Genomic DNA, 262,626 nt, shown 5'->3' with positions numbered 1-262,626 from the left:
TCGGTGGGGACCTTGTGGCTGTTGTGGTAGTGGAAGGAGAGCCTTGGTCAGGCAGTCTGGACAGCTCACTCCCCATGGAAGATTCACTTTGCCCATAACCACTCCTAGCCACATCAGAGATAACTGTTGTCGTGGATGTCCTTGTTAGGGGCTACATGCCACTCACGGCGTTTTCAACCTGAGAGGGTTTGAAGGCTTGAGCCTATGTTGCTTTTAGGAATTCAAAGAGACAGACATTTCCAGGCCAGACTCGTGGTTTCTGTGGCTTCTGTAAACCATGTAAGTGTGTAGTCTAGTTGCTCCTGGTCCATTTTTTTTTATGTAGATAACTACAGCTAACATCTGTCCTAGGCCTAGTCCCTAAGGTTTAGTTCTTTGCTTCTTCTATCCATACCTTCCTCTCTGGTTTTTGCAAAGGTCACCTTAAGACCATCAGAAATACAAAAGCTTTTTGGGAGGACAATACCCTGAGTTTGACCATTCCTTTCTCTCTATGAATATTTGGTATGGAAAATAACTCTTCAATATCACAGCCCCCAAACATTAGATAGTCACATTCGCTTCTATTTCTGCATATAAACCAAGCAGTTCTTAGCTGAACTTTCTTCCGACACCTTACTAAAAGCAATGAGGAATAGGAAACTACACTAACATTGAACATTGATCTGGTGGAATGGAGAATCCACTCTGCAGAGTTGCCATTTGGTCTCCATGTGTGTGCAATGGCATGCGTGAATACATATAACAATAACAAAGTGGTTTAAAGACATTGATAAGCAAACATGGCAGAAAAATCTTCTCCCATGTGTATCTCTCTCAGATATAAATATCAAAGCTAAAGCCCTGAAGAGTAATGATTAGCAAATATAACCTAGGACACATCTAAAGCAAGCTATCAGTCTTGTGTAGGTCCCAGTTAGCAAACTTCTTTCTCCTTCTGCAAGAGAATTTTAACCTATGTTAACAGTCTAGCTCGTTTTCCTCATCCACACAAGTAAACTGTATTCATGGAGAAACAAATACAGAGTATTAAATCATAACATTAGGTACCATTTATATGACTTCTCTGTGTTGCATCCCTTGGGGGGGACCCTGGACACCATGCCTATAATGCCGTCTCACAGATGCTCCAGACAGGATGAGGTCATTATGTCCAGGCAGTTACATTTTGCACCTGAGCTCTGCTGCTGTGTGAGCTGTTTGCTGTGTTGGCAGAGTGTGGGCCCCATCCTTTATCCTTCAGAGAAAGCGGGTGCCAGATATGGCCATTATAGTATTGTGGCCCAATTGCTTATTTCCACCTAAGGAGAACTCCTGAGCACACGATACAACCTATGTAAGCACCACAGAGAACTCATTAGAAAATGTACTTGCAGAATAGATATGGATTTGAGCATGATGAAAATCTATCTCAAACTAAAGGCAAGAATACTATATAGTAGTGAAGTAAGTATGGGGGAAATTCTTGTCAATGTTAAGAAAAACATGAAGGTGCTTTTATCTCTGTCTTAATTCTGGAAACATTTGACACAATTAGATAAAAAATGATGTTTTGAAGGCATGAAGCCATTTTCTCTTATTCTCTTACATGATTATGTAACTGTACAACATGAGCTAGTTTCAAGGGGCTAGAGAAAAGGGTCAGAGGTTAAGAGGACTTAATAGTCTTCCAGAGAACTGAGTTCTATTCCCAGCACCTGTATCTGGTAGCTCACAACCACTGATGCTAACTCCTGTGCCAGGACCCCAGTACCCTCTTCTGGTCTCTGCAGACACCTGTGCACATGCATGTGCACACACACACACACACACACACACACACACACACACAGGTTAAAAAGAATCTTAAGTAAAATAAAATCAATCTATTGTAGTTTAACATTAAGGTGCATACCTGCAATCCCCATACTGAAGAAACTGAGGTAGGAGAATTGCTTGAGTCAGTGGGTCAACTAAATGAGGCCCTGTCTCAAAGCAACAATATTCTATAAGCTAGTTAGTTATAAAAATTGGTAATTTAAATGTATATACATATATAAACATTAAAATGTAATGAAACCACTAACATTTAATAATTCAAATTTTTATGTTAGTGGTCTCCTTACAAACAAAAGTATTACTCTTTTAGCTAATATAATACATAAGGAAAGAAAAGCTTCAGGCATAGTTATTTAAATTCTGAGTATTTCTCATCCATTTTCAAATAATTTTGTAAAGGAAAATGGAAGGCTTGATTTGATAGCCTTTGGATTCTATTTGAATTGAGCTAGAAGAATTGAAATAGCTAGGAATGCCAAACAGCAAATTATAAGGTGTTTTCCAGAATTCTAAAATAGAATTGTATTTAGTTTTCTATTCTTCAGACTCTTTTTTGTGTTACAGATGGTTTTTACTCACAAAATTTAAAGACTTTTTGATTCATCTTTCCTACTTGTAAAAGTGGAAAGATTGTTCCATGTTTATAAGAAGTGTTTAGTACCACACAAGTAGGAATGGTGATGCAAATTACTTTCTGTAACACACTATCCTCAGACCCACATTAAAAATACTTTCCACTAATGCAAAGTTCAGAGCAGGCTGGACGGGTCTCCTCGTAGGCAGGAATCTGAGTTTCTTATGGCTCTCCTACCTGTGAAATAAACTCTTTTATATCCTCTGCTACAGTTGTGTTAATTGTCAACAAAGCAAAATTTAGATTGTCTGGGAGATGGACTGCTGGGCATGGCAGTGAGGGATTTTCTTTATTACATCAATCAAGGCAGGAAGATCCCCACCCATGGGTGGTACCATTTCCTGGTTGGAATTATGAGGTTGGAATTATGAACTATATAAATGAAGAAAGGGAGTTGAGCACAGGCTTGTAGTCATGGTCTCTGCTTCCTGACTGTGGATGTCAACAGAGCAGTTGCTCTGAGCCCCTACAGACTTGACTTTGCCAGCATGATGGACAAGGCCTTTGAACTTTGATCCATAATAAACCATTTATCCCTACATTGTTCTCAACAAGGTATTTTATCACAGCTGCCTGGAAAAAAAGTATGACATCCCCCTGGATTCATTTTTAACTTTAACTTTCCCTGGAAAGACCAGTGATGTATACAAAATCAGAAATAGTTTTATGTTGGTCACAAACTAGCTGAGACTTGACAGCATTGCTGAAGGTATCAGAGCTTGCCAGGCAGTGTTTGTCAGAAGATCAGCATGAAAAAAAAAAAAAAAAAAAAAAAAGACAGTAAATGTTAATAGATGCCAAGGAGAAGGCAGGGCCATGTGGTGCCTGCCATTCTTCTTCATCAAGGAAGATGGAGCGTCTTCACATTGGAGAGTATGGGAAGAGGAAAGCGAGTCATAAATTTTACAACTCATTTTCTACAAAAGAATTGGATTACAGAATGTGACGGCAATTTCTCTGAGGCAGTATATATCTAAGTTGATAGTGTAATTAACATCAAGCTTAAATGTCGGTAGTCTCAGAAGAATGAGCACAAATCTTGGATGGAAGTATGTCAAGGAAGGCGTTGTCATTAACTGTCCCCTTGCTATGGCTGACATTATACACAGAGAACTTTTAGCATGCCATGGCTTCATTCTTAGGTATATAGGATGCAAGCAAGCTTATTCTGGTTTCTTAAAGGAAACCTTGGAATGCATGATGAGAAGGGCAGTCAGCACTCATGAGGGATTGGAGTCAAAAACTGAAGAGTCTCCAGGAACTGGCATTGCCCCTGCCCCCAGGTTACATATTCTTTCATCTGTTATTTATTTTTTTTCTATTTTCTCTACTTTATCCATATCCAGCCAACAAACTAGCTGTCTGCGAGCCCTTCTTGGCCTGGCCCAATCACTCTCAATCTTCTGGGCCTTGGATGAATGTCTAGTCCTATTACTACCCAAAAAGAGGCTCTATCTCTCAAGAGAAAAATATTCAGCCTTGCCTGGTTGCTGGGCAAGTGCCCATCTTTTGCACAACGAGAGAGGATTAGAATTATTTGGTCTTACCATGGAAAAGGACTCAACTCAGGCTATTTTTGGAGGAAGAAGGTCTCAAAAAGAGAACTGAGGAGAACCTACAGGGCTGTGGTCTGGACACTGCGCTCCAGTGTTAGAGAAGCATCAGGAAAGCATAACTCTATCGGACACGTTCACATTACTGGGGCATTGGAAACATTGAACATATTAAGAGGGATATTTGCTGTGTTTGTTCACTATTTCAATAAGTGAGTTATTACAAATATTTATTTTATGTAAATGTGTGTGCCAGAATGAATCTGTCTGTGTTCGCTGTGAGTGTCTGCTGCCCAAGGAGGCAAGAAGAGGACGTGGGATCCCCCGAGTTACAAGGAGTTCTGAGCCAGTGGGTGGTTACTGGGGACTGAACCCAGGCCTTCTGCAAGAGTAGCTGAGCCATCTCCAGCCCCACTGAGTTTTAAGTTCATAAATTTCTTTTCACTAATTATATGGAATTGTGACACTGAAATATTTTTAGTCCATTTCAATGTTAAATGTTTCCAGGTCAAATGTTGATTAAATTTTGTATTTAAAACTGTAGGAAAAAGGGCCAGCCAAAGACACACACTTTGGCCCTGCAACCAGAACCAAAGAAATGCAGGCTGACCCTAAAACCAGTGCCAAAGAAACACACTTTGTCCCTGGAATCAGAGCCAGTGAAAGAAATAAAATTAGAGCCACAGAGCTAAACAGGACCAGTGGAAGAAACACACTTTAGCCCTGAAGCCAGAGCCAAATCAGACCCTGAACCTGAGCAGGAAACCAACCAATCCCTGAGCACCAGATCTAGCCAGTCTGAGCTCAGGGACTGAAATCTGACCAATCCCACCCTGAAAATCTCCCTGGAAAAACTCAAATATGTGCAGAGCTGACCCAGGAAGTTCCAATAGAATTTAATAAAAAATCCTGATATTAACCCATAAACCTACAAACACTTGATTTTTGACAAAACAGCTAAAATAATACAATGGGAGGAGAAAAACATTTTCAACAAATGGTGCTGGCACAACTGGATTCTGGTGTGTAGAAGACTGCAGATAGATCCATGTCTATCGCCATGCAAAACTTAAGTCAAAATGGATCAAAGACGTTAACATAAATCCAGCCACACTGAACCTCTTAAAAGAGAAAGTGGGAGGTACCCTTGAATGAATTGGTACAGGAGACTGCTTCCTGAACACCAGTAGCACAGACACTGTGATCAACAATTAATAAATGGAACCTCCTGAAACTGAGAAGCTTCTGTAAGGTAAAGGACACAGTCAACAAGACAAAATGATAGCCCACAGCGTGGGAAAAGATTTTCACCAACTGCACATCTGACAGAGGGCTGATCTCCAAAATATACAAAGAACTCAAGAAGCTAGTCACCAAAGCACCAAATAATCCAATTAAAAAGTGGGGTACAGAACTGAAGAGAGAATTCTCAATAGAGGAAATCAAAAAGGCTGAAAGACACTTTAAAAAGTGCTCAACATCCTTAGCCATCAGGGAAATGCAAATCAAGGCAACTCTGAGATACCATCTTACTCCTGTCAGAATGGCTAAAATGCTAGAGGATATGGAAAGAGGAGAACACTCCTCCACTGCTGGAGGGAGTGCAAACTCGTACAGCCATTTTGGAGATCAGTATGGTGGTTCCTCAGGAAAATGGGAATCAGTCTACAACAGGACCTGGCAATCCCCCACTTAGGCATATACCCAGAAGATGTACATCAATGCAACCAAGACATATGCTCAACTATGTTCATAGCAGATTATTTTTTTGTAATAGCAAGAACCTGGAAGCAACCTAGATGCCCCTCAACTGAAGAATGGATAAAGAAGATGTGGTACATTTTCACAATGGAATACTACTCAGTGAGGGAAAACAAAACAAAACACCAGAAATCTGCAGGCACATGGATGGAACTGGAAGAAACCATCCTGAGTGAGGTAACCCACTCACAGAAAGAGGAACATGGTATGTACTAACTCATATATGGATTTTAGACATAGAGCAAAGGATCACCAGCCTATAATTCACACAACCAGAAAAGCTAGGAAAGAAGGAGGACACTAAGAGAGTCATACAAGGTCCCCCCACAGAAGGGAAAAGGGACGAGATCTCCTGAGCATATTGGGAATTGGGATGGAGGGCAGTGAGTGGAGAGGAAGTGAGGAGAAAGAGGAGGAGGGGAGAGGAGAACATGAGGAACCAGGGAGATTGAGTCGGGGGACAAGTAGACAAGAGCAAGAAAAGAGACACCATAATAGAGGAAGCCATTATAGGTTTAAAGAGAAAACTGACACTAGAGAAATGTCCAGAGACCTACAAGGATGACCCCAACTAACAATTCATGCAATAGTGGAGAGGCTACCTGTAATGCCCTTCCCTGATAATGAGATTTATAACTACCTTATATGCCATGTTAAAGCCCTCATCTTGTAGCTGATGGAAATAGATGCAGACACCCACAGCCTTTCCCTGGAACAGGGCTGTAAGCTAACCCTGTGGCATTCCTTGGCTTCTGTGTGCCAGAATACCTTCGTAACACTTACAAAAACCACAGGATGCGTGACACACTTGGTAGAGAATATTTAGTTCATACTCATGCTGGGAACAATTGTCAAATGGCTGATTTTATTGTTTTATTTTAGTCAATGTACTTATTAAGTGGTACAGCTGTCAGGGTACTATTACCTGTGGAAGGCAGAGGACAATGTGCAGGGATCTGTTCTCTCTTTCTATATTATAGGTGCCTTTACCCACTTAGCCATGTTTTCAGCTCTCAACCCATGATCTTAAAGCAAACTTCTTCTTTATTGTGATGTAGCATAATGGAGACAATGTGAGAAATCTCAGAAGTTTCCATTTTTACTTCTGAGTTTGATGGAAACTAGAAAAGGCCTGGCTGAGAAGGTTTCTAGAAGCTAAGCAGTAGCACAGCCCATTCGTTTCAGTTACTTGGGAGGTTGAGGCAGAAGGACTACTTGAGGTAGGAAGTTCCAGGCCATCCTGTGCATTGTGGCAAAACAAAACCAATCAACCAAGCAATGAAAAACAAGCCAGTCAGCTGTGGCGGGGCACACCTGTGAGTTGTAATCCCAGCACGTGGGAGGTGGGGTGGATTCAGTTCCTAAAGAGACAGCTTCTGCTGCCCCCATCATCCTGAAAGAGTAGAAGCTCCAAACTCAGTCCTCTCCTGCCCCAATTTGGAGGCCTCAGTTGAGTCAAGGCACGCAGGTATCCAGCTTGACGAGCATTTCCCAGGGTCACCTCTTCAGGATCAGAATTCGTCTCTGGAATAAAGAGTTTCATTGAAATAACATTTTCTAACTTGAATAATAAAACTTGATTTTTTTAAACTGAAAGTCAAATCATCTCACCTTTTCCAATAAATCACATAATGTGAAATCCTTAAAATATGAAAATGTTTGCATCAACTTTTTAAATAAATGGTTGCTTATATTATAGTGGAGAAATAATTTGTGTAAGCACATAGTTGGAAACATTTCCTGAAAGTTTTAAAACTCGAGTTTTATAGAAAGTATCTCAGATATGGTTTAAAATTAATCTTATCCATTATTTGTCTTTGCATTCTGTCTCTGGAGCATGTGTGACTCATGTGTCTGACGTCCGGTTTTAATGTCCTTGGATACCCACAGAAGTGCTTTCTGTTTGCACCCTTCCCATCAAATGTCCATGCTTACTTAGTGGCTGCCGTTTTTCAGCCAAAGCCAAAGCAAATTGTTTTTTATGTTGTCTCACACTTGAGGATGTCTATACTATATCCAACTGGTTTCTTATGGAAGACAAGCTTTTTCCAGAGAGAGAGCTAAACAGGGATCTGACTGAATAGTAATGAGAGACATAAACTCCCCTGAACTTTATTTGTACAGAAGAGAGAGGACTTTGGGACTTGGGCAGAGTGTGCAGTTCATTCTCAGGAAAACAACACAGCGGGTATATCAGCATCGTCCCTGGATTTTGGAGGAGGGACCAGAGGACTAGTGGGGTTCAGTGAGAAGAAGCAGAGTCTGTAGGGTTCTCTGTCCACTGAACCCTGTGGTGTAGTGTTTTCATAGACTACACACATAAGAAAAAAAGAAATGTGTGCCCGAATCAGTTATAACACAGCTCTTTGGAAATACTTCATTCTAAGCGATGTAGTCATGATGTAGTCATGCTAGCATTGTGGAGGGATAGAAATGTTAGAAATGTTATTCTATCATTACAAAACTGCATTCTCTGTGATACTATGACAATGAACTTTCTTCTGTAAAAGAGGAGCAAATAGCTATTAATAATTTGGCTAGAGAGCCTTATGCAGTTAACTCTACTAAGGACTGAGTTATTAATGCTAACATGGACTCCTAGGCATTGTAGTGTGATCACATACAACTATCACAAAGACCTCTGCATATTCTACTATGGGCGACGGTGCTGTGAGGGTCTGCTAAAATGAACACTGTTTTACACCTTGGGGTTCAGCAAGGGTTCTTACTGGAGAAAGAAGGCTGAAAGTCACTTACAATCACCTGACTGAGGCTGTGGAGATTGCTCGGTGCTTAAAAGTCTTTATAGTACAAGAGGACTCCCACTGGATCAAGCTGCTTAGCTAGAGTCCCCTTATTTATGAGCTCCGAGTTCAAATGAGAGACCCTGCCTCAGGCAGTAAGGTAGAGAGTGATGGAGGAACTCTCAACATTAACTGGGCTCCACACTCACTGTGTACCCCTATACATGTATGTTCACATACATATGAGCACACACAGACACATACATGCATGCATGCAAGAAAAAGTAGTGAGTGCTAAGAATAGGCCCAAGAGCATCTGTGCCTCAGAACATCTCTGGACTGGTGAAAATGAAGGTGTGTGATGACTTAAGTCTCCCAAGACCGGGAGCCAAAAGCACCATGCTCAGTGTTACAGGCTTGAGCCAGAGGCTGGCACAGTCCTCCCTGGTCCTTTCTTGAGCCTAGCTCCAGGGCCTTCCAGTTGCCTTATGTTTAAAGGAATTCCCTTAGAGACTAGGGCTAGACACATTTCCTGAGCTGGCTCTAAAGATGACATACTGATGTAGGAGAGAAGTATTTGTACAAATGTCTTCCTTAAATACTAGCCAAAAAGAAATTTTTCTATGACTAATAACTCTGTGATTTTTACATTCGTGATTTAAAGTAGAGAGGCTATTTGATTAATTAAGTATTCTCAGTACAATTATCGTGGTTATTTAATGTACATCCCTAAATGTTTATGTGGGCAAAAAGGAACACAAATACAGGCAAAGGAACTTATGGAAAAGCAGGGATCCTTTACTTGCCCTCAGACTGTGACTTCTTTTAGTTAGTTATGGTTTCACATAACCTAGTCCAGCCAATGCCAGACTTGCTTGCTTACATTGGTTTCAGGGTGATCTTGAACTTCTGATTCGCCCACCTCTACCTCCAGAGTGCTGAAGCACAAGCATGTGCCACCACACCAGGTGTATGCTATGCAGTATTGGAAATTTAACTTAAGGAATTGTGAGTGCTAGACAAGCACTCTACCAACTGAGCTATACCAGATGATTGATTTAAAATATTTTTGTAACTATTGGGTATGTATGTGTGCAGGATGTATGTGTTCCAACACACAAGCCATGGCTTTACATGTGTAAAGGTCAGAGGAGAACTTTGGTAGCTGGGTTTAGCTTCCCATCTTTACATGGGTTCCAGAGATTGAACTCAGGCCACTGGGCCCATGTAGCAAGTACATTTACTCACTAATCATTTTGCTAAATTCAGATAATTGGTTTTTGAAACTCTCTATTGTGTTCAAATGTTTGTTTCACCAAATCTTAGGTAGGGGATGTTATAATTTAAGAAACGAGGCAGGAGAGAAAGACACCATGCAACAGGGCAAAGCAGAGGGTTTTCTTTTTTTTAATTAGGGAAAGGAATCATAAAATGGGGAAGGGAATGGGGGAGACTGGCATCCGTCAGAAGCAGCAGGAGAGAGGGGAAAGAGGAAGAGAAACAAAGAGAGGAAGAGAGAGAAAGAGGTAAGGATGGGAGGTGGGCAGAGCCCTTTTAAAGGGGAACATAGTGAATGTACACAGGTGGTGCTCTTAGTGGCTGCAGCTGAGGGTGTTTCCTGTCAGAACCCCAAGGGCAGGCCAGTAGAGGAAGACCAGCAGGGGAAAATGACTAAGTACCTTTAGTGAAGATATCTGAGGTGGTATGTGCAAAGGAATTAGGAAAGCGGGGACCTGCAGAGGGTGTCGGGGTAATGAAAAGAACACAGGACTCGGAGAGAAGCGCTACCTTTAGTGATGGTGTCAGCGTGGCACCATACAGAAGGAAGTGTGGGTCTCCTTCTAGCACTCCTATTGGAAATGTTCTCAATGGAGGCTGTGCTAAGACTGCCCTTCCGGTAATGCTGTTAACCTCACTGTTCCTCCTTGTTGTCACTGCCAGTCAAGACCAGGACATCTGCTTTTTGAGGCTGTCCCCTTTCCATGCTCTAGTGACAGATGCCAACTTTTGTTCAGTTCCTAAAACCCATCTAGGGGAATCAAGGCACCCAAGATGGGAGAGCTCTTGGGAAATGAGAAGAAAATAATGGCTCTCTTAGGATAACTCATCCGCCTGGTGCTAGACAAGCATGTTCTGAATGAGGACCTTCCTTGTGGGTCCATAGTTGTCAATCTATGATAGCAGCAGGATGGCTCTAGTGCAAGGTAGCGGGCCTTTCCAGGCTCATGTCCTGTGCCTCTTCAGTCCATCTTCCCCATCCCAGTCAGTGACTCCACCAGGCAGGAATAGTTACTGTCCCATAGTCTTAGTTAGAGCCTTCTAATTGCTGCTTTAGAAAGAAACTCAGGGACACAAGGTGATCACTGGAAATCACAATGGACTCTAACAATCCCCACCTACACACTTAGCTAGTGAAAGGATTCCCACAGTTGCAGTGTCTGAGACATAAAAATACCCATAAACAGTTCCAATAGTAAAACTTGAAAGTAGCAGCTGCCTGTATGTAGTGAGATAGTTACTTTGTTCCCTTCTGTGGTTCTGACCACACCCATTAGGGGGTGGAGCCTTGGGCGGAAGTGACCTGTGGAAGGATGTTTTATGCACATTATTTTTACCATATTCTACGTATGTATACTTTTACTTATGTTCAAGACATTTCATATTGATACAATTTATGCACATTTATTCTTGCCATATTCTACGTATGTATACTTTTCTTGTATTCAAGACATTTTGTATATTGATACAATTTGGGATATTTATCATGCTGCCCTTTATAGTTAGTTCTACCTCTTGTCTTGACATTTCTACTCTACCTCTATTTTAGGGATTTATATGTCTGTATATGTACATAGTTATATTGTTTAAGTATTTGTTCCTGCTTTACTCAGGGAAGTTTTAATCAGTTTTTTAGGTAAGTTCCTGAGTATTACAGATTATCTTCACTCATGTTTCCTGTACCTATGAGATTAGTCAGATATAGATGCTTAATCTTCAATCACTTCATAGACATACAGAACATGGCATTTAAATGTTTTAATATTAGTACTCCGTTGACATGAGACACTGTTGCTCCTGACAGCACCGTGCACTTTCCTGAAAATATGTTGGACACTGTTGTTGCTCCTTCTGGAGTTCATCCTTGCTTTGGCTAATGACCTCTTGGGCAAAGAACTGCCCCCACCTTGACCACTGATTTGGACATGCAGTCCTATGTGCTTATAGGAGACAAATATAAAAGACTGCTTGACCTTGCCAAGTCAGGGTAAGACAGCCATTCTACCTCCCTGCTGTTGTTGTGGTCTGTCAAGTTCTCTTGGCCTTAGCCAAAACAACCAACGTTGCTGTGAGACCTAGGGTGACTGTCCAGGTAGCCTGCTGTTTCTGTCCTTGCTGCACCTTTTGGAAGTTGCCCATCCGCACTTCCTGTCTACCCTAGTATCATTATTTTCCTTCTCAGGTCTTGATGAGGTTGGAGATCAAACTATCACAACTATTATTCTCTCTTCCTAGTTAGATATATTAGGTACTAGACTTAAGTTTTCCAGCTTAGGACAACTCTATTGTAAACTCCATTATGCCTTCACCCTAGGACTAGATATGTAGGTAATTTTGTTCTCGATTTTCCTTTTCTTACAGCACACTTGTTATTCACTGTTTTGTATATAGTTTTGTATTAAGCCTAAATCTTTTCTTTAGACTAAAAGGGGAATTGTAGTGAGATAGTTACATTGTCTCCTTCTGTGGCACTGACCACGCCCATTGGGGGTGGAGTCATGGGCAGAAGTGACCTGTGGAAGGAGGTCTGAGGAAGAACTGGGGAACGCTCTCTTGCTGGCCGGACTCAGACAGGAGAGCATCCGGTGGAACTTGCTGGTGTTCATCTGTCTAGGTTGTAAGTTATTTCTCCCTGAAAAAACATCTATTCGGCCTATTTGTTTATTCTGATCCTTATTTAACCCAATTTGAGAGGCTGGGACAGAAGTATCATTAACTGGCAGCCAGTTTGGGTTATATAGTAAGCAACCCAGTCCTTAAAAACAAACAAACAAACAAACAAACAAACAAAAAAACGAATTAAGCACTCAAGTAGTATAAATGATAGAACATGTGGATATTGACATAAAAATAGCTGTAAGTCATGGGCTATGTGGTTAGGAAGTTATTCAAATACTATGTCCCTTGGGTTTTCTTCAGTTAATATGCCAGTTATTAAGAAATTCAGTTTGTAAAAGATTTTAATTATTTGCTTTGTAGTTTTACCTTTTTTCCTATTTATTTTATATGTATAGTTTTGCTGTGTGTATGTCTGTGCACATGTATGTACGCATGATACACTCAGAGGCCAGATTCAGACATTGGATCCCCTAGAACTGGAGTTGGAAATGGTTGTAAAATTCCATGTAGATGCTGGAAATTGAACCTCGGCCCTATGAAAGAGCAGCCAGTGCTCTTAATCACTGAGCTATCGCTCCAGCCCTACTTTGTCATTTTAAAAGTGTTTATATGTGGTTAAAAAAATTAAAATAGGGTTGGAGCGGAGACAAATGGGTGGTTAAGAGCATTGGCTGCTCTTGCGGAGAACTGGAGTGCCATTCCTAGCACCAGTAACTCACACCTGTCTGTAACTCCAGTTCCAGAGAGATCTGAGATCTGATGCCTCTGGCCTCTGTAGGCACATGTGCATGCGCGGGTATACACACACACACACACACACACACACACACACACACACACACACAATTAAATATAAACAATGAAAGTGGCATAAAGGGAAATAAACTATATTCTTCCCTGTGCACCCTTGTGTGCAAAGTCCTGTACATGTTGGTGCACATGAAATTCAGGTTTGGTGACAAACAAGGACTCCATTCTTAGTGTGTCCAGGAGTCCATGTTTCATTGTCATAGAGTGGCTACATAGCTCTAGCCAGGACATTTTCAAGTGAAAGATTTCTAAGCTGGAAGGAAAGGGAATGGGATTCAATCAACACAAACATCTCCTTCTCCTTCCCAGAGGCTCAGCAAGAAAAGTGAATGGTCAGTGGTTAGGAAAATACCATTGTTGCCTCAGTATTAATCATAGCTTACTATTTGCTCAGAAATTGTTAAGAGGACACAGATGTGTGTATGTACCTCTGCATATTCATGCATAGTTGCCTAACTAGCATATATTGTTCAGACAAATGTGGTTTCCATGCATAATGACTGCCACACAGTACGTTCTTCACCATTGCTTATTGGTATTATTTATAATCTTTGAGACAGTATACTTTAAATGAGGATTATTTCCCAACAGATACTGAATTTTGCTTTACCAGTACCTTTACTGAAGCGTTCCTTTGAAAAGATTTAAGAATTATTGTGGGTTGAAGCAAATTCCATCTAAACATAGTGAAATGATTCTGGAAATAACAGCTAGGTGAATAAATGTTTACTTTCTGATGAATATCTAGCCACAAATATTTTCTAACCATGTTAATATGCAGGCAGAAGTAAGAGGCTTGAATATGAAGCATTTTTGGGTGTATTTGTACAAAATATCATGTTAGCAAGTGAATTTCAAATTGTTGATAGATTTCTGGAGGAAAAAATAGCTTCACTGATTTTTGCCTGGCTCATGCTGCCCAGAGGAGAGGGGATGTGGAAGAAGAGGGCCATGGAGATACTCAGTAAGAGAAAGCTCTATTTCTTCTAGACACAACTGGATGGAAGCCAAGAGGAGAGAAGGGACACAGAGGAGGAGGTCCCCTTAGTTTCCTGTGACAGGGTCCTAGGCCAGGACCTGAAGGGAGCAGACACTACTGTGAACCCAGCTCTGATTGTCCTTTGCCTGCATAGGGCTGGCCTTTCTCAGTGCCCAAGGCCAAGCAGTAAAATAGTTTGCCTTTTTTGGTAAAAATTCTATCTTTTAGCCTCATTTTCTCATTGTCATCATTAATCCCAAAATGTGTTGCTAAATATGAAAATATGATCGTATGTGACAAGTTATTTAATTTCCCGGACTTCATGTCCTTTGGTTGCCAGGCAAGTACAGAGAGCTGAAATCTCCCCCAGATTTTAAGTGTTAAGACCAACCTAAGTTTCTGGAATTAGCTGGTCACCAAAAGCTTCTGGGGGACTTCTGAAAACAAAGTTCATGGGATGTTTCTCTGGTTCTGACTCCTTCATTTAGCTGGTGATCATTGAGAGCCCGAGGTAAATGGTATACGACAATGGGAGAACCAGACATTCAGATCCAGATCCTGCTCCATTATTTACAGAAAAGACAGATGAGCCCTGTAATCTGTGTTTAGAAACACAGCTTGAAAGCTACAGTTCTGAGTGGCAACGTGTCAGGCCAAATGCACACAAAAAGGATTTCTAAGGACCCATTTTCATTTTCTTGGGCATTAACAGAGTTTTATTATCTGAGAAGTGCTTTTTTACTATAACATTTAAATAGTTTCTCCAAAGCGTGTTTGTGTGTGTCAGAAACATAAATACTAATAGGAATGAAGCCTTTGGTAGATGTATGCACTGCTATTAGGTGTGGTTTTAACAACTGGTTCTGGATTGTTTAGATATAGACAGCAGTAGAAGTTGAAAGAAAATTATATTTGATTTGAAATGAGAATGATAATTTGGGTTGCTTATACACATATATGAGATGTCTAATTTGAGCATATATTTACTTCTATTTATTTAGTAGTAAAGTTTAGGGCTTTACATATTCCCATGTGTCTTACTCAGTGTTCTATTGCTGTGAAGAGACACCACAACCATGGCAACTCTTATAAAAGAAAGCATTTAACTGGGGACTGGCTTACAGTTCAGAGGTTTGGTCCATTATCAGCATGGCAACACACAGGCAGACATGGTGCTGGAGAGCCCCTTAGGATTGTATATCCAGATCCATAGGCAGCAGGAAGAGAGAGAACTAGGCCTCCTGTGGGCTTTTGACACGTTTCTTCCAATAAGGCCACACCTGCTCACCTCTCAAGTAATACTATTTCTTAATGGCCAAGCATTCAAATGTATGAGCGCATTGAGGTCATTCCCATTCAAACCACCACAGCAGGTGTAATACTTTGAATCAAGGTGAAATTATTTTTCTTTCTGGTCTGTTTCATGCCTGCTGAGTTATTCAACTTTATTTCACTTTAAATAATATTAGCAACATAAACCAGGTGAAGAATATTTATTTCTAAGCCTCCGAAATTACAAATTGAGTAGGAAAAACAACTTGACCTAGTTCAGGAGACAGTAACGATAAACATTAGCCAAGGGGCTGTGAATAGTTTACCCATAATTGATTATCTTGTAAATTAAAATCTTCATCACAGTTTTCCTTAACAGTACAAATATTCCAATATATTAAGATTTAAAAAAGCTAATTTTCAAACAATCAATATCTAGTCATATGAAGGCTCCAGTCAGGTAGTTTGTCTTACCTTATTATTACTGCAATAGCCAAGCAGAGCCTGGATGATTTATGGAGAAATTTATATTTGCGTAGTTTTGGAAGGTAAGAAGTGCAAGATCAAGAGGAACAGTACTGGATGTTTGGTGAGGTTTCCTGCATTCCCAGGATGTATCTTCACATGGAAGAAGGCACAAGGGTAGAGGTAAGGATGACAAGATGCTAAGAGACTAGCAAAAGCAGGAGGCAGGTAAGCAACCGTGAGTGTAAAGGGCTGAGGAAAGGAATGGAAGCCAAGAGTCAGTTAAGTCATGCAGAGCTCCAAAGACACCTTCACTGAACAGGGGTCGGGGAACAATAGACATACTTCTTTCTGCTTCTCATTTTCTGTTGATGCTTCCCTACTGTTAGCTTCCTGAGGGGACCGGAGGCACAAACTGGATAATGGGTGTACAGACAACTGAAGAAAAGTCCACCAACTCTAAACAGCAGACCAGAAAGGACAATGCATCAGGGAAACTTAAAACAACACCCATTATTTTACACATTGATCACTTACTTAGTAGATCCATGACCTGTGATAATTAGTCTTATCAACTTCGTAGGATTGAGAAACACCTAGGAGATTAGGAAAGCATATCCCTAAAGGTGCCTCTGAGAGCATTTACAGCGATGATTAAAATCGTAAGAGCTCTGGCTGACCGGGTCAATATTTGAATAGACTATGGTAGGCAGAGTATAGAAGGTCAGGCTGGACGGAGGAAGTAGGTCACTGGGAGCATGTCCTTGGGGGCTATATCCTGCTTTAGTGCCCTCTAGTTACTGCTTGACTCCATTTCCTGGTTGCTACCATATGAACTTCCCTGCTCCACCACACTCTCCAAATCATGGAAGACCAATATTTCTGAAATTGTGAGCTGAAATAAATCCTCCCCGCTTAGGTTGTTTATTTGGCATTTGGTTACAACAATAAAAATTCTGATGACTTCTGTTTGCAGAACAGTTTGTATTTACTACATTCTTACTAAATTCCAGCTGCAAAATGTATGCATTTATTTGGTTTCTTGTGTTACTATATTATTCACAGAAAATTATAGAAAAAAAGTTAAGTCAAATATTTAAAAGGACATTTTAGATTAACTATACATTGCTATCTTCATTAGGACTAGGACTAGACTTTGATGACTAGAATAATAGGATAAGTAGGCAATCCCACCTAAGTACACATCGCTTCCTGTGATGGGGGAGAATGTGGCACCAACTCTGTCATTATCATGGACATTGCTACAACACTCACAGGAAGACTTGTTTCTTTTAATAATTTACTATTTGAAAATGACAAGGTACACTTTACACATTCAGTATGAAAAAACAGTGTTCATCATTGTTAATGCTGCTGGTAACTTGGATGAATACATTGGCTTTGGGAGGCTTCAAGATGAATAGGACAACCACAAAAATGTCTTCACCTAAGAGGACAACTGATACACAGCTAGTTGCCATTTGCATGATTTTTAAAGGGGTTACCTGGAAGATCTAGTCCCCATGTCACAAAGCACAAATGCCATTGTCATGAACTCACACGCTACAAGGATAGTGAAATCGAAAGACCAAAAGTGATTTGATGCAGATGACAGCTTGAGTGTCTGTCACATACATAATGTGCACATCCAAGAGTGTAAGTAGTGTCCTTCCTCAAGGACAACACTTGAGACCTCACACCACAGTTTTACTCTCACAAGGAAACAGGCTAGTTACCAGCTTTCAAAGAGCAATAAACTATAAGTTGTATAGCAAAAGACCTAAAATGTCCTATTTTCTTTTTCTTTTTTTTTTTATGCATATAGAGTATTTTTTATTTAATTTTATATAACAAAGTCCAAAAGGAGAACAACATTTTCACAATTTTGGGCATTTGGCAATTCTAGTTTCACTAGCTTGTGTGAAAAAGTAGGAGACCAGCATTGCATTCTAGTCTACTTGCTTCCTGGTTTAAGGTAAACACTAGCCATTATTGTATTTGCAGTTATTTTTGAGACACCAGAATGAAGTTTATTCATCACAATTTCAGTACCCATCATATATAATGAGTGATTTGAAGATTAAAACAGACTGTTGAAATGTGTACAAAGTGAGTTTCTGCATTGCATCACCAACTGCTTTTCCTTCACAGTTCCTGGGGCATAATAAAATCACAAACAGCTCTAAGCCTGGGCAATTTTTTTTTTAAAGAAACATTTTGTACCTCAGGCTGTCTTGGTCTTTGACCCATTTCCATTTCCACCAGACTATCCATCCTCATTTGGCAAGATCATTGGAAATACTAGCCTCTGCCCCGCATGAAGTAATTTACATTTATTTTGTTGTGAGATGGCCAACTTGATTCTAAGTACAAACACAGGGTTTTCCTCCTCCCCGAGCTTCCTTTCTTTCTCTTTGTCCTCTCTTTCCTTTTCCTAATCCCCCTCCCCCCCTTTTTTTTTTTTGAGATAGGGTTTCGAATTATAGCGTTAGAGCCTGTCCTGGAACTCACAGAGATCCACCTGCCTCTGCCTTCTGAACCGAATGCTGAGATTAAAGGCCCATGCCACCACCACCCAGTAATCCCCTCACTTTTAAAACAAGTCTTACCATGTTGCCTAGCTTGGCCTGGAATTGCTGAGGTCAAATGATCCTCTCGTGCCAGCCTCAGGAGCTGGGGCTCTGGGCATGTACCATCACATCCCACATGGCTATTCTCATTCAGAAAGTAGTACTTTGAGCCATCACTCTCCCCCTCCAACAACTGAATGGCTTCTCTCTTCAAGACTGTTGTAGGATAATATTTGTATTTAGAAACCAATGTATTGTTTGTTTTTTATTCTAATTTGCTTTTTGTTGCTGTGATAAGACACTGAACAAAAGCAACTTGGAGAGGGAAGGGTTTATTTGATTGATCAGCCACAGTCCATTTGGTGAAGTCGAGGCAGCAACTCAAGGCAGGAACCTGGAAGCAGGAACTGAAGCAGAGGTTGCAGGGGACACTGCTCATTGGCTTGCCTTCTCTGGCCTCCTCACTACCTTTCTTACAGCTTAGATCCACAATGAACCTGGGCCCTCCTACACCAATTAACTACTAAGAACATGCCTCACAGACATGGTCACAGAGCAATCTGGGTAGATTATTCTTCAGCCAAGGTTCCCTCTTAGGTGACTAGGTTTGTGTCAAGTTGACAGCTGAAGCAGATTGTGACAGTTTTCTTTTTAATTTATTTTTAAAATTCCAATCCCAGTTCCCCCTCCCTCCTTCCCTCCCACTCCGTCACTCGCCCTTCCTCCCATCTGCTCCGTGGAGCAGGTAAGACCTCCCCTAGGAAGTCTGCTAAGTCATCATCTCACTGAGGCAGGAGCAAGGCACCTCCCCACCCCCACACTCCTGTGTCTAGGCTGGGCAAGGTATCTCTGCATATAGAATGGGCTCCATTAAGTCAGTTTGTGCGTTAGAGTTAGGTCTTGGACCCACTGCCAGTGGCCTCATATGCTGTCCCGGTCACACCATTGTCATCTATATTAGGGAGTCTAGCTCTGTCTTATGAAGGTTCCTCATTTGTCAGACCTGAGTCAGTGATCTCTCTCTAGCTCAGTGTGACAGTTTTCTACTTATTTTGCACTTACTGTGTGTGCATTTATTGCTTTAAGTGTCTGTTCAGGGTGTTAACAGAATCAACTTTAACACAATTCCTTTTCCTATCTTTACAAAAGTCTAAGCCTACTGTTACAGGGAATTCAAGTATCAAGGACACTGTGGAGGTAGACATGGATAAAGGAGTGTCTCAAACAGTTAAGAGTAAACTCTACTTCAGATTTAGGAAGATGGACCAGTTCCATGAGGATCAGAGCCGTATCCGCTGTCCTATGGGAGGCATGAGGTTCTAGAGAAAAAAAGCTGTGCCATATTCCTGGGGACCATGAATCACAAACTTGAGGGTCCCTGTTGTAGAATATTAGTTAAAGATGTGTTACATTTATTTATGCTGTGGAATATTTGTTTAATGACACAAAGATGTGTTGTATTCTTTTATGTTGCATTTAATTGCTAAACTGTCACTTTGCCTGTCTACAGCACCCGATTGGTCTAATACAGAGCTGAGTGGCCATCAGTAAGGCAGGGGAAAGGATAGGCAGGGCTGGCAGTCAGAGAGAATAACTAGAAGGGAAAATCTGGGAAGAAGAGATTGGGGATCAAGAAAAGGAGAGGAGGACATCAGGGGTCGGCCACCCAGCCTCACAGCATGCCACAGAGTAAGAAGGAAAGAAAGATACACAGAAACAAGGAAAGATGAAAGCCCAGAGGCAAAAGGTAGCTAAGATAATGTAAGTGAAAATCTGGCTAGAAACAAGGCAAGCCAAGGCAGGGCATTTGTAAGTAAAAATAAGACTCCATGTCATTATTTGGGAGCTGGGTGGCAGGCCCAAAGAGCTAAAAGTGTATAAAAATAACCAATTACAGGTCCCTGTTAATTTTTTTTTTTCAGTTTAAAAATGGCCTATTCTCCAAATGGCTATCATAGACATCTTCTGAAAATGTAGGTATCTTTGGTTGGAGGCCCTGTCCTAGGAATAGACTTAGTTTTACTTTCCTAAAAGCTATGTTGCTGAGAATGAGTTTTTGATACTTAATGAGCTTTAGGTAGTTTAGCTATAAAATGCACAATCAGTACCCATCAGGTAAAGCAGTGAAAATAAGCTGTTTTGAATACTATGTGATAATAAAAATATGATTTAGGATGGCTGGAGACTCATTCCTTCCTTGAGGGCAGGCTGGCTGGCTGACTGGGTGAAAGCATTTGCTCTTCAGGCCTGACCTGACAGCCTGAGCTGAGGAGTTCCCAGCACCCACATGAAGGTGGAAGAGAATCACATCCACAATGTTGTTTGCTTACCTCCACATGCACACTGTGACACATGTGTGCTGTCCCCAAGTAAGACCAGAGATGCATGCTGCATGCAGTTAAGGGGCTTACAGACCATTATCAAGTTTGGTTCCATGGAAGGGGCCTTTTTGTCCCTGTGGTCATTTGGATTTGGCGGCTTTTGCTGTGAGGCTCATCTTGGGAGCTCACTTGGCTGGTGTGTGCATTGGGAAGACCAGCATCTTAAGTCCATTGGGAGAAGACTGTTACTCCATGGTACAACCCTTACAAACAAAGCGCAGTGCTATTCTGTAGGTGAGGAGGGGTCATGTGAAATAATGATGAGTAACTGAAGACCCTTAAATGCTTAATGAACAGAGCAAGTTGGGGTTGTTGGCCAGAGCTGAAGGGCTGAGTGGGATGGGAGGGATGGTGAGTGGCCTTCACACTGGCAATGTCCAGACAGCAGGGCAGAAAGTAGGTCTGGGCTAAAAAGTCAGTATTCACCATTGGTTATACTGGAAGACAGCCCCCACACTCTGGTCAATAAGCAGATATTTTAAATCATCTGTGGGTAGGGCTTTGTGGGTATGTGACTGTGTCCATGGACCAGTGTTCAGGACTTTGTAGCTGCACTCCTTGAGGAAGATATCTTCCTCTGAGCAACGTTGGTTCTACTAAAATGAGGGCTGACGAAGGCTTTGAGAGCACTGTGGGCGGAGCAAGGGGAGTGGGTAGAGCTGGGGCTCATTTGGGGGCTTGAACCGGGCAAGAGGGACCATACCTGAAGCCTCAGATGGAGGATGAGGGGTGCTACTATATTTGTTTAGGCCTCCTCACCTCCTAAAATATTAACTATGCAATATTTGTTTATGCTGATTGGTTAACAATGTAAAGATGTGTTGCATTTGTTTTTGCTGCATTTGTTTAATTATGAAAACGTGTGTTGCTGTTTCACCTTGCCTGCCTAAGGCACCTGATTGGTCTAATAAAGAGCTGCATGACCAGTAGCTAGGCTGGGGAGGGGCGAGTGGGGCTGGTGTGCAGAGAGAATGAATGGAGGAGGAGTCTAGGTTACAGGAAAGAGAAGACAGAGGAGGAGAGAAGGAGGGAGAAAGAGAGGGACACGCCCAGGGCCAGAAGTCAGGCAGCCGCCAGCCAGACACGAGAAGCAGTGAAAGTAAGATATACAGAAGGAAAGAGAGGTAAAAGCCCTGAGGCAGAAGATAGACGAGAAACAGGTTAAGTTATAAGAGCTAGCAAGAAGAGCTAAGCTAAGGCCAAGCATTCATAACTAATAAGAAGTCTCCATGTGGGCTGGAGAGATGGCTTAGCCATTAAAGGTTAGGCTCACAACCAAAAATATAAGAAGTTTCTATGTCTTGATTTAGGAGCTTGCTGGTGGCTCAAAAGAAAGATCTTGCTCCATACTCTCTTAAAGGTTGGCTCACTAGCCAGGCATAGTGGTACACAGCTCAAACCCAGCACTTAGGGAATATCTGTGAGTACCAATGAGATTTCCAAGATATCCAGGGCTACACAGAGAAACCTTATCTCAAAAACAAAAAAACAAAAACCAACCAAACAAACAAAAAAAAAAAATAAATGAATAAAGAAAATGAAAATTTAAAAAATGGAAAGCTGTTTTACACACATACACACACACACTGTCATAAAAACAAAACAAACAAACAAACAAAAAAACACCATGAAAGACCAGCAATTGGCAGATCTCCTGGATGCCTGTGGGGACAGAAACCCCAAGATGCTCCTCCCCTTCCATCACATTGGATAAGAAACTTCTAGTTCATATTTAATGATAACCACAGGCTTTCAGTTATTCTGCTTCATCATTGGAGATCAGGGATACGTCTCATCGGTAACACACATTTACAGCACATCACAGTTAGGACGGGGAGATAGGACACACAGAGGATTTGAGTGTAAATTTCTGTGCACCCAAATTCTTCAAAGTTTCACTCTACTGTATCATTTCTTTTTTGAGAGAAAGTCTCCCTATGTAGCTCTGGTTGGCATAGAACTCACAGTGTAGACCAGGCTTGCCTCAAAACATTACCAAAGTGCTGGAATTAAAGGTTTGTTCTCCCATGCCTGATACATTTTTCTTTTATGTTACTATGATAAGCTACCACGACAAAGACAACTTATAAAAGAAAAAAAGTGACAACTTACAATTTTAGACATTAAGAGTCCAGGATGGCTGAGAACTCACATTTGAGATACAGCCCCGATGCAGAGAGAAAGAGAACATCACCAATCTTTTGAAAACTCAAAGCCTGCCCCCAGTGACACATCTTCTCTACAAGGCTACACTTCCTAATCCTTCTCAAACAGTTCCATCAGCCAAGGACCAAGTATTCAAAACCGAGTCTATGGGAGGCCACTCTCATTCAAATCACCATACCCGATACCTAATGTATATTATCAGTATATTTCTAAAATTGTTGAAAACTGCTCATATATACATATACATGTACATATATACATATATATATATATACATATATATATATATATCTCCTTCCAAGAACTACAACAATGTGTGTAAACATATACAGTAAATATTTATACATTAAAAAGTCACAGAAAGAAAAAAGCTTGCAGTACTTTGCTGATGGCTGCCAGCAAAATCTTCCTAAAGAATAAACCCTGTCAGTTTAGGCTGATCTATTAGGGTGAAAGTCCCAGGTATATTTAAAAAAAAGAGATCCAATTTATTCTTGGTTCTAGGAAGTTCAGATGAGTCAATGGATTAGGCAATAAATTTAGAAAATATGATTCAGATAGTATACCTATTAGATGAGAACACAAATTCCTAGATGGTAAAAAAAAAAAAAATACAAGATTTTTTTCAAAGTCAGCTACCTGCCTTGCTTTAAAATTTATCACTAATCTAAATATAGAAATAAAGAACACAACCCAGATAATGTTAAAGAAACATGCAACTTTAAAGAGATTCCAGAAGAAATGGGAAATCCAAATATACTAACAACTACCAAGGAAACAGTACAGCTTAAGTCTAATTCCTATACTGCTAACTTAAATATCTGAGATGGCTCTACAGGCCAGTGAATTGGGCATTAAAGAAAGATGATTCCAGGCTCAAGAGATGGTTCAGAGGTTAAGAGCACTGGCTGCTTTTCCAGAAACTCTGGGTTAAATTCCCAACACCCACATAGGGGACATATAATCCTATCTTCAGAAAAGTTTTTCTTAAATAATGTTAGTACAACCTCATTGACCTAGACATCAGTAACAGGATAATACCAGAAAGAACAGTCAAGCTTGTAAATAAAGATACAATTAGGAATAAAATACTAGAAATGGACTAAACTTACCTTGAACAATTGAAGGACAATTTAACATGAAGAAAGTCACTGTTGAATTAGCCACATGGAACTTCAAAGGGAGAAGACTAGATGGTTGTTTCCAATGAGTATATTTTTAAAAATTGCTAAATTTCCAATCTATTCCTTGTAAAATTGCTTATATGTAGAATGTTCAGAATCCACACTGAACACTGCTAAAATGCCACTTCTTCTCCATTTACTCCTATTTCCCCCCCCCCCCCCCCCCCCGCCAAAAAAAAAAAAAAAAAAAACACACACACACACACACACAAAAGGAGCCTTTTTCTGGAGCATGACAAGCAGGTCTTAATTTTTGGATAGAAGAGAAAACAGCCAGCAAAGATTATTTTGAGAAAGAACAAGGTGGAGTTGTTGTCTGTTAGTTAACAAGACTAATGGTGTTAGTAATTACAGGAGTAATTGACAATAATTATTCTGTTAAGCTCACTTTTGAGTTTAGTAATACAGCCAAGATTTGGGGCTAAGGAGATGGCAGAAACTGTTCTTGGAATGAAAGAGAACTTTAGAAATACTTGACTTAGGAAACAAGATGTAAACATTATAATTAAAATTGTCCAGTCTAATGGGAATTTGAATACCATCATACTAACAGTAACAACGGGGAACACAAGTTAACAGTAATACTTTGAAATGCTTTCTAATTTAAAGCAAGGAAAGTCGGTTCATAGCTATTATCCTTTTCCAGTCATGTGTTTATGGCACATCGGGAATGAATTACGAGTTTAACAGCTACATGGGCTATTTCCAGTCATACAATTCTAGAAATAACCAAATGATGCTCTCTTAGGGAGAGACCAAAGGGGACATGGAGCTGTGGTCATTGAAGTAAATCTTCTCTCCCTCCATCTCATTCCTCCACCCATCACACACAGAGATGCTTTCTCAAAGCAATTGCCTGCTCTTAATTAAGCAGCTAACATAGCTCCAAATAGCTAAGAGCCTCTAGAAAGAATATCATTATCACCCCCTACATTTTGCCAGTACTGACCTTTGGATGTAGTAGATTCGTCTCAGGCCTAATGAAACAAGTTTTCAGTTCCATTTCACATAATGTAACTTGTTGGATGATTTATGAAAGATGTAGTATGAATAATAGGTTTGAGTCAAGGACATAAATAACATGATCATTTACAAATTTCCACTGCAGTAAATCTGATAATGTACATCATCCACCATTAATATTATATATAGTAAATTCTTAGGTATATTAACCATATGGTATATATTTTTATCCCTAAGTTGATTTTCTTGTATACCCAAGAAGTTCTAGCTTACTCTTTCCATTATCAAAAAATTAGAGAGAAAGGTGTTCTGAGAATATGTACAGTATTCCTAGAGTTACCTGTTTTTGTCAGATAATGGAACTGAATGTTCAAGGCACAGCAGGAAACTTGTCTTGGGGGCATCAAGGCTCTGCAGAGGTCCCCAGCTATACTGAGATGCAGTCAGATGTCTAGTTATCTTTCATATGAGTAGGCTTTTCTCGTTGAGGAGAGGCTGTGACACATCTCTGTGATTTATTTTCTTGATGATAATTCAGAATATTTTAACCACTGGCTACCCATAAGCAACTAGCTTGAACCATGCTCTATACCAGGCCAGGTTCACAATGGCGAACACCAAACTGACATGTGTGGAGACGTTTCTCTCACTTCAGCTTAAGCTTATTTTGTCTTTTCTTCCACAAACAGGAAACATAACTGTCCAGTGCTTTTAACTATCACACCCTTACTCTTCTTCAGAATGGGACTGAATTGATATATTTTAAGGACATTAAACAACACCCCTCCAATGTAAATTGAAGCATGAAATTCGCATGAATTAATACTTAATATTTTTTGTTTCCCCACCACAGAAGGGATTAGAATATGTTGCTTAATTTATATTTATGAAGTTCCTCCCATGTGCCAGATATTAATTTAATTAGTATAACTATAATCCTGGATTCTAAGTGAGCTACTGTAAAGCTAAAATTCTAGTGAGGGAGTTATCACAGTTATACACATAAACTCATTGGTAGTCAGCTAGCAGAACCAGAAGGCTGCAGGTTTTGTGAGAGACTATGTCTCCAAAAATAAGGTGAAGGGGAACTGAGGTAGAATATCATCAGACCTATGGCCTGCCCAACCGTGCATGTGTATTCATCCATACTAACATGTACACACATTGCACATGTGTGCATATATGCACACAGATAATGCTTCTTTCATAAGCATTGGAAAACAAATTTTAATGCTTAGCTATTTTTTTTTTAATTTGTAAGTTTCACAGGTGATAGTGGTTTTGAAAACATGAGGGGGTCAATGAGAGAAGCCGGGAATTGGCATCATAAGTGGCAATTGGTGAAGGTGCAGCCTTAGCTGCAGTAAAAGCCCTGGGATTGAGGCATCAGGTAGAGAAGCCGAGGCTTGCAGAGAGCCCACTGGAGGTTAGTGAGAAGAGTCAATCCAGTTGCAGTGGAGACCCCAGCGTTTTGGAGATGCCAGTACCACGGGATCACCACCAAGAACAGCAGCAGCTGCGGAGTGGAGCCAGACTGATCCTATGAGACGAGGCTTGTGTGCTGTGATGGCAGAGTCTGACTAATGGATCTCACTGCACAGGTCCTTCGGAACCCAGATCATCCCGAGTGGGTCCCAGGCAATAAGTACTTAACTTTTCACACTGTTGAACTTAGCCTTGGTTCTTCCCTCGTGGAGTAAGGAAGGATTCCTTATTTTGATTTTATAGGAATCCATGGTTGATTCTGAACTTTCGCAGAGATCCTGGAGTTTTGGAAAGGCTGGGTATTTTTAGAAAGACTGGATATTTTAGAGAGGATTGAACTTTGAAAAATACTTGAATGTTTTAGAGACTGAACTTTTAAAGTATTTGGAATTTAAAGACCATGGGGCTTTTAAAATTACCCTTACAGATTTCATATTTGCAGAGAAACCCTGGAAATGTGAAGAATGTGGCAAAGCTTGCTCTTCCCTTATTGATTTTTATGAGTTCGTACCTGTGTGTGGGTATGTGTACATGAGTGCAAGTGTTCTCAGAGGCCAGAAGAGGGCATTGGATTCCCAGGAGCTGGAGTTCTGAGCATTTTGCTGGGACCCAAACTTAGTTCTTCTTCAAGAACAGTGCATGCTTTTAATAGCCAAGCCATTTCTTCAGCCCCTATGTAATAATTTCTTTATCACAACTACTTCTCAGGAACATAGCATTTTTGTAAAGTTCCATTTATTGCAAATTTTCTTGAACCATGATACTAAACATTTAATTACCACTTTATTATTTTGCCCGTGGGTTCTGAAAATATTTTGTTTCCTGTATGACTGAAACTTGTCTCCCAGATAAGATAGAGTGGCTTAGCTTTTACTACTTACAGCCCCACCTCTCTGAGTCAACCCCAGAAATCAGTGAAAGAAGAGTTCTTTTGGAAGACACAGATGGAGGGGGAGTAGCTTAGGGGTGAGATCAGGTCACTTACTGAAATCCTGTCATTGCAACCATCTTCCTTTTATTTGTCCTGGATGAGAAAGAGTCTTGGCAATGTTTTCAATTATGACAAAAAACATTTTAAATGAGCAACCACAGCACCGATATTTATTACCAACCACAAGCATCACAGGTGAATGTCATGTTGAGAAGTGTGGGAGCTCAGTGGGGCCCCTTCCTTTCTTAGTGTTTTGTTTTCCCCTCTATAATTACTATAAAAGCTTTGGACCTTGGAGGAAGGGGTGCCTGGAGTCATCTGAGGACTGACGAGATTCCTTTGATGGTAGGAATTCTGTAGTAGGTTCCTTAGCTCTGGAGAGGGTCCAAAAAGGCTTCTTTCAAAACAGAAGAATGAGTGAGCTTACACTAGTGGAAGGGTACAAAAGAGATTGCTCAAGGCTAACAGCTCAAAGCTAACAGCATCAAACCCACAAGTAAATACAAATTCCTCTACAGTGAAAATGAGAAAATATTAAAGGAGACTTAAACACAAGGAAACTGTTGCCTTATATTCATACTTATAGATCCAGTATTAAGAAGTTCAATGTCTACACATTGATCTCCCAAGATCAGTACTAAGACTCCCAACTGTTCTTTTTAGAAGATTTAAAAAAATAAATTGAGAAGCTAATTCTGAGATTTTTGTAGAAATATAATAGTTCTAAAGCATCTAAAGCAATGAAAAATGGTGAAAAAAATCTACCCAATTTTCAGATTTTTTTCTATAAAGTTTTGACAATTGAGAAAAACAAAAGGCTTAAAATGCCAAACATGGTGTATGAACCAAGGACTCAGAGGTGACTGCATGCCATAATGGCTCTGAGGCCACATCTCTCCAGAGGCTCGTCTCAGCCTTCTCAAAGTCAGTGGCAGAAAACTGACTGCAGCTGAAGATTCCAGCATTTTTGTGCCTCCCGCAAAGAAAAATAAAAAAAACCAAACAGATCAGCAAATTCAAATTATACCCATACATCCACATGCACTGCTTTTACAAAAAGGTACACTGTCAATTCAATGAGGAAAGGGTTTTAAAACGTGGTGTTGTGGGGCTGGAATATGGCTGTTGGCAAAATGTTTACTCAGTATGCACAAACCCTTGGTTTCCATACTCAGCTTCATCTTAACTGGATATGGCTGCACACACCTATAGTCCCAACATCTGGGAAGTAGAGATATGAGGATTAGAAGTTCAAGGTCTTCTCCAACCAAGGCTACATGTGATTCTATCTAAAAACAGAACAAAAGGTGCCAAAATGATATATTCCCCCAATATATTTTTATACATTAATAATGATTTGACATATCACATGGAGAATTTGAGCTGGTGTCTAACTAGAGCCTTCCCCAATCCCTAGTGACTTGTGTCCATAATACTGGATGGCACTGTGTTCATTATCAGAGGAAACACCAACCCAGATAGAAATATACAACCAAATCTACAAATTTACAATCTAACATGGTGACCTGCCTGCAAAGTGTGCTGATGCAATAGTGGCACAAATGTTACGGGACTATGGATTTAAGACCTACTACACAAAGTGGAACCTTTGCCTGACACTGCTTGGGTGGCCATGAACCTTAAACTGGATAGACCACAGGTCGAGAGGAAAACCAAATGTTATTGTTCTGCTAACAGAGCATTGTTATAAAATGATTCCTAATGACACTTTGCTATACCCACAGAGCAGTGCTTTGCTCAGCCATCACCAGAGAAGCTTCCCATTTCAGTGGATGGGATCTAACACGGGGCCCCACAGCTGGACAATGTGCAGAGACAGAGATTTTGGAACATGCACTCCTTCAGGGAAGTCATCATCAAACTCCCCATCCCAGGGTACAGGGGGCTATGGGAAGAGGAAGTGGAAAGGTTACAAAAGCCAAAGAGGTAACTTCAAGAATAGAGTGTCTTCCAGACATAGAAGGACTAACACATATATGCACTCAAAGAGACTGTAGCAGCATGCACAGGTTCAAGCCAGATGAGGCTCCCAAAACTGACAGAGGGAAGTGGCCATAGGCTCCCACACATAATGACGAAGCTGCCTGCAATTTGTTTTCTCCAGTGGAGTTTCACTAGGAGTTTTAACCACACTTAAGGATATGCCCTATGTTGCTTTGACTCATGTGTTTGGACCATAGGGATTGGCATTATTAGGAGGTACAGCCTAGTTGGAGTAGGTGTAGCCTTGATGGAGGAAGTGTCACTGTGGGGGTGGGGTGGGATTTGAGGTCTCAGAACTGGCTCAAGCTTGGCCTAGTGTGGCATTCACTTCTGCTTCCTGTGGATCAAGATGTAGAACTCTTAACATGTCTCCAGCACCATGTCTGCTTGTGTAACACCATGTTTCCTGTCATGCTGATAATGGACTAAACCTCTGAAACCGTAAGCCAGCCCTAATTAAGTGTTTTCCCATAAACAGTCGCTGCGGTCATGGCTCTTCATAGCAGTAGAAACCATTGCCCCATTCCCAGCAATAGCTGGCCCAAACAAAACAAACTCAATGGAATTTTTGTAGACATTTTGTCTCATGTTGCTTTGTTTGGGAATTTTGAAAATAATTTTTAGAGATTATAATTTGATTACAACAGTCCTCCTTTTCCTTCCAACCCTCTCTGCTCTCCTTCAATTTTATGTCCTAAGCTTTTTTGTTTTATTGGTCTCTGCTTGTATATTATAGTTTCCAATATTTTATAGTTTTGCTTCTCTCTCTCTCTCTGTTTCTTCTTTTTATTATTCTAATTTTTTTGTTTGATTGTTTGCTTTCTAAAGAGAGTGGGGAAGGGGTGGGTGGGAAGGATCTGGGAGGAGGGGAATCAGGATCAGAATATATTGTATGAAAAGGTAATAAAATAACAATAAAAATGTATGTATTATATCATATGCAAGTTATATCTCAATTTAAAAAAGGAGTAAGTTGTAGTTACAGGTACCAATATATAAAATACTTAGACTTGATGATTTCTCTCATCTTAAATTAAAACTGAAAAGCTTCCTCCCAAACTGCATTGTCTTATAAATTATTCCTGTATTTAAAGCACAGTGGAAGTCAAATAAAAGCCCTCAAACTATTCTCCTTTACATATGAAGACATCAAGATAAACAATCAACTCTGATGCTTTGGTCATAAAGTTAATTAGCAGCATAGGAGAGAGCTATCTGTTTCTGTCATTAAAGCTGCTGCAAACAGAATGTAGCAGACATGACCATTAAATGAGTTTTCAGAGACTGCACACTGCACACCCAAATATAAGGCCACACATTAGGGTATGATATACAAAACTTAACTAATTACTTTTCAGCTTTTCTTTCCTAGATCTAGAAGATCTCATTTGATAAGTGAAGCAATGTAACTTGTGTAATTTATTCTTGTTTTTCAGAAAAACCTAGGCCAGGGTATTGAAAATCACAGACCTCAGCATTTGTTAATATATGCTGAAATTAAATAATGATTATATTTACTCCTTAGTTAAAATTATTCCTAGATTTTGAATCAGCAATAATCTCATTCGATAATTTATGGGACATATATTTAAAAGGAGTATACTCCACGATACATAAATTCAGATTTAAAAAGTCACACCACGTTTACCATTCTAGATTAAAAAAAAAAAAAAAAAAAAAAAAAAGAAGCAAACAAACCACTATAGAAAAGGTACATTGTTTTTTAAAACTATAAAAACCACAACCACCTTTGAGTTTAGTTTTGATCACCATGTGTGAATATCTCAAGATTATGAAATGAAATCTTTGAGGACATAACTTGGTTTGAATAACCCACTGACACAATCAAGAAAACGTGTGAGGAAATGGTTCTGCCGATGGAAACTTGGCTAGTGAGAATGTTTTTGGCAGCTGAGGCTTCAGGGGATTCCCTCTAGGAAGCCAGTCATCCTTCCTTCTATACACAATTAAAGTTCCTCTTCCGAGATTCCCTGTAACTCTGGACAGGTTCGAGATGCTCAGCACTGCTTTCAGGAAGACAACAAGAACTCCCTGAATGCCCCAGGCTTTCACTAGAGTGAGTGCCTCATTCTATATGGGAACACCCACGATCATGTTATTTTTGGGAGAGCAGCTCTCTGGCTCCATAGATATCACTTGAACAGAGTAGCCCTGTTCTTCTGCTGCGGTTGCGCGGTCCATATCCACCAGGCACATGCACTGTTTCCCTGAAACAGAGAAATGCATCTTGAGACACCTTTACTAACTATGTCGTTTCCATGCACACACAGGGATCTTTAGTGACAACCAGGACAGTTTACTTTAAGCTTAGCTTGTGACCAGTGTGAAGATGCACTTCACAGATTTATCTTGGCTAGTAATTTTTTATAGAAGGCTAATTTTTAAAAGTGTACTGATATATATATATCTCAGATTGCAACTACACATTGTACTCGATACTTTCATCAAAATTCATTTTATAGGATTTTCATAGTGATTATAACAGTTCTGCATTCTTATAAAGTCACTTTATTAGTAATATTCTAAAAAACCTTTCTCTGAGACTATCTAAAGTAATATACCGACAAAACACTTGTCATATTTCTCCCTGTAGTTATTAAGAAGTGAGAAATGAAATGTATCTGAGAAAACCTTAACTGTGTGTTAGTTATTTCAGGCAGAAATGTAATGTGGGATATAACTGTCCTCATTTTCAGCCCTCCCTTAAGATCCTGACTTTCTGCTTCCTTGGCAATGTCTGAGAAACAAAAGAGGGAATCCGACTGGCAAGCAAGCAGCTTATTTGTTTTCCTTTGGAAGTACAAATTTAAAATTTCAAAAGTAGATTATGAAAAAAAAGACTTGAGGCCTACTATATTAAAGCCACCACTTGCTTTCCCAATCTGAACTGATCTCCATTCAGTATCTAAGATTTTCATTTTCTTGGAAGAGTTACTGACTGCAGAGTCTAGCCCCTTCCATTTTTCTTTGGCGATTATAATCTTAAACATGCTTCTACAATGTCAGAGCTTAGCTGAGTCTGCTGAAGTGACATCAGCACCGAGGACACATCACCGAAACAGAACCTCATGTGTAAAACATGGAACTCTCACAGATAAAACAAAAACAGGGAAAGAGGACATTGGCAAGGGAGGATAAACAAGACACTCAGTTTCACAAGGATGATATTATTCACTTCCTTAAAAGGACTCACACCATGAAGATCAAGTGTGTTAGAAACTGATACCAAAGAGGTATCTAGAATTCCACTTAGAACAATCACCTCCTCAGCAACAGGTAAAAGGCTGGCCTCTTTCTTCCCTTAAAATACTTTCTCCTTTAAGACCCGTGTGAATGCTCCCATCTACTTTTCAGTTAAAATGAAACATTCCAGGTCAGAACGGGATGCTCTACATTCCTTCAGGACCCACCCTGGCTTTACAAGGCAGCTCACTGACTCTTGGCTTCAATCCCAGTACAGTTAAGTTTTCCTTTTTCATCGTGTAGAAGAATCTCATATTTTCCCATGTCAAGTGTCACTATAACTGAAATTCAGTTGTTGGCAACCTATCTTTTGGGGGTTGGTAAATTTTCTTAAAATGTTCATTAAGCACGGAAGTGGCAAGATCTGTGACAGACTCTGGCTTTGTCTGAAACCCTGCCCTGCTCCTTCCCTTCAGCAATCTTGCCAGATGTGCTTCTGCCCCAACCTCCCGGGCAATTTCCCTTCGGGTCATTGCTCTTACCGGACACTTAACACTCACATTGACCATGATCACATGTATCCACTGCACCAACAGTGACTATTGACCTCTATGGTTGGAATATGTTCCCCGAAAGGCACACACTGGGAACGTAATCCCCAGTGCAACTGTGCTAGGATGTGAGCCCCAAGGAGCCAGAGTTAGGCCATTAGTATGAGGTGGATGTAGGGGTGGGCCCACTATTGTGAGTGTTCCAAAGAGACAAGTTCGGCTTCAGCCATCTCATGAAAGAGTTCCCTTCCATTGCTCCCTCTTGTGCTCTCTCACTCACTGCTGATTTACCTTCCTCCATTGGCATTTGATACCTTCTATGTCTACATTGTTATGGATCTGCAAGAACACACCCATCAGATTAACCCCCTGATCTCCAGAACTGTGGACCAAGTCAGTTTCCATTGGCTGTAAAAACTAAGCCTATACAGACCAAGACACACATCTGGTGTATAACAAGCGTACATTACACTGACTTAAAAAATCAGAAATGGGAAATCAAAAGGAAGACTAGGAAAAGAGGAAAGGAAATGGAAGGCTTTAAGCAAGGGACGGCAGCTCTCCCAGTGCCTTTCCTAGTGAGTGCACCTCACTATGCCGACTTCAGAATTCAAAGGTGATTATTTATCATATAACGTCTTCTTTAATATAAACTACTTCAGTTGGGCTCAAAGAAATGACAGTCTACTCAAGTGCACATGGAATTTTAGAGCACACGACAGTGTCCAATGTGGGATTTCTAAGAAAAAACAATTCTCTTAATCCCTGCTTCATATCCAAAACTTGTGGTGCTATGGAGGAAGCCAAGAAGCTGTATTGCAGAAATGAACGAGAGATCTGTGTCTAGAACCAGATAATCTGAGGTCATAGTGTGGCTCTAGATCTATGAGGAGTCTCAGGCGAACTTTGGCTGAGTTCTTCCTGGGAAGAACCTGCTTTCTTAATGATAAATGGACCAGTGTTTCCCCCCCGCAGACCCTATCCACTCATTCCCAGGCACATGGGGCATACTCTCCTCAACAGCTGTTCGATGAAAACACATACCTATGAGTCTTCTCTGGGGTGGAAGCTGCACAGCTGTCTGATCTGCAAATCTGCAGAGAATCATGTGTTCCTAAAAGGAGCATGAAAAGAATGTAGGTTTATTCCAACTTAGTGCTTCAGACAGAGGAAACAAAGACATGTCCTCAGCTTTTCTGGGTTCAGTAGCAAGTAATTTAATAAAAAACTACTGCACAAAATTGAACAGCTGAAAAGAGCAATCCTGAATCCTCTGCTCAGTAACTAACTGCTTCCCTTCAAGTTGACTGTTCTTCAGATGCAGATCTTCAGGACAGACTCGGAGAAAAACCTCAACGTCATTTTATCGAGTTGTTCTTATCCTCTCATCAGGACAAGGCAATTACAATTTACAATTATACTGTGTTAACTGAAAAGATGGTCTTTCTTAATTTTCCTTTCTAAGGTTATCTGAATCTCTTGCATGGGACTTTAAGAAGATGCATGTTGTGGCTTCTCATCCTACCTGAGGAGAAAGAGGCCTGGGCTCTTTAGACACCTAGAGCAGCTGTAGGTCTGGAGTGGGAACAAGGCCCCACATGCAGGTTCAGTGAACAGGGTGAACTCAGACTCGCCATCTGATTCATGGTACTCCGCACATTAAATTTAAGCTTTACTTATTTATTTTAATGTTATGCAATCTTCCTAGTAGGCTGGCCTCAAACCTGTGGTCCTCTTGCCTCTGAGTGTGAAGCCTCTATTTTTCCATCAGGTAAGTGAAATGTTTGTGGTGATTTTTTTAAATAATAAGGGCATTTTTGTTGTCAACCCTTGTATATTAAAACATGTTTTAATAGTCATTATAAGATTTAATGGCAATGGATAGGAAATTAATAAAGTGGTTTGAATAAATACATTTCTAAAGCCTCCACAAATTGGCTGGTATTATAAAGGAACAGAAGCATTTAGAATTATTGGATTTGAAGAAGCAAGAACAAGTACTCCCTGTGTCCGCATGAGTTTCTAAACAGACCCACTGCTTATGAGTAAAGGGAATATTGAGGCAATCAGAGCCTCAGTGGGGTCCAGTGCTCTGCGCCTGAGTTTTACCATCCCTCTCCAGAATCATTTCTGTTGTTCTCTTTAGGAAAAGGGCAGATGTTCTCAGTACCCACTGGCCAACTTAACTATGGAGAAAGAACACCCAGTTCTCAAAATATCTGGACACTGAGAAATGAAGCTCTAGGATAATAACGGGGTAGCATTTTGCCATGGTATCCAAGAAGTGATGACATTTCTAGGACTTCACACCCAAAATCTAAGCAGGACTGGTGGCCTAGCAGCTCTTGGGAATGCTGGGGTGACAGTAGACAAACACTATGAACTGGGGTGAAGGGGTTGGGGGGTTCTTCTGCTCTCTGGAGTCAGGATGACTCCTTTCTTCACTACTGTAAATTCTTTTCCAGCCACTAAGACTAAGGGCACCCTCCCCTCGCCAGCCCAGCCCCCCCCCACATGCTTCTCACTTTTGTTTTTCACAATTGATTTTCAACAATACAGGTAGAAGCTTGTGAGTGAAGGATGTGTGTGTGTGTGTGTGTGTGTGTGTGTGTGTGTGTGTGTGGAGGGGGGGGTCCTAATGTTTTTCCTTTTAAATCTAGAAATTCCCTAGGATATGAACCCTTCTAGCCTGGCCAGAGAAGGCAGCAATGTGCTGATTCTGGAGGAAAGCATGAGAGAGAACCATCTCTGAAGTACTGTGACTGTTTGCAGGGGAGTGGGGAGGGGAGGGCTGTGCAGGGGAGTGGGGAGGGGAGGGCTGTGCAGGGGAGTGGGGAGGGGAGGGCTGTGCAGGGGAGTGGGGAGGGGAGGGCTGTGCAGGGGAGTGGGGAGGGGAGGGCTGTGCAGGGGAGTGGGGGGAGGGGGGGCTGTGCAGGGGAGTGGGGAGGGGAGGGCTGTGCAGGGGAGTGGGGAGGGGAGGGCTGTGCAGGGGAGTGGGGAGCAGAGGCTGCGGGAGTGGGGAGGGAGGGCTTAGGAATCAGTAGGTGGGAAACAGAGCAGGAAGTGGGTATTTAGGAATCATAAAGCTATGTTCAAAGAAGTGAAGCTGTTGGAGTCATAGAAATGAAAGTTTAAAGAGACTATACTTCATTCTTAGAGGGAGGAAGGAAAAGTACCAAACTGTAGGGCTGTCCACAAAATGAAACTAAGGTCCAGTGGGTCAGGTCTATGTAAAAAGTGGAATTAACTAAATTTAAACTCAGCTATCAAGCTCTAACTAAATTACATTTACATTTAGCTCAAATACTACTTCTTAGATTATGTATGTCATGTTATTGAACAGTTGCTAATGGTGATATCAGAAAGTGGAAACTGCTCTGCTTAGGTTAATGATTCAAAACTATCTCGGCTTTTCAGAGACAGTTCTCCAAATGTTCCTTTAATTTCTGTAAGCAAGAACTGAGTGCCCCTTTTCAAGGCCAGGGGAAGACACACTCAGACACAAACAATCTAAGTTTTACTTGTGGGTAGCTCACTATCAAATAACTCTTTTATATCCTCAAAGGTTTATAACTTAAGAACAATAAAAAATATATATGTATATCTGGCAAGGGCAATGGAGAATTTGGGAAATTTGGATGTGGCCAGCAGAGCCCAAAATATCTGACTTTTTATAGAACAATTTCCCTGTATTCTGATTAACTTTCCAAGCCTGTCATTAGAGTGAACAGCCTGGAAAACAGTTTCCCTCTGCAGGTGTGAGCAGGTCCATTTCCTGGGAAGATGGCCGCGGGGAGTCAGCATGAAGATGATGGGACCCTGGCTACTGTCACATGCAACCCTGGACGGGTCTCTTAACTATGGCAGCATTTATCACTCCAGCTAACACGTTAATGTGTACGTAAGAAGGAAAAAAAACAAAACAAAACAAAAAAAAAAAAAAAAAAAAAAAAAACAGGCCTTTCCCAGATCTCATTCACTATTCAAAGAAAGAATTAATCTGGAATTGAAGTTTTTTTTTTTTTTTTTTTTCAGTTTTTCAAGACAGAGTTTCTCTGTGTCTTTCGAGGCTATCCTGGAATTAGCTCTTGTAGACAGGCTGGTCTTGAACTCACAGAGATCCACCTGCATCTGCCTCCTGTGTGCTGGGATTAAAGGCGTGTGCTATCACCGCCAGGCTGGATTTGAAATTTTTAAAAGGCCATACTGGATATTTTTTGAGTAACTCAATATATCTGTAGATTATAGAAGACAAAAATTGGGATGGAAAAACATGAATGATGAAAAGTTGTACAGAGAGAAGTCAGTGGTTCATGAATATAATCCTAGCACTCAGGAGACTGAGGCAACCATGAATTTGAGGCCAGCTTGGTCAAATAATGAGTTCCAGGATAGAGGCGAGAGCCTATCTCAAATAAAACAAAAGCCTAAACACAAAAACAAAGAATATTCAGAAACATCTAGATCTTTTTAGTAAGGTTACCTTGTATGACAATGTTCTTTTGAATTTTTCACTAGAATAGAAAACAAAGAAGAATTAGTTACCATGTTAAAGAAGGCCAGATAACCTGAATTATAAATGGAAATACACACTGTAACTGCAGAGTATACAACATTACCCTGCATCAGTTTGACATGTGCTCACTCATGGGAAGTTCACAGCAGAGTAGCAGGGTGTCCTGAGTTTAGGAGAGCTTACTTCACAAACAGTTAATACTGTTAAGAAAACATGAGCACTTCTGGTCTTTCTCACGGCACACACACATTCTGGTGCTGTACCGCATGGTTTTATTATGAATCTGGTGTGGCAAGGCCAATGGATCAGGAGGCAACCACCTCTGAAGACACACTTCCTTCCTCCCTACAGCCCAGGAAGGGGTAGCATGCCATGCAGGGTGTTGTGGGGAAGTGCCATGTCATTTATGAGGCAGAGGGAGTGCAGTGACATATGGGCCTTTAATGTTCGTTCCTTTTGTGGGAAGGAACAGGAAAGATGGTGAACGGACACAAGACTAACATTAATGGGCTCTGGAATAGAGAGCTGTCCCTAACTGCCTGGTACTGAGCTGGCATATTAGGGCATCGTGAAAACTGTCTGGAAGAATAAAGCTGGATGTAGACAGGACTCTCTCTGGGTTGTTTTATATATGGAAGTTGTAGACAAGCTGTTTATTTAGATGTCAAACATTAGCACAAAATTAACCAGAAACCAAAGTTGTCATAAATATTAAAGGTAACGTGTATTCAGCACAGTCCATTATAGTGCTGTAGCCCTCACTCTGTTAACTCATTAAGAATAGGCCTATTTATATATTAACTGTATTAGTATTAAATTAGTATTAAAATAATTTGTGGTTTTGCATAATTTAGGAAGAATAGACTATGAATTCACAGCTCTACCTTTGATGAATTAGCTAGTTCTCATAAACAAAGAAATAAATGTTAAATAGTTCCAAGGACACAGAGCAAAGTGACAGTAAGTCCACAAGGCCATAAAAAGGGTGACATGAAATTGAGATTTTTAAATCAGTGTAACTAGGATATAAATCTGACCAGGTCAAATTAATATTCTTACACAATATTATTATACAACTCTTAGACTTACATATGTCTTGATGCACTGTAAAAATTAAACATTTTTTCACATTTTAACTGTTCAATAGGCCTCAAATTATACATATATAAGTAACTTATAGACATAAATATCCTCTGTCCGTCTATCTTTCAACGCTTCCTTTGGTTTCCTCTCAATGAAAGAAAAAAGAAAAGATTGGTTTCATATTGTTATTTATATTAAAGACAAAGTGAATTCTAATGAAAAATTTCCAAGGTTTTTATAAAAGTAACGTGACTGACTTTGTGTCCTATGGGGTTTTGTTTGTTTGTTTGTTTTGACACAGAACAGAAGTTCCAACACTGATGTATTGAGCTTCTGATTTTCAATGACTATGAACCAGAGAGTGAGATGTCACACAAGAGTTGTCCTCCAATAAAAATGTTGAGAATTAAAATGTCTTCCTCTTCTATGGCTGTCAAATCTAATCAATACCCGCAGACACTATTTATTATTATTTTAAAATAAAAGCCTACAGTTTTGTTTACTCTTTGCGTGTGTGCGTGTGTGCGTGTGCGTGTGTGTGTGTGTGTGTGTGCATGTGAAAGCTATGGCATGTGTGTGGAGGTCAGAGGGCCCGGGGATCAAGCTCAAGTGTCTGATTTGGTTGGCAGATGCTTTCATGTGCAGAGTCATCCTGGAGGCGCTATGGATGCCAAGTAACTAACTACTAGCAACAATGCACATGTATGGAGGACTTACTCTGTGCTCTCTTATTCTTTCCGTTGTTTGATTATGGACAGTCTTACTCTGTGCCTAGGCTGGTTTTGAACCTGAGGCAATCCTACGTCAGCTGCCAGTGTCAGGATTATAGGCATGCATGTGGCCTCTTTGCTGCTTCTAAGTAATACATATACCATTATTAAAAGCTCACTGAAGCCCTTGTGGTAGATCCTATGACAACCTCATTTTGTATATAAGAACATATAGGAAAATAGTAAAGTAACTTGTCGAGGTGAAAGAAGTTATAGATAAGCAGCTGGTGTTTCTACATGCCTAGCACTTGGTCATCACACTTCACTGTCTCTTAGAAAGGGTGGCTCTGATTTCATTTAGAAGAACACAGGGAGGTGTGGAAGCCAGCAGACTTCTATTGGTCTGGCTCCTAAACTGACTTGCTTATAACTCGACCTGGAAGAGGTAAATAGTCTCAAATTCAAACCTCACTGCAACCTTATTTATTTATTTATTATTTACTTTTTTATTTTTATTTTTTTTGAAACAGGGTTTATCTGTGTAGCCCTGGCTATCCTGGAACTCGCTTTATAGACCAGGCTGGTCTTGAACTCACAGAGATCTGCCTGCCTCTACCTCCTGCATGCTGATATCAAAGGCATGCGCCATCACTGCCCGGCTCTCACTGCATCTTTATTACACAAGTCTTGTGTAGCAACTCACTCTCACACTAAGTAAACTTCACCTTTTTGGGAAGCTGAACTTGGACGTGTTCTGAATGAAGCCGTAGCAGCAAGGGCACGTGATGAAAGAAGCCCGTATTTGGATGCAGTGCTGGATCACCATGTCTGTTGCCACTCCACAAGCATGCAGCGCGACCTGGAGAACGGAAGCAGCCCTTAGCATTCGGCGGCATCTTTACTGAATTCCGAGTACTGAATACTCAGGACAAACAGCTGACACACGAAGTAAGAAATAAGCAAGACGAGCCAGAACATCTTACAGTAGAAAGCAACAAACACCTGAATACTGAAGGATTCTCAAGAGGATCCACCAGCGACCCAAAGGTACTACTGGGAGAGATGCAGGTATCTGAACATTCGTGAAAACAAACAAACAAACAAAAACAAAAATGAAAAAAAACCAAACAAAGGATGAAATATTCCAAATACCAAATTTATGAGCCAATAATACTTCAAAATCCCAAGTGGAAAAAAAAAAAAAAAAAGAAAAGACCTAGTTGATGGGAAAGATTATCTATCTATATATCTATCTTTATTTTTTTCTTTTTTCCTATGTGCACCATATCTCTGGGTAACCATTTGTTGACACTGGAATGTAAATACAGACAGAATGAGAAACTAGATTAATGCCATTCTGAAGCTTTTAATTATATAAGGTAGGGAATGTCCATTACAGATGCTGTTAATGTACAGACAACCAGACATACTACTAGCACCTATGACACAGTCTAACCCAAAATTGAGGAAGAAACTAATTATGCCTCTGCAGTCTAGATTTTTAAAATTTGTTGTTATTTTATGTGCATCGGCGTTTTGCCTGCATGTATATCTGTGTGAGGGCATCAGATCCTGGAGTTACAGAGAGTTGTGAGCTGCCATGTGGGTGCTGGGATTTGAACCTGGGTCTTCGGTAAGACCAGTCAGTGCTCTTAACTGCTGAGCCATCTCTCCAGGCCCTGCAGTCTAGTTCTTAATTGTTAAAATTTAGATAATATAGCGGCCAGGGTAATAAGCATCCTTTAAATGTGTAGTAATCAATACTTATTCAAAGCAGGGGTCATGCAGCTATATACACTAAAATGATGAAAAATTCTAAAACCCTTTTTGATGCTTCTTATTTTGGAAAAAGAATATTTTCCTTATGATGTATATTAGTCATTAAAATCAAAACCAGTATTAATAAAATGGTATTCTTATAATAATGAAGTACGTGTTTCAAAGGGAAAATACATTTATTTATTTATTTATTTATTTATTTATTTATTTATTGACTTTATGGTGTTGTGACAGTAATAGATATCCTATGAGCATCGTGTCTGAAACTTGATCCTGGGCTAACTAACAGTCACCATGATGAGCCTCTCTGTGGTGCTAGAGAGCAGCATGGCTAGGGTCTTAGTCAGCCATGTGATCACAAGGGCATGAGCAGCTCCTCACAGCGCTTGGTGTAGCTAACCTATGATATTCAGTAGACTAGTGTACTAGTAGAAAGCATATGCCTTTTCTGCTTATGACAGTCTTTATTATTGGCTTATCAGGATGTAAGTCCATATAAGTCAAGGAGCATGTATCCATGTCACATGAAAAGAAATACTCATATTTACAATTTTAACATGTATTTCACATGTTTATTTCTATATAGATTGCTTAGATGTTTGTAAATATGAAAATACTATATTACAGATAGTCTATTAAAACAGTGAAAATAATAAACAAAAAATCATTTTACAGCACACAGAGGCAGCCAAAGTAATTATGGAAAGGAAAAAATCCAAGACAGGTATATAATAGTAAAATATAGAGGGAAAAAAATTACTGTCCAAAAGGACACACTTCAGTTGATGAAGTTAGATTATCAGAGTGACTTCACACCTATAGCCACAAACAGAAAGAACCAGGACCAGTGAGGTGAAAATGTCAAGATTGGGTGGGCACAGGGTAGCAATCTCCTGCTATTTCAGACATCTACAAAGGACATACATTGATTGCCCTTTAGTTGAAAAAAAGCAAAGCAAATCTTCACCATTTTCAGTAGTCAATGTTTAAGACATGAATTTTAGTACACAGAAGTAACAGTGGCAACAGAATCTCTGAGTTCTAGATGTGGGTAACAGTTCTATTCTATCCAGTAAGGTGAGGGGATGGGGTGGTAACACAGGAATACATCACTGGGAAAAATATTAAGAGCTATTATTGTTAACACTTACATTATGAAAGTAAGAAGAATATGCTTAATAACTAGGGAAAATTTACGACAATGTTCAGGTATAGGATCTAGGTTGTAATGGCTCCCTAAGGTTCATACATAAATTAGCACTTGTATGTGTGCAGAAATATGGAAAGACCAAAAGGTGTAATACTTGATCAAGTGTACAAGAGATGGCCTTTTCATTTTATAAGGTATTTATCTATGGTGAGGATATATTAATATTAAATAAGACTTTTTAAATGAATAGGAGTATTGACAAGATACTAGACCTTATTACTAAAGCACAAATTCCACAAGAATAAAGCAGTTATGAGCTCTGGTCTCTTAATTATTCTTAATATTAAATAATAACTTGGCCCAATGATTCAAAAATATAACCATAATGTTTATAAGATCAAAAAACCATGTGGATATCAAATATGTCTTCACTTTGATTTGTTTTACAAAGGATGAACAGATGTTATCTGTTTCACAGTGAGAAAGGGCTGTGAGTGGAGTAATGTTATGCTATACCCAATAGGTAGCGTATAGAAAGCTATACTTGTCTTTGTTTAGGAAAGAATACAAAATTGTTTTCTTTAGTTAACCAAAAGAATAAAGTCATTATTTAGTCAATTAGAGAAACCAAAATTATGGACTACTTACCCCAATGTTAAACATTCCTGTAAAATACTCCATATTTGCTTGAATGAACCAAATATTGCTTAAACCTAGTTCATCACTTCTCTTCTTGGCACGGATTAATGATAATTCCTTATTTTCTATTAATGTAACCTAGATTTTATGCAGGAAAAAAAAATCAAGTATCAGGATAAAAATCAGTATAACACGATTCAGATTTTAGCAGCACTGATATCTTCTTCTTGTTTGGGTTTTTGAAACAGAGTTTCTCTGTATGACAGCCCTAGCTGTCCTGGAACTCACAGAGATCCACCTGCCTCTGTCTCCCGAGTTCTAGGATTAAAGGCATGTGCCACCACCCACTTATGTTTCATATCTTAATAATAATGCATGATGTATTTATTAAACCTCTATCCTGTATGATAGTTCACCTGGTACGAAAATGAACAATGTCTTTAACGCTTGAAGTTTAGCATGTGATGATTTGTGAAAGGAAGAGAAATAACAGGAAATAACAGTGTGCTATGTAGTGTAACATAATCAGACTTGATGACTAAGGCCAGTTTTCACGGAGAAACAACGCATTACTGAACAGAAACTAGCTCCGGGAACCCGGCCTCGGGAACACCGTGGTCTATCCCTATATTAAACAGAAACTAGCTCCGGGAACCCGGCCTCGGGAACACCGTGGTCTATCCCTATGTGAACAGAAACTAGCTCCGGGAACCCGGCCTCGGGAACACCGTGGTCTATCCCTATGTGAAGAGCTGAGAAAACTGGCAGGCACAGTGTGCGGCAACAGCGAGGGGGACAGAGGGGTGGGGTGTGAAGGATGGAGATGGGGTGGGAGAAATAACGGGAGACCAGGTTATGGTAAAACAAGGTTCCAAAAGCTTGGATTGCTGGGGTGAGGCTGACGGCAGGAGGAGCCTCCAACAGAATTCACAGGTAAAATTAAGACATTGCTATTATTTATTTTTTCTTATGAACATGCTATAGAAAAATACTTTATCACTTTACATAAAACACTTGATGTAAGGCTGATATTAGAAGCCCTCTGGTTTTATCTAGCTGAAGCCCCTTCCAGGAGAATCATTAGAAAGGGGAAAAGATGCCCTGCCCCCAGCCTGCTTCTCAAGTCAGTCATAAAACTGTGTCCTCAGCTCCACAATAGGGCCCTCCTCCTCAGACTGTTCTCAATCTTCGAGTGCCGTGACCCTTTAATACAGTTCCTCGTGCTGTGCTGACCCCACCATAACATTTTTGTTGCTACTTCCTAGCGGTCGTTTTGCTAGTGTTATGAACTGTAACATAAATGCTTTTGGGGACAGTGGATGACCCCAGCCATTTTTCCATCTGACTGTCTGTCAGCTCTGGGTTTTCTTCTCACAGTAGTCACAGTGACTGGAGAGTTCACGCTCTGCCCCAGTTGACTATATATTTTCAAATTAAAAACACAATCCCTGGAAACATTTCTAGCTGTGCGTGTGGTGAAAACTAAGTTAGCTCTATGGTCTTACTTTCCTTTTGCCCCCATTAAGACTCTGATCTTGGGAGTTCACTTCCAGGGAAAGTATGTGGCTCATTCTTGACTTGATGAGTAAATAATTTGCAAAGCAAAGAGTTACGATTAGGCCAGACATGACCCCTAAATTGTGCCTAGCCAAACTGTCCCACGTGGCCTGGGACCCTCCTTACCTGGCAAGAAGGCAGCATGTGCGCAAGCACGATTCCAACATGGCCCTGAAAGTCAGACAAAAAAGTTCATTGTGGCTCCACTGCCTTTCATTCATTGCTAGACAACGATCTTGGAAAAGCTAAAGGACAAGAGGAGACATAAAATACCCCGCCACTGCAGAAATCCACAATTCTGTCACCAGGTTTGGCTTGATTTAGCACCACATAAACAAGGTTGTTTAACTGCTGCTGCTTCCGCAAAGCTCGGTCAGTGGACATTTTGCCTGGGGAAGATAAGAAATGAAGAAAACACTTAGCGTTATGAGGGACCAATTAGACATAATGGACAGGATGGATGTTAGGATTGAGGAGAAGAGTGTCATGTGTCCACATGTCCACATGTATACACACACACATCAAAGAATGTACTACAAATTTCATGCAATTACTGTGAACTAGGAAAGCCAAACCCAGAGACTAGCTCCAATTTTGAGTATATTATCTTAATGAATATGCACTTGAATGCTTGAACCTGGTTGGTGGAGCTGTTTGGAGAGGTTATGGAAATTTGAGGGTGGGGTGCTTGCTGAAGGAAGTACATCATTGGGAGGTGGGGGACATTTTAGGGTTTACAGCTTTACCCCACTTCCAATTATCTCTTGGCTTCCTTTATGCTAATGGAAATGTGACCAGTCTGTTTCCTGTTCCTGCTGCATGTTTTCCCAATCATCATGGACTGTCCCTCTGGAGCCAAAAGCAAAAATAAGCTGTTTCTTCTGAAACTTGTTCTTAGTCCTAGAATTTTATAATTGCGACAGAAAAGAAACTAACACACCATGCAACTTTTCTTTCAATGACGGCAGTTTGTTCTGAATAAAATAATATCTGAAAAATTAAATTCAGGACCATAAAGGGTTTAATCAATTTGAATACATGAAGAAAAAAAAAAATAATTGAGTCCTCCATTGTTTCCACAGATACACTGCAAAATCACCAACTACAACACTGCTTAAATCTCCTCACAGAGTTATAGTAAGAACATTTTAGTTATTTTTGCATATCCTTAAACTCTCTCTCTCTCTCTCTCTCTGTCTTTTGGTGGGACCCTGAGAAACCAGGGAACACAGGTGTCACACAGTCAGAACTGTATCAGTGGTTACTGTATTCAGAGGAAAATGGGTTTTCCTTTTCCCACATCAAAGCTTCCTTTCCCCATGACTCAGACATTAATGCAATTAGGGACTAAAGATGGACATTTCCAAGTATGAAATGCTCTGGGGCCAGCAGCATAAGATCATTGTAACTTCCCTTCAAAAGCCCACTTGTGGCATCCTCAAACATCCTCAGAAACATGAATGGCTTCATTGTTTGTCTTATGTATAAAACACATTCCTTCAGTTTGGTTAAAAAAAAAAAATGTAAAAATTTCAAGACTTTCTTGCTCCAGTTTAAGAGAAATTTTTTTTCTCTTTTCTTCCTTTTCCCATTTTTCTTCTTTCTTGTGTTACTAAATTAAATTTATAAATTAGGAAAATTTTATTGGGAAAAAAGAAAATCATAATACCTACTTTAAAAGTAACACTGACATGCATATACCATATCTCTAACCCTTAACAACTTTCTAATCATATACAAAATATCATGCCACAAACATCTTTTTATGTCACTGCATTTGTCTCTGGGCATATACTGTAATGACACAGTATTACACTGATTATGTATACACCATGGCTTCAATAACCTGTGTTCTATTGTTCAATTCAATATTCAATAATACAACTGTTATCACATGGTTGAATTTTTATACATTCTCAATTATTTACCATGCCCAACCTGAGTTTCAGAAATTAAGAGTTTGAAAATCAATCTAGCAGTCTCATTTGTGAAGATATATGAATGTGTTTTTTTATTCTAAATGAGTATTCATTTCCCTCTAATAATGTAATATAAACATTTACACACAGAATAAATGAATCTGTGTATCATGAAAACCACCTGAGCTTTCATCATGACAATTTTCAAACACACAGCACAACCGGAACAATTTATCAGTGGACACTTCTGCATTAGTTTCCATTATTGCAACAAAATACCTAAGGCAGCTTACTTATGAAAAAAAAAAAAAAAAGAGGGGTTCAAAGTCCAACTATGGCAATACTAGTTGTTTTGGGGCCCGCAGCACATGGGAGAAGAAAAACAATTACATGAGGCAGGGTGCACCAGACATTAGGGTTGGGTTGGTGTCTACAACCACAAAACTGATTCATTAATTGATGAGTTTACTGTGTGTGTCTGTATGCTAATGCTATGGAACGTGTGGTGAGGTCAGAAGACAACTACCGGGAGGCAGTTAACTCACTTCATTCAGCATGTGTGTCCTAGGGATAGAACTTAGGTCATCAGGCTTGGCAGCAAGCAACTTTCCTCACTGAACCACCTTGAGGGCACAGGCTCAAAGAAGAAAAACAATAGTTTTTCTTCTTTAGACTTTACCAGAAGACTAATACATCCTCCTTCTTGGAACAATAGCCTCAATGACCTATGACCTCCCACTAGCAGTACCTGCTATGAACAACATCAAAACTATGGCAGACTCTACAAACTTCTGCATAGTTTCTACTATTAACAACTCTTTGTATGTGATGCATCACATTACTATCTCTCCTTCTAACCATCCTAAATTTGTCTTATACTTTTTTACAGCAATGAAGGTTTAATTGGAATAAGTCACTAAGAATATGGAAGATGATGGTAGGGAAGATGGCTAGGTGGGTTAAGGTGCTTGCATCCAAGCCTGATAATCTGAGTTTATCTGGGGACCCACATGGTAGAAGGAGGCAACTAACTCCTCCCTACATGCTGTCCTCTGATCTCTCCATGTGCACTCAATGAGCCATACATGCATGCACACACGGGAGAGGAGCGGCAAAGTCAGAAAAGAAAACGCAATACATGTACATGTGAGCGATAGAGGCCCACATGCTGCTGCTAAGTGGCCACAAGAGGAAAATAAAGAGCACACACATTTAAGATTTTTTTCTTGTCTGTGCAGTTTTATAAGACAAAGTAAAAAGGAGTTTTGTTTTGTTTATTTTTTTTTTTTGTAGAAAAGAAAAAATATTAAATGGAATGCCAAGCTACAGTCCTATAAAGTGCGTCTATCAAAAGCTCAAAACTGCCTAACTCCCTTATGTGTGTCTCAAAAGCAAGCTCTGATAAAGACTTGCCTTCCTATGACCCTTTACAAGTAAATGCATCTATGCCAAAATGAAGGATGAAGACAGAGAGCTTTTGAGATTTGTGTTTAATTGGAGAAACTACAAGGTTCACACAGTATTCACAAAGGTTGAGCTAAAAATACCGCAGCCAGATGCCTAGAAACTTTAAAAACTGATCCAATAGAACATTCTCTCTTCCCATTCCAGATTTATGAATATTATGAAGCTCCAGGAAACATAAACAGAATCTCAAGTGTACCCAACAAGGTAAAAGGCAGTGTTTTAGATCATGTGTTCATTTAGAAATCAAGCCCTACTTTGTATTTTTATTCAGGGTCCTTGTATCAGAATTTTAAATATAAAATTGCAATCTACTTTTAGCTTCAGTACAGATGATGGTCCTGTTAGTGCAGTGGAAAAAGAAACCCAAGCAGAGAACATTTGAACACATATGATGTCATGGTTCTTCTGCAGTGGGATCTTTGTCTAACTCACATTAGGATACATCTGTTCTCTAGACCATGTGATTGCATACCCTGTTACAATATTTGACAATTATTACCACAAAACACAGGAGAAGTGCATGGAAATTTATAAGGTCAAAAGAGGCCACTTTATACTTTCTAGATGAGTAATACCTCCATAAAGATTGCTCAAGACACAGGTCAGGCAACAAGTGTAGCCTCCACAAAACTGGGGATACAAGCATGTTTAATGCATGGTTTCTACTTTACTGAATTTATACATTGTTTACTGACTACAGGATATTCCAGGAGAGCTTATGAAATGCATTTTGTTAACCATGTTGTAAAATGTATATTTAAATGAGATATAATGAAAACAAACATGTATCTAAGCTTCTAACACGATTGATAATACTTCTGCAACCTAGGGAGCACTGCCACATTTAACAAATCATCGCCTCAAATCTCTCTTGGGTTGTTGGTACGGATGACATTTTTATTTTACAAATGAGGACAATGCACAGTCTACAGGACAATTAGCACTTCCCACAATGTGGGAAGAGGGACTCAATGGAGATTTCTAATATCAATTGCAATCTTATTTTCAACACAACATGTTACTTCTTAAAGGGATGACACATTGATAGATATCAGTGCCATCATTACCTTTCCTTATATGGGGAAGCTTAAGAAAATGAGGTATGTTTCTTAGAGAAAGAAGATAACGTTTCTAGGGATTACTTATTAGGGAGAGATTTAATTCTTCAGAATTGGCCATAATATGTACTTTATTTCAGTTTCCCTTCTAAATAAAAATTCATCCAACAGGCTTAGCAGTGTAAAGGCCCACTTTATGTTGTAAAAGTCAGTTTTGGAATAAGGCATTAGAGGTCTCATAAATCACTCCCTTTAATAAATTGACCTTTCCAAAAGGAGCTGTTTCTTCACCTTGGGACTTTAGCAACCTTTTGGACTCTATAGAAAATGATACAGGAGGTTGAGCAATCAATTTTTGGCAAAATCGGATTATTTTGGAAGAAAGAAATGAAAACAGATCAAGATCTTTAATGGTCCAGTACTGCAGATGCAGACTAAAAACAGCAGGCAGCCCTCACCTTCCGGACCCAACTCTATGCTGCTTTTTAAAAAGCTGATGGTTAAGAATGTTTAGACATATTGAGAGGGATGGAGAAAAAACAGAGAACAGTTACATGATATGCCAAGTCAAAGTTTCACTTTGTTTATAGAAGAGCTTAAATCAACTAATGGATAGAACATTTTATATACCCAGAGTTATCTGAACACATACATTTTCATCAAATGTACTTATAGCATACAAAATAAATATCACTTACCTGTGGACTTTTTACTTTTTTAAAGACCACAGTATTTTCTAAGTTGTTCACAAGACCAAAGCTTTTAGAACTAAAGAGATAACTTTGGAAAACAGTTTCTCATTTTTCATTTTAGAAACTCAAGTTAACAACAGGGAGGCAATTTAATTAACCATTTGAAGCCAAGAAAATAATTCTGTCTTAGCTTCTACCTTGTAATCAGATGTAATTAGATTAAATTGTATTGTGGTCACTCCAAATAGGGAATGCTAAATTTCCCAGAGTGTAGTGATTTTTATTTTTTCTTTTTTTGAAAAAGCAATTAAACTGACTAACAGAATATTTTAGATTAGGTAGTTGAGGAAATTCTCAAAGATCAAGGAACCAGACTGAGTTCTGAATACTAAGAAGTCTGAAACAGGAAATAAGAAAGATGAGCTAAATATATGGGAAGGTATAAATACAAGTCTTTACATCAGTGGTTCTCAATCTGTGGGTCCCAACTCCTTCTGCAAACCCCTATCTCCAAATATATTTATGTTATGATTCATAACAGTAGCAAAATTACAGTTATGAAGTAGCAACAAAAATAATAATAAATAAAAATAAAAAATAATAATAAATGATTGGGGGTCACCACATCACGAGGAATAGTACTAAAGGGTCGCAGCACTTAGGAAGGTTGAGGACTGCGCTAGACGGAAAGATTTGGGGATGTTGTGAGAAGTTATCATAATATTACACATACCACTAATGCACACACCAAACAGCCAGAGTGGATATCCTTATTTGTTAGTATTGGTGATAGGAATGATTATATTGTGCTGAGCATGTTGTACTGTCTAGCTCATTGTCCTTTTACAACAGCTCACAAAGCTGGCTCTGCTATTGTACTGTAAGAGGAATGAGTGTAGTAAAAAATAGTTAGCATTACTCATAGTTATTCATAATGAAGCCATGATTATGATCTCGACAGTCCAGAACCTATGCTCTTACGTACCACGTAAGGAATCATAAATTATCAGTAAAATATTTTGAACAAGGCCTAAATATACACACTGCTATTAATGTTTGTTATATACTAGGCTTACCCTCTTTAAATTTTTTTTTTTTTTTATTTTGGTATACTCTATACTGCTTCCCCTATGTACTGTTACTAGGTTTAATTTGTATTTCTAACACTAGATAAATTTAATTAGGCCTAATTCTTTGGTATTTTCATAAATTAATCTGAAGACTATCAGGAAACACTAAAGTCTATTTTTTTTTCCCTAGAAAATGTCATGTGGTCGAAGTTGAAATTTATATAAATGGCATTTATGTTAAAATACAGAAAGGTTAGTCAAAAATTACCTTGGTGTTACTGTATGTAAAGGGCAGGGTCTTCTTTGGGCCACAGAGTTAAATAAATACTTCTTCTATGTCTTTACTGATTAGACTTTTGTATTAAAAAGATTTATATTATTTTTATTTATGTGTATGCAGGTGTATCTGGGTGAGTAAATGAGAGGGGGGAAAGGGTGAGGGAGAGGGACACTCACACACACACACACACACACACACACACACACACACACACACACACACACACACAGTCTCCTGGAGTCCAGAAGGTGGCCTCAGATGCGTAGGTGCTGTAATTATAGGTAGTTTTATACCTAATGTAGGTGCTGGGAATGGATGCTGGTCCTATGGACAATCAGGAAGTGCTCTTAACCACTGAGCCAGCTTTCCAACTCTATAAATCATGTTTTATAACCATATTGTTATTGTATCTCTCCATCCATTTACTGTTGTTCTCCTAGAGGAATGAAGCAGCAATATGACTGCTATATCTATAGATTAGTGTCTCACTCAGCCATTAGCAGAGGAGCTTTTTGCTGCAGTAGATAGGAACTAATGCAGAAATTCAAGTGGCAAGGTAATTTGTTACTGTGCAGATGTGTCTTTGTCAAGGTGCCTTCTAATTGGTGTAATAAAGAGCTGAATTGCCAATAGCTAGGCAGGAGGAGCGTAGACTTCCAGGCAGAGAGAAACTGAGAGGAGGAATCTAGGTGCACAATTTTGCCAAAAAAACTCAAAGCAAGTCAGATATGCTATATTAAGAAGAGGTAACTAAGATACATGGCAGAACATAGATTAAAAAAAGATATGGGTTAATTAAGTTATATGAGCTAGTTGGGAAAAGGCCTAAGCCACAACTGAGTTTTCATAATTAATATTAAGCCTCTGGGTCATTATTTGTGGGCTGCCAATCCAAAGATAGTTCAATAAGAAAGCTTGCTACATGTAGTGCTCAAGGTGTAGCATGTACATCCAGATAGGGTCTGAGAAAGCTGGGATGGGGAGTGGGGGGAAGCCAGATCCAGGCTGAGAAAACTTCTGAACACGTTCCAGTATGTTTAAATGTGCTTAGATGCTAAAGAAAGAAAAAAAATGGGTGTAGACATAGAAAAATAAATACTTAAAAAAATAATAAAGTCATTAAAGAGAGAGTAAAGTAATGTCAAAAAAATAAAACTTGTAAAGATGGAAAATATACAGGGTGCCAGGATCCTGTATACTGTTTTGTTGATTTTGAATTTTCTAAAAGCTAAAAAACAATAGTAGTTTGGATTATGCAAACTGCTAAATTAAACCAACCTGTATATTTTTAAAATGTCTTAACTTCAGAATAGAAGAAAGGAAATATGTTGCATTGGGAGAGTTTATGTCTTCATTTCCACACAAAGCAAAACACTATGGATTTCTTCAAAATTAATAAAGATCAGATTTGACTTGGGAAGACCTCTTGAGGATCTTGGTTACATATATGAGGAAGTAACCAGGAAAGACTACATGACAGGTGATGTATGCTGATCCCTCTACATAGTAGCAACTCTGATACTGAAAGAGACATGATAAATCTTATTGGCTACAAAATCCTAAAAAATTGGCTACAAAAATCTCAAATATTTTACATTGGTATGGATTGTTTGTGTTAAAATTTATTCTATATGTTTCTACTCTTGTTTAAGGTATTTTGTATATTGATTGATACAAATTTAAGGGCATTATTTTGTCATACTGTACATATATTTCAATACTTGTTTAAAGTTTTGTACCTATGCAGCTCATTTAATAATTTAATGTCAATTTCTAGTCCTTGAAAGTTAGTATTAGAAACTATTTAGGATAATTAGAAATACCAGTTAGTAGTTAGTCATCTAACAATCAAATTTATGGCCATGTTATGTATGTTTTTAAAGTCAAACAAATATATATTAGATAGATAGATGGTCTTCAAATATTTCAGAGATCTACAGAATATGGCATTTAAGATGTCTTAATAACATAAGGATTTTCATGACAGTGAAACACGTCTGCTCCTGGAAGCACCAATCTATTAAAAAAAAAAAAGACAATGGGCATCGAAGACCTCCATATGGAGTTTGCTTTCACTGTGGCAAACTTAGCCAATGGGAAGAAAATGACCTTTCCTTGACAGATGATTGTATGCTGTCCAAATTGAAAAAGCAAGACACAAAAAGAAAGTGACTGCTGAATTTTGCCAAGACAAGGTAGGGCAGTCCTTCAAAATTCCAACTGCACAGAGAAGTCTGTCAGGTATTCTAGGCCTGTATGCCAAAGATGGATGCTCCAGTATTTATTGCACAGGCTCCTTGGGTGACTGTCCAGGCAGCCAGCGGTCTCTGTTGTTCTTATAGTTTTGGGAGTTGTTTGCTCTGAACTTCCTGTTTACTCAAGTGATATTATATCCTTTTATATCCTTCAATAATCTTTGATGGAGTTAAAGACTAGATACAGTTTTCCTTATTACTAAATTCAGAAAAAAAAATTTACAAAAGAGATGAGAAGTGAATAACATTGAGAGACATAAAAACTTGTTTACCTAAGAAAATGTTTTTAAGTCTAAAAGGATATTTTTAGGATGCTAATACAAATTATGATAGAAAATGGTTTCGCTATAAAACTTTGGACTCATCAAGATAGGGTAGATATTTGCCAAATACAAATGGACTGGACATTGTAAATACAATCCTTACCTAATAATTCTTCTTATTGTATATATTTTTTACTGTGTTCCTTTTGATTTAGAGAAAAAGGAGGAAATTTTGCAGAACATTTTTTTTTTTTTTTAATACCTTGAAGTTTCTTTGTCAAGGTGCTTTCTGATTGGTTTAGTAAAGAGCTAAATGGCCAATAGCTAGGTAGGGAGAGGGTAGGCACAACTTCCAGGAAGAGAGATAAAAACTGGGAGGAGGACTCTAAGTGCATAATTTTGCCAGCAGACTCAGCAAGTTGGATGTACCATACTAAGAAGAGGTAACCAAGTCACATGGCAGGAACATAGATTAAAAATGATATGGGTTAATTAAGTTATAAGAGCTAGTTGGGAAAAAGCCTAAGCTAAAGCCAAGCTTTCATAAATAATATTAAATTTCTGGTACATTATTTGTGAGCTGGTGTTCCAAATATAGTTAAACACTTACAACTGGACAGATCTAAATGGGGTGTCCTCATCAAATCCTTTCCTTCAGGGATCAGAGTATTTATCAGAAGTGTGGAGAGACTGTAAGAGCCAGAGATGATGATACCAAGTAAACAGTTTCTTCCTGATACAACAGGACCAATGTACATCAGAACTTTAAGAAACAGAAGCAACATGCTCAGAGCCTGCACAGATCCAAACTAGAGGGCATCCTAGTGCTGAGATGAGTTAGTAGACACAAGTTCCCATCCCCAAGCAAGAAGCTATCACCAATTAGCAACCACTAACAAAGTTAGTTTCGCCATGAGAGTCTCATTGGGTATATAAACCATAATGACAGGCACTGGGATCAACAGTAGATGGCAAAACCAAAATGAATTAAAAAGTACTTTTGGAATAAAAAAAAAGTATTTTTGGAGTTGGATTTTTTTATATAGCTTTGTTTAGCATTTTTATTTTTTAAATGTTACTGATCTTTTGCTTGTATATTTTGGTTTACAATTTTGACTTTTTATGGTGTGTGTGTTTCTCATATTCTTTTTCAGTATGTTTTTTTCTTTTTGTTAGTTTGTTTTATCCTTGTTTGTTTGTCTTTTGCATTGGTTGTTTTCTAAGAGAGAAAGAAGCCATGAGGTTGGGAAGGTGCAGAGGTAGGTAGGATCTGGGAGGAGATCAGGGAGGAAAATGGTGACCAGAATATATTGCATGAAAATAACTATTTTCTAAAAATAAAATAAAGTCAAATATATTACTAATTTCAAGATTTATCCTTAGGTACTAAGAAGATATATATTTAATGCAACTTAAAAATAGTCTGAAAATATAAAATTGCAGTGTTAATGTTCAATATACTTAATGTTTAAAAAAACAGGTTTCTCATGAGAACTCTATAATAATATATTGCTAAATATTTAACATTTTTGGATACCTAGTGAAAAACAAATTTAAATAACCTATTATCTCCTTTAAAATCTGTCTTCTGATGCCATGGATACAGCAGGAGAGCATGAGGCATTTGTATGCATGCCCACACATCTACAAACACACAGTACAGGCACAGGAATCTCTTTAGTCTTAAACAGGATAATGTTTTGGTGACTGCTAAGAACTTCTAAAATGAGATTTAAAGTTTTATATTTGTAGCATTCTTTATTTCCACAGAGAAGCCAAATAAACAGAAGATAAAATTCAAGAAACAGGGTGGTTAGTCAAAATTTTTCATCTGCTTCCATTATTTTAATCTTACAAATGTGATTTGTTTTCACTTTCAAGTAAAAAGAGAAAAGTCAGAACTTTCTCCCTTCACAGCTAATGAAAAGTATTATGTAGAAAAGCAAAATAAATATTATACTTTTAAAATGAGTAAATTAATGACTTTTGTAAAAGACTGTATTTTCACTTATAATAAAAAGCAACAATTATAGGTTAATATGCAAGATTTCTGATTGCCTTTTAAGGTCTCATAGCCAAGCAGTGAGGAAAAAAAAAAAAAAAGACTCAATTAATAGTAAGAAGAGAAACTATAAATAACTTACCAATTTATACAACCCATAAAAGCACAATTTCTTTGTTAACTTGTATAATTTGAAAAATTGCAATCACCATTCTGGAAAGCACTAAGAAAAAAAAAAAGAAGATGGGGGGGGGGGGGGGGGGGGGTGGTGGGGGGCCGGTAACGAGGCACTAGTATTTTATTACTTGACTACATGTCGAGATGAAAACAAATTTCTGCTTACACAGGAATATGACCAGAGGGCCCTTTATGTGTGGCGATCAAAGCACATGTGTTGGTTTCTGGTAGACACATGTAGAAACTCTAATTGTTTTTATTTCTTTGAGTTAAGAGAGAAGTACTGAAAGAGAGATAATATAAAACAGTTATATAACTGAATTGACATGGACAATCTAGGTACAGCAACCATTACTAAGCACTCATTTTCTTAAATGAAGATCCACTTAATGATAAAGATGGAGGAAACCTGAACTCATTTAGTCAGATCAGTTACTTTATGGTAAACAAATATCAAGACATAAATTCCTCTTATAATTAATAAGTTTGAGAAGAGGGACAATATTGTGGAAATAATGAATGTGTTTAAATGGCCAAGTGGAAAAAAAAAAAAACAAAAAAAAACCAAAAACCAAAAAACTAAGGCTCTCACTTGTGTGCTGGAATCCTCCCACTGAGTAATATGCTAGATACATTGTCTACTGTTTCTTCAATACTGACAATTCCCTATATCAAACTACATAAATGCACGCACTGAACCCGCCTTGTATAGAAGAGGCTTAAAAACCTATTTGCTGCCTCAGAGTAGCACAGCTCTTTCCATGAATGTGTAAACAGGACACAGGTACTGAAGTCCTCTGAGTTGGTACTATTTTAAAAGATTCCCAGTGAAACTGGGAACAATCACATCTTATCAAATGCCATACTAAATGTGTAGTGGTTTATATTGAGTAATTTCCAATACATTTATTGACTCAAACACTTCAGTTAGACGAAAGGCTAACACGGAGGCCCCTGAGGGCAGACACAGGGCTGACAGTATCAGACACTGAGAAATGGAGAACTGAGTGAATGAGAAAGGAAAGAAGGACCACAGGCAGAAACTGAGGTAGTGATGGAGTAAACAGGCTCCATGCTGACAGGTAATCAGAAACTAACAAATGCAATTGGAAATTTCTAAGAAAACATTGCATGCACAGATGAACAATGTGGGCTCACATACCAAGGCCAGGAAGAGGAGGCGAAAGGAAGGGGTCAGAATTAACCATTAATTTAAGAGTTCTCAAATAACAGGAGTGTAAAAAGTAAAATTCCAATACTTCACGTTAGGGCTCTGCCAGTCTTTAATCCCCTCCTGAGCCATTTTTATCCAGAACTGAAGACAGGCATTGTTTGTCTGCAGAATTAGCTTTTAAGGAGATTAGTTTCAGGAAAAGTTAAAAAAAAAAAAAAAAGAACAACTTGTATACAGTGACCCTGATACAAGGCATTAGATTGTATTCTGTTCCCAAACCACCGCTTCCAAAAGAAACCTGCCAATCATGATCCAACATTTTGTATCATCCCAGAATATAAATAGAATTCAGAATTATTGGGTGAAAAAAATACTTTTGGAAGTGAAAAATATTTAAAAACCTTTAGAAATAACTATATGCTTTAGAGTTTTAACCAAGGGAAGCCAAGTTTCTTAATTCACATTTATATATATAAGAAATGGAAAATAATACTGGCTTTATAATGTTAGATACAAATCAGCAATTAAATCATTATTTGTGGATTTTAATGCAGTAAAAATGCAAACACAATAGAAAACATATAGATATTACTATATCTTAGTTTTTCTTACAGACTGAACTTAATATTTCTTATTACTATTATTATTTTTGTGTTTTGTGACAGGGTTTCTCTTCTGTGTATGTAACCCTGGCTGTCCTGGAACTAGCCCTGTAGACCAAACTGGCCTGCCTTTGCCTGTACCACAAAACCCAGCTGAGATTTGACTTAATCTTAAGCCTTTAGAAAAATCTTCTATTAACTTCACAAAGGTGAAACTTACGTTTTTCCCAGCCCTGCTAATTTTAACTCTTTTTATTTATTTATTTATTTATTTATTTATTTATTTATTTTATTTTGCAAGTCGATCCCAGTTCTCTCTCCTTCTCTCCCTCCCTTCCTCCTTCCCTCCAGAAACACATAGAGACAGCTGACCTGAACAAGGAGGAGCTAACGGGCCCCCAGACTGATAGCTGGGAATCTAGTATGGGACTGACTCAGGCCCCCTGAATATGGGTCTCAGCTAGAAGGACTGAGCAGTCTAAAGGGACCTCAGACAGTGGAACCAGGATGTATTCCTGGTGCACAAAAGGACCTTGCGGACATATCTCCCATGGAGGGATACTGCCTTCACCTAGAGACAGGAGAGAAGTCCTAGTCCCTACTTCAAATGACCTGTCAGATTTACTTGACCCCACCTGGATGGCATTGCCCTACATGTGGAATTGGGGTGGGGGGATGGGAGGGTGGTAGGTTTAACTCTTTTTATAACAAAATTTTGGTAAAATTCTTTGTATCTATACTGAAATAAAATTCAAAGTTAGTTTATCTTATCTACCTGTGTATGTACAAATAAACATAATTATTCAGTCATGAAGGAGAAATCATGTTTTACAACAGAATAATCCTACAGATGCTCACTCGTGATTACTAGAGGACGAGAATGGCCCCTACATTTCTATACATTTCTCAGAGTACAAAAAACAGATGATGGTCTCTCTAGAATTTAATGCAGTGTTGTTATTGTAATTATGCTTTTCACTAATCCTAAGAATCCTGAATTTCAGATATGTTTACAAAGAGAATATCATAATTTAGGAAATTAAATTTCTATTTCATAATACTGTACATACTAAAAAATTTTTATGTAACAGTTTCTTTAGATAAATATATATTGTTTCAAATGTACTTCCTGATGTAGGTATTCTGTTATTTTATACTTCATTTGGTAATGATAACAATGATGAGCCATCTGTCTAATATCTTTGGAAAGCTCCTCCAACTATCTATCTAAATATTTTTAGTTAACGGATACCAAAACATATCAAAGATGCTCTTAAACATTTTATACATAAACACACTTCTTAAGCATATGTAAATTATGCTTGGTGAAGATGATAAAGTGAAAACTGATATATCTAATAATCAGCTTAAGAAACAGAACAGTACTAATCCTTTTGCAGTCTTGTGTATGTCCCTAACCAAAGGCTTCTCCTTCACTTTCCTGCCTTTGAAGAACCGCCATCCTCAATTTGTGCTTATCAATATACTGAGTTTCTGTAAATATGGGCTCTATAGCTATCCATCTCTAATAATGTTATTGTTTGCCTTTGGTTATTTATGTCTTATATTAATGCATTTATAAGGATAACTTTTTGAAGCTTCAATTTTTCACTCAATATTAGATTCACAAGTTCTACCTACGTTGATACATGAAATGAAACTTGATTCTTACTACTCTGTTTTATTGAAGAATTATAATTTACCCATTCTTTGTGACAATCATTTGGGATATTTCTTCTTCCTTCCTTCCTTTTTTAAAGATTTATAAAATACTAAAAAAAAAATTTGTTTTACAATTTGAAAAATGAAAGTTCAGTTATATGGTTTTTAGCCACCTTGGAGGTAAAGTTGAATGTAATTTTCCCTTTCTCTGTGTGCATGTGCTTTCTTGTGCAGCTTGCCTGTGTACACGCATGTGGTGGCCAAAGGATGATACTGGGATTGCCATCTCAGTGCCTCTCCACTTTATTGCTCTGAGAATGGATTTCTCACCTCCTGCCCAGTTCAAGGAGACCAGTGGCCACCCCAGGAACCTGCCTGTGACCCCCTCATCATTGGGATAGTGTGTAACACTATCACTGGCATTTAAATGGCTAATAAGGATTCAAACTGAGGTTTTAATGCTTCTACGGTAAGTACTTTGCCCACTGTGTCCTCTCAGTAGCTTCATAATTTAATCTTTCTTTAATGACTCTAACCAGTTACATACAGCATTATAATAAAGTGGCCAACAAGGTATATGTGCTAATTTTTTATGAGAATTGGTATATTTGGACTGCTTGATTTGGATTTCTGTGTCCACTCTCATACTGAGCTTAAAATAAGAGTGTTTTTGCTGCTTTTTGTGTTCATTCTAAAAATCTCTACTTTTAATTTCCCTTTTGGAGGCCTGGAAGACAGCCAATGAAATTTGAGAGCAATGGCAAGAAAGGAAAAACAGAGTATGATTGATAGATGGAATGGGAGAGTTCCTTGCAGAGATGTGGACGACCATATGAAATAATACACTACTACTCAAGAACAAAGGTTTGGCATTTCAACTTTTAAAGTATTCATTAGCTATTTGACCTTGTCAAGTAACTAATCTTCAGAGTATTTGATTTACCTCTGTATTGTAAATAAAAAAACTCTTCCATAGGAATATTGTGAGAAATAAATAGGACCACAGCACAGTTCTTGGAAAACCTCCAACTTTCAGTAAATATTAGTTACCTTTCATATATATCCTTTCCCACTAGAGGGTGGAAATTCTTTCTCCAATTGCTTTAAGAGACCAGAGGTACATAATTTGTGGTAGTTCAGAGATACATTCTTATTGTTGTAGACATCTGGCAACATTCACAAAGATGAGATATTATTATAGCTTTGAAAATTGTAGAAAACACTTCCTTTTATGTATTATGAAATAGAAATGCTATGGCATAAAAACTCAGTGATGAATTAAGAAACCTAAATATAATGGGGAGAAAAGAAAAATAAATTAAGAAAAGTGAAAAGTGAGGAATGTTGTAGAGAGACAATGAAAAGTTGGCTACTGAACAGTAGTAGTATTCCTTGAGAGAAAACCAGAATAAATAGAACAAAAACTTTATTCGAAGATATCAATAGTTTCCAAGGAAGGAAACATTCTTATATTAAAAATATGTATGAATTGTACTTGGAGAGGGGGAACACTTTATGACACAACAATCAAAAGATACTATTGTCTTATGCATCCTACCACCCCACAAACTGAATTTAAATAGAGGTTTTATTGGGATGGACACTCCCAAGCACTAAGGCATCTAGGCATGATAATAGATTGTCTACACAAAGAGACAGCCAGGTTGGCCTTCAATCTCTCTTCAACACAATATGATACCACATAATGCTGAAGGACTGAAAGAAACAATTATGGCTGGGAGGGTTCTTTAAGTACTTTCATTTACATGTGAAGAAAATAGAACCACCTCCTCCTATATTTAAGGGGTTAAAAGATAAATAACTGCTTGTGCTGTTGATCCCGAGTTCCACATAAATGAATCACCAGTGTATACGAAAATGATGTGGTTAAATAGAAACATGTACAAAGCCTGACAGATTGGTGAACCTAACGCTACATTTTCTGTAGATGCAATGGTTCAGTAGTTACTAATTCTGTTTGTGGTGACTTTAGAGAATGTACCGACTATGAATACTGAAAGCCATCCAAAATTTTTGATAATCATCATGTAACTGTAAGTTATGGAGAACAATAGTGAATATTTCTTTCCTTCTTTATAAATAGAATAATTTAAAATATGAATAATTCATGTCATGAATTTATAAAACTCTGCATTTTACCTAATTGATATTCTCACTTTTTCTTCATGTCCACACTTGCCAAAAACTTAGAACTGAAGTTTACTTTCAACATCTCTTAAGATGGGAATCTATCTACCCTAAGATCCAGCTATACCACTCTTGGGCATATACCCAAAGGACACTTCATCTTACCACACGGATCCTTACTCAACCATATTCATCACTTCTCTGTTCATTACAGCAAGAAATAGGAAACAATGAAGATACTCTCATCAGATGAATGAGTAAAGAAAAGGTGATAAATAAAAGGAATGAAATCATAAAATCTTCAGGTGAATGAATAGAACTAGGGAAAATAATTCTGAGTGAGGCAACCCAGGTTAAAAAGACAAATATGGTATGCATTCACTTACATGTAGGTATTAGCTGCTAAGTCGATAAAAACCAAGCTACAATCTGTGAAATCATAGAGGTTAGGAACAGAGTAAGGCACTAGGGAAGAGGGACAGATTTCCCTAGCAAAGGGAAATAGAAAGTTGGGTGAGGTCGGGGGGACTGGGACAGAGGGTAAAATGAGAAGGGAAGAGGGGACAAGGGGGGAATATGGGGCAATATAGCTAAAATTAAGGGCCATTTGAAGGGTAGTATAAAAGTCTAATCCAGTAGAAACTTTGCAAATGATATACATACATGGAAGTGATTTAAATGAAATCACCAAATAATAGGGAGAGAGCCCCCCAACTGGCCATCTCTTGTCATCAAATGAAGCTTCCAATATTGGGATTGAGTTACAACTCTAATTGTGTTGTTGGTCAAAGGGGTCTTATGGGAATCCCCCAAACAATCCAGGCAGTCGCAAAGACTACATTTTGTTCTCTACAAACTGATGGCAAGGTTCCATTGCTGAAGACAACACCTTCCCAACTCACTGAATATGGAGAAGTTGAGTTGGTGCTTACAGAGAACCTTTATTCCTACATGCTAGCATCTTTGGTGCAGGAAGGTACTCTACAAGCTGCCAAAGGAGAAATGTCAACATTAACCTAGCCACAAATCCTTTGATATAAAGATTCTTGAGTGTGAGAATGAGTGGGTCTCTGTATCTATATCTGTTTCCTGTGCCTTTTCTTGGGCTGTTTTTCTTGTTTGTTTTGTCCTATCCTGATGTATTAGTTTTTTATTTTGCCCTATTATATTACACTTTACTACTATCCCTTAGAAGCTTGTTCATTTTCTAATGTGAGACAGAAATGGGGTAAATCCAGATGGGAGGAGAGTTAGATTAGTAGAAAGGAGACAGGGCAAACATAATCAGGATATATTAGTGAGAAAAAAAATGATATTTTAATAAAAGGAAAAAGATAATGTAAAAAAAAAAAAGTCTTTAAAAAAGCCAATGATGTCAAGTAAACTTACGCAATGGTATTTATGCTTCTGGAGAGGTACAGAAAAGTGATTTTGCAAGTGAGACTCATTTCAGTGGTTGATTTCTCTTGCTTGCAGTTTCTAGTATTAGCAAGGCACGGATGCCTCCACATCACAATGATATGGCATAGCCACTATCCTCAGGATCTCAAAGTGTAGTTCACAGTAATAAGAGATAGGCAGACAAATGCATCCTGGACAGAGTCACCCCGATCCTATGTAACACACGGGAACTGCTGTCTTCTGGTAGTGCAAAGGTGATACCAGGAATAAAAGGAGAAGAATAATTCAGCATGGAGTAGTGATGGCCAGACTGAATAGTGAGAGATGAAAAGTAAAAACACAGAGTTAGGACACAGACTGATAAAGAACTGGTGCTGATTCATATTTAAAAATTATAGCACAATATATTTGATCATATTATTCTTTCCTATCCCTCAATTCCTCTGAGATCTTCCCAACTTCATGTTCTTCCCCCATAAAAGAAAAAAAAAAAAAGCAGTAAAACAACAAAAAAACCCAAACCAAAAACAAAATGGAAACAAAACAAAAAGTATATGAAAGACCATGGTGATTCCACTATTTCTACTTGGGGAATCAAGACTATGCTAAAACTGGATTACCCATGAAGATAGAAAACAGGGTCACATCTAAGGCAGAGGAATGGAAATGGGTGTATGAAGGGAAGGGCACACTCTACTTCAGATGTGTTGAATTTCCACTACAATGAGGCCTCTAACTCAAAAGAGAAAAACACTTATTTACAGGTTCAAGAACTCAAGAAAGAAATGAACTTTGTTGATGTCAGCACATATGCAGCTCCTGAAGCCATGGAAATTCAGAGTGTGAGATTCTAAAGAGAGAATGCTAACACAGAGTTTAAGAAGCAGCTTTAATTTTTATTATTTTGACATCATAATAACATCATTTCCCCCCCTTTTCTTTCCTCCAAACCCTGCCACATACTCCTTGCTCTTTTTCATATTAATGGCCTCTTTCTAAATATGAGCTTTGAAAGAGCAAAGGAACAAATGGAAACCACAACACCAAGATGGCAGCGAGTCACAACGAGGAGAGCATGCCAACAGACACAGAGTATCGCCAATCGGGCTGCAGAGCAGTGGCGGGTGCTGCAGAGAGGCACAGTCGCGAAAGGACTGAAACGTGTCCAGAGAATTCCACTGGTGCAAGGGGTAGAGCAGGTGGTGGAGGGGAGAGGAGGACCCTGGCAAGCTTAGTGTTAGCAGATGGTGCAGACAGTGCTAGGTTCTACTGTCAATAAACAAAGCTCTGAAGCTGAGAAGAAAGGGCAGAGGCAGGAAGGAAGAAGTAGATTTATGTTAAAGCGGTAAGGATGGTGATAGGTGTGGGACTGTGATTCTATCTGATGGATTTATTTGGAGCAGGGGAGTTTTGTTTTTAAGATTAGGATGAAATGGGAGTGAGGCTATTCCTGTTTAGCACATTACTCTCCACAGTTGTATAGCACTTTCTTTAGAATTCCTTACAGAGTTTTATACTAACAAAATTGTCTGATCTTTACTTCAATTAGTTACATACATTCCCCAAGGGGAAACATAGGAGGAGTGAAAAGTGAATGTCAAGGGAAAGAACACTGGGCATTAGATCATTTACCCAGTACTCACAGGAGTTAACGGCTGTGGAGTAGAGGTCTGTGGATCTACGATGAAGGAGGCCTCCTCCTCTACTCGCCAGCAGGGCACAAAAATCCTTCTCTCCGGAGACCCTCCCTGATCCTACTGTAAATCCAAATCAGTCTTCTGAGGTGAGGAAGTGGAGCTTTTTTTCCATAAGGAACGTGGTCATCAAACCATGTAGAAACTTCTTGGAAGCCAATTCTTCATGCTCAGAAACTATTATAAACCACACAAAAATGACCCAAGTCCACCTGACATGTATATCTGATCCCACCTCCTCTTAGCCAGTTCCAAGAAATACTCGCTTATAAATGCATATTTTTAAAAGTTGCCACATTACTTTTAAAAGATGTGTATCAGTATATGTGGGTGACCACACAAATCTGGTTATGACCAAAGGACCATGAGTTTGTGACCTTAACATCACAGATCATAAATAAAAACAGGCGAGCAAGAAGAAAGGAATCTCTAGCAAAACTCAGGAAAAGCAGCAACTTACAAAATGAACAAAACAGTCAACACAACATAGGCATGGTAAATGTTCTTACTGGCGCCTCAAAGATATAGATGTTTAAGTTACCACCACCGATAACAAGGTAGTGAGCTGGGCACAGAAGATATAGATGTTTAAGTTACCACCACCGATAACAAGGTAGTGAGCTGGGCACAGAAGATATAGATGTTTAAGTTACCACCACCGATAACAAGGTAGTGAGCTGGGCACAGAAGATATAGATGTTTAAGTTACCACCACCGATAACAAGGTAGTGAGCTGGGCACAGAAGATATAGATGTTTAAGTTACCACCACCGGTAACAAGGTAGTGAGCTGGGCACAGAAGCAAGAACACCTATCTGTTATGACGTAGCCATGACACAGAAGCAGGGGGCACAAAAGCCTAAATGAGCTTTGGCTAAGTAATGAGTCTGAGGCCAGCCTGGGCAACGCCATGAGACCGACTCAAAAAAAGACAAAAAGATGGTAATAGGAATAGCCATGCCAAGCAGTCACAACTATGATGGTTGTGATCTGGTGGCCTAGAGGCTCAGCTTTGGCCATGAAGATTGACAGCTTCCAGAACAGCCATCATCACTTCTCCTCTGGGCTCTGGTAGCTGATGGCTGCCAATAACCGAACTATGACTTCTGATCAAGTGAAGGAGTCAGGTGGTGAACTGCATATGCTACCTTTCCTTGAAATGATGTTCGGAGACAACATTTTAATGATTTAGCATGACTCTAGCTTTGAGCCACTGAACTGAGCTCAATGGAACAGATACACTAAGATGTAAAAACAACTGCGGAGGGATGCTTAAAGCAGCTTGTGTTGATGAGTGGCAGGAAAGTAAGAGGAAGGTAAATACTCCAAAGAAGTCATTAAACCATATGATTCGATCTATACAACAGATTATAAAGGAAGGGCACATGGCGAATCTCTTAAAGGTTGTACCTACAGCAGGTCATACAGAAACAGAGGAACTGAAGGCCAGGGAGAATTTCTCCTGTATGAAGGTGAACTGCACAATCACGGAGTTCTCTAATGCAGCCCTGCTCTTTCCTGATGTTGTGGTTTTTCTCCAGAATGGATGAGGTGAGGCCCACAAGAACTACATGTTCTGAGGACACACATCCCAACAGAACAAAATGGTAATGCAGTGCATGTTCTACCTTTTTCTCTTCATGGAATCTAATGAAATTACACAGTATTCACCAGAAAGAAAGGCAGTTTGTGAGAAGTTAGTATTAAGAAATGATCCTACACTTGCAGAACCACAAGAAAGTACCCCAGGAGAGTACAATGTGAATCAACCCACACTCCGTGTGGAACTGACTGAACACTTGGCTGTTTGTAGGAGTGTTTTCATTATAAGATTTAATTTTCTTGACTATACAGATTTTCTGTATTTAAAGGCAGAGAGAGAGAGAGAGAGAGAGAGAGAGAGAGAGAGAGAGAGAGAGAGAGAGAGAGACTGTTACGGCAGGTTTGAATCAACTGACGTTTACACCACTAGTTTTCAGATTCATACTCCATAGTTATTTGTTCTGCAGTTCCATATGAATTAGTGTGATCTCGGCAGCAGTGGCATGTATATGTCTCAGGAGATGGACATGGTCCACACCGACTGTGAAGCACGGTCCATGAAGATGCTGTGAAGAGGCTGGATTGTACAGGATCACTGAGTCCAGATGCCTTGTGACTTCCATAGGATTCCTGACTGTGCATGTTGAGCTACTGTACTGGATCTTAGACTTGGGCTTGCTGGTGTTTATTTACACTTTTGGAGACTTGTGATGTGTCACTTAGAAGTTAATCTTGTAAGATTATTCATGTTGGAGTTTCTGGGTAACATCACATTTGTGTTTCTACACACATGTATTTAAAAACACACTCATTTAAATGTCTGTCCCTGAGCTGTGTTATATTACTTACTTCAATAATTAATTGTTAAAAATTAACACTTTTTCATTGTGTGTGTGTGTGTGTGTGTGTGTGTGTGTGTGTGTATGTGCGTGTGTGTTTCTAAAAGGTGGGAGATAAGTGGAATGAGTATGCCGCTGAAGATTTTATTAGTTTATTCCTGTGAAGAATACCAAGAAAGTATGTCTTTGGTCACTGCTAAATATAATATATACCATTTTATACTTATTTGTTCTAAAGAGTCTTTTGTAAGAGGGGAAACATAAGAGTATATGGATCCAAAGGAAAAAAAGAAAAAGAAAGAAAGAGAGAAAACAGTACAGAATAGTATGTTGGAGAAGGGGATGTAGTGAAAAGAAATGAGTTGAAATGTTAGCTTCTGATAAAGTCATGGTTAATGATTTTATATCACATTAGTGGGGGCTACATTCTACAGAGATGGAACATCTGGGAGACAAAAAGGAGAGGACCAAAAACATAAGGCATGTCAGCAAAGCGGACTCTGACAGCCGTTACATGGAAAAATTTGTAATTCCATCAACACTACAAAGAGAGTGTCTAAATTAGCGAAAATGAGCTGGAGTCTTTGTGTGCGTGTGTGTACACATGTGCACATATAAGTAACTAACTAGAGCTGAAAAGGGAACAATCTCCTCAGTGTATGAGGGGAAATTTTCCCATTCAGCTTTACTCTGCTGCTGCCAGCAGGATTACAGGGCTCATATTTCTAGAAGACTCAAAGAATAAAACATTTAATTCATGTAAACATACATAAACTCTGTATTGAATATAAAAATACACTGCTAACTACCAATTGGGGCTCACTCCCAAGAGTAGATGGGCCATACAAACTGTAAAAACTTGAGAGAAAACTCAAGAGTTGGTTGGGTAGACAGATAAAATTGGATATAGGAAGACATGGATGTGTGTAAATGATCAAAATACATTGTATGAAAATCTGAAAGAACAAAGATATGAAAATGTTCACAACATTAATGAAATGGGTCTTGTATTGGATTTTAGATTTTGATTAAATCATTAAAATTGTTATAGGACTGGGGAGATAGCTTGCTGCTCAGGCATCAAGACATGAATTCAGATCCCCAATCTCAAAATGTTCAATGGAAACACGATTAAAGAGGACCCAGTGTCAAACTCTGGCCTTTACACATACCTGCTTTGATGAGTAAAACTACACACACACACATACACACACACACACACACACACACACACACACACGCACGCGTGCGTACACACACACACACACACACACACACACACACACACACACAAACGTGCTTTTTAAAAGTTAAAACATTATTAGAAAGAAAAAACATTTCGACCTTGGGAATTAAAAACAGTCCATAAATGATTTTTGGATGGGCAAAATAATCAAAACCAAAGAAATACTCTTAAGAAATAAACAGTAATAAAAGAAATACATTAAGTTATAAGATAGAGACAAAGCATGTCTCAGAAGAAGTCTGAAGCCTTTCCTAAAAATGCACTCATTGGAAAGCAATAAAGATTGAAAAGGAAATAATTTAAACATTCAATCAAATGAATAACCAATAATATATATGAAAGAAAACAGCACAAAAGTAGAAATAAGACACAGAAAAGGCAAACACAGTAGACATAGTCAGAAAAACCCAACTCTAACTTTGGAAATGCAAGACTCCCATAAATTTCAATGTGAGTAAGCTTTGCTGGTAAATGTATCTTTTTAAATGTCAGTATTTTACAGAGTGGTTAAATATCTGTGTAACTCAGGAAAAGGTACACGACAGATATTAATCAATCTCTCTGTCTCTCCCTGCCTTCCCCCAGCCTGTGTGTGTGTGTGTGCACACGCACGTGTGCACACATATATTTACAGATATGGTTAATAACAATTTTAATTTTCAGAGAATGGAGAAAACATGTAAAACTTTGCCATTTAATTACTAACTTCTAGTCCCAGCCTCTCCCATGATCAGCACCCCAAACCACAGAAGCACATCTAATCACCCGATCCAGCTCAGATGAAGGTTCACTCTTTGTGGTATACAGTCTGTGGGGCCGGGCAAGTGTATGATATACACCCACCATTACAGTATCATGGAGAGGGCTTTCCCATCTTAAATCTCCCAAGCTGCATTTGTCTCTTCCTTCTCCACTCTCCAGGAAGCAACTGATCTCATTGTTTCCAGTTTGCCTTTTCCATAATGTTATACTGTGAAGATTTGTTTACAGTAGGGTGCTTCAGGGAGGGGGGTTGAGAAAATATTATTGTACAGATCAACTTTAAGAGATGCCACTTTTGTTCATATTTCTTATAATCTCCACAGGATAAGCAAATACATTTTTTACTTTTCTGATATAGAGGCAAAAACAGCTCACCTCATTTCATATCAAATGAACCCACAAACACACTTTTACAGGAATATAACATATACTCTCAAATTCTTTTGTAATAGACCTAATCCTATTAAAACTAAAAATATCTGAGCTATGTATTTCCAGGAGTCAAGTTTTCAAGCCTTATAATTAACGGGCATGCCCTCCTTAGGGAGGTCTTAATCCAACTTCAAAGGAGCACAGCACAGCTCTCAGGATGGGCTACCTGCTGTGCTCATGTGATTTCTGCAGATAAAGAAATATCCAGAAGCCTAGCAACCTCTTCTGGGCCTGTGGAAAAAAGAGGCTGGGCATGCTGGAGTTGACTGACAAAGGTATGAAAGCCTGTGGTATGTAAAATGCTAAGGCACAGGCTAGATATTGTGAAGGGGAGCCTTCCCCCCCCCCTTAGTTATGCATGGGTTAATTACAGTAGGATGGTAGGAAATGTGAATATGGAATAAAAATTTAAATTTAGCATCAAAGTCAAACTTATTTACAAACTACAGTTAGTTCCAGTTCATACGAAAATGTTAGAATGAATTTTGTTTTAGTCTTAAAGAAAATTCCAAATAATTATAATACTTTAGCTGTAAATATTTTAGCATGTGTGAATCCCTAATGTTAAACGCCTTTCTTTTCTAGCATCATCACACCACACAAAATTAACAATACATTTTTTAATTAATCTGATAAAAAACACTGTGACCAGAGACAGGAAACTCTCACCAAGACTTGCTGTTACAAATGCAGAAATCTGCAGGCAAGTGCCTTTATAAGTTGTCTACATTAGGGGTGTTTCAACACTAATTAATTGGAACTGGCCAATCACAGGAGGGTGAGGAATTAGGTAATAGGCCAGAATGTGGAAAAATATAGTAAACATCAGTTATGCTCCTATTCTTTTTGAATATTCACATAAGACTATTTTCACAAATCCTCATTTTGTTAATATACATATTTCCAGTACAGCCTGGGTTCTGTCACTGCAACACAAGTGTTACCTTACAGAAACCATAAGCTTGTGATGGTCACTAAAGATCCTTTCTATTGCATTTATACCTATGTGAAGTCTCCTCCCTTTAACTGTGGAGCAACCCTAGTGACTAACTTAGATGGCAAAGAATCCAGTAGGGATGCTCTGCCACTTCTCAGTTTTCATTTTGGAACAAACAAACTTCTCTTTGGCTTGCAGCTCCCTGGCACACTGACAGAAGCTAGTTGCCATTCTGTGAGCTCTCCTAAGAGATTCCCATAGAACTAATGTTCCCAGCAAGCATCCATAGAGGGTCTGAGAACACTCCAATCTCTCTTGAGGAACAGGATCCTTGCAACAGACATGTAGATGGACTGTTTGTGAGGAAACCACAGCACTATGGACAACTTGACTCAACACTAGAAGAGGCCAGCCATCTCAGCCACACCAGGATGCTGAACCACAGCGCTGAAGCCAGCTAGTTCTTTTGCGTCACTAAACTCTAAGATAGTTCAGTCTGGGCTTTCACTCTTGTTCCACAAAGAGCTGGGTTAAATGAGCCTATGAGTCTTTCTGTTGTTGTTATTGCTAGGAAAGATATAACAAGGACTCCAACTTCATGTTCTTAAAATAAGATTCAGTTACAGTGTGCCTGTATTTTGAAATAAGGTTCAAGTTTTTGGACATTTGCCTTTGGATATATAGCAGCCCCAGCTGATTTTACTAGCAACAGTGCAATAGGAAGAAAATCTTGGAAAATCCCTTTGTAATAAATAAAGTATGTGTTGTTAACAGGGACACCTAGAAAGCCTACGCAGCATTCTAAGACTCTCATTTGCCAGCTTTAAGAACTTGGCATATTTGCACTAAGAAATTTATTAAAATAAACTGATATATAAGGCTCTTTCCAGCAGTGCCATCTTTTAAAAATTGATGGGTAAATAAGGACATTTCAAAACAAGAACAAGCTAAGGCAGTTCATGACTATCAAAGCCAGCACTGCAGAAAATACCTAGAGCAATACTGTATATAGAGGGTGAGGAATGAGTTGTAATCAGAAAACAGAAAAGAAAAAGTTCATGAGACAAAGGCTGAGTAAGGAGAGCAGAAGGCAGTAAAGGGTAGAAGGGCTGGCCAGAAGTCCTGGGATCATACTGTCTTTGACTTCCCGGTATTGTGGTTACACAGGTTATACAGGTGCACACCCCATGCCCAGCTTTCAATATAGGTAGTGGTGATCTGAACGTAGGTTCACATGCCTGGACAATCACTTTACTGACAGCCATCTTCCCAGTGCTTATTCTGGTTCTAGCACTATCTCTCTGTATGTAACTTCATATTGGGGGTTATGATACCTTTAGCACTGCTCTTTCTGCTTAGGGTCTGGATGGTGAGATTTTTTCCTAAGTTTGTGAAAAATGCCATTTGAACTTAAAAACATATTAGCAATATCTAGAGGAGGAATGACGCCATCCCTGGAGAAATCTCAGAACAAACATTAGTGTGATGTGGGCACAAACTAGAAACGTAGATAGAGATACTGACACATCTGTGTTTATAACTGCTCTATTCACAATCTTGAGGAAATAGAGCCAGATGAGATGCCCGTTAATAGATAAATGGATGAAGAATATACATAATTAATTTTATACTACATCATGGTAACTGTGGTTGTTTTTGTGGCTATACTTTAAAAGACTTCCTAGTCGTGTTTTATCATGTAAACATGTTAGATTTGCCAAATGCCTTTTTAGTATATGCATTAGGAAAAATGAGTTTCAAAATAAGTAAGGGCTAAAAAGACTATAACCCTATGAATAAAATAAGACCCCATACCATGAATACATGTGGTTATTGCTTTGTGCTCTATTGACAGCATATTATATTGACTTTTAAGAATATGCACTTGTATTGATGTGTGTATGGGCAAGTACATGCCACAGCTTACATGTGGTGACAAAAGGGCAACTTGGAAGACTCTGTTTTCCTCTTCTACTCTACTATGTGAGTTTCAGGCTTAAACTTATGCTCTCCTGCTTGGTGGCAATAAGAGAATTCTTTTTATAAATTCTACCATCTCCAGCAGTGAGGGTACCACATTGATCCCATCACAGGCCTCTGTAGTAGCAGAGTACCGCTGGGGCGATTTTGTCCTAGCTTTATAACCTGGATCTAATCAGGAAGTCCAAATGGATGGAAACACCATATAAACCCAAATCGATGGGGATGTCTCTTGTATCTTTCAAAAATGTCAAGACTATATACATGACAAAGAAAGCTGAATCTTCGTATTAAAAGAAATAAAAGAAACACTGAAGCTAAACATGATATATAATCTGGAACTGGATAAAAATCAAATAAAAGTAAATGTGGCTTCATTGGGTTAATTGATGCCATTTAAATATAGGCTAGGAGAAAAGCACTGCACTGCAGTCATAGAGAAGAAGGTAAGGAGTTCATGCCTATAACTGCTTCAGCCACTGCAAGGAAAAGACGCATATGTACTTATTCACGGACACAGAAGTAGAGGGCAGAGCATGAAAAAGAAATTAAGGCAAATAAAAATGTAAACAACTGGAATATCTGAATATTTTTAAACAATTAAAAAATATTTTTGAGTGTAGATCACTAAAACAGTAAAAAAAATTCTGAAGAATGTATGTCAACACTAACTATAAAATAAACTGAATTTTACCAAGAATGTAGTAGGAAATACAGTTTTTAAAAGCATATTAAGTCCCAAATCCTGTTTTTGTTAAAAAGATTCTAGATAGCAGAGTGAAATACATATATATTAAAGCTAACATTCTCCAAAATAGCCACTTTGGACCACTGTTTATTTTAAAGGATAAGCAGAGACTATTAAATTTCCTGAAGATAGAATCAAGAATTAGTCACTCTGGTTGCTTCATCCAATCTAACCCAAATAAATTAATCCAAATATATGTATCCAGAAGCAAAAAAGGTCAAAGTTCAAACAAACTGCCCTCCTCAACCAGAAGGAAAGGTGTGAGAGATGCTCCATACAAATGCATGAACTTGTCTTCCTCTACAGTTGCCACTAATGGGTCACAACTTTGACATTAAAGAAAAAAGTATTTGAAATTAGACCATGTTGGAACAATTATATTTTATATATGACAAACATATAAAACATAGTAGTTCCTTTCATAGAAATGTAAAAACCTGAAAATGAATTTTTATGAATACATGATTAGGCTGCCTAAAGCATTCTGAAGGAATGACAGCTCCCATGTACTCTGAAGCCATGATGATTCTTCATCCTAAGAGAGACATACCCTGGGGAACAATGGAGATGCCACATACCTTATACAACAAAGGAGATGCTACACACCCTGGAGGACAACAGAGATTCCACGCACCCTGGAGGCACCCAGATTTACTGATGTTTGGCCCAATTTGTTTTATCACAGAGTTTAAGAAGCCAACAGAAGGGGTTATAAATGACAACCTATATCCAGAAGAATTCTCACATTTCTTTACTTAATCTGCTCAATACTCACTAAGAATGCTAATAGATCCATAAACCCCTTTATTGGAAAGAAAAATCACATGTATAATTTAAAAGAAAAATAAAATATTACAAAATAAAATACAAGCCAATACTAGCAATTTTATTCTATTGTTTGTGTCTCAAGGAAGACACAAAAGTACAGAATTAAAGTTACATTACATATTCTCTTAATGTGAAACAATTTTGTGATTTGTCCCCCCACCTTTTTTTTGAGAAATGTAAGGATCAAATAAATTAAGCAACCTGCCTGAAATAGCTACACAGGTATAGGACACAGTTTGGCATTCTTACAAGCTAAGTTTCACCCACATGGCATTTTCAGACACATAGCTGAAGCAATCTATATTTGATTTGATTATTCAACCAATTCCATAAATCAAATACATGTTATAAATTAATCCTTTGTAACTGATAAGACATTCACACCCGAGGCAACTGAAGGAATTACTATGAAACTAATGCTTAAACAGGAAGGTGATAACATATTTCCTCCTCTGATGTCTACTGTCCTCAGTTAAAAGTATGTTCCCTCAAACTGACCTACACATTCTTTCTCTGTCAGGACATTTTTATGTAGCTCTGATGTGTTATCAGCTAAGGTACAAGATACAATAAAATTTATTCTAGTAGGTTTCTAGCCAGATGCAGAGGCACATATGTTAGCTCAGCAAGGAACATTGTTTCAGAACATCGTCAACACGAGCCTTAGGGGAAGGTACTGTGCAATGAACAAGGCAGCTGAATATTGAAAAGACACTCTTGTCCAACCTGGAAAGCTCAGACCAAATTCCCTGCAGACCTTGTCAGTTTCACACTTCATCATCTACGGCAATTTGCTGTTAATAACCCATGGGTGACCAATGTGGTGGGAACACAATGTTTGAAGATTCCTGGGTATGTATCATGGGAGATGTTAGAAGTATCTTTTGTATGCTCTGGCTAAGCAAAGTTGATTATTATTATTATTATTACTACTATTATTATTATTATTATTTTATTATTAACATGTCTTTCTGGCATGGAACCATATGGAGCACACAATTAAACGTCCATATAGCAGGCTTTGTAAATAGGCAGAACTTGTTTCTCTCCACAGGGTAAAGAAGTAAAAAAGAAAGAACAGATATATAGACTAAGTAGTATGTATTTAACTATGTAAATAATACTGTTAATTTAAAAATAGTTCTGACATAACAAAATATCTTCCTTGAAATGTCTAAACATTAACTAATATTAATTGAACATAAATAGGACACGTCTAAATCCTTTTATTGCGAGTGGACAGAAAACATTTGGCAAAAGTAGATCTAATTAATAAGCTTCGTTTACATCTGTCAAAGAAAATAGTTTTTGAAGACTAAACAGATGACTCAGAAGTTAAGAGCACTAACAGCTCTTCCAGAGGTCCTGTGTTAGGTTCCTAGAACTCACACAGCAGTTCACAACCATATGTAACTCCAGTAACAGGGATATTGTGGCCTCTGCCGGTACCAGGTATGAACAAACACACATGCAGGCTAAACGTGCATGCACACAAAATAATCCCCCCTCCTTTTTTCCTCTCTTTTTGTATTTTTCAAGACAGGATTTCTCTGTGTAACTAACAGCCTTGGTTGTCCTGGAACTCCCTTTGTAGACCAGGCTGACCTTGAACTTCCAGAGATCCACCTGCATCTGCCTCCGAGTGCTGGGCTTAAAGGAATGCGCCACCACTGCCCGGCTAAAATAGTTCTTGAACAATGCTCTATTTCACACCCAAACCCATGTCATCACTAAATGAGATACCAGGTTATTATATATGACTTACCAAGCAGTCTCTCTACTTACCTTTGTTTAACAGTAAATATACTTGACAAACTAGTAATTTGAGGAAGAACCACTGTATAGTAAGTGTTAACACATAATACTTTATTGCTAGCACTAAAGGCTAGAAATGAAAAGCTGAAGCATAAATTAAAGAATTGAGAAAAGTGCCAGTGCTCTAAGGAATTACAATAGCATCTCTCCTATAAGCAAAAACTCACCCTTTGAGTGTTTTGTTATTTTCATTATGAGCTACTGCAAAGAAAACATTCTGTGCTGCTATAGCTCAGAAAGCACAACCAAGTCTAGTTAGGGGACATCAGACAAACTCAGATTGAGTGACATGTATAAAGCAATTGGTCCTAAGTTTTCCAAGTTATTGAGGTCAAGGAAGACAAAGAAAGTGTGTATGTGTGTGTGTGAGACAGAGAGGGAGAGAGAGAGCGAGTGAGCGAGAGAGAGAGAGAGAGAGAGAGAGAGAGAGAGGGAGAGGGAGAGGGAGAGGAGCAGAGAGGCATATGTCATGATAACAGGGCCTTTTCTCTGGATGTAAAAGATATCAGTGGCACAGATTGCAAAATCTGAATAGGGCCCATGTATTATACCCATGGCAACTCAGTGTGCTGCTAATTGTCTTGTTTTTTTTTTTTTTAAAGAAAATGTAAGTGCATTCTCTTTTGTTTGTATATTAAGGTGCTGAGGTTCCTGTGCATGTAGGAACAGATGTAGGCCTTTTAACTGAAACTTTCTCAAACAGTTTGGGTTGGGGGCACGGTAGAGGTGGGGACAGTACATAAAAAGAGAATTTGGTAAAATATTCACACTGGGAAATGAGACTAAAAATTGAATTAGAATTTTGTTTTACTATTCTTGTAACTTTTATATAAGCCTGGAAGATATCAGAACAAAAAGTTTAAAAGGATTTAACAGAAAAGCTTAGTTATGGTGTTATAGAATATACAACTCAAATTTAGGAAAGGGTCCTTGGCTTTATGCAATTTAGCCCTTCACAGATTTCCCTTATCAAGGAATTAAGAGCTCACTTAAATATATGTCTTTCCAGCTTATATATATGAATACAAAACAATGACATTATAGTCTCTAAAAGTTGACAGTTTCAGTTTTTCAAACAAACAGAAGAATACATAGCTGAGATATTTTGAATATTTTCTTGTTACTTTCAAATTGGTATAGTATTACAAAAATGTTGCTAGACACCCTTCAATCCACTGTAATATAATACTTAAATGCATGTATGTTAAGCACACACACACACACACACACACACACATACATATATATATATACACACATATATATACTTAAAAATTGAGGTTTTATAATTTAATATATGATCTACATATAGACTGTTAAAAGCAAAGCTCTATTTTCTGTTTTACTATACTTAACTTTAGATGCATTCACTCTACATAAAATCTGTTGAGTTAGGTTCAACTGTTCATGTAACAGCTCCAGTGCTTTCTGAAATGCCATGCTTTCCTAGCTTCCAATGTGCCCTTTACCTGTGTCACCTGTTAAAATTATGTCTCAGATGTGAAGATCTTCTTCCACCCACAGTCAGAACCAATTGCTCCTCTTCTAAGTTGCTTTACTAAACAAAGTTTATCAAGAATTTCTTAATATATACTTTAAACACCATGTCAACAGGAGTGATGGCACCCTAGCACTTGGTGGACTAATGGAGGAGGATTAGAATTCCAAGGCTATATAAGAAGCATATGACCAGGCAACCAACCAACCATCCATCCATCCATCCATCCATCCATCCATCCATCCTTCCATCCATCCATCCATCCATCCAACCAACCAACCACAAAATCAACCAAGCCAAACTGAAAAGAAAAAAAACTCACTATAAATGAGATTTGTAAGAGGGCACAGATAGAAATATTCATTGACATAATTTTAATTATATAACAAAAATGGAGCTATAAAGAATACTCTGAATTTATTAGGCACATCATTCTGCCAAATGAGCAACTAAGTGTTTTACAAATATTATTTCAGTTGGTCCCTCTCACCACTGGTAGATTTTAGGAGTCTTGTCTGTCCGCTATGTCTTTGAACTGATCACTACCCCTTTAGAAAACAGGCACCTAGATAAATTATAGCACAATATTGATATGTAGTGTTGCAGAGAAACAAGGGCAGGGGAGAAGGGAGGGAGGAAGCAGGGAACCTGAGCTAAGGCTGCTCTGTAACATCTAAGCTGTGCATTGAAAGTTAGACATGTGACAAACAGCTCTTTTTGGTTGCCAATGCTAGAGAAATGTGAAGAAATACACAGATATACAAAGGAAAAAATTATGCCTGGAAAACACATATTCTATATGAAAGGTAATTGTGGAAGCCCACACTATTGACTCCGTTCCATCTAGACTTAAGGTCAGAGAGTTCAAATTGCTCCTCAAGGAGAAATAACAGGATGTTTGACTTAGGGCGTGATTACTAGATGTTTTGAGTATTAAGAAGGTAATTTTGTATGTTTGTTCCTTGTATCATGGTAAGGAAGTCTTTTTCCCTCTCCTTTGCTTGGGTATATAAGGGTAATCAACTTAGGGCATCTACAGTATCCCCTGAGAGCCCTCCCGATTCTATCTCCGGTCTTTCGTCTTTCTTTTCTCAATCCTCACTCCCCTTTTCAGGCATGTCTGACAGGTCAGCTGGTCCCAACAGGTAATTAGTTTAAGAAAAATAATCATATAAACACATTTGAACACATACATGTATATACATGCTTAAGTTAAATATGAAGCTATAGAATATGAGCTTTACTACTTGTGCAAAATAATAAACTCAAAATTCACTTCCTTTGCTATCATGAACCTGGTTAAAAATAAATATAGATTTTTATTTAATATGAATAATTTACTCATCTTTTAACAAAGAATAACTCCCCACACTGGCATGGTATGAAGACAGCTATTGGCACTTTCATGGCATTGATAGACTTTATATTATGAACATTAATCTGACAACAAGCTTTAGTGGGTTTGAGGGAAGTAAAGAATGGGCACTGGGAGAGCACACATAAGGTCACAAGAGTCCCTGAAGTACACCGTGATATATGAGAGGTGATGGCTCGGAAAAATCAGCCAATGAATTCCTCATCCTAGAGAAGAAAAACGGCATGGTATATAATAGAATTGGAGAATATAATTAGGAGTTTGTTTTTGTTAAGCAAGTATTCCTAGGTGCTACATGGGAAAAAGTAATACCTAAGTATAAATACACATAGAAGCTAAGTAAAAAGAAAAACATAAAAAGGAGAGAGAACAACTTCACACATACTAGGTTTTAAAACTTAATGCTATTCTGAAGTTAAATGATTGGTCCTTTGTTCTAATATTTCTTCTGCCAACCTCTGTAGTTATGACATAATCAAACAAACAACATTTGTTTTCTGCTTTTGTAGGTTACATATTTATCAACATTAGAAACTTTGGCAGATTAAAGACAAAGGAGCAATGTGACCAATGAGCTACAAAATTTTCCAGCTGAAGTATTGGTTGATAATAATTTTCGGTATTCTAAGAAAAGTAGGAACCTCAGGGTCATGAGGCGGGAAGATTGACGAACCCTTCAGAAACCTGCAGTCTGTCGCCTGCAGTAAAATCCCAAGAGGATAGCAAAGCAGTAAGAGAGACAGAAGCAGCAGCTTCCACCCCTGAGTTTATACATGATCGTCTGGGATAAGATAATTTTGCTACACAATATTGCCTGTTTCTTCTACCTTGTTGGCTCCTGAAAGTTTTGAATTTATAAAGATATTCTATGTTAAGACTAGAAAAACTAAAGACAATTACATGAGCATATATGTGTATGTACATATACAGTGCATTTTTTAAGTTTCCTATTTCTCCAATGAAATAGAAATTATTAAAACAAGACATCACCATTTATTTGTTACATGTTTTTTGAGAAAAAAACTCTTCTATAGCAAGTCAGACTGAGGCTGTAGCAGAGGTGGTCTTAAATTCCTCGTCTTCCTGCCTCTACCTCTCAAGCACTAGAATTATCAGTGTATACCACCTAGTTAAAACATTATTTTTAAAGAAACAGATTTCAGTTAATTAGGATAATCCTCTTCACATGTTTAGAAAAATATAACATCATTTCTTCACTTTAAAACATTTTAGGGATTGATATGTAAAATAAGATTGCTTCCAATTTAAATAAAAATTTATATACAAAAAATTTTAGAAAAACAGTATATCCTCATGATGATTGCTTTGTACTTTCTTATAGAACAGATCATATAAACACTATGTTATGATTTAATAAAAATTAGTCTGAATTTAAAGTATTTATACCACTTTCAAGGGTAGAAAATTAGAGCATTCAGAGCTTTTTATTGGTTTAGCCCTTGAGTAATGAAATGGTTTATCTTCCTTTAGAAACTAAAGCCTTTCTAGCCTCTTCACTCCACAATCCTAGCACATTTGTTAAGTGAACGTGAAAGAGGAAATGATAGATGCAATGGTCCCTACATCTTTTCTCTGTAATCATAAAAATGTATTGAAAGAAGCTACCAGCTAATTTTCAAGGCAATAATGCTTAACCTGCATCTATAAAATACACACCTACAGACAAAAGGAGATAAAAAACACAACATAGCTATTTATTATGAAAAGTGTTCTTGTGAAAAAATGTTCTATGTTAAAAGAAAGCAAAGAACTACAGAATTTTTTCATGAAAAGGAAAATTAATAATTTTCTCACATTTTAATGTGTCTATTATCTTATAAAATATGAAATCAAACTTTTAAGAACTTAACCACTTATGTGTTAGAATGACTTTACATACATGTATACAGAGAGAGAGGGGGGAGAGGAGAGAGGGAGGGAGATGGGAGGAGAAAAGGAGGGTGTGGGGTCTAAGAGTTCAAAGACTGACACAGAACGCTGCTGTGACTGGGGTTTGGGAAGCAGCCCTTAGAAGACCACGGTGGCTGCTCTAGGTCCACTGACAGGTTAAATGGTTTAAGGAGGGAAGAGCTTTTGTTTGTCAATATGGGTTCATGTGCAGTTGTCTCCTAGTTTCTTCACTCCACAGGCTTAGCAAGTTTTGTTAAAGCATGTGCAAAGAATGTGTATAAACTGTTCGAAAACAAGACAACACTGCCAATAAGTAAATGTGAAAACCAACAGTCTAGTGATCAAAGGGATAGTTGACACAGTTGCCCTTACTCAACAAGTACATCAGGCAACAAGAGATCATCATAAGAAAATGATTTCAGTAGACAAAAGTGGTAAAAACGAGTTCTGTCATATGGGATGTTGATGCTGACATGCTGCAGCAACTCTACAAAAAATGCTAAGTCATACACCTAAAAATTCTTTCACACAGGAATCCACCTTGTCTATGAATTAATTAATATATTACAATAAAATTAAAGTAATATGTGAGGAGGTGTTTCGGATTTGTTAGCAAGGCTGGCAGATGACAACAAATGCACTGAGTAGTAATGCCTTAGATCACTGTGCCTTTGTACCTTATGGTGGATAAGATTAAAAAAAAAAAGAGCTAAATCATCCCACATCTATTCAGCAGAAAGGTAGATTTTCACTAAAAGCCTATCTTATTCCATGAATCCATAGTCATGAATGTAATTTATAAGAGTAAAGATTAATCAAGTAAAAAAACAACATTTGAATCTTCAGTACAAATAAACCAACAGTTTGAACAGACCTTTGTTCTGAGATACAATCACTGTCCCACACCGGCTCTGTCCTATTCACCAAGGACTGGGGTATAATATTATTTTAAGGTGCGTGACTTTTGTTTATGCTGCATTTGTTTAGCTCTGTGAAGCTGTGTTACTGTGCCTGTCCAAAGCACCTGGCGGTCCTAATAAAGAGCTGAACGGCCAATACCGAGGCAGGAGAGGGATGGGTGGCGCTAGCAGGCAGAGAGGATAAATAGGAGAAAGGAGGAAGAAAAGAAGACATCAAGGGCCATTCACCTAGTCACTCACCCAGCGACAGAGTAAGAGAAAAGTAAAATTACAGAAGTAAGAAAAGGGAAAAGCTCAGAGGCAAAAGATAGATGGGATAATTTAAATTAAGAAAAACTGGACTGGAAGGAAAAAGCCAAGCTAAGGCCAGGCATTCATAACTAAGAACAAGACTCTGTGTGTGATTTATTTAGGAGCTGGGTGGCGGGCCCCTCATAAAGCCAAAAGAGTAAACCATCACACTACAAAGGGCCTACATTTCTGTTTCCCCCGCTGTCTGCCAGGAGTTTTAGGAAGAGAGTGCTACTGGAAAATGCACACCGGCAGCAGGAGGCCAGGCCAGGGCATTTCCCCTGCTCTCATTCCTACAACAGTTCCATCCCCGTCACTGTAGCTGATAAAGGCAGTCCTTGTCTCCAGTTTCACCTTGCTCCAGGTACTTCAGCTCTTGGGCTCCAGTTACACTTCCTTCTCCAATACAAGAAATGAAAGAACACTCCTAAAGGATGTAAAAGGAGCAAAGACAGCAAATACTGAGAAGTGTTAAGTGCTTATATCACCCTGCACATCTGCATCCAACCTGGAATGAGTTCTGGCTTCCAAGGCCAATCTCCTTGGAACTGCTTGAATACATGCACTCTTCCCTCAAAGTCTAAGTGTTAAAGGACTAGACTGTAGGGTAGTGCGAATCAATAGACCATTTGGAGGTACTGTGGACCAGCGGGAGGCATGGAGCTTAGTAGTAGGTCCTTATGTTGCTTGTAGCATGTCCTCACTAGTGACTATGGGACCCTGGTTTCTTCCTCTTCTCGTTTCCTGGCTCCAAGTGAGTTGCTGTCATGAGTTCTCACCATGATATGTGATCCTAAGGCAGACACTTAAGGTGATAGATTGTTCTAGTTTAGAGTGAACATCCAGAACTGTTAGACAAAACTGTTGAATATTACAAGAGTAAGAGTCATGGAACTCATTAACTCATAATCACTAATAAAAACTGTGAACTCTATTAGAGTCCCTATGCTCAAATTCCCACATGCACACACTAAAGACTTAACCTTCAACAGAGGGTATCTTTAAAGATGGCTCTTTCAAGAGGAAATTGTGAAAGCATCACAGTGAGGGTGGAGCCAAAGGCCAGGAGCACCAATGTCCATGTGCAAAGAACAGAGGGCGGCAGTGCATGAGCACAACAGAGGACAGGCAGCAAACAGGAGGGCTCAGCAACATGGCAGCCCCGTAAGCCAGGAAGGGACCTTCACCAGAGAGCCATGTGCTGGCCACATGATTTTGGACATCTAGCCACTAAAACTGAGAAAAAAAAAATAACTTATATTTTCAAATGCGCCCGGTCTGGTATCTTGTTATGGCAGCATGAGCACACTAATATACTAATATGCCATTTCTTTCTATAAATCTGATATAGCCACTCATAAATAACTGAATGATTACAGAGTCTAAAATAAGTGTTATCTACTAGAGATATACAGTAATATAAATTAATAGTTATATGGCTGGACTTTATATATTTTACTTGAACCTACAACAGTTGCAAAATATTTTAAAGCTATTCAAAGTCACTTAACATTGGACAGGCTTTATATTTTACCAACTTATTTTGTTAATTCATATGTTTGTCTTGTTAATATGTGTGATAAGCTATGTATTCAGTAGACATAGTATAAATCACTTATTTTCTGGACAGGAGAGTTTATGGCTCAGCAGTTAAGAGCATTGGCTGCTATTTCAGTGGATCTGGACTTGATTCTTAGCACTGGCACTGTGATTTACAACTATCTCTAAGTCCAGTTCCAAGGGATCCCATGTCCTCTCTGGCCTCTGCAGGTCCCAGACGTACATGAGATCCACAGACAGACACATAGGTAAAACATCCATACATATAAATAAAATAAAATGTGTTTGTCTTGGGTGAGTGAAGTTTGTTATTAACCAAATTGAAAGCAATGTATTGATTCCTCCAAAATCTAAGTCATGTTTTATATATTTTCACAGGACTGATATATATATATCATCCCCCAAAAGGTATCACACACAAAACAGAACTATACAGGTGAGGCAAAACTTAAGTAAAAGTATGACTTAACTTAAAACTATGAACAAATTTTAAAGGCTTATGAGGATCTTGAAGTAGTAGAAAAAAAAGTCATTGGTAGAAACCAGCTGCTGTAAATGGCACTCCAGAAATGTCAAATTTATGCTACAATAAATAAAGTCTACCAAACATTACCAAACTATTATTTGGGAAAATATTAACACCTGCTTCTGTTTCCTTTGAGGTAATACTGCAGACATGTCAGTAGGTCAGGTATAAAACTACATCCACTTGGATCTCCAAGACTCACTTTTCTTGTGTTTCGGTGTATATCCCCTTTAAACTAGATGCTAACTGCCTCAGATCAAGGAGCTAACTCTGAATAAATTACAGTTTGCCATGGTATTAGAAATGCTAATATCCTTAAATAGCATCAATGAGAATCTTTCAGCTTCAGAATACATTCAACTAAGATTTCAGGTAAATTTATTATTATAATCTGTCACTCATATGCCCCCTTTGTCAGGTGCCCACCATAGAGCTGACAGCTCTGATGTGAATCATTTATTAGGTGACAGGAATTATTCTGGGGAAGACTATTTTCCATATGACAAAGCCCCTTGGGAAAACACTTGAAATCTGGCTTCAGGGAATGAAGATGCAAATAATTCTAGTCTGACAACAAGGCAAAGATGTATTGCTGTTTTACTCATAACTTCTAGGGAACTGTCTTCCTTGGTGGCCAGACTTATCCCTACCCAGTCCCTGCTCTTGAGCTGCCAATGCCCAAGTAATGAGCAGCTCTAGGAGTAGACTGCTCGGACTCGCACAGATTTATGAGGGACAAACCACAAAGACACAGAGAAGTAACATCAACTTAAGGCACAAGAAGAAAGTGACCAGGTAACAACACAATCACTTGAGTTTCTCACTGTTTCTGAACACACTTCTTACAACAGTATATTCCTACATTGCTATGCTCCAGAAAGGAAATATCAAAGCAAGCCAGTTAGCAGTCAACTTTATGGAAATGCCAGTTTTATATTATGAACAGTATGGTGTTCGTGGACTAAGGAAGAAGAGGAGGTGGAGGAGGAGGAGGAAGAAGAAGAAATAAAAGCTTTAGATGAGCTGTCACAGTCAAATAATAGTTTATAATCTAGAGAAGCCAGGAAAACACTGCTTTATGTTCAGTAAATAAATATGTTTTGTAAATTGAGTCAGAGCCTTCTCCTACAGAATAACCAATGATAATCCAGTGCTTACTTTGCTCTATGGCCAAAGGCAAGACCCTCTTGAGCTGCTTGGAAACTTCCCAAAACATGAATCAATTCCCCCCTTTTCTGGCTTTTTAAGGCACCTCGTGCCTCAATCTTAGACAGTTCCATTGCTTCGGTGCTTGTAAGATAATGTGTCTGCACAGATCTTAGGGAAGTAAGTCTCTGTGCTTCAGCTTTCTCTGCAATGGGAGTTGGGCTAATTAAATAAAAATAATGAATGCGTTTGGGTACTGACAGGAAATGATTTAAAGCACAAATGAGAACAGGTCATTGTGTAATTGAGCTGGTTTTATTATAACGTCCTGGAATAGCACAGAGCATGTCAACTCAATTGAAAGACCTAATGCTCCTTGGTTTTTATAAGCAGAAAGTAAGGATACTCATTATTAATGGTTTCATCTCCAAATATAATTATGACCACTTAGGCATTAAAAATAATTCTTGAACATTTAAGCATCAAGAGGTTTTAAGTTTAAAAACTATATAATTTTTCGAGTGAAATATTTAATAAAACATGTAAAGGAATATGAGTTAAATTATGAGTAAAATAGAGTTAGTTTGTTAATTAGAAACAAAAGTTGTCTTTCAAAGATTTCTGGGGGAAAATATACATACATACATACTTACATACGTACATACATACATACATACATACATACATATCCAACATTTTCTGCAGCCAGCTGTTTCAAATGCAGTGAGAGGGATGCCGATGGCTATAAATGAACACTTTCACTACAAGTACCTTTGGTTCACAGCAGTTTTTTTTCCATTTCTTATGATGCCACACAGCAACTTGAACACTACTTAAAACAAAAGCTTACCCATTAATAATTTATAATTTATAAATTTCCATCAAAAGCTGCCTCATTATAAAGCATCAAAGCCCATTAACTATGGTACCCAATTCTGTGATGGGAAAATTAATGAAAAAGAAAAAATACCTAAAAGTCACTTCCTTCAAGTGCACACATACCCCCGGGCCTAAGAGAAGGTGCATGCTGCTATTACATGGTAAGACAAGAAGATGCTCAGATGTCCTAGGAAGATCTCTGGAATGACAGCTTCCCTTCTCAATGGCACTTCAGCATTAAATTAGAAAAGGTCAGAAGCCTTGCCTAGTGCTGGGTTCAGAGGCAAGAATTTCCTTACTCACATGAACCCTACTTTAATCTTTTCTTGCAATACCACTGCTATAGAATACTAAATATCATCTTTGAACCTGTAATCTAAATTCCTTATCGACAAGTTCATAACAATTCTAAAATAACTGGTACAGACTCTTACTCTCCTTAGTGTGGTAACAAATGATTCCATGGGATTAGAAACAGATCCAAATGACATTTGTAGTTCAATAGTACTCAACTTGTCATTTAATTGTACACTTGTCTCAATGGAAATAAACTTCAGATAAACTTGTATAATCATGCATATATCTCCTCACATCAAATACTATTTTTCAAAAGTTCCCTTAAAACAAACAGTATCAACTCTAGACACTTGTGTGGCTATGGGAATCAGGATTCACCAGACCAGTATAGTTGAAGTGGAGTTTATTTGGAGAAAGAACTCACACAGAAACAAGTGACTGTCGCAGCACTCCCGCCCCAAGTGTGCAGACCCTGTAACCATGATGCTCTCCATTAGCTAGCCAGATAGCTGAAGAAGGGGCTCAGAGCCCCAATCTTTTCCCTTTTAACCTGTGTCTGCATCTGTGACCACGCCCAGGGTGTGGTCAGTGCTACAGGTACAGAGGTGGATATCATTACACACTAGCTGTTAAAAACTTTTCTGGGACATTAAGTTGGGACAGGATCAAGTTCCTGCCCCCTGCTTTAAGTCTAAGCATGGCATCCACCTTAGGGAATGAGCTCCAAAAAGCTAGTTCATGCACCAGGGATAGATCTTAGTCCTATTGCCAGGGGCCTCTTAGATAAATCCAAGCTTCACAACTGTCTCCCACATATGGAGGGTCTAGTGTCCCACAAAGGCCCTACAGCTGTCTCTCCAGAGTTCCTGAGTTTCCACAGGCTTGTTTCAGCTGTCTCTCTAGATTTGTTCATCATGAACGTGTTGACTCCTCATGGGAGCCCTTACCTGTTGGGAGGAGTGGATGGAGAGTGGTCTGGTGGGAAGGTAAGGAGGGGGTCAAGGAGAAAGGGTGGGAGGGAGAACTTTGGTTGGAATGTAAAATAAAATTTAAAAAATTTTCTGGGAAATAAGCCACCGTGGTCTCCATCTGTTAAGATCTATAAAAATGGTTCCTGAAAGCTGTTCCTAGAGGATGAAAGAATACAGAACACCACCAGGAAACTCATCAACCCAGCTACCACCCAGGCACACAGCCAGGCCAATGAGTTGGCTTATCCCAGCATCCACTGAATCTATAAACTGCAGGTCCTACAGATCCAAAACAGCAGGATCTCCATGACACAAGACAACAAAAGGATATCCAAGAGAACCCAGTGAGAGAACCCATTATTGCTGCTGTAGCAGAAACCAGAGGCCTTGAACCAGACCAACGACTCTTAGCAATGATCAGTTAGCTTCAAGTAAAGACGAATGGACTAAAAGGTAAACTGTATCTCAACAGGCCACACTACAGCGTCTATGACAAGATTCCTGTTTTTGTGTTGTTTCCTTATTTTGTTTGGACTCCTTTGGGTTTTTTTTTTTTTTTTTTTTTTTAAATTTGGTTTTGATTTGGGGGGAGGCCACAAGGCAGAGGGCAGATGTGAGAAGATGGGTTGATAAGTGGGATCCGAATGCAGGGTATGAAATCCACAAAGAACAATACACCACAGTTAATACATCTTTCAAAGAGAAAAGAGGAAATCTAGAGTCATGATTTACAAACAGAAAAACGCAAAAAACAAACACACAAATACAAAAATGAGCCATGGCCAGGCATAGTGGCCCATTCCTTTAATCCTAGCACTCAAGAGGTAGAGGTAAAAGGATCTTTGTGAATTCCAAGCTACAGATCTTGTCTGAAAAATAAAATAATATAAAATTAAGTACAATAAAATGAGTCATATGCTAAGCAGTTTTAAGATTTTTAAGCCACATAGAGTATGGGGAAAAACAGAACAATTTATGGCTGAATAAAAATTGAGCCAAGACAGAAATTAAGAAAGAAATTATTTTTAGAATTGAATGAAAATTAAAGTACAACATACTCAAACTTACAGGACACAATGAAAATAGGTCTATATCTATTACCCTACACAAAACTAAACTCCAAATGGACTAAGGACCTCAACATTAAACCAGACACCCTGAATCTGATAAAAATGAACCACACTCCAGGGCAGGTTTCATGACCAGGATTAGTTGGCCAAATGGACTCTCTATATTTGTGTGCTTTGCATTTTGCTTTACTTTGGCTTGGTACTTGTTATTTGGTTTTGCTTTGTTATGTTTTTTTTTTCCCTTTCTCTTTTTTTTTTTGAGAGAAAATTATGAAGCTGTGTGAAACAGTTAGGTAGGGAAGAACTGGGATGAGTTGTAGGGTAAAAAGAATATGATCAAAGACTTAAAAATAAAATTAGGCAATTTTAAGAATAGAAATTCCCAAAGTATTTTCCAGGGTGACTGTAACATTTTATATTCCTATTATGTTTATCAGTGTTTGTCATTGTTCTGGTACAAAGTCAAGAATACTGCTAGACAAATAAAAATTCCTCCCCATTGCAACCTTATTATGTCCTAAACAAGTCCATGAACATTGTTTTGTGTTTATATACACTATTTTTCAATCATTTAACCTCAGATAGTAAGACAAATAAAATTAAGTGTTTGTTGAGAACTTCATTCTGAACAAAAATGAAAACTATAACAAATTTGCAGAGTTCTGAATTAAATATGACCATATTTTTAAATTCACAGTTAAGTGAACTTAGAAAAACAACAAGATCCATTTACATTTGTGTATAGATATGAATATTTTGTTTTGGAATGGATCTTCATTTATTGATACAAATTTAAGATCAATTTTGTGATATGTATATTTTTCCTCTTGTTTAGGTATTGTCTTTATATAGCTCATTTAGAAATATAATGTATAATTTAGTACAGATTATAGATAGTTACCTATAATAGTCAAAACTTAGAGTTAAGTTAGTTAGGTTTCTAGATATATAGAGATATATTTAAGATGAACAGGCATTCTTCTAACCTTTCAAAGACCCATGGAATATGGCATTTAAAATGGTTTAGGGTTTTTCTTAACAGTGAGACATAACTGCTCCTGGCAACACTACCTGTGTCAGAAATGAAGATGGACCTTGAAGAAACTCATTATGGAGTTTGCTTTCAATTTGGACAAGACACTGTTCTTGTCTGGACTGTTTGACTTTATGCTGTGTAAACTGTACATGCAGGACCCACAGGAAAATGACTGCTGATACAAGATGGACATTGCTACTGGATTCCTGCTTCTTGGAAGAGTCTGTCAGACATTCTGCAGGACACAGAGAAAAGTGAATGACAAACTGCCAATACAGGTAGAAAGTTTCCTGCTTTGCTGAGGAGTCTGCCAGACACACTATGGCCTATAGGCTGAAGATGAAACACTACAGAAGAATTTCAGGTGACTAATCAGGCAGCAAGATGTCTGTCATTTCTAGAGTTTATATACTATCCTTCTGTGGTCTTTGATGGGGTTGAATACAGATAGTTATGGTTATAGTTTTCCTTAGTTAAGATTAAAGATACATATAGATACATATAAGACTTTAGATTTACAAAGATAGGATAGATGATAGAATATTTTCTTTAAATCTTACTAAATGTTAATGGACTAAATATTGTTAACTGCAATTCTTATTTGATAACTGTTGTGTGATATATTTTGCTATGCTAAGGTTGAAACCCTTCTTTTTATTTTAGACAGAAAAGAGGAGAGGGAGATGTCATTCTATAAATATGTTTCTTGTATTGGCTAATGAATAAAGCACTGTTGGCCAATAGGAAGGCAAGATAGGCAGGACTAGGAGACAAGGAGGATTCCAAAAGTAGTAGGGAGGAGATTCAAGATGGATGATGGAGAGAGTAGAGCACCGGGCCCTTTCTCTGGTAAGATAAGACCACGTGGAAATACTTAGATTAATAGAAATGGGTCAATATTTAAGACAGAGCTAGCCAATAAGAAACACTAGTAACTGGCTAACAGTATTGTATCAAATACAGCATCTCTGTGTGTTATTTGGGGCTGGTGTGGCTGTGGGACCAGGCAGGCGGAAAAAAATCTTACTCTTAACACATTTGGGAAGTTTTCCCCAGTTTAAAAAACAAAAAAAAACTTTTATCTTACTTTTCTTGGTGTGCTTTTAGTTTTTCAAATACCAAAAGGTTCAAAATATAACAGCATTATAATTTAAAGACATATATATATATCATTTAAAGACTTATAGTGTATTTGAGAAAAGGCATGCATGCAAGTAATTATAACAGACAAGAAGTGTGATATAAAAACCAAAATTAAACATACAAAAGCATTTGGGGTGCTGGTGGGAATATGGCTCAGTTGGTAAAGTACTTGCCAAGCAAACATGGAGGCCTGAATTCAGTTATTTGGCGCCTAGGAAAAGCCAGGTGTGTTGGCACATATCTGTAACCCCAGCACTGAAGGGAGTGAAACCAGTTAGATCCCTGACCAGACATCCTATTCAACTGATGAACTCCAGGTTCAGTGAGAAAGCCCACCTTAAAATATACAGTTATAGATGGATGGATGGATGGACGGACGGATGGACAGACAGGTAAAGTGGAAAGCAATTGAGAAAGATACCCAATGTCAACCTCTGGCCTCGACAAGCAAACACAAACACACACACACACACACACACACACACACACACACAGAGAGAGAGAGAGAGAGAGAGAGAGAGACAGAGACAGACAGACAGACAGACAGAGCCAAAGACAAAGACAAAGACAGAGAGACAGAGAAAGCAACACGGTAGGACTAGCAAGATGATTCTTCAGGAGAAAGAGCTTGTGTGAAAGCCTGAGTTTAATCCACTGAATCCACATAAAGGTGCAAGAAGCAACTTGAGATTTTGTCCTATGACCACACATACAGCATTGTATGCACATACAAATACAAATACCACACACACACTTACACACATATAGCATGAATTAAAAATAAACTCATATAATGTTGGGGAGTGATTAATTCCAAATACTATATTAGCTAACATTAACAATTACAATTTAGTAGGCATGGTATTGAGTGATTCATATACTAATTCACTGGATATAGAAATAATACTGAAAGACAACATCATTATCATCCCTTTACAGATGCAATTGCAGCAACCAAAATACAGAGAAGTTGAGCATCTGGTCACAGTTACCTGGGCAGATGGTTGCTCAACTAGGTTTTGAATCCAGAAGATGACTCTGAAATATGGCTTAATTAAAAAAGTAGCATTTGAGTTGATTCTTAAAAGGTGAGTATAATTTGAATACACAAGAATAATGGGAATTGTGGTATCCAGACTAGTAAAAAAAAATAAAACTGAGGACATAGGGATAATATAGATTTAAAAGTGAAACTGAAAGGCGATAGTACAAGATATAGGAAGAGAAACAGGTTACAGTAGAAAGTGGTAGATTGGAGATTTAAAACTGATTCTACCATGAGGACGAACACAACCTTTGTTAGTAAAAATTAAAAAATGGTTCTTACAGTAGGTGTCAAATTGTTATATAAGAAGAGAAACAGGTTACAGTAGAAAGTGGTAGATTGGAGATTTAAAACTGATTCTACCATGAGGACGAACACAACCTTTGTTAGTAAAAATTAAAAAATGGTTCTTACAGTAGGTGTCAAATTGTTTATATATAGTTAATGAATGTAGTAAGAAACACCAAATCTAAAACTCCGGGTAATTCTGCCCAGTTTATCCAAGACTGAAAACTTTTTAGGTGAGAGTTAAGGACTGACTGGCATGTGGATAAACCATGGAGATGTGCTGATCCATTTTCTTATTTTTCACACTGCTTGTGAAAAGCAGATGATCCAGCTAAAGGCATGCAAGTAGGGATGAAGTTTCCAGTTCAGTACTAGCTTGATTTCTCCGTGTTTTGTGACTTAAGTATGCGTTGTCTTCAACCACAGGTTCTTACAGTCAAGTTCTGCAGGGTAACCAAAAGCACGGGCAATAGGTTCTAATGTTTTGGGTCAATGGAATCTCACTGGCCAACAGCTAAAAAAGGAGTAACACATTCCTGGCTCTAGACAGTTTTTTAATTGTCACATTTATGTTATTTTATGTGTTTTGCCTGCCCATGTATGTATGTGTACTACAGGTGTGCCTGGTGTTCATGAGATCACTAGAGGTTATCAGATCCCTTGCACAGTTATGAGAAACTATATGTGTGCTGGAATCCAAAGGCAGATTCTCAATTAGAGCAGTCAGTGCTCTTAACTGCTGAGACATCTGTTTGAAGTGAGGCCCTGTGGTATTATCTCATAATGTATTGTTGAGCTATTACAGAACTAGGACTAGTCCATTGTAACTCTTTCTATGTGTGTGTATACACATATTTTAGAAAGCTTCTACAGTAGTAGCTTTCCATGTGGCTTTTCCAAAGGTCTTTAGTGTTAGTTATTCCTCCCATGATTTCCTCCTGTACTCTGCTCTTCCCTCCTCCACTCCAATTTAACTCTTCTTATCCCAGTACTCCCTTTCGATGCTTTATGAAAGTACATCCATGCCTTCTAGCTAGACGATTAACCTAGTGACCCATAACTGGCCAATTCAGAGAAGAAGAGAATTCTGAATGCTCAGCTTCATGGAAAAAAATACATTAGTCTTCTCTTGAGACTAAGAGATCGTTGCAGAGCTAGAGGCAGTACATGATTGCAATGTGACAGTATCTCGGGACGTAGTAGAGAAGCTACACATATGAACTCACAGCAGTTGTGATGGGATGTGTGGAATATTCCTATATACTGTGTGAATATGTGTGGCTGTGATTGGTTCAATAAAGAAGCTGACTGGCCAATAGCTAAACCCATAAGGTCAGGCAGGACACCCACACTGAGAACGCTGGAAGGAGAATGCAGAGTCTGGAGTTGAGAGCAGATGATCAGAGAAGCAAGATGGACATTTTGTACTGAGAAAAGGTAACAAGGCATGTGACAAAGCATAGATAAGAAATAGGGGTTAAGCCAGGCAGTGGTGGCACACAGCTTCAATCCCAGCACTCAAGAGACAGAGGTAGGCAGATCTCTGTATATTTGAGCCAGCCTACAGAGAGAGCGAGTGCCAGGACAGCCAGGGTACACAGAGAAATCCTGTCTCGAAAAGCCTAAAGGAAAAAGAAAAGAAAGAAAAGAAAAGAAATGTGGGTTTAATTTAAATGTAAGAGTTAGCTAGGAATAAGCCTGAGCTATTGGCTAAGCATTTGTAATTAATATTAAGCTTCATGTGGTTACCTGGGAGCAATTTGAAGTACAGGAAAACTCCACTTTCAGACATGTGTAAGACTTGTTTGTGCCACCTCAAGAAAGACCAGATCCCAGTACCCCTACTATTGATAACTGCTGCCTGAAGAGATGGGGAGAGTCAGTTTTCTCTGTGTGCCCCTTGTAAGTAGAGCATGCTCTAGTGAAAACCCACACTTCAGGAAATATTTAGGAAGCACAAAATGTTTTTGATGGGTTAAAAAAAAAAAAAAGTAGCCCACAGACTGGAAAAAGATCTTCACCAACCCCCATCTGACAGAGGGTTGATCTCCAAAATATACAAAGAACTCTAGAAACTAGTCACAAAAACACCAAATAATCCCATTAAACAGTGGGGTACAGAACTGAATACAGAATTTTCAATAGAAGAATCAAAAATGGCTGATAGACACTTAAGAAAGTGCTCAACATCCTTAGCTATCAGGGAAATGCAAATCAAAACAACTCTGAGATACCATCTTACTCCTGCCAGAATGGTAAAAATCAGAAACACCAATGACAACTCATGCTGGAGAGGATGTGGAGAAAGGGGAACACTCCTCCACTGCTGGTGGGAGTGCAAACTTGTACAGCCATTTTGGAGATCAGTACGGTGGTTCCTCAGGAAAATGGGAATCAGTCTACCACAGGACCCGTCAATTCCACTCTTAGGCATACACTTAAAAGATGCACATTCATGCAACAAACACAACTGTTCAAACTATGTTCATAGCAGCATTATTTGTAAAGTTAGGATCTGGAAACAACCTAGATGCCACACAACTGAAGAAAGGATAAAGAAGATGTGGCACATCTACACAATGGAATACTACTCAGTGGGGGGGGGGGGCAGGGGACGAAAGAATCTTGAAATTTGCAGGCAAATGGATGGAGCTGGAAGAAACCATGCTGAGTGAGGTAACCCAGTCACAAAAAGAGGAACATGGCATGTACTCACTCATATATGAATTTTAGAGATTTTAGACACAAAGCAAGGGATCACTGCCAGAGAAACTAGGATACAAGGAGGACCCTAACAGAGTCATACAAGGTCCCCCACAGAAGGGGAAAGGGACAAGAGCATATTGAGAACGGGGATGGAGGGCAGTGAGTGGAGAGGGAGGTAGGAGTAAGAGAGAGGGAGAGGAGGAGGGAAGCAGAGAACATAAGGAACCAAGAAGACTGAGTCTGGGGACAAACAGACAACAGCAAGAAAAGAGATGCCATAAGAGGGGAGCCATTATAGGCTTGATGTGAAGACTGACTCTAGAGAACTGTCTAGAAACTTACAAGGATGACCCCAACTAACAATCTGAGCAATAGTGGAGAGGCTACCTTTAATGCCCTTTCCTGATAATGAGATTTATAATTTAACTACCTTATATGCCATCCTAGAGCCCTCATCTAGTAGCAGATGGAAACAGAAGCAGATACCCACAGCTAAACACTGAGCTGATCTCCTGGAATCCAGTTGCAGAGAGAGAGGAGTGATAAGAAAAGGGGTCAAGACCAGGCTACAGAAACACACAGAGACAGCTGATTTGAACATCAAAGCGGAGCTAGTGGATCCCCCAGACTGATAGCTGGGAAACCAGCATTAGACTGACTCAGACCCTGAACGTGGGTCTCAGTTAGAAGGCCTGGGCAGTCTAAGGGACCTCTGACAATGGAACCAGGATGTATCCCTGGTGCACAGAAGGACTTTGGGAGCACATTCTCCATGGAGGGATACTCACTTAACCTAGAGGCAGGAGGGGGGGGAGGGTCTAGTCCCTACTCCAAATGACTTGACAAATTTTGATGATCTCTCCTGGAGGACATCACCCTCCCTGTGGAGTGGGGGGAGTGAGATGGGAGGGGGTTCAGGGGACATACGAGAGAGGGAGGGAGGAAGGGAGAGAGGGAGGGAGAGGGGAGGGAGGAAAGGAGGGAAAGAGAAAGGGAGAGGGAACTGGGATCAAATGTAAAATAATAAAAAATAATAAATATATATATATAAATGCAATGTTGAATGAGTAGGACATTGGGGAGGGGACCTGGGAATACTTGGAGGATGGGGGATGAATATAATCAAAACACTTTGAAAGGGATTCTCAAAGAACAAATGAAAATTTTTAAAAACTCAATTGCAGCAAAAAATAAAACTAAAGAACAGGAGAATAATTGAAGAAATAAATCTTTAATCTATGCTAAAATTTTTTCCACCTAAAAGGATTTTTAAATGGTATTTAAAACTCAACAAGTTCCCTTTACATGTTTAACGTAGTTTCTGAAAGTCAGAAAAATCCATGAAGTCTTTTAAAAGGGTAAAAGGCTCAAAATGAGTGTAATAACCTTGAATTGGCACCATGGCTGCCCTGAGGACTTTTCTACGTATTTGGGACCTGCACCACAATAGCAGGATGGAGAAGAGAAGCTCATCCTTGACTGTCTCTGCAGAGCTGGGGCAACCATGACCATATAAAACAGAAACGCTGAAAGCTGTAACCCTGAAAACCCCACACGGAAGTCCCATCCAGCAACAAAGGTCGATGACTTCAGCTCCAAACAAGAACAGACAAGCAGAACTGGAAGCTGAAAGGCTAATGAGTAGAGTCCTAAGTTCTACATTTGTAGATGCTTGAAAGGAGGAAATATTAACTCTGTGAGATTTACCCTTAACCCAAATACTGCAGAGAACCACAGATTAAGGTAACACCAAACTGAATTCATACTCCAACATTATAAAATCCACAGAAAAGTAAATTGTTAGGAGTGCACTCACCAGAAGAAATAAAGTGAGTATCCAGATTGAACATAAAATCTTACACCAACAATCAAACCAAAGCTCACCTTCCTTTGGGCTGACAGCAGCAGGAAGGCTGTTCCAGTCAAGGGTCCAAGAAGGACAAGGGTGTGGAGAAAATATCGCTTCAATTCCTGTCTCCTAGAAAAGGAAGCAAGCTTTCCAAGTTAGTTCACCAATAAAATCGTGTTTTCAAAGACCACAGTTCTATTTTTTATACTAACAAAAACAATTAAAATTAATCATATGTATACCAAAATATTTAATCTCGTACAAAAAATACAGAATGTTATAAAAAAATATAAAATGTCTGTTCAAAATGCTATTTTGAAATCAGTACATTTCTATTATTTTTAATTGTGGTAATAAAAAGTAACACTGAAACTATGTAAAATAAGCCAATAAACATACTAGGTCAGGACTAGAGAAATGACTCAGGAGTTAAGAGCACGTGTTACTCTTGAAGAGGACCTGGGTTTGACTCCCAACTCCCACATGGTGGTTCACACCATCCTTAACAATAGTTACAGGGAATCCAATGGCTTCTTCTGACTTCCTCTGGCACTAGGCAAGCATGTGTTGTACATACACACATGCACATATATACAAAATGCCACACACATAAATAAATAAACAAATCACATATATGGCATAACAGAGAAAAGTCACTTGAAAACTAAATAAGTTTACCAAAAATAACATATAGATTATTAACAAAAAAAGAAAAAACAAAAAACAAAATACAAAAACCCGACCTTCCATTGTCCATCAGTCTATCTTTATACATGACAACCACTTATTTAAACTGCAAGCTACACTTACTGTACCTAAAAAACTCATAACCCAGAACACATCAGTCTATCAATTTATCTGATGATAGTATTTCTAACATATCCTAAAATTTTAAAGAAAAACTTTTTTTAATTCATTAAATTGTATTTCAGCATTCTTTCCTATGTTAGAAATTATGCATCTAAAGCTAGGCATGGTGAAATACTGCTTTAATCCCAGCACTTGGATCAAGAGATGAAGGTTAACCTGGGTTACATAAGATCCATATCAAACCAACCAACCAACAACCAAAAGTTGTAAATTTATTATTTGTTCTATGGACAGTGGCACATTAAATATATGGATTTACAGTCTTCCAATCACAAAACGTGAGTCCACATCCACTGTTCAGATATCATCTCTAGCAAGCCTATTTAAGGACAATTTATAGCCAGGGATGTTGGTGTATAAGTGTAAGTCTTAGCACTACAAGGTCTGAAATAGGAGAGTTACTTGAGCCCATAAGTCAGGCCAGAGTAAGCAACATTAAGAACTCTCATCTTTCCCAAGAGGGGAAAAAAAAAAAAAAAAAAAAAAAAAAAAAAAACCATAATTAAGCAAGTAAAATACAATAAAAATTGCTGATAATTCTCCTTTTAACAGTTATTCATGAGGTCACTTTCATTCATGACAACTAATTGGATTTGGGTCCCCAAAGAAAAAGTGAACAATCATTTTACTAGGGATACAGGTATAACTATGGATCTAGAAATCAAGTACTCATTTGTTTCTATAAGAATAAAAAACATATCTCTCTGAAATCACCTATCACATTTCTATTGCCTTTACTCTGAGTTTATTACTCACTTCCAATCTTATTCCTACTTTAGGGTCTTTAAAAAGAAATACAACTATATTGAGACACTACTTGCACACACACACACACACACACACACACACACACACACACACACGTACCTTCCTCAAGTATATACACTTTGGAAAGTAAATTGAGGTTTTTATTCACTTTTCTATTTTTTAAAATCTTTAAATTAATTTCATGATTTCTCTAAGTTCTATTTCTTTACATTTAACCTTAAAATATCATCTTAAATTAAAAGACTGCACCTCTCAGTACAATACAGGCTATTGCTATTGCTCCTTGCTACCTTCCAGAAATTACTGGAAAGACCCAACTGTTGAAGACACTGCACACTTCAGAGACAGGATGTGGAGGAATTGAGCTAGACATGACCTAGAAGCCTCCTCCCTGAGGATTAGCTTTAATAGTATTGATAGGTACCATGCAAGCTAACAAGGGAGAAAAATCAATAGTTCTTCTCAGCTGTAAAGGCCATGGCCAGCATGAAAGATACCCACAAAGGTGCAATAGTGTCATTTGTCTTTATCTTGTGGTTAATCAATAACTATCTAATTGGACTTAAGGCCTGCTCATTAGTAGAGAATTCATTCCTAGAACTGTAAGCATAGCCAACTATCTGTGTCTGGTAAGGTCATGGACCCTATAGGAGAAATCACTACTACCTAACTGAATTCTAAATACTTAATCTTAAACCCACAGATAAGGGTAGCCTCACCCCTAATCAAAAAATGCTTCTGTTTGCAGCACATGAAGGCTAATACAGAAATCCACAACTGGTCAAAATACAGAGAGTAACAGTCCATTGTGTGTCCAGCCCCAGTTGATACAACTGCAACACAAGGCCCAAGTATCAGAAAGCATTGAAGAAGGCAAAGATTGTAAAATTCAAGGGGCTAGCATGTTATCTTCAAGATAGCGTCTTCTACATATGATAAAGAAACTGTTCCCATGAAATCGTCAAGCCAACCTCAGATAGGGGAAGTAACACAGGGCCCTAGCCCTAGATGAAAACCTATAGGCAGTTATGGCTGCAGAGAGAGAAAGGGAGAATAAGTTTTCCCCAGGAACGAGTTCCCTGATAGGTTATCCAATCCCAAGTGGACACCCTTAAATACATACACACACAAGCAACACTAAATGGATTCAATGGGGTTTTTGTTTTACTTTGGTTTTTGGGTTTGTGTGTGTGTGTGTGTGTGTGTGTGTGTGTGTGTGTGTGTGTGTGTATGTGTGTATGTAATAACAACAATTAAAGGTTATGAATTTGAGAAGTGGAGTTACAGAAAAACTTGAAGAAACAGGGAAGGCAGAAATGATATAAATACAGTACTCATGTATAAAACCCTCAAAATCTGAAATTAAAAAATAATGCCATTAATCTAATAAATCAGACTAAAAATCGTTAACTCAATCAATAACTAAAAAAAGAACTGAAATCAAAGTTCTCTAACATAGCAAGCTTGGTTAAAATGATACACTTGATCAGATATGATGTTACACTGGTCTACAATGTGATATTTCAATATGTTTTAAGAAAAATACTACTTTTTGACTTGGTACCAAAGACAAACAGCATTAAACCTATTCGATTTATTGTGGTTTATTTGAACACAAAAATGGCAGAAACATTATTTGGTAAATAATGATACGAATTGATACATGAGTAATGTGTAATAGGTGATGCCAGAAAATGATTACTAGTTGGGAAAGAATGCTCACAGGATTGTTTTTTTTTTTTTTTTTTTTTTAAAGAAAAGTAATAAAACAAGCTACATACCATTAACTTGGTCATGGTTGGTCTTGGTCCTCCGGTAAATAAGGGGCCATTTTGTTCCTCTGCAGCTGTCACTTCATCAGAGTTCATGTGTGCTTTACTTTCAGAATTCAGCAATTCTGGCAAGTTCAGAAAGTGGATCCCACACTTAGAAGCTGCTGGTTTTACTTTTGGCACTTCCTGAATCCTCTGATACCAAGAGGTTAGCAGTGGAAACTGTTCTAGCTTCTCAGAAAATTTCTTGCAGATAACTATCTGGAAAAGAAAAAAAACAATGTTTTAAAATATATATTTTTGACTGTTTATAACGGTAGCAGGGAAGTATCATACATCATCAAACTCACACATCTCAAAGGTACAATTCAAAAGAGCTCCAGGAAATTCAAATGACTGTACAACTATCACCATGATCCAGCTCGAGGACACCACAACACTGACAATTACAGTACACTTCTGCACTCCTAACCAGTAATCGGTTTTCTGTGTTTATAATGTTGCCTTTCATGCAAGTTAATATAATCATAAAAACAAAGCATTTGTCTTTTATCATTTAGCATTATGTCTCCAACATTACGCATGTTTGTTCATCAGTACTTTGCTTTCTTTATTAGTAGTAACACTCATTATGAAGAACCAGTCTACTGTACTTGTCTGATTAGCCAGCAGTTGGTGGGTACTGGTATGTTTGTAGGTGTTGGCTATCATGAAGAAAACTGGCAGGTTGAAACTACTGAATTATCCTCCATGATGGCCATACCATTTTATATTCCTGCTATGGAGATTCCCATTCCTCCACGTATATTTTCATTTTTATTTATTTTTATTTTTTATGTATGATATCGTAATGATACAAGTGTTTGAGGACAGGCACTTGATTGTTACCCATGACAGTATGTGGAGGTCAGAGGCAAACACAGAAAAATACTACTTTTCTTCTATAAGCTCATAACTCCCAAATAATGATGACCAAAGATAGTGAGGTTATTCAAATGTCAAAAGATCTCCTAGTCCCACATTAAAAAGGAATCAATGACCATGCAGAGAACTCAAATAAATAAGTGCAAGAACAAGGCAAGAAAATCAATTCAGGATCCAGACAAGAAAGCAACCAAAGTAAAAGAAATGGCTAGTAACTTGGAGAAGAAACTAAAAAGAAAAAGAAAGAAAGAAAATCAAAAATCAGTAAGGAAATTGAGACACTTAACAAGAACTATATTCTTGAAATAAAAGGATCAATTTATTAAATAAAAACACAGTAGAAAGCTTCTTTGGGGGCCAAAGAGATTATTTAGTGGATAAAGTGCATGTTACACAAGCAAGAAAATATCACACATATACACCACGTGCACATACATCACCATCACCACAAACAACAACAAGAAGAAACAAGACAAAGTGAAAGAATAAACTTCAGGGACAGAGAAAAAGTCATGATAATAATAAATTCAGATGTGCAGATACTACCAAAACTTTCAAGATACATTCATGAGACTAGACTCAAGAATGAAGATGGTAAAAGAAAAAGCTGGGACAAAATATAAATGCATAGGCAATTTATTCAATAAAATTGTAACAGATAGACACAAGAAAGTGACAGACACCCAAATCAAGAGGAATTTATAACTTAATAGTTATGGCCAGAGAAGAATCTCTAACATAAAATATCATAGTCAAGATGTCCAAAAATACAAAGAATCAATGTTAAAAGCTGTAAGGGGAAAATGCCAACTCACACAGAGGCAGAAATATCAGAATAACAAGCAATTCTTAAAGCCAAGAAAACATGAAATAATCCATTATTTCAGGCCCCAAAAGTAACTGTCAACCTAGATTTCTATAAATGGCAAGATTATCTTTTCTAGAATGGAGGGAGAAATAAAAGCAGTTCAAGAAAAGCACAAATTAAAGCAATTCACGCCAGCCACACCAGCACTGAAGCAAATTCTTTAAGTAACACAATAAACATAAGAGAAAGAAAGACAATTTCACATAAAACATGTAGGAAAGCACAGATTCCATGAAAGCAACAGAAGAACGAAGGACTGAAAAATCATTTGTGTCTAACACAGCAAACTGTTTGTCTGAGCAGAAGAGAAGACAACAAGCAACAATAATCCAACCAACCAGAATCACCAAACCACATCATATCCCTCTCAATAATGACTTTATTTGCAAATGGATTCACCAGTGAAAAAGATATAAACTAACAGACTGGATTTAAAACAAACAAACAAAAGAGTATCCAACTGTTTTCTTTTTTTCTAAGAAATATACTTAGCTGGCCAAAAGTCCAAAAACTGAGTCAAAGGATACAAGTCAATCTAAGCAAATAAAAGCAGTGAGCCAACTCAAGAGGATTTTCATTTCTGCCAATGTAGACTTCAAAGCAAAATGAGCAAAAGAGATAGGGAGGACAACTACATGTTAACGAAAACAATCCATCAAGAAGACATAACAATTCTAAGTATTTTTGGCACTGAATCTTAGAACTTTTGGTTTCTTAAAATCACAAAGGGTACCAAAGGTCTTGATAGCAGGAAACTTCAATATCCCACTCATATTTAGATAGCTATTCAAACTAATAATTAGTGAAGAAACATTAAAGCTAAATTATACTACCATAGCTCAACTGATTTCAATAGATATCTACAAAATAGTCCATCTAACAAACAGGGAACACATATTCTTCCCAGAGGCATATAGAACCAACTCCTAAATTGATCACATTTTAGGCCACAAAATAAGATTCTGCAACTACAATAAAGGAAAAATATGTATCTCATCAAACCAGAGTGAAATAAAACTAGAAAGCAACTGCAAAAGAAATCTCAGAAACTACATAAAGACAATGGAGACTAAACAATATAAATTTGAATGAATAGGACCATTCAGAAAATCTGGAAAGATATTTAAAAAGTTCTAGGATCAAATGAAATCATAACACATTCAGCCAGAATCAGAATCTCCTGATATTTCCCTAAAAGGAAAGCTTACAGCTCATTTAAAATAAAAAAGAAAGAAAGAAAGAAAAAAGTAACAGAGATCTCAGCTACCCTAATCATCCAACTCAAGATCTATCAAGATTCTATAAAAAGAAGCCAAACTAAAATGCATTAGCCGGTTCTTAAAAGGATAGCAAGACGAACAAACCCTTAGTCAAATTAACCAAAAGAGATACCAACACAAGACAAGGTGAAAGGCGAACTGTAAGAACAGGATCCAACAATCCTCCAACCTAGATGATCATTTGGGAATACTGTGAAAACTATCTTCCAAAAAGCTGGAAAAGTTAGAATAAATGGGTTTCTATACTCATGAATATCAAAATTAAAAAAGATAGAGGCAATTTTAAAAGATCAAAACAAGCAATGCAGTTAAAACAGTATATTAGTTACTTTTCTATTGCTATGAGAAAACATCATGATCAAGGCAACTTATAAAAGACAACATTTAATTTGTCTTCTAGTTGCAGGGGTTAGAAATCAGAGGCAGGACAAAGGCTCAGCAGCAAGGACATCTGGAGAGGCCACTGAGAGCTCACATCTTGACTAGCAAGTAGGAGGCAGAGGGGAAGAGAGAGAGACAGAGAGAGAGAGAGAGAGAGAGAGAGAGAGAGAGAGAGAGAGAGAGAGAGAGGGAGAGAGAGAGAGAGGGAGGGAGAGAGCAGGCACCGGGAATTGTGCAAGTCTTTTGCAACCTCAAAGCTCATCCCTCATGGCACACATCCTCAACAAGGCTATACCTCCTAACCATTCCCAGTTCCACCAAATGGGGATCAAGTTGTAAAATATATGAGTCTTTGGGATCCATTTTCACTCAAACCATCACAGACAGTAATGAAAAGTATCTCCACAAAGAACAGCCTTACATAAGGTAGATTTGCTGACAAATTCTACCCAATTTTAAGGAAGATCTAACAACTCATATTTCTCAATTTGCCCCACAAAGTATAAAATGAAAGAATGCTGCAAAGGCAGTTTTAACCTGGTACCATAACTGAATAAAGACACAATAGAAAAAAGAAACCTATAGGCAAATTTCTTTAATAAACATAGATGCAAAACTCCTCAATAAAGTGCTTGTAGTTGAATTCAAGAACACAGTAAGACCATACATGATGACATGCTGGGTTCATTTCAGGAATGTAAGTTGGTACAACATCTACAGAGCAATAAGTGAAATGAGACAAAAATATAACCAAAAAAAGATTATATGATCATCTTAATAGATTCAGAGAAGGTTATTTGACAAAGTTCAGCATGCCTTTATGATAAAAGTTCTAAGGAAATTGGAAATACAATATACCTAAGCATAATAATAATTATATATGGCAAACCCACAGGCAATATTACATCAATTCAGGTAAGATTGAGGGCATTTCCTATTAAATCTGGAATGAAACAAGGGTGCCAACTCTCCACTGTGATTCAATATAGAATCAGAATTCTTAACTAGAACTAAGGCCAAAAAGATATAGAAACAGGATATAAACAGAAACAAGAGTAAAATTATCCCATTTGTATACATAGCTCTATATTTAAAAGACTCTATGGACTTCACCAGGAAATTTTTATATATGAGAAACACTTTTTAGTAAAGCTATAGGATACAAAAATCAACATGCAAAAATCAGTTACTTTTTTATTTGCTAATAAGAAACTTAACAAAAGAGAAACTATGGAAAATATCCCATCTCCCATAAATTAAATTTTATTAAAAAGAAAAGACACCAGGACAGTGTACCACCTCTACACTGAAAACTTTAAGACATGGAAGAAGAACCTGAAGATGCCAGAAGATGGGAACACGGTCCACACTCCTGAACTGGCAGAATTACAATTGCAAAACCATGGCAAGCAAGGCAGCTCAAAGGGTGAAGTGCTTGCTATACAAACTGAAGGATTTTGGAGTTTGATACTTAGAACCCCCAGTGGGAGTAGCCTTATTATAAAAAGTTATCTGTAATCAGTATAATTCTCATTTTTTTTAAAAAAAACCAATGATATTCATCACAGAACTATCAAAAGAAAGTTTAAATCCATATGGATTTAAATCCATATGGAAACACAAAAGATCACATGTAGCCAAAGCATCCTAAACAGAAAAGGCAATGCTGGAGGTAAGACCATAGCTGACCTTAAATTACATTACAAAGCAACAGAGATAAAGAGAATTGACACCAACACAAAAACATATATCCAGACAAATGCAGCAGAATAGAGGACCCAGAAACAAAACCATGTAGTTATGGCCACCTAATTTTTGACAAGGATGCTCAAAAATGCACATTGTGTGTGTGTGTGTGCTGGAGTTACAGGCAGTTACACCCCGCCTGATTCATGTGCTGCAATCAAGAGCAGGTTCTCTAGGAGAGCAAGCAGTTCATGCTCTTAACTGCTGAGCCTTCTTTCCAGCCCCTGCACCGCGGTGGTTTTATTCCCCCAAGGATTATAGCAGAGCAGGGGCTTCTGATTGACATTCAGAACATAACAAACAAACAGACAAGCTATATGCTGGGGGGGGGGGAGTAGGATAGTCTATTAATAAATGGTGCTGACACAAATGGATATCCACTGCAGAATGAAATAAGTTTTGTCTCATTCAGAAGAAAAATCCACTCAAAACTGATCAAAGACCTTAATTTAAAAATCTAAAATGCTAAAACTGCTATGAAAAAAAAATGTGAAAACACTTCAAGACCTAGGTATAGGAAAGAATTTTCCTAACAGAACTCCAATAGCACAAGAAGTAATCTCAAGATCAAAAAAAAAAAAAAAAAAAAAAAAAAAAAGGCACTTCATGAAATTACAATCTCTGCACAGCAAAGGAAAACATCAGTAGAGGGAAAAGACAGCCTGAAGAATGGGATGAAATCTTTGTCTAACTAATTTCAGATGGGAGTTAAGAGAACTGCAAAATTAAACAAACAAAATATTTCAGCAAGGTGCTAGGTGCATGCCTTTAATCCCAGAACTTTGGGAGGCAGAAGCAGGTGGATCCCTGAGACAGAGGTCAGCATGATCTACAGAGGGAGTTCCAGAACAGCCAGGGGTATACAGCGAAACCCTGTCTCGAAAAAACAAGATAAAACAGATCTTCTAGTCAATATATGAGCTAATGAACTGAATAGACAGTTATCAAAAGAAGAAACAAATGGCCAATAAATATTTTAGACATCTTCACCATCCTTAGCCATCAGGGAAATGCGTTTGAAGACCACTTTCAGATTTCATCTCTGCCTAGTCAAAATGGCTATTATCAAGAAAACAAATAACAAAATGCTGGGCAGAATGGGTAGAAGGAAAAACCCTAACTTACTGCTGGTGGGGAGGTAAACAGATACAGCCACCACTCTAAGAATCAATAAGGGGCTGGAAAGTAGCTGCAGGTAAAGCACGTGCTGTGCAAGCCTGAGGACCTAAGTTTGAATCTCCAGGAAAATGAAAAGGCAAGGCAGGGGGAGGGGATATGAAAGAGAGGATTGCTGGGACTCGTTGACCACCAGACTAGCCCAAAATTCACTGAGAAATAAGGCAGGGATAGAGAAGTATACCTGACATCATCCTCTGCCCTCTCTGTGCAACACACACACACACACACACACACACACACACACACACACACACACGGGGAGCCCTGCACACCCCCCCCACACACACACACACACACACACACACACACACCCTACATTCAGTATGTAAGTTCTCCCGACTAAATTACCATAAGACCCAGCTGCACCATTCCTGGACATGCATTCAAAGGACTCTACACATTCCTGTTTATTGGTGCACTATTTAAACAGCCAGGAAATAGAATCCCATCAAAAGATAAATGGATAATGAAAACTGTAATACATGTACACAATGGATCTTATTTAGCTGTAAAGAGAAATGAAACTGGCAGGAAAATATACACATTTGAAAATTATTGTATTAAGTGAGATAAACTAGATTCAGAAAAACACAGTACACGTTATCTTTCCTATAATTCTTTGATTTTAATTTTTATGTATATGAAAGAGGTATAACATATATTATGTTAGTAAACTGTCATGTGTATTTGAGCTCACTGAGAAGCTTGGCCCACACCTCATTTGAGACCCAAGCATGTTTGTCTCTAAGTGTCCTCTAAAGCCCTTTGTTTGGGTTGTCACCTACTTCTGTGACAGAGAGAAGAGAAAAACAAAACAGGCCAGGAATGAAACACATTGTACACATGAGAATAGCTAGAAGGTAAATTATTTCCAAAAGACGTTGCTAATACTTGTCTCATAATATAAAATGCCTACATGGTGGCTCTTCATTTTAAGAGTATTGCTGCTCTTCCTGAGGACCCAAGTTCAGCTCTCACAAACCATGTGGGGCATCTCAAAACTTCCAGTAACAGCATCATTCAAAATTCAAAATGACTCAGGGGAGGAAAATATACCAGAAACAACTTGAAGGCTTTGACAAAGAAAGCCTTTGATGAATTCCTAAAAGAAAATGTGCAAATTCAGGAAAAATACAAAGGGATGAAGGAAAATTATTTTATATATTAAATGTCCTTAAAACAATGGACTGTGAATATAGGTCTGTTGACAAGAGTTTTTACCTAGGATACATGAAGCCCTAGATTTGAATCCCTCACTGTGTACTGGGATGTAGTGATACATACCGATAATCCAATATTTGGAAGGCAGAGGCAGGAGGATCGGAAGTTCAAAGTAATCCTCAGCTAGATAAGAAATCTAAGGCTAGCCTAGGATATAGGAGTCTCTGTTTCAAAACCATGTAATACAAAACAATAAGTATGTGTTTTTACCTTGTTTCTTAACGGTTTTCTAAGATTATTATGATGGATGTACATGGTATAAGTGTTTCAGCACAAGCATGCTTACACCAAGACATGTCTGCCGAGGGCAGGGAATGGCTTTCAGACATCTGTTCTGTCCTTCCACTGTGGGTGCCATGGATGGAACGCAGCTTCTCTTGCTCATACACAGCACATGAATTTATTCGCTATTGTCATTTCACTGGCCAGTTTTGCTCTATTTTAAACCCAGTGTTCCTCTGTAGCATCAGACTGACTCAGTCAAGTTGATATCCTACCTGATTACAGATGGGAAAAATCCTGTCAATTACAAATGCTTTGGCTTTGATTAATCCCAATCAGGCAAATGGCATTTAAATTCATCTAAAATGAAATGCAAATCATCTGAGATGAATGGGGCCATCTGGACGACCTAAAGTCACCTCCATGCAGGTGACTCCAATTTGGGTTTTGCTTTCTTGAATTAAAAATCAAATACTCTTATTTTCCCTGTAGCATTTAACATTACTTTATATAAATATTATTTGTTTGTTTACTTGTTCATTTCTCCGTTCCCCTAACTAGAAAATTAACTCCAATGACTTCTGGGATCTTATCTGCTTTGCTCTACACTGCATTCCTAGTGCTACGACAGCTCCCAACATACACGCTTTCAGTAATGTCTACAAATAATGTGTGTACCACTATGAACTCTCAAAAAATTAAAAATCATGAATACCAAATCTTGCAAAGTATATGACTAAAGATTGATGTCTATAGTAATAAAAGGGAAGAATCAGAGATAAATGAGACTAGAAATTATTCAACTAGGAAAAGACAGTTATAGGACATTTAAAATACCAATCAATGCCTAAATGGTTCCCAAATCTGTCTTTTTCCATGATGATTAATTCTGAAATAATTTTGGTTACTATTTTTGTTTCATTTCACTTTTGCAACAAGACAAAAGGTTCCTTAAGAAAATAACAATTTCCTCATACTGTACAAACGCCAAATTTACAGATTTTCTTTCCCCTTCCAATGGAGACCTCTAAGACAGGATGCTATATAATGAGGATAAAGTCGTGTTTCTGGGTCCTTATTAGGGAAAAGGGGACCAAGCTTCAAAGGAGGAAAAATGCAGCTATAGAGAACCAACTGGAAGGTTACAAAAGCTAGCCTGCCTTGTACAATATGGCATTTTCACCTGCCCCCTGCCCAGAGAGGACAAGGCAGGCAGGCAGACAGACAGACAGACAGACAGACACACATGCACACAGAGACAAACTACTAGGAAATAAATTAACCATAATTTTCTTTATTCCTTACACTGATAACATTACAGAGTATAATCAATCAGCTTTTCATCACTATAACAAAATTACTGAGGGCTGGAGTGATGGCTCAGGGGTTAAGAGAGCTGCCTGCTCTTCCAGAGGGCCTGAGTTCAATTCCCAGCAACCATGTGGTGGCTCACAACCATCTATAATGAGATCTGATGCCCTCTTCTGGTATGCAAGCATAAATACATACAGAAAACTGCATGTGTGATAAACCTTATTTTTGAAAAAGAAAATTACTGAGATAATAAACTGTTGTGGAATAAAGTTTTTGTACACTGTGAAGATGTGTCACTAAGGTTGGTTTAATAAAAAGCTAAATGGTCAATAGCTAGGCAGGATTTGGGGAACAGATAAGATACTGGGAAGAGGAAGATGGAGTCACCAGTGGATGCAGAAGGAAGAGACAGACACGCAAGAAAAGAAGTGAAAGCCATGAGCCACATGGCAACACGTAGATAAACAGAAATGGGTTAGTTAAAGTTATAAGAAATGGGTTAGTTAAAGTTATAAGAGCTAGACAGAAACAAGCCTGAGCTATCGACCGAGCTTTCAGAATTAGTAAGAAGTCTCCGTGCTGTTTATTTGCAGCTGGATGGCAGGACAGAGAAAGACTAGCAACAGAAACTTAACAGGGAAAAGGCTGATTTTGCCATAGTTCCAGAGATTTCAGTCCTTGCTCACGTGGCCCTAATATCTTGGACCTGTGGTGGCACAAAACCTATTCCCCTCACGCAAGAAGCTGAAAGAGAGAGGGGCCACGGCGCCTACATCCAGCTAACCAGCAGCATACAGCCATTGCCACAGCTGCCTTGCAGTAGGCCTCACCATCTCCCAGCCATGTAACAGGCCGGGGAGCAAGACTTTAAATCATGTATCTCTGGAGGGAAGACAACAAGCGCCTAATGACACCAAGGTCCTGTGACCTCCACTTTACAGATTAGACAAACTGAAACTCATAATAACACAGACTCCAGACAACCTCTTACCAAAAAGTGATGAACACTGGGTAAGAGCACAATGTCCGCCAGAGTGAAGTACAGCCCTTCTGCAAACACGTGCTCCAGAGGCGGAAGGTCAGAGGCTTTCGCCTTCCTGATGTGAGAAGGCTCCCTGTTGGCAGCAGCTGCATCTTTCACTGTGAGCTTTGAGAATGCCACCTTCAGCTCCAGACTCTTGGATGAGCCAGCCAGCTCTTTGGGTGGTTGCTGTGCACCCGCCTTGCCCTTTGCTTTTCCCTTGCCAGAGGAAGGCTCAACCCCAGCAGTCTTCTGTTGCTTCAGCTTCTGCCTGCGGAGTTTGTCATCGTTGTGGACTCTGACAGGCTCGCTGAGCTTTCTCTCGAGCTGTAGGATTTCTTCAGGGATAGCTGGGGGCTGATCAAAAGTCCCTTGGAGAAAATTCTCAACAGCCAAAGGGATGGTGAGCTCACATAGCCGGGTCCACTGACTGACCTACAAGACAAACAAGACATGAGCCATTCTCTCCTCTCCAATAGCCAGAGGAAAATTAACTGTTAATTGGGAAATGAGAATGGTTTAAGGCTGAAGAGATGATGGGTCAGCCATTAAAGGCTAGGCTCACAACCAAAGACATAATGGGTTAAATAATTTAGGTGAGGAGATAAAGCATCCTTGGGCTTGGCTTCTGTGCTAGATCAGAAAACATGTTACAATGTTTCAAAAATGGAGACCTTAAATGATGCAGCTTCTGCAATTCTGAAACATCTTACTGAATAAGTCACTGCCTCCATGGTGGTTTGTGTGACAATAGACTCATGTATTTGAACACTTGGTTCATAGTTTGGTGGCACTGTTAAGGGAGGATTAGGAAGTACAGCCTTGCTGGATGTGTGACAGGCCTGAAAGTCTTTGGACTAGGAAAGCAGTTGAATGCTGTAAGACATGCTCACTGGGCCATCCTAGCGGAAGATCGGATGACCCCAATGCTGAGAAAACTGTAACGATGGAGGCCCCAGCTCAAGAGGTTTTAGAAGGAAACAATATTAGCAACTGGCCTAGAAACTGTACTTTGGCAAAGAAATGTGGCTGCTTTTCCCCTGTGTCCTAAGAGTCTGACTGTGGCTAAATTAAAAAGCAATGAACTAATTTCCTTGGCTGAGGAGACTTTAAGACAACCTAATATTGACTGTCCTATTAGTATCACTCTTATGCAGATCTAAAGTGAAGAACAGTGAGGGAGACAAAAAGAAGTACAAAATATATAGCTGGAAGGGAAAACGAACACCAGGAAATTTAACAAGTTAATCTTGGAGCCAATGCTTGTTTGTGCTCAATAAGGGCAGGCCCTGTGCAAAATGGAATAAAAGGAGGGATCCCCTCAGGACAAGAGCCTACCCAGTTACACTTCCAACTTGTACAAAGAAACCGCTTGAGGGATTTTCTGTTTCTAAAAGCAACAACAAAGAAAGCTTCTGCAAATGTAAGACAAGAAGGGAGCCAAGCTCCATCCTAAGTGGGCAGCATATGGTCTGGCTTTAGAGTTAGGAAGGAAACAAGAATTAAGGGATCATAAAAATCTTCCTCCAGGGTTAAGGAGAGCTGCTGAGGCCAGGTGTGTGGCAGGGAAGTCCCTGCATGGAAGTCTCAGAGGCCACTGCAAAAAGCTGGGAATGTGAAGCCTGGACTGTGAGACCCCAGGAGACCAGAGCCATGAGACATCTGTCAAGGAAAGCTGCAGATGGGGTGGGACCAGCCCAAGAGAAAGAAGTGTGTTGCAATCAGGTAGGTGCAAAAGGTGGAGCCATCTAAGCCTCTGACTTGAGACATGGAGCTACAGAATCTGAAGTTGGCCCTTAGGGACTGCACGGGTCCAGTATTTCCTTACCCCCTTTTCAAATGGTAATATTAATTCCATGCCACTGTAGGTTGGAAGTACATAATTTGCTTTTTGATTTTATATGTGGTTACAATTAAAAGATTGCCTGAAGTGTCAGACAAAACTTTAGATTTTGAAACAGTATTGAGACTGAAAGATTTGGGGGTTTTTGAAGTTGGACTAAATGCTTTTCACTTTATGATATGTCCACAAGCCTGAAGGGGCTAAGAAGTAGAATGTGGTGGTTTATGTGAGTATAAGCCCACCCAGGCTCGTATATTTAAATACTTTATCCCCACTTGGTGGAACTGTCTGGGAAGGCTTCAGAGGTGTGGCCTTCTTGGAGGAAATGTGGCTCTTGGAACAGTTTTGAGATTTCAAATGACTCAAGCCATTCTCTATAAGTACTCTGCCTTGAGGGTGTGTCTGAAGATGTGAGATCCCAACGACTGTTTTGACACCATGCCTGCCTGTTGGCCGCGATATCTGCCATGATGGTCATGAACTCTAACTCCACGAAACTAATCTCCAAATAAACTCATTCTTCTGTAAGCTGTCATGGTGAGATACCGTTTCTGATTTATTAAAACTTGCCTGAGGAGTCAGAAAGCAAAGTAAGCCATAAGCTATAGAAGCCAGCCACACACATTTAATCCCAGCAGCTAGAAGCTAGGAGGTGGTGGTACACACCTTTAATCCTAGGACTAAGGATTAAGAAGTAGATGAATCTCTCTAAGTCCAAGGCCACCCAGATCTAATCAAGAGTGAAGCAGTCTAAACAAGAATTATAGCTCACACCTTTAATCCCAACATTAGGGAAGTATACAAGACAGAAGCAAGGTCTCAGAGAGGCGTTCAGAGGAGAGACAGCAGTTTCAGACTTGGTGAAGAGCTCGTGTGTGGACCAGCCCTTTCAGCCTAAGCTAAAGGTGACAGCTAGTGGCTGGCTGCTTTGCTTTTCTGATATTGAGCTTGAAGCTTGAACCCTAATATCAGTCTCTAGGTCTTTTATTTTTTGTGCTACAAGCTGCCTTGGGCATGGCATCTTATCACAACAGGAAACTAAGTCACCCCAAAAGCCTTTAAAACTCCCCACAGCTTACAAGGCACTATGACTTCAGCTCTTACATATATATGAACAATTTTTTTAAAGGTCCTCAATATAACAGAGAAACAATGTATCTAAACTTCATACAATACATCTTAAACTCTTGTTTAGTATTGCCCTGTAATGATGACACACCTAAAGAACTCTTTTAACTCTCCCATAGGAAGTTACAATCATGTTGGAGTGAATGTTACTACTTATAGCTTTAAACAACAGAAGAGACCATATACTTACTTCAGCACATGCTTTCAAACAAGTCTTTTTAAAACCCAGAAGTCCCAAAATCTCCTTTCTTGATGGCTCAGCTTCATAGCATTTCTGGATTATGTGTCTCAGGACAACGGCAAGTCCTGCTCTACAGAAAACATCTGGCTGCTCTACCACCGCAGGCAAACAGCAATTCTGGACTATCGGTGGGAGCGCCTGTCTTGAAATAAACTGTACGTCCACATCCTGGGACAGCGCCTCTCTTAGGAGTGAAGTGTCTGTGTTTTCCTCAGAAAAGACTAAGTAAACGTTAAAGACCTTGCAGTCACAGTAGGATAATAAAAACAGAGCTACAGAAGTGTGGAGAGGGAAGATGCTCCCTTCTGCTTGGTGAGAGTACTCCAGGTACAGCGATTCTTCCGTAGGACTTTTCTGAATGCCTTTCATTTTCTCTTTTCATTGGTCACCTATAAGAGAAATCAAGGTGGTTAGAGGCCTTCAAATACAATAATTTAGAAGCTAAAAGATTAATGGTTTTCAAAAAGAATTAGTGAGAATTTTTACTTCAAGGATGAATGCTTTCGAAAGAAAAACTTTTCCCAGTCTGTACAACTGAGCACATTTAGTGATGATTCTAAGATGAGTAACCTTGGTGTTAGTAGTATTTTTTTACAGCTCCTCCGCCAGCAATTTTTTTCTGGATCTGTCTGCAGTAGAAATACTATACCATTTTCACTATTTCTGAGTCACCATCACCTCTAAATTATACCAGCTGCCTCCACCTCTCCCGTCCCCCCCCCACCTCAATCTGAAGTTCTGCCACTCAGCTCAAGTCCTGCAGAACCTCCCATCCTACTGAAACCAGTCATACATCTACAGTGCCTACACAGATGCTGATGTAATTATTCTGTTCAGAGTTCATCCCATTGTTTTTCATTGCTTACTGCTTCCCCCAAAGTAAATTAAGATTCTCCCAAACTCTATGTACATTCTAGCCTCACAGAGTTCTGCCTATTTAATGATAGGTTACATCTTACTGAGATGTTCTTCAGCTATTTTTTATATTATAAACCCCAACCAACATACTCCCTTTACTTTACCTTCTAACCTTTAATTTCTCCACGGCACTTGGTACTATTATAATACACTATTTTTTCAATATGTTCTCTAATAGACTATTAGAATATTCTGTAAGAGAATTTTGTGAACTATTATACTTAAATATTTGTATGTAAAAAGTATTTGCTGAAGGAATGCATATATGAGTATACACACCAGTTGAATTAAAGGTTAAATTATTTCTCTAAGGTTTTTGTCAATTATGACTTTTTGCTTTGAGTCCCTAGTCCAGGGTTAACGACATTCTAATCTATAAACCACAATTCAAAAGTGGACACTAGATGGCACTCTTTAAAAGCATTTAGAAGTATGTAACCAGAAGAGGGTGTAATAGAAAGAAAAAAAATGTGTGTGCATGTGTGTGTGTGTGTGTGTGTGTGAAGCATGTGCATTTGTAGAAAGGTACAGAAAAAAAAAAACATGAAAAAGACATTTTTACATATAAGCTATAAGCTTGATTCACTGTGAGTACTTACTAATGTTAAATGTCAACAAAATAAAATAGAAATACTTTCCCATGGTGAAATCAGAAAAGTTACTGAGAAGTCCAGGGAAAATGTGAAGTACAATTGATTTCTAATATTTTTTGTTGTTGTTTTCCCAATACCAATATTGGTGGGTTTTCTTCTCCCACCCTTGGAGATCAAAATGTTAATTAATAATGGCGGAGTTCAAAAAAAAAAAAAAAAAAATACTTCCCTTAGCCAGATGTTGGTAGCATACACCTTTAATCCTAGCACTCGGCAGGCAGAAGCAGATGGATCTCTGTGAGTTCAAGAGCTAGTTCCAGGACAGGCTCCAAAGAAATACAGAGAAACCCTGTCTCAAAAAAAACAACCCTCTCCCTGGGCAATTTCTCCTCATTACTCATTAGTATAACTGTTAAGTATCAAACATTTAACAATCCTGTACAAATTTGTTGGGTGCTATGGCTTGCACTGTGTTTTTAGGAGCAGAATATAGTTTTTGCTTAAAGTTGATAAATATTAAGCAAAAAGAAATTCATTTTTCCTTTCTTTTTCTGCTTTGACAATTCCCCAGCTATACATGAACTTTAAGACAGACACTCAAGAGTCAATTTCAGGGACCTCAAGGTTTCTAGAGCACAGCATGCATTGCCCCTTATTAGATTTTGTCAAGCACAGACCTGTCATTTGCTTTCTCAATTCTGGCACATGCCATACTGTAGTCACTGAAGGAAATGACAAAACAGTAGACAAGAACATAAAGCTCCAGGAGCTGAACACCACCAACAGAACATGCATTTATCTCTTATGTCAACACAGTTGAGAATTTGCAGGGAAAATAAATAGGTCAAAGGAAAATATTAAAGCTTCAGTCTCGGATATGTTTTTAAATGGCTGTTTAAAATAATAGGTATAATACTTAGGCAATTAGACATTTGTATTTTAATTCTAATTAATATATCTTGGCTTTGACAAAATATTTCATATGCTGCTTGGCTTGTGCCTTTAGGCAGAGGCAGCAGATCTCTGTGAGTTCAAGGCCAGCCTGGTATACATACTGAGTTCCAGGACAGCCAGGTCCATGCAGGAAAACCTGTCTTAAATTTTTTTTAATAGTTCACCCCATTAATGTCTGTGTGAAATGTCTAAGGAAGGGGTGGAAAGGAAAGGAAGAGGCAGAAAGACAGACAGACAGAGAATAGAGACAAACTTTTAAAATAAAATCTTCTTTATCAGCTAGAATTTTAAAAATCAGTTTGGATGTTTTGTGTTTAAAATTCAAGTCAGGCTTTTTGGCAACAATATTACACTCTATATGACAGACCAGAAACCATGTTATACAGCAAGATATTAGTAATTTTTTCATTAAAAAAATATAGCTAGGCATGTACACATGCCTTTATTTTAATCCCAGCACTCAGGAGGAGGCAGAGGCTGGAGGATCTCTGAGTTCAAGGCCAGCCTGGTTTATATAGTCAGTTATAGGACAGCCAGGGCTACACAGAGAACATGTCTCAAAAAACTAAAGTATTACCTGAATCGAAGAGATCTATTCTGAAAACGTTCAGAAATCTTCCTAGAATAAATACTATTGTGCACTCATAAAGTGGCGGCAGGAGAATCAGAATTCAAAGTCATCCTAAAATACATAGCCAATGAGAAGCCAGCCTGTGGTACATAGGAATCTGTCTCAAAACCCCAAGTTCAGAAAGCATTAACACTATAAGATAACAGTATAAATAAAAGCTATTTTATTATAGGAACCATCTTATGAGAGTGAAAATTATCAGAAATTTTGTTATTAAAATATTTCTATCAAGGATCCCAACCTCGTAATCCCCCCCCCCCACAAAAAAAATCTTCATGACAAAGGCTGGTTATTTGGCAATTTTAAATACTAAATACAAGTCCTTGTTAGCTGCTTCCTGATTCCACTTACTTGGTATTCTTCTGATGGATCAGTCATTCATTGCTCAAATTCTAATTACACAGTTTGAAGCCAGCTTGGACTACATGGTGAATTTAAAGCTAGCTCGGGAAACTTAGGGAGGCCCTGTTTCAAAATTTAAAAAAGGCAAAAGTGTAGGTCAGTGGGAGAGCACTGGGCTAGTATATATAATCTCTAAAACCAGAAAAAGCAACATAAACCCTGAAGTAATACCATAAATACTCTATTACACTAAATAAATCTGACTTTGTGCTGTTTTTCTCTTTCCTTTTAAATTACGGCTGTTGACTGATTTCATGACCCACCATCAATCAGTAGAGAAGTCTGTTGTGTGAAATTTGATTGCATTCTGACAATAAAGCTTGTTTTGAATCAGAGGGCAGAGCTAGCTGCTAGCTGACCAAAATTAACCATAGTTTTCAGAGGACTGAGGAAGTAGTAAGGCGGAACTCAGAGAGGATCTCAGCCCTTGTAGAGGAACGGAAGAGATAGGAAGTCAGCTATGGCTGCTGTGAAGCTTCTCTGATCATTCATTTTTCTTATCCCAATATCTGACAACCAATTTTTTTTTATTGATAAAGAATAATTAGTTAAATGCTTCAGAGATCACATTTCAACAGCACCATTCTATGTGATCTGCAGTGCCAGTGGCTTTAAATATTGTTTGACTCCTGCATTTATTTCAGGCACATCTCGTCTGAGCTCCAGGCTCCCTGACAACTCAACTGGCTTTTCCTAAATCTGTTCCTTTTCTTTACTGGCCCCATTGTTGATCAAACAGCAATGTTATTCACCTACCTCAAAGACTCAAGCCCCAAGTAAACTCCCTTATAGCTTGCTATCTCCTCTGAAACAGAACCTAAATCTAGTTCCTTAGCATCTCCTACAACCACTTTCATCAAGGTATCAGCAGCCTACAGATGTAGTTATGTCTGATTTACCCCACTTCCACACAGGTCTGCTCTCCAATAATCATCTTTAAAAACACGTCTCCTGCACAGTGTTACCCAGGAGTCCCTCAGCACACTTGTAATAAACAGTGTGGACCCCATGTGATCCCCTCTTTATTTTCTGACTTCATTTAATATCCTTTCTCACTACGTCCACCAATACTCCTTCCTGTTCCTCAAAGGGGCTGGGACCTGCTACTTGAAAACTTTTGAGTTTGGCCGTTCATTTTCCCTTCCTGACGTCACTGACTTCTCTAGCACATCTTATCTTAAGAAGCCTTTCCTGACCACACGAATTGGGAACACACTCCTGTCACTCCTCAGCTTGTTACCCAGCATTCTTTCCCTTGTTAGTGCATCACATGACACCTTTCGTGATCAATAATATTCAAGTTTTAGTTCATGGGATGAATAAAGACGATGGAATATACACGATTGCCAATGAACAGTACAAGGATTCTATTGAGGACCTCAGTCTGATACATCAGCCTCACTTACTGACACCATTTTCTCAGTCTAGGCTAAATATAAATAAAAATGAAGAAATACATCCGCCTTCATGAGCTGAGTGAGTAAGGAAACAAAGACATAAATACTGATATTCAGACAGGAAAACTAGGAACCTTAACCAGGGAGTCTAAACACATGTCTAGTGATGGGTAAAAGCTCAGGCTCTTGAACAAATAAACTGGGCTTAAACACTGGTTCTGATTCTTAGGAGCTGTACAACTTTCCTTGGTCTTAGTTCTGAATGAGGACAGTAACAGCAGCACCTTCTATATGTCATGTTATGGTAGATAATTAAGTGTTACATAGGAAACCCTAAAGTAAATGCTAGCTACTTTGTTTCAGGCAGTGCTACAAGTCAAAACCCCTGGCCTCACATGTGTTAGGTAAGCACTTTGCCACTGAGTTACACCTCAGCCCCTACCATTCATTATAATCTAGTCACAAATAATTTACCTAGTGACATTGTTAAATTGCATGAATCTTAATGGGGAAAATTCAACTTAGGTTTTTTATTTCCAAATTTCTCCCCAGGAAATGTGTTGACTATATTGAACTGAAAATTGTTTTTTTTCCCCACAAACATTAAAAATTTGGTACTGATGTTTAGAGCCAAGGAGTCATAAAATGGTGGAGTATAAATGGAAAATAAAGTCAATATATATATTAGCAGACTGTATTATACGAAATAAAGTTTGGCATAGTTTAGTATGAAAATTTACATATCAAATACTGAAATTGGTTTATACCTGTTCAGCTTCTCTCCATCAGAGAACGTTAGATACACTGAATGGAGATCTTGGCTCATGTTTTAACTTCTCACAGAGCAGTACTATTTGGTTACAAACCCCACAGTACTCTATTGCAATACAGATTTTAAAAAATGCTTTCTTCACAGATAGTTAGCTAACAATCTCTAACTAAAAGTCAAAAAAGAGAAATGCAGCTTTTAATGTTCATTTTGTTATGTAACATAGGATGATAGTTCAGAGGCAATAAACCCCTGATTAAAATTAGCTATTAATGGAGCAATAAATATTTATGAAATAAGACAAGTTCGGTAGTGAAATGCTTACTGAAATCTTAGTTATAGAAGAAGTACATAATCTCTCTGGAGACGCAAAGAATTGTCCGTTCCTATGGAGTCATAATGCCTGCAGCTAAATCTGACCTGTGGTAAACACAGATTGACAGCATGAAATGTAAACATGTTGAAAGTATCAGCAAAGCCTGAAATGAAAATGCTGAATTATCTCAAACAATACTTATTATACCATACAAAGCTTAAACTCCTACACCCCAAGAAGTGATCACAGCAGAATCCAGGAAGTTACTTTGAATTTAAGGATAAAAACAACACATACCAAGTAACTATACTACAGATGTGCCACCTGGTTAGTCCCACATGTTTTGTTGTCTGCTAAATTATTGCTATTAGTAAAAACAAACTGGATTGTTTGTGCTTATTTCAAAGCATGTGTTGCTGAAACAACAGGTTTAAAACCATTCTTCATAGGTCCACAACCACGAAAGCTCCTTTTAGCTTTGTTTAAACGGAGCAAATATATAGAAACATTCTTTCCATTTTCCCTCCCAACTGTACACCACTGTATCCAATCTCCCCTTCCTCGAAAGCCCATCTCTCCATGACCCCTGCTAGTTTAAAGGTGGGGTGGTTTTTTTTTAAATTAATAACACAGAGCAATGTTCAAACCTCAATCTTACTTTTGAAGTTAGGCCTCTTAAAATGAAGCCTTCAGGTGCAAATGAAATACAATTTCAAGTAATGAGAATACTTAAGGCAATCAATTTCGTAGTGTGTGCTCCCACAGTGCAGTTATTAAAAAAAAAAACCCATACAGCTTAATGTTTGATCTAGTAAATATGACAGCATATCAGTTATTGTATTATAAGAGTTTATTCTCGTGGCATTTCAAAGACCATATTTACATGTTTAAAATCATCACTAGTTCTTGCTGGTTTCGGTATTCTTTCTTTTAAATACCCTTTCTGTAGAAAAACACAAGGAAAACTTGACAAATGCCACCATGGCCCTTCACAGTAATTTGGTAGGAGATACATTAGTGGGAGCTGGAGGAAAGAAAGGGATCATGTAATTCCCAAGTCAAGCAAAGTTGGGGCGGTATGTGTTTGGGGAGTCATTTTTGAAGCCAACGCAACTGTCATGCAAACTCATCCCAAATTTTCTGTTCAATTTTAACTGTCGAAGAGAGACGCTGCATTCATTGATGGGGATACTATAAGCAAGCGTCCCAAGATGCAGCAAATCGGATGAAGCGACTGGGAAACAGGTACCCATGTACAGCGTCCAATCAGGAAGGGCTGCAACGGAAAACTGTCTTTGGGGAAAGTTCAAGTGTGCTCCGAGAGCTCCGCACCCTGCTCGCGAGTGCAAACGACCCCCCACCCCCCCACACCCCCGACGCCGCAGAGCTGCCCGGTTCCTTTACCCACGCAGCTGGAAGCCCCGGGGCCGGCTGGCAGCAGTGGCCCACGCGTCTCTGCGGGGAACGGCGCGAAGCCCTCCACCCGCACCCACGCTCAAGTCTGCGGCGAGTGCGGGGCTGGGAAGACTTTGACCCGGCCCGCCTGGCCCCCTAGCTCAGCCCCGCCGACCTCCGGGGGACGGCGCGGTCCTAGGGGCCGGAGGGGCCGAGAGCCCCAGCGCCCTCTTTACCTGGTCGCAGGGGCGCGGCCAGGCTTCCCGCCCACCCGCCCAGCCCGAGCCGGGATTCCGAGGCTCCTTCGGGAAGCCGCGGCCTGAGGAGCGTTCGCCTCCAGTCAGGCCCCTAAGGGGGTGGAAATGGCAAGCACCAAGAAGGAGCAATGAAAGTGTCCGCGAACTGCCCCCGCCCACCGCCATTCATAATCCGGCGGACCGGAAGAGGCCCGGCGTCACTTCCGGAGGTCTCCCTAGGAAACCTTCCCCTCCCGTCCGCTTGCGGGAACCTTTGTTTCTCGCTTCGGGTGCCGGTTGGTGCGGGGACGGGTTCGAAAAGAGCGACCGGGAACGGACAGAGCGGCGGGGCGGAGCGGTGAGTTGTGACGAGGGTCCCCGCTTCCTGGCGCCTCGGGGAGGCTCGAGAGCACGCAGGGGACGGCCGCAGTGGAGCTCCGCGGGGTGTCGATCGCCTCCCTGCAGGAGGGCACGCCTCAGGATTTGCGGGCACTTGCGTGCCGCAGCCTAACCGCTCCCCCCTCCCTGGAAGGACTGTGCCTCCCAGGGTGCAGTGAAGTGGGGACGGGGCCCCTGGGGACGGGGTCCGTGGAGCGGTCACAGACTTTGGGCAAAGGGTTCCGGATACCTCTCCGCAGCTCTCCTTTTACATCTCATTTTCTGGCTCCCTTGTCAAGGACTTTTCCCTACCCGAGGCCGCCCGTGTGTTTTCATTGCATCAAAGGACTCTCGTTCCTAAGTGACCTGTCTCTTTTCAGACTCTCTAGCGCTTCGTTTGTTTTGGAATTGGGGTTTTTTAAGCCCCTGCTCTAAGTTTCCAGATGTACCTAGGGCCAAGGACTCAAAAATGTTCATTGGAAAGGATTGCAAAATCTTGCAGAGCTAGGAATGGGTGTTTTTTCTTTTTTTCAGAGTTTTGATGAGATGGTAATCCTAGCATTGCACCCTCATGAAGAGTCAGTTCCCTTTATCTCATACATTAGCAAATGACAAACTTTGAACTTTGTTTGAAACTAGCAGGCAGAATAAAAGGGACCCAAAGGAAATATATATTTAGCTAGGAATGCTTGATTTTTTTTTTAAGGGACATCGCAGAAGCCTTGAAAAATGACATTTTAGTAAAAAGTCTAGTTGATTAAATACATACTTAAGATCACCTGTTAAATTATAATTGCTAAGGAAATGACTGCACCCACACCCACACACACACAACACTCACAAACATACAAACCCCTGATAATATGCTAGCAAGTTTATTGAATTAAAGGCAGATAAAAGAACAAAAAATGAATGTTTCAGGTCAGAACACTGTAAATACTCCTACCTATAAAATAGATGATTGTTTTGCTTTTTGGGTTTTGATTTTGTTGGGGGAAAAGACAGTTGAATGTCTTGAATGTCTTTTGCTGAAGTGATTAGAATTGTATAGAGTTAAAGAGGAGAACATTAGACTTTTCTTTGATGAGCTAACCAAATAATAGTCTAGCCATTGTTTTACAGAGTAACGCAGAAATAAGAGAAACAAGGAATTCGGGCTTAAGAAAGTGAAAGAAAACCATATGGAATCATCTGCTTAGAGATGGTAGTTGACAACAAGATGGTAGCAAAACTAGATCAGGGAACCCAGGACAGATAGTTGGAACAATAATAAAAACAGCAGGAATGAGATGAACCAGGGAAAGAATGGAAATAGAAAAAAAATAATAATAAAGTTAAATAAAACATTTCAAAGAAAATTTTATAAAATACGGAGTACCTTTAATGTACTTACTTGATCTTAAAATAAGGAATGTTTCTGGGTTGTGGTGACATATGCTCTTAATTCTGACTCTCCGCAGGCAGAGGCAGGCTTATCACTGTGAATCAGAGGCCAGGCTGGTCTACAGAGCGAGTTCTAGGATAACCAAGGCTTTTATGCAGAAAAACCCTGCTTCAAAACAAACAGAGCAAAGCAAACAAAAAACAAAAGTGGAGTGAGACTCCAGTAAAGTGATAATAGCCAAAGGTGGAAAGTAGCTTGTAAAGGGAAAGTTAGACTTAAAATTGCGGAGGAGAAATCAGTATGCAGGCGACCCCACTGGGGTCCTGTTCAGGAGGATGCCTCAGGAAGATATTCAGATTAAACTTGCAGTTAGCGCTTGTGGGAAGGGGTGGGCAGAAAGAACTATGGTCTTGAAAGAGAAGTTTATGATCACTGGCAAAAAGATTTTCTGGGGCAGTAGTTCTCAATTTCCAAAAGAAATTGGGGTTGCTCACGTGGTTTGTCGAAGATTGGCAGACTTCATCTGGAGTTGTTTTTTGGTTTTGGTTTGGTTTTGGGGGGTTGTTTTGTTTGTTTGTTTGTTTTCTTCTTCTGTAAGTTAGGAAGTGGAAGCCAAGAGTTTATACTTCTAATGTGTTTGCTGAGGATGCCTATGCAATTGTGCTGTTGATCCCAAAGACAGATTTGAAAGAGGCTATATCGTGCAAATGCAACATCCAGGACCTAGCCTGAATATCTCATTTTTAATCCATGTAGGGGAAATCTACAAAGAACCGAAAAATGAGTAAAAGGGAAAATAGTATATTTTAGATTTCTGTATAACTAAATTAACCATGACAAGATTATTTTCATAAAATTATGGGAAGGCCTCATTGTATGAATTGAAGCATTAATTAGAAGGAATAGAGAAAGTATGAAAAGTAGGGGATATTTGAGAGAAGTTTTGTCACAAGAAAAGACAGAATAAGAAAGGAATAAATGTCAATACAAGATGCCAGCGGTGTGGGGAGGCTTGAGAATAAGATATTTCAAATAACCCCAAGTGTGAGGTTCCACGGGGCACAGGAAAAGATAGGGTCCATGTCCAACTGACATTACACACAGAGCCATTTATTGTTTTTTTTTTTTTTTTTTTAATCAAGTGGAAAAAGAGTAAAGGATAAGCACGTGACAATTTTAAAGAAAACATGAAATTGTTATTTCCAGAAAGAAGGGAAGTGAGTTGACCAAACAGACATGCTAAGAGTGCTAAGTGTGACGCTTGCCAAGGTGGGACTAGTAACTTGGAAGAGAGTATGATATTTTTTTCTCAGCTGCATTCAGTTTGGATGTTGATGGGAGAAGATACCAAATGGATGCATGTCTACAAAGTAGGTGAAGTCAGCCATGGGATAAGAATGCTTAAAAAACTGGAAGAGAGTCACGGAAAGGCGTGTACTAGAATAGAACTGAAAGGAGTGGCATTCTCCTCAGAAACGCAGGGAAGAGTTGGGGGTGCGGCGTAGTGAAAAGATCCATGTACGGCAATGGAGCGTCTACTGTGACTTACATTTGCCACCTAACCACTCACTCCCACCAACATCATCCTTACCACACTTCATTAGGTCCATGACAGTTTTAAAGTAAGAAATATTTTCTTACATTTCTTTGTTTTAAACACCGCTTAAGTTTTTAAAATAAACTCACACTGAACATACGCTTTCATCTGTCTTCCTTTCTGTATTTACATGCATATAACTCACTTTATGCCACCCACTGCTTCTGTTTGGTTTGAGAAAGAAGTTGGAGCAAGACAGTGTCAACAGAGAAACAGCACAGGGGACAAATGGAGCCACTGTCAATTCTGAGAACATACAATGTGGGGGTGAAGAAGGGAAGTGGCGTGGGGGGTGGGCGGGTAACCAAGAAAAACAGTTGACTTGGTTCCCAGAATATGTTCTTGAGTTAAGACAGTGGAAAAGAGAAAATAATGGGAGATGTAATTTTTAAAGGTGTGGGGTGTTGATTCTAGTCAAGAGAATAGGTGTGGTAAACTTTACATTTAACAGGCTGAAAATGAAGCTCTTACCGCTAAAGAACTAAATAAAATTGTAAAATGATTTAGAAGTTCTCAGTTTCTCCCGAATTAAAGGTAATGCCAAGGACTGAGAAGGAAAAGCCTGGCACTCGTGTTCTGTAATTAGAGTAGGGAAGTAAGAGGTTGATTAATGGGGTCATGGAATTTTTTTCTAAAGTCAGCAATATAGAAGAGGCTCCCTATAAATAGCTTCATAGCCTTTCAGATGGATGAGTCAATGAACACTGCCTTGTAGAAGGCTGTGAAAAGGTGATGTCATTAGTGAGAATAGTAAAGACAGGAAGTGCTTGAGGAAAAAGCAGAAATATAGGGGGATGTGTTGTTCCTAAGGGAGGGAAGGGAGAAGGACTGGGCTGAATGAAACACTGGAGGGATTTGCAGAATGACATGTACTTTAAGTAAAGCCACGATGTAGAAAGAGAAAGGGGAAATTGAAAGATGCTAGACTGGAGCACTGGACTCCAAACCTTTCTTATTCCATGAGCTTAAAAATTGAGGACACTTCCACACCCACCCACCCACCCACATCCCATCATATGCACCACCAAGTATGAAAGATACGTCAGTAATATATGGCTGGGCTGCAAATTGTGGCAAGACTTTTATAAAGAGAACTGTCTCCAAGGTTTCCATTTGAATATTGATGCTGACAGTTTCTGTAGTATTACACCAAAGGTCACGTAATTTATAGGCATTTCCCTTGTGATGACAGACATAGATAGCAATACTCTGCTTCCATTTTTCAGAAAGGAAAGTGGAGCTTCTGTCATAGAACGATTTATCCAGGGATTGGCTCTTTGCTTAGTCTCCTGCAAAACAGACTGCCCTGGGTTAAATAAACTAATATGTCTGTAGATATATAAATTAGGTCACAGAAAGATTAGACTGTGTTTGTCCTGTAGAATCTGGAACAACAAGTTTATCTCATTAATCATAGAAATATTTTAAGCTATTTTTCCTCAGTGAGTATGATGCTCTGCCTCATAAATAATTTTAAAACAATCCTCCTGAACCTGTCTTTCTTTGGAGATAATATGTGTGATATAATTTAAAGCAGCAATACAGCCTGTTCCATTGTGTTGACTTCTTACTAATATAACCATTTAGGTATGATTTTTATTCTAGTGCTAGCCTCCATTACCTAGGTAATTCAGACAGATGATATTTTAGTAGAGCATAGAGTTAGCAATGATTTTTAACTATCAACTAGATAATAACCTTTTTAGGAACTTATAGAGAGCCTGGTATGTGTGGGAGTGTGGGTGTTTGTGTCCATCTGTCTGCCTGTGTTATGTTGAATTTGGCGGGGTATGAAGAGAAAAATAGGAGAAGAAATAAATAAAATCTATTTCCAGCCAGTACTTCATATTCCAAGATCCAACCTACAGCAAATTTTAATGGTATTGTAAGCCCCTGAAAATGGGAGATTATAGTGTAATTGCCGACAGAGCTTTAACTGTAGCCTTATACCTGTGCTGCATTGCTATGCCATTAAACTTAAGGATAGAAGAGGATTTAAAACCTTAGTATACTGATCAAAGGATTGAACACCTAGAGTACATTTTTATTTTAATAATTCCTTGCCTGAAAGGTGTTTGCAAAAAATGATAGCCAAAAGTAGAACCACTTGATAACATTGGTATTAACTGAAAATAAAATTTGACTGTTGAGAATTTTGCAGACCTCTGCTGTGGGGCCCTTGTTTAAGCTCCTTCAGACAGCAAGTATTATCACACCTGAGGGATACATGTGGCATCCCTACATGTAAGGGTTATCATTGAGAGACCCGCTTTTGAGAAATAGCTTAATGCAAGAAATCCTACTTTCTAAATGTGATGTAATAAGATTACCACTAGTATGCTTTCTGAGATATTAAAAATAGCAGAGGGCTGAGGAGAAAGGAGAAATGCACAGAAACAAAACAAGAAATAGTTGTAAAAGCTACAGCAATGACTTCTACCATGGACCCATTAGCCTTTGTCTTCCTGGGGCATCCTTGCCACCCCCTGACATGAACATCAGATCTTTATTTTTGTGGTAAAAATGAGATTTGAAAGAGACATTTTGATGTGTAGTACACTTGACTTAAAAACAGGCAAGTTTCTATGTGCCATAAGTTATAGCTATATTGTTAGAGATAGCTACGAAGATGCAATTAAAGATCTTGCCTGTATTACAATGTTGCCATTATCAGGTGTGGTGGCACACACCTCCAATCTCACCTGTGAGGGGGTGGAGTCAGGAGGACCACAGACTGTCCAGCCTGAGCATATGGTGGTAGATTTAGATACATTGAAAGCTGGTAGCATCTGTTGTTCCAGAGGGGAGAGGGAAACCAGATGATGCCAGCCATTACTTTGTCTCTAGTAACTTTCTGGTGGTTTAAAATATTACAAGCAAGAAAACAAAATAGATAAAAGTAGGGATATGTAATTGTACGCTGTCTAAATTACTCCCTCTCCTTTTTCTCTTCAGGTCTTTGCAATGGCTGCTACTGTGAACCTGGAACTTGATCCCATTTTTCTGAAAGCACTGGGTTTCTTACACTCAAAGAGTAAAGACTCTGCCGAAAAGCTAAAAGCGCTGCTTGATGAGTCTTTGGCTCGGGGCATTGATTCAGGTTATCGTCCAGCTCAAAAGGTATCTACCCAAACACAAAGCTTGGAAAGAGCTTTGAGGTGCACATAATGGCCCAGTGATAGCATTTATATTATCTTGAAACACCCTCTACCATTGTAATCATTCTTTGTGTTGTGAAGAAATTATATTCTCTATCGTTGTTCTCTTCCCTCAAGCTGTCAGAAAGGTTAGTTTGGTCTAGAGCAAGCAGTACTTCTTAACCTATGGGTCTCGACCTCTTTGGGGGTGCGGACCCTTTCACAGGAGTTGCCTAAGACCATCACAGATACTCATATTACAATTCATAACAGCAGCAAGATTATAGTTAAGACGTAACAATGAAAATGATTTTATGGTTGGGAGTCACCACACATGATGAACTCTATTAAAGAAACAGCATTAGAAAGGCTGAGAGCCATATCTAGAGAATATGCTGTTTTACTAAGTGGTGTATAAAAGAAAATCATTTACTTGCAATTTAATCTCCAGCTCTTTATAATTATTTTTTAGAATGTTAAAAGTATGTGAACTATTTCAAATTATTCTCCAGTGTTTTAAGAATGAAAATATAAATAACAGAACTTTTCAACCAAGTGAGCTAAATAGGGACAGGATACTATAAGGGTAAAGGTTGTAGATGTCAAAGTATGTAGCTTCATTATTGACAGTGAATGGCAGCTTTATGTGACAAGGGATTGATATGTAAAATAAGAAAAAAAATTAAAAAAAAATGTTTTAGAGCAAAGCCTCTTTGAAAATCCAGTTTACCTCTTGTAGTTGTGTGATATCAAGTTATTACCTTGAAACTTTATGGCATAGGCCCTTTTCTAAGTGCTTTGTGTGTGTTATAAACTGTTGTTATAATAATGACCTCTTGAAATTAGTATTGCCTATTTTTCTCTCTTTACAGAATGGGGGCTGAATTGTCTAATAATTTTTTTCACACAACCTTGGCAAAATGAGGAGACTAAGAACCAGCTTGCAGAATTGTAAAAATTATAGTAATTTAGTCCAAGTAGTCCACCTAGCACATATGCGCTCGCCACAAGAAGTCTTTGCTATTCTAGTGTGAAACTCAAAGTCACCCAGCTGTGGTGACACAGCTGCCCAACTAAGGGGAGACAGAGCCGTATGAGTAGCTTGAGTGTAGTCTGAACCTGAAGCCTAAGGTATGCACAAGCCAGGTTTACTGCCCAGAACATGAACCTGCAAGAGTGGTTGCAAAGAACCTCAAGAGACGCTGGTGATAACAGGTATATGATTGGGATGGTTATCTCATGGACATCTATACACATTATCAAAACATCAATAGGTGCTGGTTGTGAATCAGTTATTTCTTAGTAAAGCCATGGTAGAGAAGAGTATTACATTGGCTATAATGTAGCACCTTAATTTTTAACTGAAAATTGTATAAATTATTGTTTTTTTTTTTTTTGTCTTTGTTTCTTTCTTCAGTACTGGAAATTGAATCTATGACCTGGTGCATGCTGGGCAGGTGCCCTACCACTGAGCAATAACTCAAGCCCTTCTATTTTGAACAAAATAAAGGTCTCTCTCTCTCTCTCTCTCTTTTTTTTTTTTTTTTTTTTTTTTTTATTTTAACCCTTTAGGATGTGGAACCACCCAAAATTTCAAGCACAAAATCTATTTCTATCAAGCAAGAGCCCAAAGCATCATCTAGTCTCCCTTCTGGCAGTAGTAATGGCAAAGTCCTCGCAACTGAAAAGATAAAGAAAGAAGCTGAAAAGAGACCCGCTGATAAAGTAAGGCTCGCCCCTTCCCACAGGCAGAAAGAACGTCGTGTGGCTACTTAATGTAGCAGCGGGTATAGTCACACAACGATTACTCTGTAAATTTATTTTGCTAGCTGGAGATGTTAAAAAAAAAAATGAGTAAAATCTATAAGCATGTATTTAACTTGTACTTGAGATGGTTGTCATACAGACCTTAATCCATAACTCTGGCTGCAGTAGTTGTTGAGAAGGAAAACTAAAAGAAGCCAGATGTGATTAAACTCAAACTCTGTTACATGACTGGCAACCATCACCATAATTAAAGTGTGGTTTTTGCACATGTATGTGTATAGTGTGTGTTCCGATGTCTGTGTGTGTTAATGTGTATGTATACACATGTGTGCATGTGTAGATGCTCAAAGTCAACACTGGATGTGGCACTCAATTACTCTCTTCTTTATTTACTGATTCCAGATAATATAGTTAGCTGGCCAAGTGCTGGGATTACAGGCCACCTCCATGCCTGCCCTTACGTGGATTCTAGGGCCAAAGGCTGGTCCTTTATGCTTGCATAGCAAGCTTATTCAGGGAGCCTTATCCCCAGCCCTAAATGCTTTTGGTTATTTTGTTGTTGGTGGTGGGTGGTGTTGTTTTAAATAGCAATATTTGTAATACTGTTTTTTTTTTTTCCAAGTCTGACTTCTTGAGTTAAAGAAAAAAGATAGTATTATTATTGAATTTCCTAATTCTTTAGTATATATAATACAAAACAGAATATAGATACTTATTATACTATTCTAATTTAACCATATCTTGCTAGTTTCTTGTACCATACTGATTATAATTTTAATTCTTTTTTTCTATTTTAATTTTTTTGCAAATTTCATATGTGAGTTCTTTATTTACATTGTTTCTACGCCTTCCTTTCTCCTCTCCTACTTCTTCCACAACTCCAACTCAAATTATAGTTAAGATTCTTCAACAGATCTTCAAAGAGTATATATAGCTCTCCCTGTCTGTGTGAAAATGTCTATAAAACAGACTTGGTCATATATTATCCCTCTTTCTCTCAATGATTTAGAGTTTATGCCGTGTTACTTTCAGGATCCTTTATCTTTGGGTTCTTTTTTGTAGATGAAAGATGTCACCGAAGGAGTTGATATTCCGAAGAAACCTAGATTAGAGAAACCAGAGACACGGTCTTCTCCCATTACTGTCCAAACCAGCAAGGATTTAGCTATGGCTGACCTCTCCAGCTTTGAAGAGACTAGTGCTGACGATTTTGCCATGGAAATGGGCTTGGCCTGTGTTGTTTGTAGGTGAGTTGCACCCCTGCACAGATTGTGTTATTTCTGTAGAAGGAGCCGTCTCTTCCTACTCTGTTTATTACTAACTACCCTCCCCCATCATAGAATTTATTAGGAATTTTCTGGGGTTTTTTTGGGGGGGATGGGGAATAAAGAACAAGTAAGTAGAACACAGCACTTTAATATCTTGAAAATTATCAGATATTTTCTCTTTCAGACCACAGCGTTTTCAGTCTGTTATGTTGTATTAACCCTGTCTGCATTCTTAAGTTCTAGAGAGAAGTGACTGTGCATCTTTTTTAAGTGTGGGGGGAATCCATCTTTCTTTTTAAACTGTCTTCGTTGCTTTCTTTCTTTCTGAATGCTGATGGCACCTAAAAAAACTGATACATGTCATTTCTTAAAACACCATTACATGTTTTTGTACGGATAGTGGAAGTGAATGTGTACTATTCTGAGTGACATTTTAAAACCTCAGTGCATAATTACGGAAGCAGATGATTTAGTAGAAGATAAACTGTCTTCTCCTACTAGTATTTTGTGCTTAGTAGAAGATACTGTGAGTTTGGGGGGGGGGTTGTTTTTTTTATTTTTTTTCAGAAATAACTAAATTTTGAATATGTTCAGGTAAAGGGCTGATGTTCAATTATTAATAGCTTTCATTGCTTAATGTAAAAAAGATTTTTGTGGCTATTCTAAAAAAAAAATGTTAACTTCTAATATATTGCAACTAAGAAAATAGAAGCTTTTGTGAGCCTTATAGAAAATCGGTTGATACAGTTCTGAGTAAAATCACTTCACATATATTGCATATTCCACCCCTAATATCCTATGAAATTAGCATCTTGTAAATGATATTATGAAAGTACTAATGGGGACAGACTTAGTGACTCTATTATCTTTTGTAGGACACTTAGTATAACATGCTAAGACTGTGGTGATTGCTTTCTTGTGCTTTTGGGATGTTTTTTTGTTTTTTTTTTTTTTGTTGTTGTTTTTTTGTTTTTTTGTTTTGATAAACCTATTATTTCATCCTGTTCAGATTTATATACCTTGATCCGATATATAACAAACATCTTGTATGCACAGTACATAAATGACTAGAGCAGGTTCTCACCTTTAGATAACTTTTGTTTTCTAATTTTTTCCCCAAACAAGTTTTATGAGACAGGCTCTCACTGTAGCCCAGACTGGCCTGGAACACGCTCTATAGTCTAAGCAATCCTTAAACTCACAGTAATGTCCTTTTCTCAGTAATGTGTGTGCTGAAGTTACAATGAGCCTCCATACACACCTTTCCTAACTTACTAATGATGAAGACTGAATAATATGTAGCTATCTCACAAAGGAATTCCATGGAGATGCTAAGGAAGCGCTGTCAGTAGTCTGGGAGCCTACCTACCACCCTTTAAGAGATAGAAAGAGATTGCAATGTTAAGTGACTAAAAATATAACTAAACTTAGTTGAAATGTAACTAAGCACAACCTATCACAAATAAAGGTCTTGTGTAGGCTTTGTATTAGTGTTGGTTATTTTTCTTATTAATGATTTAAATGATTATTTCTTTTTCCTAGGATTTTTTTTTTTCATTTAACATAACAAACTTTACCAGAAGAATGTGCAAACAACTTTGAATTGTATGTTGGAGAAACTACCATGTTTAATCCAATGTTTTTCTTAGACAAATGACAGTGGCATCCGGCAATCAATTAGTAGAATGTCAAGAATGCCATAACCTCTACCACCAAGATTGCCACAAACCCCAGGTGACAGACAAAGAAGTGAACGACCCTCGCCTGGTGTGGTACTGTGCCCGGTGCACCAGACAAATGAAGAGAATGGTAAGAGTCATACTTCACCTTTTAACCAGCATCTGATGATCTTTGTCGATATCTGACTTTAAAATGAAAGTTAGGACATTTAACATACTGAAAAAAAATATTAATTACTTTTAAGTGTTTGCATGTATACTGTTGGTATGGATTTATGTTGCTGTGCCAAAAGGCCAGGGCATATTATGTGTGTCCTCTTCTAGTAGCCCTTTTGCCTACCCTAAATAAACAGGAGTGAAGACACACAAAATAAAAATATTTTCATAAGCATGACACTAATTACAAACATTTTATAATACTATGCAGCGTCAGTGGTGAAACACAAACCCCCACTCTTTGTTGAGTTGTTAAAAAAACAAAACAAAACAAAACATAGAAATCTATTCCTGAGTGAGTAGAAACCACCAGATTCACAGATGTGCAGAGACCTGTGGCTGTCTGTGTCGTCTTTTCCAGCTCCTCTAGCCTTTCCCTCTCATTGACAGTGAGCAGCACCATTAAGATAACTGCTTATTGAAGAGTTCTGTGCTTTTATTAATTTAAAAAATAGATAAATTAATTTTATTTCTTAAGTTCTAAAGAAATCAAGAAGTTGCCAACTACTAGCAATTTGTCATCTCTTCCCCAAGTGTCCCTTTCTGTGTTTTAGATTAAGAAGTCTCAATAGAAGCATTTCCATGTCTGTTAAACAAACGAATTTCTGTACGTTTCACAGTATACTTTTTAAGATCTCAATTTCTTAGCTAAAGTAAAAGTCAGGATATCTATATTATGTTTAACCAGAGAAATTAGAAGTAGGAGATATTTTCATTTTGTCAAAAATAGTAAAAGTTTATTACTATATATTCTTTTTCTTTGTAACAAGGTAATCTCTATTTCATTTTTTTAGTTTCTTACTGTAATTAGCTCCCTGGACTTCAACCAAAATTATTTCAGGGGATGAAGAGTTGTTGTATGATAGACTTTTCCTTAGTAGATGGAATACATACACACACACACACACACACACACACTCACTCGCAAGCTCAAACTCACTCTCATGACTGTTAAGTTCATGACATCAGGGTAGTGATTGCACCAGTGTCCAGGTCAGGGAGCCAATGAGTGTTTCCCGGGTTACTAACAGGAATGTTGGTGAGGGTGGTACGAGGAGGAGGGTGGCACAAAAGCTACTACAGCACCCGAAGTCCCACCCTGACGTGGGTGAAAACCCCTGGAGCTCCCGCACACCGTAAAGGTAGCTTTGTGGTCCAAATATCTCTTTACGCAATGGGTGGCCAGTGACTCCATCACTAGAGACTACCTGCTCCCTTTTATATTGTTGCGGTGGGCTCTCAGCGTTCCTGTTCTCCCCAGCATGTGACCATTTGGAGCCTTCCTTTCTTCCCGTCAATTTGGAATTGCAGGCCAACAACCATAGTATGATTCGTTATAGAGCATCAGCAAGCCATTAAAAATTGATAATTTTTTTAAAACAAATACCTCGTGAAAGACCGAAATTTCCAAAATATTTTATCATTTCACTGTAACTCTCTTATTAACCAGAGTTAAACACAATTCCAAGTGTCCTCTTCCCTTATTATTTTTTAAGTTAGCTTATGTCAATCTGTGTACATGATTTATCCCCCTTGTGTGTGATCTTCTATAACGGACTTTATCTTACCGAGCTAGATGTTATGCTTGATGTCCCCCACAATTCTTACACCTTTGTCTGTATTCCCATCATATATCCTTCACATCTGTTGATTTCACTCTTCCCTAATCTACAAATGTCTCATTACTTCTGTTTCACTAGCCTTGTGAGAGGTCTCTTTTTTCCCTTTGATCTGGTTTGCTCTTTACAATGCTTAGATTTATTCATCTAGAATACTTACTTCACTTCATTTATATTTCTCAATGGCCTTCAGTTCCTTCCAAAGTGAAGGTGTAGTGTTCATATGATGAGGTGCACGCACTTAAATGTATGTATGTATATGGTCCTCTGCCTTCGCCGCATGTCTGCCGTTTAAATCATCTTTTCTTGCCTCGCCATGCTCAAGAGGAAGGATGCCTACTGGCTTCCTTCTTCTTCCAGTTCAGCAACTGTCTTTCTTATACAGCCCAGGCCCTCCTTAGAGATGGTGCTGCCCCCGCCCCTGGCTGGGCCCTCCCATATCAATCATTAATCAATAGGATCTTTCACAGACTCTACCACAGGCGATTCTGATCTGAGAAGTTCTCAGTTGAAGTTCCCCTTTCCCAGGTGACTCCAGGTTGTGTCAAATTGACAGTGACCAGCACAGTAATTACATTATATTCTTATTGTGGTCCTGGGGATCAAAGCCGGGTCCTTGCATATGCTAGGTAATAGCAGCTGTTATTGTCAGCACTTAACATTATGAGATCTTAGGCTAAACTCTTACATAATCACAATTCATCCTCATGAACACACCATTGAGACAGATGGTGCTGCCACCGTTTTGCCGGTGAAAGGAAGGGGGCTCTTAGGCTTTTATGTCCTAGCTGCAGTAATACAGCTGCAGAAGTGACCAGCAGGGTTTCAACCCGTGTTCTCTTTGAAATAAAAACTGTTTCAGTCATTGTTCCGTACCGCATATATAGTAGGATTGTTCCGACGCTAAACACTAAGAATCTGAAAAATGATTAAAAGTATCAGAGAATTTAGCTTTGTCGTAAAATCAGGTACTGGTCAAAATAAAACTGAAAATGATTAAGGAGAATTGGAGGGAAAAATTCTCCTTAAATAGCATGGAAACTTACATTCATACACTTCTCCCAAGGATTTAATTCACTAGTATGAAAAACCTCAAAGGTTTATTATTTATTCATGAATAATTCTTCCCTTCTTATTCAATGTTTAAAACTTTGTAAATTATCTGAGTTGCTTTTAACCCACTTTTAGTACTTTAACAACTTATAATACCTGAACCCTAAAAAGAAAATAATTCTTTGGTTGGCCGTAAGAAGAAAGAAAGGAAAGAAAGTGCATGCCTTTCAAAATGAGTGGTGCTAACTGCATGCATCAGTGATTGTGTCTCCCCGCCCCGTTACTATGATCACAGCCTCTGTGCATTCCACCTACTCGGATTACAACTGCTTGTTGGTAGGATAGGGGCGGGGCATGAAGGCGTCAGTACAAAGTATGTACAGGTTTGTTTCCCCTGCTATTATTTCCAAAGCAATTCAATGTACAGCTGCTGCTTACATGACACTTACATTTAGTGATCTAGAGATGAGTTACTGTCTATGGAGGTCTTCAGTAGGTTATCTCTACAATATTTCCCCGTTGACGCTTTAGATGGAACCATGGGGCCTTACATACTAGGCAAGTGTGTTTGTATCTGAGCTGTACCTCTCAGTCTTTAGGGGTATTTTGTCTGGTGTGTGTGTATGAGAGAGACAGAGAGACAGACAGGGGACAACTTTTCGGAGGAGTATTTTGTCTTGGTGAGAGGGAACAACTTTGTGGAGGTGGGTTATCTTCCACCGTTCACCCGTGCATGGGTTTCAGGAATTGAACTCAAGACACTAGGCTTGTACAACAAGCTTTTTAACCCAATGAGTCCACAACCCATAGAGGGTTTTGGGGTTCTTTGGTGTGTTTCTTTGTTCGCTTGTTTGTTTTTTCTGCTCGCTTGCTTGCTTTTTGAGATAGGATCTCAAACTCCCAGCCATGTTTTCTCTCTCCCAAACTCTGTGATTAAAAGCATATGCCACCACGCCTGGTCAAGCCATAAGTTTTTAAGGCAAAGTCTTTATGTATTAATTAGCCTGGCTTTGAACTTGTTCGATAGCCCAGGCTGTCCCAAACTCCGAGTCTTGCGTCAGCCTCCCGAGCCCTGAAAGTACAGTCACTAGGCTCAGACACTATGCCAGTTTTGCCTAAACTTGAACATCCACAGAGTTTGTATTCATCAGAGGTTCTGAATCCAGTCTTGCATGGATAACGAAGGGTAGATGTTCCATAGTTTGTGGTTTTCCTTTATTGAAAACCACTAGTGTTCACAAACTAATAAAATCTGTAAAACTGTATGTTGATAATTATTTTTCTGCAGGCTCTATTTTCAGTATCATCATAGTTTTTGTTTTGTTTTGTTTTTTTAAGAAATATTTCTATCATTCAGTAACTTTAGTTCTTTAGTAAATTTTTAAATTTTGTTACTCAGTAAAGATTTTGTATACAATTTTTCCCTCTGATTTTCCTAGGCTCAGAAAACTCAGAAGCCCCCACAGAAACCAGCTCCCACTGTTGTTTCTGTGGCCCCAGCTGTCAAGGACCCATTAGTTAAGAAACCAGAAACCAAACTTAAGCAGGAGACAGCTTTCCTAGCGTTCAAGAGAACCGAAGTTAAGGTAAAATGTGTTCCTTTTCATCTGCATTAAATGTCGGTCTGGCTGACTAAAGGGTAGTCACTTGGTAAAAATTTGATGAGAAACTTTATGATTTAAATGACTGATGTTGAAAGTGAAGGCTGCCCTGTCATTAATATGCTAGGAGGGAGTATTTATATCAGAAATTGACATTCTGCACTGAAATACAAGACATTGCTAGGCTTCCCAAGTTTGTCCTATTTCACATCTTGCATCCTGATTGTCTTCTAAACCATCTCTCTCTGAAACAACACAGGCTACAGTGGTCAAGACTTCAACACACAGGCCTTGCTTTCTTGTGTATCTTTCATCGAGCATTGGCCATTTTAGTTGGTGAGTTTTGATGAAGGATCACATAGCCTTATGGTAGATGGTTTCATGTTTGATGGAAAGAAAAAGGAAAAGGATCTTTCAAAACTGAACACCAGAGGAATTTATGTTTTATAAGATGGTTTCCTAATCAGGACATCATGAGATAAATATGATGCTATTATAAAAATGTGTGGTTTTTCAGAAAATGTGAACAGAAATTTTACCTTCTCACCAAATAGAGGCCCCACAGCACTCTTACTTTGTTGATTTTCCAGTGGTTAAAAGTGCTTATATACAGACACTGCTGAAGGCAACCTTGTAAGAGCTAATGGTGTTTTGCCAACTATTTCCTAATACTTCAATCCTAAAACAAATAGATATTCTAAGTTATATTACCATATATATATATATATATATATATATATATGTATATATATATATATATATATATATTTATTGTGTATTCCCTTTCAACACAGGGTAGTCCTGTGTCCGCCTTCACCTCTGAGTGCTCTTTGAGACCCTTGCAAAATCTCCCAAATCTCCCAATATGAAGGTAGACAGTGTTTATACAACAGTTGGTTCAAAATTAATTTGAACAAAGAGCCTCTTCCCTAATGTGAAAGTAGACAAAAATCATCCTATGTGCTGAAAACAGTATACTTACATGCATCTCACTAGAGGCTGAAATGTTAGTCTTACAATCCCCTGGGAGTGTTTTCAGACTGCCCCAGAATGCCACAGTGCTGACCAGGAGGTAGCTGTCAGTCATCTGTGTGAAGGTAGGATTCTGTTACTGTAGCTTCAATGGAAACACATGTGAAACTGCACTTGTGAGCTCTTTTTAGTGTATGTATTGTAATGCGGTTGATGTTCAAATTTTTGTGGCAACTTGGTTATTTTAAATGGCTTCAGACCTTGTGTATAGTTGTTTCCTTTAACATGTTCACTGTAAATAACTATTGATTGAATCTTTGACTTGGCTACTTTTTCCTGGATATCTTGATTGCAGTTTGTAGATCCCGTTTTGATGTGTTATGAGCTAGGTGATACTTTTGGGGGTAGCAAATGTGACTCAAAAAACTAAGTCTGATTCTCCATTATGATTTGTGGCTGAATCTACAGCCAGTTTCTCAAAAGAGTTTCATGTATTTCTTTGAAATCATTAAAACAGTGTGGCATTCAGGAACCATGAACCATATAGCATCCTCCCTGACTATAGAAACTTCCTTTGCTTTTTCTGTTCACCTTCATAGGGACTTAATTTTGATGTATTGTCCAAGTTTTCCACATCATCGCTTTTTATATATGACTAAGTGTTTACATTCAAAGATATTTTACATGTGTTGACTAAACTCAGCTCTAATGTAAGATTTATCTCTTTCTCCTTAGCCACCCACGGTTATTTCAGGAAATTCTTCTGGGAACAACGTGTCCTCTTCAGTAACTAGTGGCCTAACTGGATGGGCAGCTTTTGCAGCCAAAACGTCTTCAGCCGGTCCATCAACAGCAAAATTGAGTTCAGCAACACAAAACAGTGGTGGAAAACCCGCTGCCTCATCGGCTAGCCAGAAGCCTGTGGGTTTGACTAGTCTGGCAACATCTTCCAAGGGTGGAATAGGTTCCAAAATAGGTTCTGGTAACAGCTCTTCCCCTTCTGTCCCACTAAAGCCACTTCCACCTCTGACCTTAGGCAAGACGGGCCTGAGTCGCTCAGTTAGCTGCGATAACGTCAGCAAAGTGGGCCTCCCCAGTCCTAGCAGTCTAGTCCCTGGAGGCAGTGGGCAGCCGAGTGGGAATGGGAATAGTACTACGTCAGGGCCCGGTGGAAGTACGACAAGCAAAACCACATCAGAGCCCAGCAGCAGCCCCTCGGCCTCGCTTAAAGGTCCAACCTCACAAGAGTCACAGCTCAACGCTATGAAGCGATTACAGATGGTCAAGAAGAAAGCTGCCCAGAAGAAACTCAAGAAGTAATGTGGCCAAATAGGTTTTTATATCATATTGCTCTAAATATTAAAAGTAAAATCCTTATTAAAAGATATAATATACTGTAACTTAATAAAAAAATCTTGATAACCAAATCTCTGTTGTTTCATTAATGTGATAATATTATTTAGCCAAACTCGGAAAAATTTTTCTCAGTCTGTTTAGCATTTTTATTTTAATAAACTTCCATAAAGTGTGAAAATGGTGATTTTTAATGACTGATTTATGAAGAGAACTTCAGGAGATTGATGGCAAATGCAGATGTAAAGAAATGGTTCTCCTGGCAAAATAACCCAAGATTGAAATCTTCAGCAATAAAATACCTTGTGGGTGGCAGGGTGACTCATTATAGTGTTTTATAATTGTCTCTCTGCCTTATGGGGAAACCTCTCCTCTCTCCTGTGAACTCCAGCCATAATGCAATCCTACATGAGGTGGCTCAAGTCATTGCCTTGTAAGTCAATGAGTTAGTCGGCCATCAGTTTACATATATATTCCAACAAAGAATAGAATGCTTTCAGTATCAGACCAATAAATGTATCATAGCAAACTGCAGCATCCTTTTTACAGTCAATGAATACCTCATCTTTTTCTGAAACTGAATCTTGTAATTTCCTATATTCACTGAATAGAATTGTTTTATCATCCTTGATGTGTGCTGCAAGACCTAATCTCAAAACATCTTCCTTTGTCCCTCGGTTTCCCAACATTATTCTAAAATAAATTGATAAATAGTCTTTGTAAAGATAAAACTTTTAAGCTTGATCTCTTCCTATGGCAAGGCTTTAAACTACCGCATTAAGTATTGGCACTAATTTATTAGATTTATTAGATTAGAATCCAATACTGAAATAAGCCCATTATTTGGAGATGGGATAAATATCTATTTACTTGCTTAAATTTTTGCCTGTAGTTGTTTTTGTTTTAAGAAACACCTTTCTGTTGATGAACATTGTTTTGATAAAAACTCCAAATCCTTCATAAAGAGTTCAAAAAAGTTTTGTTTATGGTTCAAATGCAGTTTTGGCTGAACAAAATCATGTAACATGAATTTATGTCAACAGCTATAGTTACTGAAATTCACTACCTTGAAGACATCAGAGAAATAATGCCCAGTATAGTCTACACGTTAGCATTTGAAGTGAAAGTTTTTACCCCATCACAGAAAGTGTACTGGAGTTGAGAGAAGCAATTATTTTGATTTTTGTGGCATTTCTTGGAAATTTCAATGAGTTTAGGAAGTAATTTATCTTTCAGTGAATATGACTCTTTGTATAGGTAGTGTGTATGTGTGTAAAGGGACTGAACTCATTTTGGTATTTTTAAACACACACACACACACACACACACACACACACACACATATATATATATATGTATATATATATGATATTAGAATTTATCTCAACTAGCTCTTAGACCTTTAATCCCCTCATTGCAAAATATGTTACAAGAAGCAGTTATGAAAGTAGTAATATATGTTTTTATTTGATTATGTATAACAAAACAAGTATTTCTTGCACTCATGGTATGTGAGGGGGAACGAACTTGTTTTTCCTTGAATAGCACTGAAATCTGCAGCTCCCTGTTGGCTTAGTGAATGGTGGACAAATGAGTGGGTGTCTTAGTTTTCTCTTCTGCTGTGATAAAGTATCTGGTAAAGGCAACTTAAGGGAGAAAGGGTTTATTTTGACTCACAGTCTGCGAGGGATAGAATCCATGGTGATGCTGAAGGCAGGATGTAGAAGCTTGAGTCCAGTTGATCAGGTTGTCTCAGCAGATAGGAAACGGGAACAAGAAGTGCAGAGAGGCTACAAAACCTCAAAGCCCTCCCCCACTGACGTGTTTCTTCCTGCAAGTCTCAGCCTCCTATAGATTCCAAAACTTTCCCTAAAGCACCACTAGATGGCAACAGAATGATCAAACACAAGAGCTGATGGGAAACATGGCACATTCAAATCACAACAGCAAGTGTTGTAAGTTTTAGGACTGACGATTCAAACTGCATTTTGGTCAGTATCCTTTTTCTGTTCTTCGTGTTGTACGTTATGAGGTTAACCATAGAATTTGTGCACTTAAAGAAGAAATGGCACTGAAATAATAATAGTCAAAAGATGAAATTACTTCAACCCCTTTGTGTTAGTTTCCTCCTTTGCTAAATTTTGGGTTGTTTTTGTTTGTCGCGACAGGGTTTCTCTGTGTAGCTTTAGCTGTCCTGGAACTCACTTTGTAAACCAGGCTGGCCTCAAACTTGTGGAAATCTGTGTGCCTCTGCCTCTTGAGTGCTGACATTAAAGGTGTGTGCCATCACCACCCAACCCACCCATGTTTCCTACTGTATAAAACACAATTCAGATGAAATAAAACAGAAGACACATGGCCCCAGGTTTACAATGCTGTAGTTATTTTATTTTGTTTGTTTTTTCAGGAGTGTAGATGTGATATTTCTAGTTATCTTCCTGGGCTAGTCATACACTGTATAATACTCTTCCATTTATAGGCAGGGGCAGCAGATTGTAGCTTGCAGTAATTCATGTGATCATGCCAACAAGCAACTGATACTCTCCATGTAGTGCCCACTTGCTGAGCTCTAATGGTCAGTAGGTCAGGATATTTTAAACCCATGGTGAGTGTGTCAGGATGTAACTCCACTATAAGTCAAAGCACATCTCTACTTAAAAGTTAGATGGTTCCAATTCTCAACAATGGTGTGGTAGTAGTTTTATTAGTTACAAATTATAAATTGTTATGACCACAAATTTCATGGGAAACATCACTTTGAAATTTTATCAGCACAATAATTATAAAGAATCACAAGAAATTAGAATTGTGATGGATACATTCAGATGCCTTAGTGGAGGTTTAAAAAAAAAAAAAAAAAAACTAAGTTAGTAAAAATATAGTCCCAAGATGTCTAACCAAGAATATCTCAATTCTAGTCTTTTCTAAAATATTGAGTTGTTTTTCAAAATATTCAAATGTATCTGCCTCTAAGAGTAGCTGTCTAAAGACATCTCAGCTTGAGATCCAGGAGCCCTGAGGAAAAGTAGTTTGTACTGAAGTAGCTTTATGGATCACATATAATTTAGTGATAAGTTTTTATATCTAAGTGTATATAGAGAGGTAAGCAACTACAAAAAGAGACTTGTAAAGAGTTGTATCCTTTAAACAGGATCTTTCCTTATAGAATTTCAAGTCCAGAGTCTGCCTAGCTAATGAACTATAACCATGTCCTCATGACCAGGATGTAAATGTGTAAGTTCGTTCAGTCTGAGTTTTGTGAGATCTGAATGTGGCTGTGAGGTCACTAGTTAGCAGTGCAGTGGGTATATTTGGAAGCTATGGTTACTACCAACAACTTACAGAGTTTTTACGTCTTAACATTTTCTCCTTTTATTCATACAGCTGTGTGAGGTTAATGTGGTAGAGAAAAAAAATCCAAGAAGCAAATAGAAAATCCAAGAGTTTTTAATTCCATGATTCAGTCATTGAAACACTCATTTTTGTAAATCACCCAAACTATGTTCATCCCAAATAGCATGAGGCATTTAAAAAGCAATTTCTTGAAATGCGAATTATATTTTGGAATGATTGACTGTTTAACATCTGTCACCCATTGCTTCATTACTGTGACTAACCAGTTATCTATCTCTCTCTGCCTCTATGCACCCTTCAAATTCAAGATAGTTTTCTGAAGTATAAAGAATGTTCCAATAGTAACTTTGTGACTTTTCCATGATTGCACACCAATAATAATTTTATCTTACCAGATGTGTATTGTATACTCTCTATACTTTATTACTACATACACTAGTACTTTTGAACATGTGCATTTCAAAATAAAGTGTAAATAAGATGCATATATTTTTATTTATCTTAAAATTAAAAATAGCTACAAAAGATTCCTCTTCATCTTGGTAGAATATACTTTCCCACTTCAGAGGATCCTATTCTGTACAATAAATACTAATTTTAAAAGGAATATAATAAAATGATTAGCTTGCCTGGTTGTAATTATACTGATGCAACCAGCAATTTCTTTTAAACTGCTTAAATATAAACATCCTATAAACAGTCTTGCAAATTTCCTTTTTTGGGGTCTAGTAAAAAAGTGTCTAATTTTAAAATTATGATTTATTTGATTCTAAGTAAAGTAAGTGGGAAATGAAAGCATTATGTAATTTTTCAGAGCTCACTTATAGTAGTGTGCTCATCATGCTAGGAAAGTTGCAGTCACTGGCTTCATTGAGAGATCTTTCTCTGGAGTTAACTGACATTGATTGTCCTGATGTATATTTTCAACAGTCAGACTCTTGTTGACCTACACCTGTAGACAAAGCTTCTCCATCTAATCACTTATTTCAGCCAGAAAAGCACACCTTTTGTTATATATGTGTGTGAAATTCAGTGTTACATACAGCTGTCCAGGTACACACTGCTGTGTGCAAATTAAATTTCTTTGGGTATTGTCATAATATCCTTATGTAACAACTTTGGATTTCTTTTTTTTTTTAACTTTAGGCAAACAAATTTATGTTTTAAAATTGAATTAAAAGGGCAATTAAAATTTTGAAGTATCTAATATCTTTTAGAAAAATGTTTGTTATCCTTAAAAAATAAAACATGCAAATGCAATGTCAGGAAAATTTTATAAAGCTATTTTAATGAATTTAGTGGTCGTATAAACTTTCCTTTATATAAGGGAGGAGAGTATGATATTCGGTCAGCTACACCAGAAGTAGAACTCCTTATTTTGTTATAGATATTGCTCAGTAATAATTATAATATATGTACATCAAATGGATCCAATCTTTCAAAGTAAGAAATCTTAAAATGTGTCATTAGGATTTTTTATGGGACATTAAAATCTATCTTAATAATGAGTAACCACTGAAGTCAAACAAAATTAGAAGTCTCCCTGTCACATGATCCTCTAAACACACTCTGTTCATTGCTAGGGGTCATTGTGGTTTTAGTTCTATAAACAGGACTGTCCTCATTAGAATGTAAACTTTACATGGCCAGGCACTGCATTAATTTGAAATGTGCTAACAGCCTCAAATCTAGCAGAGCTCCTGATGTACAGTAGGTATTTAGCAATGCTGACCTAGTATACACATGCCAGACAGTTTGGTCTTCATCAAACTTTCCCTCTAGAGTTGTGTCACACATCTGTTTTCGTTTCCTCCTTCTTGTGAGCACTCTCCCTGGTTCATCTCATGATGGTGTCTGTCCCACTTTGACTACTTAGATCCAATTACATATGTTGACTGAATGAATATGCCTGAAGTTTTGGAGGACAGTTAGTTCTCTGAGCAGTACCCAAATTAAAGCACCAGTGCCCTGAACATGGCGTTAGAGCTAATACAATCCTCAGTGCCTTGTCTGCATAAAAGCTGCCCACTGAAGTCTTCACATCCTGGCTCTGAAGTGGGATGGATGCACACTACTCCTGCATCTCCAGATCACTGAGTGACCTGAAATGTCCCCTCATTAAAGCTTCATCAGTAATCATGGAGGACAGCTTTGAAACAATGCTACTTTCAAACATGCTTAATCACAACAATAAAAGAATGAGTAACGAATCTGGATGCTGCGTTTTTTCTCTCCCTGGCTCATGGGAAAGATTTTGGAAGTTCTTAATTTTGAAAAGCTTCTAAATATTGAACTGTGGGTCAGAGAGAAGAGAGATTTCCTCCAGGTCCATGATTTACGTTGCTATTTTACATTCAAGGAGTATGAATGATGTAGTCATTAGCAACAGGGACCTTGGGACCTTGCTGCCCGTGGGTGACCCACCTCGATCACTTGCTGGAAATGTTTACTCTTTATGTTACACTAAATTGTTATACATAAATCACTTAAAGCTATGTCTATCATGTAGTACACGTTTAGCAAGTCTTGGATATTATTAATATGTTTTCCTTTCAATTAAAAACATATTAAAATGGGGGCACATATTAAAGACTTCTAATTGGCTGTTAATCATTTTTATGTGTAATTAGTTGATTCTGTGAGTTATACATATTTGTATTATCTGTAATATACTCATCATGTATAAACTGCAGAATATATATTATGGTTGCATGTAAACATGTATATATGCAAATAAGAAATGTAAAACAATGTGTTTAAGGCAAAGTACAGTAAAAAATATTATAATAATTCTTAGATCTACTTATTCTTAGATCTACTCTTTGGTGATGATAAACAAAACTTCTTCAAAAGATTGCTACCTTTAAATATGTAGCTGGAGCCTAGGCTGCTAACTCTGGTGTTTCTGTTGGTAATATCTCCATCAACAATTATTCTTAATGCATCATAGCATCATCCTATTAGGAAGCAAGGTTTTCTTTAAAACATGACACGCTGGCAGTGTATATAGTGTCTGGTTTGAATTTCCCTGTCTGTTTTATGAGGTAGTCAATAAGCAACTTGCCCGGAGATGAATGTCATTTTTTGCTTATTTCCTTACGCATATGTCATCTTCCCAAGGTAGTTAGCTGGCACATACCCCTTCTGCCCTTGTGCTTCAGCTAGCCACCACTCTTTATTCCCACTTAGGTCACAAAATCTAAGTATGTGGACTCTCTGGTACTCTTGAAGGCTGAGCTCATGGTCGCTCCGTGCTTGGAAAGCATGGACTGCATAGAAAATCTAGACCAAAAAAAAAAAAAAAAAAAAAAAAAAAAAAAGAAGAAGAAGAAGAAGAAAGAGACATTATTGGAATCAGAACCTTAAACTTTGGAGAAGCTTAACAATTTTTTACCCTTTTAGAAGCGATGCTAATGTGCTCCTAGTTTTTGGCGGTCACGCAGTAAAGCTCTTACTGATGGATTTGGTAGGCTATGTCCTACCAAATCTGTGGTGGAACAGAATGGGAAAGGGCCCTCTTTTATTATTGGAAAGAGTTCTGATTGTGCATGATTGAATGGCAGTTTCTATAAAATGCTTTTTGTCACTAAGTCTTTGAATCAGTCTTTAAAGAATCTCTTTCACAGATGGAAACCCAGATAGATCGATTCTGTACATTGACATTTCTGTGTGTAGAGTGAAAAGTGGGAGGGATGTGGAAATGTATTGAAGAGTTAGAGAAAATAAATTTTACACGCTCATAGTAAGTAAATTTGTAGTCATTAAAATAGAATTTTATGAGAATAACCACACAGAAGATATCCATATTGAATATTATTAAAATGTAAAATGATAGCTGGAAGATGGCTCAGTGGTTAACAGTATATGAGCTTTTGCAAAGGACTCAATTTAAGTTCCAGCACACACTTGGGAGTTTTACAACTAGTTGTAGGAATTCAAGTTCCAAGGTATCCATTGCCCTTTTCTGACTTGGAGGGTAACTGTACTCACACATAGCAACACAAAGACACACATGCAAAAAATTAGATGAATAATGTGTGCCTAGAATTACTAAATACTTTCTCTGAAAGATATTTCACAGTTACTTGATAAGTTGGAAGACCTCAAATCAGTGTTTATTCATCTTCCAATAAAATCATAAGACTGCTAATGAAAATGTTTCCTTACTATCAAAAATTAAGCAATTTGTTACATTCATTTCATCAATCTTTGCAAAAACATTATATTAGGAACTGTATAAGTCAGCTAAAGCAATAATGAATACTGATAAGACAAAACAACCAAACCAAGGAACAATCATTGTCAACAATAAGCTGTACATAAACAGAGAGGTACATTTGGAAGGAAGTGGTCTTTCATAATGGACAAGGTAATAAAGGAGGTTAGTGTGTCACACCCACAAAGGTGGATGCATGAAAAGTAGTAGACAAAAAGGATGGAAATTTGAGGGCTAATAGATCAAGGTTCTGTGAGAAATGAATTGATGGTACTGAGCTGTAAAAGAGACAGGACAGTGTGAAAGGGCCAAGATTAGACTGGTTATGTAAATTTTAAACCATCACTTACCTCAATAAAACACTGATTCCATTGACTAGTACCTTAACAAGGAGCCTGAGGCATTATTCAAGGAAAGGAGTCATATTGCTAGGGCCATAAGACACCACCCCCAATCCACAATTCTACAGTAGTAATGAGGTAAAACTTAGGAAGAAGTTAGTAGGTCTTAAAGACAGGGAACCTTCATGGGTAGAATTGATTTTTGTAAACTCAGAGCAAGATCTTCATCCCTTCTAAGTGAAAATCTAGCCAAAATGTGCTATCCATGAACTACAAAGTTGACTTTAGCAGATGCCAAAAAAAACCAATGCCTTGTTTTCAGACTTCCAGTCTCTGCAGTTGTGAAGATTTTATTGCTGGTAAGCATCCAGTATGTGGTATGTTCATGACAGTTTGAAATGTTCCAAGGTACACCTCTCAACTGGCCATGTATGCCATGATGCCTGGCAGTGTTCAAATGTTTACTTAACCTAAAATGTCTGGATAGCATAAAGAGATTGTGGTACATGAAGGAAAATAGATTATTAGAATTGGGTTACTCTGTTTGGAAATGGAGAAGGAAACAAAATGGAGGAGCTATAAATTCTTAGTTAAGTTTCAGCAGTGACAAATACCTTTTACTGAGCTTGTGACAGTTCATGTCACATGGGCTGTATCCTCAACAACCCTTGCAGTTAAGACTTGGAAGCATTCTTAATGACAGGGCTACCCAGTGCTGCTATGTCACATGCATTCTAACTCTCTAACTCCAAACCCTGTGCTTGATCCCTTGCTTTTCGAATTTTAGGATTCAAACTCTTGTTCTAAGAAAGAGATGCACAGTGTATTCTTGGAGAAAGGCTCTGTGGTCCCTCATCTGTCACTACTGTTCTATAGTTTTAAAAGTTTAAAAGTGACAATATTGAATAGGTCCACAAGATTAGTGTGGTTAATTTGGTTTGCAAAAACTTCCAGGAGTGTGACGTGCTAAATTATGGTCCCAGAATAATCTATAAGAGCTGGAGTCAGCAGTGTGGTCATCTTTGCAATTTGAATCAATAATAAATATGCTTTGCCCGTGCAGGCATGGATTTCTCAGATGGATGAATTAGCTAATGTCCCATCCCTCAATACCTGTGTAGTCTTTCACTTTGGCACAAATTTCCTCAAAGGTAAAATAAAATCTGATCGGATATATTTATTATTGGAATATGTATTTTGTTGGTGCTTTTTTTATTTTGTTTTGGCTTGCCTGAAATTCACTATGTAGATCAGGCTCACCTTGATTTCATAGAGATCTGTTTGCCTCTGCCTCAGAGTATTGGAATTAATAGTGTGTGCCACCATGCCTGGGTTAAAATATATAGTCTAGACAAATATAAATTCTCATGAAATCACAAATTTAAAATCACATAACACTTTTAGAATAGCATGACCCAAATTTGTTTCAAACTGGCATTTTCTAGTTCTTACATAACATGCTAAGTAAAGGCGCACCTTACATACTCAAAGTGGGACTATGTCCCATGAAAGAGGGAGTGGTGTCTCTGGTCTTCTAACTCTTTTTATTTTCTTTGTTGTTAGGTAAAAAATTAGAGGTTTTCAGCTTGTCATGTATTTAAGAGCTGAGTGACTTCTTTATTTTCAAGTCTCAGTCTACACTTTCCAACTTCAAATGTGTGTACCTTTCTTCCAGAAACATTCATTAAAATGCTATTAATATGTATCATAATCACATAGCTCTTTTTTTTCCTTGTTATCTGTTAAAATGTTTTACGGATTGCTCCTTTATACGGTAAGCTGGCAGCACAGACCGGCTCTCACAGCATTCGAGTTAGGCTCATGTAGGTCACGACTCACGCCCAGATTATTACCCATGAGCCCCATTCTGTTCCCCATTGCCACATCAGCAGTCTCTCACCCTACATATTCGCGCATTTAGTTTTGATATCTTAAATTCTCTGCATTGTGCAATCTCATTTTCTTGATTTTTATTCTGATTCTCCAATTATGAACAATAAAATTCATATCATATTTTAATTTTCCTTTCCAAAACTAAAAAAGCTTGAAAACCAGTATTTACTGCACTAGTGCCAAAGCCAAAATGATTACACTGCATGGAAAATACTACTCTTTTCTCTCACCCTCTAGAAGCAAGCTTTTATTTTCTTCATTCAATGATTACGTGTTTTTATGAACAAGTAGGTTTGCTGGAAGTTTAATAAAAATGTGTCAGTATGGATTTAAAGGAGAGGGTTCAGAAAAGAGGGCTTCTTGGAGACTAAATCACACCTGAGAGCCTGTGTGGTGGTTTCACTAAGACATCTCCCTTTGTAGACATTAGAGTAGTCATCTATAGAGCTTGGATGAGTTGGAAGCTATTGCCATAAAAGGATGGTTAAGGCACCAGAGCTTCTGGCATGGTTAAAACTGAGAGGACAGAGGTAGATCACAGTGTAAACAACTAGTTATGATGTAAGAAACAGATTCAAAAGTAAACAAAGAAAAAAGCCACCTAAGTGCTATAAATACCTTTTCTCCTTTTCTCTCTCCACCCTGTCCTCCCCTCCCTGTTTTCCTGAAATGGCAATACAAATGGATGACACTAAGTTATTCAGTCTTTTGGGAAATGAAAATCAAAACCACCAAGAGACAGCAGGTTATAATATAAACTAGCATTGCCAAGGAAGACCCAACAATCCTCATCCATTCCTGATGAAACGTAAAATGTGAATGGGCACTCTGAAAAATGATTTGGCATTTCCTCTAAAACTAAAACATAAATTTACCATGCCAGGGTACAATTCCATTCCTGGATGTCTATTTAGGAGAAGTGAAATCTGCACAGACTTTACATTAATGTCCATAGCACATTATTCACAATAGCACCAAAACAGATATTGCCAAATATACAATAACTGGCAAATAGTTAACCAAAATGCCATATCTGTTAAGAATACTATTAGGCAGTAAAATAGATGCAGTGTGTGTGTGTGTGTGTGTGTGTGTGTGTGTGTGTGTGTGTGTGTGTTAAATACACACTGAGAGAAAAAAAACGCCAGGAATAAAGCACCAAAGCACCATATACAATTCCATCTATGTGACATATACAGAAAAGATTTAATAAAGAGACAGAAAATAGGTTAGTGAATTTCAGAAGCTGGAGAAGGGTAAAAGCAGGGAGTGCAAGTGAATCCAATAGATATTTAGGCATGAAAAAAATGTTCTAAAATTGTTTTTTACGATTCTGTAATTATAAGTAAAAGTGACTGGATTTTGCACTGAAATTAAGTGAATCCTATGGCATGTAAATAAGGGCTAAATAATGCTACTTATGAAGGGCAGTGTGTCAATCCCTATTAAGATTTTCTATGTAACCTTTGACTCCTCAATATTTTTATTACTATCCTTACAAATGTATTTATAAAAGCATACAGAAAGAGATGAAGATTGCTCCTGGAATTATTGTTTTGCATTTTAAAAACAAATCATCTGAAATATTTTTAACTGGGTTAGTAGTTATACGTATGAAGTATTCTTTAAAATGGTTGTGACAGCATATGTTCATAATTCTACCACTCAGAGGACTGAAGTGAAAGGATAGCCTGGGACATATCATGGGATTCTGCCTTAAAAACAAAAACTTTTAAAGATATTTCAGGGAATCGTTTTCGTCACTAGAAGTCCAATGTGCTATCCATTGCACCACAGAGCCACATTCAGGGAATTGTTTTAAGGTAGAGTTGTGTTTAATTGTAAAAAAAATGTAACATATATTTTATTTGTATATATATATGTATGCACAAAATATAGCTGAAAGACACATATGGGATGTCTTTGAAGCAGATCTCTAAGGGGGAAAGGAATAAAGACCTCACATTTAATTTATGAGTATTGCTCCATTTTCATTTTCTGAAAATAAAATGTATTACCCCAATGGAAAAGAAATTTAGGCTAATGGAAATTACTAAGGTAAAAAGGCAGAAAATTAGTTGGTTACTACTTGGAGATTAGTAGTTGAATATACAGAAACTTTATGAGATAGCAAAAATTAACCTTACATCATAATTAGCTTACCAATTTGTAAAGGTCTTATGCTGATAGTCTTTGCATTGGCACAATGACAGAAAGGCAAGTTAGGAAGCTTTTGTGTAGAGCAGATGGTATTAACAAGAGATAAAACGTCCATGTCCAACTCAGCTCAATGAAGACATTGCTTCTAGAGCAGGGGTTCTTAACTCTCCTGATGCTGTGACCATTTAATACAGACCCTCATGTTGAGATGACCCCCCCAACCATAAAATTATTTTCATTACTCCTTCACAACTATGACTTTTGATACTATTATGAATTGTAATATAAATGGCTTTGTTTTCTGATGGTCTTAATGACTTAATGGCCCCTAACCCTAAAGGGGTCACAGCCCACAGATTTAGAACCACTGTTCTAGAGGATTCAGAGACAAGTTCCTACCTGATATTGATGACCGTAGCTCAGCTTCCTTTCTCCAATGGTGGAACATTAGAAAAGAAATTCCTGACCACTCTGAATACTTAACAGTGGAGTGATGACTGGATATCTAGTCTGTCAAGAGTTCAGTGTGCAGCATATTATCTCCAATCAAAACACAAACTCTACAGGCTTTTTTTTTTTCCTTTTGAGGAAACGGGTTTAGATAATTAAATTCTTGGCTCAACAGTCCACAGATGGTATGTGCTAATAGGCTTGGGGTCTCTTCCACGTCAAAGCCGGCAATTTCCCAACAAGCATTTCAGCCCAAATGCAAGCAGCTAGACCTTCTTTCCTTTGAGTGGCCAAGTATATTTGTTACCTCAAGGTTTCAAGTCTTACCTGTTCGTCTTCCTCTTGAAAATTATCAACATCAGCACCATTTGTTTCAAACTTCCCACAAGTGCCACTGAGAGATGAGCTGCTGTCGCTTATGCTGCCTTCAGGAGTACCAATAACACTGTCTCCCGCTGGCCGGCAAGACACAAAGAGGCTGAGGTTCTCGAAATCATCATCACAGAGTCTGTTCTCAGCATCTGCCTTCTGCTCCTTCGCTGGCTTGTAGGGTTTTAGGAAGGAGGAATACACGTAGCCTCTTACAACTGGCAGGAAGAAAAAGAAAGCACCAGGGTTACATGGAAGACCTTCCCCAAACATGCAGAGCGACCCCTGGAAAAATCTCAACCCGAAGAGCTGTAGCAGTTCTGTGGGAAAAGAAACTTACATCCTGTGTCAACAAACCATCTGCTTGTACTCCCCAGGGGATCCTTCTGTTCTAAGACTGCTACCAACTCTCCTTCTAGAAGATTGATGTCATGCTCTTGGGTGGCATTGCACTTGCGCTTAGCTCGGTAGAGCTCCTCTGCTCTGTATGTGGTCAGAAGTTTGGAGCGGTGATCGTCAGTTTGATGTGGCACTTCTGGCTGAGAAAAGGAAGAAGCCATGGTTCAGGTGGACATACAGTGAAATCCTTAATGGCTTTATAAAGATTTTCCTCTAGAGAACCATTTCTCTACACAAGTTATGTGACAATCGGGATATATTGCAAGGCAGATGCTTGCTTCAGCTCTAACTGTATTCAGCTGAGATTTTCAGTTAAAAATTCTCAAGTAAGCACACGAGGGCAGTGTTGTAGAAAAGAAAGAAAATTCAACCAGGGCTAAGAAGGCAGAAGGCAGGGGTTCTGGTGCTGGCAAGGTGATTCAGAGGATAAAAGCACCCACCCCAAACAGAACCCACATAGTGGAAGGGGAGAAACAGTTCCTGTAAGTTATCCTCTGACCTCCTAATGTATTCCTCTGTGTATCTCTCACCTCCAATATCCCCCCCTGTGTGTGTGTGTGTGTGTGTGTGTGTGTGTGTGTGTGAGTGTGAGTGTGTGTGACACACAGGAAAAATATATAAGGTAATTTTTAAAAATGGTTTAGAGAAGGCAGAGGTTCTAACAACTCCTGACTATTGAGTAATATTTTACTGTTTTGTATTTACTTTCTTGCATAGTAAGTACTTTACAATTTTAATTCAGTAAATTGCCTATGTGCATCTTTTTTCTGGGTAAACAAGGCAGGGGTTGCAAAGTGACACTTTCCAAACTCTGCCACTAAGTGACTCTAAGGAAACTACTGTATCTCTGGAGGCTGGAGATGAAATAGTTTGAAAATGAGGGGCTGCACTGAACAATTTATCTCTTTAAAATCCCAGTCAATAAAATCTGTGTATCCACCGTGATCTAGCACATGTTTTGGCATGTTAGGGAACTGTCATGAATGAAACAGAAACAAACATCACAGTTATGGAGGTTATAGCATAAAAGATAGGAACAGAGAATAAAACTTAAGCAAATGGCACGTTATTTGGATGATGCAATTGGTATGGGAAGCAATATATGCTACGATTTGGACAAGGCCAAGAGGCAACGTCTTCACTGTCTCAGACAATGCTAAACTCACCGGAACCTGAGCAGGCTTCTTCTTCTCAAAGCTAAGTTTCCTCTCAATAAAGGTGGCACTGTTGTCCTTTACAAAATTCAAGTTTTGAACCTCTTCTAGAACTCGATTTTGAATCTCAGAGATGCTCAAGACCAGCAGTGGCACCTGTGGAGAAACAGTGTGGTGTTTTCAGACAACCAATCGCAGGGGGCATTGATTCCATCAGCGTTGTAGTTGATGGTGGGAATTGTAAGACAGAGCCACAAGGAAAATTCCAGACAACTTGAGAGCTTCTATAAAGATGGGCAGTCTGATATGTCTGAAGTTACACTGATGGGAGATGTCATTAAGTATATTTGCTTCTCATACTGGTTAATAATAAAGCACTGTTGGCCAATAGGAAAGGAAGATAAGAGGGACTAGGAGACAAGGAGAAAAGAGGAAGTAGGAAGGAGAGCCAAGATGGAGAGTCTGGAGAGAGCTGTATGCCGGCCGGCTCCCCGGTAAGAGAAATATATAGATCAGCAGAAATGGGTTAATAATTAAGGCAGAGCTAGCCGATAAGAAATAAATAACAGGCCAACAGCATTATATCAAATACAGAGTCTCAGTGCGTTATTTGGGGCTGGCGCAGTGGTGGGACCAGACCAGGCGGCAGGCGGAAAAACCGTACTTGTTACATCACACAAACTGGTAGGGACGCTTTTCTTTCTTAAGTTTCAAGACTCTGTAGGAGAATGAGACGTGAAGGGGGCAAGAGAGAGCCAGGAGTAAAGTCCAGAAGCTGTGGCGTTAGCAGCGTCCCCAGGTGGGACAGCGGGAGTGTGCGGGGAATGAGCAAGAAGCATGGTTAGGCGTGTGCGTGTGTTTGTCGTCTATGTTTATCATGTACGGAACCTGGAAACTGGGAAGGGGCATTTGCTGGGGTGCAAATAGTAGAGTATATGTGACATGAAAATAGAGAAGGGGTATCTGGGGACAGAAGGGGCGGAGCAGGCAAGGAAAAGGCTTAAACATATTGAAGAAGCTATTTGGGGCCTATACTCTTGCAATCCAATACAAAATATAATAGGATCTAGAACATATGTGATTTGGACAACGGGGGAAATATTAGGAGCTAAAGGTTTAGTCAGGAATAGGACAGGGAGGCAGTGGCAGTGGGGATAAGTGGTGGATTAACCAAAACTAAGGGTATATGGAAAAACTCTATTAAACCCACTAGTGTGTAAGTTAATTGAAAATATCTTTTTTTTTAAAAAATGAGTTTAAACCAAAATATCTTCTGTATCAGTGATTGATCCTTCTCTCAGAAGACATGAGTCTCTCAGAGACATGAGATAAAAATCTCAATGCCAAACAAGGCTGTATTACTGAAGATATCATTAATTGGTTGCAGGACCCAAAGAAATAAATCTTGAACTGACCAGAAAGCTCTCTCTCCCTCTCTCTTGCTTTCTCTTTCTCCCTCTCCCTCTCCCTCTCTCTCCCCCTCCCTCCCTCCCTCCCTCCCTCCCTCCCCCCCTCCTCTCTCTCTCTCTCTCTCTCTCTCTCTCTCTCTCAACATAGGGTTTCTCTGTAGCTTTGTAAACCAGGCTGGCCTCAAACTCAGACTTCTGCCTCTTGAGTGCTGGGATTAAAGGCATGTGCCACCACCGCCTCGCTCAGGAAACTCTTCTTGATGGTTAGCTTTTGTCTTAGTTAGGGCTTCTATTGCTGTGAAAATCACCATGATCATGACAACTCTTATAAAGGAAAACATAATTGGGGCTGGCTTGCAGTTTAGAGATTTAGCCCATTATCATCACAGTGGAACACTGTGGTGTACAGGCAGTCTTTAAAACTATATGACTCAAAATGCAGAAGGACATCTGACTGACTTTACACCTAACAACACACAAGGGCCACACATGCACACTCTGAATGAGGACTGAAGTGGAGGTGGCCAAAGGACAGCATTGTGCTCACCTGCTTGATTGTGGAATAAGCCTCCAGAGCCATCAGCATCAAGTCCCGGAGCAGGGTGATGAAACTACACAGACAGTTCAGCAGGATCTTCCTGGCTGCCTGGTTGAATGCCTGAAGCTCTTCCACAAGCTGGGCATTGAGGGCCTCATACTCCCTTTTGGCCAAGTCTGATTCATGGGCTGCTGACCGCGGCAGGGAGCTATTATAGTCTAGTAGTTTGTCATAGCGCTTTTGGATGAGCTTCTGAGGCCCTGGGAATAAGGACAGCAAGGCTGACAGGGGCGTCAGGATGAGTCTCTGTGAGCGAGCTACCTGCAAAAGGAAACCCAGTTCCATTACCAAGACAAGGATGGCTCATTCTGTAACTAGCGCTGCCCTCAGTAGGCCTACCTTCTCTCTTCTGAAGCTCAAAGTGCACAGGACAGCACCCAGTCATTTGAGAAGAGGATCTCACATGGGGGGGGGGGTGCTGTCTAAACTTGTTCATTCAGGCTTAAGGCAGAGAGGTTGGACCTGAAGATGAGCGAGAAGAGAAAGCCTGCTCACCAGGATCATAACTCTTCTATCCACGCCTGTGCTGTGAATGCCTCCTTCAGGACCCTCCCTCTCACCCCTCCTAACCCCAGAGCCACACTGAGCTGCCATGCTATCATGCTGCTGCATGGACTCTGGGAGAAGCTGATGTCAGTGTGTGGCTATCACCGAGCACCGAGCCCATCTTCACCTCTTGCTGCCAGGAAAATGTGCACAAGCATTCTAAGAGGAAGACCCAATTATACCCCTCATATTAGTTTCAAATCTACTCTTTTAATGTTAAGGTTTGTTTGGGGGTTGAACTGTATTCCCCACAAAAGATTTGGTTCTTATTCATTTTACTCCCCCCCCCCAGAGGGTTTTTTCTGTGTAATCCTGGCCATCCTTGAACTACCTGTGTGGACCAAACTCAGAGATCTGCCTGCCTCTGCCTCCGGAGTGCTGGGATTAAAGGTGTGTGCCTGGTGAGCATCGGTTCTTTAAATGCATATCTTATGCCTGTGACAGAAGTGACCAGAGCTAAGCATTTAAAAAATACCAGAATCTCAAGGGCTGCTGACTTGGCGTCTGAAATGGCTACATTCTCAGCCCTGAAACATTAAGGAAGAGCTTTGCACTTATCCCCACACCGTGTACTCAGGAATCCTAGCTTCAATTTCTTCTCTTCTTGTGCCTTTTCTCTGTGTTCTGAAAAGCACTTTTATCCCGTGTCTCATGACTGTCTGCCCTGCCTTGCACCTTATCACACATGTTATAGGAATCAGGAAGTAGTTTCATCATTTGTAACCTCAAAGATATTCCAGGAAATCTGAGCAACAGCCTGTGCTAATTAATGTAAATGGATCCCAACTATCTTTGTCTGAACTCATGGGAAATTTAAAAGAGGGAACCTCGTCTGTTAGTGGCACCAGTGACAGCCAACACAAATTAGATTTGATTTCTGGTTTATGAAGTAATTAGTAGGTACCAGCCCATCACTTAATGAGCCCCGAACACATTTACTGTATCTGGGATAAGTCACTGCATTTATTACTTGCTCAGGAGCCACAGGTTACTAATTTGAAGATCATGCTATGATTGCAATGTATGTCCAGTGCCCATAGATATGAACTTCATTTGCCAGAGGGACAGTAGCTGGAACAGGTGAGCAAGTTGTATTTTAGAATTTTGTGCTACACAATATTTGTAGAAAAGAATCATTTATGGTTGGAGAAGAATAACTTCTTTGCCTTGGGGAAACTTTTGAGTTAATATTTTAGTTTCAAAGGGTTCAGTATGTTACCCAATAAAATGCCACTTTTATATCATGCTTCCTGGTGATTCTTTTAACTTGGTAGATCTAATACTGTTTTATTAAGGCAGACAGGATACTTCTTCTTTCTGTCAAACTGGGGGACTTGCTTACTAAGGGAGATGCTACTGAACATGTGCCCAGATGATTTTCATAAATATTGATCAACTTGGTGAATTGAAATTGAGCAAAACCTTAATGACTTTTCTAAAATGTCCTTCCTATAATTAAACCCTGAAAAAAAACCTACAAACCTAACCATGTTTTCCAGTTAAGTCCCATGGATGTAAAAACTTTTGTCTATTGACCTACCTATACATCCATCTGCCCATTCCTGAGTGACTTATATCTCTATCACTTTATTTGGATAGTGTGATATTTAATGTTCTTATGTTTTAATTTTTTAGTTATCTTGTGTTCCTGCCAGAGAACATTCTTGTCAGGGACTACATCTGGGGGTCAGAAGACATTTCATTCTTTCTTTCTGCCATGTGGATCCTTAGGATCAAACCAGTCATCAGGCTTGATAGCAAGTACCTTTACACATTGAAGGCACCTCCCAGACCCTTCAAAACATTACATTATTTTTTCTTACTCTTTCTGCATGGTAAATTTCGATTGTCAACTTGACAGGACTTAGCATTGATCAGGAGACAAACTTCTGGGGATGTACATGAGGATTTTGGCACTTGCCTGTAATCCCAGTACTTGGACAGCAAAAGAATGCTGTGCTCTGTTGAGCTCACGGGCAGCCTGGTCTGAATAGCAAATACATATCTTAGTTATCAAAAACATGTAATCCCAACTTTTCATTTTATAACGCCAAATCCAGCTTATTCAGAGTAATTTTGCAGTAAGATGTGGGTTGTGTCACTTCTTAAGTTTTGGAAATATTTGGGAGCTCATTGGTTGAAGATTGTTTGAGGTGGAGTTGAGCCTCATGGGCCAGGACTGCTAGAGTCATCTAATACTACGACCGGTTGGAGAAGACAAGCTGCCCTAAAACCAACACATAAATATGGCCTATTATGCTTTCTCCAAAATATATTAAATACTGCTATGAAATAATAACATGTGGCACTAAACTAAAATTAGTATTATCCAGAAAAGCATACCACCCAAACCTTTTATTAGTCCAGAATGTTTCAATGCTTCCCAACATATATTTTATAGAACTCTTAAAAACAAATAGTTATCCAGGTGGTGGTGGCAACGCCCTTAATTCCAGCGCTTGGGAGGCAGAGGCAGGTGGATCTCTTTGAGTTCAAGGCAGTCTACTCTACAGAGTGAGTCCCAAGACAGCCAGGATTGTTACGCAGAGAAACCCTGTCTCAAAAACAAAACCAAGTGAAACAAAACAAATGAAAAACAAAGATTCGCCGCTTTACAAGTTAATATGTTCTGCATATCTCATACACAGACTTAACTGAGTATTGTTTAAGTGTCTTTTTATCAGGCACTGAACCACCCCCCCCACAGAAAGAGAGTATGAGATTGTGTTAAACTTCCATTATAGTCCAAACCTTACTAACCCACTCTAAGCAGAATTAATTATTTTAAAACTCCTGTCTCTAAAAGCCTAATTTTGATGTTAATATTTGATTGAGCGCATAGTTTATATCTACAAGGTGTGTGTGTGTGTGTGTGTGAAAGCAGCTTTTAAAACCTGCTGCTTAATTTGAATTTATCTGTAAGTGTAACTTACAAAGTCTTGACAGGGATGTGAAGCAAGATTTCGGGGTTCCCAACAGTTCTCTCCATCCTTGTGTGAAATCTCACGGAGTTCTGCTACACTCTGCAGAGTGAAGGGCATGGCCTGCCGAAACCCAGAGTTACAGAAGGGTAAGTTCTGAGTGAAGTCAGCACAATTAACGTCTCCCATTTGAGAACTTCATCATCACAATGCTAAATCTCCCGGAGAGACAGAAAACTGTAAAAATACCATGGGTGCTCTGCAGTCAGGCTACCTGCCACAATCTGTTTCGCCTCCTCTCCCAACATCATTTCTGACAGATTCCTGCTCTCTCTGAGTAGGAGGAGCCCATCTTAAGTTCCCTGGGTCATTCAATTCTTCAGACTCCTTATTTAAAAAACAATTCCCTTAGATTTAATCAGTAGCTTTTCTTGGTAAATTTAACGGTATCTTTCAGAAATAAAGCTGCTCACTTTTTTTTTTTTTTTTTGTGGATTCAATCAGTGAAAACACCAGTGAATGCTTCCCAGAGGCATTGGGGTCCTTGAGCAAAAGCTGAAGGGCAAAGGGCTGCCACACGCCCACTGCTGTGACCCACCGCAACTGTGTTTGCCGGCTTCTTTCGTAAAGATTTGCTAACCTGAGTGTGAAACGGATTCTGGGTAAGACTGTAGGGATGGACAGTGCTCATCCCTCCAGAATATGAATCTTGTTTCCAAAGCAGTGTGCTGGTCATGTTAATGTTCTTCTGGCAGAATCTTTTATCTAACTGTGCAAGCGCTTAGCTCCAAAAACAGATATCCAAGAGAAAAAGACGTCTGGGGAAGGAAGGTTGTGCTTATTAACTGATTTACTGTAACTGCTAACTTCCTATCCTTCTAGTCATAGCTGCTGTCAAGTTGTGTTCAAGGACATCGTGCCCTTGGTAAGTTCCATTACAAGAAACCCTTGGCCAGCCTTTCCAGCGAGTGCCATGTACAGCTTCCCACCTAAGGTTTTTAAAAGCAGAGATGCTTGAGTAGGACGGGACAACCTCCAAAGAGGCTAGAAATCGGTGGAGTGTTTTGGGTCCTACTCTAACTGCACAACAGTATTTTCTTACCACGGTTTGCGTTGTTCTATATAGTTCAGTTTGCTTTCCTTAGTATGGGATTTTTATCCTTATTTTAGGAACTGCAAAGAACAATATTGGTAAAATCAGACAAACCCAGTGTCTGCCTCACATACACTCTAGTGCTCACAAACTCATCTTTATTATAAGGAAGGCAGGATGGGGTCCTTGTTATACAAACAAGGACAAAAGCCCAACAATACAATGATTTGGATTGGGGCAGGCTAGGTAAGAAGTGTGCACAGACCAAGTCTTGCCGTATCCGAACTGTGAAACCTCTCAAGTTTGATAGAGTTTAGTTCACCGCACAATAGTCACATTTGCTCACAATAACCTGAGGACCAGCAAACTTCTGCAGAAGCAGCCGTCTCTCACTCACCTCTATGTGCTGAAGGCAGGACGAAATGTTCTTCACACACAGCCTCAGAGTCTTTTCTAGTGACCGAAAAAGCTTTTCTTCCCTGTTAAATGTATTGTCTCTCACCTAAAACACACAAGAAGTTACTATTTCATGACTCAACGCATGTACTAGTTTTAAATGGTACAAAGTTAATAAAACACTAAAGATGGTACAGACCACATAGACACAGCACATGATTTAAAAAACAAAAACCCTTTGGTGTGTGAAAACACCCTGTGATATGCTGACTTTCATAATAGCTTTCTGGGTCTGCACACAGCACAAACGTATGTCCAGCCAGGGTTGTAAGTTATATCATGAAGCTCGATTTGCTGCTGATTTTATACCATCACACCCATGTCACAGCAGCCACAGGATTGTAAAACATTCCCCTACATCGTCTTGCGTGGGAGTGTGTGTGTGTGTGTGTGTGCGAGACAGAGAGAGACTGTGTAAGAAAGTGTGTGAGAGTGTGTATATGTGTGACAGAGAGGATGTGTGTGAGAGAGTATGTTATGAAAGAAAGTGTGTGTGTGAGATACACTCTGTGTGTGTGTGTGCATATGTGTGTGTGTGAGATACACTCTGTGTGTGTGTGTGAGGGAGAGATACACTCTGTGTGTGTGTGTGTGAGATACACTCTGTGTGTGTGTGTGTGTGATACACTCTGTGTGTGTGTGTGAGAGAGAGATACACTCTGTGTGTGTGTGTGAGATACACTGTGTGTGTGTGTGTGTGTGAGATACACTCTGTGTGTGTGTATTTGTGTGTGTGTGCATGTGTGTGTGAGATACACTCTGTGTGTGTGTGCATGTGTGCATGTGTGTGCGCGTGTGTGAAGAGTGGGTCACAGACCCATGCCTTCAGGACAGGACTTCAGATGGCCCTCTCGGTCACCCTCTGCCTTTCTCCTTTTAGCTGGAATCTGTCCCTGAACCAGGAGCTGGCATGTGGCAAGCACCAGTGGTCTTGCTGCCTCCACCTCTCACAGTGCTGTGGTTATAGGAGCAGGGAGCTATGTGTGGCTTTTTACATGGGTGCTAGGGATGCAAACAGATGATCACACATCTGTACAACAACCACTCTTACCCACAGAGCCATGTCCTAGCCCCCTCTATAGTTTTTTTTAAAGATTACTTTATTATGTGTATGGGGGACAATATGTATGCACACATAGTATACAGGAGCCCAGGGAGAACAGAGGTGTTAGATCCTCTCTGAAGCTGGAATCTCTGAAGCTGGGGCTGCAGGTGGTTATGAGCCACCCAGAGTGGGTGTTGAGAACAAGTGCTCTTAACCATGGAGCCATCTCTCCAGAATCCCAACCCCTATAGTTTTTAGTGGCATATATTGTGTTCTCAAACTATACTGTCTATTGTTTTGCTAATAGAACTCATTCTAGTTTATCTCACAGGGCTGACTTTGAAAATATACTTAGGCCTATCACTAAAGAAAGGTGGCAATATCACCTCAAACATGAAAGATGATGTACAATATTAGTTCTTCTGCTGCAGCTCATTTGCAGAACTAAGATGGTTGTCACGTGCATTGTGTTTGTCTTCTTATCTGTAATATTCACTAGAATTATGTGAATGCATTGTGTTTTATACACTTCTAGTCATTTTTAGAGATGCACACATTCCTATTGATGGTGAACTTTATTTATTATAACCAAAATGTCTACGAGAATCAGTCCTGTGGTGGTGAAGCTGTTATGAACAGGCATATGAATGTTACATGGAACATAGTGTGTGTGGTTCATTTCTGTACTTGGTAATAATTATACTCTTCTTCCTCCATGTGTTTCTTAACATCACAGTGTTAGCCTCAGAACTCTGTGTGTGTGTGTGTGTGTGTGTGTGTGTTTATATAACTATAACTATATATACACAATCTTTTATTTATTTTTGAATCTCTTAATTTTTATTTGTGTAGGGAAGCCTTAATTAAAGGCAGCAGAATTAATAACCCAGCATCTTTGGCCTAATGTCTTTGCTCCAGCTCTATGTGTACACATACCAATATGCTTGTACAGATTTTTGTAAATGGAGTTTTCAAAGACCACCTCCTGGTATTTTATTCTGTGTACTTAGCTAGGACCCAGATGATTTTGAAGTAGGCACTCAGGATTACACTTTAAGAAATGTTGCCCAAGCTATAACCAAGCCTTTCCCATGCTTTTTTGATGGAAGATGCTGTTGCTCCTTTCTGCTTCAGAATTCTGTTTATTTTTAGGAATTAGACTCTAGGGTTGCCCCTTCTGTGCTGAGTTTCATTACTATTTTTTCATTGCAGAAAATTAATTTCTTCCTCCTATGTGCTCTTACAACCTTAATTATTTAAGCAATTTTCTTCACTGACACAGCCTGAGCATTTAAGATGAATAAGTTTGTCTTAATAATAACAATAGTTAACTGTTGTTATTATATTAATTTCATTCAGCATTAATTATATTCAGACACTGTGCACAAACTTTTCATTCGCTTTATCATTTCAAATCTTTCACAACTCTATGGGGCAAGCATTATGAGTAATCCCATTTTAGAGATAGAGAAGCAAATGCTTTGGGGATGTTAAATCTCCCCTGTGATCCTTCACATAGCAGAGCAGGAAGCACTAGATTAAGTTGGAGATATGGATGGCTGCCTTGCCAGGGACTCCATTTCCCAGACTCCTTTGTGGCTGGCTCAGCCAGTATAACCGGATTTGGACAAAGAGAGTATGAAGGAAGTGTTGTATTTCATTTCTAAGTCTAGGCCTTATGACATTGTCTTGGGACTTGGAGGAGACACAAGAGTGCCCTAGTTTCAATTAACAGCTGAAGACAATATATTTAGGGAAAGCACGGTAGAAAATTTGGCAAGCAGGGATCCTGGATCCTGGAAGATTTTCTGCAGCAGATCCCATCTGCTCACATCTCAGGATTATTATAAGAGATGAAATAAGTGGTTACTTGACTGGTATTCTATGCTCTATTCACTATGCTGTGTTTTGTTTCTTATGCTACGCTATGCAGTTCTGTGTTGTGCTGTGCTATGCTTAAGAATCTCTTTAGGACAGATACGTAGCAAGTTAAAGAAACATATTTATAGATGTGATTGGGATTAAAAACTAGGCAGCCTGAATTCTGGATCTATACCTGTTCATCTTTGTATTCCCAGTCTCTCACACAGTGCCTGGTACACGAGAGTTCAATACACATATGATGGATTGAATAGAATCTTCCTCCTGGGTAATAGCTTTACACCCTAACTCCACCAATATTTCACCTGAGCTGCTGACAAGTACAGAATTGATTGATTTGAGATTTATCTCTTCTCCAGTCCAGCCTATGCAGCTGATTTTCTGATTAACAGTGAAATGCTTCATGGCTGACAGGACATCCTCTATGAAGATTAAGAGGAAAAATCTAATTAATATCCCTTCAGGCTATTTTAGCTACAATTCACTTCTAGTTCACAGTTAAAAAAAAAAATAAAAAGCTGATGATAAATATTCGAAAGAATATAATGGTCCCCACAAAAGTCACCCCAGATTAGAAGCTGCCTGCTCTATTCAACAGAACTATCTTGAGTAAGAAGCAAAATCACAAAGCATGGAAGAGAATTTCTGCACATATTTATAAATGCCTACAGGGGGTTACTGTCTCCTTCAGCTCATTTTCAATTTGATTTTATTACTGTTGTCTTTAGTGAAATGTCCCAATTACCCATTTCCTGATCAGCCACCATGCACTGTTAATGCCCCCAGCTTCCCACATTATAGCTGCGTTCCAAGCCTCTTTTTTTTTTTTTTTTTGTGACAGACCTGGTGAATCTCTAGAAAATTACGAAGAAATAAGTGCAATGGTGGAACAGACTATGTTCCCCACAAGTGGTAAAGTCACTGCAGCGACAGGGAAAATGAGAAGAAGAGATGACGATATAGCACTGTTCTCCCGAATTTCAGCTCCTCCTGGGAGGTCTGCATAAATACGGGGTTCTAGGTTGTACCCCCTTGAGATAGGTGGAACTCTAGGACCTGTCTTTTGAAATTAGGTCATGTGATTCTCCTTAAGCAGATTAAGATTTAGAAGTCTTTGGAAATCAGTTTATTTATAAGAGGTTGGGATTAAAGGGCAAGCTATGTTAAACCACTGAGTAAGGATCACTAAGAACCAGTTAGCCTGTAATGTGCATCCATCCAGGGGGTCTCTGGGAACAGAAGGGGGATAAGAACACCAAAACTATCACACTGCGTTATCCATCTAAGAAATACTTTGTTTTTTGATAAAATAAAGAGAATCCCAGAGGAATAGAAAAACCTAAAGCAGAAAGAAACCTGAGATGGAGGAAGAAGTGGCCTTGGAGAGAGAGAGACCGTGAGCAGCTGAGTGTCATGTCTCCTATGGCTTTGCCACCCCATGCCCTACATTTTCATCTCTCCTCTGTTTGCCTTCCCAGTGGAAGCTGAGGTAGTGTTAAAACCTCCAGACCCCACCACCATCCTTCAAAGGAAGAGCTTCAGGCACTACCTTGATTCTGTGTTCTAGATGTATTCACAGAAAGAGCAAAGCCAAGGCCCTCAAGAACGGCGGTGTTAATGATTCCTGAGGAAATGTAGGTGGTCCATAAAGAAAAATTACCTGTGACTCTCCTCTGGTCAGGATCTTTAGATGATTTGTGACTCTTTTGGACTTCTTGCTAATTGAATGAATATTTAGTTTAGATAGTTTGTCTTTGAGTGATTCATCCTCATCATTCTTCTTATATTTTAGAACTGAAAAGGAAGAAGGCAGTGATACATCCGATTGTGTGCGGCCAGAGTGCCCACTCCACTAGACTTTTCAAAGGCTGATATTTATATTGAGGACAGGATTTATGGAGATTTTAACCTTCTTCTTCAGGATCCATTACCCCATTACTTCATTACCCTATTACCCCATTGCCTAGTTTGTCCAAAGTAACCCACCCACCAACCTTCAGAAACTCGGCTACTCAAGGCTATTCAATTTACTTCTCACATTAAAGAAATCTCTGGATGGGGAAGAGGTTGGGTTTTACTCTCAGTGTCAAAGGGAAGAAAAAAAAAGTTCCTTTTACCAGAAAAGAAGAAAACACCCCCGCTCTGATGCATATTATCAGTGGACAGGTCCTCTGGAATAGGGAATCAGGTCCAAAGCAACGAAAAGACCAACCAACCCATCACATATCAGCCTCAAATCCTAGGTTGGCTTTTTTATCAAGTCTGTGATTTGGGGCCAGGTGAGAATCATTCTGAGTTTTAAATCTCTTTGAAATAACTGTTACCCCTCATCTTGTTCCAAACGTTTGATACATTCAGTGTTGGTAAGGGCATAGAAAGATGTTCAGTCATAGGCACTGTTGATGAGGGTTAAGCCAACAGTGCATAGTGAGTTAGACAAGATGTAATATTTACTGTTTCAAGCTTTATATGAATAGTACTATATTGAACATATAAGACTCAAGACTGAGTCAAGCATAGCATAGCGGCACACTCCTGTAATCCAGGCACTTGGAAAGTGGAGGCAGGAAGAGCCCTTCAAGGGCAGCCTCAGCTCTATAATGAGTTTCAAGCTGACCTGGGCTACATGAAGCCGTGTTCCAGAAAGTAAAACAAAACACCTTTCAAATAATTTTTGGGATTAAACCAGTTGACACAAGTATTTTATGTCATTGCTTTTTAATCTCATCACATCACAACACATAACACAGTTTATTATCCTTACTGGATTACTCGGTAAACCTTCAAAACAATTTTTGATCAGTTTTCTACCTCCTGTATAAGATCAAGTATGGTAATATTTTGACTAGTACTGGCTGGTGGCACACACTCTCTGGCTTAAGATATTGAGCATATCATATCATTGCAGTTTTAATTTCCATTCCCCCAGTTACTAGCAAAGCTTCCTGTGGATTGTTCTTTTTTTATTGGCTGTTTATTAGAATATTCTTATTACTGAAATAATAATAGCAATAATACATTCTAGGCAGTCATCCTATATGTGCAGTCTTTTCAGTTTGCTTATGGTATCTTGGACTCTATTACTTTGTTCTTGTATTCTTTATGATTTTTATTTGCTAAAGCGAATATTTTCCTTTTTACTTATTTGAAAACAAAACCAATCCAAGAGAATGAAGTTGCTGCACCATTTATTTTTAAACTCCTATCATTACTTCAGTGTTGAGTTCAGGTCTTTATATTGGAAACACAAACTTGGATGAGAGCCCTTAGTGAGTACTAATTAGGGGATGAAGGCCTATTATCCCTGGGCTACACTGGGTCCATAGACTTAGCACTCCTATATTGAACCCCACTCTTACCATTAGGTATTAACTGTACTATCTTAGCTTAAAGTAGATAAGAACCATTTGTTAATTGTGGAAACAAACATGCCCCCCCCAGCAACCCTAATCTTCATTCCTGTGTGTCAGGATCAACTGAGTAGAAAGTACCAGATGGAATCCTTCACATGAACCTGGACCTGGTCAGTCCCATTTCTGTGCTAGCCTCCGGGGCTGCAGATCCTGCGCTATGCCCCCTCTTTTCTCTGCAGACTTCAGTGGCAGGAGGACTGTCTACTCACAATATACCACCAAGAACACAGCAGCAATCAAGTGAGAGTGAATATTCGAACATCTGTTGGATTTGTTTTTTGTAATTACCAGTTTTGTATATATCTTATAGTCTTTTTCTGAACCTAGCTATTAAGCCAAACTCACACTCTGCTCCTGTCCTCTGACTCCAGATTTCAAGTCATCATGTTCACTGTGACTTCCGTGACACCATTCGGACACTGTGACTATGACACACAAAAGGAACACTCCAATCCTGGGGGACAGTCACCCTGCCATACTCCCACCTACCCAGGTCTTTCCTTCTCTTCAGCTCATTGATGTTAACGTTAATGTCCTTCACAGCAGCGAAGGCTTCCTCCAGTGCCCTGTAGTCTGGATGGGAGGGAGGGGTGGAGTTCCGCAGTTCACACAGTAGCAGCGGGTATTTCATCACACGCTGGATAGGCTTGATCATCAAGGACCCCATGTCCAGCAGGTTTGGTTTGCCTCTACAAAAGACGTCATTGATACCTGTTTTACCTTTGTTTACCAACATTGCTTTTCATTTTGTGATTTTAAAAAAAGATGCTCCTAAAACAGTTTTTCCACCTTTGAAATATATTAAATTTCCAAATGGAAACAAGAGCTTTGCTACAATGACAAAAAGAAGCAAGGCTGAAATACCCCACCACTGAACCAAAGACCTAAAAGAAAACAAACGAAGTATACATACCTACCAAACATCACCCATCTTTAGATTTACTTAGAGGTCAGTGTATACACCAGACATTAATACCAGCTTCAGAATGCGTCTTCCCATGACAACCAAGAGAAGCGCCATTTCCCCATTGTGTTTTTGTGATTACTAGTGAGCAATATAAACTCATTGTAGAAAAATTCAAATATGTAACCCAAAAATATTGTCCAAACTGAACACTGTCCTCTGTTTTCTAACAAGCTGAAAAGCCATTCATTCAGGGGTCCTACAACAGACTCCATAAGAAATTTATAATAAAGGTTATAGCTACCACACTTCCCTAACCGCCCCTCATGTAATGATTTGTTCATCTCTTTCCCACTGTGAAATGTCACCAACAACTCTTTACACCACTGTGCAACAGCCAGTACCCCAAAAGGCCCTTTCATATGTGCTTATGAGATAGGGTGGGAGCCTTCCCACTGACCCTGAGCTCCATCAAACCGCCATCCAAATCACTGCCAGTAGTGGCTTCTAAAAATCAATGTAGGGCACAGAAGACTATAGATGGAAAGTAATGACACCTTTTAAATCCCAATAGGTGCATTTTTCATACTTGAACTTAAAACATGTACTGATAGACAACAGTCATGTAATTTGAAAAGTAAAGGGAATTTAAAATGTCTAAAACATGGCCTAAAGGCTTCTTGCAAACTATCTAGTTCAACTCGACCTTTGACAAATAAGAAACTAAGTGACTCTAATTGTCATATGTATACACACACACACATACACACACACACACACATCAATCTCTATTCCAACTCCCTATTTTGTGTTCATCATCTTTCTTAGCAACTATCTGTAATCATTTCTTTTCCCAATTTTCCAGTTTATGACCAATTTCTCTGTCATCAGAGCATCTCCCACCCATGCTCACATTTTATCAATGCACACACTTAGACTGAGAAGTCACTGAGTTTTCAGGCTTCCTGTCATGTGCTTTTATTTTCTTTTGAAAACTCTCCTTCCCCAATATTTCAAAATGGAGAAGTAAATGGCTAGGGGAGGAGTATACTTATATCTCAAAAGAATTATACTAGACTAAAAGGTTCAGAGGCTACAATGAAAACATTTTAAAGGAAAGTCAGAGCAAATACTAAAGGTTTACAATAAAGAAACAGAAAAGCAAAGGAAAGGAGTGGGTGTAACAGAGAGAAGGATCAAGAGACAGAAAAAGAGATCAGGGATGGGAGAAAAGAAACATCATCAGTTTCCAGGAGAACTGAATGAAGTAGATGAAACACTATCAATCATATTGAAAACCCAACTAAAAGCATTTTGATTGATTGAGTGTCAGTAGCTAGCAGCAATTTTTAATGTATCAAAGCAGAGATGATCCCTTAGCAATAGTTTATACTACTATGTAGACAATCCAATGAGATGAGAAAGAAGTCAGGAATGATCTCTAACCTACTACAGTCAGAATTTCTGAGTTTCTTTGATTACCACCAAACTTTAATTGATTTCATCATTCAAAAACTCCTGAAAATACCATCCAAGAGAAGTAGGCAAATACTCTGAAAAAAAGCTAATAGATCATTTATTTAGAGTCATCTCTGTATATATGTATATACGTACATTTTAAAAACTAGAACAACAATAAAAACCAGAAAACAAAGAGAAAAAGCACAGACATATTGCATGGCACAGTTGTTTCTGTGATCCACTCTCCTTCCTGTTCCTAGATGAGTCACACGCCAACCTGAGCCTGTAATTGAGTTCAAGTGTTATCACTACTTCTATTTCTATCAGCCTTCAGCATCAAATTTCTAGTACCTTTGTTTTGTGATTTCAGTGATAATTAGAAGTGATTATTGTTTTTAAAAAAAAAAAACAACATAAATGTCAGTCTGAGAAATGGCTGACAAAATGAGAGGTTTCCCAGGTACTTTTGTCTTCAGGAGTTTTTTTTTTTTTTCAGTTGCCCAAGTGACAATCAATAATGCTGTGGTATCTGCATCAGACAGACTACACCATGGAAGGAAAGATAGAGGATGTGTTGTGAGATAACAGCACTTCAGGCGCTTGATGTCACAAAGTTCACTGCCATGTCTAATCCCACCTAGTGAGGTGAAGTTTTGATAACGGTGATGGCAGATGAGTCCTGGGCATGATCTCCCCATGTCAGCCAATTGTCACCTCCTGCCTTGTAGTAATATACCTCCACAATATTGTGCAGCAGTCCTCCACAATATTTGTGCCAAAACTGAATGCAGTTATTAACATATAACACTGTTTCAGCTTTCTTTTATATTATAACTTTATTGGCAAGTGTTTAGTGCTAGACACAGCTACACTGGGCTCATCACACATTATTACTGGAACTTTACCAGGCACATTATTACTGGGACTTTACTAGGTTAAGCAAACACAGTTAGTTTTGTTTCAACACTATCTAGTTTTGCTGCAAAGCTTTTCCAATAAAATATAGGAAAAAACAATATTTAGATAATGTAAAAACTATGGTGGAAAACAGAAAAAATATTCCATATGAAATATGCCTGTATGTGAGTTGATATTGTTTATGATCTAATACAGCTTGCTGGGAGATCAGAATGCAAAGCTAGTCACAGCCATAGAGCCGGGAAGTGGTGGCACATGCCTTTAATCCCAGCACTAGAGAGGTATATAAGACAGGAGCAGGGTCTCAGAGCTGGCTATTAGTCTCCAGCCCCATTGAGGACAGAATCACCCCAGCCTTGTAGAGGTAAGAGCTCTCTGGTGGCTCTTGGCTGCTTTGTTTTCTGTTCTTCAGCTTGAACTTCAATATCTGTCTCTCTCTATATATTTTTTTTCAGAAAGAATAGAAGGAAAATATAACTTGATGACTGGCTATAATAATTTTTTGAATTTCTAGCATTTCATGATCACAAATATCCTACATTTTTATTTACTTTATAATAACTGTAAAGAAAGCTTTTAATAATTTAATCTCCTTATGGAACTTTTAAGTCAATAATAAAGAAAACTGTTGTAGGCTATATAGAAAAATAGCAATTACTATAAAACATGGAACTCAAAATAAATACAAAACTATTAAGTTTTAGAAGAATAAAGGAGGACAATGAATCATAACTTATATAGATGAGTGTAGAGAAGCAGTAACTATGGAACAGCCATACTTAATCATTCCAGAAAATTTACTAATGGTAAATTAACAGTTTCTTAGTATCTAAGGGAGTGGGGAGTGGAGGAGCCTGAGGGTCAATATGAGAAGGATCAGTTCAAAGCACCATTTTGGAAACTGTCTAATTTGGGAGATGCTGGAAAAAAAAAAAGAAAGAAAGAAAGCAAAGGAGGTCATCTGAAGAATTAAGAACTCTTGGAAGTTAAAAGAATGAAAGCAGACAAGTTACTGGGGAAAAGTATTTCTATTTTTGTTTCCACAGGTAAAGTGTGGATTCCTTCCAGACTAAGTGGTTTGATCCACCAGACCGCCTGACAGGTCAGCTGATCCAGTTCCGCGCTGGCACGCCCTACGCTACAGCTAGGATACGAATCTTCTCGAATCCCCCAAGACAGCGCCCCTAACCAGGGAAGTAGTTTGGAAAGAACACCAAATTCCCAAATATTGTGTATAAATGTTTGTTTTCATTTAATTGGACTTTGTTATATAAAATTAAATAATAAAAAAAAAGAATGAAAGCAGACATAACAGCTAAGTTCACTAGGAATCTCGGAGTTAGTATCTATTGGTAGAATTCTCAGAATAAAACATTAGAACACACCATGAGGAGGAAAACATCATGAGGCGATTTAAGAAAAGTCAGCTACCCACAGCACCCACTGTCCAGAATGTGAGGCAAAACAGTCACATGAAACTTCAGTGCCCTGGGAACAAGGAGATGCTTTAACCTTTCAGAGAAACAACAGGTACCACAGACACTGAAGATGGAAAATGCAGTGCCCTCTAAATTCTGACAGTGATGGTGGTGGGGTGACAGCGGCGGCCACACTGAGGCCGCGTATGTAGAGGTCAGCATCAGTTTTCTTCCCGGTCATTCTCTATCTTATTTCTTGAGACAGGGTCTCACTGAGCTTGAAGCTTACCAGCTTGGCTAGACTGGCAGGCCGGTGAGCTCCAGGGATTTCCTACCCTTGACTACAGAAGCATTTCCAGCTTTTATGGGGGTGCTGGAAATCCAAACTCAGGTCCTTATGCTTACATGGCAAACGTGTTAACATGACTATGAGCCATCTCTTCAGTCCCCTTTCCTTCTGAAATAAAAGATTTTTAAAGTGGCAGCCTATCTGATGCCTCAAAAACCAATAATCAATTTCGCCAGGGCCAGAGATATGTCTATGTGGGCAAGGGTGCTTACCGACAAGCCTGAGGATTCCTGGAACCCACATGGTAAACGGAAAGAACGGACTTTCTCAAGTTGTCCTCTGACCTTCACCCTGTGTGCTTTCTACACAAGGAGGTCAGAAAAGGGCACTATTTGCAGAGGATGGTGACCATATTGCTCAGTTTCCCATTGCTGTGACAAAAATCCCATGACCAAGTGTCTTAGTCGAAGTTCTATTGCCATGAAGAGACACCATGACCACAGCAACTCTTAAAGAGGAAAACATTTAATGAGGCTGGTTTATGGTTTCAGAGATTTAGTCCATTATCATTATGTCAGGAAGCATGGTGGCTTTGTAGGCAGTCATGGTTCTAGAGGATGTGAGAGTTTTAAATCTGAATATGCAGGGAGAAGGAATAGAGAACGATCCTGAGCCTAACTTGGGCTTTCAAAACCTTAAAGCCCTCGTTCAAATCCACACCTACTCTAACAAGGCCACACCTCTTAAAAGTGCTATTCTCTCTACTCCCGGTTACCAAGCATTTAAATGTATGAGCCTATGGGGACTTTCTTATTCAAACCACACACCAAGGCAACTTGTAGAAGGAAGGTTTTATTTGGGCTTATGGTTCTAGAGGGATAAGAGTCCATCACCATCACAGTGGGTGTCAGGGCCAATGAATGGCTGGGAAGCATGGTAGCAAGTGGCAGGCATCATAGCTGGAACAGCAAACTGAGGGTATTCATCTCAAATAGTCACAAGCATGAAGCAAAAAGATGGAATTAGAAGTAGCTCCAGCCTTTTAACTCTCAAAGCCTGGCCACTCACTTACATATCTGTAGTGAGATATCCACCCCTCCTGCACCTGTTGCACTGACCACGGGTGCGGACATGACAGGGTAGGCTGGTCTGGTCCAGGACCCCAGCTCACTCTCTTGGTTCCAGTCAGGTCATGGAGAGCAGCCTGGGCATGGATCCCTGGAGCAGGAACTTGTGGGTCATGGGTTTCTTGTGTAAGTGACTTCTCCCAGAATAAAATATATAGCCCATATTTTATCCTCTGTGTATCATAATCTGTGCATCATTACATATTTCCTCTAGCAAGTCCACACCTTCTAAACCTCCCCCAAACAGAGCCACTAACTGGTGACCAAGTGTTTCAGTGACCTATGGGAGGACATCTCCGTCAAACTATGACAGTGATAAATACAGAGACCCACAACTGATTGAGGGGCAAAGAACGAGACTGTGAAATGCTCAAAACTGAATGGGGCTTACTGCCAAAATGGGCAAGTTCATTAACCCCGGAAAGTGACACTGGTCTTGGATAGATGGTACTCAGGATGTAAAACTGTCATTATGAAGAACATTGATATAGCATCTCATATAGCCCTTATAGCCATGTCCTGGTAGCTGGAATTGACTGTTATCCCTGAAAAGTGATAGCTTCCATGGGCAAGAAAAAAAAATCACCAAGAGATCAAAGGTCAAGCCCTTTGTGAAAATTTATAATTATTATTACCATAAGGTCTTCTATGGGTAAACCCTTGGACAAAACTGTTGCTAAAAGGAACACAGATGCTTTTAGAGATCCAGCTCTGAAAAGCAAGGCTAGATACAGAGCCAAGGTCAAGTGTGAGGGACAACACAGGGAAGAACAAAGGGTTTTTCCAGAAACTTCCTATTTAGGTATATTTTGCTTCCATCATTAAAATTACAAAAAACAAACAAACAAACAAAAAAGAATGTAAGTAATACAGACACAGTAGAGCACCTGTGCATACAAGCTCACCCCAACTGTGACAGCATGCACAAGCCCCATGCAAACTCAAGCTAGACTAAATCTCAGAATGGAGATGGGCAGTGGTCAGGAAGTCCCACCCCAGCCAAGGAGAGGAAGAGTTGTCACTTTTTAAAAATGTTGCCTCTGTTAAGTCAACCACCCGCCAATAGGAAGCCACACACCCATGAGGATACAGGCTGAATAAACTGCACTTGGTGGGTGGTAAAGAGGCAGACAGAAAGTTGGGTGGAAAGGGGCTTTGGAGCTGGGAGGATCTGGGGAAGAGGGTGAATATGATCAACAGGTATTGTGTAAAATCCTCAAAGAACAAATAAAACTAAAAGTAGAAAAAAATCTTTAAAAAGAAGTACTTACTCTTGCATGTATATATTCCTGTAAAAGAAGGAGAGAAAGTAGATCAATAAAAATTCAAACATGAGATAATATGCCATATCACAAATACCTTCAGATTTTACTGTATAAAATGAAGTAGTGGGTGAGTTTCATGAATGCCCAATGTAATTAAGTGTCTTTAATTTTAAATACCTATGCTGAACTTGATTGAATAAATTTAAAAAGTTGCAGCTCTCCATACGTGTGGAAGACAGGTACATGTGTGTAAAGCAACTGCCTCCTCAAGTCCCCAGACCTGTATGAATACATGGATCCCTAGACATCTTGAATAACTGGGTTCTGCTGAGTCCAAAACCTACAAATTGGAATCGGAGACAAAATTACACTGTTATAACTTTAGGAAATTATTAAATGATATTTTAAAGTTCCGCAGTGAAAGGAGTTATCTGAGGCCCGGAACTAGTATCCATTTCCTTATTTCCTTTATGGTGTCATTTTTCTACTCATATCTTCCTCTAGTGGAGAGCATCATTTGTTCTAGGTTTTGTGGGTTGGTTTTTTTTTTTTTGTAGGTCATATATTATAAAGTTAGTAAAACATAAAAATAAATTCTTAATTTTCCATTGAAACAAGTGTTGGACAAATGGTACTTAGGGTGTAAATGCACTGAAATTGAAAGACACCACTTTGTTTTTAAGCCCTGGAGAAGACATAGAGCTTTCTTTTCTCTTTCTTTTCTATTCACTTCAACAAAACAACTTAAAATTATAATAATATTAAGCACATGTTTAATGTCACAGGCCACTTTCTATAAAGGAACCTGCCATTTTTCTAGTAGAGGAAGTCATACTCTGTAAGGAGAAATACTGCACTATAACATTGTCTGGTTTTCTTGTCGCTAAAGAAGAAACATTCTTTTTATGATAGATTTTGAAGCTTTCCAGAAGGTGATTCTAGCCGAGGACAATCTAGGAAGAAGGTAAGTGGTGTCCATTCAGCTTTTTATGGGGTAAAATAATTACCTCCCTGTCCTGCTGGGTTCATTATAATTTGACTCACGAATTAAAGGTTTTATGTGGCTATTCCTTAAAGATTATAGCCTGTTTCCAAACAATGCCATACTGCAAGGAGCTGAAGGAATTTCCAGAGGTGGTTCTGACTTTTACCTGGAACCCTCTGTTTAGAATCAAGACACAAGGTGGTGAGTAACTAAGAGTGTGGCCCCTTAGGGCATGGCATGAGCTTTTTGCTGCTTCCCCAAGTGGGAAAGGCACAGGAACAAGGTGACTACACTAAAAGGTAAATGTTTTTTCTCCTGAGGATAGGATCTTTGTTGGCAAAAAAGATAAATACAGGTTAATTTATAACTCTAAGAGACTAGAAATGTGAATCTAGCCATAAAACAAGACAAAACAGAACAAAAAAACCCTTAGGAAAGTCCTTTTGTTCTTATCTTACAAAACAAAGAGACCTGTCAGGGCCACTGATCTACAACAGAGGCTTCAGTAATATTTCTAGCTGGAAAAACTGAAGGAGGCAGCAGTCAGTTCCTCAGCAAACAAAGATGTAGTAAGAGAACATTGCAGGCAATCCCAGGGGTCACTTGTCTCACTCGGCTAAACAGTCCCTGCTGAATAAAAAGAGCTCGAAGCGTCCAGATTCTAGGCTGTAGGTGAAGGTGCACACTGCATTTCTGGATAATTTTAATTAAAGGTATTTATTTTATGTAGGAGTGTTTTGTCTAGTATGCGTACCACGTAACTATGGATGTCAGGTACCCCGTGAGGGTCAGAAGAGAGTTCCTGAGTCCCAGGAACCGGAGTTACAGATGGTTGTGAGCTATCACGTGGATGCATAACCAGGTCCTCTGTGAGAGCAGCCAGCATTCCTAATCTTGAAAGCATCTTTTCCCACCCTCGTTTAAAATTGCTCACTGTTAATACACATTCCTGGTATATCAGGCACTGGAGAACTCACACACCGAGAAATACTGCCCTAACACTTCAAAACTAATTCTCTGGACCCAAATATAATTTTCTCCTTTGAGTGATAATGGGCTTCAAAGAATAACGAAGGTTCCTAAGTTTGAACATCATACAGCACGAGGCAGTATCCCTGCCTTCCTGTTGGAGGTTATTCTTAAACTAAACTTACAGAGATGCCTGCTGGTATGTTAAATAAATAAACTTTGCATTGCTGGGAAGCTTTCCAGACAGTTTCTATCTCCGACTAGAGTTTATGTTCCTGGGGGGCAAAGACCATGCTTATATATTAAAAATATTTTCAACATTATCTACTACTCTTAATAAATATTTATGAGGCCCTCAGTAAACATATTTTACATTTGGTTAAAATGTGACCTAAGTCACTTTAAAATCCACTTTAGCTTCCGAGGCATGAAGCCACCTCTCGTGTGGATGTTTTGCTTTAAATCAACTCATTCCAGTATCCCTTGCACTGCTGAAAACGGAGGCCGCAGCTAATGTTCATTAGAAATGGCAGCTGCTCCTTTATTTAGCCAGTAGGAAAAGGCAGGGCGACAGTAATAGCTTTGACTGATTACTTGGCAAAGGAAACCAAGCCCTGAGGGTGTTCAGGACTCTCTTTGGCCTATAAACCTGTTTGAAAACCTGTTCGTCAGAATTTAAAGCTTGGCTCAGCTGAGGTCAGTGTTATAGCGACATCAATAATGCCACTGCACTCAGCCTCCAGGCAGACCCACACAATTCATCATTAACTTTATTTTCATGGAAAAGCAACTTTGGGGAAAATAGCTCCAGCTTAAACTATTTTATTTTGATTTTCTTTCCCTTAAGAAATAGTTCTGCCAATATTGTTTCATTTGGATTTTGTGCATTCTACACCTTAACCACTTTTGGCGGGTGAGATTATTTCTAAAAGTCACACAGAACTGGACACTTCATGGGACAGTGTATTATGGAAGCTTAAAAAGCAAAACAAGTTTTTAGGTCTAAAAGTAAGTTTGGGATTCCACAATTACCTCTACCCTCTAACTGCTTTTAAAGGAAACTCTGTGGAGCTATGCTGCACAGAGAATACTGTAGTGGGCTCTGTTCGCTTAAGAATCAAAAGTTTATTGCACAGCATGCTAATGTTTATCCTCACCCAAGCAGCTTAGAGAAGCCGGGGGGAGGGCGATGGAGCTCAACTGTCTAGTTTCCTGTCCAGGTCCCTTGGGCCTTGAGCTCAGATAATGCCGATTAATCGAAGGAGCCAGTTCTTCAAGTGTTATGTGTCCCCTCCCCCCATTGTTTCTAGAACCTGAAGGAAAGTGACCTAAGATGCACATGTGCTGTGAGAAGGTGTTTTGTACACAGGACATCATTATCTGACATGAGGATGTAGAGGACTTGTTCTTCGTATATGAACTTACTTAGGCAAATACAATTTTACACTTTAATTTTTCTTTGAGTTGACATGGGAAAATGTTTAAAAACCTGCAATTTTGGCCAGTAGAGGGCAATGAAGTTGAAATTCAATCAAAGCACTTTTTTTTTTTGGAAGCCATGGGAAGAAAGTTAAACTAATTTTCAGTTCTAATTGGAGCCCGGACAATCTTCCTCCAGTGTGGTCTCACTTAGTCTCTCCACTGCTTTCCAATACTGCTACAAACTTCTATCAAAGGAGGACTCCCCGCTTTCTCTCACGCAATAGAGTTTCACACTGGTACATCTTGCTTAACACTTCTGCTCCTCCAGCTGTTTAGCCCCCACCGGATGCAGCCCATCCCACAGTATAGAGTCCTCAAGGATGAAAGCCTTTAGGAGAACTCAACAGGACGAGGACAAGGAGAAAGGACAAGACACATAGCTCTATATGTGACTTTAGTTTCATGGAGAAGGTCAGACCAAGCACCGGCTCACAGTCCCCTATTTACAAAGGTAAGATAAAACCTGTGCTTATTAACTGCTTGGAGAACAGCAAGAGTTTAAAGACTCTCATTGAAACTTGCCTAGCATCACTACTGCCTCCTCACATGTGGATGAGGACGGCAGGGGGTCTAATTGTCCTGAAGCTAACTTTCACAGGCCTTAATCATCCTCACAATCTCCCCACAGTGAATTAGGGCAACAAGGAGGACTATTCGGGAATTCCACCAATGTAATCAACTCACTGCCCCCTGGCCTGTGAGAATGCCTACCTTTCATATCTTATTTATTTTATATCATTGCTGTTTGACAATATTGCATCTCCCCCCATCTCTGCGAAGTTTTGAATCTTTGCCAAGTGTTTTCAGTCATCCTCTTGAGGGGGCAACAAAAGTCAATCCGGGCTTACAGTGCAAGTGCATTGGCTTTTCATAAAGCAGGGGTCTGAGGGAGCCCCTTGAAGTGCGGACCTTTCATCTCTGCCCACCTGGCATGGCTCCTGCTGAGCAGCCAGGGTGGATGGGAAAGGCCTTACTTTAAGGACTGGATGCAGTGGCTCAGATGCTGCCTCAGCTCTTCTTCCTTTTCGTAGCACTCCAGGACACTGTGTGCTTCGTCATGATGGTAGCAGTAGACCTTATAAACATCCTCCAGTGGCCCTTTAATCTGCAAGAATACCTCTCCTGAGCAATGCAAAACAAAGACAAAATGACCTCATCAGACCAGAGTGACATGTCAGGCACTGTTCCTCAGAGCTGAGTGTAGTAAAAAGTTAGGTCTGTCCCCCCTGGTCCCCACAATATAGGGAAGGGATGCCAGGCACAGAATGGGTAGTTCCGCTTTCCTTCTCTTCCTCCCCCTTTTTCTCCAGCATCCCCTGCCTCTCCTTTCTCCCTTTTATAAAACAAATGGAGAGCTCAACAGGCTGGTGCACAGGATCACAGTTAAGAGCTGACTAGATCAGAGTGGTTTGACCATGTTTAAATCAAGCTATAGTACTGACTGACTTTGAGAGTTAAGAAAATCATTTTAATTCTCTGACTCTGTCTCTTCACGTATAAATTACTAGCTATAAGAGAGTCCGTTTCATGTAGGTATCATGATAATTAAGAGAGATAGTGTGTACAAAACTCTAAGTAAGTGCATACATAATAAATGCTTAAAATGGAAAAAAAGATATTGTTGACTTTTTAAAATTATAAGATATGAAACCAGATTTAAGGTATGTGGTTTTCCTTCCTTCCTACTTTCCTTCCTTCCTTCCTTTCTCTCTCTCTCGCTCTCTCTCTCTTTCTTTCTTTCTTTTGATCTTTAGTTTGCTAGCAACATTTCCTAAGGTTCTCTCGAAGGTAAACAGTAGGATTTGGAAGGAAAAAGATAAAAACATAGGAACGTGGGCGGAGAAATGTTTCAACAGTCCAGAGTGCTTGCTGCTCTTAACTGGTTTCCAACACCCACATCAGGTGGCTATCAGTCACCTCTAACTCTAGGTCAGGGAATCTAATGCCTTCTTCTGGCCTTTGTGACAGTTGCACACATGTGACATACACATAAATAAAAATAGATTTCAACAAATAGAACATTTCTCTATATATACATACGTACACAACAAATACGCACGTTCACTACAAATGAGGTAATAATAGAGACTTAAGAAAAAGAGGACAGAACAAGGGACAGCCTGACAAATACATATGGTCAAATCAGAAAGTTAAAAATCAGAGGCAATACTTGCTTTATATGCAAGCAAACCATCACTTGCAAATTCCCTCATATGTTTTTAACAGCAGTGGCCCAGAATTTCCAGGTCCTCCTCTTGACAGAGAGCAACAGCTTCTTCTTCTTTTTTAATTCCCTGAGTAAAATTCTGTTGGGGCTCTAATAATAATTATTGAAGTTAAAAGATGTTTAAGTACTCTAATTGAAAGTCGTTTATTCACCCAGAGGCCAGCAATAGCATGGGTGGGCAGAATATTTGATTCCCCTCCCAGCCCATTCTGCTTCATAATAGTGCTGATGAAGGGAGGTGTCTCCCAGCCAAAAGTGATTCCGTTTCCATGGTAACGTAAGTCTTGGCTGCATTTCTTCAGTGGTGAAGGACAACTGCTCAGTGTGCTGGAAGGATGATTAGCAGTGGAGAAAGGAAAGAGCCAAGACCAAGGAAGGTGATTTCACTCTGGCTGCCTGGCACAAAGGTGCCAAAATCCTAGAACATGAAACTGCCATTTTCTTCTTTTAAAAATTATACAGCCAAATGGGGAAAACTTGCTTTGTGGCAGTGACATTACCCCAAAGCATCTATTTCACAAAGGAGAAGAAGCAAGCAAGCAAACAAACAAACAAACAAACAAAAAAAAAACCGACTCTGTTTTCAATTTCTTTAGCCATCAACTTAGCAATTTCCCCAAACATAGTCTCTGTCCTGGTGGGTCAGGCAGTTGCCTGTCACTGTCACTGATGTCAATGTATTTAGCTTCTTCTAGTTTTATATTCTGGTTGATTCACCTCTTCCTGTCTTTTAGAACCCCATGCACCATGGTGTAGAACCTGTATCTTTCTGAATTTCCTCTGTTGGTATGCAAATTTAGGGTGAAGCCATGATATTCAGGAAAGCTAATCTGAGGCTTCGTTTAAGAACATGCCTCAAATGGGAACGAGTATGGTTATTCTTTTTAGTTCATCTTTATTTAACAAAGACTTATCAGATGACTGTTTTGCACTGAGCACTATAGTTTGTATTGCGGATACAAAGAACCCACAGTTTGTTCAAATAACTTATATAAGCCAGCAAGGGCGAGAGAGAAGCGTTAAGTTCCCTTCACTGTTCCATATGAAAGTGCAGAACTAGAAAGCTGGGCAGCACAGAGGGGAACACATTCAGCCTCTAAGGGAGGGCAAAATGTACGCAGAATCCCTGAATAGCCTAGGATGGAAGGCCAGAGGCTCTAAGACAGTGGGGAAGCACCATAAGCTGTGCAGGTATCAGGTCCCAAAGCAGAGTGTATACCACTGAAGAGCGGAGCTTGAAGGAGACAGAAAAGCACACAGAGATTTTAGGCAATGGTATGACAAGACTAGATAATGCTTTGGAAGATTATCCTGATGCTGAGGTGGAATCGAAGAAAGGAGTTGAGACAAGAGAAGAGAAATCAATCATAAAAGAAAGAGAACTAAGGGCAAGCACAGGGGCGTGCAACAGTTGAGAGTGCTCTGTGGGCTGGGGATGTAGCTCGGAGATAAAGCCCACGCTTATCCTGTGTGAGGGCCTGGATTCAATCCCCAGAATCACAAGGACAAAAAAATGTGCAACTGCCTGCGTTCAGATCCAGGTTCTACTACTTTTGAAACGTCTACACTTGGGGAAGCTATCTGCCCTCTTGGTTCTGTAATTTCCTCATTTGTAAAACGATAGTAACAGTAACAGTTAGCTACGCAATGATTCTAAATCAGTAGCTGGTCCATGCAAATACTCAAAGGCGGGGTAGGTGTAACGAGGGACTCCAAAGTCGGGAGGAGAGAGAAGAGAGGAGCAAAAGGGCAGGGAGACAGCACATGAACAGTGAAGCATCATTCCACGATTCCGTGTAGCTGAACAAAGATGAGGCATGGAAAGGGCTTAAGGTGCAAAGGTAATGAGTTTAGCCAAAGACGTAGTGAGTCAGAATTGCTCATTATGTAGTCAAGTGGGATGTTCTGTGAGGACTTGGATATGTGAGTATGCAATCCAGGGAAGTAATACATAGACATATGGGAGTGATATCAGGTTGCAAAGTGAGGGGAGCAGAAGTTGTAGATTTAATATGGCTGTTACAGAGAAGTCCAGAGAGAGAGAGAGAGGGAACGGAGTATGAAGGTCCAGTGATTATGAGCTCTTACATTGAGAGACAAGCAGATGAGGCCTCAGAGAAGCAAGAGAAGGCACAGTCATAGAGGATAAATGGGAACTAGGAAAAAAAACCCAACAAAGCCAAGATCAGTCTTGTGCCTTATGATGACATTTGAAGACAATGGTGGATTGTGGGTAGGTACATGATTCCAAGACAATTTCTCAAGTCTATGTTGCATATATTGACTAATATATATTGTTATGAAAATATACGGCAGCCATCTTGGATTTCATAATTTTAGTCTACAGTGTTTGCATGTGATAAAAGTAGCTAGTGGTGTATTTTTCAGATCTGTCCCATTCTAAGGAACACATGACAGCACCACACAGTGAGAAATGTAGCTGAGGTTGGAATTTGGGATTTACAGGGTGTGCTGTCTTCACCTCCCAGCACCTAGCAACATCCTGGCTTTTTTTTTTGTTTGTTTGTTTTTTTTTGTTTTTTCCCCCTAAAGCAATAGGAAGCTTACACCAAATATTTTTGGTGTAAGAAGGCATACTTATTTCTCTGTGCTGCAAAACCCCGAAGACGATGCAAAGGTGCCACTAGCTTGAGGACACAAGTTCCCGTGTGTTTGTATCACACAGAAATAAGCACATCTCATACCACAGATGTTTTGTTTCTGTTTGTCTGTTCTCCCCGATGAAACTAATTCTCATCAATACACCATATTTCCTTTCTTCATTAGAAGGAAACATTGTAGGAGAAATACTGATTCATAACATTTCATTTTTGAAGTGTATGAAATGTTTAAAGTAGGCAGTTAATTGTATTAATAACCAAAAATAAAGCACTACAAGTTCAATTCTAAAACATCAGTTAAGATGATGTTTTAAATAATTTCAGTTAAGAATTAAAGGTCTGACCCCCATCCCCAGAGAAAGAGCTATAGGCAATTAATGGCTGTTGAGTGAGGAAGAATTCATCTTCTACAAGCTCCCTGAGAGGTTTGGACTACATGTTAAAAACTGAATTGTAATAGCCGTAATGGCATCTTGTAACTCTTATTCAAAATCAGGTGAATGAGCTATGTATCTTAATACATTAAAGAACATCTTTACATACTTGTAAATAGTGTTTTCCTTTTAGCATTGAATTTCCATTAAATATTTTTAGAGACAAAAAAAATTAAAGGCCTGGGTTATAGCTCTAAAGTTTTCTGTGGTTCTAAATGAAACTTGTTTGTCAAGACAGACTATTAAGAATCCAGGGAAGGAAGTAGGATGGCTCCCAGGGCAGGGATAAATGGGGCCACTCTTTTGGAAGAAGATTGGAGGTCTGATATGATGCTCTAGGCCTCTAGGTGTCACTTTCCTGGGTGACAAAAGCTTAGACATGTCCTTCCCAACAGCAAGAGCCTTGCCTGTAGCATGCAGAAAATCCAAGTGTGTTTTCTATAACCTGGTTGTCCTCCTTTGCTGGGAGCCCGGCTTCTTAGACTAAATAAGGCAGGTTAGCAGGCCAGGTGTCAATTCATTCATATGCCTGTCCATTTTCTCACAGACTCACTCTGTTGTCTAAGCCTGGAGAGTGATGAGGGAAAGTGGGAAAAGGTAGGCGAGTGACTGCCACCTAAGGGAGCCACAGTTCCTTACCATGAGCCTCACCTAGCCTGGAAATAAGAGTGACTGCTGAAGGCACCCACGGGTGCTGTTTAGAATGTACAATCCAGACCAGACACAGGTGACCAATGGGATGTGCTCCCATGGGTTAAATAGATGAGTGTGTTGAGCACCAGGTCTATTAAAGTACTTTGAGCATCAGGTCTATTAAAGTACTTTAAGTAAGAAAAACACTGTTTTCATGGGAGTGGGCTGGAAACTTTAAATGAATTCTTAAAGGAAGAGTTCAGTGGGTTTTTTTTTTTTTTTTTTTGCCAGTAACTATGGCTTCAGGTAATTCCCTGGGGCTCAAGATAATTCTCTTCTGATTTAAAAAAAAAAAAAAAAGCATTTCAGTAAAAGCTCTTCAAAAGCAGTAGCATAAGAGATGCTCAGGAAAAAAATGTATCCATTTGGCCTGTAATTCTGAAGCTTTAGTGGTGAATGTACCACATGTGCAGGCGAGTGGTTTTAGGAGTCAGGGATCAGTGTGGAGTTGGGACCAGTGATGGAAACTGGACCATGAAAGGGAAAAGGGGAGATGGGAGGCATGTCCTGTCTGTGACGGTACCATGTCCAAAGCTATGGAAAGCTGTCCTGTGTGTGTGTGTGGGGGGGAGGGGGAGTCACTCTGGCCTTTCCAGCAATTGAGGTGACATCTTTACAGAATTTCAAGCCACAGGACACAGGGAGCAATCATGGGCAGTAGAGCCAGGTGGGAAATGAGAAGGAAGGAACTCTGGCCTGGGTTCCCTTCTGTTTGTAGTATAATGTGGACAGACCAAAGCCTAACCAGTTTTTGTCTGCAATGGAATGCATGCTTGTGAAGTATTAGTCCTGCTCAGATGGTCAAGAACCCAGCTGTTTATTTTGGTGGTAACTCATGGTCTTGTCACGAAACTCTTTCCTTTCTGTGTGTTTTAAAGCCAGGATGGGGGATTCCTCACAGCTGACATTCTGAGACCAGCTTGCTTCTCTGAGAAAGCTGAGGGTCTTCTGGCTGAATAAAGGCTCAGTATCCTTTCCGTACTCAAGGCAGGTGACATAGAGGAAGGCCTCATTCTTAGATCAACCTGTATATCTCATGCTATCAAATAGCTCTTCTGAGACCCACCTGCTCCTCCCCCCATGGCGCTTAACAGCCTCCAACAATAACACTGGAGCAAACTACAGATTGACTTGTTAGCAGCATAACTTCCTTATCTCTATATTTCATGCATTCAGTAAGTACTTGTTGTATACAGTGCTCTTGGCCCTTGGGGACATAACAGACATAACAGTAGACAAACTCTTCACATAATGGAGCTTATATTGACAAGGACTACGCAGTTTGCCTTAAATCCTGCATCCTTCTTCTATGGAAGTCTTGCCATATCCATCTAAATTCTGAACAAATAGATCTGGGATCCATTGACTGTTGTGAATCTGTTGTTCAGAGCTCTTCTTCCAAATTCACAGAATTTGGTTTGACCATACACCTGCTTGAATATAGGTCTGGTTATTTCTCAAATTTCTGATAGTTAGGAGTGGCAAAGTACACCTCCATAAGTATGTTTGCATCCATGTTATGAAATAACTCCATGTGTAAAATATTCTCTGCAATGTGAAAAGTGCTTCACAGGAAGAAGTTTTTCTTACAGGAAGTTGCGTCTGAAATTGGAACAGTTATCACTGAAATTGGAACAGTTATCATGGAGTCACAATTTCAAAGCTACAAGCTGAGGAGTTTGTAAGGTAAAGCTGTAAAGAGCTACACAGATCCTGAATACAGCAATGGAGCTCTCTCGTTATGAACCAAAAATGAGTCCATTTTAGCTCAGTCTATCATTTGGTTTTCTACCCAGAACAGGCAAATGCAATCATCATCTGTCCCAATGGTCTTCCCACAGCTTGAACTGTAGTGATACAACCACAGTTAAAGGCCAAATCTGTCTCCTCCAAAGCCTGTGCTATTTCCTGGCCTTTGTGCACCTTCAGAATTTGATCCCAGCATGCTCATCAACTCTTAGCTTCCTGGAGGATGGATGTCCTCAGGGATGTGCAGATGCTGATGGTTCTGGGATTGAGGACAGTGCTGTGGAGTAGTCTTTTTGTACATTGAGAAGATGTGTTGCTCTCACTGGTTTAATAAAGAGCTAAATGACCAGTTGCTAGGCAGGAATAGGTTAGGCAGGACTTGTAGATAAGGGAGAGACCTCTAGGCTGAAGAAGGGTGTAGTTATTCAGGGAAAATCTATTTATTTTACATCTGGGATGAAGCCCCCCCACTCTGTTAAAAGAGACAAAGCTTTAAGAGTACATAGAACTGCTATCTTACAACAGTGGTTAACCTACTGAACATCAGATATGGGAAACTCCAAATTATCTTCCTCTGAATAAAAACTCACCCTCATGAAAAAGCTTATGAGAAATTACAGTTCCCTTTTCACAAGCTGCTTCTAGTCCTGTTCTCTATGTATGAGGTGAGTGTGTAAAGTAGACTGCAGCATATTCTTGGCAGTCATCTTTAAAATACTTTGAAGCACCACAGTTTCCCAAATATACCTAAGACAACACAATTGTTAGTTACGTTCTTTAATACTATGTAACAAACCATTGTTCAAAAGCATATTTGATTAAAACAATAATTTTGATTTTCTATTACTATTTTATGTGCTCACTTGGGTCAGCTGAATGACTTTACTTCATGTTCTCTGGGGATGCAGTTATGGGAGGACATCACTGGATAGTGATGGCTAAGATGGCTCATTCACAAGTCTGGTCCCTTGACAGACAATTAGATACGTAGTTTTGCTGAGATACTGAGATGGCTGAACCAATTTCTCTACCTCTCTCCATGTTGTTTCACCACATCACCTTTCCAACAAGACAGAAGGACTTCTTAATTGGTCATGTTACATGAGCAGATATTATTCTACTTTCTTGGTGCTTAGCCCAGTTACTATCACAGTCAGAGTCAATGTGGGTCTAGGACATGTGGGAGCTGGAAGCCATAGGTCATTGAGGGCAGTCTTTGTGAAATCAGCTTCAGAAATTATCACTCACTCTGCCAAGCACAGAAGTGACATAGGATAGGCTAAACCTCCCTACTTAAAGTAAAAATGTATCATTATGTATATGAATTATAAAGGTGTGTGGACACCAGGAGGCATAGAGAAACTACATAATTCAAATCTTATTTTTTTTTGTAAATCATGACTACAACTTCCAAAATGAATTTGCATTATATTCCATTGGTTTAGATGTGTACATTTAGAATGGCTAAGATAATAGCAATTTAGTCACATCAAGTATTATTAAAAACAAGAACTGGATATTCATTATACTTGATTTTATTGAATCCTCATAAAACTCATATGAGGTAAATATTACCACCTTCAATTTCCAGATAAGAAGCTGAACTTCAATGAGGTTTCATAACTTGCCCACAATTAAGCAATAGAAGAAGATAGATCCTAATTCAACTTGATATTAAAAGACATAATTATGCCTTTAAAGTCTGAATCATCTTTTTTTTTTGGTCCTTGCTTACTATTTTCATATACTGCTGTAGAATAAGTTCAATTTCAATATAAACAAGAACCAAAGATCATCTCTAGGGATTTTAAAACAACTTTCTTTCCTTTCCAGATTCAGTCTGGTTCTAAAATCCACTTTCTATTTTGGCATCAGAATCTGGATAGTTTCCTCATCTCTCTCAGACCTGGAAGCATATGCATCTATTTATAAACCTGAACCTCACCCAAACACCACGGTATGTTGAGTAAATTTCTCCTCCTCATTTATCGAGGTATCTAGTGGATCTTGCACTACAGCTGTGAGTCACAAATTTTTATTCCTGCTGTCTGAAGACAAAGAGTTGGAACACCTGTGCTTTTCATTTTGATGTGATAACATGATTTTGGAAACATCTCACCCAATCAGTTTATGTTATGAAATCTAAGTGATAAAAGATTTAGTGATAGGAACTGCCATTGAACTCTGCACTGATGTGTATCTTAATTGAGGATGATGGAGGCCTCTTGCACAGTGTCTAAGGCACACTGGAATGCTAATGATCTTACAAGACCTTCCCGTGTTCTCCTGACGTGGGCCTTTACTGTTCTCATCAAGATTGCCTTTTAAATGTAATTGCTACCTGTCTGAGTTAGTCAAGTCCACGTACAAATGTCATATTCCAAGCCAAGTCCTCCTCAGCATTTGAGTTGAAGTATTTTTTTCCCCTGGGATTCCATAGGAATTAATTACTGTCAGGTAAAAACACCATCCCCAAACCTAAAAGACTAAAAACAGCTATTAGGTCAGATTCTTGGGTTGAGGGTTGGGCAGTTTCACTAGGATGGCTCGACTCTCTGTGGTGCTGACAGACTTACATGTTCACAGTCAGTTGGTCAGCAGTGTCTGGCCAGGCAGCTGAGGAGGACTGTGTTCATCTGTCTAAGGCTGTGTCTGTTTCTTGGAATGGCTGGGTAGTTTGGGCTTCTTTCTTTACCATCACGGAGTAGAACTTATCAAGCAATTGTGAAACATCACTTTGCCTCCTTTTTTTAGCATCACAAGGCCAGCTCAGAAGCTCTAAAAGCAAAGCTCCAACTGACACTTTTTACATCACAGCCTTTATTGTGTTAGTTTTCTGAGATATTTCTGTAATTGTTCCAGTCATGACTACAAAATTTAGAAGTATACACATTTTTAATGAATGGGCTCCATAAACTATGCTTTTTTAATTTTAAAGCTTGAACTGACTTCATAATAATAAAAATACAGAGGCAATACAGTTTCCCAACACTCTGCACATGGCTTTCCTGTGTTAATATAGCAAATGATCACAATATGACTGTCAGTTAGAGGAAACTGGCCTTTTTCTATATTCAGGTGTCCCTTCCTATTTTTTTTTTTTTTTTTTTTTTTTTTGGTACGTTGAATGCTTTCCTCTGATTGGATGTGTCTATATACTCTGGAGGCAAAGCCCACTGGTATGATGCAAAAGTTTTGTGATGAGAGGCTGATATTCCCCGCTGCTCTTGATCTTGATCAATTGATTAAGGCATGTCTCTTACAATGAGGGTACCATTCTTCCTTCTGATGCCAGAAATGACTAGTCTTGAGACTTTGAAATCCGTGCTCTCTAACTTTCACCTAGTATATATCACGTATTAGTGGCTTTCATATGAAACACTTACAATGATGATGGTTGCCTACCAGTGGATTTTTCTATTTTCCTTTGCTTCTGTGTTTATATATTGAAATCTACTGGAGAGAGGGTTTTCGTTCCCGTTTATTTATGTCCACGTTTGTCAATGTTCATTTTGTCATATTGGTTGTAATTTAATACTAGCTTTATGTTTATATGCATTTATTTGTTTGTTTGTTTACATATTTCTTTTGTGGTGTGTGGTGTGTGTGTATGTGTGTGTGTGTGAGTGTGTGCATGCATGTGTGTGGTGTATAAATATTTGTCACTGTGTATGCAGATGTGTGAGCCTTCCACATGTGAAAGGGGGACACTGGGTGTCTTCTCTTGCTCTCTTCCTTTTCCCTTTTCAATAGGGTCTTTCACTGAACCCGGTACTGCCCATTTTTCAGCTAGACTGGCAGCCAGCAGGCCCCAGCAACCCTCCCGGATCTCCTGTTCCCCACACAGCACCAGTGTGCACTGCCATGCCTGGCTTTTCCCACGAGCGTTGGGGATTCCCAACACTACTCCTCATTCTTGAGCTTATGTACCAAGTGCTTTTATCCACGGAGACTCCTCAGATCAAAGCTGTCAAATTTGTAAACCATTTTAAATTAAAAAAATGACTTGTAAATACAGAAGCATCCAATAAGCTCAGGATATTCTGATAAATGGAAGATATTAAGATTCTAATTCTGCATATCCGCATTTATATTTATTTGAGACGAAATACTTTTGAAATTCCCATCTGTTTGCCTTTGTTTGGATTTTCTTTCTTTTTACAAGTGAAAAAAACTTACCAAATTATTTCTAGTTATGATTTTTCAAAATGTGATATTGTGAAATCTAGTACAAATATAATTTTATCATGTAAAAAAAGAGCATCAAGCCGAGCATGGTGGCTCATGACTGTGACCCCAGCACTTAGGAGATGAGTCGGGGGCATCATAAAGATTTCCAGGACAGCCTGGTCTGTGGAGTGAGACACAAACTCAGAAAAATGAAATGAAATAAATTAGAAGTGTTCCATCAAAAGCCTCTTTCCATAAGCCAAGTGTATGAACGTCCAATTACAGAATTCCAAAACTATTTTAGACAACATGAGCTCTTATTGTTTAATTTTCTGGCTCATTCTTTCTTTTGGTGAGGATAAATTCCAATGTCTTCTTGTTTATAATATATTTTCTATAATTGTAACCAATTTTTCCATTTGCTGAATAACTTAATTAAAACCATGTCCTGCTTCTGAATGCACTGCAATCAATTCCATAGCCTCTTCGCAAACTAGCCCACAGCACTATAGGGAAACTTTGCATTCTAAATTGAAGGGGGGAGGGTCAAGATCATTATGGGGAACCCACAGATACCTGATCAAAGCTTGTGGAAGCTCACTGACTCTAGACAGGGAGCCTGCGTGGAACTGTCCTAGACCCTCTTCATCTGGGTGACAGTTGTGTAGCTTGGTCTCTGTGGGGCCCCCTAGCAGTGCGATCAGGACCTGTCCCTGATACATGAGCTGATTCTTTGGAACCTATCCCCATGCTCTGTTGATTCCCATGGAAGGCCTGAACAGAGATGGATGAGGAGTAAATAGGGGGTGGTATAGAAGAGAGATTGGTGGGAGGGAACAGGAGGAGAAGCAGGAGGAGAAACTGTGTTTGGTATGTAAAATAAATTTTAAAATGATGAATAAAGAAAGAGAAAAATGAAAAACAGAAACAAAAAAGGTCTTGACTATCATGCATAAGATAATTTCATAGTTTAATTGCAAATTCGTCTTTAGATATTGTCTGTCACACACACACACACACACACACACACACACTGTTTTTATCTATAGGAAAGTATGCATACATTTTGACCAATTTTTTTATGGAAATAAAATGGCAGATTTATTAACTGAATCACACAATTTCTTCACTACAGATTTTATTTTAGTAAAAACAATGTTTTTCTGTGATCTTTTGCTTTACCTATGTGTAGTCATATTGTCACTTGTAGTCACAATACCCATATTTTTGAAGATTTGTTATATTTTTAAGTGTGTTTGTATGTGTGTGTGCATGTGTGTGTGTGTACGAGAGAGAGAAAGAGAGAGAGAGGGAGAGAGACTCTAGGTGTACACAGAGGCCAGAAGAGTGTATTGGAAACCCTGAATTTGGAGTTACCAGTGACTGAGAACCCCTGAACAAGAGTGAAACATAATTCATCTGCAAAAGCAATATGTGTCTTAACGGCTAACCCATCCTTCAAGCCTTAGAACCTTGAATTTTTAAGTTGGTTATGGAAACACCATGAGATCAGAAAATCAAGTTTTAATAATCAATTTACCCAAATTAGTTTGTTTCTGCAATTTTGATTTAAACATTTATTATTAGGGTGAACTGGCATTCCATATTTGCTTTATCTATTGACAGACACACTCATCATTTAACTGCAAAACCTTTATGGATGGTGTCACCTCATTAGTAGCCATTGCTTTTATATGTTTTACAGAGTCAAGGAACCTTGGAAATAAGGTTGAGTGAAATTAATGGAGGGCAACTGGCATCTGATGTCTGCGGACAATCTTGCTGTTTGGAGTGGTTCATAAACACGCTTTAAGCAGCTATGTGTACCCAATCACCTGCCTTGAGCAATCTTTTTAAAACAATGACTAATGTTTTCTGATGTGAATGTTGCTGCTTCTTCAGCAAATTTCAGTTGGTTTGTGATCAGTGCTGGCTGTGTTAAGGTCCCTATGGTACATGGGGTAAGTATTCTGATTTTCATATGTTTGTCATCTACTTTCCTGAGAAGAAGAAAAATCAATACTTACATTATGTGTATTCTTTCAGCCTTTATGTCTGAAGGGTTTATTGCAAAATAAGACTAAGCATAACCAAATAGTAACAAGAGTGGCAGATATATAACATCTAACAAGTAGCGTGACTGCTGCTGTAGGAACAAGTAGGAACAGGCAGAAGGCCCCAAGCAAAGCTGCCAGTCTCTAGTGCCCACACACATTTCATTCGCATGTAATCTGTAAATCCTTCTATGTCCCACCAACTCCACTGATGGACACCCTGGTAGCCTCATGCTTCTCATAGGTCATAGAGTGTGCCACTCAGCATAGGCCATGGCACAGCTAGCCTGTGATGGAAGGGTCTGCAGTATCAACTACACCTCCAAGGGCCACCAGAACAATGAGGGGACATTTGTAGCTACTGAGGACCATGTATCCTCACTGTATCAGCCAGTGCCTGCATGTGGCTCTCCAAAGTGCTAGGGAAGGAAACAGGCTGCATTTCAGTTTACTGTGCTGCACTAATGAACGCAGTCAAGGCCATGAAAGAGATGGCATTAGAGGTTGAACTCCTGGGTTTCAAATTTGGTTTCATTGTCATCTGTATCTCCAGATACCTTCCCTCCTTCTCCTCCTCTATATGACTCTTCACAGCAGCTTAATCACTCACCATTTTCTAAATATGTTTGCCATTTTCTACTAATGCCAAGAGGAAAGAAAATTCTAAAGAACATCTTTGCCCAACCTGGAACATGCTTGTCAAAATATTACGGATGACTTAAAGGTACACAGTATCTCATAGTCCTTCCTTGATCGCTATCTGAAATGTTCTCCTGAAGGGTTTGCGGAGGCATAGAAGTGCTCTAACAGGGAGCAGACATACGCCTTCACTTCAAGGAGAGATGTTACCGTGAGCTTGGGAGGGTCAGATGATCATTTCCTCGTCACTCTGCCCAACAGTGCCACACAGCACCTTCCTCTGTAAGCACACTGCTGCTCATACCTATTTTTTAGGACAAACTGATAAACTCCCAATGATCCCTACTAAAGTGAAAACGTGTACAGCGTTCTGGAGAAAGAAGACATTATCACAGTGTACTGGGGATGTTGAACCACAGGGAAAGATAGAATTTAAACCCAACCAAATCCTTTCATTCACCTTTTCATAAGATCAGCTCATTGCCTAAATTTTGGACCCACATGCATACTAAATAAGAATGATTTTTTTCCCTTTCTATAACTCTAACACACAATAAAAATGAGGATTCAATAAATATAGAAAGTGTGTGTGCGTGGCCCATGTGGGTGTGCCTCAAATAAACCTTTTACAAAGACTAACAGCAATGACCAGCTGCAGGGGGGACAGGAGGTTTGGAGGAGTATGTAAACAACCCTCCATGCTTGCCCTATAGTCCTCAATTGTTCTAATATTTTTATAACATGTAATATATGTAAAATTACAAAAATGGTCATTTAAAAAATGAATTCTTAAGCTACATAGCACTATGCATTGATACATAAACCTCTTTCGAGGAGTTATGTACAAACTCAAGACATGAAGAAAACAGAATTTAGGTTGAATATTTTTCATATGGCATTCTCTGTAGACATTAAAAGACATTTCCTACGTGTATGTATGTATATGTATACACACGTGCACAAATGATCATGGAGCGTGTGAAATGATCAGACCTGCAGATCCAAAGTACCAGGATCTCCATAACACAAGGCAATAATAAGATATACAAGAGGAGCCCATGAGGGCCCGGTTTTGATAGTGTAGCAGAAGCCAGAGAGGCCTTAAACCAGACCAGTGACTCTTCGCAATGAACACTTGAAGTAAAGATGTGCAGACTAAAGGGTACCCTCTGTGTCTCACTGGGCCACACAGCTGCCATGCCTAGATTTGTTGTTTTGTTTTGCATTTGCCTTTTGCAGGGGGGGGTCATTTAAATTTTGTTTTAGGGGAAGTTGCAAGGGCAGAGGGAAGGAACAAGGAGGACAGAAGCAATGGGACCAGGGTGCATGACATAAAATCCACAAAGAATCAATAAAAAAGTTAGTAAAAGAAAAAAGAAAAGATTTTCTAAAGGAGTAAAGTGAAAACACTGAAAATGTAGATGTTGTCTAAGTTCTTTGGCGATCACATACTTCTCACATAAAATGCTTACAATTTAAAAAACTAAATTTATAGATTTATGATTTAAAAATCCATTATTATGGAAATCAAGACAGCTATTAAAATATTTAATTCTTTAAGGACCAAGGAAGTACCGGCCATAAAACAAAATGAAAGACTACATGAAAAGCAGAGAGACTGAAAGGGTGAAGATTAAAAAATTAATTCTGTCTGCTCAGTGCTACTGAAGGACCTCGGCAAATGTCTGTAAACCCATTTGGAAACACATGTAGAGTTTACATAATTACAATGAACCTGAAGGCGGATTCAGCATTTATATATCTCCTGGGAAGCACCGTGAGTCAGAAACATAAAACCAAAGTACCAGGGGGTTATTAAAATACTATTTCCTGTTGTACTGTAGAACTGTAGAAGAGAACAAACATACCGATTACTTGCATGGCCGGTTCGACGTCTGTTGTGGCCTCTTCCAACAAGGACAGTAGCTTGGCTGATATCTGGTGCACGGACTCGATGTTGCTGAACAAGACGTCCACATCCAGCCTGTCAACCTAGAGAAGCAAAAGCAGGGAGCATCAGCAAATGGGAAGAGAAGTACCGTGTGCACCACACCGCCTCCTGCGAAACAGCAAAGATTTGATCTACCAGACCATGGCGCTTACCCTCACCCAGCTCCGTGAACATGCTCATGTAGGGTTTTTAAATGTAAATGTATAGCTCACGAAGATGTCTGTCTTGTACCTCTGCCTTAAATACCATCAACAAAAACGTTCGATTTGAGTGTACAGCAGTGTTTCTCAATATAAACTGGACTGGGAAGATTTAGACCTAATGGTTATTTTTATTAACTGCTCTCTATGAAGGTGTGTACCACTGAACTTAGAATATTTTACTGTCGGGTTGAAGAGATGGCTTAGGAATGAAGAGCACTTGCTGCTCTTCTGGAAGACCGGAGTTCAAATGCAAGCACCCATCCAGACTGCCCATAACTTTCTGTAACTCCAGCTCCAGGGGATCTGACTCCTTCTTCTGACCTCTCTGGGTGCATGAATAACATGTGTCATAACACACAAAAACACAAAAGAAAGTTTAGCTTTCACAGCAGAAATCAGACCATATCTTTTTCAAATAACTATTTCCAAAGCTGTTTTAAACCACAGATGTCCTAGAAGTAATGGCAAATAAATGTGCTGGGGTACTTTGTGCACGTTTCCTATCAAATAAGTATACTAATTAAGAGTTTGTCATATGTTATAGTTCCAGGCATATTCTCAAAGATCAGTGTGATAATAATTATATCCTATATATGATTATGATAGAATTTTGTTTATTCATCTTTCATTAGAAATTTCCGAGGTGTCCTCTGTGTCCTAAGAAATGCAACAGAACACATCCTATCATAGAAAGTGACTACTAGGGGGAGGGATAGCTGACTATGTTCAATAATCTGAGTAAGAAATATTTATTCTTTCATAATTAAATTATGTTTACTCAGGACACAACCACATTGGTGTAGGACCAGCTAAGGTTAGCATATAACAAAGAACAGGAATTAATGCCGTTTGTCTATGATTTATTGTGCTTGAGGTCATGGACAGGAAGCCAGGTGTAGGGCTGTCTGGGGCTTCTGTTTTCTGTATTATGAAGCATATTTAGTATTGTACAAAAATACGTGGAAGCACGTAACAGCTACTGGCTCATGTTAGTTAATATGTATGAAATTATCATTTAATAATTTATTATCATCTAGTCAAAACCATACAGATCTATTGTAGTACTTATCTTAAAAATTTGCCTACTATGACAGGTAGAAATAAAATGTGACTTATTTTAAATGTATTGATTATTATTTCTTTGAGTTATATCCTGTGAGGTGTGACAGTTTAATTTCCTCATTACCTGCTTTATAAGATAGTGATTAGATGTACTTTATACAGTGTGCCCATGTTTTTTTTTTATTGTGCTGTGCAATATTTTTATTTGTTTGAAGTGATTTAATTTTTTTCTTTCATATACCTCTCCATCTTCTCTGTGGAGTAGGAACCATCTTGAAGAGATGCATAGTGAAGCTGTATATGGAGATGAAGACAGATCCAGCACTGTGACCTTGCAATCCTACACCATCATACACATCAACAAATGCCATTCACAAGTTAGTACTCTGTACTTCTGTTTTTGCTGACTTCCCACCAAGCTGTCACTTCTATCCTTTATTTGCCAAGGTCACTATCCTGTGTATCTAATTTAGATTATAAATCCACTTAGAAGAATCTAATACTGCATCCTATCTACAATCTTAGCTCAGTGCAACAGATTCTGAACAACAGAAACTTAGTTTTTAATTCCATTTCTTCCTGAAGGACAGAAAGGATTAAAACATCAATTGGCCTGGTTTCAATCCTATCACCATGGGCCCCTGGGGATTCTGTGAATCATAAAATGAATTCACATCCAGGCACGGCTGTGCCACAGAACAAACAAACATCTGGTCCAAACCGGCTTTTAAAAGTGATAGATGGTTTTACGATTACTGTTATAAATTCAGGGAAACATCCACATATATTTATTAATCATTTGCTCAAAACAGTTAACGTTCTAAGAGCATAAAATCAAATTCTGCTTTAAGTGAATTAAAATTTACTTTGGGAAAAGTTGAAGAAGGCAATATTCTAAGACAAATCAGTAGATTTATGAAACACAGAAATGAAAACTCACAGTTTATGCTCACAATTTAGTGTGTTGTTTTGCAGAAGTGTTCATTATGGGATATAATTTAAATAGAATGTTCCCATCACATTCAACCCATTACTAGGATTTAGAACCAGGTAGTGTGGTAACTCCATTTGCTCTTTGGGTTAAGGGTGCTTTGGCTACCCATGGTATTTATAGTTTCATAAAAATTTAGCTTTGCCTTTCATTTCTCTGAGAAAATATCTTTGGAGTTTTGATAAATATTGCTTTGTGTTGTATGGACATTTTAAGGACAGTATTTTCCTGTCCAGAAATACTTTCTGTCTTTCCATTTATCTCTGTCATCTTCAAATTCATACTAATATTTTAAAGTTTTCAGTGATTTTTAAATATGCCATAACATGTTAGTAAACAAACCAGTATAGTGCCAACATAAATCTAGGCACATATCCCACTAAGCAAAATAGGAAGCCTAGAAAGATACCTACACATTTATGGTAAATTGACTTCAACAAACAATGAAGAAATAACAGTCTCCTCATTAATGTGTTAGAAACACTGACCAATCACTTTGCAAAAATCAACTCTGATAAAACCACCATAGTTTAAAATGGACACAAGACTAGACACTTCTCTAAAGAAAGCACTGATATTCAGAAAGTATTTGTTGGAATCTCAACATAACAGGTCATTACAAAAAATGCAGAATAAAATCCCCAGTGACTTAACAGTTCACATTTATTAGGACAGTTATTATTGAAAGAACCCACAGACCCAAAGCTGCAGGATCTCCACAACACAGGGCAAAAACCAGGATATTAAAGAAGAGTCCTAGTGAGGGTCCAGCATCGATAGTGCAGTAGAAACCAGAGGCCTGGAACCAGACCAATGGCTCTTTGCAATGAACACTTGCAAGGAAAGATACATGAATGAAGGGGTCTACTGCATGATTCTCTGGTCACAGTGAAGCTTCTATGATGAGATTTCTATTTTCCCCCTTTTCTCTTAAATGTTTTTTGTTTGGGGAGAGGGTAATTGCAGGGGTAGAGAGTGGGTGCAAAGGGATGGGGAGATGGATGGGATCAAGATACACATCAAAGACACACAGAATGAATAAAAAGAAAAATAATGAGTTCTGTCATTTGTGACAATGCAGATGAACGTGGGCATCATAGTAACTGAAATAAAGTAGTCATAGCACAAATGCCTCATGGTTTACTTAGAAGGTATAGCAATGTCACACTTACAGAATGGAGAGTAAAATTATCCCAGAGGCTGGGGTTGATTGGACCTTTGGGAGTTCCTTGTCAAAGTTGTAAAATTTTGCTTTGAAGGAATAAGTTCAAGAGATCCATTGTTTATCATACATATTATGATATATACCTGAAAATTGTTGAGACAGTGCATTTTAAAATATTGAACTTGCACCTATATGTGTATGATATGTATGTATATTATGTCCAAATATAAAATTCTCAGTGAAGGAAAATAGATTTGTGAAATTAGATTAATTAAAAAATTATAGGAACTGATACAGAATTACCTTGTATCCCACAGAAACCTGAAGATTCATTCCTTGATTTTCCTGCTTTTACATCATGGTCCAAGCTCTTCCATTTACTCAAAAACACTTTGTCCTCACACAGCATGCTATCCAGTTAGATCAAATCTGGTAATACTTGTATTTGTCTAGGTGCTTTGCCCATGTCTCTGCCCTTTCTTTTGCCTCTGAGAGGACTGGCAAGAATCATAGATCCTTAGCACTACCTGATTCTGCTGGAATTCTCTGATCACTCCCCTCTTCTTGCTGTGGGAGGCATGCTACCTAGCTAATGAGTCAATCAGGGTATTACTAGGTTTATGTACTACAGTCTGAATGTTTACAGTGTCTCCCCTTCTCAATTCATATGTTCAAATATTACATTCTAAATAATTGGATTAGGAATGAGAGCTGTGGTGGTTTGAACTGAAAATGTCTCCCATAGGCTCAGATATTTGAACACTCGGTCCCCAGGTGGTGGTAATGCTGGAGGAGGCTATGGGACCCTTAGGAGGCAGAGCAGGCTTGGAATGCCGATAGCCTCACCTCATTTCCAGTTGTCTCTCTGGTTTGTTTCTGTATTAAAGATGCAGTGACTTGGCTTCCTCCTATGGCATGTCTTCCATGTTATGATGGACTCATCTTTTGAAACCATTAGTCAAAATAAGTTCTTTCTTCATAAGTCACTTTTGGTCATGGTGTTTTATTGTGTGTTTTTGTTTTTGAAATTACAACATAATAAATTATGTATAAGTGTTTTTTGTGTTTATTTTTATTTAAAGAATTTCATACAATATATTCTTTCCCCTCCCCTAATTCCTCCCAGAGTCTCCCCCATCTCCGTATTTACCTAACTCCAGGGTCATGGTGTTTTGTCACAGTAATAAAAAGGAAATATTACAAGGCCCTTGTGAAACTGTTCATTCATGGGGTGGTGACCCCCCCCCCATGAAGAAATTAGTAACTTTATTAGAGACCCAGGAGAGGCTCCTTGTATTTTGTTGTTGCTATGTAGAGTTGTAATTATGAGGCAACTGTCTAGGAAGGGCTCCATCACCATACATGGAATCTACTGGTGCCTTAATTCTGAATTTATAAATTTGTGGACTGCGAGAAACAAATTTCTCTTATTTAAGCCACTATTTATGGCATTTTGTTATCATAAATAGATAAAATGTAACTGCCTGTTTTTTGCCATCATCTTTGTGTAGAACAATGATATAGTAAACCCATGTAGAGAGGAAGGCCACATCTGACAACATCATGTTACCCCCTGGATCCATCCTTGCCAAAGCTAGAAATCCTTCCCATGTAAACCACTAGCTGTTCTTACTTAATCTGGTTTGGATCTTATTTTTATCACATAGCCAAATGAGTCTAATATAATTTTAATTCTCAGACAAGATTTATGTCCTCCAAGGAAGATTTCATGCCTATTTATTATAATTAGTCTTTCTTGTTTGTCTCTTATTCCTTTATCAGTCTTTCAGAATGTAATAATTTAATACATACACACAGTGTATATAGGTCAAATTGTGCTACTTAACCTTTCCTTGTCCTTAAAACTTAAGCAAATTCTGATTAACAGGTAATGATTATACTTCCTCACACCTTGAGGCAAGGTATAATACTGAAATCTGTGCATGGAGTATATATGAACAAAATTGGAGCATAACATTGCCATCTCTTTATTACTTTGTGTTTGGAGACTTCAGGCTACTGTCTTCTAGTTACTTAAAAAATACATAATACATTACTATGACCTCAGCTCTCACCCCTATTCTATTCCTCTAAAACTAGAATTTACTAGTTCTAATTGCTTATGGGTACCCATTATCTATTCTCCTATGAACCTTGCTTCCAGCCTTCCAGCTCCTAGTAAGCATTGTTCTGGACACAGGGTCCATGTATGAGAGGGAATATGCAGAACTGGACTTTCTGTGTCTGACTTATTTCTCTCAACATTATGTCCTCAAAACTTTCTTGCAAGTAAGAGAATGGCTATTTTTTAATGGTTGAATAAAGCCACTGGGTATGTACAAACCACTTTTCCTTAACCTATTTGCTGTGGTTTAAGTGTGAATGTCCCTCATAAGCTCATATACTTGCATAGTTGGCTCCCAGCTGTTGGTACAGTTTAACATTTGGAGAATTGCTAAAGGAAGTAGATCACTGTGGGGGTGGGGTTTTAGGTTTTATGCCATGGAACAACTTCCTGAACACTTTCTGCTTCACTACTGTGTAATGAGATAATAACTTTGCCCACACATGTGGCATAGACCACGCCCATTGAGGGGTGGAGACAGGGACTGACGTTACCTGGGCGAACTAAGTCTGAGGAGGGGACTCTGAGAGCTCTCTTGCTTGCAGCACGAGGACAGGAGTACATCTGGAGGCATCTTCGGGACCAGGAACCTGCTGGTGTTCATCTGTCTATGTTGTAAGTTATTTCTCCCTGAATAAATATCTATTTGGCCTATTTGTTTCTCCTGATCCTTATTAAACATCAATATCTGATGTCAGAAGTGGGACGGTCTGGACCCTCTCTCTGGTAAGATGAGACAACATGGAAATACTTAGATTAATAGAAATGGGTTAATTTTGAAGACAGAGCTAGCCAATAATAAATGCTAGTAACAGGCCAACAACATTATATCAAATACAGCGTCTCTATGTGTTATTTGGGGCTGGCGTGGCTCTGGGACCAGACCGGCAGGAAAAACTACTCAATACTACTATAGATTCACTCCCCAGCCACTATGCCTTCTCAGACACAATGACCATCCCTTCCTAAACTATCCCTTAAGTAGCTGTTTGTCTATTATTTGACTGCAGCAATGAGAAAACTTAGGATATACTGATGGGGGATGTCATTCTGTAAATATGTTTCTCGTATTGGTTAATGAATAAAGCCCTGCTGGCCAATAGGAAAGCAAGATAGGCGGGACTAGGAGACAAGGAGGCAAGAGGAAGGAGAGTCACAATGTAGAGTCTTGAGAGAACAGAGGTCCTGACCCTGTCTCCTGTAAGATAAGACCATGTGAAAATACTTAGATTGATAGAAATGGGTTAATATTTAAGGCAGAGCTAGCCGATAAGAAATGGTAGTAATAGGCCAACAGCATTATATCTAATACATCACCTCCATGTGTTATTTGGGGCTGGCATGGCTGTGGGACCAGGCTGGCGGAAAAACTACTCCTAAAAATATACTTCATTAGTTCATTTGTGGACATTGGGGTTGATTATAAATCATAGCTATTATACAAAACACAGCAACAAAAGTAGACATGCAAGTGTTACTAATATCCTTTGCTTTTGATATATGCCCAGAAGAGAAATTATGGATCATTGGGTAGGTCTAGTTTAGTTTCTTGAGGAACCTCATTGCCATTCTCATGATGCTGGCCTAACTCATACTGCCACCAACAGTGTCTGAGATGTCCCCCTTTTCCCACTCGAAGTTTGTTTTCTTTTTGATAATTTCTTTCTTTCTAAATAAGGTGAGGTATCACAGGGCAATGGTGTTGCACACCTTTAGTCCCAGCACTTAGGAGACAGAGGCAGGAGGATCTCTGTGAATTCAAGACTAGCCTGGTCTACAAGAGCTGGTTCCAGGACAGTCTCCAAAGCCACAGAGAAACCTGTCTTGAAAAAAACAAATAAATAAATGAGGTGAGGTGATGTCAAATTGTACTTTTTAAACTTACATTTCTGTTTATAAAGATGAGCATTTCTTCCTAAATTTTTTTGACCAACTGAATTTCTTCTTTGAAAAATAGTTATCCATACTTTGCCCAATTTGAATTGAATTGTATTTTTATTACTGAATTTTCAAAGTTCCTTACATACTCTGCATCACACTGTTTTGTCTGATTAATAAGTTACAGTGATATTTCATTCTTTTATAGATTGGTTTTAACTTCCTTAATTATTTCCTTTGCTTGTCCATGACTGTTGCATGTATTACTTTGTGTTTATATTGAGGCCCATGCACATATACATATATATTTACATAAAAGGCATGCACATATGATAATTATTTTGAAGCTTATTACATATATTATAAATGTTAGAGGATATAATTATTAGTTTTCTGTCTTGCTGTCAAAACTGAGGTTTCTCAATATATCTGCCTTTCTAAGTTATTCTAATGCCCTAGTATGTTTAATATAGTGCTGTGTGGTGCACACAATATTTCAATAAAGATTTGACCATTTAAATTGAGTTTCTACAATTACAAGCTACTTTTATAGAGGCTTGTAAATAGGCTTTTCATCATTCCACTTGACTCTGAGTAACAAAATAGGTGAATGTCAAAAACAGCTCAAGAAAAAATAATGAAAATCTAATTTGGTTCTTCAAAAATATCATATTAAGTAAATATTTTATAATGTCCTACTTGACAGGCAAACTGTGGTGCTTAGTTTGGCTGTTTGTATTATGTGGGAAATTTACTGACATAACCAAAACTCCTCCTTAGTTTACATTTGGCAAGTGTCTATTTATTCTTTTCTGTTTAATAACAAACACTTGAAATGGGTGACTCAGTTTAAATCAAACAAGTCATGAGGAAGAGCAGCTAAGCATTTACAAACTCCAACCAAAGCCTGGAGAAACTTCTAGAAGCAGACCCTTGAAAAGTGTTATTTGCATAGAAGTTGTTCATATGCCTTGCAGAAAAGTAAGGATATGTGGGCAACAGAAGCAAATACAATCTCTCGTCATTCACCACACAGTAACCACTGATATTTTTAGGTATATGCTTCAGAACTCTGTGCGGGGAGGGATGGAGGTAGGGTGGCTGCTGGTGCATGTCTGTTCAAAGCAAGCATACAGTTCAATTGGTTTTTAAAACCTTCAAACTTCACATAACATTGTTTCCTGCCATAACTTCTCTCATTTGCACTGTTGGATGGGAAGATAATGTTGGAAGCATTGTGATCTTCTGTTGGGGAATATTTAACTATGCAAAGGTATGTTGCATTTGTTTGTCTATGTAAATGTGGCTGTATCTGTTTAATTATGTAAATATGTATTGCTGTTTTACCTTGCCTGCCTAAGGCATCTGATTGGTCTAATAGAAAGCTGGACAGCCAATACAAGGGAGGAGATATAGGTGGAGGTTCCAGGCAGGGAGAGTAAGTAGGAAGAGGAATTTAAGAGGAGAAAGAAGAGACGATAGGGAGACACCAGGGGTCAGCCAGACATGGAGGAAGCAGGAGAGTGAGACATATGTAATGAAAGAAAAGTAAAAAGCTTTGAGGCAAAATGTAGATGAATAGAAACAGGTTAAATCAAGTTAACAATGCTAGTGGGACAAGCCTAAGCTAAGGCCAAGTATTCATAATTAATAATGAGTTTCTGTGTCTTTATTTGGAAACTGGTTGGCAGCCCGAAGAAAAGTCCAACTACAGCCTTCTCTGTCAAGTTGCCATTTTTTGCTAATGTAAGTAGATTTTCTGGATTAGTCCTTGTTCAGTTTTATGATTATTTCCTTCTGATACAGTTCATAACTATAATGACTGAGTTTAGGTTACTAATATTTGCAGGGATTCTAATGAGTTCTTGGGGGTGGGGTGGAGAAAGGACTCAGCAGTACTTGCTGTATAGTCAGTCACAAGAACCAGAGTTCAGACCTCAACACACACAGGATAACATGAGTGTTCCACAAAAGCCTGTAACTCCAGCTCCACTGGTGCAGAGACAGGGGGATCGTTTGGCCTTGGAGCTTCCAGTCTAGCTCAGCGACGACAACAAATATATGAGCCTAGGCTCAGGGAAAGACCCTGACTCAAAGAAACAGGAAGAGAGTGACACAGATGATGATAAATACCCTTCTGGACTCTGCATGGGGACATAGGCACACATACCCATACCCATACACATACACTTCCATACACAGACCCAAATTGATTAATTAATTAGTTAATCTTTTTAAAAACAAGTTTAACATGTCATGAATATTTCTTAATGATCAGTTATTGCAACCCTGATCTCAGTTTCTATTTTAGTCTTTTGATTTTATTTTCACAATCATGACACTTCAGATTCCCAGATACACACACATGATGTATACACAATACCTCTAGAACATAAAAGAAAGTAAGCAACATCCTAGGAACATTTTAATGCTTCTATTTGGAGCAATTTGGCAATAAACACAGAGCCAAGTAGAGTTCAATTTGGACTTTTCCCACTTATCCCAGCCATTACTATTACTATTCAAATAGGGTAGTTCTGACTTAACCTAACACATCTTTGATCCCATGCCCTTCCCTAAAGAAGTTCCAGGGACTGACTTGTAGTGATTCCTGGATGCGTGCATACATTAGCACATTCTAATCAACTCAGTAGCTCTTCAAGTCCCATGATGTTTCAACAGAAGTAAGTGTACTGGGAGAGGGACAGGGCAGGAGATACATGATATACGGACTTGAGAAGCAGAACTCCAGGGTGACATTCTGAGTAGAAAGAACTAGCTCTTAGTTAGGAGGAAGAAACGTAGGAGGGGGATGTTTACAGAACACAAATCGCAGTGAGTGGGAAAGAGGATGCTGGCATGAAGCCCTGGCAAGCACTGTGCTTGGATGATTCTCTAATTACTGTAGCATTTACTTAGACAGTTGGCTTCTAGATTACAAAGCCTTTTGGGGGTAAACTAGCCATTATTTCATCGGGTTTCTCAAAACTGCTGATTTGTATGTGTGAAATTTCTTTCAGAGAAACTAGATTCTGAATGGCTAATTAAGTCATGCAATGAGCTGAGTCAGTATCACAGCTAGACAACAAGCTTTTAAACCAGTCTTGTAGCTAAGCAGCCAAGTTACCCAACAACCAGCAGAAGTACTCTGGGACAGAAGTTCAGAATTGGATAGACTGACATAGAGCAGAAAAAAGGACACTCTGGGGGAAATCTCAGGGAAGGAGGAAGAATGGAGCCAGCAAGTGATAAAAAACTTGATCAGGGACCAGTCAAATTTGAGGGGTCCAGAGAGAAGAAGCCCACTCCAGATTCCTTCACTAATAGCATGAAATCAAAGTGTTTGCAGTGATAGTCTTGGGTGTGGGGATGGGGGTTGCCTGAGCAACTGGAAGGATGGAGCTGCCATTTACTGAGCTGAAATAGACTGCAAAGCCAGTGTGTACTGACAAAAGTGAACAGTGGAAACTGGGCAATTTATAAAGAACAGACATATATGTATTACAGTTCTAGAGTGTGGGAAATTCATGATCAAGAGGCTGGCGATGATATCATTCCTCTGTCATCCTGTGTAAGAACAGTGGAAGAGAAGAAGAAAGTGCATGAAAGAGAGGTTTAAACTAGTTTCTTAAGTATCCTCCCCCTTCAATAACAACATAAATCACACCCAAAAAGCAGAGCCCCTGGTAATGAATGGCCTGTCCTAATATGGTTGCATTGAGAATTAACTGTCCAACATGACTTCAGGGAATGTATGTAACTGGAGAAGGTTGATGTGTTCAAGGGAGCCAGGAAACTAATTAGGAGCATTTTGAATTTGAGATGCCTTGTAGTCACCAAGTAGTGATTTGAGCAAGGGGGCAGATAAACAGTACAGGACTTCAGGTCCACAGCAAGGCTGAGGCTTGCCAACCATCCGGACACCACTGGGAATTACAGCCATGGGACCAGATCAGATGTTCCACGGATGGCTGTGGACTAAGAAAACCAATCTTGGCCCTGAACTGCTCTAGTGTTCAGAGATGAGGTCAAGCCACAGAGATGGGGGCAGCAGCAGTGTGTGGTTTCTGCCAATGCAGCAAATAGGTCAGGGAAGCAAGCACATCCTCTGCTAATGTCTAAGGCAATCATTTGCTGTATAATTAATTAGCATAACTAATCATGAACTGCCTTCAGTTATTACCATTTCTAATGTCATCTTGAAATACGTTGATAATTGCTCTTTGTGCATCTATGTGCTTAGGAGGCATTTTCTTGCCCTCTTCTACACTCTTCTAGGGCGGGAATGTATTCACATGGTCTCAATGCAGAATGCAGTATCGGGCATTAGGTGCACTGGGGTCTTGACAAACATTAACCATCTAGTTTGTATCCAGGGCCAAGTCAGTCTGTCTGGAAGGGATGTGTCCCTTCTCTGAACTCCAACTGTACCTATCAATCACTGTCTTGCTTTACAACTTCTCATAACTGTAAGAAACCTATCACCTCTAATGACTGGTTCTAAGGAGACTTTGTATAACAGGAATTGAATTTCGTATGAGTTTGTATATTTCCATGACATAAAATTCATTAATCCATGAAGTCATTAACCCTGTCTGTGCCTAAAGTGCTGACTGAAAGTCTTTACTCACAAAAACTTATTTTTCCAGTATGTTTTTCCTATATGACCTCTGGTATTTTTGTTCGTTTGTTTGTTTGGGTTTTTTTTTTTTTTTGTACTGGCAACTGAACTCAAGGCTTTATTTATGCCTAGCAAATGCTCTACTGTTGAGGTATATTTTTCTCAGATTTCTATTTAATGTAATAGCCCAGATTCATATCTTTTCTGCTCTCTTACTTCCTGGATATACTTTGTTTCTGTGTAATCATCCTGCCTTTGAGCTCTGTGTTCACTATAGTCTATGAGGTCTTGTGATGGAGGAGTTTGGCCTCAGGAATGACTGAACTTTAAAAGGAAGAAGATGGAATAGAAGGGGAAAGTGATAGGAAGAAGTGCATTGATCTTTTCATAATGCAAAAGGGTTTCTGGGATTCGATTCATATCCTCAGAGATACAGAAGATACATTGGAAGAGATACAATGAGGGATTATTATACACTATGATGTTTCTTCTACATAAGCTAATGTGCATCTGTGTGTTTAAAAGCTTATTTCAATATCTCTAAAATCACAGTAAAAATAGTCAGAAAACTTGAAATAATGAACAAAGTAAAAAACAGAAAGAAATTATCCTTCCATGTAAAATACACACATTTAAAAGGATGATTTAAAATGAATGAACGGGAGGGAGCCAGTGAAAGTAAGAGTATTAGATTTTAATTAAGCTTTTCATTTAGACATAATTATAGATGTGCATACAATTGTAAGAAGTAATACAACAGGATCTCATATGCCTTTTCTTGGTTTCCCATAATGGCAATGGTTAGCAAAACTACAGTTCTAGAGCACTGGGTTTTCATGAGGTGGGATAGGATACGTTTTGACTGATGTGTAATGATTAGACAGTTAAGACCTGTCTAAAATACTCAACTAAACCATTCCACTTAGTTCAGCGTGGTCTCATAGAAGAAATGAGACTTTGGAAGTTGGCAACAACTAGAGAAGACAATTTGGACAAAAGTTTTCCCCATGAAATAGAAGTTCACGGCCAAGCATTTACCCATTTACATGGTTCCCCTATTAATTATACAGACTAAATTTAGCAAACAGCTTTGCGGAGCCTAATTATCTGTCTGCCTTCTATGTGTCACCCAACTAACTGGGAAAGCTAAGTATGTTTTGATCATTACTAGATAAAATATTTCCACTTGCTTTTTAACCCCATATTTCCGCGAGCTCTCATAATAGTAATTTTGTCCTTTGTCCTACAACAGCAGCCAGATTGCCTTATGTTTCAAACTCTGAATTCTTGTTATGACTGAGCAGCTGAGCTAGGGAGAGAGGTAAGGAGGGGACCAGAAAGAACTAAGAGTTATTTCAGGTATGCATCCAAGCAGGCACTCTGAAACAACACACCAAGCCAGCTCTGCCATATGGCCACAGTGCATTGTAATGCTTCTGTCGTTCATGCAGAAAGACAGCCAGGACTGAAATACACAGTCACAACCTAACACTGAAGGTTATGACAAGCCTCGGAGGTGCTCGGGCCAGTGGAGAGGCTTGGAAAAAGGCAGCAGGTAGTAGATTTCCAGAACATGTATTGAAGCTCTTACTATTCTTCATATTGGGTGCAGTTTACTGTGGTGAGGAAGGGGCCATTAAAAGCCACAACCATCTCAAAGGGGATATAAAAGCTTGTCACTGAACTAAAACATAACAAGCATAGACTGGAATTCATAGGAAACCATCAGGACCATGTCAGTCCTTTTTATATAAAACTCCTGTTGTCCTGTATTTAAATGTTTCCATTACTACAGAGAATATTTGATCTACATCATGCTTTCACAGAGTTGATGGGCTCTTCTCACACAACCAATCCCTGTTAGGAAACAACAGCTTCACTTGGCAGAGACAGGAAGCCGACTTCTCTGGATCCTGTAGGCCTTCCCTCCATCGTCCTTAGCAATAGGACCGAGTAGAGCTGCGTTTCTCTCTCCCTCTTCCATGCTCCCCTGTCACAGGGGGCTGTCATTCAGTTTGGACTGCGGACATGCACGGTAGGACATGAATATAGTGTGTTCCACTGAACACCTACTAGACCTAGTCTCTGCCATTTGGGACGTAAAATACCAGACTGCCAACCAACCCAGGTGTTTCAACATCATTATAAATTGGGACCTGAGTTTAGAGAATATGAACATGATTTTTAAAATTAAAATTCCTTACTAAATTACAGAGAACCATTTTTTTTTTCACTCAGCATGTGTTGTGTAAGACAGGAACTAATAGGAATATAGTCTTTATAAGAAAAAGATGCCAGTTGGTATCTATACTACATATTCAAACTTCAGAAAATGTTTGTAGATGTTTGTGCTAAGATAATAAGCCAAAACATTTATCATGGTTATTTCTGAGCAGGAGGACTAGAGATGAGTTATTATAAACTCCTCGTTTTCTTTTCTTTTTGGATGTGTGTGTGTGTATGTGTGTGTGTGTGTGTGTGTGTGTGTGTTTATATGGGCATGTGCATGAGTGTGTGCATATGTGGTCACTTGTGTGAGCAGGTGTGGAGGCCAGATGTTGATGCTGAGCATCTTCCTCTCTTGGCCACCACATGGTCTTTGAAACAGGTTTTCTCATTGAATCTTGAACTCACAGACTGGCTACAATGACTGGCCACTTCAACTACCTTCCTTGTCCCTTCCAGCATAGCTGGGGTTGAATTTGAAGTCAGTTTTAATGTGGGTACGAGAGTCCTCATGCTTGCATGGCAAGCGCCTTACCAAGTGAGTCATCTCCCCAGCTCCCTCTCCTAATATTTTTCTAATAAATTTTATTTACAAAGCTGTTGCCACGTAGTATATGCGAAATTGAACAGAAGACTCCAATGAGCTCAGGTAAGCATGACATTAGAGATTATTTTTCTCCCCTCTTTCCAGGAAACATACTATTCCAAGCATAAGGCACATGGTCAGGCAAAGGCAAGGGAAATATGCATACCCTTGCAAGGGTGGAAAGGAACTGTAGCTGACTTTCCTTTAGGGCAGTGCTTCTCAACCTTCTTAATGGTGCAACCATTACTATAGTTCCTCATGTCATGGGGACCCAGACCGTAAAGTTATTTTCATTGCTACATCATGAATATAATTTTGATAGTTATTAACTGTAATGTAAACATCTGTGTTTTCAGATGGTCTTAGGCAGCCCCTGTGAATGGATCACTCGACCCCAAAGGGTTGTGACCCACAGCTTGAAAATTGATGCTCTAGAAAAGGATATTAAATAGTTGATATCTGGCATTAGGCCCCTTGAAGCCTATAATACTTTTATAACATGTGAGTATAAGAAATTGAACAATAAATATAAACAAAAATAAAGATGTGTACTCAAATTCTTCTATTATTTCCTGCCATCTTTTGTCCTTTCCTTACACATAGAAAAAAAAAGTCCATTGTTGATGTGGCTTGTTCTGGTTTGATTTAGTTTGATTTACTGCCAAAACCCATACAGATTCTCCTCTTGTTGAGATAATAACTAGACCTGTTTTCCATTAAATATTTCAATATTGACTGTTGTGGGTACTTTCCCCTTCTTGACAACCTATAACAATGCTGCTTAGGGAAATGTGGCCTGCTTTCAAGTCACTGAAGACCTGTGCCAGAAATCCCTAAAGCCGAGTCTAAAATTTAACATCATGACTATCTTAAGAAGCTAAATTTACTCACTGACTTGTAAACCATTCACTGAACTAACTAAACTAGGCAATGCCGAGCTTCCCTGGGTTTTCCCATCTTCTGTCAATCTTCACCTACGTAAAATGTTTGTGGGGTTTTTTTTTTTTTTTTTTCTGTCAGTGGTCTGAATTTTCATGGAGAAAAGATGCTGGATTAGGTGACTTTCTAATATTACCCAAGCCTAACACACACACACACACACACACACACACACACGTCAGGTTCAACTAAACATCATTTACCTCAGACTGAACTACAATGTTCTCCTGGTGACCTGAGAGTCATGTGTTCATTTACATACTTTGGCAATAATGATAGCAGGTGGTTAGTGAGCACAGTCCAACAGATAAGATATGAGTTAATGAAATGGAAGAGTCAATAAGTTAATGAACTGGCAGCATCCTTTAGCTACTTCTACACTCAAAAATTAAAACTTTGGGAAGTGGAGGACTGTAGTGAGGTAGTCCTTCTGTAGCACTGACCACGCCCATTGGGGGGTGGAGCTATGGGCGGAGGTGACCTGAGGAAGGAGGTCGGAGGGGGCCAGGAAGGCGCTCTCTTTCTGGAGTGACTCGGACAGGAGAGGATCGGGTTGAATTTCCTGGTGTTCATCTGTCTAGGTTGTAAGTTATTTCTCCCTGAATAAACATCTATTCGGCTTATTTGTTTATCCTGATCCTTATTTACCGCAATATCTGGTGTCAGAAGCGGGATTTACCTGGGTTTTGCCCCCAGGCGGCAGAAGCCGCCCCCCTCCCCCACCTTCCCCAACGGGCAGGGTTTAACCAGGTGGACTCACCACAGCTTTGGGACATTTGCCTCTTCCTTACTGCAAAGGAGATCTTTGCCGCTAAAGCAGACCTGAGAAGGCACTTACCGCTTAACATTTTTTGCCCATTTCCGCACGGGACTTTGCATTCGCGCAGAGCCTCTTGGCGGCACCCGCCCGGCGGCACCCGCCCGGCGGCACCCGCCCGGCTTGCACGCGTTTCGTCTTGTGTTACAAGTAACTCCAAAAGTCCCCTTTTAACAAAATTCTGCTTGCCATAGTTTGTTAAGAACTTTTTACAGGAACCGGGATCAGACGAGCCTGGGCGGCTAGGCACTATTTGATGACACACCTCCAGGCGTAGCTACCACAAGCTGAGATATACAACTAAAAGCATCAAAGTTCCAGGACAGCAGAATTACACCTAAGGTAATTGTAACATCCTTTGCAATTTAAGCTGATATAAAATCTGAGATAAATTGTTCTATAACTATGGCAGATAATTTTACTATGCAGAACTTTAGGAATTATTTTACTTCATATGTAGAAGGGATTTTAGCAGAAGAAACTTATGACTGGACCAATATATACTTTTATTTTGTAATAGCAATGGGTTTCATCATTAACATGATATTCTTAAAGAAATGGTTTGAGATTACAGCAAACAATAAGGAACTTGTACACACCATGGGAGACTTAGTAACAAAGATTCGAAACATTGAAAATGATAGAATTCAAAGCATAGAGACAAGGATTCAAAACATTGAAAATGATGGAATTCAAAACATAGAGACAAAGATTCGAAACATTGAAAATGATAGAATTCAAAGCATAGAGACAAGGATTCAAAACATTGAAAATGATGGAATTCAAAACATAGAGACAAAGATTCGAAACTTTGAAAATGATAGAATTCAAAGCATAGAAAATATAGAAAGAAAGATTCAGAATATTGAAGATGGCGTTGGCGAGCTGAAAGGTATAATTTGTTTAACGTCAGATACTTCAATAACCAGAACAGAAACAATGCAATGCATTAACAAACTAGCAGAAACAGCCCACTCCTGGTCGGAGGAAGCTACTAATAAGTTTAAAAAACTGGAACATCAGATAGAAAGACTAGATGACAGAATCTCTTCCATGTCTGAGGATAATGGCAAGCTAGCAGATAGAACATTGTTTCTGGAAGGCAGTTTACACGCCATTCAGATAATATCTAAGGATGATAAGATTAAAAACATGGAATCATTTGTAGTTGGAGAAAGTAAGAAACTGACTGATACAATGAAGTCTCTAGAAAGTTATTTGATTCAAGAAGTTCAGACACTCAAAGAAACAATGGTGAATAGATTTCAGGCTTTAGAAGACCTTCAGTCTGATACATCAGAAGAAGAACTACAGGTAACAGGGCATGAAAAAGATTTAAAATTTTCCACACCATTTAGGGTCAGGGGAGCTTTCCCTGTATCTATTCATGAAAAGCCAGCAACGAAGAAACATCCAAAAGGTGTCGTTGCATATCAGTGGGAACCAATACGTATGAAAGATTTAAAAGGTATAAAGGAAGCAGTAGTCTCTTATGGCATGCACTCACCTTATGTGAAGCAATTAGTAGAATCATGGGCATGGAATAACAAGGTAACCCCTAAGGATTGGGATCAATTAATATCAGCTGTCCTTGAAAGCGCCTCTCAAATAGAATGGAGGGCTTTATGGAGAGAGGAAGCAAAAGCTCTTGAACTTCAGGGCTTAAAGAAAGGGTATAAAGCTCCCCAAGATAAAATTCTTGGTGAGGGTCTCTATGCTGACCCAGAAACCCAAGCTGCCTATGATGAACACATCTTGTCTCTATGCAGTACAGCAGCTTTGAATGCTTGGGATAAGGTTCATGAATTAGGAGAGAGGATAGAACCCTATACCAAGATAAAGCAAGGACCTAGAGAACGTTTTAGTATCTTTCTAGAAAGATTATCTAGGGCAGTACAATTAGAGATAGCAGACATAGATGCTAGGCGAATACTCATAGAATCTTTAGCTTATACGAATGCGAATCCTCAATGCAAACAGGTGCTTTGGCCTTTAAAAATGCGATCAGCACCCTTGGATGAATGGGTCCTATATACAGGCAACATTGAGTATAATGACAATAAGACTGAAGCATGGATAGGAGAAGCCATATCTAAAGGTCAGAGAAGATATCAAGATAACAGAGTTCCTTACTATGGTGACTTAGAAGCTTGGGTAGGAGAAGCCATCCCCAAAGGTTTGAAAAGATATCATAATGTCAGATGTTATAACTGTGGTAAGATAGGACATCTAAAAAGAAATTGTAGGCAAAGCTTCCCTAGAAGTAACACCCCCAGGAATGAATCAAACAGAAGGCCTCAGCCTCCTGGGTTATGTAGAAGGTGTGGCAAAGGCAGACACTGGACAAATGAGTGTAGATCGACCAGAGACAAGCAAGGAAACCCTTTACCATCGGGAAACTCCTTGGGGGCCTCTCGAAGGCCCCCACATCACAGGTGGTTCGAACATTCCCAGTCACAGTGGAAGACAATCTCCCACAGGACAATTAGAAAATTCTGTGCCTATTATAAAAACTCATACTGCTCTGGATGACGAACTAGTGACGGAAGTTGAATCAAACATGACAGAAGGAAATGAAAAACGTATATTTTGGCAAACTGCTATAAATAGTCATAGGCCTAGATTGATAGTTAAGATGAATAATAGACTGTTTGAGGGTCTGCTGGACACAGGAGCTGATGTAACTATCATATCTAATAAATCTTGGCCTCAAAGATGGCCCCTGCATGAGGTAAATGTTCAATTCTTAGGGATTGGAACCCTGGCTCAGGTAAAACAAAGCACGAGATGGATTGACTGTATAGGACCAGAAGGACAGAGAGGGAGGTTGAGACCATATGTGGCTGATGTAGTGATAAATTTATGGGGTCGTGATCTATTACAGCAATGGAATACACAGATTAACATTCCTCCTGTATTAGATAGGAACCATAGACGACCTCATGATTGTGGAAAGAATACTGTTAAGTACTATACAAGACAGAGACCAAATATCCAGGCAGTACAAAAACAAAATACAAATGCTGAACAAACAGAGGAACCAAAAGCCCTACCTTTAAAATGGCTAACAGAGGAACCTGTCTGGGTAGGACAATGGCCTATGACCTCTGAGAAGTTAGAAGCTTTAGAAAGCCTGGTTCAGGAACAGCTAAATGCTGGACATATTGAGGAATCAACCAGCCCTTGGAATTCTCCTGTATTTGTGATCAAAAAGAAATCTGGTAAATGGAGAATGCTTACAGACCTGAGAGCCATCAATAAAGTTATCCAGCCAATGGGCTCTCTACAGCCTGGAATGCCCTTGCCTTCTTTGATACCCAAAGAATGGCCTATTATAGTTATTGATTTAAAGGATTGCTTCTTCACTATACCTTTACAAGAACAAGACAAAGAGAAATTTGCCTTCACGGTACCTAATTATAACAATTCTCAACCGGTGAAGAGATATCAATGGAAGGTTTTGCCACAGGGAATGCTAAATAGCCCCACCCTGTGCCAATATTTCGTACAAAAACCGTTAGAAATAATTCGTGAAACAGTTTCCACAATCCATAATCTATCATTACATGGATGATATATTGTTAGCTGACTCTAAAGGAGAAATATTAGAAAAAATGTTTGAGAAAGTAAAGGAAGTTTTACCTCGCTGGGGATTACAAATTGCACCTGAAAAAATACAAAAAGGAGAGTCTATCAACTACTTAGGATATAAAATAGGTCTACAGAAAATTAGACCACAAAAAGTACAGATCAGAAGAGATCGCTACCAGACTCTTAATGATCTTCAAAAATTACTAGGAGAGATTTCTCAACTGCAAACCATAATTGGAGTAGAAGGGCATGATTTGAAAAACTTGAAAATGGCCCTAAAAGGAGATAAGGACTTGAATAGTCCACGAATACTATCAGCTGAAGCTGAGAAGGAATTAGAATGGGTAGAAAAGAGGATACTAGAAGCACATGTGGACCGTGTGGATCCAAACCTAGACTGTATTCTGGTTATATTACCATCTAGAGAATATCCTTCAGGGATTTTGATGCAGAGAGAAGATATCATATTAGAATGGATATTCCTACCACATAAACAGAATAAAAAACTGAAAACATATATAGAAAAGATCTCTGACTTGATTATAAAAGGTAAATTAAGACTTCGTCAGCTAATAGGAAGGGACCCAGCAGAAATTATAGTACCTTTAACTAATGAGGAAATTTCTTCCTTATGGAAAGATAACGAATATTGGCAGAGAGCTTGCAGTAACTTTTTGGGAACAATTAGCAACAACTATCCCAAAACTGAGAGAATCAAATTCATAAAGAAAACGATTTGGATTCTTCCACGCATTGTAAGAAAAACACCTATTTCTGGAGTTCATACATTCTACACTGATGCAAATAAATCAGGTAAGGCAGGATATAAATCAGGAAATATTAGCAAAGTGGTTCAAAGCCCTTACAATTCTGTACAAAAGGCAGAATTGTATGCCATTCTCATGGTACTTATGGATTTTAAAGAACCCCTCAATATAGTTACTGACTCTCAATACGCAGAGAGAGTCGTTTTACACATTGAGACTGCAGAATTTATTCCTGACAATACAGAATTAACTTCATTGTTTATACAGTTACAAGATACTATCAGAAAGAGGACTCATCCTATATATATAACACACATCAGATCCCATACGGGTCTGCCAGGTCCTCTAGCACAAGGCAATGATGAAATTGATCGTTTATTGATAGGAAGTGTGCTAGAAGCCTCAGAGTTTCATAAGAAACACCACGTGAACAGTAAAAGGTTTAAAAAAGGATTTTTCTATCACTTGGGAACAAGCCAAGGAAATAGTAAGGAAATGTCCTACTTGCTCATTCTATAACCAAACTCCTTTACCACCAGGCAGTAACCCTAAAGGTATAAATAGGAATGAAATATGGCAAATGGATGTGTTTCATTTTGCAGAATTTGGAAAATTAAAATATGTACATCACACTATAGATACATTTTCAGGGTTTCAGTGGGCTGATTCTGTTATAACGCACCTTTTAGAGGTAATGGCCATTATGGGCATACCTGCACAAATAAAAACTGATAATGCTCCAGCATATGTCTCCAGCAAATTGAAAGAGTTTTTTGAGTATTACAAGATAAAGCACATAACTGGTATACCACACAATCCTACAGGACAAGCAGTGGTTGAGAGATCCAATCGTACTTTAAAAGAAATGCTCCATAAACAGGCAGGAGGAACCAAAACACCCAAACACAGATTACATAATGCTTTATTAACATTAAACTTTCTTAATGCTGATGAAAAAGGAAAAACAGCTGCAGAAAGACACTGGACAATAGAAAAAACTTCTGAACTAAATCAGCCAGTGTATTTCAAGGATGTACTGACCTCAGAATGGAAAGCAGGATATGTGTTACGTTGGGGTAGGGGTTTTGCATTTGTATCTACAGGAGAAGAAAAACTATGGATACCATCTAAGTTAATCAAGATCCGAGTTGAACAAGAGAAACATCTTAATGAAGAGAAATGACAAGTCATCCAACAAACTAGGTCCTATGAGGTGTGCGGAGGCCTCTCAAAGGTAGGGGAAGTGTTCTGTTCTTGTTTTTACAGGAAAACAGAGAAAACCTATCATCAAACAGCCAAAAGACACTGAACATGTAGGTGCCTACAGAAGAGAAGACAGCTCTTCAGAAACAATCACTTAAGGAAGCAGAATCTGATATATGGTAAAAAAAAAAAAAAAAAAATATTTAATTGTAGTAAACTATTTCTATATAGAAATCTATTTCTCTCTATTATCTAGTATTCCTGAAGTCCCAAATTTTGTAAACCAATGCTGGCTTTGGAGTTGGATTTGGCTTTCCTTCTCTAAATTCAAGCATGTTGTTAAGATTAAATTCATGGTTTCTGCCTTAAATCAAGAAGCCAATTGGTGTAAGGCAGAAGAAACAAAATCTGGGGACTCATATCTTATGCAATTTTCTCTCTGAAATCCTAATTTTCTCACATACTTTTAATGCTTATTGTTGTCTTTCCCTAATGCATACCTTAAAACTTGAAAATTTTACTTTAATATTGATGTGTAACTTTTCCACAAGGAATAATAACGATTCCTAACAGCAGTCTTTGAACTTTCCGGAAAGAAGATGGGGCCCCACATCATCATTTCCACTTGACTCAACCTGATGCATCGGAACTACAAACATCACCCTAAAACCGGTTTGAGACTGTTTTGCTCGAGACAACTCATGACTAGCTAGCTGTAATGGTGCACCTTTTTATTACACCCTGGCCAATTTCAAATAGAACTACAGTCAAGAATTTTCTGCCACACAGTGACTAACTACATATGTCACAGCCAATTCTATTGAGAAATTTGGTTGCTAAAAATTTTCTTCCTACAGGATCCATTGGAGCAATCATCGTCCCATTTCAGCAGGAAGTAATCTTAATATGACTACGCCCCCTTTCCCTACCCTTGGAAATTTGGGATAATAGTCATCGTCTTTGGGTTGGTTTTAGTTATTTGGGATTGGGTGATGCTTACACTCGGGTTTATCTTTTAGACAGGAATAGGGAATGGTGGGTAAAGGTATGGTTTAGATGGGATATAAGTAGATTAGCCTATTTCCTTGAGAATTTGAGTATGATTGAGATAGTATTTTACAGCTTACATTGTTATGTATTCCTATGTGGTAAGCTATGTAAAATTAAGTTTATATTTTGTTATATTGTGTTAAATGTTTCCACTTATAATATTTATGCACATTATTTTTTTACCATATTCTATGTATGTATACTTTTCTTGTGTTCAAGACATTTTGTATATTGATACAATTTGGGATATTTATCTTGCTGCCCTTTATAGTTCTACCTCTTGTCTTGATACTTATACTCTACCTCTATTTTAGGGATTTACATGTAGGTATATGTAAATAGTTATATTGTTTAAGTATTTGTTCCTGCTTTACTCAGGAAAGTTTTAATCAGTCTTTTTAGCTAAGTTCCCGAGTATTACAGATTATCTTCACTCACATTTCCTGTACCTATGAGATTAGTCAGATATAGATGCTTAATCTTCAATCCTTCATAGACATGCAGAACATGGCATTTAAATGTTTTAATATTAGTACTCCATTGACATGAGACACTGTTGCTCCTGACAGCACCGTGCATTTTCCCGAAATATGTTGGACACTGTTGTTGCTCCTGCTGGAGTTCATTCTCGCCTCAGCTAATGGCCTGTTGGGCATAGAATTGCCCCCACCTTGACCACTGATTTGGACATGCAGTCCTATGTGCTTGCAGGAGACAAATATAGAAGACTGCTTGACCTTGCCAAGTCAGGGTAAGACAGCCATTCTATTTCCCTGCTGTTGTTGTGGTCTGTCAAGTTCTCTTGGCCTTAGCCAAATCTGGGTGTACCAACGTCACTGTGAGACCTAGGGTGACTGTTCAGGTGGCTTGCTGTTTCTGTCCTTGCTGCACCATTTTGGAAGTTGTCCATCCGCATTTCCTGTCTACTCTAGTATTGTTATTTTCCTTCTCAGGTCTTGATGAGGTTGAAGATTAAACTATCACAACTATTATTCTCTCTTCCTAGTTAGATATATTAGGTACTAGACTTACGTTTTCCAGCTTAGGACAACTCTATTGTAAACTCCATTATGCCCTCACCCTAGGACTAGATATGTTGGTCATTTTGTTCTCGATTTTCCTTTTCTTAGAGCACACTTGTTATTCACTGTTTTGTATATAGTTTTGTATTAAGCCTAAATCTTTTCTTTAGACTAAAAGGGGAATTGTAGTGAGGTAGTCCTTCTGTAGCACTGACCACTCCCATTGGGGGGTGGAGCTATGGGCGGAGGTGACCTGAGGAAGGAGGTCGGAGGGGGCCAGGAAGGCGCTCTCTTTCTGGCGTGACTCGGACAGGAGAGGATCGGGTTGAATTTCCTGGTGTTCATCTGTCTAGGTTGTAAGTTATTTCTCCCTGAATAAACATCTATTCGGCTTATTTGTTTATCCTGATCCTTATTTACCGCAATAGAGGACAAGCAAAAATAATGTCAATTACAATGTAGTCAGATATAATACTTACAACAAATAGTATAAAACTGAAGTTCACAGTAAGGAGGGTGAATAGTCATACTTAAGCAAAGAAAACTGTATAGAAAAAAATCCATCAAACTCTGTGGTGATAGCTTGGATGTGCAAGTAAAGCTAGTGGCAGCTCCAGTCTCTGTCCTTCAGACAGACTTTATTTGCACAGCACCACAAAGCTCCAATCCGCTTCATTAGAATAACGAAGCAAATTTGAATAGAGCTGAGACATGATTTGCAGTGTTGTGAGCTGAAGTTGACCACATGTAAGGAAGCATCATAAATGCTTTGTCTTAGTCACCTGCCCTGAGACTGTCTCTAAAAGTACACGGTGAACTGCACACAATCACCCGGGAAGGGACTCCAGCGAAGGGTCGTCTGGATCAGGTTTAGGAAGTGCGGTGCCTGGGAGGGACTGTTTCATTATATATTGAAATGCCCACCGTGGGCAACACCATTCCCTGAGTTTGGCTCCTGGACTGTGTAATTATAGAAAGATGGCTGAGCAGAAATAAGGAGGCATGCCTTTTCTCCCCAGTATGAGATGTGACCAGATACTTCAAGCTCCTGCCTGTATGCTTTTCCCACAATGACCTGGAACTATAAGGTAAAATGAACCCTTTTTCCTGTAAGTCGATTTTTGTCAGGCTATTTTACCGAAGCAACAGAAATAAAAGAAAAAAGAATGACATGAAATGAGCAAAACTCAGAGACCAACCAGGTAATCATCAACTTCCATGACAGATATTTAGTAAATTAGGTCGACTTTGCAGATCATTTCACCACATAAAGCTGACAGAAAGTTGAACTTCACCAGGGCAGGTTTTTGTTTTCCAGGGAAGGAAAGAAAAAGGAAATGGCGACCTGTAGTGAGATATCCACACCTGTTGTACTGACCACACCCGTTGGGGGTGTGGGGACAGTGACCATATTCCAGGAGTGATTGCCATAAAAGCTCAAAAAGCGGAGCCAGGTGTAGGCCTAAGGGACAGGGAGAGATGGCAAGGGCAGTGACTTGGAGCCACCAGTGGAAACTGGAAAGGGACAAGACAAGGTCAGTGACACAGTAAGCTGGAAGAAATCTTGGGTGGTGATCAGTTCTGGGAAGACCCTGGAGCAAGTGGCTGAGATGGAGTTAAAGAGAGATCACTGGGCATGAACAAGGAAGGTACTAGGAAACTCTATTTCTGGAGGTTGCATATACCGGTGGAGGTGGGAATATAATCACTGTTGTTAGTACAACTGAGTAGTAATAGTTTTATTATTGTGGGTAATACTAAGAAACTAAAGCCTGAACCAAATCCATAAACATGCTAGAACAAAAGAAAAGAACAACCCTAACTCTTAACCAAAGTTAGAAGGCGAAAGACAAACTAAGAAAGGTATTGACAACATGTAGGAAGGAAGAAGAATATTCAAAAAGGTGTTATAAAATAATAAGGAAATACATAAACAGTAATTTTATAAAAGCTAAGAATGTGAAAAGGGACTAAATGATAAAGACTAAGGAATATATAGGAAGATTTTCTTTTCAGGAGAATGATACAGAGAAAAGGCCTCACAACCACTAGGAATGAAAATCAGGACTATTGAACTTTGGTTGGCAGTTGACATTAAAAACAAAACAAAATAACAACAGAAAAAAAACAACCTTATTTATTTATTTATTTATTTATTTGTTTGTTTGTTTACTTGAGACAGAGTCTTTCTATATCATTTTGGCTAGCCAAAAGCTTATGTAGACAGGCTGATTGCAAACTCAGAGATCTGCCTGCCTCTGAACGCTGGGATTAGAGGTGTGTGCCACCATGCTTGGCCCTAATACACTTCCTAGCAGTTACATTTCTGAGAACCTATTCTAAGGAGGTCAGCAAACAAGTAAACAAAAACAGATATTTATCTAGGGATCAGTAATAGCAGAAATAAATTTAGAAGTCATGAAAAGACTTGCAATAGTTTGTTGAATGAAAATATATACTTACAAGACTGTATACCTTTCTATGGAAACGTGTGTGTGTGTGTGTGTGTGTGTGTGTGTGTGTGTGTGTGTGTGTGTGTGTATGTGTCTGTCTGTCTGTCTGTGTCTGTGTTTATAAGTTCCCAAATATCTGAAGGTCCCCAACCATGGCCAGTGACTTTCTTTGAGCTGCAATGTGTGTTTGTCCATTTGTTTTCCCCTTATTGTTGAACAGTTTGGATTGTGTACAAGGGCCACTTACAAGTGTGCTGAGATCCTTGTTCCTGTCTCTGCCCTGCCGTGAACTCCTCTTCCCTCCGTTCTCTGCTCAGACGCACACACTAGAAAGGTCTTTTTTTTAAAAAATCTAATCACTGTACCTGGAATGGAGGGACCACCACTCTTTCCATGCCTCAGTCCCTGTCTCTTCAATACCTGGTGTTTTTATCACATCTAACACATTTTCATTTTGTTTATCCGTTTATACCTTGTATGATTTCCTTGCCTGGACTAAAGAGTAAGCCTCACATGGGCTCTGTGCTGAGAGCAGCGCCAATGTCCACATGTTTAATAAGTAAGTGATGGAAATTATTAAATGAAGTGGCTTCCATTCTAAGGTAAACACCTTACAAAATAATTCCCAGAAAATTCTTTTCAGGGGAAAGAATTATTCATTTATAAACACGTGGGATTTTGTTTAGGTCAAGCCCTACCAAAGAGAAACACTAATTCAGGTTAATTTTTATGTTGAATTTTACTTAACCCCATACTTCAAGTGAGCTCTGGAGGGGGGCGGGGCTTATATCATTTCCTCTTTGGAATCCTTGATCATCACTGAATCAAATAACTTGTTCCCAAGACTACTTAAAGCCTACTTCCCAAATTTGTTACCTATTTCAGAGAAATCCGAAAGAAAAACACAGAAAATTCATGCTAGGGGAAAAAAGAAAATCTGTGAATTACCTTCGCATCGAGTTTGTGAATATAGTTTCCTCTCATAAATAGGGAGACAGACAGCACTTCCCTCCTCGATGCCAGAATTAAGGACCCCATGACAACTTCTGTGAACTTAGGACTAGGAACCCCGAGAAAAGTAAACCTGCCACCCCACTGATACTGATGGGTGCGTGGACTTCACAGTTCTGGTGTATGTGTTTAGTACACGAGAGAAAACACTAGGAAGACAAGAGCAATCTCAAGCTTGCGTTCACCTGTTTGTTTCTCAGCGGCTGGACCACTTCTCTGACGCACAGCTCCAGATCCGTCACGTAATCCCTCTCTGTCTGTATCAGCTCCCTGATGATTTTTGCCCGCTTTGCCATCATCTTTCCCATCTGTTGCTCTTCCTCAGGGGTTGGGGTCTCAGCTGAGGAGTGCTCAGTCTGTGGAGTCATCTTTTCTGTTAAACAACAACATGTTCAGGTGAGATGCTCAGCCTGGTTTCTTTTTCCTCATAAACATGCAATGGGAGGCTGCTGTTAGTCAGGCGAAAGCCTTAGGGATCTTCGCAGTGGGTGCTGGGAAGCCCTGTGCCGGTTCCTCACTAGACAGTTATCCTAAAAACAAGATGAAGTAGAGAGAACTCCTTCCACAGTGTCATGAAATGAAGCTCAGATGTCATGGCTTCTGACACATCTTGTTGCTAGAATCTCAGTCTACAAAGTTGACCTTCAGTTAACTTTATTTAAACAACTAAATTTCTCATGGACTATCTTTGATACTGTGTAAATCTTGTTATTTTTTCAATTGTTGAACTAACCTAGTTTTTGTTCATTCATTAATATGTTTGCTTTTTAAGTCACAGTGTTGAAGCATTAAATAAAAGGTGTGTCTCACATGCAGCTAATTATTCATATGGAAAATTAAGGTTAAAAAGTTAAATTTATCAAGGAAAAACTTCTCACAACAATGTAAAACTCTGGAAGCTAAAATTTGTCTGCTGTAAATTCAGACCAGCACCTGAAATTGGAGAAGTCATAGACATCAGGACTCTCTCTCTCTCTCTCTCTCTCTCTCTCTCTCTCTCTCTCTCTCTCTCTCTGTGTGTGTGTGTGTGTGTGTGTGTGTGTGCACACGCATGCACACTTGCATGAATGCATCTGATTCAAGTCTGAAATTTAACTTTCATGTTAGTCTCTGCAGTGGAACACATAATTTTATTTCATTTAAGGTTAATACTATTCTTGTAACTGATATGTGAGAAGCCTTCAATGATAATAAAACAGCCATTGCAAAGGGATCTTGAAAGCTCTGTCCAGAAAATTAAAAGGTACACACCACAATGTATACAAGTGGAAGCAAAGAGAGCTCTTCACCTGACTGGCCACGGAAGGGAAGCTAAGGGGCTCCTGGAAGAGGGTTCCGGAGACGAAACAATGGTCTGCTATAAAGAGGCTTGCCCAAGAAGGTGAGTAGACACTTTAAAAAACAAAGAGCCTTATCTTTCTGCCTGACTAACTCCAGCAATTTAGAAAAGCACACAACCAAACATTTGTGGAGAATGTTGTAAAGGAAACTCCAACATCAGATTGTACTAGAACTGGTAGTCATACTTCTGTCATTAGGGAAACCATGGCTTTTGCAAGTGACATTAAAATGTGATTTTACAAACTTAGGCCATTCCATGTTAAAGAAATAACCTCCAGGGGCTGTGTCAGAAGATAGAATCTACAGAAAGAGAATGAATGTTAGGGTGGGGGTGTTCTGCAGCCATAATCCTGTATTCCAGATTAAAAGGGCACATTATATCCAGTGTTGTTACTGTTAGTTCTATGGGGTATGGGATAGTTCTATGGGATCCCTTCGTGAGGGGTGATATAGCAGTGAGCAGCCATGCACACAGCTGTTGAGAACTTGAAAGGGTTTTTATAGTTGTGGTTTTGTTTTGAGTTTAGGTTGACCCTGAATTCTCTAAGAAGCTGAGGATGACCTGAAACTTGGTTCTCTTGCCTCTGCCTCCTTCCTATGTGCTGGAATTACAAGCATATGCCACCATGCTCAACTTTCAGAGTTATGCAGCACTAGGGATCAAACCCAAGGGTTTACGTGCCAAACAAGCATTCTAATGGCAATATTAGTAGCAGAAACAATAAAGACAGGGACGTAGATTTTAAATACTGTATATATTTAAAAGCATACAGCATTGAGATCACATATATAGGGAAATGACCTGGTGTGACATGTGCTGTGAGACGGTACAGAGAGAGACTGACAAGGTGTAAGGAGTCTTTACTCCAAGGGTGTATAAAATATAGCACAGGAAACCATGCCTCTGACAGAGAGCGCACAACCAGCCCTAACCCTGAGTCCAGCTACTTAGCAGTGTCTTGGAAACTAAACAAGCACGCTTTACAAAATCAATCTAAGACCCTAACACGGACCTTAATTCATCTTTGTCAAGGAAATACCCTAACACATGTCTCTAGACTCCTACCACTTCTAAATGCTAGTCCTCAATTCCACATCAACTTTTTCTCTGTGGGTTCACGCTGCCGCACATTAAAACATACTACAACAGATTGTTCTAAATTTAAAATGACATAGTTTTTTTTTCCTAGTGCTACTTATCAGCAAAAGGACCCTGGGGTCCTTTTGATTGATAGAAGATGTTGGTCAAGACACTCAGTTTCAAAGATGTTTTTTTCAGTAGCAGAAACCTTCTCACAGAATTCAGAGTTGGGCAACCTCCTAGATATCTTTGTTTGTTCTTCTGACTCAAGTTTACTGCAGGAACAAAGGCTCAACTTGCATCATTTTATGGTCAGATCTGCAAACATTTTGATGTTTGCTTGGGTTCTTAAACCAACAGCCTCTCCACAGTGCATTCTCCACACCGAGTTTTGCTTTAACAGGCTCCTTCTCGCCTTTTAAAACATTTTGTGTATTTGATTTTCACCAAGTTTTATATAGGAAGGTGTCTGTAACACAGCACATCCAGCAGCTCCCATCGCAGTCAGCAGGCATCTGTACAACCAACATGCAGCCTAGGCTAAAAGAACATTTAAATTCTTATAATCAGAAATATACCCCTGAGTGTTTAAGGTCTAATGTGTTGTGTCTCTCTGCCATTCTCCACTTCTGTCACTGCAAACATTCTTCTTGGAGCTCTGGTGATGAATTTGAACTATATTTTTTAAAATCAAGCTTAATTATTACTTTTGTGAGCATTCACAGTCAACGATGAAGGTCAGCTGCCAGAGTGCTACAGAATTCAGCAGGAAATTTATGTGGAAGCTCCGTGAAATCTTTAAAACAACCCCCACTCGTGTTAAGGTTCCCCAGATTCGGGGCAGCCATGGATATCTGAGATCTCCAAAGAAATACAGGTGATGAGCATCCCCTAGGCAAAGGAGCCAGGAGATTCTCTATTACGTAGTGTTCATAGAGGTTCTCACCTAAATCACTGGTGTTAGTAAAGTGAAAGCATGAACATGCTCTGCTCTGCCTTTCACTTCCTGTCAGTGCTCAGCACATGGTATGAAATAGCCACACTTTACTGTGCAGGGTCTTTTCTGTTAGTTGTTGTTTTCACCCAAGTGTAAGATAATGTAAGGGTTTGGGATGTCTGTAAAATACTCCCAAATTAAGCTGCAATGTCCTGCATATTCTTTGAATTCTTCACTTATGGATCTTCAATTTGTGATAGGTTTTATTGGTACATAATCCACCCTGTATCCCGACACATGTGGTTCAGCTTTTCACCACCCAAGGCAAATAATTTTATGATTGATGATTTCGTAAGAGAAATGTTTGTTCCTAATGCGGACAGTTCAGATGGGAGAGAAAGAGGAAAAATAAATATAGGGGTCTGTGTGATGACTGACACGCCTTTAGAATCCTGAGAGCTCGCTGGGGTAGGACAATGCATGGTGCCTGGCACTGTATGAATACAAAGGATAGGGAAAGATGTTCAGTGCTAAGTGAGGCTGTGGGATGAGGAACAGAAGGCTTCCTTTGCTGATAGCCAGGTTCTACATACAATTAATAGTGTGTTTGTTGCTGCTAATATTACTACTGCTACTGCTATTTGGAGATAGACTTAAGAAATAATTTTTCAAATTGTAAAGTAATATGTGTTTGTAATAACTACTGCCAAAGGTAAGTGCATAGACTTCAGAGCCAGGACATGTGGGTTCAAACTTGGCCTCTACCGCTTATTAGAGCAGTCATAATCAGCAAACAGTTTATATGTAAAATTCCTCATGTATAAATTAGGATAATGGCAGCAAACTTTGTGTAGCAGTTTTGATATTGAAAATGAATTGATGTTTATTAGACATTTGTAAAGTATAACATATTTACAGCACATGAAAGGTAAATGGTTATTATGATTAGCTGTCTTCTGTTTTGTAGTTGTAATAGGATTTTCACTGTATTAATAGCTGCTTTATAGTTTAGTGTATAACCTCTCACAAAATGTTTTCATGCATGGACAGAATATAATTATAATAGTTAATTTATTTTGTTTTCAACACTAGTAGGCTTACGTGTACCTTTTTTAACCATCTTTTGCACTTTTAAACTGAACTTAATTTTTAAAACAATTTTCTTTAAAAATAGTTTGAATGTATTTATTATTATTATTATTGTGTGAGAGAGAGAGGGGGGGAGGGGGGTAGGTATGCAGTTATAGAGAGGACAACTTTGTGGAACTGATTCTCACCTTTACATGAGTTCCGGGGATAAAGCTCAGGTCAGCACTCTTTTGTGGCAAGTCCTTTACCTGCTGAGCCATCTTTGGGCCCCTTTTGTGCCTTACACAGCCTGCAGTGGGAACCTCTTTGGAAGTGTGTGCATGCTCTTTCAACCGCGGGAGAGTGACTTCACCACATTTGTTGACTGTTCTACCTAACCTTTAGTTTTTAGTGTGTTTGTGTGTGTGTGTGTGTGTGTGTGTGTGTGTGTGTGCTAAAGTCTAGCAAGATTAAAATACTTATCTCTAGGACATATTTTAAATTACGCCCAGCAAGAGGGAACACACTCAGGAGGAAGAGTAAATGAAAGCATCAGAAATAAGCACATTAATATCACGGACCTTCCCCAGCCTTTGCTCTGGGTGAGAGCAGAGAACAAGTTTCCTCTGATAAAACTCTGACTGAATCTTCTGTGGGTTTTGGATCTGAGCATATTGAATGTTTAATTTTTATTAAGCCCTAAAACTGTCCTGGGAACTGGGATACTGCTATTTTAAAACACCAAGTAACGAGTCTCATTTCTCAAGCCACTTCACTTCTAGTGGGGGAGGGACATGCATAGGTGCAATGTATTCTTTAAGATCTTCAAAGGTGATAAGTGACATGGGGGAAATGGAGAGAGCATGGCTGCCAGTAAGAGCCCAGACGGTGTAATGATTTAAAACAAGAGGCCAAGAAGGGTTTAATATTGAGCAAGAATCTGAAAACCCGGAAACACAGGCAAGTGGTTTTTAGCGGAGAAACCAGTTAGTGGAAAGCTGAGGCCCAAATGGGCAAGCTTCATTTAGGATGACGGAGGTCAGTGGCCATGAAAGGAGATTAGAGAGTAGCAGGAAAGGATAACATGGGAGGGACTGTGGTGCCTTGAAAGGGTTTAAAGGACGCACGCACCTACATAGCATAAGACAAAGGCATTAATACATCTTAAATGATTCGAAGCTAAGCACGTACATTAAAATACTGAGGCCAGTCACTCAAATATGTGACATTTCAAAACCTGTGGAGACAAAAGTGGAATGGGAGGGGGAAGTGAGCGATCCAAAGGAAGGAGAGAAACAGACAGGCAGGAACAAGTGTCGAGCAGTCACTCCGATCATGAGAAATCAATAGCAGCAACCAACTGAGAGTTTACAATCCATGCGCGGTCCACACAAGAGAACCAAGCACATGGGAAAGGTAGGCGTGGACTTATTTCGTAAATGCTGCACAAACAGTGGTTGGAAGAAAGACAGCGTGGCTCTTTCTGTACTGGACTCAGTAGACTGCGGGGGAATTGGGGGAGAGGACGAGAATGGGCACGGAATAACGTGAAGGTGTTCTGTTCATCGGGAAGACAGGGAATTCCAGGCTCCATGTGAATATCAAAACATGACATGACCATGAATCAAAATGCCTGAAAACTGCAGAATTAGGCAAACACCCCAGCCATGATCTGTAGCACTGAGAACACAGTGTGGTACCTGCCAGGCCTGCCAGGAAAGAAAACACATGCAAGGAACTCAGACAGACAGGTTCTTTTCAAGGTAAAAGAACAGTGACTTCAGTGAAATTAAGGTAGAAATTAACAAAACTTAGTGGCTAATATGCTTTGGAATTAATATTAAAACTTTAAATTTACTGATTGTGATAGGGAAAAATTAAGATATGGGCCAGAGAATGACTCAGGGGGTAACAAGTCTCATCTTACAAGTTTAATGACCCGATTGTCATTCTCAGAAACTCCATAGAAGTAGAAAGAATGAACCTACTCTACAAAGTTGTTCCTTGACCTCCACATACACTCCTTAATACACACACCTACCTACACAAACATCATACACTACACACGCGCAAGCACACACACACATATGCACGCACACACATGTCACACACTAATAATAAATGTAATTAAAAGTGGAAAAGACATTGCCATTTAAAAGGGCAAATATGTGTTATGTCTAAAGATGAGGAAAATCCTTACATACTAAAGCATGTAGGATCTATTTAAAGTATCACATGCTGAAAATTACTACATTTGTGTATGATAAAAGAAGGAAGGGGCCCTCCCCTTCACTGCCCAACTAGTGTGCCTCTCAGCTGTCATCAGGAAGGACCTTTTGCAGTAAACGGGGACGTATACAGAGACCCTCAGTGGTCACTATACAGTGCTCAGCATCTATATCATATTGTGTGTCCCCAAGCCTCTGGCATCATCACAGAAGAGGAGACAGGAAGACTGTAGGAGCCAGGGGGAGTGGACATCAGGAGTGACACACTACTTTCGGGACATGACAGTGCGGTTGCACACATGAACTCACAGTGTATGCATAAGACCTGCTCAGGATGAAGCCAGACAAAATCCACATATGGATGGGGGGGGGGCTCATGAAGTCCCATCCTGACCTGAATAGCTACTGGCAATTGACAGCCAGTGAGAGAGAGAATTTTAGCTTTATTTCCCCAAAGGCACTATTTGTCAGAGCCAGCTATTATCAATGACCATATTCAGAAATAAAACTTTGAGCTTCAGTAAAATAAAAATGATCTTAGAAGCACTGAAGAAGAAGAAAAGGCCTGCAAAGATATAACAACAGGATCCATGAGTGGCTGATAGAAAAGAGAAAAATGCCTTCGGAGGGTCAAGAGAAAATGGTGCTTTAGAATTGTGCTTAGCAGGATTCTCTCAAGGATGAAGAGCCAGTAAACATTCATTTTATAAACAAATATTACCATAAAAGAAAATTTGAGAGGTTCTTCCCTCACAGAGCAAATTCTCTTTTAGGGAATATAGAAATGAGAAAGGAATCCGAGGAGGACAGAACATGAACAGGAGGCTCTGGATTAGGGTTGCTATTGCTGTGATGGAACACCAGGACAAAAGCAGTCTGGGGAGAAAAGGATTTATTTGCCTTCCACATCACAGTTCATCACTGAAAAAAGTCAAAACAGAAGATCAAGCAGGACAGGAACCTAGAGACAGTAGCTGATGCAGAGGTCATGGGGTGGAGCTGCTTACTGGCTTGTTCCCCATGGCTTGCCCAGCCTGCCTTCTTATAGAACCCAGGACTACCAGCCCAGGAATGGCACCGCCCACAGTGGGCTCACCTCTCCCACAAGAATCACTAAGAAAATGCTCTACAGGCTTGCCTACAGCCTGATCTCATGGATGCATTTTCTCAACTGAGGCTTCCTCCTTTCAAATGACTCTAGCTTTTGTCAAGTTGACATATAATTTGCCAACACAGAGGATACCCTGGTTTATACAGTGAGTTCTCAAAAGCAGGAAACAGCTAGATAAATAAAAACTAAGCTGACAACATTTCCCCATGCTAAAATATTTATTTTATCCATAGAGTAATATTGTGCAAGAACGTAGGATGCTGAAATATATTATGGAGAAATTGCCAGAACTCTAAGGAAAAGGAAGTGCTCTTAGGAGCATCTTGAATAGAAAATTCTGAGGGGGGAAAGAACTTGATCTTGGCCCCTTGCTGTTTTATTTTAAGGAACAAGACTACCTGTTTTCAAATATAAGAGAATTTGGATAGGAACTACCATTGTAATCTCTCTGAAAATATTGCAATAGTAAGAATTTCACTTAAGTGAAAATGAATCCCCAAATGAAAGCATAGTAGAAAGCCAGAAACATTTAGAGAAATGCATTTCAAAATATAATTCAGGGGCTGGAGAGATGGAGGTTTGTTCTTGGACTTGGGTTTGGTTTCTAGCTCTCACATGGTGGCTCACAACCATCTATAACTCCAGGACCAGGAGATCTGATGCCTTCTTCTAGTTTCTTGTTGGCACCAGGAATTCATGTGGTATTCATACATACATAGATCAGGCACAACATTCATATGCATGCATGTATAAATAAATAAATCATATTAAAAATAAGGTGGAGAACTAGGTTTGGCGGTGCACACCTTTAATCCCAGCCCTCTGAAGGCAGAGGCAGTGGGCTCTCAGTGTTTAAAGCAAGTTTTGAAAATAAAAAATGTGGAGGAGCTTCCTGACACCAGCCTGTGGCCTCACACACACACAAGCACACATATACTACACACACACACACAAACACATGTGCATATTAGTCTAAATGGCAACATGATCACTTTTCTCTGGTGGTATGCAAAGGTATGTATAATACCTTCCAGTATTATAAAAGCTATCCATTAGGGATGATCTCCATGTTTTTCCATGCTGCATGTGCTGTCTTCAGCAATATGGTCTTATCAAGTTTTAAAGGGTTACCAAGAATGATGGTGATAGTCTGTGACATTTGGGCATCAGTGAAACCCCACTGGATAACATCTCCAAAAGAAGTAACCCACTCTTAGCACTAGGCTTTATTTGCTAGCCTAGTTTAGTAGGAGCACTGTTACTCCATGATAAGGTGACTCATATAAAGGCTAATAAATGCTAATTATACATTCAAAAGGTCTTTAGTCTTAGCCACCCCTCCATCTTTCCTGATATTCTCTCTTCTATCTTGATTTCACACCTCTTAACCCATTTAACCCATCCTCTTACATTATTCTCCCTTTGCCCTTTCTGTCATTGCATTCTATCTTCCCTGCCTTGAAAGAAATCCTATGGTTCCTTACTAATTTCCTTATCTCTATGGGTAATTGTCTTAGTTAGGGTTTCCATTGAGGTGACAAAATACCATGATCAAAAACCAAGTTGGGTAGGAAGGGGTTTATTTGGCTTACATTTCCAGGTCATAGTCTTTCTTTGGAAGAAGTCAGGCCAAGGAACTCAAGCAGGACTGGAACATGGGGACATGAGCTGATACAGAGGACAGGGAGGGGTCCTGCTTACTGGCTCACTCAGTCGGCTTTCTTATAGAACCCAGAACCACCAGGCTAGGGATGGCACTGATCTCTAATTTAGAAAATGACTCACATCTGTATCTTATGGAAGAATTTCCTTAAATGAGGTTTTTCCTCTCTGATGACTCTACCGTGTGTCAAGTTGACACACAAAACCAGCCAGTACAATAATCATGAAGGCCCATCTATGTGAGCCATGAGAACTACAATAATGACCAGCCTGTCAAGACATGTGCACTGGTTCAATAATGGCTTGAATGTAATTGGAGTAACCCACCAGTTTCTGATTGGATTTAAGGCCAGTTCCACAAGATGAAACCCATAAACTGTCACTTTTATCATGGCCTAGAACCCGTGGCTAGACATTATAGGCTCTAGAAGAGAATCTATGATTATTATTCTGCTCAATGGACATAGAATTAAACTGACTCCTCAAGATTATCATCATCATCAACAACAACATCATCATTGCTATCATTATTTTTTCAAAACAGTCTCACTATAAAACTCTGGCTGTCTTTGAACTCACTATGAAGATCAAGCTGTCTTGGAACTCATAGAGATCTGCCTGCCCCTACCTTCCAAGTGGCTAGGATTTAAGATATGCACCACTATGCCTGACTGTAATAACAGTGCTATACCCATAGATTAGTGCATTTGCAGTAAATGGTGCTTGACACAGAGATGCACAATGGGTCGAAGGTCAACAACTGTGGAGTGGTCAGCCCTAACTGGGACACCCTCTCTCCCCAAGGTTAGGAGATCACTATGGAAGAGGGGGAGGAAAGAACGTAGGAGTCAGAGGTCATTTTCTGTCTTCCTAGCCTATTTTATTATCTGTCTGTCTGTCTTTCTGGCATAGTTTCAATTAGTTCTGAAGTGTGAGAACTCAGCTTTATTCTGATATTTCATGACTGACTATGTCTCCACCCCTTTCAGTGACTGATTTAACACAATTTTATCTTTATTCATTGGGTGCCCCCAAATCAACAATTCTTCAAAATTAACTGATTTCAACTTATGCAGAAAATAAAATGTGAAACTCTACGTCAAAGAGAATAATAGTTGCCAGCATTAGTGAAGCATTCTCTTTGCACTTTTTAAAAATATTTGGCCAGGTGGTGGTGGCACATGCCTTTAATCCATCACTCAGGAGTCCGAGGCAGACGGAACTCTGTAGACCATCCTGGTCTACAAAGCTAGTTCCAGGACAGCTGGGGCTGTTACAAGGAGAAACCCTGTCTCAAAAACCCAAAATAAATAAGTAAACAAACAATAAATAAACACAATATTTTTTTATATTTATTTTGTGTGTGTGCATGTGTCAGTATGTCTGCGGGTGCCTGGAGATGACAGAAGAGGACATTGGGTTCCCTGGAGCTCCACATATGATTCCGTGCCTCTGTCTATGTGCACTGGAAACTGAAGTCACGTCTTCCCGAGGAGCAGCAACTACTCTTAACCTTTGAGCCATCTTGTCACCTTATCCCACAAAGAGAGCTACACTTTCACAAGATGAAAATGGTTTTGGATGTGGGTGGTGGTGATGTAATACATCATATGGGTATATTCAACATCATTAAACTATGCACTTAAATAGCTACGATGTTAACTTTTATAGACTTTGCCAGGATTATTTTTCATCCAGGGAAATAGCACCTAGTGAGACCATAAAATAGGAAGAGAACAGAGGCATCCGAGGCTTTCTGGATTTATTAAGATTTCCTCACGATGTAATATTTAGTGTAGTATTTGTAAAGGAAGAGGTTTCAATGTCAGAAGCTGTGTTTCAAAATCCGTCATGATTCCGGGTTACGTTTGGAGTACAGCAGTTTAAACACTGTAGGATGTATCTTTAAAAACAATGTAGTGTAGGGTTTCCAGACACCACACCGAGAGGGAGGCTTATACAAGAGGAGAGGTGAGGTATAAACAGAGTAAGCTGTATATCCGAACACACCTTTGTCCCAGATATCGCTCTGGTGAAGAACGACCTTCATAGTTAGTTACACCCTTGCATCTCAGCTCTCAGCTGTCCCACTGTGCCTCATGTGCCACACACTTGACTGACAGCCTTGAGCTCGGCTCCCGTCTATCACACACTGTGTGCGCTGCGTCAAATTTCCTGTCAAAAATGTTATTTCAAGGTAATGTGTATAATAAAATCGTTCGCTTGGTGTCCCAACAGCATGGCTTGTGACTGTGTTGTCAGAATGGTAGCCACATTGATTAATAGTCACCTGCCAACTCAAAGGCACGCATCCTGGGTAAGAGGCGTCATATGCACCAACTTAGCCTTACAAAAGGTAAAGGTGGGTATGACTTCTTGGAGAAACGCAACACAAAACGTCAACAAACTGCTAAAGGAAGTGATAGTAATTTTAAGAATTCCTGCAGTTCCCCCCCACACGGGTTACATTTCTTTCCCCCATCCCTTTCATTGCAGTAAACTCTGAATATCATAAAAGTCACTGTGTTGACTGATTTTGAAGTGTGCAGTTTGGCAGCATCAAATGCCTTCCATTATTGTTCAATCATTACTGCTGTGTGTGTTCAGAACATGTCCATATTCCCAAAGTGAAACTCACAATCCCTCATTCTCTCCTCTCTGCCACCATACTGCTTTTTGTCTCACGAGCTGGATTAGTCTGTGTACTTCGTTTTAATGGAGTTATACAGTATTTGTCCTTTGGTACCTGGTTTATTTCACTGGGCATAATGTCTTGAAGGCTCAACTACACCATAGGGTGTATCAAAAGCCTTAGTTTTTAAGGTTTAGTAATATTCCATTGCATGTGCACACCATATTTTATTTATGAAACAAGCTAAAATTGCTTTTATTATATTAAATCATTATACATTGTTATCCTCATTATAATGTTCATAATCTAGTGTGCAAGCCTGTAATGCACGCACCAGTTTTCAAGTATTTGTTAAGGACCAACGTTGTAAATATTCATTATCTATAATCTTTACAACCTAAAAATGGAATATTATGCTAATTTTAGTGATGAAGAAACAGCAAACAAATGTAAGTAGAATTTCTCCAATAATTTGCAGATTACACCGAAGAACTTGGGTTCTAGCCAGATGTGCTGGGGTGTGCAGCTGGGGCTTCCTCGTTCTAACCCCTGCCTGGCAATGCTGCTTTCATGTCTCTGTGCATATGCGACAGGATTTTGCCGGACAAAGATATATCTACAGGCCAGTGCTTACAGTGCCACTCACAGGAATATGACACCAAGCAAGCCGTGTGGTGTCACTAAATCGTTTCATCTCTACAAAAGAACTAAGCAAAGCTGGCGATGGCAATGAGCTATCATTTCTAATTACTGATTCTGCTTCACAGGACAAATTTTTTCAGGGAGAAAACTTACACCTAGACAGATCGGTCCGCCGGCCCGTTCCCCCCCCCCCCCCCCCCCCGCCCCCCCCCGGGGGGCGCCCCCCCCCCCCCCCCCCCCCCCCCCCCCCCCGCCCCCCCCCCCCCCCCCCCCCCCCCCCCAGGGGCGGGGCCCGCCCCCCGGGAGGACTACCTCACTACATACTCCTCACCTTTTAACAGAAGGGAGTGAAAACACAGAGGTTAAGTAGTTTGTCCAAGGTCTCACTGCTTTAAATGATGGGGTCAGGTTCGAATCCTTCATCTTAGCCACTACTCACTGCCTGGGACTTGTGGGAAGGGAGGTAAAGCACGGCAGCCACATTTCCCATGTCTCACACGCAGGTAGCCCTCCTAAAAGAGCCACTTGTTCTTTGTATTACCAAGAACTTCTTGCCATTGATTCTGAATGGCCTAGATGGCTCTTCCCCCTACCACAACCTGGGAAATGTCCCTGGGACAGAAGGAGCGGATTGTACATCAGGACATTTCCCTGTCACTGGGAAAAGCAGAACTATAAAAGAGTACTACAAATCCAGTTCAACAGCAGGCCTAATGTGTACATCATCACTCAGACAAATCCGAATGGAATGGGAATCTGCCTTGACTTGTCATTTGCTATAGTGTAATAATGACTGACTTCGAAAACCCCAATTATCACCCATTTATCTCAAGGCCCAATCACAGTGCTAAGCAGTTTCTGAGAATTCACTGAGAATGCCCTGATTCTCAAGAAGTTCAACAGCAAGATGAGGAAGAAGGCTGTCTCTGCTAGGGTACCATTTACCATTACTCTTAGATGTCTATATGGTTATTCGTTTAGATTAAGGTCTCTTGTTGGTATTAATTACTAATGATTGCTAATAAATAATCACAGACTTTTGTGTTCATAATTGTGTCACTAAAGTAAAGTTGTAAGTAGTAACTTTATATTTTGACCATAAGATTTTGTTCAATGCCTTATGTAATAACAGCTGCTGTTAGCATCACCTCTGGTCCCCTGATACGAGAGACAGCAGGTACATGTATACCTCTCAACAGTTATTTATTAGACAACTTATACAGTCACTTGACTGGAGAATAGAGGGGTAATATATCAAAATTACCTAACCCCAAATAATTTATAATTTTATCATAATGTGAATATATTCAGAGCTAAATAAAATCAGTAAGCATCAGAATTTGAAACTAATAATTTCATAAATTTCCTAGTTTGGAGAGTTAAAGAAATTTTGTATCTCATTCAATATCAATTTTAAATTATCTATTGTATTTGAGTAGGTACTGTTACAAATGTAGTAATGAATAATAATGCAACAGCTCTTACTGTCAGGAAACTGGGCAATCTAGAGGTAATGATGGGTTATTAAAATCACTGGGTAAGTCAGCATTTTCCCTTTGCTCATTAAAACATACAGGGATGTCTATGTACTTCCCTTAATAATCAGTTTTTACATTTTCCACAAATTAGTTGCGGACAACCGCAAACCTGACTGCATGGCTGCATTTATTATTGTAATTACATAAACTTACCTAAACACACATAAACTGGCAAAATATGAGGGTGATAGAACATGTGTGTTTCTATAAAACTGATTTAATGCTTTGAAGCAATTTTATAAATCAAGTTGCCAAGCCGTTGCTGCTATATTAGAATTTGCATGAGACAAATGAAAAAGATTAAGAAGAAAATGATTCTAGAATGAACCTGAAAACCAATCACTTTGCAATTTAAAAACACCAGGCAATATTGGGAATAAATGGTGTACAGATTATAATTACCATACACTTCAACCTGGGCTAAAAAGCCTAGTGCAGCCTAGAAGCCAGGCTCTTTAAGGTAGCTAGGAGAGAAGAGACATGCCATTAGTTAAAGGAGTAGCATATGCAGAGCTTAATTGCAAACTCAAGATGGAAAAACACATTCACACAAGGGAAGTATAAATGTTAGTGGGCATGAGAAGGTACTGTTTACAGAGATTGCACAGGATAGATTCTAAAGGCATTCTTAAAACATCTCAGACTTTTAAGAATAGCAGGTGCTAGCTAGTTTTTTTTTGTTGTTGTTGTTTTGTTTGTTTCTGTGACAAAATACCCAAAGAAAACAACGCAAAGAAGTAATATTTATTATGGCTATAGGCCTATATCAGCTCATAATTAGTTGATTTCATTGTTTCTGACCCTGTAGGCTAAGTATAATGGCAGAAGAACATAGTAGGGCAGGGATGCTCACCTCAGGGCATCCAGGAAGCAGAGAAAGGGATGAGAAAGAGCCAAGGACAAGATACCCTGTGCCCACCTACCAGCGATGAAGCTCACTTCACCTCCTACTAATAATGGCATGGGATTATGAACCAATCAATGGATTGATTCTTATGTGAAGTCAGAGCTTCTAGAATCCAGTAGCCTCTTAGTAACTGGTTCTACTAACTGGGGACCAAATCTTCAACAATGTACCTTTTTGATAGTAATTTTATGTTCAAACATAACCATGATACGAACTGTACAAATCAAGAGGAACTTAGAAAGACATTAGTGATGGGAGATGTCATTCTGTAAATATGTTTCTCTTATTGGTTAATGAATAAAGCACTGTTGGCCAATAGGAAAGCAAGATAGGTGGGAATAGGAGACTAGGAGGATTCTGGAAATAGTAGGGAGGAGATTCAAGATGGAGGACCCACAGGGTAGTACGCCGGGTAAGCTAAGACCATGTGGAAATAGATTAATAGAAATGGGTTAATATTTAAGACAAAGCCAGCCAAAAAGAAACTAGTAACTGGCCTACAACTTTATATCAAATATAATGTCTCAGTGTGTTATTTGGACTGGCGCAGCAGAAGGACCAGACCAGCTGGCGGAAAAACTACTCCTAACACATTAGCATGGGCTATCAATTAATTCAGGCTAAAGGAGGAGCCAAGCCAAAGCTTAGATTTCTGAGACTGTTGACCAGGTAGCATGACCATAAAACCAAACAAGGAAAAATAGAAAAATAACAAGGAGGAGACAAGATGATAGCTGTACCTAGTTTTATGCTTTACTTACAGAACAAAACTAATTTCTAGAAAATGTAAGTCCAGGTTGGAGCAACTTCTCAGTGGTTAAGAGTGTTTGCTGTTCCAACAGAGGCCAGTGTTTAGATCCCAGCATACACATCAGCAAACTAACAACTACCTGCAACTCCATTTCAATGCTCTCTTCTGGTCACCTTGGACACCAGACACACATACAGGGTACATATATGCAAACACATATTTATGTTGTGATAATTTGTTTATGATATAATAAAGCTTGCCTGAAGATCAGAGTGCAAGCTAGCCACACTAGCTAGCCATAGAGTTGAGGAAGTGGTCTTTAATGCTAAATATGTACACATCTTTAACTAACAGAAGCCACCCTGAGATACAAGAGATCAAACCTGTCTAAAAGAAATAGCTCACACAAAGGCAATGCCAGCATCTAGAATCACACACTTTTAATCCCACACTAGAGAGGTAGAGACAGGAGTGATATGACTGGGTGGAGAGAGGAATGTAAGGCGCGAAGAGACAAGAAAGAGATGCAATCTCAGTGAGTCTGGGGTTTGGAGGAGAGCAGTGCAGGATCACCCTTTCTGTCTGAACATGGAAAGAAGTAAGAACTCTCAAGTGGCTGGCTGCTTTGCTTCTCTGATCTTCAACTTTAACCCAAATATCTGTCTCTGAGATTTCATTATTAAGAACAATTAGAATTCATGCTACATATACACATAAAACAAAGTCAATGCATTTTTTTTTAGAAAGAAAAAGTCATGTAAGCAAGAGAGGCAGAAACTGAGGTCAGACCATCATCTTCTCCATCAGCATCAGTATCAGTATCATCAGCATCAGCATTATCAGTCTAATTTTCTCTAACCCAGGTCTTATTTCATACCTTTTCCCCATGCTTGCCACAGCATCACAAAAACAAAACAAAGTAAACAACAACAAAAACAACTTGGCTTAAGATTGTATTGAACCCTATGGACATAATTTTCACACGGGAAAAATCTTTTATCAGCTAATGGAAATCTGACCCACAGAAAGATGAATGGAGCAAGCCTTCTGTGAAATAGGTTGAAAATAATTGTGTGTCAGGGAGGTTTTGGAGGGAAGCCAAGGAGGTATTCAGAGAAAATATGGAGAAACTGAACCTCCACGGCTCCCAAATTTGAAAGCTCAACTATTGGGGCCGGAAAATACTTTATCCTCACTCACAAGGCTTCTGATTTATTTCCTCTGCCTGCTAATTATTGCAGAAGATAGCGATGTGGTTTTCTAAAAGGAATTCAGCAACATTTTCAGGCTTGGGAAATACCAAAGTACCATTGGTTTGAATTTAGAGGCTTTTACAGTGATCAGTACAGCACAGCCAGGATGGTTAGGGTGGGCACTTTCTGGAAATGTCTGTATTTAAAGTCCTTAATGGGGAAAGATGAATGAAAAAGGAGACTCTAAGTCCTGAATAGAGTGAGAACTCAGGTGGGTAAATCTTGCCTGTATTCATTTTTCCCATTGCATTTATCTTATTGTTGGGTGTATAGAGTTCTGGCTGGATGGGACACTGATTTATTTATTTATTTATTATTTTACATGTCGATCCCAGTTCCCTCTCCCTCTCTCCCTCCCTCTCCCTTTTCCCCTCTCTGCCCCCTCACATGCACCCTGACCACCCTCCCCTCCCATCCCCCCACCCCAATTCCACATGTAGGGCAATGCCATCCAGATGGGGTCATGTAGATCTGACAGGTCATTTGAAGTAGGGACTAGGGCTTCTCTCCTGTCTCTAGTTTAAGGCAGTTATCCCTCTATGGGGGATGTGTTCACAAAGTCCTTTTGTGCACCAGGGATACATCCTGGTTCCACGGTCTGAGGTCCCTTAGACTGCTCAGGCCTTCTGGCTGAGACCCATATTCAGGGGCCCTGAGTCAGTCCCATGCTGGATTCCCAGCCATCAGTCTGGGGACCCGTTAGCTCCTCCTTGTTCAGGTCAGCTGTCTCTATGTGTTTCTGATTTTTATCCATATATTCATTTATTGGACAGATATTTATTGAGCACCTATTTTCCAGTGAGTGACCCTTAACTTGCCAATTTTACAGGTCCTCTTAGGAAATATTTGGGAACATTAAATGTCCGTTTTGGTTGTCATAACAGAGGTATGAAGAAGAGTTCCTAGTGGTAGTACTTAGAGGATGGGGACAGTGTTAATGTCCCACAGTGCATGGGGGGGGTCACCATGCAACTGAGGATAATCAATCTGCAAATGTTAGCTGTGGCTCTGCTGAAAGCTGGGTTCTGATTGTAGCAGCACAGCATGGAAGCACACAGGGCAGACTGTGTCTTTTGAGACATCATTTAATTTTGCAAGAGAAACAGTGAGACAATGGCTGGTGAGAAGTGTGGCGGACACTGTGAAGGACAGTAAACAGGAAGTGGTCACAGTCCCAGCTGCCACTGCAGAGAGAGGCCATGGTGGGAGGGGGCACTCAGAAGCAGAGTTTAGAATGGAAACTTACAGAGAAGCAAATCAAGGTTTCCATAATGGTCACAGGGACTGATACCAACTTCTCTTTTCCTTTTCTTCCTTACCTTCCTGCCTTCTTTACTCACCTCTCTCCTTCCCCCTATTTTGCCTGTAATGCCTGAATTCACTGTAAAAAAAAATTATTCGCATACATTGTGAGAAAACCATCTGAGGATCATTGCTTATTGCCTCTTTTTTAAAGTTATCATTTTTGTTACGTTTGGTTTTGGCCATGTCATATATGTGTACAGTACATCCTGGTTACTCTCGCCCCTTCTTCCCCTGCCTCCTTCCCACCTCTGCTTATTCTCAGTTCCATCCTTACAAGTCCTACTTTTGCATTCATGTCCTTTTGTTTCATTTTGTGAACCGCTGAGTATATCAGGACCATCTGTCTGACAATGGGTTTGGAACTGCCCATTGGAGCCAGGTGGGCTCACCTGAGGTACGCAGCTGAAGACAATGACTGCCCTCCCCAAGATTTCGCTGATAGCTAAAGGTTCAGCTCAGAGAACCAGGCTCTGGGAGTCCCTCCCCAATCCATAGTTGACTGATAACAAGTTCTTTCCTGTGCAGGCCCAGTGCAGGCAACACAGCTGCCGTGTTCTCATGATTGCAGTGAGTGTGCCATGCCAAAGAGCCAGCGTCTCACAGCCCTCCTCTCTCTTTTTACTTTTCGTTGTCAAAGCATTAGACATAGACGTGCGTCATTTTCCTCTCTTTCCATTCTGTCTCTCCACCTCCATCTTTCTTCTCCCATTTCTTTGTGTTATCCTGGGGCTTGAACTCAGGGCTATACATATGCTAGACAAACATTTTATCTCTGAGCTAGATCTCAAGCCTTTTATTGTCTATTTAATTATCATTTTAATGCATTTTACTATCCATTTAGTTATCATTTCAGATAAATAAAAAAAACAGAATTTGTTTTCCTTTCAACTAACTGAAATTGATTTTTTGAAAGTTCTATTAAATCGCTTATTGTAGGCTGTGGACTCCAAGCATCATCTACAAACAGTGGTCCATGATCAGTATATATGTATATAGTACACATGTATATAAGTATGTGCATTTTGTAGCTTATATTCTTTAACACAGTCTAATATGAGATCTTTACCTGTCATAAGGATTTGAATACAATCTAAACATATAGAAAAGTCAAACTACAGTTTGAATATTTTAAAACAAATTTTTATAATTTAAACATATTAGAACATACAGGAAAAGGTGCAAGGACTTGAACTTTTGAAATTAATTTTTTCTCATTCAAAGATTATATTAATAAAATTTTAATGAAAGTTTATATTGTGATATCTAAGTTATATTTTGCATATTAAAAAGCTAATGTGAACTGTGGATACAGCTTAAGGTTGAGCATTTGCCTTATGTACATAAGTCCTAGGTCCAATTCCCAGACCATAAAAGATAAAATGTGTAAAAGTTATTTCTTGTAACTGCAATGTGCTAAAACTTCACTTTTCCCAGAGAATACTGATTTTTTTTCCTCCAAGTATTCCTTCATCAAAAGGAATCTAAATTTACATCTTTATTTGACATGTAGATGAAGGAATATTAAAAAGTAAAAGGCTAAAGTATAATGGGAACTTATACCTTTGGAAATATTTAGTTTTAATGTTTATTATTATTGTTAATTATTTTGGAGCTGGGTACTGACCCCTGGGCCTTGCATTTGTCCTTCTTCTGAGCTAATTATCAACTGCTGTAAAAACCAGAAAAGCAGCCTGGAATCTTTGGGAAGAAGTAACGTGAGTGGACAGTCTAGCCGCTCTCCACCAATCATTCTTATCTAGCTGTGAGCTGTGGGTTAGCGTTGATGGGCAGCTGAGACTAGCTCCTATAATTCATGTTATACTTCTAAAGCAGATGATTCTAGTTATTCTAGGAATATTCATTGTGCTCTCAGATCTGCTTAATATATATGCACACAGAACATTGTTTTTGAAAGTGTAAAATGATAGAGACCCAAGAGATCTAAGGGCTTTTGAATATTTTTCAAAATATTGTCAAGTTTGGTAGTTCCTTAAGAAAAAAGTAGAAAACAGGTATGGCTACTAAAGACTAAGGTAAGAATAAGGAAGGATGCACTTTGTCTGTTTACACACACACACACACACACACACACACAGAGAGAGAGAGAGAGAGAGAGAGAGAGAGAGAGAGAGAGAGAGAAAGAGAGAGAGAGAGAGCTTGGAACCCAGGCCTCTCAGAACGACTGATTCCACCACTTTCTAGCTGTCTAGCTGTGTGACCACTGGGAAGACACCTCCACCTCTTTGAACCTTAGTCTCATTATCTGTGAACATATGACATTAACTTCTTTGAAAAGATGCAAACACCTAACTGACAAACACAAATGTCCAGCTGGTTCATCAACTCTCAAGGAAGAAGGTTGGTATTGTATTATCACCTGTTTCAAGTCATAGGGCATGTATAATCACTCTGGAATGCCCCAGCACTAAAAGTTCTAAATGGCTTCTTACCCCACTGTTTTGTTCTGCACCCACAGCCACCTATCCTGTAGAGGTGCAATTAAACTTTTTCTTATCACAGCTTCTGTATTGCTTTGTGTGTACCTCTGATGTCTTAGAGATTTAGTGTAAGGTGAAGGCTACGATACCCATAAATTTTATTTTCTTCTCCTTCACTTCATTGATTGACTTCATTTCTATTATCCCTTCCTTGCTATAGAAAAACAAAAGAATGCAGTGGTCAAAAGTTGGCTACTAGGAAATACTAGGAAAATTGGAATTATAGAAATATACCGACCATGAGAATCGATATAGCTGCAGTTAGCTGTCGAAATTTTTAAATCATGAAATGGGCAATGATTCAGCTGAGTGCACACCAAATATCAGGCACCCCTTAAACACTGAAGTAGGCCTAAGTCTCTACTTGCAAGAGGATTTATATCTAAATGGAAAAAATAGAGAGGTTGGTATAATTATGCAAATTCAGAGATAAAGACCACTAAAGGAGCAGAACAAACCTCCCTTCCCACACCACACACACACACACACACACACACACACACACACACACACACACACACACGATTTGCTGTATGGATTATTCTGAGCTGAAGGTGCCTGGGAAGGGAAGATGCAGGAAGGGTCCCATCTCTCCCCTCTTTCCTTCTGAAAGTAAAGCATACATTCCCACGAGGAGAGCGCCCAGCTGTATCAGGAAGCATAGAGCTTCTCATTACTGGAGATGGACAGCTGAGATCCAGATGAATCTGTACAACAGTGCTTCTTGGAAAACCTACAGCCTCTCTTTAGTTTCCTTCTTACTTCCTCAATGTCTTGCCAGTGACAAAGCCCAGAGTCCTGCTTTTCTATAGTACAGAACTCCAGGCCCATCTATTTCTTTGGGGTTTTTACTTTTGTTTATAAAGTACTTTGTATTACATAAAACAAATAGGTTTCAAGTAAAATCTGTAGCTTTTCTCCCAGTTAATCTGCCTTTTGTCAATCCATTTCACAACCCCCACATAATCTTATAGGATAGAAGAATAGTACTTCCTTTCCATGCCACTATAAGCAGGGACTTCTGGGGAAGGACTGTGAAGGGTAGAGAGACCTCGATGAAGAGAATCCAGACTTCCAGGAACTCTAGGAAAGGAACTTTCAGCTTGAGCAAAGGCCTGATTTCCAGCCAGGATGCAGGTGTGTATTTAACTCTAAATGTCTGATTGCTGAGCACAGTAAATTGCTTGCACTTGTGTGTGAGGGGACACGTTCTAATACTTCAAGGTACTGACTGTTTTTCCCTGAGTGAAATCAGGCCAGCAATGAGAAATAAACAATGTCTTCAATCAGCCATTCCCCAACCAATACAGAAGCAGAATCTGTGACAGCTCTTTTTTTGTATTGACATTAGAGACCTAACATCAAGAAGTATTCAGAGAAAAACAATTTCCTATTCAGACACCTAGACCAGTGGTGAGATGGTGTGACCTCTCAGCTTCCTCGAGTCACAGGGGAGGCCAGACAGGCCCAGGTGTTCTTTGTCACAGCCTCAGTACAGGTTTCCCAGAACTGCCTTCTCTGATTCACTAATCAACAGAGAAATTGCTCCAGATAGCCTTGGACAAAGGCTTCTATTTTCCTGCTGCATTCAAGTTTACAGCTCAGGATTCAGGCTGACTTTGTAGAATTCTATTACAGCATTACCCAACCAAACCCAGAACCGCTAATTTCTGAACTACAGCTTCATAGTTTTGTTCCTTTGCTTACTTTATTTTGCTTGGTGTTATGAGACAGGATCTCTCTATGCGGCCCTGGATGTTCTAGGACAGCGATATAGTCCAGCCTGGCATCGAACTCATAGAGACTTGCCTGGCTCTGCTTCCCAAGGGCTGGGATTATAGGTGTGCAACCATGTCCAGCCAACTGTATACTCTTGTTTGTAGCTGTGTTGTTTTCTCCACCTTTAATACAGGATAGACCTGTAGTATGCTGCATTTTATGGAGAGAAAAATAACAGATAACAGGCCTAAAAAGTAGAGAAGAGACTTAAGGTGCTCAGTGAAGCAGAAAAGAGAGTCCATTAAGCTCCCGTTATTATAGGGAAGACTTTCTTAACCTGTCTTTGTAATTTTAGTCCTTGAAAAACAGCAACAAAAAAATTATTTTTTAAAACAGTAACACTGGCTAGGACACGTTGTGAAAGAAAGAATGCATGCTTCCATGAAAAAAACTGCCCAGTCAAGCTGTGTTGCAATAGCAGAAAAAAATTTTAGCACATTATGAATAGCAGGCAGTAAACACCAAATTGCTTTAATTTGGTATGGATGAAATATTTGGCAAGAAACTTAACTGGATCTATTCTGCTTTATGGCATTGAAAGCACCCAAGTTTTAGCACTTACATCTTTCTGCTATGAAGGCAGAACTGCGAAGATTTGGGATTTTGTGGTGGTGGCTACAAGCCTCTTGCTGGCATCACCCTGGTGGGTAATGGCTCTCACCGTCTCTCCTTTCCCTCCATTTCCTTCACTCTTCACTCTTACTTTGCAGGACCCTGGATAGATGGTAGACCACAGCTGCCACATCCATGCCTCCCCTTCTCCAGCCACCTGGTGCAAGCATACAAATGCTTCTGGCATGCCACGCCCACATATCTAAAAGTTATAGACATAGCTGGCCACCTGTCACATGAAAACTGATGCATCTCTTTTTTGTTGTTGACAAAGCTACCTCCATAACAATCTGAAAGCCAAGCTTAAGCTTAGATTTCACAGATCTGTAAGTGTGTCACGCCAAAATGTGGCTCAGAGCACACCCACCCCTACCTATCCTTAAGGCTTGTCAACTTACCCTTTTCCCATTAGGCCTCCCATCTACCAAGGGTGCCCTCCTATACATGGTACAAATACTCCGGTTTGATCAATTCAAGGAATTTCCCGTAATCAGTTACCTCTCAGGCCTAAGTCCACCCATAGGAAAATGGAATAGGAACAGGCTAACACAGGCCTACAGCCAATACTGAAGCCTGTGCAACAACAAAAATTCCACAAGTTCCAGATACAGTCCACAGGAGAGAATAAGGTGGCCCAACAGGCACTGACCTTCATTCCAAGGACTCTCCACCTACTTTGGTCAGGAGAGCGCGGCAGGGACACTCCATGTTTCACCTGATGCCATTCAAGTTCAGCATTATTATGATAATCCCACTGTGCCCGGGAAACCAACGCCCACAAAAGTACTGATGCTTATATTGTGGTGCCAGCTCAGAAACATGATTCTATAAACAGACTTTGTTTGTTCTAATCTTCTGTATTAGCAGAGCTAAAGATTGTTCCGGAATGTTTGTTCACATTGCGAAGATGTGTCTTGGCCAAGGCACCTTCTGATTGGTTTAATAAAGAGCTAAGTGGCCAGTAACTAGGCAGGAAGAGACTAGGTGGGACTTCCAGGCAGAGAGAGAGGAAGTCAGAAAGATGAATCCGGGCACATGGGACACACCAATGTACACAGAACAAGTCAAACATATGGGACAGAGGAAGATAACTGAGCCATGTGATAGAACGTAGATTAATAGAAATAGGTTAATTAAGTTGTAAGAGCTAGTTAGAAAAAAGCCTAATAAGGCCACGCTTTAATAATTAATATGTTTCTTTGCATCATTTGTGGGCTGCCAGTCCCAGTGAGAAAGTACTATTACAAAAGATGAACATCAATCTGGTGTCTTTCTCTTACTGGTCTTTCCCCAGCTCTCTTACAATTTTAAATTATATTTATTTTCATGCCTGGCATCTCCTCCTGTCTCTCTCTCCTTTCTTTCAACCTCACCACTTGATTCCACATTTTATGCACTGGTAAAACTCTGAGTTTTATGGATAAGAGAAACCATACAACTAGAAATGATGCCTTCCATCTTTAGGAGAGTTACAAAAAAAGCTTTGCCCACCTCGATGTAGAAGGGTAGGAGTTATGGTTTTCTGTGGCTCAGGATTTGAAACGAGTTTTCTAAATGCTGCAGGACAACTTGACTCTATGCTAAAAAAGGAGGAACTCTAAATGCTTCATTTTGGTTTTTATGCATGAATGAGACATGAACTACTAAAAGCAGATAGACTTTCTTTTAAATGTTTGCCCTTCAAACAATTACACACCTATTTTGCAGGTGTCAGGTTCCTAGTTCTGTAGTGTTCTCTTTAGCAAATGGTATTTGGAGGCAGAAGAATTGGACAGGAATGGGATGGGTTCCAGCTGCTTAGAACACATAGAAAAGTTTGCCTTTCCTTTTATGGCTCCTTCATTAGGCCTGGAGCAAACCAATCACACGTCTTGCAGTGTGAAGAGCCCCCAGGCGCTTAGAGATTATTCTTCACAAACACGATGCATTAAGTGGGCTCATGATTTAGCCAAGTTTAGCTTTTCAGTTGAATCATGTGTCCTCATATTTTGCAAGCTGTAGGAAGTGTGTGCCTTAGAAAGATTGTCTTTTAACACCAGGGAATCAAAACCTCAGGATTTTATCAGAAAACATACGAGTTCTTTCTCAGTGGTAAGAGAACTTTCTTTTCTGAAGAAGGAATAAAAAGTAGTAAAAGAAGGCGGGGAATGTGATGCTGTTTTGACTCCGGATTATCAAAGATAATGGCGTATTATGTATTTACTCCCATTTTCAAACAATGGTTCCTTAGCAAAGTATTTAACAAACAGAAAACTAACTCGATGGCAAAAACAAACTGACCCACTATTGGTCAGTTCCAGCTTCTCTAAGACTGTATTATAGACTGTGTAACATAAGTGACAAGCTTTTTTTCCTCACCATTCTACTGCCTGTGAAATCCAAGGTCAAGTTCCTAGAAGACCCAATTTCTGATGGGAGCCTGCTTCCTGGTTTACAGCAGTCTCAACTAACAGCTGCAGAGAGAAAAGCAAGTTCAGATCTTCCAAAGTCACGAATTCCATTTATTAGGGTTCTTATCAAGTATCTAATTACTTCCCAAAGGCCTCATTTTCAAATACCATCATTTTTAAAATATTAGTGTGTCGATTTGGATGTGTGGTCTGAGAAGCAGAAATTGCATCAGTAACATCAGTCACTATGGTTTCAGACAGAACTGCTGAACCTCAGTCACTGACATTTTCATAGAAAGTTTAGGCAGTGGAGAAATATCTCAAGGACACACATATATCTATGTGTTCTCTATATATAGACAGTAACATATGCAGACATATATGACCAGGTCATGCTTGATTCAGATAGGGTAACACAGGTAATTATATATGAAATCCTAAGTTTTTACACCTCAGCCTTCTAGTTTGCCATTTGTGTTATCTCTAAGGCCCTCAGTAGAATGGGAATAAGGAACTGAGCCAATTCAAAGGTGATGTGATACGTAAGACTGTAATGAAGAGAAGAGTGAACTAAGCTATGGTCACTTGACTCTACAAGGCAGAGTGAGAAATGAGATAGGCCTCCACTAAAATGTAGCCATTGTGTGTGCAATTCTGTTTATTCATGTGTTTTGTTTTAATGAAGGGTCGTATTTATTGCTGGAGGTATGTATCCTCCTGTATGAAGGCACACATCCACAGGTAAGTTTTATTTAGTCTTTGCGGTCTGCTCACTTCTTTTCCCTGCATGGGCCAGATAATTCGAATCATTTGCTCTGTTGAATAGTTACTGAATGGTTTGATAATATTGAAGAGTTATTTGTGCTTGGCCTGACTCTATATGCAGAAATGGAACAATTACCAAAGCAAGTCTCTTTCATGGAGTATGGGTAGGGGAGAGACTGGAGGGAGAACGAGAATCAATATAAGGAATAAGGAAGGATTATATATTTCAGATGAAACATAGTGAAAAAGTTAAAATAGCCATATCCATCTATGCTGTCTCCCTATCTTCAGCTTATCGAGTCCTAAAGGCCTAATAACCTCCTCCACCCAGTGACTGTTCGGAACCCTTGATCCAGCCCCTACTTTCATGCAGCCACTCTTTTGCAACTGTTTGTTTTCCTTTCTTATCTTTCCCAAGCAGACTTCAAGGCTTTGTGGAATAAAGTGTGTGTGTGTGTGTGTGTGTGTGTGTGTGTGTGTGTGTGTGTAATATTATCTTTGTGATTTGGCTCAACATTAACTAAGACAATACCCAACATATAACATATACTGGGTCACTTAATAATCAGTTGCAGGAGTAAAGAAACCCAGGGCTGGGTGAACACCCAGCTATCCCTGTACAATGGAAAGTGTATCAGGACTAACGGCTGGGAAGACAACCTCTGCAGGGTCATTAGGATTTCATCTTTAGGGATGTTTTCTGTAGCACTGATCTGGAAACTCTTAGGCAAAGCATCAATTTCCAAAACTTATTATGGCAATTTAAAATTCAATTTGCTAAAATGTTATTAATCTTTTTTTAAATAAAATCAGCCCCATGGAGGGACACTCCCTTAACCTAGAGGCAGGATGGAGGGCCTAGTCCCTACTCTAAATGACTTGACAGATTTTGTTGATCCCTCCTGGAAGGCATTGCCCTTCCTGTGGAGTGGGGTGGGGGTGGGGGGAATGAGATTGGAGGGTGGTGGGGGGCATGGAAGGGAGGGAGAGAAAGAGGGAGGGAGGAGGAACTGGGATTGATATGTAAAATAAGAAAAAAAATAAAATTAAAAAGAAAAACCAACAGGTAGACTGTCTAGTGTGGATGCTGAAGAGAGGTCTGTTTTTCAGAACCAATGAGCAGGTTTCCACAGAGAACTGGAATAGGGAACTACTCAAATAACAACACAGCACTAAGAACAAATGCCTGAGTGAGCTGAGAACTGTGGGAATACTGGAAATTCCAGTCTTCGAAAGCACTCTGACCTCAAAATGGCTTTGGACCCTCTTTCCAGAGCTCTATCCAGTTCAGGTTGTCTCTTTTAATGCCCCTTGGGAGCTACCTGTTCCAACAAAGATGGGGCAAAACCTTTGCCATTTCGACAAGGAAGAGATGTAGGAAACATCTGACCACAGTCTGTTGTGGGCACTGAACAAACCAGACTGAAAACCCAAGCTGCCTGCCTTGAACATAGTGGAGGAAATGCCTCCCACCGCTGCTGAAGCTTGTTATGAATGAAAGTCCCCTTTTCTTCTCGGGAGATCAGTTGTAGCTTTGAGGGGACCTTCTACACTTTCTGGTGACTTCCCCCCCCCCCAAGTGCTTGTAGGAACATGGGTGAATTCTGAGTTTTTCCACTTTCATAGACAAAAATTCAACAGAACAGAGAAAACTCACAAACCAAACCAAGTGTGCAACTGGCCTGGGGACTTCTACAAAGCAACTAACAAACACTCACTGTGGTTTGTGGTCATCTGCCTATTTTGTTGGATGCACTTAGGAAGAGAAGAGCAAAACTTAAGTTCCCGAAATTATTTCTAATTAATTTTGCTGATGAGAAGTCTGAAGCAGAACAATGCTGAATTAGTGAAATGATGGCAGGGACATTGTTGGGAATAATGTGGTGGACTTCTGAATTCATGAATGTTGTATCTTTATCAAGGAACAAAAAGAAGCTAAAAATCATAAGTCATATAAGTTTGTATGAATATCTGGTTTGTCCTGATAGTATGGTACCCATTATTTTTAATATTGATAATACTGCTATTATTATTTATAGAGCATATAGTATCTGTCAGCCAGGGTGCTAGAGGTTTGTGTCGGTGTCTAATTCAATCTTGAACACTATATGGTAGATACCATTAATCTCACATTTAAAAAATAGGAAAATCGGAGCTCAGAAATTTTAAGACATTGTCTTCAAACTCTTGTATGCAGTAAATTGAAAAGTCATAATTGGAAGCCAAGTGAGCATAGTTAAAATTGGCATTCTTTCCAACTATTGCCTTGAAGGATCAAATACTGTTCCTCCCTCATCAAAAATAACTTATTTAAGGGTAAAGACTGACACTGCAATTTAGTGTTGAGCCATTCAGAATTTTTTTTAAAAAGTACCATGCCCTAGTTAGAGCTTTTAAACATTTTTTAAATGAATTTGAGTTGATTAATTTGCATGATCAAGTCTAAGCTTGTTTCTGAGAAGAACATTCTGCTAGCAAGTGTGTCCCATTGGTCTTTTAATGCCATTGCAGTTTTAAGGTCTAAAATGGCAAGTCACAGAGGGGAATCCATGCCTGCATTGTGCACAGAACAGGAGAGACAGGCTCTGGAGGCTCACATGACAGGTGCAGCTGCAGAGACAGACCGCTGCCTGCTGTCACACCAAATGAAGTCTTAGAGGAGCAAATGACCTTTAGGAGGAAGGGTAGTCAGAAGGACCTAGGAATCCAGGGCCAGAGATAGAAGACATGTTATAATAACTGTGCCAAATTATCTTGCCACCATCACAAGATAAAGTGGTTGCTTCCTCAGTCGTCACTCAGAGTAAGTGTGCAGAACAGCTCTGCCCTGTTTGGATGCTATTCAGTCTACTCCAAGGGCTTGCTCATTGAAGTGATTTTCAGGAATTCTTTCAGGGCATCCCACTGACTATAACATTACTTATTTTTCACAGACATGATTATCGTTTCTCATCCCTGTTTAAGGTCTGTTTCAATCATGGTTTAGTACAGTGCCCTAGCTAGAGCTTATGGTGTGACATCTCAGAGCCACCCACCAGGATAGACTGCTTTTTAAATCCCATGTGAAGCGGTCCTTCCCCCTTTCTAAGTGGGGTGGGGAAAGGAGGCGGAACAAGGAAGGTAGAGGGGGAAAAATATTACTCTCGCCAGAGAAAACTGAAAGGTATTAAGAAAATTTCAGAGGAGGCTCTTTAACCATCGATCCACACCATAAAATTTTTCTCTCTATCCCATGAGTCCCTCTCAAACTCGATTTCTTGATTTGTAAGAAGGGAGTGTTGGCTTTGATTTTCTCCTCTGCCTCAAGTGTCTCTGCAAATGGGAACCAGTCGAAACAGGACTGGCGGGGAGCCACCTGCAGCAGCTGCTTTTTCTTTGGTTACCTTGTAGTTTCTGGTTGTACTCGGTCCTGTCAGACTGGCTCCTCCTCAAGGTGCCAGAGTGGTCCCCAGAGACAGTACTCTCCACCACAGTGTCGGTCTTCCTCCTTTCCAGCATATACAGCCTGGGTCTCAGGAAGGTCAGGTTCTTTCTCTTGCTTCCCATGTTTTCCTTCCCAGGGGCTTCTCTGGGCTCCATCCGAAGCAGTGACACAGAGTTCTAAGGTTTACAGGCAACGGCTGGTTGCTCAAGCGCCTCCGGGTGAACCTTGGCATTTAACTGCCCCCTTCTAGCTACACAGCTTCACAGGTTACCTGTCTGTGACTGCTACCTGGAGTCCCCGAGCTCCACCCCTATGAGGTCATTCTTTTTTGTACCTACCATCCAACAGGGGAAGTTGCCACCTGTTACCCGAGAGACTGTGGCACTGAGTTAGGCAAAGCAGGGACTCTACTGTCACATGCTGCTGAAGCAAACAAAAATCTCATTGTGTGGGGCCAGGGCTCGGGGTGGGGAAAGGGACAGTGAGCAAGGTAAGGCAGGGAGGAGGGGAGGGAAGGGCACATTAACAGAACCCACAGCCTGCGGCTTGAATGTGTGCCCATGGGTGTGTGCAGGTACACTCTGAAGATGACCGGCCGCTGGGAGCTCTGTGCGGCTTCCCTCCGTCTTCCACCTGTGGCTCTGAAGCCAGTGTGCAGCTATCACAATTTCCATTTGCACAACAAGGGAGACTGGGCTATTTTTATTTGGAGTGTGTGACCTCGAGTGCTGGCATCCAGCGATTGTCTGTTACAATCCTACTGGCTAAACCCTGGTCAGATCTCCTAAGATGTAAAGATTGACATTTGAGTGATTCCGCCCAGGAGAGTCAAGAACCAGAAAGTGAATGTCCCCCTGAGCCCAGAAACTTGTCTGCGACTCATTCTCCACCTCTGCCGGGATCCATTCTTTCCGGATCCCAGCCTTGTCCTCTCATGTCTCAGTCCTTAGGAAAATAATAGATGGTTCAAGGTAAATTTCTGTAGGATCTTTCTCGTGGAGCTTCACCAGTGAAGTTCGAGGGAAGGACGGTTCGCTCTGGGAATGTACAGGTTTGAAAATGAGGAAGCATGAAGAAGAAGAAACAGCAAAGCGGGATGGGCCTTTCATTGTTTGAGGTTGTTTTTCCTTGTGTTTGTTGAGCTCTCCCAAGGGGGAGATCGCTGAAGCTCTGGGAATGTGCCGAGTGTTTTGTGCACAGCCTTGTTAAGGAAAAAGAGACCCTAAGGAGAAAACTAGACTCTCCTCTGCAAAAGGACCACCAGGGTCCACCTGCCCATCCTGAATCTTGCGCAACTCCATCTAGACTAGATTATAAATGAGGAGAAAGACACAAACCATCTTCCCAACCCAGGATGTGCAGTCTGAATGCAATTTGCATAATTACCTTAAGACATAAATGATAAATGCTCACTATAGTGGCATCTATCTCTATGTAGGTTGGCATACTAATGGTTTTTATTTGAGATAATTGAGGGGTTTTTTTTAAACAAGCTCTCCCAAGTATATTGAATAAATAACTTTAAAGTGACTTTTAAAACTGTAAAATGAGGTTTATTATTTATGAAAATGTTCCACTTGTTCACCCAGTGACTATCAGAACTACACTGTTAAGTGAAATGGTATAACTGAAAAATTGTGTCATTAAAGCTGTAAGAATTATGGGGAATAGGAGGTTTAGAGACCAAACTCTCAGAAATCCTGTCAGTGGCCAGCAGAAAACTAATAAAAACACAGAAAACATTTTATGTGTTTTTCCATGACAAATGTTTTTTACTTGATTGTTTTAATTGTGTGTGTTTCTGTGATGTGCATATGAGCATGCCATGTTTGCAGTGTGTGTGTGTGTGTGTGTACACGTGCATGTGGGGAACAAGGTTGCTTGCTGTTTGAAATCGCTCTGAATCCATCCCACCCTCTCTCTGAGGCAAGCCTCCTAGTCAATCCCAGAGCAGGTCTGTGTGGCTAGTTTTGCTACCAGCCATTGCCTTCCTGGAATTTGCATGCGTTCTGGGGATCAGAGCTCTACTCCTTTCGCTTGGGCAGCAAGTTCTTTATCCATTGAGCCACTTTCAGGTCCTATATTACCTTGAGGTTTGTTTGTTTGCTTGCTTGTTTGTTGAGACAGTCTCCCTATACAGCCTTGCCAGGATTGTCACTCACTATGTAGAGGACACTGACCTTGAACTCACAGAGATCTGCCTGCCTCTCCCTCTTGAATGCTGGAATTAAAAGCATATGCTTCCACAGCCGGCATTTCTTTGCTTTTCGATATAAGGTCTTTGCTTTTTTTATGTGGGCTGACCTAGTACTCACGATGTAGTCTAACCTAGCACTGCAGCTGTTCTGTTCTTGCCTCATCTTCCTGAATCCTGGGATTCAGGTGGACCATTGTGCCATCCAGTTTAAATGTCTAAGCAATGTGTAATTGCTGCAGTAAATGTAGCCCTTTATCTTGGAAACGCTCTGCCTTTGTTTGTGGCTATGCACTTCAGAAAGGCTGTAGTATGTGAATTTGAAAATGCAGAAGCATTTGAAATCACAAAGAAATTGAACACTAGATGACAGTGAGAGGTGGCCCATAACACAGTTGGGAACGAGGTTACTGGTAATGTTTAAAGGATATACAGCTGACTTTTGCATTTTCCTAAGTCATCATTTTATCTAGATATGAGATATATATATATCTATATATCTATATCTATATTTATATCTATCTATCTATATATATATATATATATATTTGCCTTAACCTAAATGTTTAAAGTGGATACATACACACACAAGCAAATGTGAACTTGTCCTATGTTCAAACAGTTCCTTAACCCCGTCAATCTTTCTGGAGCAAATTTCTACTTCTAAAGCAAGCATATATTAGCATTGATATACTGGTATATTTATTGTTTTTACTTTTAATGATGAATACACACACATATAGTATAACTACTATAGATTCTGTAGCAAATGTGTTTCACTTATGATGTTTTATTTTAAATTTTAAAAATTATATTTCCTTAATTGTGCATATGTTGGCTCAGAAGTGGAAGTCAGAAGACAATTTGCAGTACTCGGTTTTCTCCTTCATCTATAAGGGACTAGGGGAAGAAGTCAGGCCACATGGCTTGGTGGCAGGCACCTTTACCCACTGAGCCTTCTCATTGGCCCTTTAAATATTTTCTATGTAAACTTAGAAATAATGAAAACTACTGCCATGGTTTAATAGATCTGAGATGGTCTCCACACCACTCATTGGGTTTGGGAGGATGTTAGTTACCAAGTGATGGAATTTGGGACGTGATTGGCTCCTGAGGTTTCTGACATAACCCATGGGTTGACCCCTTAATAAGTAGATATATCATACATGGCGTTATGAGGGGGCAGTGGGAAGCAGGAACAGGGCCTGGTGGGAGGGAGCAGCCACTGAGGTATGCTCTGATGGGATTCTCTTTTCTCCCTGACTCTTCTTTTTCTCTCTGATTGCTGACTTCCTCTCCATCACCTTCTTTGCCCGAGATTGCCCAGGCCCAGAAGTATTGTAGGCAGCCAGCACAGGCTGAAACTTTTGTGGGGCAAGACAAAATAAACACTTTCTCGGGTAAGTCACTCTTTCTCAGGATTGTATCACAGTGGTAAAAACTGACTCACTAGAGTTTATTCTATCAAAGACACTGCCAGTGGTTTACTGTTTTTATTTTCACACCCACTCCCAGTTGTCATTCTTAGAAGGACCAGAACCATCATTTTATTTAAGGCAGTACCATACTCAACTGACCATGATGCTCTGGTCTCGGGGTTAATCCAGAATAAATGGCAAGGACTGATTCTGAAGATTTTCCTTTGCCTAACTCTAACCTTCTTCCTCTAGACTCAATCATATATGTGAAGCAGTCAGAGCTACCCTGTATCTGAGAGCCAAAGATTGATGAATTCTTACACTGTTACACTATCTAACCAGCACTAACAACCACTCACCTTAGACTTGTTTTCTCCAAGGCACTGTTGGGGTGCTTGTGAGCATATTTGAAGAGAGTTTAGCAGATATTATACAAGCAAATTGTATCTCTTTCACTTATTTCTTGGACATTTACAAAGCTGGTGTATTTAGAATCTCCAGCCTAAAACATGCTTTAGTTTATCCAGAAATGAAAATTTCCAGGCCAGGGAAACTTTGAGTGGATTTTTTTACTGGATCATCAAGCAGACGAGACCAAGGCCTCAACTCTATCTATGTACAAAGGTATTCCAATACAAGCAGTTTACATTGCTTGGATAAAATGACGATATTGAGATGTCTAATTGTAATTTCATTTAATACAAGATGGCTCCTGGTTCATAGTTAGAAGCAGCATTGGGCAGGAGACACAAGACTCTGTCTCCATTGATGGCTTCAGAATTCACTGTCTTTGTGGTTGCTATGGTTCCCAAATCCTTCATTTGAAAAATGGAAGAGTGAGTTAGTCATTAGTGCTATTTACCAAGCAGTTTTGGTTCTTCACTGAAACACAATGAACTGCCCTGTCCCACTGGATTTAGCCTCACTTTGGGGGAAAAGCAAAAAAAAAAAAAAAAAAAAAAAAAAAAAACAAAAAAAACAAAAACCTAATTGAAAGTTATGTGTGTCACATCTTGGTAAGTGTAAGCATTTCGGTTTGCTATGGGTTTCCTTCTGTCACCTATGGGACAAACATAGATAATTCAGGCAGAAATCCCTGAGAAATATATTTGAGCACAAAATAATTTTTGTTACCTCCGCAGCTAAAATTTAGGGCTTGTTGCTTTGAGAAAGACACTCACTATTTAGCTCAGGTTGGCCTGCAACTCATTATGTTGCCCACACAGATCTTGAACTTATCCTGCCTCAGTTTCCCATGTTCTGAGATTACAGGTGTACACCATCACACCCTGCAGGGCCTCTTAAAAGTTTCTTATCACTGCAGCATAACCTAGACTATACTTACGAATGCAAAGTATTGGCCAAATGATACTTAAATCTTTAGGTCAAGCATTTTGGGAGTTCAGGATTCTAACCCAGGGTACAATCGGGAGGGACGCATCCTAATTCCAGAACAGAAATAGTGTCTTTTGGATACTGTTATAAATTAATTGGGCAGAGGGGAGAACTTTATTACAGAGGGCAAGGCAAGACGTGCTTGGGCGGGAGTGGGGTAGAGATGGAGGAAAATGAAAGCTCAAATGACGTAATTGCCAGCTAGCTGCTTTGCCTAAGATGAATGAAGAAACAGAGAGGAGGATGAATTCACATGTAGAGACTGGATAACTGAGTGGATATTGGTTCTATATGCTAACAGTACAAGGGAGAGAACGAAGGAAGTTTGGCGGTGTTAAAGAGTTCTGTTTAAAGCAGTCACAGGCTAGGCTACATGAAGAAATGAAGCTGTGAATTTACAAGTCTGTGGTCAATATTCAGATTTTTAAAATTGGGACTCAACATACTGTACATAGTGTTTAAAGGCATGGAATGAGATGATCAGTTAGGGAAAGAAAATCTATGTCTGGAGGTGGGTTTAAAAGGAAACCCAACACATGTAAGACAAAACCCTTGAAGGTCAGAGGAAAGCAATAGAATGTTACTTTGGGACAGTACAAAAGAAAAAATTTCTCTCAACTTAAGAATACTGCATCCTCCAAGGGCAAAGTGAAATGGAAATCACCCAATTCCTTTAACTTCACATCATTTCAAGCATCGGTTAAGACTTCCAAGGGGAACTGAGTCAAGTGGCAGACCTGGAGGCCAGACTCAAATCCATTTAAGAGTGGAGCTGGGGACAGTTCAGCCACTACAGGCTAGGCTCACAACCCGGAATGTTAGCATGCTAAAGCTGGGGTGACAGAGCAGAGCTGTAACCCCAGAACTTAGGAGGCGGAGCCAGAAGATTTAGGAAGTCAATATCACCCTTTGCTAAACAGCAAGCTTGGAGCCAGCCAGGGCTCCATGATACTGTCTTAAAAAAAGAAAAAGAAGGAAGGAAGGAAGAGAGAGAGAGACAGAGACAGAGACAGAGAAGGAAGGAAGCTGGGGCAACGGCACTTTTGAAAACACCAAGCTCTTGTCCTCATGGCAAAGGGTTAAGGGGAAAGGCTGGAAACAGTGCTCAGTAATTTCCTAGGATTAGCATATATGTTTTATGTAAGGGTTATGACAAGGCAGAGGAGTGAAGAAACCAAGACAATAGCCGGTCTCCTCTTTTAGCTTTCTAGTCACAGTCTCTTCTTCTACCCCGCGGGCTCTGGGATCATACTCGGGTTGCTGGGCTTGTCTGCGGGACTGACAGCCCAATGTTAATGTGTTTCAGGACACGGGGACAGATTTAGAAAACCCGAAAAAAAAAATGATCACACTGTTAATGAATAATGGAGTTAAGAGACTCAAACTCATTCCCACCCTGTAGGGAAGGCCGTGGCCTTTGACATTCAGCCACGCATAAAGTGCCCAGCAAACTGCTGGCTGAATGAACGAATATTCAAGGGTTTTCCTTCCTGTTCTCTATGCAAGGCATCCAGGAACGGTTCTTTACAATCTAGGAATGATCTAGTTTAGTTACCAGTCTAATTATTGACTGCTGAGTAACAGAGCACTCCCTAAGCTTTAGCTGCTTGCTGTAGTGACTATCATAGGGGTCATTGTTTGGGAGCTCAAGAACTTTGGGAAGGCTCACTCAGCTAAACAGGTCTAGCTCACACTTCCCCTGTAGTGGTTAGCAAAGCAGCAGCCTTGGCTTAATCAGAGCCTCTTTTTCTTGCGGTGGAACTTCATTGGAGTTCTTTGTTGCACAGAAGTTCAGGGCACACCTCTTAGTCATCCAGAGGCTCAGGGCTCCCAAAGGAAGTCACCTAGTGTCTCCTACATCAAGTTCTCAAATGCAAACCCTACCTGGTCAAGGAGTGAAGTTTCTATGACTGTTGTTGATAAACAGTCTGACCCACACACCTGGACGTGCCCCGGGGATTCTGTTCATTTTGGGGACTGATTTTGTTGGAGCCATTTCTTAGACATGGAATCACCTTCTCTATTCTCATGAAGTCTTACACATCTTTCAAAACCCAGCTTCAAGGTGCCTTGCTCTGTGATGGTTTTCTCCTGTCCTCTGAAAATATCAGTTCTTCCCTCCTCCAAATTCACTCATCAGCAACTTCCTTCTCTGTGGAAGCCGCTCTTTATACCTTGCAACTCCAGTTGGGTGTCAAGCTTTCAAAGTGATTTCCCTCTGCTCCCCTCCTGCCTAACAACACAAGGTCAATAAATATTGTTAGAGATCAGGTCTCACAGCTTAAGATCATGCATGGCCTACCAATACATGGGGAGAGGCTTCTCTGCATCATCTCTACGTCTGTTCTTTCGTTCCCAGAAAGGGAAGGTAGTAGATCTGAAACACAAGAAAAACTGGAGAATATTGTATCTTCAACGATGAGGTCATGAATGCATCTGTGGGGTGGTCACAAAGCCAGCTCTGAGAGTTCCCCTTTCGACTCTCAAGTGTTCACAGTGGCCCTACTATCTTGTAGCTGTGCTTTTGTACCCTCCAGTATGCTTCCTGAGAGCAACCACTTCTGCTAATGCACTGGCCAGGCAGCAGCGTGATAACCCTATCAGCAGCAATGGATGGAACTGCGGGCCGGAGGGAGGGAAACCTAACGCTTTCATCCTTTTGACTGAAGTCATTTTAGCAATGACATATGAGCAGAATTGGGCCTTTGTCTCCACTGTAATGAATCATCCATCCCCAGATTCTCAAGGTTGTGTTGAGGGGACAAAGGGGAGATTTATCTTGGGTGAGGAAACATCTTTGTAAGTACAGAAATGGCCTTTAAGCCAAACCAGCCACATAAGCAAGAAAACTTACTGCTGGGATCTTTGAAAATCAGGTAGTAATTGCCAGGGTCTCAGACAGATAATTGGATTCAATTTCCTGTTGTGGATGATCTTCCAGAATGCATTCATTAATAAAAGCTGCTCAGCAGAACAGTGTCTTGGGCAAAAGAAAATGAAACAGGAGATGAACTAGTCTCATTTCCAGGGAGCATTTAAGAGATTGTTGTTGTTGACGTTTCCTCACTCCAATTTCTCCAATCTTCATCCCCTAAATTCTGCAAGCAGTTGTTAGCATCTGGCTTCCAGGTATGAGGTAGAAATAGGTACTTTTATTCTGGCTGTAAATAGCCAACTTTTTATTGCGAGCATAAGTAATTCAGAAATATTTATTATAGAAGAAAATCTTAATATTACAATTGAATGATAATTATGTCAATTTCAGCACCACCATTATATGCAAGATTAGATGCTGCAGACCCACACAATATGGTCATGAAATGACCTAAGGACTCAAGAGGAAACAAGTGATCACTCTTCTACTTTACAGTCATTCCTTTTTCACCTTTCTTTGGTGCAGAAAACTGCTTGTCATGGGATTTCAGTAGAGTGACTCCAAGTAGATGCATGTGCATCTTTAGCTGGAGTTGAAATGCCACAGTTAGAGATCACAGGGAGAAAGGGGGTGTTTTTAATAAGTGGAGCAGCAAGAAGCCATGTGTGTCACTTACACTAAGAAGCATTTTCTTTTCAAGTTGAGTGACTTTGAAAAACACATAGACCTAGGTTTCATTACTCTTGAGATTTCCCTAGGACTCTCCCAGCATCCCTGTCAGTACACAATGCAAACACAAGCCCCTCTGACTCAGTTTCTTCACCCTTCAAAGCCGAGCTTCAGACTGATCTCTGTTTTGTGCAGCTGTATCGCTATTCCTTTAGAGAATACTATTAAATTCAAAATTACAGTCTCCATGGCGACCATAACTAGGTCAGTTTGCACTTAGAGGAACAACACTGAAGATTCTGTATCCTTTTTTTTTTTTTTTTTTCAACCATCCTCTGTGCCTGCAGACCTTGTTATGCTGCCGAAAGTAGCTTTGCAAGAAAGAGGCCCAGCAGCATCCAGAGGACTTATATTCTTATTCATTCATTTGTGAGCCACACACACACATGAACCTTCATGCAAATTAGATAATGCATATGTGATTTTGCTTCCAACCGTGAATTTGAATAGCAGTTTTTAATAGTGAAGGTGCAGTTATTTCTTTTAAAATATTATGATTAGTGCTCGATAAATTAAAGCCCAAAAAGTTCTACAGAAAAAAACAAAACAAAACAAAACAAAACAAAAAACCAGTGGTTTGAAGACCTCCTCCCCTTTGGTGGCAGTCACTTTTTCCTCTAGCAGAGATTATTGTCTTGGTATTCCAAACACTATTCACCACTCTTCTCTACCAAATGTCTTTATCTAATAGTGTATGCTTAATGACCTGGTTTTTGTAAAATCAGTTATATTCATGTACATATAACTGTACTGTCACAGATCGATGGGTGTGATCGTGTACGCCTTTAATCCCAACACTCAGGAGGCAGAGGCAGGCAATCTCTATGAGTCTGAGACCAGCCTGATCTACGAGGCCAGTTCCAGCTCAGACTACTTAGTGAGGCCTATCTCAACCCATGTGCTTGCAAATACCAAACTATCATAGAGCAAATGCAAACAGTAGAACTACAGAAAAGATGTGGGAATGTGTTCTTTACATTCCCAACATCTCTATAATCGCTATTTTAAACAATTTAGCAGTTACTAGGCTCTTTTTGTGTGTATATGAGTTTCTGAATGAATGTGTGTGTTGTATGTGTGTGTTATACAAGGCTCAGTGTGTGTTTTGTGTATGTCTGTTGTATGTGTATGTACATGTCTGTGTGTGTATATGCATCTGCGTGTGTGTCTGTGTATGTATGTGTGTGTCTCTATGTGTGTGTGTATTTGTGTATGTGTGTGTGTGTGTGTGATCTGTAGGAGGCACAGCTTACAGAAAGCATTGGAAGAAACATGTTGTTTTGCTTTCTTCAAAGGAAAGAAAATGACTGACTCCTGGTCACCCAGAAGGCTGGAGTGGAGGTTGTCTAACAACCTGGTGATATTTTTTCTATTCTATGGAGCCAGCCTCCCTGAATCCCCCCATTATCCTGAGCACTGTTTAGGTCCTTATCCTGAGCTTAGTCTCTCAGTGCATCAAATCCATCCTTACGAAAGAGATGCCATGTACTTTGCATCCTCCATCAGTAGAATCCATCCTTATGAATATCACAGACCCTTCCTCCTTAGGCTCCAGCCCTGAGCTCCTGTTTGCCAGTCAATAGAACTGATTCTTATCGCAAAGGGCACAGAGCTTTGCTACTTTGCTAGGGAGTTTCTGTGTAGCTGTGCCTAAAGCTATGTTGCGATAATTGTCCCATGGAACCCCTTTCCCAAAGGTTTACTGTGTTTAAACGTGTAGGAGAAATAAGCCCTGAAGTCAGACTCTGCGAGCTTTGACCCAGTTCCTGCTGAAGTGTTTCATTCTTCACCTCCTGTGGTTCATTTTCCTGCCAGCCATGAGGCATGAGGCGGGAAGGTCCCCAACATGTATCCATGTTTGGAGGCGGCCACCGGAGGGATGCGGGGGTCCGTCACTCTCCACCTAATTCCCATGAAGCAGGATCCTTTACTCACACTCTGAATTAGTGGCCCTCAGCCTCAGGAATCCTCCTGTCTCTACTCCCTCAGCACTAGGGTGACAGGCTTGTATGTGGCCATGCCCAGATTTTTTTTTTTGTGTAGATGCTTGGTACCTGAACTCAGGCTCTCATACTTGTGTCGCAAGTATCTTATCCACTGAGTCATCTCCCCAGGCTCTTGGAGTTCTTCTTTTTTTTTTTTTTTAATTTATTATTTTACATGTCGATCTAAGTTCCCTCTCCCTCCCTCCCTCCCTTTTACCCTCTCTGCCCTCTCACATGCACCCTGACCACCCTCCCCTCCCATCCCCCACCCCAATTCCACATGTAGGGCAATGCCATCCAGGTGGGGTCATGTAGATCTGTCAGGTCATTTGAAGTAGGGACTAGGGCTTCTCTCCTGTCTCTAGGTTAAGGCAGTTATCCCTCCATGGGGGATGTGTTTGCAAGGTCCTTTTGTGCACCAGGGACATATCCTGGTTCCACTGTCTGAGGTCCCTTAGACTGCTCAGGCCTTCTAGCTGAGACCTATGTTCAGGGGGTCTGAGTCAGTCCTATGCTGGATTCCCAGCTATCAGTCTGGGGGCCCTTCAGCTCCTCCTTGTTCAGGTCAAAGTTCTTTATAGCACTAAACTCTTCAAGTCACCCTGTGACAATACTACTG

General features: G+C 39.3%; 3 protein-coding genes across 4 annotated transcripts; 1 reads left to right on the top strand and 2 right to left on the bottom strand.

The window, feature by feature from the left end:
• Nucleotides 1–31,322: 31,322 nt before the first annotated feature.
• Gstcd (glutathione S-transferase C-terminal domain containing) lies at nucleotides 31,323–120,843 on the bottom strand. The gene is made up of 13 exons (XM_051185468.1): nucleotides 120,700–120,843; nucleotides 119,078–119,172; nucleotides 113,038–113,477; nucleotides 109,847–110,311; nucleotides 99,730–99,981; nucleotides 96,346–96,439; nucleotides 45,080–45,195; nucleotides 44,933–44,977; nucleotides 43,259–43,387; nucleotides 40,407–40,540; nucleotides 37,856–37,886; nucleotides 34,417–34,486; nucleotides 31,323–31,845 (listed from the first exon to the last, which is right to left on the bottom strand). Exons 3-13 carry the CDS (start codon nucleotides 113,455–113,457, stop codon nucleotides 31,709–31,711), a joined length of 1,893 nt encoding a protein of 630 aa, XP_051041425.1. The 5' UTR covers nucleotides 113,458–113,477; nucleotides 119,078–119,172; nucleotides 120,700–120,843; the 3' UTR covers nucleotides 31,323–31,708.
• Nucleotides 120,844–120,889: 46 nt separating this feature from the next.
• Nucleotides 120,890–138,730, top strand: Ints12 (integrator complex subunit 12). 2 transcript variants are annotated; one of them, XM_051185466.1, is made up of 7 exons: nucleotides 120,890–120,995; nucleotides 127,014–127,178; nucleotides 128,768–128,920; nucleotides 130,025–130,209; nucleotides 131,880–132,039; nucleotides 136,237–136,383; nucleotides 138,106–138,730. In XM_051185466.1, the coding sequence occupies exons 2-7, from the start codon at nucleotides 127,023–127,025 to the stop codon at nucleotides 138,688–138,690; spliced, it is 1,386 nt and encodes a 461-aa protein (XP_051041423.1). In that variant the 5' UTR covers nucleotides 120,890–120,995; nucleotides 127,014–127,022; the 3' UTR covers nucleotides 138,691–138,730. The 2 variants fall into 2 exon arrangements, with proteins under 2 accessions (XP_051041423.1, XP_051041424.1); XM_051185467.1 differs by having other exon boundaries at nucleotides 120,929–121,057; nucleotides 138,106–138,729.
• Nucleotides 138,731–145,082: 6,352 nt separating this feature from the next.
• On the bottom strand, nucleotides 145,083–251,566 carry Arhgef38 (Rho guanine nucleotide exchange factor 38). Its single transcript, XM_051185421.1, has 15 exons — nucleotides 251,371–251,566; nucleotides 221,673–221,860; nucleotides 193,695–193,818; nucleotides 178,214–178,361; nucleotides 173,810–173,827; nucleotides 166,911–167,110; nucleotides 164,669–164,802; nucleotides 160,024–160,128; nucleotides 159,401–159,403; nucleotides 158,546–158,656; nucleotides 155,016–155,327; nucleotides 153,072–153,215; nucleotides 151,847–152,045; nucleotides 151,465–151,724; nucleotides 145,083–145,359 (listed from the first exon to the last, which is right to left on the bottom strand). The coding sequence occupies exons 1-15, from the start codon at nucleotides 251,564–251,566 to the stop codon at nucleotides 145,174–145,176; spliced, it is 2,328 nt and encodes a 775-aa protein (XP_051041378.1). The 3' UTR covers nucleotides 145,083–145,173.
• Between the last annotated feature and the right edge of the window lie 11,060 nt (nucleotides 251,567–262,626).

Source organism: Phodopus roborovskii, unplaced genomic scaffold (assembly GCF_943737965.1).
Source record: "Phodopus roborovskii unplaced genomic scaffold, PHOROB, whole genome shotgun sequence".
Taxonomy (NCBI): domain Eukaryota; kingdom Metazoa; phylum Chordata; class Mammalia; order Rodentia; family Cricetidae; genus Phodopus; species Phodopus roborovskii.
Note: the sequence above shows the minus strand (reverse complement) of the source record. Positions and strands in the feature narration are given on the sequence as shown.

Excerpts from the sequence above, each read along its gene's own strand:
- Arhgef38 (XM_051185421.1), bottom strand. The coding sequence starts at position 251,566 with ATGGAGCCCAGAGAAGCCCCTGGGAAGGAAAACATGGGAAGCAAGAGA. Across the intron at positions 160,129-164,668 it reads TGACCAGAGGAGAGTCACAG|GTGAGAGACAATACATTTAA; the intron begins GTAATTTTTCTT and ends TGTGTGTTTTAG. Across the intron at positions 153,216-155,015 it reads CTTATTCCACAATCAAGCAG|GTGCCACTGCTGGTCTTGAG; the intron begins GTGAGCACAATG and ends GTTTCTCCACAG.
- Gstcd (XM_051185468.1), bottom strand. The coding sequence starts at position 113,457 with ATGAAAGGCATTCAGAAAAGTCCTACGGAAGAATCGCTGTACCTGGAG. Across the intron at positions 40,541-43,258 it reads CAGGAATGTTTAACATTGGG|GTCGCGCTGCATGCTTGTGG; the intron begins GTAAGTAGTCCA and ends TCCGTTCTCCAG. Across the intron at positions 37,887-40,406 it reads AAGTTCAGCTTCCCAAAAAG|TGAAAAATTCAAAAGAACAT; the intron begins GTGAAGTTTACT and ends TTTCTATTCTAG.
- Ints12 (XM_051185466.1), top strand. The coding sequence starts at position 127,023 with ATGGCTGCTACTGTGAACCTGGAACTTGATCCCATTTTTCTGAAAGCA. Across the intron at positions 127,179-128,767 it reads GTTATCGTCCAGCTCAAAAG|GATGTGGAACCACCCAAAAT; the intron begins GTATCTACCCAA and ends TTAACCCTTTAG. Across the intron at positions 128,921-130,024 it reads AAAAGAGACCCGCTGATAAA|ATGAAAGATGTCACCGAAGG; the intron begins GTAAGGCTCGCC and ends TCTTTTTTGTAG.